The sequence below is a fragment of the Setaria viridis genome, chromosome 7, assembly GCF_005286985.2.
Source record: "Setaria viridis chromosome 7, Setaria_viridis_v4.0, whole genome shotgun sequence".
Classification (NCBI taxonomy): Eukaryota; Viridiplantae; Streptophyta; class Magnoliopsida; order Poales; family Poaceae; genus Setaria; species Setaria viridis.
This window is the reverse complement of record NC_048269.2, coordinates 20919723-21177222: the sequence shown is the minus strand read 5'-3', so window position 1 is coordinate 21177222 and position 257500 is coordinate 20919723. Positions and strand designations below refer to the sequence as shown.

Here is a 257500-nt window from a genome sequence, read left to right as displayed (position 1 = left end):
TTCCCAACTAAGTTTGGAATTAAAGGTACTAACCTTTAGTCCTGGTTATTCAAAAAAACTATTAGAAATTCTCGGGAAATATGAGCATGCGCGGGTGTGTGGGATTCAAACCCACAACCTTTTGCCTCACGTGTAACTTCCTTACCATCTCACCTACCCAACACATCTAACTAAGTAGGGGATGCTATCCTTTTGTAGTCACCCGTGAAGGTCTCCATGGACTACGAAATTTAGACCTGGGATTAAAGCCTCTTTAGTTCCGGGTCCAATTTGTTTCGAGATTTTTGTTGAGGATCTACCCGTGAGAGATATATATTGTTTCTGAATAAGGAGAAAAGGAAAGAGGGTATAGTGGCATGAATGGTCTGTATTATTAGCCACTTATATTAAAGTAAGTTTGATGATTTTTGCACTCTTTTCTACCATGTGGTTTTATAAAATAATGGAGAAAGGAAGAATCATTAAAGCCTTCTCAGGACGTTCTCAAGCAAACTTTTCATACACTGACAAGGACGTTATGACAATTTTAGCAGCAGATTAATAGGTTCCTTTCCTTATTTGCTCCAATTTGCTTTGTATTTAGGGGTCCTTATCCTCTTCTCATGTAAAGTTCTCAAAAAGAGCAGAGTATCCAGGCTACAGATTCTTTTAGGTTTATCGAAGTGTTATGTGTGGTTGATGTGGTATTCATGCATGTACTGCGTTTTGCCATGGAATATATGTTAAGACTCTGATACCCTGATTGAAGATATTCATGGAGTAAAGCTTGACCAAGTACAACTCGTAAAACTAGACGGACTACTAATTGCTTGATTACTTGATACATTATCGATGGATTGAACGATCGAGGACAAGAGGTCTAGCCGTAGAGAAGCACTGCTAGGTCCGTCTTTTTAGCGTGACTTTACGAGCTATTTTTAGCAGGCCAAGAAGCTGCTCGTACGGTCACTTGTTAATATCCTGTACCATGAGACATGCACACGTGAGCGAGAACTGTCGCGTGAGCCAATAAGGCATGGTTTTTGCAGCCTAAGCATGAGTACGGTATGGACCATCTACATGTGAGAATCGAAGATCTCGAGTACTAGCTAGTTGCTGCTCGGTACCTTACCTCCGATGAAAACCAGAGGTTTTGTATCAGTTGAGTGTTATTCTTAGTAACACAACTAGAATATAAATGAACCAACAACGGTGTAGAAATATAGAATATATTTTATTTTTGGTAGTGTAATAAGTTGAGAGCCCCAAGTTAGATGGTTATAACAGACTAAACTAGCCCAAACCATTTTCATTAAATTTTGAGCATTCTAGACCAATTGCAGTTACTTATAGAGTTGTTATAGATGGTTCATCCAATTCCCAACACATATGGTTTAAGTGCAGAATGAACTTTGGCGCGAGCCGCTAGCGAATTGTGAGAGAGAATCGTTGGGGCAATCGGCCCGTAGGCGAATAGTCCGGATCTGACTAGGCAGTTGTTTGTTCAGCGAAGGAAACAATGCGACTGACTAAGGGGTGTTTGAAAATACCCTCCTAAATTTTAGTACATGTCACACCAGATGTTGGAATACTAATTAGGAGCATTAAATATAATTTAATTATAAAACTAATTGCACAAATGGAGTCTAATTCGCGAGATGAATCTATTAAGCCTAATTAGTCCATGTTTTGACAATGTGCTGCTACAATAAACATGTGCTAATCATGGATTAATTAGGCTTAATAGATTCGTCTCGCGAATTAGTATAGGGGTTCTGCAGTTAGTTTTGTAATTAGCTCATGTTTAGTCCTTCTAATTAGCGTCCGAACATCCGATATGATCCTCCTAAAGTTTAGTACTTCGTATCCAAACACGAAGAATGATAGAGTTAGTTTGAGAAAGCACACGATCCGTGTGCTTGACGCTGGTTGGCAGAGAGCTGCAGATGTGCGGATCGCTGACGTGTCATTATGCATTCATAGAAAAAACCGTTTCATGGTAGATAGAGGCGGCACAATTTTTTTTCTCCAAATTATTTGTAAATATTAAAATATGAGTTTATCAAAATATATAACGATTTTTCCAATAAATTATCAATAATAAACACAACATAAAATATGTGATTATTTGACGTTCAAGATGACCTTATTAGTTCTCTGTGTCATTGATTGCTTGTAAGGTAAGCATCAATCAAATGATCGCTCTAGCGTGTTCCAATAAGTTCTAGAACCGCTAGACTAAATCAACGGCATCCAATGCAATATGGGACCCACAGTACTGGAAACCGATGTGACTGGGCCGTATCAACCCACAATCTTAATAACCTATTGCTGTCTTGTTATCATTGGACGCGTAGCACACTAGACCTAGTACACTTTTATTATCTAATAATACACATAATTTTATTGGAAAAAGATCTTCTTTTGTAGATCTAGTACACTTTAGTAGCGTAGGACGTGTAGAGCTCACACTAGTTGACGGACTAATTATAGTGCCTATGGGTTCTTTCGGTTGGATTATCAACAGCATCTAACCATTCTTGTTGCAGGACTAGCTAGATTATATAAGGAAGCGTTTGCCGATCTTGGAATCGCAACTACAGAAATGAAGACACTCAGATGGTTCACACACTTTAGCATAGCAGAGAGGATCACCCTGCCATCATCTGCCCCAACGGCTAGCAGTAGCAGTCACAGTATAGTTTTCCTTCAAAAAGAAATGGCTGCAAGCCTGCAAACCATCCGGCCATCATGTGACGGCCATGCTGACCCACAGTGATCCCACGTTGTGGAGCATAGGATGCAGATTTCCCGATGTGGCAGCAGCCGGATCAGCCAAGTACTGGTACGACGTGGCTTTTTCGGGAGCCGTTAACTTTCGGGCACGGTAGAATCTCGTGGATTCCAAATGTCAATCATCCCCTACCTGCCACAGGTTAAAAGCAAGATCTTGTCCAGCAAAAGCATCCATCGGTTGATTCCTATGTTTCAGTTAGGCTACAGGTGCGAAGCACAACCATGGGTACCTTTTGTTTTCCTATGTTTGAGTTCCAATTTTCTTTTGGGTCCTGGTCCTCGGGAGATTAAAGTACAGGCAAGTAGGAGCGATCTGTTGCTTGAATATGTTATCACAACATGGTTAATATTTTAAAAATATATAAATATGTCCGATGCTCGAACTATTTAAAGTAACTCTGTCGAGCGAGTCGCTCTGTGCGAGTTTTGTAGATGGAGATAAGCTTGGGACTCGGAACCACCGCTCAACCATACATAACCAATGAGGTGTTATTGAAGGGAAGTCTCTTGAAGGATAACTTCTACGCATGTGCCTCCCACCGGATGCGATAAGGGAGGATTGCATAAATATTAGCGTGAATTTAGTCAATCATGTGTTGGAGATTCGAGCTGTCGGTCGCTGTGGATTTTGCATTTATGAACATCTGGATTTCTACTTTTATCGGTCTAGCTCCTTTTCATTCTTAGAAAGGAAGATTTTGTAGATTGTTTCCATATTTTCACTATCTTATAGGCTTATTATTTCCATATTACTATGTTCATATGGTCCAGTGTTATCATTATAAAAATGACATTCTTATGCAACTCTTGTGACTAATAAGGACCACATCATTTCTAATATGCATGTAGACTTTATTTTGATGTTCATAAGTAGCTTATTAGAGAACATCACTTATGGAATATAGTATATTGAAACCAATACGCCTTAGACGTTGATACAATAAACTACAACCCATCTGGATAATAAGGAACACATCTTTTTTTTATACGTGTGCATGAATTTCTTTCCAGATAATCATTGACACAGAGCACTAACAAGGTCGTCTTCAATGACAAATAATCATATATTGTATGTTGTGTATACCATCGAGATAGTTTTATTGGAGAAACCGTTATACATTTTGATAAATCGGTACTTTGGTATTAACAAAAAATTTGGAAACAAAATAATTTGTGCAACCTCTATCTATCACGAAATGGTTTGTCTGTGCACTGCCATGTCATCGATCCGCACATCATAGCACTACGCCAACCAACGCCAAGCACACGGATTGTGTGTTTTCTCAAACAAACTCCACAATATAGAAATCTGACAATTTTGTTACTACACCTTAGTTGGTACTACATGTTTGATGTTAGTATGAGTGTGGTTGAGATTTGTATGAAGTTGAAACAAAATTTTAAACTTTCTATATTTTAACACTTTTTTTGGTTCTGGAATGAAATTGGGTTGGAAGCACAGGGAATGGCACCAAGCATATATTCATCTTGGGCCTAGTTTTGGATTTAGAACTCGGGCCAAGTGCTCGAGAGATCCCAGCTAAATGCATAAATGTGTGGTCTCATCTCCTTTTTTTTGTATATAAGATATCACATTTCTTGTTAATAGATAAGTGCACTATGTTGCGTGATATGTTGGGTGAAAGCCACTGTTGGCATTCGTTTCAACATAATCGCTGAAATCACTTTTGAAGAGCATGAGTGGTTTCCTGATAGGGCGAACCAAGCTCATACCAGGCAATCTAGGCTCCCGGTAGCCAGCCCAAGCACATACACAGAGCCCTATTATGATGTCTACTTCTATATAGTATGGCTGCCCCGATTTGTTGATTGGTTAGCCGAATGCGAGAAGCCTATGCACACGCCAAACCTTTCTTGGCTCACCGACGCGCGCATGTCACACCGGCACGGCCAGGCTCGGGGTGAAAATGCCGATTTCTTCTGCACCGCGAGAGAGAGCCTGGCTGGTGAACAGCTTTTGCACCGTGCGAGCCGGACCTAATTCCTAGTCCGGGCAACCAACCGAGGTAAACTTTTGCATCCGGTGAGCTGGCCGGACCACATCCTGCTAATCAAACAGGCCCAAAGTTTGTAGCAAGTGAGGTCTGTTTTCTTCGACTAATAGCCGATGGATAGTTCCATATTCGCTTGATCCACCTTTTAAGAGCCATGCAAACTTTATATCCAACTCAAACAACGGCCCTCATCCTGATAGAGATTTAACCCTCTCTTCTTCTTAGCCCTATTTGTATCAGCTCGAGTTAATATATAAAGCTGCTAAAATTCTCTAGTTTGTCTAAACAACCCACCTTAGAGCAACTTTAAGAGTTCCTCAAAAAATTCTTCCCCAAAATAAGGTATTGGAGGCTATGCTAAAAAATTTTCCTCAAAAAATATATCAGCCACAGCAGAACGCTAAAAACTAGCCCCCAATATTTCAAAATAGACCACATCATCGTATTGGACCCATTAGTTGGGCTGCTCACCTACCCACCTCCCCCTCACGATCTCCAGCGGCGCCGCCAGGAGCTCACGTCGCCGAAGATATTTTTGATGACGCCACGTCCAACTCCCCACCGCCGTTGAGCCTGACGCTTCCGGATCAGGTCGCTGGCGTCACGATCAGGTTGTTGCCATGGAGCTCATCCTCTACTGATATACATAGTTGAGTCACGATCAGGTTGCTTTTGTCGAGCTCATCCTGTACTGAAATACATAGTTGCGTCACAATCAGGGCGCTTGTGGTGATCCGCGGCGCGGGCGTCCAGTCCTGTGCGCACGCGATGCCGTCTCCTACGCGGCCGCCATGACCAGCTCGCTGGCGTCCAGGCGCTGGTGGTGATTCGCTATGAGTACCAAGCGCACGGACGGATTCGCTATGAGTCGACGAAGTCTTTCAATGCAACTGGTGCTGGATTTGTCGTAAGATGATGACGATGATGATTTCTTGGTCTCTGTTACTCATGTGGCCGTGAATGCGGATGAGTCCGATGATGAAACAAAACATTGTGGTTCTATCCTAGGGCATCGAGTACTTTGGCGAGACAGACAAGCAGGGCACCAAAGATTGTATCAAGATTATTTTTCAGATGATCCTACGTACGGACATAGTTATTTCAGATAACAATACGTAAACAATAGATTTATTTAGAGCATTTTTCTAAAAAAATCATATTATATATATGTGTCTCGTTACTGTTGATATGCAGGTTTCGAATGAGGCGTATGCTGTTTGTGCGCATATGGATGCCGTAGAACAACACGATGAATATTTCGTGCAGAAAAGAAACACTGCCGGTATACTTGGCTTTTCTAGTCTGCAAAAGATTACTGCAGCATTTCGGATGTTAACTTATGGAGTAGCAGCTGATGCTACATGCTACAGATGATTATGTCCATATGGGTGATAGTACTGCTCTTGAGAGTCTGAGAAGGTTTGTCAGTGTTGTTGTGGAGGTTTTTGGATATGAGTACTTGAGATCACCTAATGAAGATGATACTGCTAGATTACTTACCATTGGAGAGAGTAGAGGTTTTCCTGGTATACTTGGGTCGATTGATTGTATGCATTGGAGGTGGAAAAATTATCCTTCGGCATGGCAAGGTATGTACACCGGGCATGTGCATGAGCCTACAATTATACTTGAAGCTGTTCCAGATGAAGATCTTTAGATTTGGCATGCTTTTTTTGGGATGCCTGGTTCCCACAACGACAACATTTTGCACTGGTCTTCTTTATTCGCACGGCTAAATGAAGGTCAAGCTCCAGAGGTGAATTATACCATTAATAACAACGAATATACAGTGGGTTATTATCTTGCTGATGGCATATATCCCTCGTGGGCCATAATTGTGAAGAGCATACCTGAACCACAAGGTAACAAGAAGAAATATTTTGCAACTGCCCAAGAAGCTTGTAGGAAGGACGTGGACCGAGCGTTTGGGGTTCAACAGTCTTGTTTCGCTATCGTTAAGGGGCCAGCTCGATTTTGGGATCAAGACACTCTCGGACAAATCATGAGGGCTTGTGTCATTATACACAATGAGTAGAGCTCATACCAATCCTCGGGTTCTTGGCGAGATGTTGAAGATCTGCTGGCCGCCGCGGGCTTCCTGCTCAGCCAGCTCGACACGGTGCCGCCGCCCCTCGCCCCGCCGCCGCCGTTGCGCGCGGGAAGGGGCCGCGCGGGAAGGGTGGTCTACTCGCGTGGGCGGGAAAGGGCGGCTCGCATGCGGGAATCGCGATTGGGGGAGGAACGCGAACACGAAAATATACGCGGTGGCCGGCTGTTTTTGATGTCGCAAAAAGATTGGGGAGGTTTGGGAAACTGTTGGAGTTTTTTTTTCATTTTCCTCCTAAAGAAAATATTAGAGGTAAGATTAGCAGTCTTTTTGAGTTGCTCTTATAGCCAATTTATAGTCCAGTTTTTAATAATCCAACCGTAAAAACTTATAGAAAGCTCTAAACCGCCTCCCTGATTATTGTAGCTTATAATAAGCTAAGAGTATCCAACTGGCCCTAAAGCTCAGAACCATACACATCCAGTTGCTTTGCAAGTTGCAACACACAGATGCCGAAATAATGATAACCAACTACCACCGTACCGGTGGATACAGAAAATCTCAACCCAACAACAGCGTGAATCCGTACACCAGGCTTTTAGATTTCGATGCGCTACTAAACATGGCAGCTCGAGCCAAACTAGGTTTAGCGATCCAATTTTTCCCGGTGGAGCCCATGCGTGCGTGCATGTGAGCACCCATACGGCGATGCCGTCTGACTCAGCCAGGCAAGTAGGCAACAGATCGACAGCCACCTAAAAATAGGCGACCGTCTAGACCACCTGGTCACCGTCGTCGTCAAAGCACAGCTAGCGTCGCTCTCGGGCTTGTTATACTTTAATCCAGCGCGGCCACAAGTGTCAATCATCAGATGGGCGAAAAACGGCAAGGCGACGAGATCGAGGCCGTGCGGGGACATTGCCATATGCGGTAGATGCGCCCTTTTCCAGGTGAAGACCCGCGCGTATTTTCCGTCGTCCTACGCCGCCGTCCCAGCTCGCAAGTTGGCAAGTTGCAATGGCAGCCACAGGTTTCGAGTAAAGTGGCACGTCACTTTGCGAGAAACTGTCTCTTCGGGCAGCAGGTTAACAAGTGCTTTTCTCAACCAATTGGCCAATCGGTTGCTGATACCGGTGCAACTGGCTGTACTGGACAAGTACGCTCTCTGAGATAGAATATGATAGAATAAGGCGACTTCACTTTTTTTTCCTACCTGGGAGGTGCGGCCCGTCCGGCCGTCCATGTGGGCGCCCGAGGCCGAGATGATAAGGTGCGCCGTGCGCTGTCCTGTCGTTTCGCCGCTTTTGAGACGGCAAGGCGGCGCGGGGAGAGAGGGCAGGCCAGCGGCAGGCGGCAGCGGCGCGTGACGCGGTTGCGTCTCCCACCTCCCGCTGCACCCAGCCCGGGTGCCCTGCCGGGCTGACGGCGCTGTCGAGCGCCCGGCGTCCGCGAGCTAGCTAGAGCAGCCAACGAAAGTAACGAGAAATTTTACATCCACTCATACAATCTTTATATGAAACTCCGTTTTGTCACGTGTACTGTGTACGCAATCTACGTTTGGTTATCCTTATTATATAGACAGGCCGTTCGGCAGAGCTAGAAGCCGCTGCCGCTGCTGGCTTCTGCTGCCAGCGGCTGCAGCGCAGCTTCTAGCTGCTGCTTGCGGCTTGTTCCAGTGGCTAACGGCCGTTTGGGCCACTGGAACTCCAAACTTTAGTTAGTCCCTGTTAGCAAAACAATTTATCCACCAAACAATTTAGCAAGTCTCATTTGCTTATTCTTTTTTATAAAATGAAACTATTATCAGGTGTGGGACTACAAATTATTAGGGAATTGTTGAGAATTAAAAAATGTAAGGTTGTTAAGAATACAGAAAATAAATTGTTTCCCTACCGATGCAAGCGAGGGAGCAGTGACAGCTTATCCTTAGCAATTTTCGGTCTGTTTTTCCTACGGATGCGCTGCTATGTTCGAAAATTAAATTTCTAACGGTAAATGGAACTACAACATTTAAATTGTATTCGGCAAACATAACCAACACACTGGAGGGTACGAACGTACACACAAACTACTACAATTTGTTACATACAAATTACAACATGAACGTACACAACATACACCCCGCATTTACATCAACGAGATTCCCGCCGCAATCCAATCCCATACACTGGCCATATCAGGAGTAGCATTAGCTGCCACCCATTCGGACACCCCATAGTCCGGATCTCGCGCCCTGGACGAACCTGCAGTACTTTCATTGGCAAGGTCCAGCAAATAATTATGGAGTGCAAAGCAAGCAATAACAAGCTTCGTCTGCCGTTCTCGAGAATATAGTGGAACTTCCCGCAGAATGTGCCACCTGGATTTCAGCATGCCAAATGCGCGTTCCACCACATTGCGAAGACTGGAATGGTGAAAATTGAATTTCTCCTCCAATGTGTCCGCCGCCCTTCTGCTAAACTCCTCCAGGTGATACCTGGTATTTCTATACGGCCCCAGATACCCTTCTCGAACTGCGTAGCCCGAGTCGACCAAATAATATCGGCCTACAGATAATCACACAAATTCAACATTAGTGCACCACATTTTGCAAGTGCAGCTTCATGTGCAGACTTAGTGAAGTCCCATACCTGCAGGTGGATGTGGGTAGGTCCTTGCCGCCATACAGTCACGCAAAACCGCCATGTCGTGACACGATCCTGCCATCCCCGCTCCTACATACGTGAAGCGCATATCCATATCGCATATGGCTAACACGCTGAAGCTCGTCCAGCCTTTTCTGTTTAGAAAATCCACACGGGACTCATGCCCGACCAGTACTGGAATGTGCGTACCGTCTAGAGCACCTATGCACCCATCAAAGAACGGTGCATATTGGGTCAGCTTCTGATTCACCTTAGAGTACGCGGGATCCTTTGGAGCGATGACTGTCTAGGCAAACGAATACATTACATTTGCCACATGTGCCATCTTCCTACTAACTGTGTCCAAACTCCGGTCAAATCTTTCTCTAATTTGACGGCAAGCCTGCTGTGTCGCACACGCCCACACGAACATAGCTAAAGCCTCAACAGATTCTACCCCTTACGACATTTTCAACCCATGATTGCTAACCAACATGTCATGCAACTGAAGGAACGTGTCGGGATACATACGAAAATTATCGAAGCACCGCCGCCTGTCCCGGAGGTTCAGCTCAACCCATTGCCGTCCCGTCAGGCGTGGCAGATCAATTGGCGGGTTCCGTCCAGGACGATGAATGCTGCGAAGCTCCGCATATGCGGCTGCAGCTCCTCCTAAACACTTCAGATCGAACACAGAGCTGGTGTCGCTGCCGGTGTCATTGTTTTGTTCCTCTGCACTACTCATACTTCAAGTACCTGTCCAAAAGTTAAACACAACAAATAAGACAAGGTAAACAAAGTTCTGTAAAATGAGAGAAGGTACAAATAGTTTTGATCCAACTTGAAAGGAATTTAACTTGAAAGCAACTTACCTACAAAACTTATAGGTAAAACTTAACAGATAGTACTACAAAACTTATATGTAAAACTTAACAGATAGTAATGATAGGAACGTCACACAAAGAACAGACACCAATAACAGATAGTAATGACAGGACCGTCACACAAAGAACAGACACCAAAAAATTATAGGAATTGATCTACCACTAAAAAGAAAGGTTCAATGATCAGTAACATAGAACGGTTCAACGATCAGTAACATAGAAAGGTTCAACGATCAGCACATGTTACAGAAGCTAACAATACTGTTCCAACACAAGTGCAAACATTATTTTCCAAACTCTCCGATACACATCACTACAACTAACAGTCATGGCACATTCACTTCTTGTTGGTCATGTCCCAGTAGAATTGTATCCAGCTCATTCAGCCCTCTTTCGTTGCCATCTCCATGAACGTCGACCGATACTCCGCGCTCTTAGTACATAAATACATAGCCTGGTTGTGAAGCGGAGACCCCTCCTCTATACCATCTTCTTTTAGGATCTGCATACAACGAACCATTTGGTCATGGGTACGGTCTGCACGTAGCAGGCTCCTCTTGGCCACACTCTCAGATAGCTCCCTGATGTACTACTCCAAGTTGTCACTTCTTTTCTTCGTGGGACTGTCCACAGAGAATTCCCGGACCGGCCATTTCAACATGGCACGAGAACTACTAGCAGGGGGGGGTCCAGCTCCAAGTCCGCTGCATTGGCCTCAGTCCCCATGGTAGGTGTCGCCTCACGAATACCTCCGGCCGTCAGCAAGGTGCCCCTGTCTTGGGGTTCATGGCCAAACAACTCAAACAACTCGTCGAGGAAAGGTGGAGGCTTCACAGAACTCGACTGGGACCTCGCCTGGGTGTCCTGCAATGTTTAAGCGACAGTAAATGATCAACATCACAAACATAACAATACAAATAAGATGCCAAGTAACTTAGGGGCGTGGCATAGGACGTACCTGTTGGTCCTGCTCCTAATAGGTGGCATCAGCAGACACACCACCAGTTTGTGTGTCGCGCGCTAAACCAGATTTGTTTTGCAAGTCCTGCCAGCCGAGGAATGCCCTCCTCAAGTTGTTGAGCTTGTTCTGCAGCTGCTTGCTGCCCAATTGCAACCCAGTTTGTGCCCTGAAGCCTGAGTACACACTCCTCCATCCCAACTTAGTGAGGCATCTGTCGCTCCAGTTGAGCTGGTTCTTCTGAGCAATGCACAAGTCCAGCAAAGTTTTTGTCGTGCCCTCATCCCAGCTGGCACGGTTATTCATCTGAGCACACAGCAGCTGCAATTATATGGCACCGAGCTACGGACAACTAGGAGCTGCGTACAGAACTAAGCAATGTAAAATTAATGCATATGTTACTTGCCTTAGCAGGTGGCTTGGCGCATTTGTGGTGGAAATTGTACGGGCACAGGGGGGGCGAGCAGGACCCAGTCGATGACGATGCCAGTGTGGGCACCCTTGAATCTTCCTCACGGTTGGCCTCCTAGTAGCCTTGTATCTGTCGCCTGAAAGGTGAGAAAACAAAAAGCATACGGTCAACATAATGTAACATAGTCAGAACATAAGCACGATCAGTAACAAAATGGACGCTTTCCCTGGGCAGATAGGCTGTCCTTACCCTTTTTGTAGTGAGTCACCTTGTCCTGGTTGTGCTTCCTCCACTCCTTGTGTTTGCACTAAGTCTTCTTGGTCTTTGGAACGTTCAACTATATAAGATTGAAACAAAAGTACACATATTAGGCGAGGAGGATGGTTACGAGGCAACAGATAAGTAATTCATATAAACTAAACCGACTAAAAACATTCAAAGCTAAACTGCATATAGCTGTTTGGACCAAGTCAAGGCCAAATCTGTTGTTGCACTAACATTGTTATGAGTTATGACACATACAAGGAAAAAAATCATCCCAGTCTGGCTGTTCCAACAAAACAGTCCTATCATGTTGGGTGACTCTTATCCAGTCTCAACTCCATGCAAATAGGTGAACAGTCAAGAAGAGGCTGAATGTATTAAAAAATTGGCATCAACATCTAAGGAAAGCAAATAAAGTGGCATTATTAGAGCCAGTCCCAACTCTAGGTGTGGGACTAGTCAATATGGACCGCACAGGTTCCATCGATGTTAAGACACTATTTCCCAAAAGGAAAGCTAGTTTTATTCTCTGGTTGGTACGCTTGGAATGTAAGCTATGCATGGATAGGTAATAAAGCATCTCTATTAAGAATTAGTTTCATGAGATCATATCCTGAGAGTGAGAGCTATTTTTTTCTTAAAAAATGCTGATCACACTAGCAGAATGTGCATGAGATCGGAAATATTGATAGCAATAATGATTCATGAGGTAACATATCCTTCTAGTCGGGTTATAATGTATATATTCCTACCTTTTTCCTACATTTGAGTTAGCCAAACCAATCACGCTTATTTCCTTTGCAGATATGACAAAAATACAAAGAGCATTGAAAGGTGACTGAATTTAGAAAAGTTCAAATTCTAAGTGACGCATGTTTCAATGACTCATCTGATTTGCTTGCTTACTTTTTACGTACCAGTATCATATATAGACACTTAATCTTCATTAAAAAAGGAATAATAAGGGAATGATAAGATGTAGCCAAAAGCCAAGCAAAATGAGTGTCTTGCATATCAAGTTTGCCGGGGACCAAGGCTGCTCAGCAACCACAACCAGGGACTACATTTTAGTCTTGCTAATATGTACAAGAATTAGTACATCAAGTTTTGCCTTTTCTGAAAATGCATACGACAAGGTGGGTTGACCTGTCCTATTTCGTTGACATAATGCTGCATAAACATTGCAAAAAGCACAAGGCTCCAACAATTGAATCGAGATTGACACCTGACTTAGTAGTAATTAGAACACTACTTGCTAACTATTGAGTAGAACCCCAGAATTATCAAAGGAAAATAAGTAACGCAGGAGTAGCATAACACACTAACCATGATAAATAGACAATTGGCGAGATGGACACAATCTATAAACCTCTGAAACTAACCACAGGAATCTAGTACCGGAACAACTAAGCAAACAACAACAGGAATCACTTCCACAAAGTGAGGTGAAACCATTCAGTCACTACGGGCATACCGATGGGGAGCAGCCATACCTGTGAGCGAAGGGGATGGAGGGGGCGACGGCGTGGGAGACGGTCCTTCCACGCGACGGCCCACCGGCGGCGGGAGCGGGTGCGCCGGGTCGGAGCTGCGGCGGCGGATCCGAAGGGACGGGCGGCGGTGGATCCGGACCGCGCGACGGAGGGGGCGACCAGCGGGACGAACGGCACCGTCGCCCGGCCGGCCGAGACTGAGGGAGAGGGCCACTCGACGCCTCGCCGGCGGCGGAGAGCGCGCGCCAGCAAGGGAGCGGCGGAGCGGAAGCTGCGGCAGCGACGGATCCGGACGGACCGCGCCCGACGGAAGGGGCGAGGAGAAGCTGGAGGGACGGCGGCGGCGCGCGGGCGAGCGCGACGGAGCGGACGAGCCGAGGGCCGGGCGACGGCGGAGAGCGGGCGGAAGCGACGGAGCGGGGGAGCGGAGGGACCGGCGGCGGCGGAAAGGGAGCGAGGGAGAGCTGTCGCGTCTGTGGGAGGTGGATGGGGACGGGAGGCGGCGTCGGTGGAAGATGTTGAAGCGGCTTCCCCATGAAGCCCACCGAACGGCTGGGCTGAAAAGCCAAGCCGAAAGAAGCCCACAGCCGCAGCTGAAGCCCACCGAACGTGCTGAGAGTTCGACGGAGCTAGGAAAAGTTTGTTACATTGCTTTAAATCTAAGCAAGATTCCTGTCTGCCGGGGGTAGTCCCCTTCCCCTTCTCGTTCTCCCTCTACAGTACCTGACAGAGGCGAACAGGGGCGACGCCAGTTCCAGCGCCGATCCAACCGTTCCTCACCCTCCGGTGGCCTCCTCGGTGTCGGACACTACCAGAATCGGGAAGTTTGCCGTGTGTCCACGGCACACGGCGAAGCCAAAAAACACTCAGCAAAGCCTTTGCCGAGTGTTACACTTGGCAAACAGCACTCGGCGTACACAGTGACGGCAAAAGTTTCTTTGCCGAGTGTTTTCTATCGTGCATTCGGCAAAGATGTTGCCGAGTCCGATACTCGGCAAAAAAATTTCGAAAAAAAATAAAAAAAAAGCCCGCTGTCACCACCATGCCTATTGTCACCACCACCACGCCGCCCGCTGCCACCACCACGTCGCCTGCTGCTCGCCTGACCCGTCGCCACCACCGCACCACCTGTGCAAAAAAAAAGAGGGAGAGGGAGGGAGAGGGAGGGAGATGGGGGAGAGGGAGAGAGCGCACGTACCGCCGCCGCCGCCACCGGACGCTACTCCGCCGCCGCATTCTCGCGTTGCCCTGCACCTCGCCCAGCCGCCGCTCCTCACTGCCAGTGAGGGGCGAGCAGAGGGGGAAGGGGAAGGGTAGCAGAGAGGGGGGCGGCGGGAGAGGGAGGGGAGGGGACGGAAGAGAGGGGAGTGGACGGTGGTGGGAGAGGGAGGGGAGGGGACGGAAGGGAGGGGAGTGGAAGGCGGCGGGAGAGGGAGGGGAGGGTGGGAAGCGGCGCCGGGAGGGAGGGTGGAGAGGGAGAGGGAGAGGGAGGGGGCGGCGGGAGAGGGAGGGGAGGTGGCAGCGGTGCTTATAACGTGCCGAGCTTTGCCTAGTGTCGGGTCAGATCATGGCACTCGGCAAACCCATCTTTGCCGAGTGTCTAGGGATTGGAGCACTCGCCAAATATATTAGTTATTTTTTCATTTCCTTATTTTCCATAATGTGTTTTTTATTTTTCCGATGTACTTTGAAAATACCTTGTCAAATTGACTCAACAATATATATATATATGATTTTTCTACGAAGATTATTCCATTATTTTATGCAATTACAGCTGAAATTAAATTTATATCAATTAAAATTCTATAATTGCACTTAATAAATTAAAATTTTCAAACGGATCCAAAAAATTACCAAAATTTCACATGAAACAATCTATGTTCTCTATTGCCTATACAAAAAGTTTTGAAGTCAAATCCCAATTCAAACATCACTTTGACTCCAAATCTTACCGATTCCTTCTTAATACTACGATTCTTCTTCTGAGATGCTTCGGTTTGTTAAAATCGTACGTGACAAATTGTGCGAAACCTTCTTAATTTTTTACCACAGCCTCGATCCATGTATGATATCATCACATCATGACAAATCTCTTGATTTACAGACTTTATTTGCTTTTTTTAGAATTTAAAAATCAATCGGCCACACGTTCGTGGTCGTGTTTTCTGAACAAGATGTTCAAAATTTCTTTTCATTTCCCAGGTAAGGTAAGGTTTAACACTGGGCTCAATAACATGAATATTATTTTTATACTCATTTTATTCTATTATTTGAATCACTTACATTTCGAATTTGACTTATACCAAAAAATTCCTAGAAATACAGTAAATTAATTAAATATAGCAAACAGATCCAGAAATATACGAAATTTTAACATGGAATACCACATGTTGTATTTGAGAGTAGAAAAAGTTTCAAGATTAGAAGAGAAAAAAATGAAATTATTTGCTGAGTGCTATAGATTTACACTCGGCAAATATATTAACTTTGCCAAGTGCCTGCCTTTGCCAAGTGTTTTTTTCCTCTTTTGCCGAGTGTACAAAATTGCCGAGTGTTAATGTGCATTTTTGCTGAGTGTAAATATTTGCCGAGTGTTTTTGTGGTAGCACTTGACAAATAGCTTTTTTGCCGAGTGCCCGATAGAATACACTCGGCAAACTACTTGCACTTGGCAAACTTGGAGTTTCCGGTAGTCCGCACGTGTTTGCCGAGTGCCCGATAGAATACAGTCGGCAAACTACTTGGCATTTGGCAAACTTGGAGTTTCCGGTAGTCCGCACGTGAGGGACGAGTCGAATCAACGTCCGGTGTACTGTAGCTGCTAGTTTACGGTTGTAGATAACTAGTAAGCTAGGTTTTCCTTGTCGCTTTTATCGGCGGCGGAACTAAGGTTTTCTAGCGATGGCGGCGACGCTGTTCCAGCGAATAAGGAGTTTCCAGCTCTTCTCCGATGGTGATGGCAATGGGTTTGCTGTTGCCTTCAGCGAGGTCGCTGCGACGTGCTTTTGCTCTCTTTGCTTCGGTTCTGGCGGTCGTGGGGACCTATCAGGCGGTGTGGCGATTCCCATCTCCAGCGGCGGAGGTATGAGTTTTGATTTCTCTTCTTCTACGGAATGGGAGAAATTGGTTTGCTCTATAGGGGATTTGGATCTCCCTTATGTGGGCTTTCTTGCCGAGCTGTTGGGGATCTCAGCAACTCTGGCTTCCTTCCAGGTCATCGAATATGTGGATGGTGCTAGATTAATGCTCCTCTATGACCTCGACGTTGATAGCCGATGCGTGCCAGAGGAGAGACGTCTTGCGGCTACAACAAGCTAGAGGTCGCGTCGAGTGTCTTGGTTGAGCTTTTCTCTTGGGCGTTGTGCTTCTTCCCCAACTCCGGAGGATCCGGAAGGGTTGCGACGTTCAAGACCTGTGCGTGAAGATCCAAGGACTTTCCTTTCAAATTTGATCTTTGCCAGGGTCTTGTACGTAATTTTGCACTCCTTGAGGATAGGGTTCGTGGTCTTCATTGTAATTCTCTTTTCCTCCAGGGTGCTAGATGTAAAAGCCCTGCTTTTATAAAATGGGATCCAATCCCTACACAAAAAAAAAGTCTGACGGAGCCGGGAATCAAATTTACGGAGCTTGGGTCAAGCCAAATTAAACCAAGAGATAATAATTTTTTTTGGAACAGTGTATGCGGTGACAACGGTGATTTAAAACCGAAAATAACTTTGTGTATATAATAAATAAGATAGTGGAACTAAACAATTAGAAGGCTTAATTACCACAGAACATTATTTGAAAGCTAAATGAATAGTGATTAGTCTACATAATTTATAATTTTGTAACTAATAATCTTGATTATATGAATCATTAGGGGGGCCATGGCCCCTACCAGCCCCCAGCTCTGCTAGTGGGTCCAATCGATTCCGGTAGCAACTGAGCCTAGCTGCACGGTATGAGCTAGGCTCCGCTAGCCATGCTCAATGTATCAGAGCGGTGGTGATTGGTTGCCTACCTCTATCTCACCTAGCTGGCACAAGATGCTAATTGGTTACCTATGATCTTTTCACCTCGCAACGTGGGTGCGCCTTGCACCGCTTTGGAGCCAAGCTCAGAGGCGCATTTTGCATCAAGGGAACCTAGCTCTGGCATCCAAGTCATGTCTCGGGAGCTTGGATGCAGTAAAACTAGCCAACCAGTCGCTCCCATAACACACTCGAGTTGAGCTTCACTCTCATCTAGGCTCCACTCATGCAGCCTGCATGAGCTACGATGTCAGCATGGGTGCACAGTGTCAGATCACGCGGTCACACCTTTTGCAATAGCAAGCAGGTGTTTTTACAGGGAAAAACAAAAAAAAGGAATGGCAAGTGGGGCTGCCACTCCGGGGCCCCAAAGCTTAGGGGCTGATGGCGGGTCGGGAACGAGCAAGGATTTAAAACCCATTGGACCGACGGTGTGTGGCAGTGTAAATATGCCAGCCCATAGTGTGTCTCGTCATTCCTTTCCGAACGAAAAAGACCGAAAGCGAACCCATTCCTCTCCTCCCGCCCAATACAACATGAGCACGATTACTTCAGCCATTTTGCGTTGAACGTCATTGCCTCCAAATGTAAGATCCTATTCTTCATCAATCTTTTTGTCCTTCCCAAAGCAAACACAAGCTAGAAAAAAATAACCCAAATCTTATTTGGCTTTACATTTCCGGTCCTCGGCGCCTAGGGTTCCTAGGTGACTCGGCGCCACAATTAGGGTTTACGATCCAATCTCTGGCTTCCTTCCTCGTCTCTGTTCCTGATCGGCTCCCACACAAGGATCTGGTCGTGAGTCCATGTCCCATCCTACATTCGTGTCCATGTTCTATCTCACCATTATGGAGCCCAGCCTAGATCTACTAGTCGTCTTAAAACCTAGTCGTGCGAGGTACAGGGAAAGATGGAGGTGGTGGAGGAGATGATGGAGCGGATGAAGCTGTCAGCGGCGGAGAAGAAGGGCATCTGAATTGGTACGGCGGAATCAGCCAGGGTGTGATCTGCTGATCCACAGGCGATCGGCAAAGTGTTGGCGGAGAAGCTCGTGAATGCAAACGGCCTGGCTCAAGCCCTAGGGAATATCTTGTGCCCCGTCAAGGGTGTGACCTGCAAGGATTTGGGTGAGAATCACTTTCTTTTTGCCTTCCTCCAACCAGCTGGAAAGAGGCGTGCCCTCGAGGAAGGATCGTGGATGTTTAGGAAGGACCTCCTGATCATGGTGGACTATGATGAGACCAAAACAATTGACGAGATGGAATTAGCTTTTATCCCTATCTGAGTGAGGGTGATGAAGTTGCCGTTTGGGATGATGAACAAGGCAACGGGAGAAGTGATCGAAGAGGAGATGGGACAGTACATGGCCATGGACATGGACGAGGATGGAACTGCAGTGGGTAGATTCCTGAGGATCAAGGTGAGACTAGATGTGAGGAAGCCTCTGATGAGGGGAGTTACAGTTTCCATGGGAGAGCCTGAGAAGCCACTATGGTGTCCTGTGGAGTATGAGTTCCTACCTGACTTATGCTGCACGTGTGGGCTGATCGTCCACACGGACAAGTTATGCTCTACGACCAATGTTGCAAATAGCCCGCTATAGCGCCGCTATAGCTTTTTGAGACAGATGCTGTGATGATATTGCAAATATTACTGCTAATGCCGCTAATTCTGCTAAAGCGTGAAATAGTCCCACTAAATTCAATAGCATAGCACCACTAACACCGCAATGATTGAGCTACGAACTTATATACTTGTGATTTATGAACTAGGAGTTATGATTTATGACTTATCATGTGAGTTGTGACTTACTTGCTTATGTTTGCACTTATGCCTCCATATTCTTATGAACATGAGCTGAAATTCATGAAATTAAGAATGTTTAGGTCTAAATCTTGCTAGTTTTTTGCATACCGCTAAAGGTCACAGCTTCCGCTATAGCTACGCTATAATGTCCATAGCTTTTTTTGGGAGCACTCCGCTAAATTCTATAGCCCGCAATTTGCAACATTGTCTACAACTCTAGAGAAGGGGGCAGTTCAACAATACAGTAAGAAGCTACGATATTTCCCGGAGCTAAATAATATAGGGGATAGTGGGAGTGAAAGATCCGGGGGAGGCAGGCAGCTTTCGAACTGGCGTTTCGGAGGGAGCGGAAGTTGGAATAGTGCAGGTGGATCTGGGACCAAATACTCCTTGGGCAGGTCTAGGAGCGATGCTCCGACCTAGAGGAAGGAGGTAGAGGGGCATGGCGAGAAGAAGTTTACTGAGGGAAGAAGGGAGGAGCAGGAGGTTACCAGCCCACTGAAATTAGGAGATAAATAACATGTGGGGGAGAAGGCAAGAAGAGGGTTGTTTAAAGGGGAGATGATGGTAGTAGATGGGGAGAAGAATGTTGTACAGATAGAAAAGGAGGCAGGGGTAGCAGCGGAGATTGTGGCAAAGGTTGTGAAGGGGGGAGCTAATGCGGCAGGGGCAGATGAGTCCTTGATGACCCAGAGCAATGGAGCTGGATAGTCCATACATGGAGAGGGGGCTGGTAAACAGCTTTTAGTGAAGGAGGGGGATCAGATGGAAACACCAAAGAAGAAAGGGACCTATAAGAAGGTACCTCAAACAGCCACGGAAACAAGGGGAGAGCAAGCGAGTCTGAGAGAGGGAGGGAAGAAGAGGAGCATCGAACAAGTCGATATGGAGGTGGACGAGGACAAAATGGGGCTGGGGAAGACTCAGGAAGAAGAGGAGATGAGACACAAAAAAATGAAGAAAGCGGGACTGGCAGACCAATCCTGCGCATCCAAATGAAGATAGTTGCGTGGAACTGCCGGGGCCTGGGCAACCGCCCGACAGTTCGGGGGCTTCTGGACGTCCAGAAGTCAAAGACGAAATTGGACAGGCGCAGGATGGAGAGATTCCGATGGATGCTGGGACTAACGAACATGGTAGTAAAGGATGCGGCTGGAAAAGGGGGGATGGCAGTGTTGTGGAGGAGAGGAGTCGATGTGTCCCTTCGGAATATTTTGAAGTACCGCATCAACATGGATGTCAAAGAGGATAATGGGTTCAAGTGGTGGTTCACTGGTGTGTATGGTGAAGCACACAGTGATAAGAAGCACAAGACATGGCAGGACCTACGTGACATGAATGTTAGTTCGACGAAACCATGGTATGTGCAGGGGATTTCAATAAAATTCTATTCTCACATGAGAAGGAGGGGGGCAGGCCAAAAAGCCAGGCACAGATGGACCATTTTTGGGAGGCATTGGAGGATTGTGAGCTACATGATCTTGGCTTTGAGGGGGATGTGTTCACATGGCGCAATAACAGTCACCGAGTGGAGGATTACATAAGGGAGCGACTGGATAGGGCAGTGGCGAATGATTTGTGGCGGGCGCATTTTCCCCCGTGTATGGGTTATGAATGGAGATCCTCAACACTCTTATCACCGCCCGATCATTGTGACGACAGACAGGCTAGTGAGCAAGGAGAGGGGACGCCAGAAGGATAGCCATTTTCACTGTGAAGCAAGATGGCTAGGAGAGGAGAAGTGTGCGAAAGTAGTAGCTGAATCCTAGAGGGGAGCAATGGAGGGGACGTCACCCACAATTCATGGTGCTCTGAAGGTTGTGGCAGGAGGCCTGATGGAATGGAGCAGGAATGTGCTTGGGGACCTGGAGAAGAGAGTTAAAAAGGTGAAAGGTGAATTTGAGCGGTGTAGAAGAGGAAACATCGATCGGGATCAGCTGGGGAGGAAGCAAATTCTTAGATATAAGCTAGAGAAATTAGAAGAGCTGGTCGATGTGTATTAGAAGCAACGAGCCCATGTGAGATGGCTGGAGAAGGGGGGCACGAACACATCTTTCTTTCGTACTGCGTGTTCGGAGAGGCGGAGGACTAATAGAATTGGGAGGCTGAAAAGGGATGACGGAGGATGGGTGGAGGAGGAGGAGAAGACGAGTTTTATTACTAACTATTTTACAAACCTTTTCAGGTCTACAGTGGGGTCAACTCCCATCAGCTTACCCAGGTTGTGGAGAGGAAGGTCACAGATGAAATGAACAGCACCTTGCTAAGGGAATTCACCGAAGGGGAAGTGAAGGCAACCTTGGACTCTATTGACTCTACAAGAGGTTCTTGGATGTGGTGGGAGAAAAAGTGACGAGAGAAGTTTTACAAGTATTGAATGGTGGCCAATTCCCGGAAGGTTGGAATGAGACAACTATTGTGCTGATTCCCAAGGTACGGAACCCTGAGAAGCTGAAGGATCTTCGCCCGATTAGCCTCTGCAATGTGCTCTACAAGATTGTTTCTAAAGTACTGGCAAACCGACTAAAGGTCATACTCCCGGAGATCATTTCGCCAGCGCAAAGTGCTTTTGTTCCAGGAAGACTGATATCGGACAACATCCTGATTGCATATGAATTGACGCACTATATGCGGAACAAGAGGAAGGAGAAAGGTGGCTATGCAGCAGTAAAGTTGGATATGAGCAAAGCTTATGATCGGATGGAATGGGGTTTTAAAATGATATGATGGTGAAATTGGGTTTTAATATAGTATGGATAAACTCCATTATGAAATGTGTCTCATCAGTTTCCTACCGAATTAAAGTGAATGGGGTGCTGTCAGATGTTTTCACACCAGAGAGGGGATTGAGACATGGTGATCCACTGTCTCCTTACCTTTTCTTGATCTATGCAGAGGGGTTCTCAGCTCTGCTAAAGCAATCTGAAGAAAATGGGGCTTTGAAAGGCGTAAGGGTCTGCCCAGGTGCTCCCAGCGTGTCTCACCTACTGTTTGCCGACGACTCGCTGATTTTGTTTCGTGCAAATAGAGGGGATGCGCAGCAGCTACAGAGAATTCTAAGAATCTACGAGGAGTGCTCGGGGCAGGTTATTAACAAGGAGAAGTCTGCCATAATGTTCAGCACAAATACAATCGAAGAGAAGAGAAGAGAAGTGATGCATACACTCCAAATCCCAAAGGAGACAGTCAACGAAAGGTACCTGGGGCTGCCAGTACATGTGGGAAAAGAGAAGACAAAGGTGTTTGGATATTTGAATGAAAGAATATGGCAGCGGATTCAGGGCTGGAAGGAGAAGTTACTGTCAAATGCAGGCAAGGAGGTCCTGATAAATGCTGTGGCCCAAGCAATTCCAACTTTTTGCCATGGGTTGTTTCGACATTACTAAGGAGATGTGTGATCAGATAAATACCATGATTGGTAGGTTCTAGTGGAGTAACCAGGAGAGGGATAATAAGATGCATTGGCTACGATGGGAGATGCTGACGCAGCCAAAGGGAGATGGAGGGCTGGGCTTCCGCGACATACACACATTTAATTTGGCAATGCTCGTGAAGCAAGCTTGGAGGCTTATCCGGAATCCAGATTCTTTATGTGCCCGAGTGCTGAGGGCAAAATACTTCAAAAATGGGGACTTCTTACATGCAGCAACAACCAGAGGAATGTCGTACACATGGAGAAGTATTCTGAAAGGAGTGCAGGTGCTGAAGAATGGTATTATATGGCATGTAGGAAATGGACATGGCATCCAGATATGGTCAAATCCCTGGCTCCCAAGGGAATGGACACGGAGGGCAGTGACTCCTAGAGGGAATAATCTGCTCTCCCAACTGATAGACCCAATCACAGGCTAATGGGATGTTGAACTTGTCAGACAAACTTTTGTAGAGGAGGATGTTAAAGTAATCTTGTCTATACCAGTGCATTCAGAACTGGATGACGTCGTGGCATGGCATTATGATAACAGAGGGCTTTTCTCGGTGCGCTCAGCTTATAAGGTGCAGAGGGAGCATGAAAAATGAAACGGTAACAGGGGTGCTCCATCGACAGGATTTTTGGAAAGGCTTGTGGAAGTTAAACTGTCCAGGGAAGATCAGGCACTTCCTGTGGCGGTTTGCACATAACTCCTTGGCTCTTCGTATGGGCTTAGAGAGGAGAGGCATGGAGCTGGACATGAAATGTGTTATGTGTGGCAGGCTGAATGAAGATGGGGGGCATCTTTTCTTTAATTGCAAGTTTGTCATACCTGTATGGAAGGAGCTGGGGATGGAGAATACCAGAGGCTTATTGGCAAACAAGCAGTCGGCAAAAGAAGTGGTGAAGAGCATCCTGGGAATGAAGGAGGGCGAACAAATGCTCAACCATGAACATGCTGTGGTATTGGTGGCTTGAGAAAAATCGGGTGAGGGAAATAGAGAAGATGAGGGGGGCGTCAGGCTTGGCCAGTTTCATCTCCAAGCAGTCTGACGAATTTCTGGCAATAGGAAAGGAGGAGGGAAACAAACCACCACAGCGCACACAGCGATGGCTGAGACCAGTGCAGGGGAGGGGAGGGGGGATGGGGGTATGTGATCAGAAACGAAGAGGGCAATGTAATCAGGGCTGGTGCTGGACGATGTATGTTCCTGATGGATGCCTTCCACTCGGAAGTGATAGCATGTCTGATGGGAGTCAAAGCAGCGGGAGAGCTGGGCATAAGCAAGGTGCAAGTGGAAACAGACTCGCTGACACTCAAGTTAGCGATGGAGACCGATTGCTTCCAGTTAGCTCCGACGGGGGAATCGTGCTTGAAATCAAGAGCCTCGAGTTTGCTCTTTTTGTCCTAGAGTCTGTAATTGTGTAGCACACGCTTTAGCGGCGCAAGTGTGTAAGTGTCCTCAAAACTCTGTCCTTCTCTGGGATGGAACGCCCCCGGGCGTCGAGGACCTAGTGACCAGTGATATCACTGAGTCTTTGAGTTAATGGAATGCATATTCCGGTTTTAAAAAAACACAAGCTAGGAAAGAAGTCCTACAGCTGTGCTGTGTGCCGTTTCGGTTGACTCGTTATTTAGGTGGCTGTTGTTCTGCGATAGGGCTAAAAAAAGAAGTCCTACAGCTGCCACCTGATTTCCTTATCCAAGTTCTTTTCCTTCGAAAATCAGTTGACCCTTGACTTTGTTTTTTTTATACAGGAGTGATTTATTTCTATGTTATTAAAATGATGTTTTTTAGAGAATGCGCTAAAATGATGTTAGTGATTGCATTTCTTGATGTTGTGTCACACCAGAAAAGCATCCCATGCTCACATAAAGAGTAGTTTTTTTTCCCCCTCTGTTCTTGTCGGTCGACAAAACTTGACTGTAACCAAACAACAAAAATATTCAATTTCTATATCTTGATGCTCACAATGTAAAACCCGACTGGGACACATAAAGAAAACATTCAATTTTTATTTGGCACATTTATAGCTCATTACGTGGCTTCCTTGCATTTGTAATGAAAACTGACTCAAATCATAATGAAATTTTGCTAGCCATTAAGTAGGCAGTCTGATTTTTTTCGCCTCACCAAGATCGATCATATGATCATTTTAATGCACAAAACCATATCCGAGAACAGACTGAACAGATCTACAAGGCCATGTACCATGTGAGTTTAACATTAACAACAGTGAGGGCATGTAACGAAACCAACAAAAAGCAAGGTCGCAAGGCTGGACGAACAGGAAGGAGAGGGACTCATGTCGACAGGCTCCCGCCACCCTGCTGCCATAGGTTGATGATGTCAGTGGCCTGGTTGAGAAGAATGATCATCTGCTTCTGCGAGATCCACTCTTTCTCCTCCAGTTTCGCTCTCAGCTCCTCCCAAGCATCTTTCCGTGGCCAAAAGTAGTACGGGCTTAACGGGATGCTGCCATAGCCGGGAACCAATTGGTCAAGTGCTATGCCGATGTTCTTCTCCATCCAGATGAACTTCAGTACCAGCATAGGATCCTGTCTTTCGGGCACCGTCACCTCATACTGCCATAGAAGATTCAAACTACATCAACTTTCATTCTAAAGGGTAGTTTTATGTCTGCATTGGTATGTCTGCACCAAAACCCACTTGCTAGTATGTCTAAAGGGTAATTTTAGTAAAACCACATACCCGTTTTAATTCTTTAGCAAAAGATTATGTTTCGAAAAATGAAAACGAAGACCATTTATTATACAATTGTGGAATCAAACTACGGGCACTCTCGCTACATCCACAACATTTCAGCGCATCAGAATATAGCTCTTCTTTCCATATAATCAACAACTATGGCACAAAATCTAGCTCATATAAAAGGTTTTCACATTATTTTTCAACACAAGCATACATCATAGTCAGCAGAAGCTCGAAAATGCGCTAGAACATAGCTCCAACGCGCCCAGTTAACCTGAATTGTCCCTTCTATTAGTTGCGACCACTAATAACAAATTCAAGGTAAACAGTAAAGTACTAAACTAGCCAAGCGCGATTGGTGTTTTACTGAACGTTGAACCTAACCAATTCAAGGCCAGAATTGATGAATCAGGGTCTAAATCATTTGCATTTGAGGTTTACTGAGATTCTTGCGCACCAATGAAACACACGACTCTTCTACTGCATAATTAGTTGGAAGTTGTAACAGGCAACGAATGAGGCGAGTAATCCTCGAATCCTGGTGGGTTCGGGAGACCATTACCTCCTCTGCTTCCTCCTCGTACAACGCATCCGCAGCCCCACCTAGTTGCACCTCCTCTTCCTCGACGGCGTCGGCAGCGGCGGCGGCGGCGACGCTGCGGAGCGAGCGAAGGGGCAGCCTCCTGGTCTTGACACCGACGATGCGAGAGCAGGAGGAGGACGAGGCGGCGGCCAAGGATGTGGAAGGTCTGGGCGGGGCGACGCGAGCGCGCGGGGCGAGGGCCGGCGTGGTGGCGGGGTGGACGGCCATTGGGAGCATGGTGTCGGGCCAAGGTCCTTCCTCCGCGGATAAGGTTCTTCCTGCGCGAGAGCCTTCTTATCTTCCCTCTCTCTTTCTTCTTCCCTCTGGCCTCTGGGAGGTGTGAGCTGCTGTTGTGCTCGACTCCAAATGGAAAAACAGCCGGGCCGGATAATCACAATCACTGGACTAGGCCCGTATTTTTTTTTAGCAAAGGCTAGGCCCGGTTATGGGCTTGGTCTGTTTCAAGTGCAGGCCCAACATGTTACAACGGCTCTATCGACAGCGAAATGTGTTCTGCTGCTACAGAGGCACCGAGCTGAACGAGTTACTCCCGTTTTCCTGCTTCCGGAAAAGAAAAGGAATTCCTTTTCCAGAATATAAAAAGACCAATACACAGTAACCAGTACATAATCAGTACTATAACATACGATATACAAACATGAACAGTTCGTCTTGGATCCTCAAATACAAATGAATTCCAACAAAAAAAAAAGAGTTCTTCCCATTTCGATATCTCTACTATATTGCTGATGAAGATGGTTGTCGAATTACAGAGCAAAGATGAGACGTTCTACACCTCTTGTCACTGTTCTACAGTCTACAAGAAACTTGACCAACTGAACGAGTAATGACAGACTCTAAATTCGGTTCAAAACCATCTTTCTCACAGGTTTGATCCGGGTACTGTCAGATTAACCCAACAACGCAATTTAACAATCAACATTAGTCTTATTACTTCGAAATCCCCCACTAGCTATTTACTGTGTCATTCGCCCGGCTGCATGCAGGCGAGCATGTGCAGGGCCCACAAGTCAGAACTCCGGCGCCGGCGAGTACGCCTCGGGCGGGGGCACCGCGATTGAGGTCGTCAACGACGTCGAGGACGAGTACGCCTCGGGCGCAGTCACCACTACTGACGTCGTCAACGACGCCGACGACGAGTACGCCTCGGGCGTGGGCGCCGCGACGGACGTCGGCTGCGACACCGACGACGAGTTTACCAGGTTCAGTATGCTGTCCCAATAGTTCTTCTCCTCCTCCGTCTCTTGCAGCCCGGCGTCGTCGCCCGCGCCGTGCCTGGCCGCCGGCCTCAGGTCCTGCTGGAGCTGGTTCAAGGCGCCTTCGAGAAGGAGGCCCGTGAACCCCGCCCCGGCGAAGGCCGCGTCGGCTGCATGGACCACGTGATCGCCCCACAGCTGCTGCTGCTGCTGCTCATGCTCCTTGCACGCCTCCTCGTACGCCTGCATGGGCTGCATGGCGGCGCGAGCTGCCGCCGCCGCCGCCGCCGCACCGTGCGCTTCCAGCACCGAGGCGAGCGCCGCGCTCTCGGAGAAGCTCAGCGTGGACGTGGGCGACTCAAGCCCGTGCGCCGCGGAGGAGGGGGCCGGCGCCGAGACGGACGCGGAGGCAGCGAGCGCGCGCAGCCTGGCCTCGCGCGCGAGGCGCGCCTCGGCCTCTAGCCGCGCGCTCTCCCACTGCGCCGTGTGGCTGAGGTGCGCCGCGGCCTTGGCGTGCTGCGCGCCCGCAGCGGCACCGCCCGCGCCGCCGGCGCCGAGCGCGTCGGACCGCGGCTTGTGCGTGACCGGGTCGATGCCCATCTTGGCCAGCCGCTTCTTGAGGTGCGTGTTCCAGTAGTTCTTGATCTCGTTGTCCGTGCGCTTCGGCAGGTGCGTCGCGATCGCCGACCACCTGCGTGCACAAACGGCGGAGGCCATGAAATTCTTCTCAGAACTCGCACGAAGAGAAATCTACATCAGCGGCGTAACAAAAACAACCGCAGGCGCGCGAAGAAGATTAACAGGGCGCGCATGGCCTGGCACAGACACGGTTGCAGAAGTGACAGGAAATATGAGTCAAAACGGCAAGAGAGCAGGTGGCTACAGTGCCCCAACGAGCTGCCTTGGTCCACAGGGACGGGGGCCGGGCTCCCCATTGAATGTCAAGCTTGAATGCCGAATCATGAGCAAAAAAGAAAAAGAGGGAAAATTCGGGGGAGAGCCTCCCATGGCCCAGCTTCTTTCACACTTTTTCCCGGGTTGATGCCTATGCATTGATGGATCGATTCACGCAAGCTCAGCAGGAGCTGTTCGTCAGGCAAAAAGACGAACAATGCAACACGATTGCGCGATAAAGCTTTTCATGGCTCCTTTTGTACGACTTTACACTACATTTTCTACTAGTAGTACTAGCCTAGCGTCAAAATCTATGAGTGGTTTTTGTAAAAACGCTACAAGAAGCCAAGAACATGTGTACGGTGACCGGAACGTACTCCGAGAAAAATACTTGGAAATGTTCCCCATCTCGTGGTGCTCCCTCCCGGCCTAGGTACCCGCTCATGCATTACCCGATCATAAATGTGGCAAGACTACGGTGTGTGTTCGTGACCATTTCTTACAAAAAAAAATATGTGTTATTGACCGGCCGTTGAGCCGCTAGAGCTAGTGAGCTACCAGTCAAAATTCGTGCGGTTAACTGAATTCTGGGTGCAGAGTACTACTAGGACGACTAGGACGACGACGATCCCCCACAGCGAAGCAACGATGGAGCGCGCTTACCTGTTGCCGAGCAGCGCGTGGAGCTGGATGATGGTCTGCTCCTCCTGCAGGCTGAACTTGCCCCGCTTGATGTCCGGCCGGAGGTAGTTGGTCCACCGGAGCCGGCAGCTCTTGCCGCACCGCTGCAGCCCTGCCACGGCAATTTTCGCATGCACGTCGTCAGTAACGAACGAGGACAAACCAAAGATTATCGTCGCGGAATGCAGCTAAAAGCCGAGACACTTCTAGCTCAGAGCTCACCGGCTTTGGCGGGCAGCGAGCGCCAGCAGCCGTGGCCGTGCTGCTCAATGTAGGCGAGCAGCTTCTGGTCCTCCTCCGGCGTCCACGGCCCCTTCTTCAGCCCCTCCTTGTCGCAGCACGGCGATCGCCCCATCGCCCGGCCCAGGCCCCGAGCACCGACCACTCCTCGCTCTCGGCTGATGATCTTCTTGCTTGCTCTCCCACTCTCACCACCGCACTTCAAACGACTCCAACCTCTCTCCTCACTCCTTCCCCTTAATAACCCCCCGGATCAGGGCAATTGACTGCCAGGGATCCTCCTCCCCTTTTAGCAGCAGGCCGGGGGGTACTGTGAGTGACTACTGACTACGAGCTCAGCAGCAGCACGAACGAGCGCAGGGTGCCAAAGGGAGAAAGCGACGCACTGATCACTGGTGCGTGTTGCGTTGCGTAGCTTGGCTTGGCTTGGGCGCGTCGAGGTCGGTGTGCGGCATAAATAGAGGAAGGAAAACGCCCGGGGGGTTGGCGGGTGGCGACGGGGGCGGGCGATGGCGTCTGCCTGTATCGGGGCCGGGGCGCGATATCTTCTTCGGGCGCCGCGATCCCGGCGCGTGCCGGGGCCCGCGATGTCAGCGTGCCGGGGCCGCGAGGAGGGCAGGCCGGGGATTTCGCCTCGCGTGCCCCCCAACCCCAACCCCGGCGCGGAACCGTCGCTGCCAATCGCGATCCACCCGATCAGAGGGCGAGCATTAAACACTCGGGAGGGGCCTCCCTCCCTCTGATGGTCCAGATTCCCGGGCTCTCGTTCGCTCTCTCCGGCTACTGGCTCGCCTCCTTACACAACAGCGTGAGGTGGACGCCGCACGGCGTGTCGTGTTCCCATCGCCGACCCGGCACGACGCCACGGCCCTACTCCCCCGTCGCGCGAATGCGGCGATCGGCCGGAGGTGGCGATGCCGCTCCGCTCGCAGGCAAGAGGAATCTTGCACGGGCGCGATCCACTGTGTCAGACGATGATGCGAAATTTCCTTTGATCGGCATACGCAGCACACAGTGCGTCCCATCAAGCACACGTACTACGGGGTTTCATGCTGTCCCGATCGCAAGTCCTGGCACGGTTACGTTACGCGAGAAATGCACCGCAAGAGCACCCGCGGGGACAGCCGGTGGCCTGGCGCGCGCGTCCGCCGCGGCGACGCCGGCGGCGGCACGGCGCTTCCGCCGATCGGATCTCATCTCGCAATGATTTGGCCCCGTTGGAGCCACAGAACGCTGGGGCTGCAAGCCTGCGACGCGCTCGCCGCTCTCCCTCCGTCGCGCTGCCAACTTGCAAGAAGTGGCAACGAGTTTTATTTACCTTGGCTGGTCCCTGCTCCATCTGCGGCTGCGACACCGGTCGGCTCGCGGAATGGGTGGAACCGAGCAGGACTTTGCCGCATCTGCCCGGACGATTGACTTGATCGCCATCCCGGCCGTGGCGTCTTTGGGGGAAACCCCTTTTGTTTTGCTCATTGATTTCGGTGCCGCGCTCAGAGAGGTGGCGTCAGTTCCCGAGCTCCAGAGTCCTTACCTTTCCTTTTTTTTTTTGAAGGCCCCAGAGCCCTTTCCTTGCTCGGGCTCGGGATGCAGTGATGCACCGCGCCACCGGGCGGTGTCGGCTCCTGGTTGCATGCCGCGAGCGATGCAGGTTTCCCTTTGCCGTTTCCGGGGGCGCCTTGACTGTTTGCCAGCGTGTTGATGGCCTGGCCCTGGCGCGGCAGATTTCGTGTATCATATTCAATTCCCTGCTGATATACTAGTACTACTACGACTCATTGAATTTGCTCCGTCGAGCCCATGCGTCCTGGGCTCAACTGGTTTCTGAAATCAGCTCATACCAGTGTGTTCTTAGTAAATGGCAGTACCAGTAGTCAGTACCCAATTGCCATCTGGTTTACGCTTTCAGAAACCTCTGCTCGCCAGGAAATCTGTCGGCGTCAACAACTTCTCTCTCATTTAGCCGCCCGTAATCAATTGCGCGGTTAGTACACTGGACCGTACCTCGACCGCCATCAAGAGTTCGCGAGACGAATAGTCTTAAGCCCCAGATTCACCACCGATGATCTACGCGAAGCATTTCACTGTGATAAAGCGAGGCAGAGAGAGAACACGGCGCCAGCGGCAGAGCAGCTGATGCTGTACCGGCACTGAACACCCTGTAAATTCCGCCAACCTGCCACTGCGAGGCCCGGCGCCCCCTCCTGGTGGCGGTACGCCGGATGGCTTTTGCCATTTATTCCGCTGTTCCCCCGTGGCCATGGCCACGGCCATTCCGCCGTGCCCCGGGACGCCGAGGACCACCGCTCGCCGCGGGGGGCGGAATCATTCGCCGCGCATGTGCGCCAACCCTCTCTCGAAGAATTAGGGTTACCTCGCCTGATCTCACCTTTTCCCCCACGAAGCCTGTAATTCGATCATCAGCAGCAGGCCTCGCTCGTCGGCTTGCACTGTTCCCGTGCGCCCTGCTGAATTTCGTACGAAAACGACAGGTTGTTCCCGCGTGTCCCCACTCCTCAGTAGCGTATCCGGGCCCTTAGCTGGGCAGAGGCCCCTGCCCTACGCTACATTATCCTCGTGGCTTGCACGCAAGAGTCCCATCACGGCGTAGACCCGGGCGTTGCGTCCGTGGAGACTCCTCGGCCTTTTTCAAGCTCGGCGATCACACAGGCCATTCCAGTTTCAGACATGGGAGCGTCAGCCGGCAGCGCATGTGCATGTGCTGCACCATCCTGGGCAACACCGTCGATGCTCGATTTGACGGCCTACGTGCCGGTGCGAACCGTTCGGTGATTCGGCGCCACCGCAAGCCGGTGCTTGATTAGGGCATGGATGCAGATGTGCAGGCAAAAAATAAAAGCCTACTAGAGTAGATAAGTACCATCAGTACGAGCTAACCCTGGTGTCTAGTTTGCGACGGGCAATGGGAGCCCGATGCGTCCCGTCCGGTGATCTGATCGATCCATTCCCCATCGCTGCGCACCGTTTCGGCAAACCGATGTGGCCTCGCCACCCGACGGGACGACGGCGACGGCGACGCTTTCTCGGACGGGTAGGGGTTCCAGAATTGCCCGGTCCTAGGAGCCGAAAGCAATGTGCGTCGAAATGGCCACGGCCATTAATCGACCCATGACACGCCGTATGGAGTATACTACAAGTATAGCATGATCCAAAATCAATTGATGCAGCCTTTAATTTCTCTTTCTTCCTGCATGCGCCATGCATTCAGCTCGTTCAGACTTCAGAGAGGGAAATGCCACAGTGGGTCCCACGCCTTCCGCTGACAGTGGGCCCTCCCTACGGGTCGTAACTCCGGCCGTACATCACTCTCTCCTCAGCAAAAGGAAGAATCAGGATGGACACGGCTGTTACTGCTACTGATCCTCCAGTAAATTGTTACTGCTCCAGCTAGGAGGTTTCACTTCACCCTACGGAGAGAGGACCCTCAGTTTGGCCTGGGAGGCACCAGACCGAACAGTGAGCGCGCTGCAGTGGCAGTACCAAAGGTGAAGAGTGAGTTAATTCAACTGTTGATGCACTGACACGGTCAATGTTCATGCACGCCGGGCTGGCTCCATGGACCAGCACGGAGGCGACGACATCGCGAGAGGAATCCCACGCGTGTTTATAGCGCTGAAGATTTTGCAGCCACGCGTACTGGTTCCTCCCGGCAGTACTATTACACTGCTGCCGACTGCCGTGTTCACCGTAGACGGAGCAAAAGATGTTTTCTTTTTTGGAAAGCGGAAATTTGTATTGGACTGGTATGGTATGCTTCATCAGTGTACAGTTTGTACGTGTACGTGCGTGCTACATCCACACGCCAAGGAACATTGCAGCGCAGGGAAAAGGCAGCGCTTGAATGCGCCTGCGTGATCTGCGATGGTTATTGGGCAAAAAACGTGGTCCTGCGAGACCTTTTCTAGAGTCCTTTCTTTTCCGCTTCTGTGGTGGGTTTCATTGCTTTGGGCAGCACCGGGGTTAGTTCAGCAGCCAGAAAAATTGGTGTGCAATCTTTTTTTATTTGTCCAAATTTTAGAAAGGGAATTGTCTCGCTGCTTTGTCCTCAGAATACTATATTTTGAAATTTGAACTTGGCTTGGCTACATACCGTGAAATTAATGTAAGGTAACAGGGTGATGCGCGGCTCATCCAATGGGTCAGCAGGCTAATGCTTTGAGCGAGCAGTAGTACACTAGAGACTGAGATGCATGATCCAAAGGTAATACAAGTGCCACCAAATCAAATATTGATTGACTGACATGATGACATATAAATAATTGCTTGCAAGTTCATCGAATAAACTCCGATCTGTTTAAATTATTCATGCTTGACAACACCAAAGTTGCATTGGCCCATGTTTCTAGCACTTTATAACCTAAATTTTGAATCCAATGTATTTACGTTCTCTTAAATGCCATACACATAGTTTCTCTGACATATCTGCATTGACATAGTTGCAATTGTAGAAGTACGAGAACAATGAAGACAGTGGTATCCACGGATTCTCCTCCATGTTTTGTTCTAGTCCATAGTGCTAATAGACATCACATTTATGTCCTTTTATTACTGGTTGTTTTAGTAGCTAGTACCCAAGGCCTTGTTTAGTTCCCAATTTGGGAGTGGCAAAATTGGCATTTTGCCATAAATGCGCAACTGTAGCATTTCGTTTGTATTTGTGAATTATTGTTCAAACATTGACTAATTAGGCTCAAAAGATTTGTCTCGCAAAGTACAACAAAACTGTGCAATTAGTTTTTGATTTCATCTACATTTAGTACTCCATGCATGTACCGCAAGTTTGATGTGATGAGGAATCTTCTTTTTGCATAGTGTCAAAGTTGGGATTTTGGAGGGAAGTAAACAAGGACCAAGTTAGATGCTACTACTTCTACAATGATCCTAGAAGAGCTTGGATTTATAGGAGTTCATTGCACTCGCTAAATAGTAATTTAATTAACCCAAACTTCCTTTCAGATCTTTTTTTTTCAGAAGTCCTTCCGCATCTTAGTATTACAACATTATTTCCCTGACACATTGCACCGAGTCGTTCAATATTTGATCTTATATAAGATTTGTTGTGATTTATGTTTGCTTCAGTGAATGGTCCATAAAGAGAGAAAATGTATATCTGGCCTTTATTGGACTTAATAATTTTAATGAGAACGATATACAGAATGCACTACGAATATTAGCACTCAACATTGAATAGAAAACTACCTAAGCTGTCATTTATTTTGAAAACTCATTTGTGACAACGCTGACACATATAAAAAAAATATTGCAACTAACATCCATATTACTCCCGCATATTTGCATCCTACTTATAAATCAAAATGACTAGCGGGCATTTTTAAGGGATTATTTGCACTCTTGTATGCCAATTTAACTGATTAAAATTATAGATGTACGGGCACATCAAGACAATAATTTGCGAAAATATTTCTCCATATTTTTTTATAGTTTACTACACCAATAGACATCGCATTTATGTCCTTTTAATGGTTGTTCTATTAGTTACTTGGCTAGATTTTGCTTGGTTACAAGAAGTTCGGTTAGCCAATTGAGTCATGAAGGTACCATTGTATTGTGCATTAACCTAAGCCAACCGCCGCGCTCAACTATCAGAGGTAAAGTGAACATCACACATATTAGGGAAATAATCAGCACTCTTACATTTCAACTCAACTCATTTACTGGTAGAAGGCTTCTGCATTAATTTAGAATCGAATATCAATCCAAGTTGAGTAGCAAGCTACTAGTAAAAATGGTTTTTTTACAAGGCTAACACATTTTTTCACAAAAAATGTAAGGCATGTTTAGCGGATTGTTTGCATGTTTTGTTATAGTTTACCATGCCAATAGACATCACATTTATGCCACTTTTAATGGTTGTTAGTGTTAGTAGTTACTTGAGTTAGATACTGGTCACAAGATGTAGGTATATCATTGTATTGTGCATTAACCTAAGCCAACCACTGCGATCAACTAACAGAGGTTCATTCGTAAACACCCTTATATTCAGTAATTTGCACTCCTACACCACTGCTTAATTCATCGTTGGCATATGCCCTTTTTCCCCGAGAGCTACATGGATCTGGCATTAACTTAGGTTTCATACTTTTATGTTCGGGCAGAGTAGTCTTACAGTGCCTGATATGATTTCTTGGAAGCTTCAGTATGAAAAATTGGTAAACTGGTTGGCGAATCAACCTCTGTTTATTTAAATATTTAATTTACCCAGTGCTGTCACTGGAGTGGGAGTAGGAGACGTACGCGAGATGCCTCTCGGTTGATCTTTCCGGTCAGCGTTCGAGTACGAGTACGACAACAACTTACCTACTGCGTACATAGAGATGCTCCGGGTCAGTGATTCAGTGTAGCGAGCGACAGGTCTCTCTGGTCTTCCAGTTTAATGGCTGGGTAATGTAGCCGTACTCATGTAGTCGTATGTTTTGGACGTACGCGTACGTTCAGTCAATACCGACTTCGTTCAAGCGAACTTGGGTTACGGAGCTGGTTGAAATTTACACGCCACACGTACATTTTCCTTTTTTTTATGAGGGCACGTACATTTTCTTATGCAGTAGTACTAAGTAATTTTGCGTTCACTCAGAAGCATCTCCGGTAAGAGAAGTTGTACTCCGTGTCTCTGTCGCTCTGCGATGATCAGCACAACATTCAGAACCTCTCTGTCTCTTCGAAATCAACGCATTTTCGTGTTCATGTACTCGTAGAAGCAACGCAGAATACTGTGCTGTGCTACTGGTTTTTCCCCCGTGTATGTGGCGTAATGCTATCTACTACTACTACTACTACTACTACGTTATTTTTCCCTGTACGCTCTCACCGGTCGTCGCACGGACGTCGGAATGTGCAGGCTGCGCAGCAGCGCGACCACGCCCCCTGTTCACGCCCGGGAGCCCAGATTCCCCGGACCGGACGGGCGGCACCGGCTGATTGGCCACGTAGCCTGGCTGATTCCCAGTACGCACGGTCCGCACAACCGAACGGGACGGCGCAACCGACGGCGGTCTCCCTCCCCCTCCCGTTCCACGTACGGGTCGCCGGGTCGCGGCTCGCTGGACAGCGTCACGTGCCCGCGGTTACTGCGACGGAAGGACCGGCCGGGCGGCCGCGGCTGGCTAGCTAGCTTCTCCACGTCCTGGGTTGGAACTCGTAACCGCGGGCGGCCGTGCACCAGCAGCTAGTTCACCGCAGCGCGCATAGGATTCCCCGGGGGCACGGCGAACACGGGGGGGGGGGGGGGGGGGCGGGCGCGCTCGCATCGCACGGCCGCGGTCGTCGGACCCCGGCCGGGTGACGGGTGTGTGGGGGTGGTTTGACATCGCATCGTGTCCGTTCTATTAATGCACCGCGAGCGGCCAGTGCGGTCTTTTTTGTTTCTTGTGCTGTACCGTTTCGCGGCGTGTACCGTGCGTGGTCAAAGGATCAGATCTGGTGTCCAGGGTCCAGATAGAGGACTACTACCATCTACCACGGCGATGAGCCAAGGACTGCAGGGTGGTGGGTAAATCTTCCGAGGATGTACTGCCGTCAGTTCGGTCGTGTCCTGCCCTGCTGCATACGGACGGCCCCGGCTGAAAGGATTGCCATTGACCGACCTGGGGACGGCACGGCGGCGCACTTGCGTGCAGATACTGCAGGGAACTAGGGAAGCCTCGGTTGGTAGCTGGGGGGACGCAAGTTATCGTACATCGGAGCAACGGAGACTCGCGAGGAGGGCCTCCGTCCGGCTTCGATTCAGATAACCCCCACCCTGAAGCTCTGAATCGTGGCCTCGTGGTGTGCTCCAGTTTTAGTTGTATGCAATTCCGCGGATATCGATCACCGATCTTCCGCTGATTGCAGATGACATCCAAACAGCTGAATTGTTAATATATTATTCCAATTCCTCTATTCCGGTGTCAATTCTGAGAACCAGAAACCGCGAATTTGGATATCGGCGAGGTTGGTTGGTTGGTCAATTTAATTGTTGACAATATATATCATGTTTTCCATTCGATATCACCATCGGATCCGTGGCGCAATGGTAGCGCGTCTGACTCCAGATCAGAAGGTTGCGTGTTCGATTCACGTCGGGTTCAAACCCCCCGATCCTAATCGGATCCCTTTTTTAATTTTTTTGCTCGTCACATGTTGGGCTTGGGCCGCGTACGATATTTTGGATCGCTGTAAATCTGGGCTGCCGGCCCTATACATCTCGTCACCGTAAGCATTTAAATGAGCCAAGTCAGTCAGCGTTGCCTCGCGTACGTCCTAGTTACCGTGGAACCAAGTTCGGATGCATGTGCATGGCACGTCGGCTAGCCGTAATAGCTAGTGCCAGCATGCACGCCCGAACTCCTGCGTGCAAACTCATGCATGCTAGGGCTGACTTTTTTTTTACTTTTCCACGTTCATTTTATTTTGATTTTTTATTTCTAAACCTCCAATAGATGTTCTATTTTAACCCGTATATGCATATATTTTATTCTTTCTTTCCTACTTATTTCATCTTCTATTTTTCCTTTCCTTTCTTTTTCATTTATTCCTTCTAACTCTATCGCATATGTTTACTTCTTTTCTAATTGTTTTGTTTCCTTGACTAGGCTAAGTTGGATTATTTTATTGCTTAGCTAAGATTGAGTTGGCTTTTTTTTTTCTTTCTTTGTTGTTCAATTTTTCTATTTCTTTCCTTTCAATTTTTATTTTTTCCCTTTTCATTATTTCTCTATGTATATATATTATTTTATTTTTCTTTCTTTCTTTTTGATTAGTCTAATTGTCATGTAGATATTCTTTCTTTGGATGGTTTATTTCATAAATTATATCATCAATCTTTATATATTATATTAATAGAATATAACTGACTTTTCCCATGATGAAATTAAATTATTAAGAGAAATTCAATGTTAAACTACAATATCATTTTCTTTCTTCTGCTTTTGTTTTCTTGTGGTGCCCTTTCCTTTTTCTAATTATTTGTATATTATTTCTTTATCTTTTATTTTATTTGGTATATTATAGTTTCATTTCTTTTTCTATATGTATAAATACTTGTTCTGTGGGTTCTTGCACTTTGTTCGAGTTATATAGATTTTTTATTCTGTGAGTTCATATAAATTGTTCGACATGTACAGCTATTTTTGTTTCGTGAGTTCGTATAATTTGTTCCAGGTATTGACTTTTTTTCTGTAAGTACATACAATTTGTTCGATATATACATATATTTTGTTCTTTGAATTCATATAATTTTTTCAGAAGTATATATCTCAAAAAAAATTTGAAACATGATTAAAAAATAGTGATAAATAAAAATCGTTCAAATATAGTCAAATGGGTCTTGTTTTGAAGGTTTCATTTTCAAAATATAACGGTGCAATCGAAATTTAATTTTGATTTCATTTTTAGTTTGACACTCTCTTACGCAACGATTTGTTCGTGATTTAAATATTTATGTTCGCACTGTACAATTATTTTGTTCATCATATTTAATTATTTGTTCGCAGAAAATAATTATTTGTTCGTGATGTTTTCGCAGTAGCCAAAATTAATTATTTAATATTAAAAATAGTTTTTAAAAAAAATTCTCAAAACATGTGGGATCTTCTTTTGAAGATCTTGACGTAACAAATATAATGGTATAATCAAAATTTAGTTTGGATGCTCGGTTTAAGATTCATACATTTTTTATTTTAGATTTGCATGCACCCATGCAATCTTCTTTCTCTATCTTCTTTACACTATATACGCATGCACCGGCATCAAACTAAAAAAAGCTACACCATAACATGGAGAAGCAAGGAACTGTGCTAAAACAGTCTAGGGAAAGCAACGAACTGTGCTAAAATAGTCTAGTTAATTGGTCTAATACGTGACCCATCATGAATATTTCTACTGCCACCACGCTTCCTGAATATTTCTACTGCCAGCGCGCTTCGTGAGGCTATGGTTGCCGATGCCTTCCGCCACATCTAGCCGCACCCATCGAACTGTCCAATCGACGGCTGTGCTGTTCTGGCATCGGCGTAAATTAACAATCTTCGTGCACGGCGCGGAGACGCAACGTTATTTTCAGGGGGTGAAAACAACGCGCCGATGGGCACGTCCGCGCACGCGTATCTGCTAGTTTGTCACATGCAGACACGACTTGACTCGAGCCGTATCACAATCGATGGAGAAATGTGCGCGTCCCGTGACAGGCACATCCAACACGAACCCCGTTTGGTTTCACTGCGTGCGTGATCGATGTCGATCGATCGTTACGCGCCAGCGTTGCTGACGCCCGACACCTTGCCAGGAGCCACAAACTGAAGAGCACCCTGCATCTGTCATCTGTGTATCGATCGGTAGACGGTTGATGAAATAGGCTAGCAAAGCTGGCAAGCCTGTGCTGCTGGATCGTGCGTGCATCGTCAGCGGTTCGGAATATTTTTCTTGTGGTCAGGTCGATGGCACGGGCAGGCATATCAGGCGTGCATGATCCAGTTTCCCTCGCACACACCACAGTCCAACTCTAGCAAACGCACGCCCCCGGCCCCAACACCATGTTTCTGTTTTTTTTTTGAGCGGTCCAACACCATGTTTCTTCTCTGCAAGGGTTTTGCCGTTCTTCTGTTCTCAGTGGGGCTCCATGAGACGTTAGAGGTGGCAGTAACGTGGCTGGACATGAACTAGGAGTGTTTGGCAGCACTTCACTCCAGAAAAAATAGCTCTACTTCAATAACTCCACAAAATTGCCTGCCAAACACGTCTTACTTCACAAACTCCAGCTTCAGAAAAAATATGGAGCTAGGGGTCAGATTCACGTTTTTCTTGGAGTACCTCAGGAGTGCTCCAAAAACATAAGTTTCAAACTTTCTCGTGAAGTTGGGGATTATTTACTCACCTTTACTACTGGTTACACAACGTACCGTTTCGGTCTTAGAAAGGAAAAAACAATCAGCTTCCTCCCGTTGCCCCCTCCCCTTGTCCCATTGCTCGTTTCCCCGCCTCCCGCGAACCCTAGCTCCGCCACCGCATGGTTTGAGCGCCGCCAGGCCAATCTCCAGCGAAAATGGATGGTAGCAGCGACCCTCGTCCACCCAATGCTGCAATTCCTTCATCAGCTCCTCCCCGGATTGATTTTCGCCTCTGCCCATGCCGGTCTCCCTTCAATCCACCGGCTCCTGCGGCCGGCTGTGGCAGCCTCGACCTCGGCGCGCATGGCCACGCGGGTGCGCTCCGCCCAGGTACGGACAAGGGCTGCGCCGCTGTCGCCGTGGGCCACGCGCCGCCCCTCCCCCAGCGTGGAGAGCACGGGTGACAGAGAACGCCACGCACAGCGGACAGCTCGAGGAAACAAGCAGTCGCAGCAGTGCATAACCTTGGCAGCACTTTAGAAAACAGATTTGAAAGAGAACGAATAGGTACGCAGACACATCAGAGATATCTTGAGATCAGCAACAGAGCCAGAGCCTTGTTCGAAGAATCAACAGATCGATTTGTGTCCATATATCAGATCATTTACAATTCCTTCATCTCGAACAGAAACATGCGCAAGCACAACAGTAGTAGGCTAGCAGCAATTACACGCAGATGGTCTGCAAATTCTAGGTGTTGGGACCCCAGACAGAGAGGAACATGACGGTGCGCAGCACCTGCTCGGCGCGCCGCTTCTCCTCCTCCGCCTTCCTCCTCGCCGCCACGGCGGCGCTGACCCTGCCCGAGTCCACCGACTCGGCCGCCCTGCCGCTCCTCGCCATTGACGCCGATGAAGAGACCGACTGCACCTTGTCCTTGACGTCGCACAATTACACTTCAAAGGAGAGATAAGCACACAAATGTGCCTATCTATTGCTCTAAACCTTACATTGTACAACTAATATGTTTTGATGCCATTTTGATACCCATATGGAAGCTAAAGTATTAGCTATATCTTAGGCACAAGAGATACAAGTATGTTGCACTTCAAAATTTAAATATGACTCTCACATGCGTGTAAGATTTTTTTCAAATCACACGTCAGTACAAACGCAGACGTTTATATATACGCATGCATATCGCCCCTATGAGCACACGAATGCAACCCTACCTCTATGAGCACCTCTGACAAACTGAACTGGCAGTCCTCGAGATTGATGAAGTCGCCATTGGCACCTCGTCGTTGATAGGCACGCCGACTACCACTAAACGAATAGCGCCGGTTAAATCCTGGAATAAATTCAGAAAATATAAGTACTCGTGCTGAGTCAAGAACTCTGAACTATGCTCAGTTCACTTGCATGTATGTTCAAGTATAGCATGTAAAGCTGTGGAAAAGGAGTTCACCTAGGTCGATCCTAATTCGGGTCCCTGGAGCGTAGCCATGAATTCATTTTTTTTCATTGTTAAAGGGGGCAACAGTGGTAAAATTTTCAAAGTTTGGTTGAAATTAAATTTTTTAGTGGAAAATAAATCAAGCTATAGATTCGGGGCTGGCAGTTGGTCCCTGCCTCCCTCTCCCTCCGCCACCGTCGGTTCCAATGCTATCAAGTCAAGCTCAAACTTCTTCCTAATTTTATTTTAACTTAGGAAGCGAAACTCGAGCTATTTTGTTAGGCTCAAGCTTGTTCGAGTAGAGCTTTCTCAACGTAATTTTATAGGATAACTCCACACCACAAGCTCATGGAATCACTGTAGTTGCATTTCATAGAGACAATGAAGGCAAATAAGGAATTTTGTTAAAATTCAATGGCACACAAAATATTGTTGTACATGGTTCCACAACATAGACTAGCTCGTGCACGGAACCATTTGCTTGCGTACTCTTCATGAAATAGGACACCGATCTGGTGATTTTCCTGTTGGCACAAGATGTGCAGCGATGTTGTAGTCCATAGTTGACATTGCATTCCCCTGCCAACATTGATTGGAGGTTAGGCTATGCCTAGTTCTATCGCCTTTGGCTTCGAGTTCCATCCCACGGAACAATGCCTAGGGCTTATAGGGGAGATGAGCGTGCAACAATGGTCTTAGCTGCAAGATGAGGTATGAGGAGAAGAAAGAATAAATATATGGCAGGTTGGGTAAAGAAAGAGGTACAAGAGAGATGGAATGCTAAGTGCATTAACTCCGTGTGATTGGCCACATAATATACCATGCCATTGGGCATAAGGTGACACATCCGCAAAACTACCTTCAAAACCAACCTTCATGGGGAGATCTAAATCACATTGAATATCACAGGGTACTAAAGTTTTAGAGTTGAGGGGTTAAGTACACTATCATTGATATTTGAGGTGGTTAAGTAGACTTTTTCTACCTGGTCTGTCCCAGCAAACCACTTCATACATCGAGCATAGTACCCCAAAAAACTGCCCAACCGGTGTGGCCCAACTAGTGGCCATATAAAAGACAATGTTGCTGAAGAGTATCTTCCTAACAAAATTAAGTGAATACCCAAAATTGGTGGCTAATCTCAGGAATGGCGATTTTTGATACGATGATCCCTTAAGTAGGTTTTGATGATTAATAACTCAAGCTTAAGTGTCTAATGAACGTTTAAGTGCATAAGCAGGTATTAAAAGATTGGATGACATGTAGCACTTATGGATGACCCTCAAAAAGGAAATGAATGGTATATTAGGCATGCTGTTGATGCAAAATTCTGACGGTGGTGGACCCTGCATCACCACATGAGGACCTGACAGATCTGCTTAACTCCAGTGCAGAATCCAAATCGGCGCGCGTGGTGTGCGCGGGCATGCCAGTCAGTTTGATTATTCAACTGACAAGGTGGAGATAATTCTCTCAAAGTTCGATGGAGTCGGCCGATCAGGTCGATATGATCCTTGATGTGATAACCATCGGCTAGAGAGCCGATAGGAGACAGAGTGCCGTTGAGTTCTTGCTCCACCATAGCCAGAGCCACAAGCCGATAAGATCTAAACTAACGTCACCACCAATATTTCTAGGCGAAACCACAGCGATGCGCCCGTTAGTTGCAGCCTAGAAACACTCAACAGGACGTTAGTCTATACCCCCCAGCCAATAAATCTAATCACAATGAAACTCAATTCCAACAGTACTCGAAGGGGCAACCAAGATTAAGATGCAACAGGCTATTAAGCGATCTATCATCTATAATGAATCAATCTAAAGCTAATTAAAGCAAACTGAACGGCAAGACGATAGAACAGATAAATATCAACTGATGCAGACTTAATCAAGGCAGGATAACTGGTGAATACCGTAGATCAAGACAGAAGCGATGTGCCGTAAGTCAAAGATCCAAGATATCGATAACTGGTGGATGAAACTAGACGAAACCACAGCGATGCGCCCGGTGGTTAAAGCCTAGAACACCTGGTGATGGAACTTTGCAGCTCGCCGGATATCGAGGTCGATGCAGCCCAGCGTGCTAGAAGGAACTCGTCGAGAAGCTACATTACTCCTACTCCTAATGCAATGGCGCGAAGCCAAAAAGGTAAATAAAAGATAAATGATGTTGTATATTGGTTGTGTGATTATTTTATAATGACCGGAGGTACATATTTATACTCTGAACTAATAACTCCTAGCAGGAACCGTGTCAAAACTACCTGATACAAAATATCTAAACAAAAAAAAATATTAAGATACACGGAATCTAACTTTCCTTACGTAAAGTCCTAATTAATTAAGCTTCCTTTTTCGTATTGCCATCAGGTCCTTCTCCTTCTTTCTTCCACACGTGAGCCTCTAATATGCCTTGCTTGTTTCAGCCAACTTGCATCAACGTGCCAGATCTTTCCTTGATGACCTCACATATTGATTAGTACCTTCCAATATGTATATGCATGCAGAGAATAGTCGCATATGACACCGATAGCCTCATATTCCGTATTAAGGGATTCGATTAAAATCTGGTATCAACACAAGCCCCCCAGTTTCGAAGTATGAAGGCTTCATGTTCCGAAACTAATTATAGAAGCCCGATGATTTGGTGTCAACACATACCTTGAAGGGTAAATTTATTTTCGGTTTGAAATGGACTTTGGGAATGCCGCACTATTAAGAGCGATGTATAATCTTTAGTAATTATGTTGAAAAAGGTGCTCAAAATGACATAACCAACCCATGAAAGACACCTTGCACCTGCACTACACTTGGGAAACACTTAAAAGGGTGCTGAGTTGAGAGTTCCGGAAACCTCCACAGGAAGTTGCGGAATAATCTGGAAGTTCTGGAATCTCCGGAGAAACTTTCAGAAATCTTCGGAACTTAACGTTCCAACAGCTAGTTTTTGATGATCGGGTATACCCTATTGCATAACCTATTTTCGGTGATTTACTTTTGTCAAGCATTTCATAAGGTTGTAGTATTTTCACATTAATGTTCACAGAATCCACAAATTTCTCTGAAAATTTCGCAAGTTGCGGAATTTCTGGAACAATCTCCGGAAACTCTAGAAGTTTTTGATAAAATTGTTTGAAGCTATGTAAAATTTGCAGGTTCGACTATTCACCCCCCTCTAGTCGACATCCTAGATCCTTTCAGTTGCGCTCTCAAATCCTAACCCTAGCTCACTCCCATCCCCACCCTGATTCAGCAGCCGCCCCTGTGTGCGCACACGCTTGCGTGCGTGCGTGTGTTGAACAACCATCACTTTCAAGATGTCAAACTCTCCTAATTTGAAACCCAAGCAACACAGAACATGAGGGATAGGTTGCCTAATTGAATATTTACTGTGAATTTATTCTAGCCATTGAATAGAAGGGAAGACTGATAGATCAATGGTACCATCCATAGCCTTTAAGGCACTATCAGGGCACTCCCAATGGGAGAAACCAACCTAGTTTCCACAGTCTCGGATATTGTATCAAGAAATCATCCTTCACAATGCAACTTTTTTATCTAGAGTCTAAACAAAAATCCAACCAATCATTCTCCCTTCTATTACCAGATCCTCTGTGCATCATGTAAAGGAGCTCGAGTGATGGGTAGCAGCGGTGCAAGCGTAAAGGATCCGGCAGTAAGTAAGAAGAAACTACTTGGGTCTCCCCAATGCAGATTCGCTGGTTTCTTGGCCCATCGGTGCGCGTGAGGACTTGGTTTCCTCTCTAAGAAATGGTTTCTCTCTCTCTCCATAATAAATCTACCGCCACATCAGCAAATTGCTTAGTTGGCATGATAATTAAGAGGGATAGAAACTATCATCAATGTCCCATTGGGACTGCCCTCATACTTGATACTTCATTCGGCCTTGAGTGCATTAAGAACATTATTACTTCATAATCATATCAAGCAGATGAAAAGGTAACGCAACATTGACAAACACACCTAAAAGTATGTGAAAAGAAAAACAATCTGATACGGGAATATGTAGTTATTGAAGATCTCCATATCTTTTGCGAGTCTTGCAACCGAGCGACTTTATCACTTCAAGTACTTGCTATTGTTACAATGATCTTGAAATTTGCTCCAGCTTTTGACATGTTTTGCTTGATAAGTGTGCATTCAACACCTTGACACACGCTTCATTGTTTTCCATGACCTTAAATGGTACTATTGAAAAAAGAAATTTAAAATATCTTGTTTTATTCAAAGGAGTGGTACTTTGTTTTTTTAGTATGAAAGAGAATTTAACGTACCCCCAAATTGGTTCATCGCTTGGTCATGAGTAAACACACTGCTAGTTTTGTGTGCGCACGCGCGTGCATGTGCGCGCACGTGTTCCATCAAAGCAAACACAACTCAAACTACTTGGGAAGAAAAACTATCGATACACACAACTATTGTTCCCAAAGACTTCCATATTTTTTTGCAAATGTTAAAACCAAGGGGTTGTCATTGCTTCAACTTAAACTACTTGTTGCATTCATCTTAACATTCACTTTAGTGTCAAGTAGAACATTATAATTTATAGAAAAGTCCAAATTACTTCCACTAAATATAGCCACTGTCCGTTTAAACTTCTAACCTATATTTTTGTTCAATTTACCCCGCAACTGTGTTAATTGGTTCAATTTACCCCCCTTATAAGATTTGGTGGTCATGATGTGCGAACGTGTAGCGCCCTACCGGCGCTGCATCGCGACACCTTACTGCATGGGCATAGCCTCGACATGGAAGCGGAGGGTCAACCCTCACTGGCGACGCTCTGCGGATATGCCATCAATTCAGGTGGGTGAGGAAAGGCGCACCGTTCCTTACCGCCTCGGGGCAGCTGCCCTCGTTGCGCCACCGGGCTCTCTCCTTCTGACGCACGGCTCGTGAGGAAGAGATGAGGGAGCCGAGGGTTGTCACCTCGACCTAGGCATACATGATCGACGTGTCAGTTAGCCCCGTTCTTTTCTAGAATGATGTTGCTTTATGGAGAAGGCGCACCTTTGGTATGCTTGGTTAGCTGGCCCATTTGGGCCAACTGGGGGAGCATTAATGCTCCTCTACCTGACGCATGCGGCCCACTCTCCTATGCCATCCATAAGGACTCTCATGTGTCCAATGGGCCCCACTTGGGGTTGTTGCTTCTTATACTGACGTGGTACCCAAACACCCATGCGCCTCAGGAACGGGGGGCCGATTCCCACGTTGCTGACAAAAGGGGAAGAGATGGGCACCCATGCACACAAGATGTAGCCACTCATGTGCCGCCTCCATGGTTGTGTGCCTGTGTCTGCGCGAGAAGGGGAGTATGTGATGGAGGCTTGACCGCTCGTGGACTGGTAGAGTTAGCAGCTTGTAGAGATTGAATTAGACCACTCGCTCATGGGCCACCAATGTGCTTTTATCGGTTTGTCCTCACACCATGAGCAACTCGCGACTGGTTCGTTTGCAAACAAACAAAAATGCCAGCTTGGCTCGTTAAGAAAATGCAGCGAGCCGAGATAGTCAAGAGCCGAGCGAGCAAACGAGCAACGAGTTTTTTATCCAGCCCTAGTCCTACCCTTGGATCCAAAATCACTGGCTAAGATTAAGTCCTTTTAAGGCCTATTAGGCTGACTCAACCATGTGTGCCATGTCACACATGTGACGTGGCCTAAGACCAGAGTGGATGGCTTGGGTCGTAATTTGTTCGGTTTTGATAGTTGCGTGTTGTCGATTGTCTAGTTTTATAGTTTGATTTGTTCATATGACATTTTATGCTATTTCGAGCATGCCCTTGACTATTTTTAGTGGAAGATATTAGTTTTTTACCCAACACATCTTGTTGAGGAATCCACGGACTATTTGTTGCACTACTTGCACATGTTTCGTTCTGAATTGCTACTAACATCTGTAGTCGAATGTTGCATGCAATGTATAATAATTGCTTTGCATCTCGTTGGATTTGAGGACTTCTTACCCTTATGTTGGGCTTGAGAACAGCATATCAAGAACATCATTGCGATGGACCTGTAGGAGACTAGCGCGGCTGCAGCGACTGTGATTAAGGGGGTGTTTGGTTTCAAGCAGTAAATATGTGCTAATCATAGATTAATTAGGCTTATAGATTCATCTCACGAATTAGTCTTCATTTGTGCAATTGGTTTTGTAATTAACCTATATTTAATATTTCTAATTAGTATCTAAACATCCGATGTGACAGGTACTAAACTTTAGTCCTTGGAACCCAACACTCCCTAACTAATAGTGACAAGCAATGTTGGAGATAGGGACAGTAGAGCCTATGTGGCTCTATGCAGCCATGGTTTCCGTTTTCAGAAAGAGACGACTATCTCGTCGTCTTGGTGGCTTCGACTTGCAAACCTCTCATCAATCATCACCCATCAACCCATTTCTTTATGTTTGGATCAAAATGGACCTGTAAAAATCCTGGCCGACACACTAAAACGAGAGCTAAAAACATTTTTGGCATTGTGATGCTTGACTCGATGAAAAAGGAACGGTAGAAACATGGAATTGATCACGTCGCAACTAGGGTAGAGCCGCTTTCATCATACCTTGAGAACCTGATTTTCATTTTTTCCGCCTTGAAAAACTTGAAATTGAAAATATATTTGCTAAACCTGCGAGCACACCTGACTACCATCAGGATATGTGTATCGCGATATACCATCAGGATCCAGGGAGTCCGAGGCCTTATCAAATCAACCCTCGTGTCGTGTCCCTACCCAAATCTTTAAATCGGCAAGGAGGAACTGAATTCCAGAGGAGGTGATGTCCAGGAGATACGGGACACACTAAACTAAAGCGGATATCATAAAATTTAATCGACCCAGCGCGTGGAGCTGTCCCGGCACAATTGGCGTCGATTCGATCGACCGGTTAGTTGACCTACCCGCCTCCCGCTGCCGCCGAGCGGAAACCCCTTTTATTTCTGATGAACGAACCGGCTCCATCATCGGGGCTCCGGCCGGTCGACAGCAACGCGGCCGGCGACGGGACGGGCCCCGCCACCATCAATCAAGGCGCGGGGCCGGGCCTCCGCTCGCGCGACGGGACAAGGATCGGAGGAGGAGGAAGCCATGTCATTCGAGGGGCCCCGACCCCGACCCGGCCCCGGCGTCCACAGACCACAGCGCCCGCGCGCGTGGAGACAAGGCATGGCAACCGAAGTACTGAACTGAGCCTCTTGCGCCATCGTAAGCCGTGCTCATGTCACTGTGTGATGATTACGGCGGGGTGATGGCGATCACCGGGGGAGTGATGGAGCACCGGCTGCGTTCAGGTTCGTGCCTGCGTGACGGTTGGGACGTGCCAGTCACGGGCCAAGGCCAATGGTAGCAAGGCTAGCAGCAGCCGGAGCATGATCCTCTGGAAGCAATCAAGAACCAAATCAAGCTTTTAATGCTAGATTAGCTAGGTAGTACCATGGCTAGACCATAAACAAGTCAAAGTTTTAGGTACGTTTTCAGGATGATATCACACTGACTGCGAGACCCCTTTTCACAAACAAAACTAGATAAGCCTAACGAACTATAGCAGCTAGTGAAGGTAGCCATCATCATCGATAGCTTGGCATCATTAGCCAAGGAAATATTGCACCAAATCGTGATTACAGCAATGCTAATTACAACCCCACCCAAATCGGCTAGTAACAATCTACAATCACACGAACAAATCATTGGAACATGCACGCCACGATCGATCGATCTCCAACAGATGTTTATTTACAGCAGTGCTATACTAATCGCCATTGACGCGGTGAAGCTTATGCTTAGTAGCCCCAGAGCTGCTCGTGGTCGAACCGTTGGCCGGAGGAGGAGGAGATCTCGGGGTGAACGTCAGAGGTGAGCCCGGTATCCTGCGACGCGCTCAGCCGTTCCCGCTCGCCGCCCTTGCACGGCGGCGCCGGCTGCTGCTGCTGCTTGGGCATGTCCGGTAGGCCGCCGCCGCCGGCGTACCCGCTGCTCTCCAGGAGCTGCACCAGGCTCACCCCGCCGTGGTGCAGCGAGCCGTACTGCGCGAAGCTGGAGAGGAACGGCGAGGAGGATGCGAGGCCGAGATGGTCCGTGGCGGCGGCGGCGGCGACTTGCGGCGCCGCCGTCTGGTTGAGGAACGACTGGCCCTCCAGCGCGTTGGAGAAGCAGGTCACGTGTGCCGCCGCGGGGTTGGCGGCGGCGCCGGACACGTCCATCAGCGGAGGGAGGTGAGAGATGGCTGCCATGTCGTCCATCTTGGCCGCCATCTCCATGGCGCCCCTTCTGGCTGCTGGCGGGACGCCTACGCCTACGATAAGGCTCTTCTTGAACACCCTGCACAGAACCCACTCGTTCTGCGTGCACACAAAAACAGGGTCCAGAATTAGCAGACGTGATCGACAGTGGATGCGAATTATGCACACACGCATGCTTGTGATCCAAGAACCAACCTTGGACGCGGGCTTGGGCATGGCGCCGTGGAGCTTGCCGTGGAGGCGGTACTCGTGCATGACCCAGCCGGACTTCTCGCCCTTGGGCGCCCTCCCGGTGTAGAAGACGAGCGTCTTCTTGGAGCCGACGAGGGCCTTGCCCCTGAAGATGTCCTTGTCCTTGCCCGTGGCCTTCCAGTACCCGGCCTCCGTGGCCCTGTTCGTCCTCAGCCCCGTCGGGTACTTGCGGTCCTTGAGGCAGAAGAAGTACCACTCCTTCTCCCCCATCTTCGCCAGCGCTGCTCGACGGCGACGACGACGACACAGTTGTTAAGTTCCTCGAGTGATCAATAACATGGATGCGGTGGTGCAGGGACCAGGGAGAGAGGGGGCTTACAGGGCAGGTCCCAGGGCTCGCACTTGTTGAGGTCGGCCTCGCTGACGGCGAACGCGGCGAAGCGGGCGTCGGCGACCTTGCGGGCGAGGTAGTGCGTGATGAGCTCCTCGTCGGTGGGGTGGAAACGGAAGCCCGGGGGCAGCTCCATGGGCTGGTGCAACTCCTGCTCCATGGCAGACAGAGCTGGCTTATCTGCTGCTGTTGCGCCAACCGAAGCCCCTGTCCTGAAACATTTATACATGGGAAATTCGCATAAGACTAGCACTGCTGCAGATGATCATTCAGAGACGAGGTATCAACAATACAGTTCCAGTACTAATCAAAATCCATAAGACTACTTGAACAAAACAAATCGGCAAAGAAGACATCATAACAAAAAACCTCTGGAACAGAACAGATCGGCAGAGCATAAAAAATGGATGAAAAAGTACATGGCAAGGCAATCAGAAAGAAAAGGCATCTGAACATTTAATAGGTGCAAGTAGAAGTACTTCAATTGATTATACACTGAAGACGTTCTTAGAGGAGAAAGAAATTACTTTAGAGCAAGGAGTAGTAGCATATCGAGGAGAGATGAGAGAGAATCAGAGAAGGGGAAGTAAGTGGCAATAGGCCAATTACCTGTTGGAGGCGGCACGGATTCAAGGTGACAAGCGATCAGGGGAAAATAATCTGAGAGGGAGGTGCCCGGTTTAAATACTGGGACGGCACGGCGTCCTTTTAGTAGAAAGAGACGTGGCGCCAAGGAACTCCTAGGGAGATGACTATATGGGTGCATGCCTATTTGTTTTTAAAAAAAGAATAGATGGAAGAAATTCCATTAAACCATTGCTAAATCGCTGGTATGAATCCTTTTCTAAGAAAAGGCCGTCGCTGGTAGCAAAGAGTACATAAACAACGTCTTTCACAGTTACTGGTGAGTTACAAAGACTTAGAGACGGTTATGGGGCTCCATGTACTACCAACAAGACCGAAATGTTTTACCCTGGCCATTCTAAATTCGCTGCTCATCGCTCTGCTGAATGACTTGTCCAGAAAATGATGCCTCCTATCCTAAGTGCATCAATTGTGCAATCATTCGTGTGCATGATCACATCACAACTTCTTCGATCATAACCCTCAGAAATCAACCGAAGAAAGCGACCGAACTGACAAATCATTTCTGCATCTTGAGAAACTTGAGAGCACGCAAAGAAAATAGCACGCCCAATTCAGCGGTATCTATCGCTAATCTAATCTAGATAGTCGAGCTTTTTTAGTAGCATTAGCTTGATGCCAGCCAAGAATCCCTTGCCATTCCACACAATCGACAAAAAAAAGGGCGCAGAGAGGAGTCCAGCCCAGCCTGATCAACCCCTCTCCCAAAACGCCAATCGATCCACCGGCGGCGAGGAACCCTAGCTCAGAGACAGCGCACGCACTGCACAGCAGCTAGCTGGTTGGTAAGGAGTTGCCGATCGATCGAGTGGATGATCGCAACATTCCTCTGCATGCAAATGTATCCAAAGGAGGCCGGGAATCCAACCCAATTATACGCTCGTCCGTTTCTCAACGACGTTCTGTGCAGAAGCGCGGAGCCATCTGGCGGCAAACGGATCGGCTTGGAGCTGTGGGGCTCGATCGGGTGCGCGTACAACGACAGGGCTACTGCTCATTATTCCGTGTGGGCGCTCACTCCCCGTCCCGCTGCGATGTTTTGGATTGGATGTATATGCGAGGAGAAATGCATTGTTTGTCGCCTCTAGATGTGGATATGGCGAGCGATGATCGAATTCTTGCCTGATTTATATATATAGATCGCCTAGCAGTTTTGTGATCTTGAATTGTTGTGTTTGTATAAAAAAAAAAGTGTATAGTAGATTCTGAAATGATTCGCGCAAGCTGATTGATTAGTAGATTGGATTGAGGTAGGGCAGGATCATGGATAGTGAAATCTTGGCATTTCTTCCTGAAATTGAAGCAGTTAAAAACGCATTAGATTCTAGTAGGGAGTGCTCTGCTGAAACGTGGCTAGACGTTTTCTGAGTTTGGTATTCTGAAGTTCTCTGCAGTGTTTCCAATCAATTCAGCAAAGGTAGAACGAAGAAGCTCCAACAAGTTGCCGATCCGATGCGTCCTGAATCCCAGGGGAGTGCCGCGCTGCTACGGGAAACTCAGGTGGAGACGAAATTAGCCTGAAAAAGGCGTGATTCCAGATGCGTTTCAGCTAACAACACATAGCCGAAACGCAGAAAAAGGCCGGATGCTATAACCCCGGAAGCGATTCAGAAAACCTGGAGCCGTATCTGTCTACAAACGGGAGGTGCCAGCTGATGGAATTAATGGAATAATGGAACCACACGAATCTCATTCTGTTGCAGAGAACTCCTATACTCTCTGTAATCTGCTCATTTCCTTGTAGTATCTCCCATGCACTCTGCTCATCATTTCCCTGTCGACCAAGCGGACTAGCAATGAGTTGCTTGTGATTTGAGCCGCGTGCCAACCGAGCGGGTCCCCATCGTTGAAGAAGGGAATAATGATCAGTCGGCGTCATGCATGCTGATCGATGGATGAGCTACATCCTACCAACGCGATCTCTAGTAGGAACTAGGGGTCGCCCCCTCCTACGTGGGCAAGGCATGGCTTCCCCGTTCTCTCGAGATCAGGTAGACGGTAGCAGGCAGAAGGGCTTCTACCTTTCGTGGTCAGTGCGCATTTGCTACGCTAGTAGCCCCTCGCTCACCAGTCGCCGTGCTACGCGGGAGGTAGCCGAGTAGCCCGTGCCTTTCGGATCCTCATCATTGCACGGCCACGGGAGAGCGAGTGAAGTTGGCCAGTGAGTCCTAGACACTTCGTGGTGGCCTGCCATGCGATTCCCTGGTAGAAAGCTCCGTGTAACCTTCCTTCGTAAGCAACGGATGCTCGTCGTCGATATTTCCCCCGTTACGGACAGGCTGATGACGCGACGGTGGCCGTGCCTTTTTCCATGCCGTCTGATCACTGATCAGTGTCCCGGTGCCCAAACGCGAACCCACTCGCCTACCCGCACCGGTGCGCCGCGGTGACGCACCACGCCATGTCGCCATCCATCCACGGGAAAACGCGCCATTCCCCGCCAGCCCGCGCCAACTGGTGCGTGCCTTCACGGGCACACCGAAACGGGCAAGTCAAAGCCGGGGAGGGGAGCCGGGTCGCGCAGCGGCTTTTCCGTTCCCGGCAGGGTCGCTCCGCCCGCGCGCGCGCGCGCGCGCTCGGGGGGACGACGGCGACGGCGACGGCGATGGACGTGCGTGCCGACCCCCCGGGACGCGTGTCGCGGCGGCTGCGCGCCGGGGCAAGGAGAGTCCCGCCCGTGCGGGCGATCGCGTCGCCCCCCGGCCGCGACGCGCGCGTACACGTACCCCGTCAACATCCCCGATTCCCCCGTACGTGCGCGCGCACGCTTCGGGCCGGTTCGCTTTCGGGCGCACGCCCGCGTCGTCGGCAGACCGGTGCCGCGCCGGCGCCGCTGCGACGACTTGAGGGATGGGCACGGACACGGAGGCCGCCGATCGATCGAGCTGGGCGGGCTCGTTTCGTCGTGCCGCTTGGCTTTGCCATTAAACAAACTCGTCTCTGAAAGGAACGCGTTGGGCTAAACAACATTATCCCTGGTTCATGGCTTTGTTGGTGCGAAGCGAAGCCCCGCCACGTGTGCTGCGCCTCCGGTCTCGCGCTATATGATATTGTGATTTGTGCCTGCAAGAAGCTGTATCGTGCGCGTCTGTACTCTTGGGCTTTCGCGGAGCTACACGTGTGCGCCCTGCAAACATTTTATGCTGCTAGCTGTGGCTGTCGTCTGACGTGTACCGTACCAGCGGTGTCTAGCATCTGATGCCACGGAGGCGCCAGGAGTTGAAGCATCCTATTTTAGGTAAATGAGTTAGTCAGCAAGTGCAGATGCTATGAATCAGAGTATACGTGTACATACAATCTGATGACAGTTCATTACGCCTTTGTTCAGCGGCTCCGCGATGCCCTTTGAGGGCATCCAAGACGACTGTTCTTGCAGAGACAGGTAGATAAGCAGGCCACGTAACAATTAATGTCTTTTAACATCCTTTACCCAATTACCCTGTTCATGTCTGCAATTCTTGACTGGGATTGCTTTTTCGAATCCTCACGTCTCTCGTCGCACATCCCGTCGCGAGCGAGCGCGCGCACGGCAGCGCATTCATTAGTTCGGCCTGTCCAAATGGACCGAACATCCCCAGCCGAAAATGATGGCCAGCTTATCGACTCCATAACCATCATCATCTTCTAATCGACGTGTTAACCCACACTCCCGCCATTTCTGGAACCCCTTTGTCCCCACAAAAAAGATGGTGCCAGGCCAGTGCGCGCTCGATGATTCCGGGTGAAGAAACCAGGGAATCATTTTCACCCAAATGATCAGGATGCTAATGTTAGGCTGTTAGCAACTAATAGCAGGACCCAGAGATGAGAAAGCATCACATCTCTACCTGGGTTTCTTCTCCATGCTTTCCAGATCGAGAATCCTTTTACCCTCAAACCGGATGCTCTTTTTGCTCCTCGAAGTCTCCATATATGTGCGGAAGAGCACAATGTACGTCGATTCGGAAGATGTGCCACCACATAGCACTGCATATAGGAAAAACAAAAATTGGAATCGCTGTTCATAATCGAATGCGAGTCAAATCTCGATCGGCGAGATCTGTAAGGATGATGCCGACACCAGGGAGCATTGACCGAAATCTGCTGGTGAGGATGAGGCAGCATTTTGTTATAGGCTTTAGCTGCTCACTCTCTTGTTTCCGCTGGCCAGCGCGACAATTCCTGAGTGGCTGGGACGAGGCCTTGCAGAAATCTGACCTCTTCAGATGATGGCATCACCGGGGAGGCAGAGCACTTCTGGGTCAGAGGTGATAAAGAATTGAAGCAACGGACACATTTCTGCGGCGACGGTTTCAAGTCGTCGATGCGGTGGCCGTGTTACAGGACAAGTGCGAAAACCTGCATGTCATCCAATATCTCGGCTCAATATATATAGAAATAATGCAGATCAACGTACACGCGAATCTTCAATGCAGGTGTTCATTTGCCACAAAGAGAATGATAACACAGATAGTCAGATGCGAGCGAGAATCCCAACTACTTCAGATTTGCAGTGGTCATCACTGCTGTCATGCATGCTATGGAGTGTTTTGGCCCGCTCTGTGTAGATGTAGCTTACTGCTGCAAATTTGGCCTTTAAACAAAAATATTCCAGTTCTCATAGTGAAAACTGAGAGCCCGGATATTTTTTTTCCCCATAGCATGCTGAACTGATGCTAAATGAATCATGGCATCACAGAATAACTAAGGTGGGCCAAATATGAAGTATCACCTAATATGATTACGATGTGGGCTAATGCTTCTGTACCTTCTTCTCTGAGTCACTATCTCACCTCCAGCATGTTCAGCCAACGTGTTAAACAATGCCACGTTTGGCCACATCAAGATATATATGTTTTCATGCATCATCAGAAAGTAATAGCATAAGAACAAGTCCTCAATGGCTAGGAAGGAAGCGGACGCAATACCAACTAAAGGAAGAAAATGATATATGAGGTTAGTTATGCACCAAGTCACAGTAGTTAGGCAATGTTAGGATTAAAATTTGTCATTACCTGCAAATAACTCTATCGTGTCGATATGAACTAAGCTGAAAAGTTCTCAACATCTGCATCTGCATGCCTCATCATCAGAAAGTAGCTGGATGGAAGCAAAATAATATCCGCTTGATCATTTCCTTTCCCATGTTTTGGACGAAGAGGCCCCAAGACATTCAGCCCATACAAAGATGGCCCCCAGAAGATAATGAAGTTGCATGTACAGACCTAGGGCCGTTTGGTTCCTCTGACTTATTTTTAGCACATGTCACATCGAATATTTAGATACTAATTAGAAGTATTAAACGTAGAGTATTTACAAAACCCATTACATAGCTGGAGGCTAAACGGCGAGACGAATCTATTAAGCCTAATTAGTCCATGATTTGACAATGTGATGCTACAGTAAACATTTGCTAATGATGGATTAATTAGGCTTAATAGATTCATCTCGTCGTTTAGCCTCCATCTGTGTAATTAGTTTTATAATTAACTCATATTTAGTCCTCCTAATTAGCCTCCGAATATTCGATGTGACACGAACTAAACTTTAGTTCGAGAAACCAAACGCAGATGAAAAGCAGAGCAGGATGCTGCCCATTCAGTCATTCTCAGTCACTTATCTGACATTATATATATATATATATATATATATATATATATCGAATATATATATATATAGGACTATACTATACAATACCTTGGGTACGGAATAGGCTATTCCGTACCCGAGTTCACCCGCATCCGGCTCACCCCTTCCTCCCGCCAGTTTTTTTCTCTCCCCGCTTCTTCCGTTTTTTTTTACTTTTTTTCCCGAACCCGAACGTGGGTCGTCCATTCGAATCCCGTTCGTCCCGTTCAGAGCAACTCCAAGAGGCTGCTAATCTTACCCCTAATACCTTTTTTAGGAAAAAAGAGAGAAAAAATGAACTCCGACAATCCACCTAAACCTTCCCCAATTTTTTAGCAACGCTAAAAAACAGTCTGCCACCGCGTATATTTTATCGTTGGCGTTCCTCCCCCAATCCTGATTCTCGCACGCCCGCGCGTCCCTTCCGATGGGCCCAATATGATGACGTTGCCTGTATTTGAAATATTGGAGGTTATTTATTAGCGATCTGCTATGGACTGATATATTTTTGGGAGAAATTTTTTTTAGAAGAACCCACAATACATAGTTTTGGGGAAAAATTTTTTAGATACTCTTGGAGTTGCTCTCATTTCTCCTTCTGCTCTGGCCCCCCGTTCGCCATTCACTGCCGCCGCCGCTCGCCAACCGCCGCCGCCGCCGCTCGCCAACCGCCGCCGCTGCCGCCTGCCGGTGCTGTTCCCCCTCCAGTTCCTCGTTGCGACCTCGACCTGCATCGACGAGATCCGGGCAGCGCAGCTGGAAGCTGGCTGGCGCCCCCACTCCTCCTCGGCTTGCATCCACATGTGCCACGGAAGAGGTGCAGAGCAGCTTCGCAAAATCGTCGCCAGAACGCCATCTCCGCCGTCGTCTTCTCCAAACTCCAGCCGGGCTCCCCGTCGTCGTTCGCCCGCCATCGGTAAGAACCCGCGTACGTCCCTCCTCTCTCGTGAGCGCACCCGGTCGCCCGTCCCAACCACCGGAGCCCCATCCCATACCCGCCCCCATGCGCCTGTGCGTCGCGCGCCGCCCTGCCCCGCCGGCCTCGAGGCCGAGCTGGCCCTCCTACCGTCCCAATACACGCCTCTCAGCCGTGCAGATTTGGCCTGTCCGAGCCGATCTGGCCCACCCCCGCGCCGTCCTACTCGTGGCCGAGCGCCGCCGCCGTCCGCCTCATGGTCCGGCCTCCGGCCACCTGCACCACCCACCAGGCCGAGCGGAGCCTGCTGTTCCGCAGCCCTGCCCCCGCTCGGCCGCTCTCCAGGTCCACAACCATCGTCCCCAAGGCACAAAGGCTGAATTTTGGTGCTTCAAGTAGTTGATTTGCCTGGCATGGATCCGTAATGATGCCGGCGATGCCGCAGCAGGATTTTGCTTCGATGCTGCCGGCGTGTTGTCATATGCAGGACGAAGCACAACAACATCGAACCGATATTGGACAGAGGATGAGAGATTTTGATTCTTCATATCCTAATTTCCCTTTGATGTTCTGAGTGAATGAGTGATTAGTTAGTATCCTGTACTAATTTCGGTGGTTGATGGAGGTGGTGATCATAATGCGCCTCTTCAGGAATCAGAATTGCTAATTAGTTTCTGCTATTAGAGATAATAAGAAGATATACTCGTTTAAAAAAAACAAGATATGCTTCCTGAGTCAGAGCAAAATTTCTTGAAATCTTTATTATGTACACTGGTGCATGCTTCTTCTTTCCTGTAGCTAGTGTATGTATGCTACGAAACACGGATACTCCACCTGGGGACCGTATCCCGTATCGGATACGTATCCGATACGGATACGCCCCGGATACATATCAGTGGCGTATCCACGTATCCCCGATTAAATGGGCCGAAAACTTCGGATCGGAAACGTTTCCGCGCCTGGATTCGGCCCAGCCGGCCCAACATCACAGCACATCCCACCTCCTGTCCTACTCCCGTGACCCGTCGGGCGTCGGCTCTCCCACGCGCAGCCGCCTCACGCAGCGCATCGCCGCATCCTCCCGCTCGACCTGACGGCTGACGCAGCGCCTCCGCCTCTCGTCGGCCGCCGTCCGCTAGCCGCCGTCCGTGAGGCCGCCTCCTGCCAGCCGCCGTCCGCCTCCCGCGGCCACGGGCCGCGAGGCCGCCTCCCGCCGGCCGCAGGCTGCCTCCCGTCGGCCTCCGTCCGCCCGTGATTACTCCCGTCGGCCTCCGGCGTAAGGAGCCCCAGCCCCTGTTCAGGTGCGTGACTTCCTCTGATAGTGGTAGTGCAGGCCTCCCGTGAACCGTGAGTTCCTCCCAGTAATGGTAGCATAGCATCCGTAAAGTGCATAGAGATTTACATTTTCTGTGTAGTGTATCCAGGCAATTTGGAAGTATAATCCATAGTCTACAGAATAAGGGCCCATGCAAGCATGGATGGTGGATTAAGTTCAGGGGCAGTGTGATCTTTATAATGTTGGCTATTGCACAGTTGTTGATTATCCTTTCTTTTCAATACTTAACTGGTTCAAATACAATTGCTTGGAGAATAGTAGCATATAGATTGCAAGTAGGAGGTAACGCGATGATAATTGGCCAATCTCCAGAATCTGGATATGAGTTTATATTGATTGATTGCAGTCCCAGGCTCCCATCCTCTCCTAAATTAGAACCTGCTATCATGTTATTCTCAGTGTAATAGACCTTAAATGTCTCTATGTTGAATTTGAACATCTATTTTGCAATTTAATATGCATTGTTATTTATTTATTAAAAAAATAGTTAAAACGTATCCGCGTATCGGGTTGTTTAAGAAATTGCCGTATCCGCGTATCCGTATCCTTCCGATACCGATACGCGTATCCGTATCCGTGCTGCATAGTATGTATGCCTTTTAGGATTATCTCGTATGAATGCAAACATACCCTATTATCTCGTATGAATGCAAACATACCCTATTTCCTGTAGCTTTAGAAACGTTGGACATTATTCCTTTTTGACAAGGTAGAAATTTACTCGGTTCACAACACTTGAGGATAGCATTGATTGCCATATGTAGCTGGGTCTATACAGGTTTGGAAAGTTATATAGGCTATACCTTTTCTTGGATTCAGAATTCAAGGATACAAACTAAAAATTCTGTTTGTACATGGGGCTTATGTACCCCCATGCTTTTGTTGTTTATGTACTTATTAGGGTGAAACTTAGCATCATTTAGGATTCTGAAGATATTTGAGTACAAAGAATTGCATATGTATCTGATTGTCAGTTTCTGCATATATTTCTTACTTAAAGTTCTCCTTGATTGCAGCCCCAATTGGTTGCAGCAACCAAGTTCATAGCACACTTGGTAAATCAGGTGGTGGCACATGAGCTTGTAGCGCTGGAGCTTCTTACGGTACTCCTTGAAAATCCAACTGATGATAGTGTTGAGGTACATAGCTCGGATCTCGCTCGTCTACTTCTTACTTTTTTTAACAACATATTCATATAATTTCTGAAATGTATGCCTATATTTCTCAAATGTGCAAAATGAAAATTTTATGACTTGTGATTCATCTGGAATTTAATACACACATAAATTGCAATAAATAATCACAAGACATGCATGCTATGTAGAGATGGTAGTCCAACTTGAAAAGGAAAGGCACTGACACTTGATCTATCTAGCCCATAGCGATTTACCAAGGAAAATGAATCATGAACTCGATTTGGACTCCAAGGATCAGATCTAGTCTTGCGAATCAAGAATTGGATCAATCTAGGAAGGTGCGGAGACAAGCTACCCAAGAACCCTACTACATAGCAAAGGCGAGGAGAAGGGATATGGTGACGAGAAGCTCACCATTGAGAAGTAGCTGGTCATAGAAGGAGATAGCCACTAGTGGAGAGAGCGCGACGTAGCCGTTGTCCACGCCTTCGAGTCGAAGCCCTAGCAATGTCGCGTGCCCTGGCCGCCTCCGTAGTCGCGTGTCTCACGAGGAAGATGAGGAATTGTTCCAGACCTCTAGCCCTTAGGGTTTTTTCTATGGCCAAGGTGTCGGGGAAAGGCCGGGGTGGGCCAAGATTGAACATAGGAGGAGCTTAAATGAACACATGTTTTTTCTTGGACCGGGATCTCTTCTAGCCCATGATGACCCATGTGGATCGGGCCATGACCCCGACCAATCGCAACCTAAACATACAAGGCTTGATTCGGTGGGCGGACGGATCAATCTCTGCTTGCTGGTTGATAGAGTGATGGGGAAGAACATGCAGGGATTAGCTAATCCAGTCGACCCTTAGTACTAGATCCAGATCTGATTTGTGTGTCTTGATCGTTTACACTAGTCACCCATCACTTAGCTCCTAAACTTCAGCTATTTCTTGCTATTCAAAACAATAATAGAATCATAGATAGAGTTAAAGTGTTTGCTGGATCTATGATATTTTAACTTCATCCACCATGACCAAAGAGCTATAAGGTAAGCCAATGCATACATGGAACCTGTTAGAACTAGGTGAATCCACCATGACCAAAGTGCTGCGGGGATTCTAGAGTGATTTAAGATGGTCTGAAGGTTATAAAATGACATACATGATTCGTATTCTTAAATGATTGCAAATGGCATGTTGGAATACCACAGTTAGGTCTGGACAAAATGCTCGTGGCTCGTTAGCTCGCTCGGCTCGCAGCTAGCTCGGCTTGGCTTGTTGTATTTTGTTAACGAGCCGAGCAAGGTTTGTAGCTTGTTACATTTAACGAGCTGGCTCGAGTAGCTCATGAGCAACTCACGAGCCGAATGAGCTAAGGATCAGCCCAGCGCCTGTAGGTTAACGAACAGCCGGTCCATGACTCCAAAGCCCACCAGCAGCCCAACAAACAGCCTCTAAGGCAACCAAACCCTAGTGATGCAATCGGCCATTCACTCGCAGTCATGCAGCGCGTTGCCTACTTCTCCCATCGACGTGCCGCCCGCTCGCCCACCGCCGCAAGCGCCGCCACCCATCCACCACGCCCCCCCACTAGCGCCAAAACGGATCGAGCGCAGAGCCGCGGAAGGTGGAACCCCTCCCGGCAGTCCGGCCCTCTAGCACTACTTGCTACCGCGGAATCGAGGGGCAAACCAAGAGGACCCTGCTGTTCTTTTTGGCACCTGAGAGCGTCGGGACAATCACAGGACTATGGCTAGCCGTGGTTAACCTCCGTGGTTCCATCGGCATTGGCTACCCCTTCTGCTGCCTCCATGAATTGAGATTGTGAGTCCGTGAGGAAAATTGCGTTGACACTTCTTGCTTCTTGCGGTCAAGCAATGACTGAGTTTGGGTTGTGATTTATGAACTTATGTGAATTGTGTTTTGAGTCCGTAAGAAAATTGAATCAAGTCTAGCTCTATTTTTTGGATGGCTTTAATGTAAAGTGGATGCGCTTTTGCATCATGCATTTGAGCATTTCTCTAATGTTGTACACATTGCGCGTTCTTGTCACTGGCTTGCGGGCTAGCTCGAGCCAGCTCGAGCTTTTAACAAGCCGACCTGAGCTCAGCTTTTAGCTCATTAAGATAATGAGACGAGAGCTGGAGCGAGCCGAGCCGAGCCAGCTAGTTATCCACCCCTAACCACAGTCCCCGGTAGGAGTTCAATATTATGTCTATTGACCGTATGACTATAAAGATTGTGATGTTTGTAGTAGTATTTGACTGTCCATGGCAGGAATAACCTGTACAGAGAGATATACTATGGGGAATGGTAAAACATAGTGTCACTTATATGAGTTAAGTAGATGATCTTGAGGTTTAGATGAACACACAGACATTTATAGTGGAATATATTGAAGGACCGACGTGCATCAAAACTACACCTGATTGAAGATGAGAAAAAGGAAATAAATCAAATTTTAACAAATGCATTGAACTGAATTTTAGAAACAACAATAATGTAGATGAAAACAAGCTGGGCCGGTCATCCCTTATGGCCTTTATGCGGCCCATATCTTCTGCCCGCTCGCCTTTGCCTTCGTCTCTATACCGGTCTCCCCCACCGATCCGCCGCCCGGCTCGGCATCCACCCGCCTGCCCGCTGCTGTACTACCGCACCGCAGCCCTGTATCCGCCAGACTACTGGCGGCCGGGAGCGGGCGCCTCGCGGCTCGGCCTGGATCTAAAGCCGCCGGGAGCAGGTACTCGTGGACTGAACTCCGTCCTTTCTTCCGTTTTCTTTTTGCTGCTAGCCTGCGAGAGTTATCGCCGTACCCGTATCGCGTATCGGTGATACATAGCTCTGACTGACGGATTGAAGCCTTGGCCCTATAACTAGAATGAAATTCTGATTCAGTCAAAAACAAATGATTCGAAATCTCGGCTAAACTGGATAGACTCTGCACGATTACTTTCCAGATTCACTAGACATGGATTTTTAAGGTGTGCTATGCTATTTGGACAGAAAATCATATAACATGCTCAAATTAGCACTTAGCAGTTTCTCGTGACATGTTCTACTTGGAATTACTGTTTATGTAGAGAGTAAGCAACTAAGCAGGTCTGTTTCCTTGTTGTAGAAGGTTGTGTTTATGATGTCCATCTTCTCCGTCCTCCCAAGAGTAACAAGATCTAATGGCTGGAGATGCTTCTCCACTGGGATTCCTTACGATACTGTAGCAGAGCTAAATAAGGTTAGGCATTTGAATATCCCTTTTGGATGTTGTCTTTCACTAATTTATTTCTCCTGTTGCCTGGATATCTTACTGAAACTAGAGTACTGGACAAGTTATGTATATTGGCACTTTCTAACATAATGAGATGGAATTCAGTCCCGGATTGGGTACTCTAGGTCGCAGACCTGTAATTACAGGTTCAGTTGAAATTGAAAGTTACCTGAATAGACAATTGCCTATGATGTTTCCCATCTCCCCTGAAATAATATATGCAAGATTTATCCATGTCAACCAAAAGTCAGAACACACTTAAGTTACAAGTAGAAACATTTACAAAACTACCATAGTACCAAAATAGTGAGATTCATATCATTTCTCTGTGTGCTTGAGTTTTGTCCATTTTTGTTTTGCTTTACAAGATCCGCTCACGAATTGGAATTTGCCACTAAGTTTTTCGATAGTACGCTCTTAGCCTTAGTTGCTAACTATAGCGTTCTGTAGAATTTATAATTAATTCTATACCTACAAAAGCCAGAAATTGGTTTCTGACTTAATTATTGTTCAGCATCTTCATCAAATTGCATTTGAACAATTGTCATTGGGTGTTCAAAAGAATGACTGTTAATGATTATCTTGAAATTTGCGATTGTAGGAAATGGAATCAATATTTGGTGAATCTCCTTCACCCAGTCCTTTAGGCTCAAGCCCTCCGCAGCAACCGGCTCAGCCTGCATATGAAGCTGAGGATTCACAACCAGTGCTTACACATACTGATAGCAATGGGCAGGCAAAGATGGTTGATGTCTCACCCAAAGAGGACACTAAGAGAGTGGCTATAGCTAGCTGCAGGGTCTTGCTGGGCCAAAAGGTGTTTAATTTGGTGGCATCAAATGAGATTGCGAAAGGAGATGTCCTTACTGTTGCCAAGATTGCTGGAATAACTGGAGCAAAGCAAACTAGCAACCTCATTCCCCTGTGCCACAACATTAATCTTTCCCATGTTCGTGTTGATCTTACTCTCAATGAAGAGGATTCTAGTGTTGTGATAGAAGGGGAGGCCACAACCAGCGGAAAGACTGGGGTTGAGATGGAAGCAATGACTGCAGTAGCCATTGCTGGCCTCACAGTTTATGACATGTGCAAAGCTGCTTCAAAGGACATTTGTATAACAGATGTCTGTCTGCAGCACAAATCTGGGGGAAAGAGTGGAAGTTGGTCCAGGAATTGAAGGGTTCATTATTGCTCTGAGCATATGAACTGCAAGCATGATTTTGGGCATCAAAACAATCGAGTCTTCACCCTGAAATGTTTGATTTGGCTTTGAATGCAGGCTCCTGTGTTGTAGATTTCTAGTCCTCACACCAAAAACTTTTTGAAACATCATTCGAATCTTTGTACTCCTTTGTTGTAGATACTTGTTAAATGACTCCAGAATAGATGGTCATATCAACTTATTTTCAGATATATAGTTGGTTTCCTTGGTGCATTGTCTATTCTAATAATATTTTCTTGTATTGACCATCATTCCTTGGCGTCCAAAATAAAACCATACTGAAATCAGAATGGAATTTACTGTAATGTGTGGTAAATTGGCTTTGGGTGTTGTTTTAAATTGTAACATCAGCAACCAGTTTTACTGAACTGGATGACAAAAATACCAGATGTACCAAAATTATTCTTTCCGTGTAACTTTTTTTTTGCCTTGAGTAACTTTTACTCTATTGTTATTTTTATTTTAAGTATACTTCGTTCATGATTTTTCGAACTGAATGTTAATGTTGTCCTCTCATTTTATGTTATTTGGATAATTTGATATGTGGGGATTGAACTGAAATTTAATTGTTAAAATGATATCTGATTTCACCTATTAAGGGCATATTCACTTAGGTGTGTGGGCATATTTACTGAATCAGATTTCTGTACTTAAAGGGTGTTTGGATACTAGGTGCTAAACTTTAGCAGTGTCACATTGGATGTTCAGATGTTAATTAGGAGGACTAAACATAAGCTAATTATAAAACCAATTGTAGAACCCTGTGCTAATTCGCGAGACGAATCTATTAAGCTGAATTAATCTATCATTAGCAAATGGTTACTGTAGTACCACATTGTCAAATCATGGACTAATTAGACTTAATAGATTCGTTTCGCGAATTAGACTCCATCTGTGCAATTAGTTTTGTAATTAGCCTATATTTAATACTTCTAATTAGCATCCAAACATCCGATGTGACAGGTGCAACTTTAGCAGCGAGTATCCAAATGGGACCTTAGGTGTCTATTCAGGACTATGCACATGCAGAAGATAGATGAAAGTAAAGAATAATCATGTTGAAGTATTTCCTCGATTGTGTTGAAAGGGCTGGAGTGCAGATTTAGCCTTTTTGTTTGGTTTATTAGTGCTCCTCCCTATCTTGTTTTTCAGATGGCTCAAGGGAACAAAGGAAAGGCTATTGAGGACACTCACTCATCGCATCAACATGACTCAGTCACTGACGCTGAGGATGGCATCCCTATTGCTGCACGGGTTGGTCATGGCAAGCGCAAGGCCATTTTAACCATGACAGAGTCAAGGTCACAAAGTCAGGGTAGAGGCAGAGGTGATGGTGGCATTCATATTCAAGAAAGGGCCTCTCAAGCAAAACAATATAGGATTGGCAAGATAGTTGCTGGTAGGCCAACCAGACATGATACCCTTCTACGTATACACTCTCCTAAGCGCATCATCATAGATGAGTATAATGGTGAGGGTGTTGATTATTGCAACGGGTCCCATGACCTACTGGAGATAAGGTACACTAATCCTTTTGATCAACCCAAGGACAGGTTTGTGTTAGATGTTCGTTTTTGGAATGCATTTCAAGCTGATTGGTACACATCTGCAATCATGACCAATGCAAAAAAGATTGTTCCAATGCAATGGGTTGACTGGAAGCGCATGGAAGATCAACATGACCTTAACTTTAACCTTATCATTGCCACTTGCAAGAAGAAGAACATTTACAATCTCATGAAGCTTCCGCATGATTGGAATGAAGAGATAATAGCACAATTCTTTTCCACTCTTTGGGTAGAATTTGATGGTGAGGAGCGTACACTTCATTGGATGTTATAGGGAGAAAGGTTCTCAGTCACCTATGATGCTTTTGGTCTCATACTTGGATTTGATATCCGAGACAAAGGAAAGGCCAGGATTTATGATGATGAAATTTGTAGTGATGGCAAGATTGCTTTCATGTATGACTCCAAATACGATGAAGTGAAGTATGGCACAAATAGAGGGATGAAGCCATATTATAGGTACCTCAACTATCTCTTCAGCAAGACACTTCTTCCAAAAGTCAGTCCTCAACCTCACATTTTCAACACCATTAGAAATCTTCTAATGTAAATGTCACCCAAGAAGTAGAAGGAATTTAGTGTCTTCGACTTTATTTGGAATGAAATTATCATATGCTCTACCTCACCTACCAAGAGGTGTGTTTATGGATCCTATATTATGCTTATGATTGAAAGAGTGACACAACGGAAGATTGTTTGTGACATGAAGTACAAGCCCTTTCAAATTCAAGTCACGGATTGGTCACAACCTGCTCCAAGAAGAAGAGCTCTAGCACCCCCTCTACAGATCAACCATCATCTTCTCGAACTCAAGATTCTTCTATTCCTTACGCCTCTCCTCAAAAGGGCAAAACAAGCACCAACAACTTTTCTTTTCTTAGTCGTGTGGCCCAAGTTATCTTCAATGTCTGCACCACCTCAGTTGTTGAGATTCATGAGCAAAGGAAGATTATGAATGAGCACATGCAACGCTTCGACGAGAGGCAGAAGATCATCACGGACAAGATGGGTTTACCTTATTCTCCTCCTCCTCCTTCTCTTCCTATTTTTGAGAACCTATGGGTTGATGAAGAAGAGGAAACACACGGTGCTATCAGTGAAATATACGACATCGACCTAGTGGATGACCTTAACAATCCGGATGAACAAGTTGATGAACAAGAGGGGGATGATGGTGAAGAAACCCCCACAACTGCTGGTGACGACGACAACTACTAAGTGCTCCACAACTTCCTTTTTTTTGTTGTCTTGATGGTAAATGGGGAATTATTTCTATCTATGTGTCTATCTTTTGTTGCAGGGCAAAATATCCAGCATGTATCTGGATATTCCAGCACTGGCAAGATATCTAATCTAGATTTGATCTCGCTTAGTCTTTTATTCGTGATGGACATATAAGAGTTAATTGTGATGGTGTGATATGATGGTTGGTGTGTACCAAGTGAGACTTTTAAACATTTTGTAAGGTATTCAATGGTAGTGTAATGACTAGGTTACTTTTATGGTTTATGTGATGATCTCATGATGCCATGTGTTGGTGTATTGCTATCTGCACTTTGCACCCCATGAATGCATGGATAAGGGGGAGCCCTTGTGAATATGTATAACTTATTAACGTTGGATGAAATGTTGGCAAAGCACATATTTAGGGGGAGCCGCCTATATAGATGGATTCAAATTAAAATTGATTATTCGTTTCTTTTGAGCTTTGGTTGTGTTATCAGCAACCACGAAAAATGGGAGATTGGAAATATATCTAGGCTCTCCCTTATGTGTTTTGGTCGATTAATGGCAAACATAACCAAATAACTAATGAATATATCGAAATACGGATAGGTGGCAAGGTGTATAAAACTCGTGGATGGATATGACATGTGAAATCCTGATGTATAGTGTACGAGTGGAAGATTTAAATCCCTTTTCTATTTTAAAATTCAGTTAGATACACCGTATGGATGGGTATCGATGGTTTCTCGGATGTCGAAGTGCTCAAGGATCATTTGAACTATCCATGAGAGAGAGAGAGAGAGAGAGAGGGAGAGAGAGGGAGAGAGAGAGGGAGGGAGAGAGAGATCACAACACTTCACTCAACTCTGCTCACGGCCGTGTGGGGGTGTTCCTCTCTCTGGTACGTGTACCAGCCCTACCTCGACGGCCGGCGCGCGGCCGCGGCGAAGGGGCCGGGGGACCGATTCCCTCGTGGACAGCAAGCGACACGGTTTCGCCTCCGCTTGAGACTCTGCCGTTCCACTCCCACCTGTCTGTACTGCCAGAGACAATTCGATTCACAAATTTCCCTTTGTTTTCGACCATTGTCATCACACTAGAAATCTGAATTCGACTCGTCCTTTATAGTTGGGAGGACCACACTGGAAGGGGACAGTTACAAAGAGAGCTAGCAATTCAGACCAAAGAGGAAGAGCAAACGAAGAACAACCGTGGAAAAGAAACCACACTAGAGAAGCAGGTGCATGCACGACCCTTTCATCTTCGTTGGGATGTCCAGGGGCGGTTGCCTGATTGTGCTCGACCGATCAGTGGCGCCTGGCGAGCGCGAAGGCGGAGAGGAAGATGAGCACTATAAGCAGGACCATGGCGGCGAAGGAGCCGATGAGCGAGCCCGAGATGCGCTCGCAGAAAGAGTCGAACTGCTGGCAGATGGAGAACCAGTTGGCCCGCACGTTGCCCTTGTGCGCCAGGTACACGATCGCCGCCGCCGCCGACGCGCCGGCCGTCAGCAGGGTCAGCATCGACTAGTAATTCAAACCACGTTAATTAGTTATTAGTTTTCAGCAACTAATTATAAGTTCTGAATCCAATTGATCGGCTTAGCTTAATTGTTACCGCGTCCAAGAAGATGAGGATCAGACGGCTGTAGCGCGCCCTGGGCCTGATGATGTGCACGATGGACAGCGGGATGGACAGCACGAGGTACGTGCACACCACCGCGTTGGCCGCCACGAAGAACCTGCGGATTGCTCATCGCCACATGCATCAAATAAGTTAGCTATCCGCGAGGAGCGAACTAACAGGCAGTGAAGGCTTTCCAGGTTGCAGCAGTACGTAACCATTATATTTTCGAGTGGCGACTTACGTGAAGGACGGCAGGTCGCTGTACTTGGCCTCGAACTGGATGAACTGCGTGAAGAAGGGGAGGGTCTCGTTGGTGGTGCCCATGGAGATGGCGCTGCCGATGGTGCCGATGATGGCGAGGAACCGGAGGAAGATGTCGGCGAAGGACACGGCGCGGCCGACGCCCGCCGCCGCCACAAGGGGCGCCTTGGAGCTCTCGCCGTGCTCGACCACGACGTCCTTCGTCATGGCGTATAAGTACGTGTCCGGCGCAACTAATTGAGCTGCAGCAAATCGCGAGAAGGGAAGCTTGTTGCTAGCTAGGTGATGGCTCTTGCTTGCAGAAGCGAGATTGCCTTGCTGCTCTGGCTGTTTGCTTGGGATGAAGATGACTGCGTGCTACCGGTGGTCAGGGTCAGACCTTGTTATATACGCATGCCTGAGTTTGAGGTTTCCATTGTGGTAAGCTGCAGCTTATGCCCCAACAAAACCAACAGCTCGTTTAGTCAATCATGCTGAGCAAAGGTGGTGATTTAGGTGGCTTTGACAATTAATCCGTGAACACCAACTAAAGCTCGTCTTGGCATTGGCTGACTCCGCACCTGCTCTCACTTGCTCAAGCGAGGCTGGGCATGATCTTTTAGGACGTTGCCGAACCCAAACTTCAGTGTCTCGGGTCCTAGCATGTTCCTTCTGGTAGTGCAGTGCTAGCAGTGTTCTTTAAACTTTGTCGGGCAGCTTCCGTACGTCCCGGCTGGCTTCATCCGCGTTGAATTATGCAGTGTTTTGTCTGATTAAAGGCTCTCTAGTGTGATGGTTGGATGATTTTTCTTAAAGAGGATATACCATATCATTGTTGAAGCAGTTCAGGATCACACCGATGCAGCGTGCTTTGTTTGATAAAGGGTCATTGCTTTCCGGGGAGTACGGGGACTTGCCCTCTCTCGTCTCACAACTGGCATCTCTCCTTTTTTGGGGCATGGCAGATGGATTAGAAAGGCCTGAAATCTCTAAGCTATGGGCTGGGCCCTTAAGCAACTATACTGGATTGCAAAGAAAAGGCTCACCATATTATCAGCCCATTAGAGAACTGGGCCTAGAAGAGCCCGGACCAGTCAGAAGCCTAGCCCAATAATCCTATTCTTGAGTTTTCAGAGACCAAACAGAATCAAAATTCGCAGCAGTTTGATCAAACATAAAATTCTTTTTTTTCTCCAAACTGATAGTTGAAATGGGCTGCACTGCTCTTTTCTCTAAAAAAAAAGATCAGTGCAATTTGACCATCTGGCTGTCCCTGAGCAAGTTTCAACTGCTGAAGAACAAAGTGGTTAGAGAGACCGGTAGGCAAGTAATGCAATGCAAAATAATCTTATAGACCGGAAGAGAGATCGGAGGGAGCTGTGAAGTGACATCCCGAATCGACGCTTCCCAAGCCTGAAAACGGCACCCGCGGCCTTCCGCACCCTCCACAAGCTGACTCCGTGCCCCCTCATCAGCACCGAAGCCGTTGACTTTGCTGCCTTAATCCCCCCTTCTTCTTCCCCATCCCTCGTCTCGTCCACGGTCCACACCACACGCAACAGCATCCAAGAAGCAAGAAGCGGAAGAGCGATTGGAGGCGAGAAGCGGCGGCGGAGGAGGAGAGGAAGCATGGACCGGAACCTGAGCGGGTTCCTGATCGGGTGCGCGGGCGCCGCCGTGACGCTGCTGGCGTACCAGCAGACGGTGGTGACCAGCACGCAGTGCATCGCCGCGGGCTTCGTCGTCCTCCTCTTCGGCCTCTTCGTCAAGGAAGGCTTCATCTCCCTCTGATGCGCGCGTGAGGCGTCATCATCCCCCGTTTCTACTGCTTGTTGTTTTTCCCCCTGCTTGCTTCAGTTTCTGTAGCTACCGCTGTACTCCTCTTTTTTCTTGGAAAAGAAAAAACACTGCAATAACTTTTCCTGTAGCGCTTGGTTGAGCCATGTGACACGGATGATTGTTGCCGGTTGAAGGGTCTACTCTGCCGGCATCCATGTATGTTGTATCGTTGTATATGTACTTTAATCCTTTTTCCATTTCAAAAAAAAACTTTGATCCTTTTGCACGAGGAACAACAAACGAACATGGTCCCTTGGATTCTTGCAGCGTCATTAGCTTGGTTGTGTGTTGCGCTTGCGCCTCCTGCCCTTGTTTCTGCTTCTGTATCACTTTTGTTGTGCCAATTGGTCACTGTTTCGTATACAATTACAAAATTAAACTGTTTGAAATGCGAAAATTCGTCCCAGAAAAAGGATTCTAATTCAGTTAAGACAAAATCGATCCCTTGACATGAGTATGTTGGACTGAACTTCTGAAAGTAGTCTGCGGCGCTGCTCTTTTCACAACTAGTGAAATGAAACAAGATTCCTCATTTTACTTACTTCTCGCGGCAGATTTCGTGGAGAGTGCTCTCCTAGGCTCCTACAGTGGCAAATGACTATGGGGCTGTTCGCTTTAGCTTATAAGCTGGCTGAAAAGCTGAAACGGCTGATTTGTTGCGAGGGAAAAACACTGTTTGATCGGCTGATAAGCCGACTGAATAAGCTGAAGCGAACAGGCTCTATATGCATCTCTTATAAAAGTAGTACATGCCTCAAGACGGCATAGCAAGTTAGCAACATATGCCCGTATCTATGCAGACAACCTGCTCCTCTTGTGTCTTTTTCAACACAGCCCTGTTCCCCTGCCTCGACTACACATCTTGCGATACCGAACTGCACAGCGATAACAAAAGAACACCAACTCTGCGACACAGGGGCATGTCTTCTTCAGAACTCGTGAACAATCTTCTTCAGAGAAGAGTACGTCCCCGTGGCGGCGACCAGGGAGCCAAGAACGATGATCGCGGCGATCAGCGCGACCTCGGCCCTGCCGCACCGCGCCACGCCGAAGATCTTGAGGTAGAAGACGCATGGGAGCAGCATCGAGGCCATGACGCTGAGGAGCGAGCCCACGAGCGCCATCAGGTGGCCGAAGAAGGGCACCGCGAGCGCGAAGACGACCGTGCTGACGACGAGGAGGGTCCTGATCAGTATGTTGACGGACCTCTTGTAGCCGGCGGCGAGCAACCTCTCCTCGACCGCCGTCGCGAGCGGCGTCACCATCAGGGCGTACTTGGAGAACGGGCTGATCAGCGTCGTGTAGATGGCCAGCTTCGAGCTGATCTTGCCCTTCGGCAGGTTCAGCGTCACCTGGGACTTGACGTCGTCGCCGTACATGAGGTAGCCGAGGATCGCCATGGATCCGTAGTTCAGGGTGCAGGCGGCGAAGCATATGACAAGCACCTACAAAAGCAGAATACAGGATAGTAATTTCAGTTCAGCAGGTGCAGTAAAATCATTCAGCTTTGAATACTGTAGGTCTATGATACTGTTCAGTCACTATCAGATAGGTTTCCCTTCTGCTGTTCAATATTGAACCATTGTAGAAGACAAAACATTTGACACGTCTGTTTGCTACCAAACGATAAGGTGGCAGTGCAGCTGACTCCTAGACACTATGCAGCATCAAATGTCAGAGGTACCACCAAATAATAAGATTTGTTTTAAGGAACTGCAGGAAAAGAAACATTTAGCTACTTCACCTCCCTTTTGATTATGTGATGTAGCTCCTGTATACTAGAACACTGATCAGTCACTGTCAGACATGTTCTCCTTCGAGTGTTCAGAATTGCACTATTGTAGAAAGACAACAACTAACACGTCAATTTCCTACCTAACAAAAAATGGCAAATCATCCGAGGTTCTAGGGCTAGATGGACAGATGTGGTACAAGCCAGTGAAAGTTGTTGCTTCCCAATCAGGGCTAGCGTCAGTCAGATTGATTGGAGTTGATTCATGCTCAAATACTGCATTGTAGTTACATCTCTTTTCGTTCTTTTGGAACCCGAAACTCTTCTCAGCAAATGCCGTATAAATGGAAATACGATGTGTAGTACATGTGTTGTTAGTACTGAAGGTGTTTTTTTAAAAAAAAAAGAAATGGAAGAAGCCAGTGAAAGTTGCTTCGCAAATCAGATTGATTGAGCATCAAATAGTTGGTACAATGACGCTCAAATACCGCACCGTAGTTACATTTCAGTGTACCTGAAACTCATGTCAGAAAAATGGCATACTTTTACTCTTTTAGCTGTATCCCATATTCCCACTTCCTTATATTCGACACAAGAAATTGCAGAGGTAGCATGTGCTAAAAGAAATCAATATGCTTCCAATGCGAGTTATGCGTTACCTTTGAAAACTTTTTCTTTTCCTTCATGGAGTTGCAGAGCGTGGGGAAAATGGCATGGCCGCAGTAGCAGAAGGTGTACAGGCCCAGAGCAGTGGGCAGGCCACTGACGTTGAGCATCCTGCCCTGTCCCCGGAACCCGACGCCATCTGCAACGGCGGCCCACAGCACGCAGACGACCACGACCGCCGACGCGAGCACGCCGCTGGCCGACACGTACGCGAGGACGCCCAGGCTCCGGAGCCACGTGGTGGGCAGGATGACGAGCGCGACGAGCACGACGAAGAGCTGCTTCCCGGAGACGACGAGGAGGCGCCCGCCCCCGCCCCCGCCGCCGAGCGCCAGGCTGAGGCTGGTGCCCGGGAACAGCTTGTCGAGGTTGTCCCCCTCCAGGATGAGGAAGCCAATGGCGACGAGGTAGAGCTCGGCGTAGAGGAACGCGGACGCGGCGAGTCGGCCGCCGCGGCCGAACGCGAGGTCGCCGATCTCCGGGTACCCCCGCGCCGCCGCCGGTGACGCGGCCATGCACCGTTGGAGGAGCAGGCCCGTGTAGCAGCACACCGCCGCGACGACGAGCAGGAGCGCCAGGCTCAGCCACCCGCCCTCCGACAGCGCGTACGGGATGGACAACAGTCCGACGCCTGAAAGCAACCAAGAGGGAAACCAACGTTGGCAACCCTGCCCTGTGCCCGAGGAGAACGAACTGGCACGAACACTCACCGGAGAGGGCGTTGAGGCCATTGAAGCAGGTCCGCACGAAGCTCGCGCCGCCGGCGTCGGGCTCCGAGCCGAAGCACTGCGCCTCGTGGTCGTCGTCCGCCGCCTCGGCCTCCTTGCGCGCCTCATAGGCGTGGAGGAGGGGATGCTCCAGGCCGGGCAGCGAGGCCGCCGAGCCGTCGGCGGCGCCACGCGACGCCGCTCCGCCAATGGCCATCTCCTCCCTTCTTATCCGGCCGCTCGCTTCCGCCGCAGCTGCCTGGCACGCGATGGAACAGAAGAAAACACGAAGCCGTAGATAAGCCGTACGTGCCGCGCCCCGCCGTGCCAGCCGTAGATAAGCAAAGCCTGCGTTTGTTCTCTTGCCCGTCGGCAGGCACGACGAGACGAGACGCCAGACGTCAGACCCCACGGACTCGCTCGCGACGGCTTTTTGAGCGCGCGCGGCGCGGCCCGTGCGGAGGCCGCACGCCGAGTTGGCGACCGAGACTGCGACTCGGGCAAACCGCTAGCGCGGCGCGGCGGCCGCGCTCGAGATCCACGGCGTTAGACCGGCCACGTGGGCTGAAAGCTTCCGCTGGATTTGGAGCGCTCTTTAAACCTGTGAAAGGAATCAGGCTTGCCGAGAGGAGGCATGGAGAACCGAGAACGATGGAATGAGTACGTGACGAACGGCAGAGCGACCTGGACACCTGGTGATAAACGAGCGATGGTCTTCTACGGTGGACACACAACACAAGCCCCAGGCTCGATGGTTCGGCAACCTTCGTCGCATGTGGCATTTACTAACGCCATGCTGCATTGCCTGATGTTGAAGTTGAAGTGATCCGGAAGGATAATGCTCCAACCTTTTTCGAAGTGATTCCGGACAAATAAACTGGACTTCTTGTTTTTTTCGCTTCTAGAAACCCTCTATGTTTTGACTAATGCATCTCTGCTCCTCCATTGCACAGTACGTTACGTGTACAACACATGGCATGCTTATCTCTTAAAAGATGTGCTCCTCATACTTTTTTATTGCTAAATGCATGTAGAAACTCTAGGTTGTCTAATGAACAAAAGAGACGACATTAGACTATTCGAGCGCATGGAGGCACATACAGCCGCATGCTATGTGGTTGCAATAGCACCGTTGTTCTAGCCTTTGATTCGGAGAGCACAGCAGTTGGTCCGTTGCAGGCCTCCAGCCATGCACTCATGCCTGCAGGATAGGAGGATAGGGTAAAACGCAATGATCCGTAGGGAGCGGACGACATCGTTCCCAAATTCGTCCTTGCCATTTAGTTGCGGCCATGTGCAGACGACCAGCCAAAAGCCGTGGGGAGTGGCGACGACGTCAACCCAGGTCCACGAATCATACCGTCTCGTCGCCATCGCCCCAGTGAGCACCGAGGCTTTTTGTCCTGTGTACCGCGCGCGCGCGGCCGTGCTGCTCCTGCACGCACGTTGTCTACAAACTGGAAACCGTTTATTTTCACGGCGCGCGCGCCAGTGCTCGATGGGGACTTGGAGCAGAATTGTACGGGGAACATGAGGGCTCGCCGGTTGGGATTGAGGGGGAGGATGGATCCGGCGACTTAAACTGGTGCCACATCTTGCGCCTCAGTAATCCTCATCCAGTATATGTACTATGTTCTCAGTAGGAAGACGAGGGGCAAAGGTTTTCATTTTTTGGGGGGCTGGCAAAGATAAGGTGGCTAAACTGACCCTCTCAGGGTCTCACCGAGGTGAGGTGACTGGGCCATGGGCAACACAGGGCGCATAGAATCCGGAGTTCCTAGGTAGCTTCCTTGTGCTGGATAAGCAACATGGTTTTAAAGTTTATTAGGTTCAACTAATGATCCCAACTTATAGATATGTAAATTCAACATTTCGGAATATTACATTTAAGATTTTCTAAGAAACAGATTAACATTTAGAAATACTACATTCAACATTTTTTTTAAATGTATACATTTTCAACATTTTTACAATCCGTTTAAACATTTCGATAACTGCATCAACATTTTTTTAAAAAAAATAGTTGTGGCTTGCGCCGATGCCGGCGTGCGGCAAGCCGGCACGCGGGAGGGGGGTACCTAACGATAAGGAGCCGCAAGCGGGAGCGGCGATGCGCATGGTTGCGAGCGGCGCCTGCGGTGCTGGGAGCGCGTGGTGGGGCTCCAAGCGACGACGCACGGGGCCGTAGGCGGGAGCGACCGGGGCAGCGGCGAGCATAGCCGCAAGCGGCATCCCTCGGGCTAGGAGCGGCGGGGCTCCGGCCAGCGGCATGCAGGGGGCGAGTAGGTGGTGGCGGTGGCGGTTGGCTGGGGAGATGATAGGGTTTGGGATGGGGGCCCATCCGACAGACAAGGACGCTCGCACAAATCTCAAACAATAGAAGCCATATAACTAGCGGGCTACCTGAAGCCATATAGGATTGGCCCATAGAATCGCCACAGACCCTCAACGGTCCATCAACAACCATACTTTGCATGGAAATCCTATCCATCTTCCGGAATATTTTTTCCATCTTACCTTCCAAGATTGGTGCAGCTTTCCCCGACCGTTCAATTCGCTAGGCCTAACCTTCCAGATCTTTTTTTCCCATTCGTCTAGAGTTTTCCGTTCTATTCCAATCCAATATCGCGGTCATCCCCTCGGTCGTGTCCACACTGCTCGACTCGGCGGTGGAGAAGCTGAGCGACCTTGGCAGCGGGCGGCATCGCCGGAGGCGCCCACGCCAACTTCCGCGGCGCTAGCGGGCACTTGGCCGCCGTCCGCAACCTACTCCCCTCTGACACTTCGTTGGCCTTGCTACGCTGCGCCGCGCCGCCTCTGTCGCCGCCGCCTGCTCCATCCCTGGCCCTCCAGCAGCAGCGTGTGCTCTCCTCACCACAGGTTAGTCAGCTCTCTCCCGTGTGTTTTCCCACTATACTTCTCGTTGGATCCACCTCTGTAGTTTCTGTGTTGGATCTAAGACTTGGGTGAAATGGTGGGCTGTGGTTGGGTCCTGAGGTGCCGCAGTGGGTTGAGATGGAGTGAGATCAGGCCGTGGATTTACGGGTAGTTGTCGGAACACTGGAGGAAGGAGCCTGTTGGTATCTTGTGCTGATTTGGGCTGTGGACAAGTGCTGAGGTTCGCTAGATTAGCACTAAGGGCTCCTCCAGTGCTAGTACCCTATAATACAATTGTGTAAAGTTTGGTCTGAATGTTATTTCCTCGCAATTCTGTAGTTACCATTATGAGCAGGCTTGCACGGCCTTTCTTGTTTTCCTCCATTTCTATTAGGCTTTTTTTTTGCAGCTTCTGTAGAAAATTTTGGAGACGTTCTCTTTTAGGCTTCCTCCATTTGTTCAACACCCCAAATAAGCTCCTGGTTTGGTCTGTTCCTATAGTCTGCATGTCCCTACAGTAATGTTGAGTTGGTGACTATTCTTTTGCTCTTTTTTCATCACTAGAAACACAGTTGGGAGCCCTTTAACTATTAAAGTGTTAACACCATTGCACCAGTGATAAATAAGTTCTTTATTTTATTCATGGTTTCTAATTCGTACCCTTTTTTCTACTCCTATAGAGTGGATATTAGGTTTTATTCATTTTGTGTTCAAAAATTTGTGGCAACCCTTGATAATGAGTAGAAAAGGATTGTTGTATGGATTTCAAAAAAAAAAATATTGTAAGTGTCTAGGATCACTATCCCTACTGAATTTTTAGAATGGATCATGAGTCAGACATGCCCTTCTTCCTCAGAGATTATTGTTGAAGATAAACACATTCCTACCACAAAATCCATGGTAATCAAGATTCTTGGTATTCTTCAAAGCAATGAGACTGAGTGCATATCTGTGACTTGTGCTAAGAAATTCACTACGGCACATGTGCTCTGAATTTCAATGGAAGCTAAATTTGAGATGCAAACATAAGTAGATCTGTATTGAATATCTACACTTGTGTGCTCTGGATTTTACTATGGAATAACCTATTAGTCGTTTTCACTTAAGCTGTATTTCTACTTGTCAAAGCTGAACCTGTTGGTGAACGTTCGGAGCATGTTTGAAGCGTCCCCACATAAGTAGAGACTAAATATGATCCAATTATCAGTCTCAGGAGGCTGATAACACATTTATTCAACAGATAGTTCAGAAACCGTACAATTCCCGAAGGAGCGGGTGGGCAAGCCACACCCAAAGCAAGACTAAAGCGATAACAATACAAATCCAAGTTGCAGTCCAGTCGGACTCCGTGCTGCAATCGGAACTATGCGTCAGTGGAAGCATCCTGCAAAAGGGCCAACACCGCAGGCAGCGTTGGGTGCAGACGCAACCTCCTACTCGAAGTCCTCGGCGACGAAGTCCGGATCCTCCTCTGAAGCAACAACACAAGGGTGAGTACAGAAGTACTCAACAAGTCCAACCCCATCCACGGAGGGGGATACAACAAGAATATGCATATGATTCAACAAGGATATGGTTAAGGTCTATTTGCAATAAAGCTAGATTTTTGACACATGCGGAGTTTCGTTTTAAAGAATTTTCATGAAAACATTTTCTTAATAAACGATATATCAAGTGGGGTTGATCCTTCACAAAGAATCCAAGTTTTATTGCTACCGAACTCCCCGTCCGCCGTAGCGCACGGCACGACTGCCGGACACTTCCAAAATCCTACACACACACACACACCGTAAATACCAGTCATCTTCCAAAAGCTAGTTGTGTGACCGAGCCGTAACTCGCCCAATGCCGTGGACACGGCTACCCGGATAGGTTTTAACTCTGCAGAGGTTGTACACTTTTCCCACAAGTAGGGTACAGTATCACGATCACCTTAGTGATGGTACGGATCCTAACAAAGCCATTACCCACCTTAACCAATACTGACTAGTCAACACGGAAGCACCCAAGGGGTTAGCAACCCATCCACAGGGCCGAAACCGGGACCTAAGTCACCAAGAGCTTAGTCCTTTTCCAAGGGCTCCCGTTGCTCACCAGCACACCTGAAGCTTAGCAGTTTAGCTAGTGGGGTTTATGCTAAGCCGTTGCCCATACAACGGTCGAGTGGTTGTACGATGATGGAATTAGGCAAGATGACACATCAACTCGGTCCTTAACCATGACAAGATGGATATCTCCCAACTCTGCTCAACCACTAAGGTACGAGCTTAACAACCCGACATTCCACACAAGAAACGCCCATCCGTCTCATCCACCACCTCTCTTTACATCCGAAAACCCAACTCCTCAGTTGAACACACTCACACATTTATTTTCCGAATAAACAGATGTAGTCATGATTGAATTTGGATAATGAGTTCCTAAGCATTCTAGCAGTATTTATCATCTAAACAGAGCAAGTCATATTTAGAGATAAATATGGGACAACAAGGAATAATCATAACAATCAAGGGGTGGCTATCCAACCATGTCTTGCGATAAAACAATATGCATTTTATAAAAAATACCAGTAGGTTGTGTCTGAAAAACTGGGTATTAAATATGCATCAAAGGGGTGAGATTGGACTTGCCGTTCTCAAAGCCTTCCGGGAGCTCCTGCTCGCGGTACTGGTCCTCGGGCTCGGGCTCGCGGTCGAACTCCTCCTCGCGCTCCTCCTCGGGTACACCGCGATCTACGGCACACACAAACGAGCACACAATAAATAAAAAGGAAAAAGATTTTACCCGTTGAGCTCCGAACAGGAAATATGAATGGAAAATAGGTAGGAGGGGTATTTTCATGAACTTTGGATATGCCTCGGCGGAAATATATGAGAGGAGGTCGTGGTCGAATTTGGGATCGATTGGAGGAAGTTTGGCGCATGAAATGACGGGTTAAAGGAGTATTAGGGGCTTTAAAATAGGGTTTAGGACTAAACTGTGAAAACCGAGGACCTATTTGTAAATAGTCTGAAAAGTGGAAGGGCTTAGTTGTTGTTGGCGCTAGAGATCGGTCAACCGAATCCCAACGTCCGACACATGACCCGGGAGAATCTGCTTAACTCCTGTTCGGGTGATTGCCCTGGTGCGGTTCGCGCGACGTGCCAGCCAATCTGACTTGTTGATTGGCAAGGAAGGATACGTGTCAGGTCCAGAAATCGCGATCGGCTAAGTTTCCGATCTCGAGAGAGCTTATCAGCGAATCGGCCGATTTGCCGTAATAAAGAAATCGGCTATAAGGTAGCCGATTACTGTAGCCTTGTAGACAGAAAACTACTGGAGTAATCGATACAACGCTATGATAACAACACTAGGAACAGATCTAATCGGCAATAGATGAATTTAAAAGCAGAACATGAAGAAAGCTGAAACTACTGATTCCTAGCTGGATAACTGGTGATAAAACTAGAAAGACAGGTAAAACCTATGAATCTAGCAAATATCGATAACTAGTGAATAAATCTAAACGAAACAACAGCGATACGCTCGAAGTTAAAGCTTAGATATTACTCGATAAGCGGAACTTACAGAATCGGCCGGAGATCAAACTGATGCAGCCCTGCCAACCCGCACGAACTCGTGAAAAAGAGAAAAGTAATGACGAAGTCGTCTGCTTGAAAGTAAGTACGAGGAAAAAGTAGTATGTTGTATTGATTTGTTGATGATTACAGATTTACAAAGGTAGCTATTTATAGCCCCGTATAGATGACTTCTTAACCGACTAGAATTCTATCCCTAATTCAAACAGAAAACGAATATTTACAAGCACGATTCGTGCTAGGTTGGTTACTCTACGCTTCATGGGCTGATCTCCCCCTTATCCTTTTATTCCTTTCCAAGCCCATACAGGCCCAATTAACCCAACCTCCTAATCGGCCGATTCCTTATCGGCAAGAGGCAACCGATTGGGAACCCGGCACGCTCGACCCGAGGCGAGACAGAAGTCATCGGCTGATCTCGTACTGTAGCACCATTCGGCCGATTCCCAACTGTGCTTCTCCGTTTCCTTCTCTTCTTGGCGCCGATTTTACTAGTGACGAAATCTGGCGTCAACACATGCCCCCCAGTTTCGGAGTAAAACATAGTCTTTTACTTCGAAATTCTTTATAACCTCCCCTCCGAAACAGCCGCAATGAAAATATCCTTCCGTTTCGCGGTCTTCCAGCTGATGATTGCAATCTTTTTGAAACGGGCGCCCACGACAACCACTACTCCCGAAAAACTCGAAACGCCGGCGCGGTGAAAATCCCATTTTTACCCTTCTTCAGGCGCCCTTTAAATAGCGGTTCACCCCCGCACTTCATCTTCAAGCTCACGTCTCCCTTTCTCAGCGCGCGCGCCTTCTTCTTCCTTTAGCACCTTTTCCCTTGCCGCCAGAGCTTCCTAGCGCCAACCGCCCGTTGCTTCCTCTCTTCCTCTCCAATGGCGGCTCCTTCCGGCAGCTCTCTAGCACGCGATGTTCCGGAAGTGGCACCTCCGGCGGTAGTGGCAACAGCAGTTGCTCCATCAACAGAAGAAGGAGCTTCATCGAAGATCCCAATGGCGATCTCCATCATGGCCTCATCGTCCGCATCTACACCGGCGACCACGCCGACCACACGGAACTTCATCCCAGAGGTTTTTACCGAATCCTTCCCCCATCGGCAATGCATTTACTTTAGATCTGTTTCTTACCTTTTTACACCTCCCTTTCCTTTTTTAGGCGGTCAGGCATCGCATTACCATTCATCTTACGGGAAATCCCGGTCTTATTTGCCTCGGACCCATGGGGAACCCAGATCCGATAGAGTTCATCAATTTAGAAACCCACAGGATACCCTTCAAACTGTCCGACATGGACTTAGATCACTGGTTGGGCACTTTTAGGTCCTGGCCGAATGAAACCCCAGGTTGGAGGGAGTGGTACCAACGGGTAGCCGCGTCGAAGAGCGTCTCATGGGAGGAGCTCAAAATCGGCCAGTGCATCAACCTGTCTTTGTCCCAGATGGAGAAAAATGAGCCGTTGGTAATAGCGGCTTCTTACTTTTGGTCTGACGCACTCAATGCTTTCTTATTTGGGCACGGACCTATGACCCCAACACTGGCCGATGTGGTTCTGTTGACCGGCCTTGACATTTTTCCCCGGACACACCTTTCCTCCTTTTAGCCGCAACGTCATATCGGCTGGACACAAGGGGAATCGGCGGGTGGAAGGGTTTCATCAGAAGTAATAACAGAACCGGGTCTGTTGAGAATAGGGAGCATACGGCCTTCTTAATCATGTGGTTAGAAAAACACTTCTTTTGTGGAAGAGCCGCCGGCCCATCAACCAACACCCAGGCTTTAGCCGAAGCACTGTCCAGAGGAAACCGTGTCCCCCTTGGGAAACACTTGCTAGGGGCGGCGTACCACATGCTCCACCAAATCGGCATCAGACTATCCAAGGGAGAGCCGATCGGAAATCCAGGCGGACCCTGGTGGTTTATCAACCTATGGTTGAACCTCTACATGAGCGAGATCACTCAGCATAGGGTGGACCGTATGATGTTCCCCAACATTGAATCGGCAGAAGATCCTACCGAACGTCGCCGATGCATGTCTTTTGGTGAAGCAGCATCGGCCTTTCCAGGTTGCACATATTCTGCTACAAAGGTAGCCGAGTACTTTCGATGCTTCTATAACGGCTTTATGAAGATGCAACCGCTTGATTTCCTTATCGGCGGGATGACCCAATCTTTGAACTCCCCACCTGCTTCGATTCAATCACTGGCCGATTTGATGAAGAGCTCAATGATGAGTTAATCAAGCCAGGAATCTTGCCAGCCAGCTTCTTTTCGGGGAAAGATGCCCCCACGTATGAGTTTTACAACCCTTCCGTTGCAGCACGTCAGTTCGGCATGGGTCAGCTGCCGATTCAAGTGTATTTTGCTGGCCGAGTCAAGTTCAGAGATGAGCTCACATCTGGTCTGGATTACAGTCGGGTACGAGACCGGATTCCGAACTCCAACACCATTGACCTGAACAACTGGATAGTAGCTCCCTTTGCTGTCCAGCCGTTCAAACTCTGGTGGGCTGATTGGAAGCAATTTCTCTTCTGCAATTCGGCATCGGCATACTGCCACCTCCTGGATCCAGCCAACATTGACCCGAATGCCGAGGTATTTTCCTTAGCCGATTCCTACTCCTCTTAACGTGATTGAATACTAATGGTTTTATTATTTCTTCAGGCCGAGAACCGTACACCTCCAACACACAGCCGGAGTGGTCGGCCAATAGAGAGTCATCATCCATACACCTCTTATCCTCTTATCGGCTATGATGCTCCGTCTGTGGACGTGATTGCTGGCCGATCGAAACAAGTTCAGAAGAGGATCACCAAGAAAACCAGTCGCCGAGTCCGAGCTCGTATAGAATCGGCGGATCCTCCTACGTTCGTATCGGCAGAGACTCCGGCCGCGCCACCCCCTCAGGCCACCAAAGATGACGATACCCAAGTCATGGCACAAGCTGGAGCAGCCGCCGCGTCATTGTTGTTGGAGGCCATTCAGGTAAACCTAAGTTTTACTCCTCCCGATTGTTGTTCTGATATTAACCCTTCTTATCTTTAGACTGCACAGAGCACTCCCATGGATATCCAACAATCGGCAGCAGCCCAATCGGCCGTCGAAGCGCCCCCACTTCTATCCGTTGAGGTATAGCACTATTTCACCGATTTTCCCTGGCATTTGCATAATGTACTTATTCAATTCTCTGACACAGGTCATCGGCACACCAAGCGCTCCTCAACCACCGGTCTTTTCTCAGGGAGCTGGTCCAAGCACCGTGCCGATCGTTGTGGAGTCTTCCTCTTCTGACGAACCCATAGCACAAGCCCCTGAGCAAGGCATGACGGCTTCCCAAATGCAACATGAAGAAGTTCGCTTCAAAGTGGTAAGTTATATTCCGGCTTTATTTAGCCGATTTGCTTCCACCTTCAGCCGGTTTATTTCTTCCTCTTTATTATCTCCAGGAACAAGACACCCCCGACAACAGCCTCTTCTCTTTTGCGGTTGCCCTCTCCGACGATGAAGAAGTCGCTTCCCGCCAAGTCGCCTTGAGTTCCATTCCTGACGACGTCCGAGCCAAACTCGCTAGTATCCGATCCCTCCTTCAAGGGGACATCGGCCGATTAGTAGAAGATGCTTCACCGATTCGGCAGCTCTTCGGTGACGTCAGCGGACGAGTACCAGAAGAGGCGGAGGAAGCCTTGGCGCCGGCGGCATTCATCGAGTCTATGAGGATCCCGGTCTTCAGAGCCCTTCGTCACATGGCCGATCGCGCCAAGCTGGCCAAGACTCGTGAAGAGGAGGACGCGTTCAAGCATCAAGCTCAAGAGGCGCACCGACGTATCCATTTTCTGGAGGACTCCCACCCGGGGATCATCGGTGAGATAGACCGCCTCAAACGTCGGTGGGCGGAGCTCGCCAAGGAGATGGAGCAAGTGACCAAGGCAATCAGTGCCGAAGAGAAAAGGCTCCAAGAACTCCCTTCTGTCATTGCCGATTTGAAACGGGAGAGGCAGCACTTGGCCCACGAGGCCCTAAAACTCCACCGCAGCGCATCAGAAGTCCCCGGATCGGCGGATGAAGACCAATGTGTCCTGGACTCTGCCGATCAGATCCGGCGTCGGGCAATCGCGGCTATCGATACCCTTCTGGGTAATCTGTAAAACACTGACTATTTTGTACGAATATTTACTATCCGCTTTGACCGCCCTTCGCGACGCCCTTTCTATTTATTGCCTTTCTTATTTCCGATGGGACGTATCCTTACCAAATTTCCACGCCTCTTTTTCTTATAAGTGCCAGCCTAGGCACTTCCTTCCGAGAGTACCAGTTTGGCTTTCGGTTTTATTCTCTTTACTCCTCTCGTCGGCGCGGCCTTCCGTCATGTCTTCGTCGGCCTCCTCCTCCTCTGTCAACCAGGTGAAACCTTGGCCTCGACTCCCCTTTTTCCTTTTAGATCTTAGGAAGAGGATGCCCCCTTTTTAATCTTTCTTTGTTTCAGCCTCAACGCCTTAGCCCTAAGCTCGTACGCGCCATTGAGCTCGTTTTGTATCGGCTGTGTGTGATCGTATTACGGTTAATCCCTTATGCTCCGACCCATATACTAGGGTAGTATCTTTTAAAGTACCTTCCGTTCAGAGCTCTAGTAAATTCTTCCCCCTCTATTGTTTCCAAAATGTAAGCATTCCCTGGAGCACATCTGCCGATTTTATACGGCCCTTCCCATGTAGGGGACCATTTTCCGAATTTAGGATCTTTCGACCCAATCGGCAATACTAACTTCCATACTAAGTCCCCAGGGGAGAATTGTTTGACTTTGACCCTCTTATCGTACCACCTGGCGACTTTCTTTTTGTTTTCTTCAATGCTTATCAGAGCACTCAATCGTTGGCCAGCCAAATCATCAAGTTCCCTTTTCATAAGTGACGAGTAGTCATCGGCCGTTAACTGGTCCTGGAGCGAAATACGCCTCGATCCCGCCCTCGATTCCCATGGTAGTACTGCATCGTGACCGTACACCAATTGATAGGGAGATAACTTGGTAGCCCCATGACAAGCCATCCTGTACGCCCATAGGGCCTCAGTCAAACATAGATGCCACTTCTTAGGCTGTTCCTCGATTTTCCTTTTGATTAACTTGATTATCCCTTTGTTGGAGGATTCGGCCTGACCATTGGCTTGGGTGTAATACGGAGAAGAATTCAACAATTTGATCCCCATATCGGTTGTAAATTCCTCGAATTCCCCCGATGTGAACATTGTTCCTTGATCGGTCGTTATAGTCTGAGGAATGCCGAATCGGTAGACAATGTGATCTCTTACGAAGTCGGCCATGATAGCCGATGTCACGGCTCTTAACGGAATTGCCTCCACCCATTTGGTAAAGTAATCGGTAGCCACCAGAATAAACTTATGCCCTTTACTTGATGGAGGGTAAATTTGGCCGATAAGGTCTATTCCCCATCCCCTGAACGGCCATGGCTTGATAATGGGATTCATGGCCGATGCAGGTGCACGTTGGACATTTCCGAACTTTTGACAATCCTGACACCCCTTATAATATTTGAAACAGTCTTCGAGGATCGTTGGCCAGTAGTACCCATTATTCCTGATCATCCACTTCATCTTATGGGCCGATTGGTGTGCTCCACATACCCCTTCATGGATTTCTCCCATTAGAGTCTTGGCCTCCTCTGTCCCAAGGCATTTGAGTAGAACACCGTCGATCGTTCAGTAGAACAGGTCGTCTTCAAGCAGTACGTATTTAGTAGCATGAAAACGTACTCGTCGTTCCACCTTTTTAGACGGATCTTTCAGGTAGTCGGCAATTTCTTTTCGCCAGTCATCGGCCGCGAGTTCTAGAGCCATAGCGCCTAGAATTGGCCGATACCCCGATGCGTGCTGGGCGAGCTTGTTGGCATCCTCGTTGTGATCCCTTGGGATGTGCTCGATTACTGCCGATCTAAATTCTTTTAAGAGCTGTAAGCAATCTTCGTAATAAATTCTTAATACGTCGTCTTTGCATTCGGACCTTCCGGTCAGTTGATCCACAATAAGCATGGAATCTCCGAAGATTTCAACAGAATCGGCCTTGACTTCCCTTAATAGTTGTAGGCCCTTCAATACAGCTCGGTACTCCGCTTGATTGTTAGTAGCGGCGGCTTCTATCGGCAGAGAAAAATCATAGCTTGCCCCCCGAGGCGATATGAGAACGATGCCGATTCCTGATCCGACCCCACATGATGACCCATCGAAATATAATGTCCAAGGTGCCGGCTCTACGAGGGCAATCTCCGGTCCGCAGTGTTGGGCGACGAAATCGGCCATGACCTGACCCTTGACGGCTTTTGCCGATTCATACCGCAGGTCGAACTCTGACAACGCTAAGATCCATTTGCCGATTTGTCCTTTCAAGATCGGCAGCGATAGCATGTATTTTACTACGTCGTCTTTGCATACGACCACGCATTCTGCTGACAGTAGATAGTGCCTGAGTTTGGTGCATGAGAAGTAAAGACATAGGCACAAACGCTCCACCGGAGGATATCTTGTTTCAGCGTCCAGAAGTCTTCTACTGACATAATAAATTACTCGTTCCTTGCCTTCGAACTCCTGGACTAGAGCCGACCCAATAGCTTTTTCATCGGCTGATAAGTATAGCTTAAACGGCTTACCAGTTTGAGGAGGAACCAATACTGGTGGCGAGACCAAGTATTGCTTGATATCTTCCAATGCTTTGCGCTGCTCCTCCCCCCATATGAATTCCTAGTCAGGCTTCAACTTCAACAGTGGTGTGAACGCCTGAATCCGCCCAGATAGATTAGATATGAATCTTCTGATGAAATTCACCTTGCCGATTAAAGACTGCAATTCGGTTTTGTTTTGCGGGGCTACGACTTTGTTGATGGCCGCTATGGTTTTTCGATTGATCTCTATCCCTCGTTCGTGCACCATGAATCCTAAGAACTATCCGGCGGATACGCCGAAAGCACATTTATTGGGATTCATCTTAAGACCGTGTTTCTTGGTGCACTCTAGCACTCTTCGTAAATCGGCCAGGTGCTCTTCGTGACCTTTTGACTTGACTACGACGTCATCGATGTAGATCTGTACCAGAATGCCAATGAGTTTGTGAAATATGTAATTCATGGCTCTCTGATATGTAGCGCCAGCGTTCTTCAAGCCAAAAGTCATCACCACCCACTCGAATAAGCCAAGGTGGCCTGGGCATCTGAAGGCCGTTTTAGGTATGTCCTCTTCGGCCATAAGTATTTGATTGTACCCAGCGTTCCCGTCCATGAAGCTAATAATTTTGTGCCCCGCGGCAGCGTCGATCAGTACATCGGCCGTCGGCATGGGGTAACCATCCATCGGTGTGGCCTGATTAAGGTTCCTGAAATCAACGCAAACGCGTAGCTTTCCATTCTTCTTGTACACTGGTACAATGTTGGAGATCCACTCGGCATAACGGCATTGCCGAATAAATTTTGCTTCGATTAGCCGAGTTATTTCAGCTTTTATATCTGGTAGAATCTTAGGATTGCAGCGCCGTGCAGGCTGTTGGTACGGCCGATACCCTGGTTTTATGGGTAGCCGATGTTCAACAATAGATCGATCTAAACCGGGCATCTCATGATACTCCCAAGCAAAACAATCCTTAAATTCTTTTAACAAATTTGTCAATTTACACTTGTATTCTGGGTCTAAATTCGCACTAATATAAGTCGGCCTTGGTTTGGTACCATCGCCTAAGTCTATCATCTCTAATGAATCGGCCGACGTGAACCCGTGCCCTAGCTTCCCATCTTCTCGGGCGAACTGATCCATCTATTCTGAGTCTTCGGAGCCGACTGCTCGGATCGGCTGTAGGCCAAAATCGGTGACCTTCAGGAAATCGGTATCCCATACTCTGCCGGATATGCACCTGACGGTTTCGCAGCTCCACTGCTGCGTGTCGGCTGCCGCGATGCTGTATGCGGAATCGGCGTTGACTACCTCGATGTTGTCGCCGACCCATTGTACGAGACATTGATGCATTGTTGACGGGATATAGCAATTTGCGTGTATCCAGTCCCGACCGAGTAGCATGTTGTAGGATCCCTTGCCATTAATAATAAAGAAGGTGGTAGGAAGGGTCTTACTGCCGATGGTGAGGTCGACGCAGAGAGCGCCGCGAGCGTTTGACACGTTGCCCTCGAAGTCCTTGAGCATCATGTCCGTCTTGGTCAAGTCATCATCGCTTTTTCCAAGCTTCCGGAGCACGGTGTATGGCATGATGTTGACTGCAGCTCCTCCGTCTACCATCAGTCTAGTGAGGGGGCGGCCGTCAACATGCCCTTTAAGGAACAGCGCCTTCATGTGTTGTCGTTCGCTATCTTCGGGCTTCTCGAATGTGGCCATCATTGGCTCCAAAGCCAACTGTGCCGTCTGGTCTTCTATCGTCGATATATCCTGTTGATCGGCGGGAGTCATGAATTCCATCGGCAGTATGAAAACCATGCCGATCTCGGCTGCCGATTCGTCACCCGCCGATTCGTCGTCTCCTTTATCGTTTCTTTTGGGGCGCCACACCCGAGGCCTTCCTTCCTTCTTGTCCGTCGTGCTCTGTTGTTCCTCTTCTTGCTGTTCCCATTGGCGGAGACGTTGGATTCTTCGTTTCTGAGACTTGGTCAATCCATCGGGACACCACCTGGGGTTTATTGGTCTTCCTCCTGTCTTGGCGCGTTCCCACTCCGGTTCGCGTCCTAACGGGTTTTCGTCTGTCACCCGAGCATCGGCCATCTCTTCGAGCCGGCTGTGAACGTTGGCTTTGTTTTCTGACCGGTCATGCCGATCAGTCATGCCCCCCTGCCTGTCATGGCGTCTATCTTCCGACCGATCATATCGGTCACTTCTGCCCTCCAGCCGATCACGCATGGGAGGGCGCTGGTCATCTTGGTTGCGCCAATTCCTGCTGATCGGTTCTGGCCTTCCGTCTCTGGAGCGAGACCTGTTGAACGGCCGATTGCCACGATATGGACTGTTGCATTCTGGGCAATTATCGGCCGAAGGTAGCCTGAGGTTGTTTTCCCAACAGTGGATGAAGAACGGGCACCTCCAGTGATCTTCGTGCCGTCGCATTGCTTCTTCCCGCGACCTTGAGCGTTCATGCTGACGTTGGTACTTCTGGAGCAGGAACTGGGAAGTAATGTGTGGCTCTTCTGATCCGCCATCGTCATCCTCCATCCGCCGCTTCCCCTTGACATCTTCAGGCGTAGCTTGATTTCTGGGGTCGATGGCGCCACTCTTTTTAGCCGATTCGGACGTCAGCACTTTTGTTTGGAGTGAATTCTTTCCCGTATCAACCATGTTGGTGGGGAAGGGGTGTTGGCCGATCTTCATTGGCTTGGCCGATTTTATCGGCATTTCAAATTTAAGTCTACCCTGCTCAATGGCCGACTGTATCTGCTGCCTAAAGATTTTGCACTCATTAGTATCATGGGATGTGGCATTGTGCCACTTGCAGTATTTCATCTTTTTTAGTTGTTCGGCAGAAGGTATTGTATGGTACGGCGAGAGTTTAATCTGTCCTTCCTGGAGGAGAAGGTCGAATATTTTATCGGCCTTTGTCGTGTCAAAACCGAACACCTCCGGCTCCTTTTTGCCGAATGGGCATGATATCGGCTTCTTTCCCTTGATCCACTCCGCAAGTCCGACTTCAACGTCTTCCTCGTCCTCTAACTCTTCCAGGAACGCCACTTTCTTCTGAAAATTCCTCCGTGGATCGAAGGAACGTACCTCCTGTCCAGACAATCGGTGGACAATCTGGCTCAAACTCTCGAACTCCTGTGAGGCGTATTTTTCTTTGATGTGGGGCAGAAGGCCTTGAAAAGCTATATCAGCCAACTGCACGTCGTTTAGAGCCAGGGAATAGCACTTGTTTCTGATTTCCCGAAACCTCTGTACATACGAGGATATCGGCTCATCACTTCTTTGCTTGAGGCTGGTCAAATCGGACAGTTTCATCTCATGCACCCCGGCGTAGAAGTATTTGTGGAACTGTCTTTCCAAATCGGCCCATGTGATAATCGAGTTTGGCGGCAATGTCGTGAACCATTGAAAGGCCGAACCAGACAAAGATGATGAGAACAACCGTACCCGTAGGGCATCCTGCGTAGCTGCCTCTCCGCATTGGATGATGAATCTGTTCACGTGCTCTACGGTCGAAGTGTCATCCATCCTCGAAAACTTAGTGAAGTCAGGAACTTTATACCGATGGGGGAACGGCAATAGGTCATATGTAGACGGATATGGTGTTCTGTAGGTGTAAGTTTGTACTTTCGGCTTTAAGCCGAATTGTTCTTGCATCACCTCTGCAATACGTGCCGACCAATCTGGCTGTTGCTGGTGAACCGTTGGCTGAGGTATTGGCACGTGCTGGTAAACCGGAGGCGGAATAAACGGAGGCTGAGTGAAAGCAGGTGGCATCTGAGTGAAAGCCGGCTGCGTAGTAAAGGTCGGCTGTTTGAATGAGCCACTCGTTTCATCATATAGCATGAGCTCTGCTGTCTTGTTGACCTCCGGAGCGACAGGCTGGTATGGCGGTACGGTCGGCCGAGTGGCCGCCTGGAAAGATGCCTGGAATGCAGGGCTTCCTTGACTGGCCGATTGATTCTGACCGGCCGTGGCTGAAGGTGCCCCCCAGGGTGATGGGCTAACTGGAGGGAATGGTGCAGAAGACAGTTGGATGGAGTTATACCCCATAGGAGCTGATGATGAGGAAGCACCTGAACCCCCGACAGAAAATTGGATCGGCTGTGAAACCGAATTCGAATAATTCTGGTTTGGTGGAATCGGCTGAAAATATGCCGGTCCCCTGTATCCTTGAGGTATCCCACCAGCGAAGGAGTTGACAATGGCGTTGTGCACCATATTTGAAAGTACTGGGGACTGATCAACGAAGGCGTGATAAATGGACTGTTGAATCATATCGGCCATTTTGTCCGAGTCCTCAGAAATCGTGATCTGGCGGGGAGCAGGGAACGGGTAGCCGATTACTGTAGCCTTGTAGACAGAAAACTACTGGAGTAATCGATACAACGCTATGATAACAACACTAGGAACAGATCTAATCGGCAATAGATGAATTTAAAAGCAGAACGTGAAGAAAGCCGAAACTACTGATTCCTAGCTGGATAACTGGTGATAAAACTAGAAAGACAGGTAAAACCTATGAATCTAGCAAATATCGATAACTAGTGAATAAATCTAAACGAAACAACAGCGATACGCCCGAAGTTAAAGCTTAGATATTACTCGATAAGCGGAACTTACAGAATCGGCCGGAGATCAAACTGATGCAGCCCTGCCAACCCGCACGAACTCGTGAAAAAGAGAAAAGTAATGACGAAGTCGTCTGCTTGAAAGTAAGTACGAGGAAAAAGTAGTATGTTGTATTGATTTGTTGATGATTACAGATTTACAAAGGTAGCTATTTATAGCCCCGTATAGATGACTTCTTAACCGACTAGAATTCTATCCCTAATTCAAATAGAAAACGAATATTTACAAGCACGATTCGTGCTAGGTTGGTTACTCTACGCTTCATGGGCTGATCTCCCCCTTATCCTTTTATTCCTTTCCAAGCCCATACAGGCCCAATTAACCCAACCTCCTAATCGGCCGATTCCTTATCAGCAAGAGGCAACCGATTGGGAACCCGGCACGCTCGACCCGAGGCGAGACGGAAGTCATCGGCCGATCTCGTACTGTAGCACCATTCGGCCGATTCCCAACTGTGCTTCTCCGTTTCCTTCTCTTCTTGGCGCCAATTTTACTAGTGACGAAATCTGGCGTCAACAGTTGTGAAAGTCTTTGAAGAGAGGTGGAGGGGCCATATCGCAATTAAAAGAAAACAGAGGGGTAGATCGGAAATCTACCCCTTTCTTCCTTCTTCTTCCCTCGGTTCAGAACAGAGGAGGTGGGGGACGTACGGCCGGCGGCGGCCCGGCCGGCTTGGCCTATCGGCGGCAAGGCCGGTTGGTGGGGAAGGGGAAGGAGAGGGTGGGGAACCCATTTGAGGAGTCACCTCGGTCGATTGGTGGCCGGGGCGAGGGAAAGGGGGCCGGCGGCGGCAGGTAGGCGGCGGACTCCTGGCGGCGGCGGTAGGTGGCGCAGGGGTGGTGAGAGGGGTGATGAGCTGGGGAGCGGCGAGGTGGTGAAGCTAGCGGCGGTGGTGGTGGTACGGAGGGCCGGGCGCGGCCGCTTTTATAGGCCGACGAAGGGCGGCCGGGGGTGATGATGGTGGCCGGCACCTTTCCGGCCGGTGGCGTGCCGGAGTGAGCTTGCTCGTGGATGGCGTGGGCTCGGTCGACGAGGGGAGGGAGCAGGGGCGGCGACCGCTTGGGGAGGCGCGCCGGGAGGGGCGGCGTGCTATGGCTGGCGGGCGGGCCGGCGCACAGGACGGCGACGCGACGGCGGCTTGGCGTGGAGCGGGTGGCGCGACGTGGTTGACCGGCTCGGGCGTGTGCGTGCGGCGCGGCGCTGCGCGGCAGGCGGGGCGACGCGGGCGCGGCGCGGGCGCAGGTGCTGGCGGCAGCGCGGCGCGCGCCCCGGCGCGGTCGGGCGCGCGGCCCGGGGCAAGGTGGGCCCGGCGCACGCGGCCAGGCACGCGCGTGCGGGGGTTCCGGCGCCAGGGGGCAAGGCGTCGAGCGCCAGGTGCCAGAGGAAAAAGGGTGACCGCAGGAAGAAGAGGAAGGAAAGGAAGAGAGAGGAAAAGAGAAAAAAAGGAGGAGAAAGGAAAAGAAAAGGAAGGAAGAGAGGGAAAAGGGGAGAAGGGAAAAGAGGGAGTCGGCGGAAATTGCGGGATTTGACGGCACGCGTGATGGACTGGACGGGCACGCGGCGAAAATTATGGGGACAGAAAAAGAGGGTTGACGTGTCGGGACCGGAACGACGGGTCCGGCGGAAGGGAAAAGATTTGACGAAGCTCAGCAGACGGAAAAATTTTGGAAGGCATTTTTAACGAGTGATTTAATTTGGTAGATTTTTACGGGCGTTACAATGTTTCATAGAGATTATTACTGCTTGTAATGTGAACTAAGTTAGGAAATTTGAGAGCAAACCTTTATTAAATTAACACTTTTATATTTATTTCTAATGTTAGCCTACCTCTTTTTCTCGGATGCCATACTGTATGCTTTTGAGTATGAGTGATAGAGTTTCCATTCTAGTGTTTTTGTGTGCCTTCCATTTACTTCGGTAGGGTATTGCTCGGATTAAAAACTGTATGGTCATGAGCTAGTACAATAGCTCTTTTTATACTGAAATTGGTTGGGTATTTTTCTATATCTGTGACTTGTGTTTAGTAAAAATATTGTTATTTTTGTGTTGCCTATATGAAAATGATCTATGTATCGTGTGTTTAGTGAAGGCATGCTTGCATTTTGCAAAATGTTCAATTCTCAGCGGGAAGAGTGTTTAAAGTTCAAGCAACGGAATCATAGAAAAATAAAAAAGTTCACAGTAAAGAAAATGCAGCTTGAGTTTTGTTTTTTCTTATTCCCTTCGGACTGTCAAACAAGTTGTATTCCATATATAAATGCATGTGTTTCCCTCTTGTAAATGATTTTTTTTTGCAGTTTACACTCGTGCTACAAAATGAATCAAGCTATTTTTTAAAGACATGGACTTCCATTTATGTGCTAAATATAAGTTAATTTACATTCAAATTCAAGTTTTATCCCTTCAACATATTTTTGGTCACTCACAAACTTTTCTTGGTATTGAACAACAATTTTTTTGACACTTCAACATTTTTCTGTAACTTATCTTTGGACACATCACCAACATTTCTTGACATACAACAACATTTTTGTATAACTTACTTTTGAACAAATCACCAACATTTTCTTGATAGTGAGCAACAATTTCTTGACATATATAAACATTTTTTACGGTCACTATTTTTTTACACAAACTACCTTTATAGTTGTTTGCTGACATTTTTCTACACTCACCAACATTATCTTTAGAGTGATCAATATTTTCCCCCATATACTAACTCTTTTATTTAACTTATTTTTAGGACACTCACCAACATTTTATTGATGTTGACCAACTTTTTTAGCGAATACATAAATATTTTCTATCAGAGTGTTCAACATTTTATCACATACACCAACATTTGTGTATAACTTATTGTTGGACAAATCAACATTTTATCGACGCTTGCTAACATTTGTTTACACTCATCAATATTTTGCTTCAAAGTCATCGACATTTTATCACATACACCAGCATTTTTCTTTAACTTAGTTTTGAGACACTCACCAACATTTTCTTGATATTGACCAACATTGTTTTGAATACACACACATTTTTATTCAAAGTGATCAACATTTTATCACATACATTGGACATGCACCAACTTTTTATAACTTATTTTGGACACTTACCATTTATTGATGGTTGCCAATATTTTTTGAGCATGTACTAATATATTCTTAAAGTTGTTTTTAACTCTTACCAACATTTTAGAATCTATTCAATTTATTTGAACATACATCTCCAACATTTCCTTTATATTTCCCAATATTGTTTTTTCCTAAATCAACATTTATTGATGATTGCCCAACATTTTTTCACAATCTCTAACATTTTGTTGACCATTATTAATAAAAAAAAATCATACATAGTTTTTTCTTGAACTTATTTTTTAATATTATCCAACATTTCATTGACATACACTAACATTTTCCTTTAACTTATTCTGGACATATAGCACCATTTCTTGATATTGACTAATAATTTATTTGATATTTACCAAAATTTTGCTTGATAGACCAACATTTCTTTTACATAATTCAATTTTTTTAGCATATACTAATGTATTCTTAAATTGTTTGCCCAACATTTTTTAACATACTTCAATATTTTCCCAATAATTGTCAACTTGTTTTTGACATGCACCCAACATTAATCAGGAATCCCACTTTGTAGGCTAGGGTAGTGTGAACCTGATGCACTAGTCATTTTCGAAACAGAAGCTCAAAAGGTCTTTTATGACAAATTCACCTCTGATATTCCATAAGGAAAGTAGTTGTTCATCTTATTTTTGTTCCAACTTTTACAAGTACAACAAATTTCATAAAAAGTTCATGGACATGCTCATTTAATTCAAATGTTGTTCTCTACCTTTTCCTTTCAGGTTTGTCACAAGTTTCCTATCAATGATTATCTATGTTCTATACTTTCAATGTTATTATATAAAAATTGCATCTTTCTAACATTTTGTTACCATTACACAACTAGTAAATGTTTTCAATATTTCTAATTGTATGTTCACTTTTTATGATGAATGTTTCCAACATTTCTAATTTTCAACATTTTTTAGGTACCACTGTATCTGAGGGTCCAACAATTTCAGTTCTGAATTCAACCTCATATTGTTCAACAATTTTCACCATAAGGCTCATCAGTTTTAGAAATTTAACCTCTTTCTGTTCAACAATTATCTTGTCAAAGTCATTATGATATTCAACATTTCTAATAGTTTCTTTTCCACATCTCAACATTTTTAAAACTTACTACATGCTCACCTTTTATGATGAATGTTGGACTTTTTTGATGAATGTTTTCAACATTTCTAGTTTCCGTTTAGTTACTACTACATATGAAGTTCCAACAATTTTACAGAAATAGGTTCAACTGTTCTGAATTCAACATCATATTGTTCAACAATTTTTCACCATTAGGTTCATCAGTTTTAGAAATTTAACCTCTTATTGTTAAACAATTAGTCATTATGATATTCAACATTTCTAACAGTTCTAACAGTTCCTTTTCCACATCCCAACATTTCTAAAACTTACTACAATTCTATGTTTATTATTAACAGGTGCTCCAGCTCTTCATGAGAAGATGATTCATTTTAGGGTGGTTGATGTTTCTTAGCTGAGGATCAAATAGACCTGGAGTTTACTTAGTTAATTATTACTGATTTGTGTTTTTTTCCTCAAATTTCTGTAATAACAACTCCCTTCTCACTTGTATTTTTTTGGTTTGGACATATCTTACCGATCACATGTAAAAATTACATATTAGTATATTAAACTTCAAACATTAAGTTTGAAGTTTGAAGTTTAAATTACATATTAGTATATCATTTTCCCACCTGTTAGTATCCCACTTCAAACCACATGCCCAGCAAAATAGTCAAAAAAATGCAATGGAAGGCGCATGGAAAAAATAAATAATGTGCTGAAAAGGATAATTAATGCGAGGGTGCGCTCAAAAAGACGAAGGCGCGCGGAAAAAATAATTAACGCGAGGCGCTCTCAAAAAGTCGAAGGCGCGCGCATTCATGTGATGGAACGGAACGGAAACAGTCAAGCTTTATTTTTTAAACAATTTTTTTCTAAAACAAAGAAACTGTCAAGCTGGCCCTTGCTGGGCTTAACTATGTTCCAGCAGACGTGTAGGAGCCCCCAGCAGCATGCCAATGCAAGCAACGGCCCCAGTATGGCAGGCCAGCAACATGCCATGGAGCCTGGCAGGTACGCTTTTCTTTGTCTTTCCTTTTGATTGATGAAGTGCTACATTCAACACTTTTTCAATGTTAATCCAACAATTTGAGTAAACTAGACCAACCTTTTGAGTAAAAATATCTATGTCCCGAACGTTGAAGTAGTTATTCAAAAATATTGAACTAGTGTATTAAAATATTGAGATAATAAAATAAAAAATTAGATGGCATATTGGATCTCGTTGCGCTGCGTTAATTCCAACGGATATTGTAGCTCAAAGGAAATTCGAATTGGATATATGGTTTAAAAGGAAAGATCATTACAATTTGAAACTTGTTTAGCATCCCATCCACTCCCTCCTCTCACGTTGTGACACCTGTATATTTACCAAATCTTGTTGAGACAAAATCGTTAGTTACAAATATATTTATTTTAGGACGGATGGAATACACATGCCGTCACATGCGCATACGCATAGAACAGACGCTAGTGCACATCAGTTTGCAATCGTAACGAATCGGATTTCGAACATGCGTGTATTTTCTTTGTGCACCTAATCTGCCTTCATAAGCTCAATTTCTTTCGTACGACTGCCGCCGCGCGCAGCAACAAAATTGTCAGAACAGCTCGCGGGTAATCTGCACCACCGACGAGTAGGTCCCGGTGATCACCACCAGCGAACCCAGCGCCAGGATCGCGACGATCGCCGCGGCCTCCGCGGCGCGCCGCGGCGGCCCGAACACCCTGACGTAGCAGACGCAGGGCAGCAGCATGCACGCGCCCACGTTGAGCAGCGACCCCACGAGCGCCATCAGGTACGCGAAGAAGGGCACCGCCAGCGCCACGGCCACCATGCTGAGCACCAGCAGCGTCCTCACCGCCACCGACACAGCCGGGCCCGAGCCGCCGCAGCCGGCGGCGCCGCGGATCCTCCCCTCGACGGCCGTCGCGATCGGCGTCACCATCAGCGCGTACTTGGACAGCGGGTTGATCAGCGTGGTGAAGATGGCGATCTTGGAGCTCAGCCGCGCCGCGGGGAGGTTCAGCGTCACCTGGGACGCCACGCCGTCGCCGTACATAAGGTACCCGAGCACGGCCATCGACCCGTAGTTGACCGTGCACAGCACGAAGCATATCGCAAGCATCTGCTTGTCATAAGATTCCAAACATTGTTGACCAGTGAATTCTTCATTGTCGTTGTAATTGTGACAGGCCCGCATGAACATGTACGCGTCGCCATTGGTCATACCTTTGGGAACCGATGCTTTTCCTTCATGGAGGTGTAGAGCGTCGGGAACACGGCGTGGCCGCCGTAGCAGAAGGTGTAGAGCCCGAGAGCCGTGGGGAGCCCCGTGGGCCGCAGCGCCACCGTGCCCGGCGCGGAGAACCCGACGCCGTCGAAGGCGGCGGCCCAGAGCACGCTGAGGACGATGAGGAGCGACGCGAACACGCCCGTCGCGGAGAAGTAGGAGAGCACGCCGAGGCTGCGCAGCCACGTGGTGGGCGCGACCACGAGCGCGACGAGCACGACGAACAGCTGCTTCCCGGCGAGCGTCGCGGGGCCCAGGCTGACGCTGGCGCCCGGGAAGAGCTTGTCGAGGTTGTCGCCGTCGAGGATGAGGAAGCCGATGGCGACGAGGTAGAGCTCGGCGTACATGAAGGCCGAGACGAGGAGGCGGCCGCCACGGCCGAAGGCGCGCTCGCCGATGTCCGGGTAGGTCCGGACGGCCGGGTCGGCGGCCATGCAGCGCTGGAGGAGGAGGCCGGTGTGCCAGCAGATGGCGGCCACGGCGGCCAGCAGCGCCAGGCTCAGCCAGCCGCCCTCCGAGAGCGCGTAGGGCACCGACAGCAGCCCAACCCCTGATCGGCAACGGTGCGCGCGCCGTCACGTCAGATCAAAGGCATGGTATGAATCGAGAAACAGCCCTAGCTAGCTGCAAGCAGAAAACATGGCACACCTGACAAGACATTGAGGCCGTTGAGGCAAGTCTGCACGAAGCTGGCGTTGCCGTCGCCGTCGTCGTCGGCATCCGCCTTCTTCTCCGGCCGCGCGGCCTCGTAGCGCCCGAGGAGCGGCTCGTCATAGCCCACCGGCACGACGCATTCTGGCGGACAGATCGATTTAACAACCGCCATGGCGTACCTTTTGTACGCACCGAAATTGGTCCGCCCGCGACCCTCTCTGTCCCGTGGGTACTTGCTTATATAGCCCATGAAGCAGTAGGTGGGGAGCACAAAAGCGCGCTGGTAACCATATAAGTACTTTCTGTCTGGTCGTTGTAGTTTTTATCCAAAATCAAATCTCTCAAATTTTAACTAAATTTATAAAAAATATATTAATATACATTAAATACTAAATACAACGCACTATCGTAACATATTTTCTTGTATATTTTGCTATGAATTTGATCAAAATTAGATAAGTTTGACTTAAATAAAGCTAAAACAACCTACATTTTAAAATAAAGTAATATGTATTATTTTACAAAGTATTTAGCGGTGATAATTTGTCAAATTTGCAATCGCAACGCGTATAGGAGATTAGCGGCAAAGTTCAGAGAGGTACGAGACATGTTAGGATTTAAGAATTTTATATGAGAGGATGCCCGATCTTGATCTAAGGCTCCCGATTCAATAAATTTTTCGCCCCTAAATCTATCACATAACTAGCCATTCCTTTATTTTGTTTATGCTTGATCTTTAACGTTGGACACTTTAAGTTCAACCATCAATATCCAACATTTATTTAGATTGGCAACCAATATTCATATTACTATATTCATTATTAAAAATATTTTCATCATATAGAACTTTTTTTATTGAAGATATATAATATCTTTTTATGGATATTGCTAATCAAAATATTGCATTATATTGCGAACAGAATCCACGGTTATATAAGAGCATCTCCAACAATGGTTTAGTTTAGAGCTAAGAAGCTAACTGAATCAATTTTTTATTAGGTAAATATTGCAAAAAAGTATGAAACTGGCATGGAGTGGAAGCTATATAATCTCGCTCGTTTTTCGATGCAACTTTCTCACAACATGATTTTTAAAGCTGTGTTACACATGAAACCCACATCAACTTATAAGCTATTAGCTGGTGGTGCAATTATATAACTGTGACCGGATCCGAGGAAAAATCGTGCGGCGCTGCATCGTCAGCCCAAGCACTCAACAAGCTAGGGGCCCTCCAGCGACAGCGTTGCCTGCCACGGTCATGGCCCAGAGGAAGTACTCCAGAGTTAAACCATCTCCAGTTACATACAACTCATCTCAGCTCACATACTGACCAGTGACCACGCGTTTCAGGAAACAGTTGCGTGTCACTCGCTTTCCTTTTCGATTGACCCCGCCGCCGCTTGATTGGCAGGCAAGTGGTGGCCGGTCGATGGGTCGGCGTCTGCAACAGGACAACGGCGAGATGCCCGGCCCGGCCACCGCGGCGAAAGGAAACTTTGCTTTACATTTGGCGCCGCCGCGTCTAGCTCTCTGGCATGTCTGCACACAAGGCTCCCGGTGCCATACATCGGCGTCCCCCGGCAAAGCCCCGGCGTTTTTGTCCAACTGCCTGCCGGCCACCGCGTGTTTGATCTCTGTTCTCTATCACCTGAACTTGTTGTATGCCGAGCAGTTGACAACGATAAAGTTTGATGCAAAAGCATAGAAGCTAGGCTAGCTCTTGCAGAGCATGTTCCATCTTCCCCCCTTTACTCCCGGACACCTAATTGTTTACTTGCATGGCCATGCAACGACACGTTGGAATTAGGTCGGTCCACATGCATGGAGCAAAGGAAAAAAGACATGCTTGTTAGGCTTTGAAAATCGGTGGAATTGGGCTTTATTAAGAATCTAAACCTGTATTATGATAATCATGGAAATACATTGTGACAATATAACATTATAACCCATATCGTTCGGCACATAATAAATAAGAAAGGCATTGCAATTGCTGGTAATACTAAGGCTAAAGTTCTAAGGTAGTGTTTGGTTGGCTCAAATGTAACGTAATCTGATTACTGAACGTAACGAATCCCATTACATATGTTTGGTTGCGGTGGTTTGTAATCAATTAACACTGTAATCGAACCCTTACCTAAATAATATCTATACAAGCTTGTTACCCCTCCTCCCCCACCGTAATCAGATATAGCACCCACACAGTAATCTGATTACGTTACCAGAGTGCAACCAAACAAAGAGGGCAATCACCCATTTCACCGCCAAATACACTGTAATCTGATTCTCTTTGCGTTTACATTACCTTAGCACGAACCAAACACTATCTAAATATTTCTAACTCTCCACTAGGCTTGCCACTAGGTATCCATACCTTCTCTTAAAATCCACCCACTTCATATGGCTAGAAAATTATATACTCATTAGAAATGGGAAGGGTATAATTAATTAATTGGATATGTATATATACGTAGCACAAAGTTAATTATCCATTAGATATGGATGGGATTTGAAAGGATAAAGAGTGGAGAATAATTATTTGGATTTAGGTGTGAATAAGAGTGGATTTGCCCATACCCTCCCAGTAGCAGGCCTGCTCCTCACTGTGCGCTCCACGCTACGCTATAAAATACTTTTACCGGCGGACCCTCTCCCCGCATCTCCACTCGGTAGTACGTGCTTTGTCCACCACATACCATTCCGATACACGTACAACTGCGCGAACACCATGTTGACACCACAAAGTGTAGTCGAAGGATCTCGCAAGACGTAAATGTCAGGGCCTTCAATTAGTGCATGCACGCACCTTATTACCATAAATTCCTTCACCTCACCTCACTGTAGAGTAATCACTTAGTAGTACGATGCGTTAAAGGCTTGAACTAGCACTAATCAACTACCAGTTTCATTGTAGTGTATGGACGAGATGCATCGAGAGCGCGCACGTGGAGAAATGTAGACGTTCGTCGAATGATCGTCATCGGGCAGGATCTTGCTGTCGGTTCCGCTCACAGGCCGGTTCAAGGCCACCATGCATTTCTCCACGTGGTCCGACAGGCTGAGAACCGATTGATTCCGACTACTGGGGGTGCTCGTGCTCCGATTAGATCGGTGGCATCGCGCCATCGCCAGATGCCACAGATAGCAGCGATACAGGTAGCCCCCGCCCGGGGTCGCACCGTCCTTGCGTCCCTGGCCGCGCGCGCGGCCGCTGCCACCGCAACCGCGCCGGTGGCCATCGCTGCCGATCCGCGCCGCGTGCGCTCCGGGTTTCGCGCTCGACGGGCGATCCAGCCGGATACGAACGGCCGTGCCGTGTGCGGGGAAGTAAAAGCCAACTCGATTCATCGTAGGATCAAGACCCTAGCGTTTTCTGCACTTACACTTCGCTAGCTACAGCCTACGAGTCACGACGATGCAGAGGTTGACAGTACCAACGGACCAAGGGAAATTTTGCTTCAACCTTGGTCCTTGACAACAGACATGCGTGATGGTGCAACACCAAGGTCTTATTTAATTGTCAAAGTTTGGAGATGCCAAATTACTGTTACAATACTGTAGCACACTGTAGCGTTTCATTTGTATTTGTGAATTATTGTCCAAACATTGACTAATTAGGCTCAAAAGATTCGTCTCGCAAAGTACAACAAAACTGTGCAATTAGTTTTTAATTTCGTCTACATTTAGTACTCCATGCATGTACCGCAAGTTTGATGTGATGGGGAATCTTCTTTTTGCATAATGCCAAAGTTGGAAGTTAGGGGTGAAGTAAACAAGAGCCAAGTGCGATATATAGGACAGCGCAGTGAAGTGAAATTGGTCGGAGAGTCGCAGTTGATCCACGGTACAAAACTGGTACGTGTTAACCCTGCATAAAATGGACTTGCGTGTGGACTTCTTTAGAATCGGAGCACATGAGAACTGGCAGAAAAAAGACGCACCGCTGAGCCGTTCCAGCTTATCCCTTCACATTTCAGACAACACACACTGGTAAAACAAACGTGTTAAGCCAGGGTTCTCCGCTGGTGAGCAAGCGTCTGCAGCTCTACGACCTGAACAGAAAGAGATCCTCGTGCGCTTATCTTCTCTGACGCCCAGGATTAACCACCCTCTTGCAGTGACTACTCGGCGACAGTAGATACCAATAGGATGAAATTCGAAAGGAAAAATGCCGACCAAAAAAAAGCTTCTCTATTTCCACACTGAATCGCTCAGGAACCGGAGTGCAGGGACGCCTTTCACCTCCACATCAAGGAGCGGTGCCTGGATCAGCTTCAGGCCGCCAAGTTCACGGTCCTCCCTTATAGCACTGAAGGCGCGTGCTTGTTCCTGAAATTGTCAAGTTTCCACTCAGACACTGAAAGCTAGTACAACCGATGTGCCATTCGGGAACAAGCCTTTGACAAATATATGGCACGCTAAATAGCCATCCAAAAGCAGTAAACTTGTGGTGCATGGGCTTGTCCTCTCCGGATCAAGTGCTAGAAGCCATGGGACATGTTGCGAGTTGCAAGAATGGCAGAAGTTTGCTTACCCTCCGTTTTGCAGCGCAGAATCTGCAGTCGGATGCAGATGGTTGTAGCACTTGATTTACGACGAGCCTTCTTGTGTGCGCCCTAACCTTCTTTAAGGACGCGTGGAATCTTGATGACTCGTCAACTGCCATCATCTGGGAAAACAAGGGCCCACAAGTAAGAATAAGCTGACTCCTCGTTGCAGCCAGCCTTGTATGTATTTCATGATCTCATGTCGACAGACTTTTTTCTTTCTTTTGAATCAGACTGAATGTACCCAACAACATAATGATATTGTTCATGGTAGCCCACACATACAAGAGTAAACATGACTCCAGATGTCAACAGGGTATAACTACAGTTAAAAACAAATAGCTGTTGGTCTTTCAAAATAAAAAAAAATAGCTGTTGCCGCAATTGCAAAAATGGTGGTAGCTTTTACCGTTGGAATTGTGACAATGATGAATTCTGTTGCTCGTGGATCAAACAAAAGCTCACGCACTCTGGCAGTCTGCTGCCTTAGTTCCTCTAGCCTGGAAGACTTGAAACAAGATGATAAACTTGTAGTTTGCTTTTCAACCCACATTAATATAAATCAACTGGGAACTATTGCACACTTACAATTAATTGCCCGTTCTCAGGAGACAACTTTAAGGCTGGCACGAATGAAGCGGCATTTACACCCTGAAATTACAATGTGCAGTAACATGCATTACACATTTGCATAACAAAAAGACTGATTCCAGGTCCACGAAAAACTCAAAGGGAAGAATGTTGCCAGAAATTTTTCCAATTTTCCAAGCTTGTAGAAGTTTTGTTATACTTGTAGCCTTGAAGAGGTACACTCTATTTGTACCACTTCTCTTCTTTAACAATTCAATACCACCAACATGCATTTGCAACAAAAGTGTACTGCAGTATACAGTTATTCCACATTGAGGCAAGTCAATTATATTGTGATTTTTGACTTTGTGATTGCGTGCTGCGTTGAATTTACCGTCTTCTATTTCACAACAGCATGTCTAAATAGGGATTGGTGAAATGGAACTAAACACATTTACTCCGTAATCCAACAGAGTACAAACGACTCAAAACAGGGAAACCCAGAAAAACAGTTTGGTATAACAGTTTACAGACAAACAGACATATATGAGTTTCATGGAGGTAGCATTCAGTTGTAACAGATAAAATCACTAGTTACATTAAACCTCACCTTAATGAGCATATCTTGCAACTTTTCAATCCAATTATTAGCTGACAGAAGCTTAAGTGTATGTCCCTGTGCAATAAATTTGTAGCCAAATAATTGTCAGTGAATGGAAAAAAAAAGATAAAAAGTATAGTCTGATTGAAAATATTGTGGTGAGAAGGGGACAAACAGTGGACGGAGCATCCAGCACTATACGCCTAAATTTATCGGTACCTTGCAGTTCAATTGATTTTATCAGCTGCAAAGGATACACATCAAGCGATGAGTAATTTTGGAAAGTGCACCAGCAAATAATAAATCATGTAAATTTTGATTGATACCTCTGATAGTGCATATGCTTCTTCAAGTCCAGGGGGGATTCTATTCAGCATCTCATTGAGCGTAAACTTTGCAAGAAATTAAGGTAAGACAAATGTATGCATAAGTAATATGATCTGAGCAAGGAATTAAAAGAAATAAAACTTCTCTTCTCGAGCAACAGCAAAGTAGCGAACAAAGGTTTAGTTTTTGGCAATCTCCACGGAACTAGACAGCAGAGAACCAAAAGTGTAAGTGCTATCTGGGATCAACAGATCACTAAACTACAATGCTGAAGAACTGATCCAATGATACATGCTAAAGAACAAAAACAAGCATACGAACCTAATAGCCCCTAGAAAAGTTCAAGCATTCCAAATTCACCTCAGGGCACAATACCAAAAAAAGAGAATATCAGTGCAGCAATCAATACACACTTAGCCAGCAAAGAACTATAGCTTGAACCTTTATGGTCACATTCATCCAGTGATGTGGTCAACAATATATTGGAGGGCCATTAAAACGAAATGGAGAAGGAAAATGCACATTTTCTGTGAAGTTTATACCGGATTAGCAGATGCAAGCCCCATCCTTCCAAGTACATTGTTGATGAAAGATCCAAAACTTGTTTCCCCCTCTATCTTCACACAGCCAATCTGTAAAAGAATGTGTTCCAACCAATATAACAGATAGTCAAAGCCAAACTAGCATGACAGGAAAGAGACCAGTGATGCCAGAAAATGCATCATCACCCCATGGGTGCCATCCAGCTGGGAGTGGAACGTTTTGGATTATCTTTGGGCATAAAAACAAAACCAAGCATTTGATTTACAGAAATGAGCCGTGAAATGCTAGATCCCTTAGGTTATTCAGAAGTAATTCGTCAAGATCATGCACCAAAGAACTAAAAACTATTAGAAAGTGCAGCCAGATAGATCCAACCTATTCTTGAAATAGACAACTCGCGCACACTCCATTCCAGGAAGAAAAAATCAATGCAGTTAGATTTATTAGATTTAATGCTAAAATATCAGTATTAAGATTGAAACTCCAGAGAATGGCAAGTTCGCCAGTGAGCTAAAAGAACGAACGAATGGGTTACCACCAAACACAATCCAAGGTGTTTATTTTCCAACTGGACAGCACCTGCTTAATCACGGAAGTGCAGAGAATATACAAAGTACAATGGCAAAAATTCTAGCATAACTTCCCATACCTCAGTTGCATAAAGAGAGTCAAATCCATCAATACGTACAGATTTGCCGTCACTCACGTCCCAGTCCTATAAACAGCATAAGCAAGACACTCAACATAGATACTAAAAAACTCAATTCAAGCAGCATGTACACAACATAGGCGTTCAGAGATACTTGTTCAAATGAAGCACACAGTGATCGTGTTAGGTCTGTAGACACGATGAGTGTCGGTTCGCCATGCTTGGCAAACTTCACAGCAAGTGACGCGGCCATGCTAGTTCTCCCAACACCACCTTTGCCTCCAAGCACATAGTACCTCTGCGTACCGTGAAGCATCTCGCTGAACCCGCCACTCACATCCACTGGACTGGAACTGTATCTTTCTGTCCAAGGTTTCAGCAGGGGCACAGTCAGTATTTTCTTTCAAATTCAGGGGAGCATCTCGGGTTGTAATTAGTAAATCATTTCTGAAGCAAGAGTACCAGACACGACAAAATTGAAGGGATCCCACAAAATCTAATATTTAGAACATTCCCGAACAATAAATACTAGACCGTGTATGAGCTGCGACCACCAACTCTTGGTTGCAAAAAAAGAAAAAAGGAGGAGGAATGCAAAGGGGGATTTCTAAAGCACCACATCGGAAGACGCACGCATTGTCTTCCAGCTGCATGAGAAAGGGATGGGCAAGGGGGCAAACCTTGGGAGATCCGGTGAGACACGAGAGGCTCCGCTGCCGCCGGCGCCGAAATCCGGCGGTAGGCAGCGGCGGCGAGTCGCCGGGACGTAGGGTTTAGGAGAGCCGCCATTTTGGTCCGGCAGTGGGTTTAGCCGTTGGGTCGGGACCCTCGTACTTTCGGCCTTTCGGGGATGTGGGTCGAGAGTCGGGACGGGTTCTTGGCTTCTTGCAATTTTGGGAGGTCTTCCTCGTCCTTTTATCTGTTATTAAAATATTTAATGGAAAAGATGTCACAAAGGTCAAGATGGCCGAGTTGGTCTAAGGCGCCAGTTTCAGGTACTGGTCCGAAAGGGCATGGGTTCGAATCCCATTCTTGACAAATGCTTTTTAGTTTTTGCTGTTGAAAATGGAACTTTTTTTCGATCGCACTCCATTATCTTTGAGATGGAAACAGCTGCATTAGCAGGACTACAGTCATCAGCATCTAGCTCCTATCAGGTGCAGAAATAGAACGGAAGGACTCGGTAAGATGGATGGACAAAATGTACTCTCTTGTCTTCTGTATGCTATACGACTTCAAACTGTACCTTAAAAAGTAGTAATTTGGGATGGAATGCGTAGCAAAAACTGTGTACCTAAAAAAACGGGGGGAGTATAAAGGAGGAACAAGTGAGCAAGTGATTGTTGGATGTTCCAAACTTTGAATTTAAAACACCGATAGAAGTGTAACTTAGTGGAAAGTAGTTCTTAAAAGAATATTCTTGCGATATTCTAAGTCATAAGAAAATGAAATGTGCAGTTACATGAAATTGAGTCTTTCAGTTAATATCTTCACAGTTCGTTGTAACCGTACGATTCAGTTTTGTATTGATTATTGTCCTCTAAGGCACCCAATGAAAGTTTCAACCTTGTTAATTAGGATGCTTTCTTTAGTGGTAACAAATTTAACAAGAGATGAAACTGGATTGGACACAGGTATCAACTCTTGATGAGTCATGAAGCTCATGGTGAGACTGCATCAAGCTACTTTGCTGAGCCACCTCCTCGAGGACCGTGACCCCGGCTATATCCGGGACGTCGCCGTCAGCCGGAACAGGGGCTCCATCAAGTACGTCGAGATGGAAACCCGGCCACGAACAGTGATCAAGACCATGCCTGACTCCTACTTGGAATGGGTGCGCGTAGGATCGAGGCGCTCCGAGGTCATCCCTGGTAGCTGGAAGGCCACGACGTGGAGCATGGCGGCATTGCCGGGCGGTTCGTGGACGGACTGGCGGAGTGAGTGCGAAGTCGAAGCGAAAGACGTTGCCGTGGACGCCTCCGGGGACCTGCTGCTTTCTAAGCTGAGTGGCAGGGCAACGTTGCCGGAAGTTCCGGTGGCGTATCCCACCGTAAGCATGGACGACGATACTGTCTACTTGCTCTCTAGGACCGAATACAAGGGTGAGGAAAAGTTGGAGCTGGTGGTTGCTGTCGATGTTTGGAACAAAACCCTGCGAGGAGCAGCGAAGCTTGACGCCCAGAAGAGCTTCATGTTCATGCCCGCCTACTGCACCAGCGAGATCTGCAGATATCTGAGCAAGAGCACGGGAGGTACAAGCGAAGATCTTAATAAACTAACTGAAAAGGAAGCTGCTAAACTAACTGAAACAACAGCTGACGACGAGCAGACCGAGCAGATGAGAAGTCTTGGGCTAATAGACTGACGAACGAATGCTCGGCAACAGCACGGCACGTAATGTTATTATTTTTTTCTTGGTTACATTTCCTTCCAGCAGTTTTATGTCTTGTTGCCCATTGGAGGCAACCCAACGTAGCCTACGCGTACAAAATAGGACACGTATTAACTCATATATGCAAACAGAATACATCATAGCGAACTGTGTCGAGCGAAGTCCGCTTATCTTGCTTGTTAGTCTGTCTGCAACCCTTGTTTGTGGTCGCTGCAGTGAATGCCAACATTGAGAGCTTGGAATTTACTATAGATGCTAATGCTTGCTGCACTGCTGCAGTGAGTATATGGTTTGTCATTGATGTTGTTAACCTGCTGCAATTGGAAATGTGGCACTACGAAGTTCCAAATTGAAAACAATTATCCTAAATAAACCGTTCAGCCCATCGACAGCAAGACGGCATAAAAGATTTTACGATCGCTCATACTAACCAATAAAGTCATCCCTGTGTCTCTCAAAATTCTTCATCTGGTGTGCCCTAACTGAGGAATCCAAACACCACGTTGCTCAAGGTGCATTTCACGAATAGACCAACCCGAAAAGCACACCAACCGACATGCAACATATGTAGAACATTCTTTTTCAAGAACAGAGGGGCACAAATAATGCTCAGAAAGCACTGAAAATCTGTTGATATATAACTAGTAGCCAACCACAAGGATCAGAACATGGGAGAAGATGTCTAGACTTCCATCCCGACAACATGGAAAATTGATCACAATCTCTAGCTAGATTCAGAAACCACCAGCCTAGCATACCAATACGGATTTTTGACTAAGCATTGATCACCACCGTCCTCCAAAAAGTTCTCATGGGTATAGAAAGATTTTGCCGTCTCATTTTGAAGTCGTCTTCTCCTTGGTCTTTTGGATCTTAAGAACCTTCTTCACGATCTTTTGCTCCTCAACAAGGAAAGCACGGATGATCCTATGATACATGAATGTCAGTAGATGAAATGGACAAAAGACACGTAATACTACTAAAAGGAAAGCATGTATGATTCTGTAATACATGAATGTCAGTAGATGAAATGGATAGAAGATTCATAATACTACTGTCCACTATGCTAGTCAGCATCAACAGGTGAAACTATGAAACCGTACTAACCTTTCCCTAACAGCCTGACCAGACAGAACACCACCATAAGGACGGTTCACGGTCCTCCTGTTCCTGGATAATCTGGATCTCTTGTACTCAGCAGGCCTCAGGTGAGGTATCTACAAGATATCAGAACATTGTTATAGCTTACATGAACAAACTCAACACAACATACAGCATGAAACAAATTTGCACCATCAAGGAATGTATTCCTTGCAGTACATTATTATTACAGAAGCAAGTTAGCTTCTGCAAAACTGCGACTACAAGCTGTACTGGTCTAAGAATATATTTCCCACAATATATAAATCAGTTAGCAGCCTATTATTGTGCCAGTGACAGATAGACATGAGGAATCAGCAAATCATTAAGTCAATATGTCATAACAATGCATGATTTGAATCACTTTGGAAGCTTCTATGAGTTGAACAAACGAACTAGTATCTGACATACAGGTACATATTACAGTTCATGAAGGCTTGCAACAAAGCCACAGGGCCTACTTCCCTATAATCTGATGCTGTGGATTATCTTTGTTCATTTACCAAGAAACCTTATCAACAAACGATTTAAAGACCATAACTAGCACAACTCCTTTGTTTGTATAACCAATTTGATTTGCATTGACCGACCATGTCTACCACTGTTGCAATTAATACAAATTGAACCCCCGGACACCACTGAAATACGCAAAAAGGGCAATGCATTCATGTAAACAACAGGTCCAATCTATCATTCAGTGAAACAGAACTGCTGCACAGGCACAGGCATTATGTCCAGAGACTAATCCAATCCCAGATAGCTGGTACACTAAGCTAAAGCCACACTATCGCAGCAGGATCGACAGCAAGATTGTTCTACGGTTCCCAATCTGAAAAGGCGTGCGGTGGCTTACCCCCTGGATCTTCTTGCCGGTGACCGGGCACTTGGGCCCGCTCGCCCGCTTCTTGGTGTACTGGTACACAAGCCTCCCTCCTGCAGCAATCGCGTGGCAATTAGAACGCCGAACAGCGGAAGAACTCAAATCGCCGTCATCAGGGGAAATCAGGCCGTGCGGAGGTGGATCTCACCTGGGGTCTTGACGACCCTGGTCTGGTTGGACTTGGTGGCGTAGCTGTGCCGCTTCCGGTACGTGAGCCGCTGCACCATGGCGTCGACCTCTCTCTCTCTCTCTCTCTCTGCTCGGGAAGCGGCGGCGGCGGCGGCTAAAACCCTGGGCGAATAAACTTGGTGGGATGAGGCAGGGAGCGGATAAAAGGGAGGGTGCCGGAAGCTGACCTAGATCGGACGGCTGCCGCCTGATCCTGTGATCCAAGGCTCAGCATGGATGGCCGTGAAGGCTGCGCTTACCGCTACAGAGTACAGACTACTCCGAACTCGGCGCATGTCAAGGCATCTGCTGCACTGGCCCACATGTCATTTCTCGCATTTTTCTTCCATGGTGTAACACAGAGGTTGCTCGCAACTTGTACTGTTTTTTTTGGTGCGGGTAGCTTGTGCTGTTTTCCAATGCAAACACGTTCGAAGTGTTATCAAGTAAAATTTCCCGAAATTTATTTGTCTTTCCCGTTGTTTTATGTTACTGTTTCATCTAGCTATTTTAGATTGTATACGTTTTTCAAAAATTTTAGATTTTAGATTGCATAAATATGCAACACTTTAATTTTTTTTAGTTAATATGCAACACTTTCATGAATTGCACTTGCATGATTCCTGTGGAGAAATTATATGAAGTTTCCGGGATAGTAGCTAGGTTGGAGGTTGAAATATTTCCATGGCCCGTGGCCTGTGGCTGGCCCGTCAGCGTTTGGCACGGCCTATGGGCTAGACGCATACCAGGCCCACCGCATGCCTCGCCGGTCGCCGACTCGCCGCTGCCGTGCGTGAACGTAGTAGCCGCCTAGCCGGACCGTCGCCGTCGGTACTCCCTAGCTTGTAGCTTGCCTATGGTGCGGTGCCGACCGGCCATCACTCTGAATCGATCTCCACCAGAGATCCGCACTTTTGCACGTCGTTCTACTTACACATTTTGCAAAGTAACTCGAGTTGAACACAACATACAAAAACATGGATCTCAAGATACTCAACTCGGGAGTTCGTTGCGGCAGCAACGTGCCCATTCGTCTTCGATTGACATGCATCTCTGTACAAGTATTTCATTCTGCGGCAAAATCGTTTGCACCCTAGAAGGTAGGTAGAACAGCTCTTCAAACCTCAAAGAGGGGAAAAAAAAAAGCTAACCGGGAAAAAAAGAGAGAAAAGAAGGTTCGAGGAGAGAAAAATCCGAAGAAAACCGAGGGAATTGACACTTGGAAGCCCTGCAACAGCACGGGTCGTCGATGAAGCGATCAGCACTTGTTGTGTATGGGGTCGGAGCCTCTCCGGACCCGGCGCTTGCTCATCCTGTCGGGGTCGAACACCGTGGAGGGAGGGGACCCGCCGCCCGCCGCGCCCTCCTTGGAAGCGTCAAGGCTGGCGCTGGCGCCGCTAGCAGCGGCAGCGCGGCTGCCGCCCGCGGCGGGCGTCCTCGTTGTCCGTTGCTCGGGCGGCATGGAAGCGCTCCGGGTTCCCGTCTGGCCGGTGGCGAGCACGGCCGCCGGCACTCTGACGCCGCGGACCTCGACAGGGCCGGAGCTCAGAAGAGCAGCAAGAACAAGAACCGCCAGCACCGCAAGCCTGAGGACTCTCATTCTCTCCTCTCCCTTGTGCAATAGCGGGGGGCGATCGATGCTAGCAGATTGCTGCTAGCTGTGACACACACTACTGCCGGAGCTTAGCTTTGTGACATGGTAATGCTGGTACTGGTATGAGAAGCTCCGGCTACCATCTCCGCTGTTTTACAATGCCAGCCCGCCTTGTGCGCCTTTGCGTTTGTAGTTATAGGGGGTCCCTCCCGTCTCTAGGCCGCATCTGAAACAGAGATGGGTGAGGGAGGAATGGGAGATCTCCGCCGGTCCAAAAGCGTAAAGCCCAAAGGGATGAACACCCAACAAGGCAACACATTGCCCTTTTTTCTTTGCACATACTTGAGGTTCGCTTGCGCATTTGCATGTAAACCCCGTGGCGTGGATTGGTACAAAGGAACAAAAGCGTCCGTGCATTGGTTATGATGTACTACTCCGTATGAGACATTGTTACCGGGTACTGTAACTACTGAAGGATTAGCGATTGTACTTACTGTGGTAGAAAAGGAAAGGAAAGTGGGCGTGACCACGAAGAAAAAGAAAAGGAAAGGAAAGAGCAAAGAGCTAGTAGTGCACTAGTGCATGCAGTAGTATTGTGGATCACTGAACGCTATTTTGGAAGATTCTGCCAGGTGGAAAACAAAGCGCGCGGCTTGGTTTGGAGGACTAGCAGCACTAGGAGTAGGAGGGCTCACCTACACTTTTGTTTTTCTAGGTTTGGATGCAGATCATCCAATCCAAACTGGCGCTTTCGCCCCGCGCGTACTTTGGAAGCTTCCCTATCAAGCAAGCCGAGCGCCCTCCCCCACGCGAGAACAGCGCGGCAAAGAGACGAGGACGAGAGGAAGCAGAAAAAACCAAGGTGGGGCAGAGGCGCAGAGCATGGCCTCGCGCTCCTGTGTGGTGTGCACTGTGCTGGAGCGAGCTCCTCTTTGTCGCTCGCTTTATGTTTCTTCCTCTTCCCGGCTTGTTCTTCTCGTCGCCTTGGATTGAGTGGGCCCGAGGCCGAAAGCATGGCCCGTTCAAAGATCCAAAGCGGAGGCCGGAAGCCCCGCCCGCCACGCCGCGCGGTAAAAGCACCCCGCCGCCGCTGTTGCCGCTCGTAGGGACATTCCCCTTCCCCTCCTACCTTTCGCTTTCTTTGGGTAAAATCCCCTGGCTGGTTTTAACTTAAAGCGCGCGGGTAGAGGAAAGCGAAGCATTTCTAATCAGCCGCTCACCGCCGTCCGCCGTGCCGTCGTGTGTCCTCGCCTGCCACTCCCCCCCCGCGCCGCCACTCCCGTCCCGCAGCGCGCGTGCGAGGCCCGGCAACGCCAAACGCGCCGCGCCCTCGCCAGCGCGACGAGCAGATGTGCCTGCCACAAACACCTTACCGAGAAAGAGAGAACAAGACCTCGATTTGATCACGATCCACAAGATGATCAGATCAGACTGGTCGCAAACAGACGGCACACAATGTTTCAGCTGTTGGCTCTCAAACGTCAGACTGGTGGCGACATGAAACAAGCGCTGGAAGTGGAGCTTATACAGTACATACATGTGCAGTGAACCCCTATGGCGAAAAGGAGCCCTGAATAGACCCTTCCCTAGCGAAATTGCTTCAAACGGGAGTGTGGCCAGCTTGGCCGATGGTACAAACTTAACGCGACAGCTTGGGCATGCGGAATCTCCCCCACTTCAGGAATGCATCAGATGTTTGCCTCTTCTAAAGGCAACGTTACCTCAAGGGTTTCAGTGCCTCGCCGGACTGTCAAGGTCACCTGATCCCCGACGCCGTAGTCATCCAGAACTCTCAGCAGATCAGATTTGCCTTTGACCTGCTCCATGAATGACGGTACAAGGAACAGAAGAAGGGTGTCATAAGACTATCCACGTCCTAAGAGCCTTCTGCAAGACTAAAGAGACTGAACAGAACTTCGTCAATAAGCGCTTACAGGTTTGCCGTCAACTGCAATGATGATATCTCCAAGAACAATGTTGCCAGCAAAACCCCTGCTGGTAGGAGCTAGACCTGCTTTGGCTGCAGCACTGCCCCCAGGAACCTACAGAGAAAGATCTGATGGGATCAGGGAATACCGCAGAGTACCAGAGCAATAAAACATTGACAGCATCCTGTTTGGCCAACAGAACAGAAGAGCACAACAGATTCAATCTACCTGCAGGATAAGAGCTCCGTTGCGAACATTAAGCTGATATGCTATTGGGTCTGGAGCAAAGTCCAGATTCAAGCCAGCACGGCGGACCTTAAGAGAGAAATGAAAAATAACTTAGACCAAAACAAATTGAAGAAACTAAGCACATGCCTCAACAATGAACAAATGAAAACAAATGATCTAATAAGAAAACAACCCAATTTGCTTACTCATGCTTCAATTTTTATTTATTTTTTTTGCAAAAAAGATCCTTCAAGGCACAGCAGAACATGCAGTGCAAGTGATTGCGTGAGGGGAGGGATAACTGGCTTTTAGTTAGGCAAAATTCAGACCAAAATAATTTCAGTGTCACTTAAAAAAAAAGGTCATTATACTGTTTAAAGAACTTGATCAGCCGAACCTTAGTCTCCAACAATGGATAACTTCTCATACCTTGCTTTAAGAAAAGGGAAAAAAGAAAAACAACTTGCTATGGAAATTCGAAGCATCTGATCTACAGTTATGCAAACCGTACTTACTGGGGACAATTGGAAATAAAAAAAATGTGTGCAAACATCTTAAATGGTAATAGTTTATTGATAGATTTCTCTCAATGGAAGACAATGTTTTATGCATGACAGACACGCTTGTCTTGACATATGGCATCACAGCAAGCCTGACAGGTGATTGCAAGGCCAAGTTTAGAAAACTTTGGAGAATGAAGATGGTAATGCGACTGAAAGGTATCCAGGCAACATACTTTTCCAAACTGAATTAGTTGAGGAGCGATTTTAAGTACAGTTGATGATGGGATGGCAAAACCAACACCTGCAGATGTTCCTGCAACTCGAAGAAACAGTTGCATTCAGCCTAATAACCATTGAAACTACATAAACTTAAGTTAAATTAAAGAATCTGATTTAAGCAATATGCACTACCAGGTCAATACAAACAGAATAAAACAAATTTATGGTCTAGTTAGCAGCTAGGATGTGCAGAATATACAATTATATATCAATCCATTTTTTTTAAGAGAATAGCGACATATATAAAACTCTTGGCCTCTAGAAGACTAGGATATAAGCCATTGTCAAATTACAAAATGCAAGTCATTCAATGTCGTAACAACAGCAGTCAATACAATGAACAATGCAATCTAGAAAATGAAACAGAAATACATGTAGTTCAACTTTGCGATCAGCTCGTTAAGACCATGAAAGCAACAGTTGTGAGACTACTGTTACATATGTCCCTTTCACTGATCTTGACTAAAGAGCGCAGATGCTGAGGTATGTGTAACCAGTGTTCAAAATTTCGGCCAAAATTTCGCGAATTTCGTGAAATTTCGGTCTTTTCGACAGTGACCGAAATTACTGTTTGCCCGAAATTTCGCTCTCTTCACCGAAAGATACACCTTTTGTCCAAATTTTGGCCGAAATTTCACGAAATTCGGTGTTTTCGATGGGGACCGAAACATTTCAAAAAATGAAATTCCAATCCCTGTGTGTAACCATGTATAGGTATATAAAGAACAAACATCTACTAGCAACATCTCATCATAAGGATTAATCTATGGATTTAGGTACCTAATCATGTTTTGCTAGTACAGTTTACATGACAAAATGGGATTAAACTTACCTGTCTGTGTAAAAATTGCTGTGTTAATACCAATCATATGCCCCTTTGAGTCAAGCAAAGGACCACCACTGTATGAGATTCATCAAAACAACATAGTTAGCAAAATGGTTTGCAATACCATTTTAGTTGAAGAAATCATAGCGCCTGAGATTTAATGAAGAAATAATGATGAAGTACAAGATCTTAATGATGTAGCAAGGCCAATTGCGTACAAATGACCATTTGCAATGCTAGTTCAACTTGCGGATCTAGGACCCGGGGGGGGGGGGGGGGGGGGGTGTCCAGCCCAAGTACTCTCTTGTATATGGTGTCAGGCATAGAGAAATAATGGCCCAGGAAGCCTGCACTGCCCCAGGCCCTAACGCAAGCTGCACCGGCCCATGTTCTTTTGACTATGTTCAGCCGGGGGCGTAGGAGGCAAACAGTAATAGATAGTAAAACAAGGGTATGGATAAGATAAAGCTCTACCTTGTATATTGAATTGTTCGAGAAAAAAAACTTGTATATTGAATGCGGTAAGCTAAAAATATCAGAACATCAAGTACGGAGAAATTGGTAACTAGCTTTCACAAAGAGGTTAGAAATTAAAGTCTGTCAGTCTCATAACTTGACGATGATGTTACTAAGTTTCACAGTAACATGCTAACCACTGATACAATAATTATGGTGACCGCTATAACAGGAATTTGGCCTGGAATCTGTGCACCATGAGTTCATGACACCTGATGCTAGTCGCTTAAATGAGTAGCAATTCCTCATTTGTATAGCCACTGATACAATAGTAATGTCTATTTTAAAATACTATTTCACCGTTTTGCACTTTTACAATAGACAAAGAACCTCTCTATGCAATTTGTAAAGTGGTATCAGGTATAAGTAGAAATCATATGTAAGTCAGGTGGAAAACTAGAGACAAAAAAGCTTAGGCTGTCTATGTGCTCAGCCAAGTATAACAGAAACATAAAACCAGTACTGAAGCATTACACTAGGTGCTAACAGTATCTTCTAAAGTGAGTTCTGAAATCTAAATTTTCGTTTGAAGAAGATAATTAGTATATAAAATCATTTGAAGCCAAAGCAACAAACCTGTTACCAGGGTTAATAGCTGCATCGGTTTGAACTCCACCCCCAATTGTCACCCCAGCTTGACTGAAAATATCTCGATTTAAACCACTGATAACACCAACAGTTAAAGTATGGTCAAAACCAAAAGGATTTCCAATTGCTAAGCATTGCTGACCAACTCTTAGGGCCGAGGATTGTCCCACATTAATTGGCTTCAAAAGATCTGTAGGAGCATCGACCTATTACATGTCCACGTATTAGTTACTGAAAGAAACTGATGGTTTAGAATTTTTCCAATGCAATGGACGATGAAAAGTTAATAAACACAATTATTGAACTCAGGACAGTATTACAAAAGGACTTTGATTAAATTGGTTAGCAAACGGGAGATGTGATTTTTCTAGTGAAAATAAAGGCTATCAAGTATTACACATTTACATCCTTCAATTTTTTTGACTTTCCACTTTCAAAGATCTGTGACATATGCCATCTGAGTCAATAACAAAAATAATTGATCAAGACACATGTAGAAGACTGAGATGGTATGTGAGATCAGTTGAGAACTATACTGCTGTGTATAAAAATTATTCTACTGCCTTCCAACAAAAACAACCATATCCTACATACATAACTCCTCCAGGTTCTGGGTTTTCCATTTCTGAACACTAGGAGGATTTAGATTTCCAATCCTAGGGTGAAAAGGAAGGGAACAGATACCCAATCTGTTTATTAGGAGGAATGTTTGGTAATGGAATTGGTCCTCTATGCTTTTTTTATGATGTCATACATTGAAATAAGATAAGGATGAGCTATGGTGAAATGACATGTAGCCTACAGAGCACTGCATTAGTCAAATACATCTTACCTTAAGAACAGCAATATCTTTAGCACGATCTGCACCAACCAATTTTCCATCAAAACTTTTCTGTATCCTTTCAAGTAGATAAAGGAGGCTATTAGTTTTCATGCATATACAAGAATGCTGGTACCTTTGTGGCTTCATCATACTTAGTTCAACGAATATATCCAAGCGAGTGCAGTTAAATAAGTATTTACCCTTCGGCAGCAAGAATGTTGACACGTGCAACGACTTCACCAGGCTTGGGATTTTTTGAAAGAGCACTACCAACCACTGTGAAACACAAAAAAGATGTGAGCTCATATTGCTCATAGCCTCATATACAGTAGAGGTGTGATCATCTCAGATTAACATACCATGATAATTTGTAACAACATGTCCAGAATCATCCCACACTACACCAGAACCATTTCCTTCAGGGATCTAAAATGGATGAGAAGTTTCATTGAAACAAGAGCGTCTCACACCTTTACTAATATTAATAATATGTCATTTAAACGATATCTGCAAAAGATACCAACAAGAACAGAACAACGAATCATCAAGTTTTTGTCTAGTACTCTAGTTTTAGCTCGATCAAATTATTAGATGGAGAAGAAAGAATAATGAGCATGTTTCTAATCCTTCTAAGGAGCATTAAACAATTAACAAATACTGTTGAGTCCGAACTTGGAACATGAAAATGCTTATAGTTTACCTCCACGATGCCAGTTACATTAAGCTGAGGCCGTAGTGTTGCATCAAAAATATTGACGACTGAGTAAGTATTTGTTTCAAAAAGCTCCGCGATCCGTTTCTGTCATTCAGGAGGATGACCCAAAGAGGTGTAAATATATTTTGAGAACAAGCTTACAGGATAAACCAAGGAAGTAGGCTCAACTGAGCACTGACCTCAGTTGGAAATAATGGGCCAGATGGGAAAATCTTAGGAGTCACATCCTCAATTTTGACAGATGGTTCACCCAAAGCAAGTGCTGCAGTAACAAAAGGCCAAATTAAAAGAGCCCAGACCATGAACAATTATAAAGTAACATGTTACAAAAAAGAAATTGCCTGTTCAGGTAAAAGGAGCCAGATAAATTTCTATAAATACCTAAATTCCAATGTCACTTAGTCCGAACCTGATAAGTACCTTGAAGAATGTAAGCTAAAACAAAAGGCTGACAAGGCAATAAGCTTCCTCTTTGACACAAGCAATAATGTTTTGCTTGACATTTCACCAAGATCACATGTTGCCCTCAATGATCTGGAAGATTCAATAAGGAAAAACAAAGAGAAGAAGATAGATGAGCAGTGAGCATCCAGCTAAGAAGTAAAAGGAAAGGATGAGAAAACTAAAACCTATCCAATCCGCTAGCAACACCAAAAGCAAGTGCAGAGTGTCAGTGGCATTAGTACTTGTTTTTTTTTGAAAGGTCAACAGAGATTTTTGCAGTTACAAGGTGGGATTTACATTGAAGGTGACAAAATGCTACACCAGGAATCTGCAACGGCGTCCTCGTGGGGACATTAGTACACGTCATCCTAATAGGCACCGTCACTTCCTCCGACTGATGTGCTACTCTTATTAACTAACCCGAAACGTAATTAAACTCCTATCCAATTCCAATCCTGAAGTGCCTCAAGTTAAAACGCACTGTATGAATCAGCACACATTACACTGACTGAGACGCACAAAAATACTTGGATGTTGGGAATTGGGGATGGAAGTGGAACCACCAACTACTGAACCGTGAACGCGAGCTAAGCATGTACAGTAGCAACCCAGAACTATTTGATTGTCATTCAAAATCATGAGGCGCAAAAACAAAAAAAAGCTAGTGCGCGGAAAGAGAACAGTCAGACCTCGGAGGCGCTTCCTCGCCGTCGTGGGTTGCCGAGGCGGCGCCCTCGACAACAACCCTCCGGCGGCTGATGCTACTGACCGCGGCGCGCGCGGAGGGCGCGGTGGTGGACGCGGCGCAGGGCAGGCACCGCATCCGAGGAGTCCTGGGTTTCCAGAGGGGTCGTGTCTGTGTGTGGCGCACGAGCTGCAAGACTGCAACTGCAATCGATCGGGAGTGGAGGATGCGGGATTGCGGTTGGGGGTGGAGGGAGAGCGGCGTTTCACATTCGAGTCCAAAAGGAATTGTTATTTGTGCATTAGCCCATCATAGCTATCGTCCTCGTCCCTCAATTTCCGAGCCCCAGCCCACCACGGCCCACTAGGCCCGCCTCTCGCGCGCCGCCTCTCCCTTCATTCCCTTCTTTCCCCCCGCCGCCGTGTCGCCGGCCTGACCCAACCAACCCAATGGCCGCCGCCGCCATCGCCGCGGCGCTCCTCCGCCGCTCCACCTCCTCCCCGAACCACCGCCTCATCCTCCCGCTCCTCTCCCACCTCCACCGCCCCTCGCCGCAACCCCTGTCCCCATGGCTCCCGCCCCAGCATCGCTTCTTCTCCTCCGCCGACACGGCCGGTGATCCCAATCCGAAGCCGCCGCCTCTTGACCCGAAGCAACTATGGAGCGAGCTCTCCGCATGGGACCCCGCCGCCGGCTCCACCCACCTCCCGAAGGCCACGTGGGACGCCGTGGTGGCCCTCGTCCGCGGCTTCGCCAAGAGCCCGGCCATGTGCGACCAGGCGCTCGCGCTCTACGTCCCATCCTCCGCCTTCCCCACCTACGTCCGCCGCTTCCGCACGTTCCTCCTCCCGCGCCTCTCCAGGGACTCCGCGGCGCATCTCCTCTCCCTCCCTGCCGAGGAAGCGCACGCGCTACTCCTCCCGGCCTTCGCCGAGTTCTGCATCGCCAACTTCGCGGACGAGCTGAAGCAGCACAGGTCGGTGATGACCGCCGCCGACCTCACGGCGCCGGACACCTGGTACCCCTTCGCGCGCGCCATGCGCCGCAAGATCGTGTACCACTGCGGCCCCACCAACAGCGGCAAGACGCACAACGCACTCACCCGCTTCGCCGCCGCCAAGTCCGGGGTTTACTGCAGCCCGCTCCGGCTCCTCGCCATGGAGGTCTTCGACAAGGTCAATGCCCTCGGAGTCTACTGCACCCTCCGCACCGGCCAGGAGGTTAAGGAAGTGCCTTTCGCCAACCATGTCGCATGTACCATTGAGATGGTGTCCACCGAGGAGCTCTACGAAGTTGCCGTGGTTGATGAGATTCAGATGATGGCTGACCCAGTCAGGGGCTTTGCATGGACACGCGCTGTGCTTGGGCTCAAGGCAGATGAGATACACCTCTGTGGTGACCCTAGTGTGCTCAAGATTGTCCGCAAGATTTGTGCAGATACCGGAGATGATTTGGAGGTGCATCAGTATGAGCGATTCAAGCCTCTTGTTGTTGAGGCAAAGACACTTCTTGGGGACCTCAAGAATGTACGCTCTGGTGACTGCATTGTTGCTTTCTCACGCAGGGAGATATTCGAGGTGAGGCTGGCAATTGAGAAGTTTACAAAGCACAAGTGCTGTGTTATTTATGGAGCTCTGCCACCAGAGACACGACGGCAACAAGCAAAGCTTTTCAATGAGCAGGATAACGAGTATGATGTTCTTGTAGCAAGTGATGCAGTTGGTATGGGGCTGAACCTTAACATTAGGAGGGTTGTATTTTATAACTTGGCCAAATACAATGGGGAAAGGATGGTACCAGTTCCTGCCTCGCAGGTAAAGCAGATTGCTGGCCGTGCTGGTCGGAGGGGCAGTATTTACCCTGATGGACTCACAACAACTTTCTTGAAGGACGATTTGGATTATTTGATTCAGTGCCTGCAGCAGCCGTTTGAGGAGGCACAGAAAGTTGGTCTTTTTCCTTGCTTTGAGCAAGTGGAAATGTTTGCCAGCCAATTCCCAGACCTTTCTTTCAATGACCTGTTGGATAAATTTCGTGATAACTGTCGCATTGATAAGACATACTTTATGTGCCAGCAGGACAGTATCAAGAAGGTTGCTAATATGCTCGAGAGGGTCCAGGGGCTATCCCTCAAGGATCGCTACAATTTCATTTTTGCTCCAGTTAATATAAGGGATCCAAAAGCCATGTACCATCTTCTAAGATTTGCCACTCACTATAGCCAAAGCCGTCGTGTTAGCATCGCAATGGGAGTGCCAAGGGCTTCTGCAAAAAATGACACTGAGCTTCTGGACCTTGAGACAAAGCACCAGGTCCTATCAATGTATTTGTGGCTGTCACATCATTTTGAGGAAGACAACTTTCCTCAGGTGCAGCAAGCTGAGCAAATGGCAATAAGTATTGCTGATTTACTTGGCAAGTCACTTGCAAAAGCATGCTGGAAGCCTGAATCAAGAAAACAACCTAGGCAGCAACGAGAAGACAACAATGAGTGCAATGAGGAACAGGCATCAAATGACAGTGCAAAAGATGTTTCTAAAGATGGTTATGAACGGCCAAGGGCACTTGCCAAAACAATTGTGAGGTAATAGCTCCAACCCATCTTTCCTAACAAAGCCAGCTTTTAGCAAGTGGATTGCCAAGTAAATCAATTAGGAAGAATAATTGGAAGTTCACTTTCAGATATTCTGGATTTGTTCTTTGCCTCCTTGATTGGAGAATTATCTGAATATGAACTGTCAAGCAGTATCTCATAGTTTTGATCTGATGTGCTCTTAGCCAACTTTCCTGTTCCCGTCCTGATTTATTTTTAGCTGGAAATTGTTCCTTGCTTTGCTATATGTTCAGAGCTTGTATTCGGTATGATCCTTGCTTGTGAAGCTGCTTGCTGCTCCCAGAACACAAGCACTTATAATAAATTTGGGTCTGTCCTTAGATAAATGAGTTCGCCTGAGGCCCTGAAGTACATTAATTGCTGATGAATCGATCACGAGTTTATTATGGTAAAATGCATATTTCTGAGCAAGCACTGTATTTTATAAAAATGTTGTGGACCTGTGAAATAATCGCACCATGAGCCACTAAGAGAAGTGCATACCTCATTGTCACTACAAAATCACCAGAACGAACAAACATTTATTTCATGAACCTGTGACTTATGGTGTCTTTAGATTTGTTTTGGATGATCATGAAGTAATGAAAACTGTATATTTTGTGACATCAATGAGCATTCAATGCTGAAAACAGCTTCAGTGGACGAGTTCAAACTGAAAATATTATGGTAGTATACCGCTGGCAAACTTCAAGTTGGTGCTAGCCACAATATGTGCTTACTGTTATTTTTTAGTCTGTTGATTGGAGCTAGTCGAGATGTTACCATTCAGGAAGAAATTGCTCGCAACCAGGAAATATTTGCACCTATCCATGATGCATCTGGTTGAGAAAAAAAAATGAGAAGCTGTTATTTTGGTTAACATTAATTGCTAATGGCAATATGTTGTAAATTCCATTAGTAAAGTAGCAGTAACTTTTCGGTTAACTGGTGAAATTATATGGTTATTATATCATTGTGCATGTCTGGAACTCAGTGATTTTTGTAAAAGTGCCATGCTCTTAGGCATTTTTTGTTAGCTTAAAAAGTTGCAGTATGCCAAATTCCCTATCCTATATACACACTTTTTTGTGTGTGCACCATGCAATGTAACAGCCGACATTTAATAGATAGGTTGTTTTTTTATATATATTCGAAATGTGCTTGTGACGATTAAGCTCACCGAAATTTCTTGATCATTTCCCAAAAGGACCTTCATTACAATTTCCCATGATCATTGTTTTGAGAGAAATTCGTCCCTGAGGTGCCTCAGAATTTTGTTGCACTGGTTGAGGATGTTTTCCCCATTTCATTGGGATATCTCGGTTACCTATGCTTTCTTTCTTTTTGCAGGAAATGGCAAGATAAGGTCAACCAGAACTCTCCTCCTCCCTTGAACTTCGCGGCTTGAAATTCCCATGGGTTGATCAACAGATCAAGCCCAATTGGATGCTATGAAAAGACCCTGTTGAGCCAAGTTGGGACAGCTCGTTCAATTCCAACCGCACCTATGGCATCCCATGGCTGTTTTCTCAGGGGGTTTTCTCAGGGGGTGTTTGGATACCTCATGCTAAAATTTAGCACCTATCACATCAAATGTTTGTATGTTAATTAGGATTATTAAACATGGACTAATTACAAAACTAATTGTACAGATGGAGTCTAATTCGCAAGACGAATCTACTAAGCCTAATTAGTCCATGATTTGACAATGTAGTGCTACAGTAACCATTTGCTAATGATGGATTAATTAGGCTTAATAGATTCATCTCACGAATTAACATTGGGGTTCTGCAATTAGTTTTATAATTAGCTTATGTTTAGTCCTCCTAATTAGCATCCGAACATCCGATGTGACACTGCTAAAGTTTAGCACCTAGTATCCAAACACCCCCTCAGTTGACTTCGCTAGTTTTGTCTGTTGGAGCTCAGATTTGTTATCCTGGAACGACACTGAAGCCTTACCAGATGGTGTGCTGAATAGCTGTCTATTTCAATGGCACCACGGGAGATCTACCCTGACTAGCTGAATAGCTTTTTTTTTTTAGGGCAAACTAGCTGAATAGCTGTTGTGCAATAGTTGATTGCACGGCAAGCAACAACTACGAGGGTCAAGATGTTAACCGCAGTTAAATTATTTATTTCGTGTTATGCTACATTAGAATAGTGGTAATAGCCTAATAGGTAGGAACTGCCATATGACAGTTTTCATCAATTATGTATTCAGGATGTTTGTGGTTGTTTAGTTACCTCGACGCTCTTTATATTGTAATTTTTGGAGAGCACATTAATCACAACATTTTGGCTTGGCGTGTGTTTTCGGATTTTAGGTGCTAAGACTAATCCCAGTGCAGGTTTCATAGAAGTTTCATGCACATTAATTAGGGTGCCATGTCAGCATTTTTGATTATGTGGCAGTGAGTTAATGAGGAGAGAGGTAAGAGGGGTTTCATCTAAATGAAACCATGTATGCACAGTTACCAACACAGTTTGTGTCTTGCATGTAGTGCATATGAAACTACACCATAAAATTTTGCATTGTAGAGGTAGTTTCAAACACAATTTCATTTTTCACGTTGCTTATGTGGCTATCTTGGAAACATCAAAATGAAACTCTCCATTAGTATTTGCCTAAGTGGACACGGTTTGTCGTTGTCTGAAATTGGCGAAACCAAGGTGGTTCGACGGGATGCTGCGCAGTTCTAGGTACAGGCCCCACATAACGATCTATGCAAGAAGTGGAGGCTGGGACTGGGGTTCAGACTGTTTTCTGATTGTTTTAAGGGATTGGGAGCCAGTTCGTGGAATTCAATCTAGCAGGAACCTTCACTAGTAATCGTACTAGCTTCCGTGCCTTCCGATTTTCCGCCTTAATCTCCTCCATAAGAGGGTTGGGGGATTAGCCAAACAAGGCTTTAGTGTATTTTTATAACCTTTTTTTATGATTTTGTAATTTGTAGTCGTTTATGGTAGAGTTCCCCGCGCCGCCCCCCCGCGGCCCCCCCCCCCCCCCCCCCCCCCCCCCCCCCCCCCCCCCGCGGCCCGGCCCGTTAGGCCTACTCAAAGCATCGGAAAATTACCACTAGGCCACGGCTCACGGGGCCCAACCCAACCGTACTCAAACCGGCGGCAAGCGCGAATCTCCGCGCGGCCCGGTATAAAAACCCCCAACTAGCCGTCCACCCGCCTCTGGCCCTTCGGTTTCCTCACTCCCCTTTCTCCCCACCGCGCGCAGCCGCGCACGCCAGCAGCAGCCAGCCTCCCTATCCCCGAGGAGAGTGCTAAAACCCTAGAGCCCCTCGCGAAAGGGGTTTTTCGATTTGCTGGCGATGCGGACCGCCGAGGAGAAGGGCAAGAGGGCGAGGACCGACGGCGCCGAGGAGGATGGGGGAGAGCCCATCGACCGCGCCCTCCTCCTCTCCATCGAGAAGCTCCAGGAGGTCCAGGACGAGATCGAGAAGGTGAGTCGCTTCGCTTCCTAAGCGGTTTAGGATTTTCATCCGCCTCATTTGTCGCGCTATGAATTGTGATTGCTCCGTCACTGGAGAATTTTCACTCGCTGGGTGAGGTACTTAGGAGGTTGTTGGAATTTTGGTCGTTTTTCCAGCGGTTTCCGCGTGAGATTTTAGTGGAGGTTTCGCTGCGGTTCAGGGTGATCTGCGAGATGGTTCCGCTGTGACTCGGCGTTGGGTGATTGATTGGTTGATTGTGGCCTGGGTGGAAGAATTTGTTTTGGGGAATCGGGATGGGATGGAGGGTTTTCTCTCTGCGCCCTGTTTAGTGCGAGGATGGATGGAAGACTTTCTGTGTTCGTGCGGAATCGTGAAAAATTAGACGCAACAAGGCACGTGCCGAATGTAAAGTCGGAATCCACTTGCTTGTGAGCCTAAGCAAGCGAATTGTAGAATCTTGCAATTGCGTAGCTTGACTTATGATTTAGGAAACCGATCATTGTTGTAAGTGTTGAATGCTTCAGGAAAGTAAAATTTGATGTTGAATGTCATCGTGGAAACGCACGCCCTGGCTAAATTTACATTACTCCCATGTACATGACGAATTGCAATTTACATTACTCCCATGTACATGGCGAATTGCTGTTTCGTATGCAATTTTTGTGAGGGCTGTTTCAATGTATTTTAAGTGTAGGCTTTCTCTCATAGCATCAATTTGTTACAGGTTAATGAGGAAGCAAGCAATGAGGTTTTAGAGGTGGAACAGAAATACAATGAAATTCGCAGACCAGTTTATGCTCGACGCAATGAAGTTATCCAGAAAATTCCAGATTTCTGGCTGACAGCGGTTTGCATATCTTCTATTATGATTTGTGTTGCATCCCCTCTTTTACTGGAAGTGCTTAATGATTTGTGACACTGCTGTGTGCTGACCCTGCAGTTCCTAAGCCATCCTATGCTCGCTGATCTTTTAACCGAGGATGATACACAGGTACCTTTGGCATGTGTTTAGCTTTTGGATCTTTGTTAGTACAAATTAGCAGATATAAATAAAATCAAATAATTAGAACACCTGTATACTGTGAAACTCTCTGAAACCTGTCGGCAAATCGAAGCATCTTTATGTACTCAGGAACTTTCAATGTTCTTTCTGTTGTAGATTTTTAAACACTTGGAATCTGTATTTGTGGACTCAGAGGATGTTAAATCGGGCTGCTCTATTACTCTAGTAAGCTTCTTTTGAATCTTCTATAACTTATTTTTAATTTTTCTTTTAAACTCTGTTTTTACTATCTACTTACCTTGAACTGGAAGACCTTTTCTTCCAATCCATATTTCGAAGATAAAAAGCTTACAAAGACGTATTCCATGAGTGATGATGGAACAATCACAGTAAAGGCTACCTCCATTAAGTGGAAGGCAGGAATGGTATTGTCCCTTGACCATCATACTATGTGTTTTACATGCCAACTTCCTGCCAAGAGAACCTAATGAGTTTTCTCATTTATACATTAGGATATTGTCAATGGAAAGGCATGCACCAAGCAGGGTGACAAGCGACTACTGGTTGATGAAAGGTATCTAGTTTCCATTTGAGCACAAAATTTTCCCATTGCTAGTTTGTAGTAAGTGATGCACAATTACATAATCAAACAATCTATGCATGCTAGCTTTTTTTCTGATGTCAATATTGTCCGAGCCTCCAAGGGATAGCATTCTTTCTGCCATTTTCATTTCCGTGTTATCTTGTCAACAGCTCAGGACTAGCTGAAATATTCATGAAAATGTGTTGTATACTAGTGCCTAGTGGTTTAGTGGCTGCTTGATCTTGTGATTTGGCATACATAACATGCTTAATCCAATATAATCGCATGGTTTATTGGAGAATACCTGACAAGGTCATGCCTCCTGATGTATCTGTAAGCATTGGTTTTCCCTTTCCACAGAGATCCGATAGATAGTCTTGTTGCTATTTGCAAGATTGTCATTTTGTGTGCTTGGAAAATGTTCTCTCTTTTTTCTTTCCTCTTCTTTTACCTGGTTTATGCATTACATCATTTATTGAGTATAGTAAAATGTCTCTCAATTGATTTGCAAGTTGGAGATTCTGTAAAGTTGTCTTCCATTTGTTTTGCAGTTTCTTCACTTGGTTCAGTGATACAGAGAATGAAAGTTTTGCTCACGGTGAGATGGATCAGGTATAACAATTTCCAGGTCTTACCGTTGAGGTTGGGACCTAAAAAATATAGCATGTTCCAGATGAGGATGTTCTCTGATAACCCCCATTACATAGGTGGCAGACGTCATCAAGGAAGATTTGTGGCCTAATCCTTTGAAGTATTTCAACAATGTTAGTGGTTCTTTTGTGACAAGTGATTCAGTCTGTTTCCTTTTTATATCCTTGTATCTTGTGCTGAAATCTCTCAATGCAGGAGCTAGAAGGCGAGTTTGAACAAGAGGATGATGAAGAGGTAATTCAATCCTTTTTTGTGTGGTTCTATTCCTTAGGCAAAAGTGCATTGCGTTTTTTTCTCTGTTACTACCTACTTTTTTTCTGTTGCATCTGGCCATTAGGTTAATCCGTTAATGGTACTGCTATCATGTCATGTATCATGGTTAATGTGCCATTTAGACATCCACTATACACCATAGAATGCTTAGTCATGTTTGTTATATCATCTATATGCGTCTATTATTTGCATATGCAGATTGGAGATGTTGAGAACCGTCGCATCACTGTATCCATTCTACACCTGTATTTACCATTCTCCTGCAATGTTTCTAGGGATCTGATGAGGAGGAAGCCGAAATAGAAGATGAGGAGGATGAAGAGGAGACCTGAGTCCTCATCGGGTTTGATAACTTATGTCTGCAGAATGAGTGAGACCGGGCCTCCAGAGGGCTGTGGAAAGAAGTGTCCCCTTTTGCGGTGTTTGGTGCTTGCCTTAGTTGGTTTAGGAGCTATTTTCAGAACTTCGGTTTATGGATTGAGAAGCGAACTCATGGGTGTTTCTGTACGTGCAAATGTAATCCACTACTTGGCCTTCTAATTATTTGCTGTAGTTGCAGAAAGTATCGATAGCTATCATGGCTATTCGAGTATTCGTAGTATTTGTGCGCAATGCTCTTGCCCATCCTGGTGGTGTTGGTGTTGGGGGGTTATGCAGTGGATTTCTTATGAAGGTATACATCTGTTTGGATACGAGGTGTTAAATTTTAACAGTGTCACATCAAATGTTCGGATGCTAATTAGGAGGACTAAACATGAGCTAATTATAAAACTAATTGCAGAACCTTGTGCTAATTCGCGAGACAAATCTATTAAGCCTGATTAATCCATCATTAGCAAATGGTTACTGTAGCACTACATTGTCAAATCATGGACTAATTAGGCTTAATAGATTCGTCTCACGAATTATACTCCATCTGTGCAATTAGTTTTATAATTAATTTATATTTAGTACTCCTAATTAGCATCAAACATCCGATGTGACAGGTGTTCCCGGCTGCAGCGAGATAATTTTGGAGCCGGATAGGCATGTGAGTCGAGTCTTTTGAGACACGCATGCAGTTCCTCTTTTCTTCTTCCCCGCCTTCGTATATCGCTCCCTCCCAACGGGAACCATCGCAGTTTCTTGCGGTCCGGCGCCGGCATCTTGCCCGACCATCGCCGGTCCGGCCTGCCACCCAAAAACCTTGCTAAAGACATTCGATTCGCATAGGTTTTGAATTAGTTTCAGATGACGGAGATCAAATCACAGCAAGCACCAGCAAAAGCAGACAGTGATCTAAAGACGAGCGTCCGCCGTTGCCACGGAGTAGCAGCATCTCCCGAATCTTTCCATGGCGCGGCTGAAGAGAGGCACGTAGGCGCTCACGCCCCCGTCGCCGGAGAAATCCCGCACGATGAAGACGGAGCCCTCGTTCGGCAGGTACCCGGGCATGAAGAGGAACGGCCGGCCACCGCCCAAGTCCAGGTCGCAGAACGCGGCGTGCAGCAGGCTGTCCACCTCGACGTCCGGGCTGAGCACCTTCTCCGCCGCGTCCGCCGCCGGCACCAGCCCCTCCTCCTCCACCGCCCCGGAGCCCGCGAAGTCGACGAAGGACCGGAAGTAGTCGCCGTCGACGCGGGCCACCGCCCGGCACACGAGCTCCGCGGCGTGCCGCAGCGGCCGGTTCACCAGCTCCCGCGCGGTGGCGGCCGGCCACGCCCAGAGCACGACGTTGCCCGTGTATCCCTCGGGTATCCGCGGGGCCCCGTTCATTCGAGCTCGTCCGTTCACGGCGACGCGCAGCCTGGTGACCGCGCCGCCGTCGAGCCCGCGCGCCCTCGTGACGCACCGCCACAGGTGCGCCACCAGGCACACCGTCGTGCTGTACGGCCGCGCAGCCCGCGCCGACGACGCTCGCGACCTGAGCTCGGAGAGCAGCTCACGGGTGAAGTGCGCCCGGTGCACGACCACCACGTCGTCGGCGTCGTTGCTTCTGCTGCGCGCCGCCTTCGCACCGTGAGGCGGCTTGAACTCGACGCCGCGGTGATCGAACTCGACCCGCGGCGGGACCCGGGGGAGGAAGAGAGACGCCCGGTCGTGCACCGGAGCCGGGTCGATGGGGACCCCGCGGGTGGCCTGGCCCCACGCGAGCAGGAAGTTGCAGGCAGCCTGCCCGTCGGCCACGGCGTGGCTCATGGTGTGGCCGACGGCGAGCGATCCGCACGCGAACCGCGTGACCTGGACCATCAGCAGCTCCTCCTCGTCGGCGGCCGGGTGCAGGCCCGACACCGCGGATGAAGGCTGCAGAAGCGCGGGCATGACGCTGTCGAGCGCGACGTCGGCCGTCGCCTCAATGAACCGCGCGCCCGCGTCGCAGAGGATGATCGCGCGGCTGCCCCGAGCGTTGGCGCCGAGGCGGCCGGCCCACTCGCGGTACTCGGCGAGCGCCCTGGCCAGCCCCGCCTCGAGGACGGCGTTGTTGGGCGGGGCCGGCGGGCGGAAGAAGCTTATGCCGGAGATGTACTCGTCGAAGCTGGCCTTGTCGAACACCGTGAGTGGGACGGCGTCCGCCGCCGGGAATGGGACGCCGTTGGCACCGTAGGCGGGCCTGACAGCCTTCGACGAGTGCACGGTGATCTTCATGCCTGCTGATCACTGTGCGGTGCGCGCGCGTCGTTGGGAAGCTAATGCAGACATCCAGGAGATGATGATGTGGATTGATGGGTGGCGCTATATTTTGAACAAGAATAACCACCGACCCGAGCGCGCCAATGCAAGTCCCGGTATCCTGCTTGTCCTGCTTGCCGCCTTCCCCGCTATCCTGTCCCTTACCTTCTTCTACTACCGCCACTGTCCCTAATAGCCGGGATTTACTTTGGACCGCCATTGCAGCATGCGCAAGCCAGGGAGTCCCAAATTATGGGTGTCACAAATGTGACAACTCGTCTCATCGACCTGTTTTGGTTGTAGCCTAGGCAAGCCAGGGCTACTCTTTGGCTGTTTTGGCACAAACTGGTTTGCACTTGTTAATCCTACTCCTGATAGAATTTAATTAGCTGATGCAAAGCATTACTCACTAATGCCGAACTCACAGTTCAAACCTATCTGTATAGCCTTAGCACCTTGCTGTTAGCTAGGTGTAGGATGCGGTTGGCAGCGCCATCTCATACTCTCATTCAACTCGTAGGCTCGCAGCTGACTGATTGGTCCTGTTTGGTTACATTTGCTTATTTTTAGCACCCGTCACATCGAATATTTAGATACTAATTAGGAGTATTAAACGTAGACTATTTACAAAACCCATTACATAAGTGGAGCCTAAACGGCGAGACAAATCTATTGAACCTAATTAGTCCATGATTTGACAATATGTTGCTACAGTAAACATTTGCTAATGATGGATTAATTAGGCTTAATAGATTCATCTCGCCGTTTAGCCTCCATCTATATAATGGTTTTTGTAAATAGTCTACGTTTAATACTCCTAATTAGTATATAAATATTCAATGTGACACGTGCTAAAAATAAGCAAATGGAACCAAACACCCAGAGAATCTGTTCGTGGAAAATAGACTTATATGGACTAGTACCATATGCATTTCAAGTTTTCAACTGTATTTATATGGACTAGTACCATATGCATTTCAAGTTTTCAACTGTATTGTGTTTAAGCGGTGGGATGTGCACTCTACTCCTAATTTTGTTCTTCTTTTCTTGTCTGATGAAGTTACGAGACATCCGACTTGTTCTGAACTGAAGTGGTTATGTTAAGAGTACAAGACGTAGTATAGCTTTGTCAACATGGGCCATGGGCTGGTACTGGTAGGCAGCCCACGGCCATCTGTGGGCCTCATCCTGCCTCCCTCGCTCGACTCGGCCCACACTGCCCGCCCACAGCACCGCCGCCGCACGCGCCGCCCTGCCGGCTGCCCGCGAGCGGAGCAACCGACCAAACCGGCCGCGGCGGGACACCTCGGCGTGCGTAGCCTCCACGCGGGGCCGCAGCTGCGACGCTGCGTCAGATCGACGCGCGGCGACTCCGCCCCCCACCACCTCGCGGCCTATATAACTCGCCCCTCGAATCGCCGGCCCGGCCCCTCCTCCCCGCCCGCGCCTTCCACCACGCTCTGGAAGCTGTTGCTGTCCCCCCCTTTCTCGAGAGCCGAGAACCGAGAGAGAAGCTGGTCGAGAGATGGCCGGGGAGAGCTGCGTCCCGCGGCCCCTGTTCGGCGGCGCCATCTCCACCGCCTTCCCCGCCCGCTTCCAGGTACGAGGCCGCAGGCTCTCCGCCTTCCCCGCACTCTCCTTGGCCCCGAAGGTTCAGTTTCCTTCTCCGCGTGCGCGTGCACTTAACGCTTTGTTTTGGGCTTCGTTTTCTTGACCTGTTCAGGACGTGAGCAACATCCGGGAGGTCCCCGACCATCAGGTTCGTGCGATCCTCGCGTTGCAGTTTCGATTCCGGTGGGATGTGCTTGCTCGCTGTTTGCAGAACCCGTTTGATTTTAATTTGATGGGCTGTGTGCTGTGCAGGAGGTCTTCGTTGATCCAGCCCGCGACGAGAGCCTCATCGTCGAGCTGCTCGACCTCAAGGGCGAGGTGGACGATGCCGGCAGCGCGCTCTGGTTCCTGCGCGACATCGCCAACGAGCAAGACGCCGCGGACAACTTGGTAAACAAAAGTCAACAACCCCTTTGACTTGCCTACTGTTTTAATTAGTGCCGCCAAGCCATGGAACAATTCATCCACCAGCAAATTACCAATTCGTTCAGAGAACTATTTGTGTACTTACTGTGCATTGGATGGCAATGCTACCTGATTCAACTAGATTGACGTAAAAGAGACCTGTTTGTAAATCGTTGCTTGTTTGCTTGCTAGGTGGTTGAGCATTCTGGGACACTCGAGCTAGCTGGTCTGCGTCTTGGAGAAGCACCTGCAGTGGCTGGAACTTCAGTTGGCCAGCTGGTAAGCATATTTACTGTGCTGATATCAATATGGTGTACCACACTGCCACCCCGATCAATCTATCTCTTGTCGATTGGCTTCTGTTCGTGCTTCTTTGGATAAGATGATAAAAGATTTCTACTGTTGTTGAAGTGTAGTGTAATCCTTTTTGTGAAAATTAAGGAAAATAAACAAGTTTTCAGTAGGGATTAAACATCCTTATGAACAATAACTAAGTACGGACAGACAATGTTAGTAGTTTGGTTTGCTCAAATATTCTCATATAGTGACTGCACCTTCAGAATTCAGATATGCTAACTGAGTGGGAGAAAAGGCAATTTTTAGTCTTCATTTGGGAGAAGGGCCTGTCCAGGAAATGTTGTGCTTTATGAAATATATGTTTCAACTGCATAGTGATAATTATGTTAGTATTTCTAATTCAATTTCTTGATATGTATTCAAATGATAGAGAAATAGCAAGTAGTGTCAGAAAAATGCACCGTAGGATCTCATGCCCTCTTATCATTGTTTATGTAGGCTGTCTCAAAAGGGAGGCAGGGAAGAGAAGCACAGAACATTGTCCGAGTGAGTATACCCACCCTTGATGAGTATGTTAAGAACATTAGATATATATTGGCTCTTCAAGCTGAATGCCGTGTTGCCTTTTACAGCTTTACCTGGCAAACATACGTATCAAAAATGCAGCAACTGATGTGCTTATCACCGCATACGAGCCACTGTTGATAAAGTAAGGCCTGTAGATCGCTATCGTATATTTTCTGCTGTTAATTGGTATTTTTATTATTCTAAACAAAATAGTCTCACCATTTCATGCTTCCTCAAGGCTGAGAAGCTTGTTCTGATTTTAAATCACACAACTACCATCCACTGCCATTTGTTGGTGTGTATATGTAAAGATATTAGTCTATAAGTTCGAATGCATCCTCACATGTTAAAATGAGTGTCGGTAATGTTGAAAGGGAACATCAATTATGTAAATGTAAATGTTCTGCTTGCTAAATATTCCATTTTTATGCAAGTCACTGTCAGCCTGGCACTATGGAAACCCTTATGTTCAGAACTTCAGATGGAAAACTTCTTCCAGCTTTATACTTTGGCACGCTGAATTCTAGTGCACGAGAATTGTAAGCAAAATATCAAAACCGTATAAGCCATGGAGATGTTAACAGAATTCTAATGTGCTGCAAGAAACACTAAGGTCCTAAAGGTTTAAAACATGAGTGAAGTCTACATATCTAAGTTCGTAACATCATCCTAGAGTTACCAATGCCTTGTGATATCTATTTAGTAAATTGAGGGATTGGTTTTTGTTGTTCTCCAGAGTTACAAGCAGACGTAATTGGTTTATTATGTCTGATTTTATTTCAGCCCCTTGAGTGAAAGCGCCACCGCAGTTGCAGCTGGTCCGGCCATACCTGCTGAACAAGCTGGATGCTTACCAATGTCCGAGATCTTCAAACTTGCCGTGATGAATTTCAATGTGCATGATTGGAACCTTTTCAATGGTGGTCCTTGAGACAGGGTGGGTATCATCTACAAGTTCCATGCAGAGCATCTGAGGAATATATTTTCCTTGACCAAAGACTAGTGCCTGTTTTCTTGTTTTAGATTGTGCCAAAGTAGTGTGTTAAAAATGCCCCTATGAACGTTTATCTTGGCATCAATAGAGTCTGTCGTGCTAGGTTTTAGTGGAATGTAGTCATTTGGTACTTGTTAGTTACTTGATCAATGAAGCCAGGTGCAGATCTGTTCTTGTCTGTTAAAGATGGGCCATTTGAATTAAGAGATACGAAATGGAGCTATTGAAATTCTAAGGAAAATATGTTCTGAAAATTTGCTGGATGTTTGAGAAAGGGAAAGATGCCATCCTTGCATTCAACTGTATGGTCTAACACCTTATGGCCTGCATACAAAAGATGCCATATGCTCTTGATCACTCATTGCAACCTGCACCAAGGAATCAAGGATCCAGGATGAGGATCATGTGAACTATGAAGTCCACAGAAAATGCCAGTAGACAAACTGGGGCAGGGCGGTACAGATTGCATCATTTGAACGCACAATTTGACTGATGCTTCATAACTTCCTAGTGACGCATCAAGAACATCAGGTAACCAGATTGGAGCACCATTAATATTCATCATACTTGCAGGCTGGTTTTGTTTCTCGATCATTTCACACCAGTTCGTAGCAAATACAAATAGAGTGCAACCTTTGGTTATATAAACCGGCGACTCTCATTCACGGCTGCGTGCACCTAATCACGGAACCTTATTTCATAGTGGAATAAAGCTTAACTGTATGCGTTTCATTGAACTTGTATTCGTTTCGATTAAACTGCATCTAACTTATTAGTAAACAACTCCTTGAAGAAAATTGGCTCTAATTTCATTTAGCCATCTTTGAACAAATAAAGGGTTTGAAATCTACAAAAGAACCTTGCAACAGATAGTATATATTACAAATCTGCATTATACAGCGTTTGCGATTTCCTTTGCCGGAAGTCGATTATACTCCGTCCCTGGACAATGAAAAATCGGAGAAGGGAGAGAGAGAAAATAAAAGGAATTGTTGGGAGTTTGGGTCCTCGATTTCTCATTACAAATTATCATCAGGGAAGACCCTGGGGAAAATTTTGAAGCCGAGGATGGGTTATTACAATGCGAGGCTTCACTTCCAATTGTTGGCGACAATGTCAGCTAGGTCGACGACCCTCTGCGAGTAGCCCCACTCGTTGTCGTACCACGCGATGACCTTGACCATGTCGTCGCCCATGACCATGGTGAGCGAGGCGTCGACGGTGGAGGACACGTCGGAGCACCTGAAGTCGACGGACACGAGCGGGGCGTCGCAGACCTCGAGGATGCCGGCGAGCTCGTTGGCGGCGCTGTCGCGGAACGCCTGGTTCACCTCCTCGGCGAGGGTCTTCTTGGAGACCTGCACGACGAGGTCGACGACGGAGACGTTCGGGGTGGGCACCCGGAGCGCGATCCCGTTGAGCTTGCCCTTGAGGTTGGGGAGCACCAGCGCCACGGCCTTGGCGGCGCCGGTGGAGGTGGGCACGATGTTGAGCGCGGCGGCGCGGGCGCGGCGCAGGTCGCGGTGGCTGGCGTCCAGCAGCCTCTGGTCACCGGTGTAGGAGTGGGTGGTGGTCATGGTGCCCTTGATGATGCCTGCGATGCGATGCATCATATTAATTGCTAGGTCTTAGTAAGCATCGTCATGCCAAGCCTGATCGGGACATGGACTCATTACAATATTGCAGAAGAGAGCATATATAATGGAGCACGCACCGAACTTCTGGTCGAGGACCTTGACGAAGGGCGCGAGACAGTTGGTGGTGCAGGAGGCGTTGCTGATGATGGGCTCGTCGGGGTTGTACTGGTCGGCATTGACGCCGCAGACGTAGGTGGGGATGTCGCCCTTCCCTGGCGCCGTGATGAGCACCTTCTTGGCTCCCGCCTGGATGTGCTTCCCGGCGCCCTCGCGGTCGACGAACACCCCCGTGCCCTCGATGACGAGGTCTACGCCCATCTCCCCCCACGGCAGGTTGCTGGGGTTGCGGTCGGACACGACCTTGATGACCTTGCCGTCGACGGAGATGGCGTTGTCCCCCACGGGCTTAACGTCGGCGTCGAAGATGCCGAGCGTGGAGTCGTACTTGAGCAGGTGAGACGCCTGCTTGACGCCTCCCGTGTCGTTGATGGCGATGACCTCGAGCGGCGAGTCGTCGCGCCCGTGCCAGCAGCGGAGGAAGTTGCGCCCGATGCGGCCGAACCCGTTGATCGCCACCTTCAGCTTCGCCTCCGTCGGCGCCCGCCTAGGCCCGCCACTCGTGCCGACCTGCACACGCAGGCAAAGCAAGCATGTTCATCCCCCAAGCCGTGAAACGAATGAAGCTAACGCGTCCCGACACATATATGATGCAGGTGGGAGCAGAGCACGTACCGCGTGGGTCCTGAAGGAGACGGCGTTCACGAAGTCGTCGGAGGTGGCATTCCGCCGCAGCGGCAGCGAGGCGGAGCTCCTGAGCCCGGAGAACTCGGACAGGCCGGCGCTCTGGAGCGGCGCGGTGGTGGCGGAGAGCATGGGCGACGCCATGGTGGTGGCCACGGACCAGAGCAGGGGCGGGATCGATCAAGGTGACGATGCTAGCCAACAAGCGGCGTGTATATACGAGTTGGCGGATTGGGGTGGCCGCGTTTGTGGTGCGCGGGGGCGCGGCGCGGGATCGTGAGGTCGGGATTGGTTGAGGGATGAGATTTTGGATAGCCCAACGTATGGTTGCCGATGGCTGGCCGCGTCACCCACAACCTTCACTGTTACGCTCATCGATGCGTGGCCTTTTCTCCGTGCATGCCCCCGACCCCTTCTGTTTGTGAGTTGTGACTTGTGACCTTTCTTCCTCCCCTCTCGTTTCGTCGGTTGATTCTCGGGGTGACCTTTCGCGGCGTGGTGCTGGTATTTTTTTTTTTTTGTTACAGGGAGCAGAAGACTAGTGCTGCTGGGCTGGAGGAGCTTGGAGGCCTCAGGTGTTGCAACGAGACCCTGAAAGCAATGTTGATGGATATTCGGTGTTCTATTTCGGCAGAGTCCGTGCTGCCACTACCAGTTGGACGTGAAACGCCAACGTTGTTTTTGGCACCATAGTTGGACGTCGAACGGAAAGAAGGCGAGGTGTTGGCACCATAGTTTGGCTTGATGGCGAGGCACCAAGGAATTTAGGGCCACATTTATATGATCTGGTGAGAAGAAAAAACAAGACAATGGCACAAGAGCTATGGAACAGCACGTGGATCAAATCCTTGCATAACAAAATACGACTACAACTCAAGTTGAGGAGTTTGTCTCACTCGGATCAGATTGCAGGACATACCTAGAGGCGGAGGATACAAATACTTGGAAGTGGACGGCTGACGGCAAATACTCCACCCAATCAGCATATGGTGCTCAGTTTTTTGGGTCACATAGATGTCACAAAGCCAATCTCATTTGGCATGCCCGCACTGAAAATAAATGTAAGCTGTTCGTCTGGATTGTCATCCAAACTAAAATTCTCACGACAGGCAACCTCACACTTAGAGGACGGCCACACCAAAACCTCTTACGCATTATGCAATGGGCCAATGGAATCCGGGCAACACCTCTTTCTACTCTGGCCCTATGCTCAAGCGGTCTAGAACCAAGTTTCTGTATGAGAGATATTTGTGTGCTTCCCTAGCAAGCACACCCCTCAAATTTCGACAACATCAGAGATTGGTGGGAGGCAGCGGAAAAGTATATATCCACAAAAATCAGCAGTAAGATTTCAACGAAATGTCCATCTACATTTTGTGTAATATGTGGGAAGAGGGTAACAGGAGAATTTTTGAAAACAAGCTTCTAACGGCCCATCAGATGGCAGAGCGAACAAGGAATGCATAGAGCAATATAGACGGACGTTTTGGTCCCTAACTTAGATCACATAGCTCTTTTTATAACACTCCAGACATGTGTTCGCCGAAGCACTCTTGGGCGGTTGCAGCGGCGTGCCGTTTGCTTGTGATCTTTAAACTCTTTTAATCTTTTCTTATTAATTGAAAGATAGAGCTCCTGCCATTTACATTACGTTAAAAAAAAGAAACACCAACGTTGTTTTGATGAGAGGGTGCCCTCGCGATTGGTGGTGGGTTACTCACCAGTCGCCTCCCAAATTTGTGAGGCGTCATGTAAACCCATGAGTTTAGCTTCTAACTTGAGTAGTGTGAGCTCTAATATTTATGCAATATCGACTTTGTAAGATTTTGAATTGCTTTTCCTCTTTAAATAGCATAGCAGAGCTCCTGCAAAAAAGAAAAAGAAAAAGAAATTGTGAGGCCGTCGTGTTGTGAACAGGATGGCGGGAGCGTGAGGCGGAGCTGGGCGAGGATTTGGAGTTGTGGCCATCCGCGCTGGCCTTTTGGCAACGTGTAGTAAGCGGCTAAGCCGAAGCAGCTCACACTGGCCTCCAGTTCTCAGGATCTTTCCCCCCTTATTTTCCGGTTGAGAGAGACGTGGACAAGCGTCTGCCTCCGCTGGCTGCTTGGAGCCATTCTCCACAGGATTTTTACTTTCACCGGGTCAGCTAGTGCTGTGCAACGGTCGCATCCACAATACACAGCACAGTTGCTAGTTCCAACATCCAAGTGGTGACACCAGTAGGTATGCAGTAGTAGGGTCCTAGTTCATCCCCAAATTCCAACTTTAATACTATGCAAAAAGAAGATTTCCCATCACATCAAATTTGCGGTACATGCATGGAGTACTGAATATAGACAAAATCAAAAACTAATTGCACAGTTTTGTTGTACTTTGCGAGACGAATCTTTTTAGCCTAATTAGTCAATATTTGGACAATAATTCACAAATACAAACGAAACGCTACAGTTGCGCTACAGTAATTTTTGGTTGTCCAAAGTTGGTCAACTAAACAAGGCCTAGGCTGGCTGGTTAATTAGTTCATTTTTATCCCCACTCTCCCTTCTTTGAAATCAAGATTAGTTTGTTTTAATGAGTTTTTGGGTCGATCTAAAGCAATCCAGACTTGCATCCCTTGTAGTGGTAGAAGATGCTGCTCCTTGCAAGCTTGTCGCATTACGTTCCGAGCTCGCCGCTTGCTTCTATTCGCGCAAGGCACCAACATGGATCAGTGTACTTGCACATGCTCATGCCGGTACACGAACGAATAACGATATCCATTCTCCACCGATGGGCTGCTCCGCCAAGCCCCCGGACACCGATGGGGCCAGGCCGAGCGCAAAGTAGGTGATGAGCGTCAGCCCAGCCCGTGCGTTATGCTCTTCGCCGTGCGTTGTACTGTACGGGCTCTTTCCTCGCCTACCTCCGTTTTTTTAGAGAAGCCTACCTCCTGGTGGTCAAACGGGCCCGACAGCAACGTAGTGGGCTTGTTTGATTCCCCCGCATACTTTTGCAGTTGGGTTTGTTCCAGGGCTGGCAGTACTGTGGGTCAGGCCCATAAGCCTGGCAACGAAGCCGAAGCAGAAATGTACTGGTAGTAACCAAAATTAGAAATACTACAGCCAAGCAGATAGGCACCGGTTATTTTTTAAAAAAAAAAACAGGCTCCTCGCACAAAAAAAGAAAGAAACCAGAGCCAATCTGCTATACGGTTGAAACGCACCGTTTACCGCTCACCGGAACGAGTAGAATAGTCCGCAAAGCAGCAACTTGTTCGAAGTCCTCGCAACGCTATTGTATACTGTATCTGTACACCTGCAGCCTTGGCACCATCGCATGTGCCCCTCGGAATTTTTAACCGCGGAATCTTTCTGGAACTGAGCCGCCGCCAGCTCAAAGCACCGCAAAGCCTCCATCCAACCCGCGCGAATTCGAACGAGTTCCACGCCACGCCCGACGGCAGACCACATTCCCCCCCGCCGGCCTCCGAACCCACCCGCGCCCGGGCGTGTGAACGGAGCAGCACGCAGCGGCGAAGAAAAAACAAGGCGCGTGCTCTTGGCGGCCTCGCCGCCGGGCGCTGGCTCCGGGCGCATGCCGGCTGCCACCATAGGCCAGCTGTGGCTGCGTGCACTCGGCAGCCGGCTCGGGGCCTTGCTGCCGTGCCAATGCCATGCGCGGCTGCCACTGGCGCTGCGAACGGAGCGCGCGTGGCGCGTACGGCGCGGCGGGGGCGCTGGCCGTCAGGCCGAGGCAGCCCATCCGCGCGGCGCGGTGGCCCCACGTGAACGGGGGCGCAGCCGCGCAGGGCTGGACTCTGGAGCAGAGCGCAAAGACCCGACCGGGCACATGTGAGGGCCTGCCACCACGCTCACCTGCCATGGGACCCTGCAGGCTGCAGCTGGCGCGCGTCGTCGGGCTCGATCGGACTCGACGCGCGCGGGCGCTGCCCCGCTTGCTGGTGGTGCTCCCGCGGCCCGGGCCTACCGTGGACTACATGGTCATCACGTCACGGACCGGTCGCGGTTAGCTCCGTTGCCATGCCCCCGTGGCAGCGATCTTGGGTGGAGCAAGCGAGCGTGCATGCCCGTAGCCCGGCTCCATCTCCATCCATGCAGCGGTAGATACTTCGCGCTGCAAGCTCCTTTCTTGTCACTGAGGCTCGCTATCAGCATCACTGCATCAACCTCTCCTGTACTTCTTAGGATTACCTCTGATCTTTTCCACCTAAAATTTTAGGTGGACACTTCAGAAAAGGAAAGAAATCATAAAATTTCTCATAAAAAAGCAAAACATCTAGCCATCAATTAGTAGACTCAAATCATCATAATTATTGGATCTATTATGCTTCTAAAAAATTACCCACATATGCCATTATAAAGATAGCCTAAAGTAACCCCTAAATTTATATCTAAATTTTCCACGTCTGCCATTATATAAAATTAACTAAAGTGACCCCTTAATCTTCATCAAAATACTCATACCATTATAAATAATATTTAAAATAACCTCCTAAATTTGCAAATAAATTTCCCACCACTAACATTTAAAAAAACTTAAAGTAACCAATTTGCATCTATATTACCCACATATGTCATTATTAAAAATTACATGAGGTAATCCTACATTTGAATCTAATCATCTTAATTAAAAATATACAGCAATATGTGAGTCTAAATCATCTATTTCTTACCCTATCGGTATATGATATAATAACTAAGGTATATACGCATGATGTGCGTCACCATTTATAAAGATATAGACGAAGTGACGAGAATATATGTTTCTATGTTAAAATTATAGAGCAAACTTAGGGTCCATGAAACAAATTCAAGCGCATACCTACGATGCAAAGTGAAAAGTTAAAGATTATAAATGTGGATAAAAATATTATAGAGTAATTAGTAACTAAAATCTATCACAATTGGATGAAGATAATAAGTATATATCTATATAAGTATTGTGTTCGAATATTTAACAAATGAGATGTAGCTCATGGTAATAGTTTTGTAACAATGTGGTCTCATTTTTTATCATTGGAGACTACGCATTAGTTCCCACCAGACATGCTAGAAAAAAAAGACAATTTCTAGAAATTCTAAAACAATTAAAAAACTCAAACACCAATCTTGTAAACTCTAATAATCATAGTCAATGATCTGCTATATTTTCTAAAAAGTTACCCACCACTACCATTATGAAAATATTCAAAAATAAACTCTGAACCTATGTCTAAGTTACTGAGGTCGACCATTATAAAAAATAATCTAAAGTAACCTCATAATCTTCATCCAATTTACTCAAACAATCATTATATAGCATAATTTAAAATATCATTCTAAATTTATACCTAAGTTACCCACATATTAAAAATAACATAAAGTAAACACTTAAAGCTTAATCTAATTATCTTGATGTGCATTATACAGAAACGTCCAAAAATAAACTAATATATGATTCTAAGTTACCTATTTATGTCATTGTTAATATAGAAATACTAAGTTAAAGTACATACACATGATGAGTGTCACCATTTAGACCATTTATACATGTATGTGAGGAATTGATGAAAAATATTGATTTTTTATGCTAAACATAATGTATGGAGGTGCGATACAAAATGAAAAAAGGTGTGAATGTGGATCAAAAATTTTATAGAGTAATTATTAATTAAAAATCAATCACAACTGAACAAAGATAAATACATATCTATATGAGTATTATGTTGGAGTATTGAAAAAATAAGAGAGTAGTAGATAAATAATTTTAATTATTAGGTAGGGGTTTAATTTCTAAATAATTTTCAGATTCAATATCTTCTAAAAACATTAGGTCGAGAGCACGAGTTGATGAACTAGTTACTACACGAGGATACGTACCCTACACCCGTACGCTCTACTTTGGGTCTAGCTCGTACTACTACATGCGTGCCATCGACATGTCTATCCGATCGGAGGTCTTTGATATATATCTATATAAGTATTGTGTTCGAATATTTAACAAATGAGATGTAGCTCATGGTAATAGTTTTGTAACATTGTGGTCTCATTTTTTATCATTGGAGACTACACATTAGTTCCCACCAGACATGCTAGAAAAAAAAAGACAATTTCTAGAAATTTAAAAAAAATCAAAAAACTCAAACACCAATCCTGTAAACTCTAATAATCATAGTCAATGATCTGCTATATTTTCTAAAAAGTTACCCACCACTACCATTATAAAATTATTCGAAAATAAACTCTGAACCTGTGTCTAAGTTACTGAGGTCGACCATTATAAAAAATAATCTAAAGTAACCTCATAATCTTCATCCAATTTACTCATACAATCATTATATAGCATAATTTAAAATATCATTCTAAATTTGTACCTAAGTTACCCACCTATTAAAAATAATATAAAGTAAACACTCAAAGCTTAATCTAATTATCTTGATGTGCATTATACAGAAACGTCCAAAAATAAACTAATATATGATTCTAAATTACCTATTTATGTCATTGTTAATATAGAAATACTAAGTTAAAGTACATACACATGATGAGTGTCACCATTTAGACCATTTATACATGTATGTGAGGAATTGATGAAAAATATTGATTTTTTATGCTAAACATAATGTATGGAGGTGCGATACAAAATGAAAAAAGGTGTGAATGTGGATCAAAAATTTTATAGAGTAATTATTAATTAAAAATCAATCACAACTGAACAAAGATAAATACATATCTATATGAGTATTATGTTGGAGTATTGAAAAAATAAGAGAGTAGTAGATAAATAATTTTAATTATTAGGTAGGGGTTTAATTTCTAAATAATTTTCAGATTCAATATCTTCTAAAAACATTAGGTCGAGAGCACGAGTTGATGAACTAATTACTACAGAAGGATACGTACCCTACACCCGTACGCTCTACTTTGGGTCTAGCTCGTACTACTACATGCGTGCCATCGACATGTCTATCCGATCGGAGGCCTTTGAAGTCCTAGTACGTAGCACCTGCACGCGCCAGCGTGGAAGTGGTATCAATATCACTGTGTCAGGGTATGGGCACATCCACACATGTCCGATCCGGAGCAGTGGCAGGGAGTTTAGCCCCTCATGTTTCCCGTTGCCGTTCCTAAATGATCATCGTGATGGGAGCAAATAATAACGCCGTCGCTGTCCCCCCTGTGCGCAAGGCGTTTTAGGTAAAGCCGGCGTACTCCTACAGGATCAATCACCTCGTACCTCTCGTGGCCCGGCCGGCCGGCACAAGTCGGAGCCGTCGGCGTGGGGGCGTGGAGGAATGGCAACATGCATGTGGCGACGCAAGCAGCCCTCCGGCACTCCGCTCAAGGACGAAAACGGCCGCGGTCGGGAACCGGGGCTGGAGCGCAGGAGGGTTCACATCTCCATCGGCGGGAAAGGCGTCGACATCGACTCCGGTGCGGCTTGCCGTTGCCGAGAGTGCTGATGACGCGCCTGGCCTCGGCTAAATGCGTAAAATCCACCTACAGATCTCGCCACAAGGAAAGTAGGTCAGTGACAAAGTTGCTGCTACTACTACGTGATTAGTTCTGCGACGAGCTACGGGCTGGGGGGCAGGGCTAGGGTTCCTTCCAACCAATCCAACGTAACGTACCGCGACGTGCGGTGTGCCCCCACGCTACACCTAGAGTAGCTCGCCGGTTTGCCACGCTCTGGCCACTGGGCCATCTCGGGTCTCGGCCACTGGGCCATCTCGGGTCTCGGCCACGGCCAGAACCAGTGTTGGGAACTAGTAGGAAACTAGGAACAGGGGAACAGGAGACGCGCTCGGGAGAGCCTGACGCTGGAGCTACTCCGTAGATTCCTGTCCTGCAGGCTGCTGCACTCCCATCCCATCCCATCGCGTCAGCCGCGAGATGGGCCGACGGGCGGTAAATGGTATCGGTGATCACAAATCACGTCGCCTCGTCTCATCGGGATCGAGTCCCAATCACGCCACTGTTGGACGCGACGTGTCCTGAGCTCTGCGGCCGGGCCACTTTGCTTTGACCGCCAGCTCGCCTCGCTGTTTTGCTGCCTTTCCCTCGCTTTGGCCTGGCCTCCGGTTACTTCGCTGGTCACACAGTTAGCCGTATATGAAACCCCTCCCACGTTGTGAATCCGTGTCGTGCAAAGAGCATATGCCGGCCAGGCGCTGCCTGGAGATTCACGCCTGGCGTTTACTGATCTCCTGCCGGCTTCGAAGTTTGGGCCCGTGGCCGTGGAGCGAGGTGCTGCGAGGCTACCGCATTGTTTTTTGCCAGTGCGCTTTAGTAGTACGCCGGCTTCATGAACCATGAAACCGAAAAGAAATCGCGCGCGTGAGAACCTAGGCAGCGGGCAGCGGCGACCGGCGAGCTCGTTCCCCGTTTTCTGGCCATCCGGCCTGTTCCCCCACCCACAAGCGCCGGAAATCGTTTGTGCGGCTGCCGCATAGGTCGTCCGTCCCGTTCCAAAAATACTAACCGAATCCTTCCTTTCCAAAAATAAAAAAAGCTAATGGAATCCTCACCGAGACAAGACCCGCGTGACATGAGAAGATAGCCCTAGCTCTACGTACCGACAGCCGTAGTACGTACATGCACTGATGCACAGCCGTATAGAGCGTGATCTGCCAAAGTAGCTGAACAACATGTCTGTAACTTTTGAGGCTACGTACTGCATCCTAGTAAAACCTTACTCCTGTCGGTGGCAGAAAAGTTACTCCTCCGTAAGTACCCCGTAAGTAGCAACGGTATAACAAGTACTATTTTGTTTTTCCTCAACCTTTTCAGTTTGCAGCGTGTCGGTCCCAGGTGTAACCCGGCGGGCTGAGCTAAACCATCCACCGCAAAAGACAAAGGCATGCGCGGAGCAGAACACGGTAGCTAGTGAGGATACACGCCAGGGAGACGCCCAAATGAAATGAGTGGCACGACCGCACGAGATGTGGGGGCAATGCATAAGCCACAGTTTGGCCGAGCACCCGCTTTCCTTTCCCTCCACTGTTTCAGCTGTCCGGCGTCGCCGGCCGTGGCCCCGGCCCCTGGACGCTCAGCAGCGGCGCGTTTCGGCGCGGCAGGTCCAGGATGGTCCCTGGCCTCCACGGGGTTAGCCCTGGAGACGACGGCCAGCAGGCGCGCGTCGGGCTAGTCGAATTGTCCAACGGCGAGCAATCTATCCCTCGGTGGCGAGCCGAACGAATCCAAAGATTTCGAACTGTTCCGTCGTCACCGTCTTCCCTGCAAACATGTGCCGCCTTCTTCGGCATTCACACGCACTGCTGGTCTCTCAAAACTCATCGTCCTACTGATTCTTCAATGCATTCAAGAAGTTTATACTTTCCTTATTCATGTCGACGGGACACCTCACGCCGCGGCTGGCGTCTTGTTGGTGTCGTTGCTGCTCGAAGTGCTCAGAGATTCCAGAGTAAAGACTGGATCGTCGTGTCCGTGCTTAGCAGCGAGGTGCTCGTAATGGCAGCGCAATCCCAGCATTGACTCCTGCTCGAAACCGTATCAGAAAAGCCCGATCCCGGCCGTTGCTGCTTCGTCGACCCCGGCGTAATGAGCACTCCGTTTCGCCGTTGAAGGCGATCGACGACAACGTAAATACACGTAGTATTAACTCCAGCGGCCAGGTAGCACAGTGGCGCGCGAACGTTGGTGCATTCAGTGTCCGATCACGGCCATTTGGCGCGTACCGAGTTATGGAACTGATCGACCGGCGGGGCCACCGGCGACGGCGGGCCTCGATCTCCCAGCGACGCGCCGGCACCGCGCCGTAGGAGGCCCGTGACGCCACAAATTCCTCGTCGGTGTGTGCCCATCTGACCGATCCGGCCGGCGCACGCCCTTGATTCCCTCTCCGCCGCAGCTACCGGCTCCGCTTCGTGCTCTAGGATTCTTTGACCGCCGACGAGAAGAAATAAAACTATAATTAACGAGATACGGAAACAATTCTGATCCGTGTGTGTATAATATAAAGGGGGGAAAAGAAAAAAAAAAGTCTGATCCCCAACCACCGGCCACCTTGGCATGCACCTTGATATTTAGTCCCAAACAATCTTCGTTCTCATCCACTGCGTTCCGCAATGATACAAGCTCTGCGTTCCGCAATGATACAAAATACACTTGACTTGCGCAATTGGATCTGACAACCACCGGCGTGATGACGGTTTGAACTTCGAATCGGCGTGTTTTCTTGGGTTATTTTTCCCGCTGCCTCACATGCCGTTCAGATGCACTCGTTTTGCCTCCCTTATATTTTATCCACCACCGCATCTCAAATCTTAGGAGCCGTACGTGCTGCTAGTTGACTGGAACTTTTTATCCATTTGTGATTGAAATATTTTTAATCATATTATTAGGACGAAGAAGACGATATGCGAAAGCGCGATCCATCGTGTTGTCTTTCATGTCAAGTGGGCATCCTCTTCCCTCAAACGTTGCTTGCCCCGCGGCATACCGCTTCTGTCAATTGCTGGACTGCTTGTCTTTTATATTGCACCGCGCATTGCTCGTAAATCCTCGCTTTCTAACCTATCCCTACACAGCACTGCTGCCGCATTGTTGCCGTCCCATCACAAGACCAATTTTCATCCACGGATACAAACACTAACCCTAAACATGTAACACGTCTCCTACCATGACAGGTACAACTTAGCCATGTCTTCTTCGCTTGAATCTCAATATATTTTTTGGTACAATTCGAAAGAAAGTGTGCGCACAAAATACTATCACCACACCATTCTAAATGATATGTGTGTCACCACGAGCTAGCACCATGTTTTCGCTTAATCCATAACATCAAAGGAATAGTTAGGGGTATATGTCCCTCGCTCATCATAATATGTGTCTTCTTTTGATGAACCCTACTCTACCCATCACATAGATTGGAAGGGCCCAAGACATGAAACTAACTCAAACACTTGGTTTTCTTTTTAGGTTGCTGAGAGGTGTAACATGGTGCAATTATATTGCTAGGCTTGAAACTTTAACCTAGAGTCAGCTTATCAGAATTGCTATTTAGCTATTAGTATCATGACAATGTTAAAAGTGTTATTGAAAGTATTCTTTGATTTAATTATATTATTTGGGATGGTCCGTAGCTTACAATCATACGTGTCCCTACAACCTTCGCATTCCATCCTAGTATTCCGCCTTCTTTGCCAACTTGTCCTATCACTTATTGATTTTCGGAAATTCAATCCAACGCTATCGGAATGTCAATTAAAACTTTTACTATATTAAAGATACCTAAAATAAGATTTATTAGTTTTTTTAAAAATATGATATGTGTATACTCTTCGGTACAGTATGATATGGATGGCTGATAATTTATCTTTAACTAACTGGTAATAAACACACAGCACCACAAAATCCATTGCACCCGGCACCCGCTCTCAAACCTGTTGCCCACGCTTTGCGGGTCCCACCTGCTCTGCCCCCCGAGGTGTGGTACCCATGCTCTGCGGGCCGTAAGAGCACCCGCAATGGTAAATGGTAAAGTAAGGCGTGCTCTCTATAAGCATGTCCAACTCATCTGTAGATAGTACAGTAGATCAACCATCCAACAATCTATCTTTTGACACGCTTCATGAAATTTCGTGGGACCCACCAGCACAAAATTTATTAAAAATTACCGCAGCTGGGTAGTATCACCACATTGGCAAGCGCCCTCCCTCCAGCACCGGCGGCTGTGCCAGGTTCTCCCTCCACCCCGTGCGACGTGCAGCTGGTCCCGCCTCGCCCTTCCTACCAACGCCGCCGGGCGCTAGCAGACCTCCGCCGCTCGAGCCACCGCCCACGCCGCTCCTCGCCCGACGCCGGGCGAGCTCCGCCATCCCTGCACAGCCAGCCGCGCCGCTCCTCGCCGCTATCCGCGTTCGCTCGCTAACGCCGGCGTCCTCCCCGCCTGCACCCTCGCGCTGATGTCCCCGAGATGCTTCGAGCGTCGGCAGCTCCCGGAACTCGCTCCCATGGCGGCTTGTCGAGCTCCCTCTTCGTGCCGGACACCGGCGGCCGTGGTTTGCCCTCTCCACCCCCGCACCCCAGCATCCTCCGCTTGCGATGGCCCGGTGGCTTAACGGTCATGCCCCGAGCCGGCGGACAGGCAGACGCATCCCTCCGCCCTTCGATCCGTGATGGCCCCACTTTGCTTTGCCTCTCTCTGTTGCGCTTGACCTCGTTGTCGGCCCAGCTTCACCCGTGCTGGCTGTCACGCACCCGCCTTAGCCAACTCCTGCTTACGGAGCTTAGCCTCGCCGGCAGCCGTGGAGCTCTGCCTCGCCGTCGGCCACAACTCCGCCATGCCCGCCTCCATCTTGGGGAGACGACAGAAGCAAAGAGAGAAGATGGAGTTGAGCACCTTGTGGGCCCGGTTAGCACGGGGACGCGTGCTAGCAGCCCTTGCTAGCTCTAGCGGTAGGACCTTCTCTCCCCTCGCTTCTCTTTCCTATGTGTAGGGATGGCAACGGGCATAAAGCTGCTAGGTTTTGCCATCCCAAACCCATGCCTGCGAATATAAAACCTGCATGTTAAAAACTCATGACCCGTCACGGGTTTAATTTTATACTCAAACCCATGCCCATCGGGTTAACGGTACCCACGGGTCACCGGTGGGTACCAAAGCAAGCAAAACAAATTGTCATATACATATAGATATTCACAATTTAATTTATATGCATGCAACATTGAGGTAAACCAACAAAGATACAGTAAGACAAGATATAAGAGTTATCAAATTATAACACCACATGTTAACAAAGCACTTTGTATTAGTGACATAAATGCATAGTATAGATCTTAAACTACCAAAGTTCAGTATTTAACAATTTAACTTACACGATAAGAAGTAGCACATGCATATATGAGTTGGGCTTTAGCCATCAAAATTAAGGTGTGCGCTAAGAACCTAGGCTTATTTGGTGGTATATGGCTGGATAAAAAAACCCATAGGTTTGCGGGTTCGGGTTTTATATTCACAAACCCATGCCCGCGAACCCGATGAGTCTCACTTTTTGCTTGTTAATAAACCCACGCGTCTATGCTCCAATGGAGTAAAAACCCACACCCATTGCTATCTCTACCTGCGTGGAAGCTTTGGAGAGAGCGTAACGGCTCCATTGCGGGTGCCCTGACGGAAGTGTAACTTTTCCCGGGTGCGGTGCTCAGAGGTCCAGGCTGCAGCTGTTTCGTTTCTTTTTCTTTACCCGTGTCTCTTCAAGAGGGAAAAGGTAAAATCGATTGCATCCGTGTGTCTCCTACGCTATACGTGTGCTCCCCCGTAGGCGTTCTGCTTATACATATACGAGTACGACCAAACGCACTCGTGCTGTGTCCGCTTCCGCCGTGAACGCTGACGCTGCACACGCATTCATGGATCCGTATACCGTATACGCCAACATACTACTAGTGCCACTGGCACGTGGGCCCACCGACCATGCCGCGACGATACCCGACACACTGCAATACATCAGCGTACACCACCATGTCGGAGGGTTCCGTGAATACCCTACGCTCACTGAGAGATGGGCCCCGGAATGTCAGCGAGCCGCGCTCTCTCCCGTGCCGCTCCGCTCACCGCACAGTGACCACACCGCCCCGTGGCTCAGTTCAGACTTCAGGAGTTTAGACCCGCTGATGCCGAGGGGCGCCGGAGCCCGGAGGGCTACGCTCGCCGCGCGTGACCTGACCCCTCGAGCTCAGCCTCAAACTCCTATGCTATGCTGCCACTCCTACTTCACTCGCCCCGAAGAACGGAGCGAGCTTTTTTTTTAAGCACGCCCCCAAGTGCCCGGCCAAAATAATCCGCGCACTCTGCGACGGCAGTGGTGTGCTCGACCGCGGTATAAGATCAAAGGCGAGCAGCGGGGGTGCTGCTCGAGGAGGAAGAAGAGGAGGGGAGCGGCTTTTGAGCCCCGAGCATACGCCGGCCTCCCGTGGGTTCTTTAGATCCGATGCCAAGGCGGTGAGGGCCGCGCCACCTCTTGTTGTCGTGAGGAGGACCCGGGCCGCGGAGAAGGGGGCGTCGTGGCAATGGCGGAGGATGCGGGGAAGGCGGAGGCGGGGAGCTGCAGCGGCGGTGGCGGGTGCGAGGCGGTCAAGAAGCGGCCGGAGCAGAGCGTGGCGTTCCACGAGCTGTTCGGCTTCGCGGACCCGCTGGACTGGCTGCTCATGGCGGCCGGGAGCGCGGGCGCCGTCGTGCACGGCGCCGCCATGCCGGTCTTCTTCCTCCTCTTCGGCGAGCTCGTCAACGGCTTCGGCAAGAACCAGCACAACCTCCGACGCATGACGGACGAGGTGTCCAAGGCACGTATCCATTCGTTCACCGTTCGTTCCCTGCTCTCCATTTCCAGCCTCGCTTGCTGTTTGATTTCTTGACTCTCTGCTTCCTCTTTGCGCTCCAGTACTCGCTCTATTTCGTCTACCTCGGCCTCGTCGTCTGCGCCTCGTCGTACCTGGGTGGGTTGCTCGACCTGCACGCACGGTCCCTCCGTGCCCGCTCTCGCCGGCGTCGTGGCATCCTGGTCTTATAGGCCGTGCTCTGTTTCCGTGCAGAAATCGCGTGCTGGATGTACACGGGGGAGCGCCAGGTGGGCGCGCTGCGGCGGCGCTACCTGGAGGCCGTGCTGCGGCAGGACGTGGGCTTCTTCGACACCGACGCGCGCACCGGCGACGTCGTCTTCAGCGTCTCCACGGACACGCTCCTCGTCCAGGACGCCATTGGCGAGAAGGTGACCAACCCAGCGCACTTGTCCTCCTGCCCCGCCACAGGCGGCTCATGTCTTCTGCGTGCCGGCGTGCCCAAAGATCTGACGGAAAGGAATGCAATGGCTGCAGGTCGGCAACTTCATCCACTACCTCGCGACGTTCCTGGCCGGGCTGGTCGTCGGGTTCGTCTCGGCCTGGCGGTTGGCGCTACTCAGCATCGCCGTCATCCCGGGCATCGCCTTCGCCGGCGGGCTGTACGCATACACGCTCACCGGCCTCACCTCCAAGAGCCGGGACTCGTACGCCAATGCCGGAATCATAGCCGAGCAGGTAGCATCTCCCTTCCCCCCACCACTGATACAGGCACGTACTATTTCTGGAAACTCCTTTCCATGCCAGCAAATCTGGATGGCTGGGTGGGGAAGAGAACTGTGGAGTGTGGGGTGTGGGCTCTAGTTCGTCCCGGTCAAAGAGTCCAATGCAGCTGAGGTAGCTGGGCACATGGCATCAACATGATGTCGTTTTGGATCCTTTCAACCTTTCTTGTTAGATCCAATCATCCCTTTTCGATGGATAATCTCGCGTTCCATGTCGTTTTGCACCTTTTCGTGAAGTAGCTCTTCTCACCCATGCTGTCCTTTGCTACCTGTTCTTTGGGTGACAAGCTCAAATGCAGGAAAGGCTACATCTTACTACACTTTTATGCAAATTTGTGACTTGTGAGTAATTTTGACGCCATGGTTTCACCTTTATGCTGCGTAGGCTATCGCCCAGGTGAGGACGGTCTACTCTTATGTGGGGGAGACCAAGGCTCTGAATTCGTACTCGGAGGCGATTCAGAACACACTGAAGCTTGGGTACAAGGCCGGGATGGCGAAGGGGCTTGGCATTGGCTGCACCTATGGAATTGCTTGTATGTCATGGGCATTGGTGTTCTGGTATGCTGGCGTGTTCATCCGGAATGGCCAGACAGATGGTGGGAAGGCCTTCACTGCAATTTTCTCAGCAATCGTCGGCGGACTGTCAGTACTAAATCACCCTTTGATTTTCTATCAGTTTTGCAGCTTGAACCATTCTAACCAATGTGATCGTTTGCTGACTGCAGGAGCCTGGGGCAATCATTTTCAAATCTTGGAGCATTCAGCAAAGGGAAAATTGCGGGCTACAAGCTGCTGGAGGTGATAAGGCAGAGGCCAACGATAGTTCAGGACACTGCGGATGGAAGGTGCCTCGATGAAGTTCATGGCAACATAGAATTCAAGGAAGTGGCATTCAGCTATCCTTCACGCCCGGATGTCATGATTTTCCGTGACTTTTCTCTCTTCTTCCCCGCTGGAAAAACTGCTGCAGTTGTTGGAGGCAGTGGGTCTGGAAAGAGCACTGTTGTTGCTCTCATTGAGCGGTTTTATGATCCTAATCAGGGTGAGTAGATGAAACGTACACCTGATGTTGTTGTCAGTCTATTTAATTTGCAATAAGTGATCATGATTGTTTTTGCAGGGCAAGTTTTGCTGGACAATGTGGACATCAAGACGCTGCAATTGAAGTGGCTCAGGGATCAGATTGGTTTGGTGAATCAAGAGCCGGCCCTTTTTGCAACTACAATCCTTGAGAATATTCTTTATGGCAAGCCTGATGCCACGATGGCTGAGGTTGAGGCTGCTGCTACTTCAGCCAATGCCCATAGCTTCATTGCTCTTCTTCCTAACGGCTACAACACTCATGTAGGTTCTACTTCTACTTTTATTCCAATGATATGTTTACTATCTTGAAATACAATGTTTTGATTTCGAAATACTTCATTTATCTAGTTATGGAAACTACTTAGCGGTTTTCTCTTACACTTGCAACTGTTTTTCAGTTACTTCTGTTGCTTTCATCTTATTTGTGGACATTTTATTCATGGTAGGTTATCCAACCAATCCCTCTCTTTATTTTTTTTTATTTTAAAACAGGTGGGTGAGAGGGGGCTGCAGCTCTCTGGTGGTCAGAAGCAACGTATTGCCATTGCCCGTGCAATGCTGAAGAATCCAAAGATCCTGCTTCTAGATGAGGCCACAAGTGCACTTGATGCTGGTTCAGAGAGTATTGTTCAAGAAGCCCTTGATCGCTTAATGGTTGGAAGGACCACCGTTGTGGTTGCACACAGATTATCGACCATAAGATGTGTTGACATGATCGCCGTGATCCAGCAAGGGCAAGTTGTTGAGACTGGTACTCATGATGAACTCCTTGCCAAGGGTAGCTCAGGAGCTTATGCCGCTCTCATAAGATTTCAAGAGACAGCTAGAAACCGTGCGTGCCCATCAACCCGCAAGTCCCGGTCATCCCGCTTGAGCAACTCCCTGTCCACGCGGTCACTGAGCCTCAGGTCAGGAAGCTTGAGGAACCTGAGCTACTCATACAGCACGGGCGCTGACGGCCGCATTGAGATGGTTTCCAACGCCGACAATGACCGGAAGTACCCAGCACCAAGGGGTTACTTCTTCAAACTCCTTAAGCTGAACGCACCGGAGTGGCCCTACACCATACTGGGCGCCATTGGGTCCATCCTGTCTGGGTTTATTGGACCGACATTCGCCATTGTGATGAGCAACATGATCGAAGTGTTCTATTACCGGAACCCCAACAAAATGGAAAGCAAGACCAGGGAGTACGTGTTCATTTACATCGGCACTGGGCTGTATGCCGTTGTCGCGTACCTCGTCCAGCACTACTTCTTCAGCATCATGGGCGAGAACCTGACCACCAGGGTGCGGAGGATGATGCTCGCCGGTATGAATCCATTGGCTGCCGCGCTTCACATGTTTCCCCTTCCCCTCCCACCTTCTCTGTGCAATGTGCATTGCTTGACATTATGATGCTTTCATTTGCAGTGATCTTGAGGAACGATGTGGGATGGTTCGATCAGGAGGAGAACAATTCCAGCCTAGTTGCGGCTCGCCTCGCCACCGACGCTGCGGACGTGAAGTCTGCCATCGCTGAGCGCATATCGGTCATCCTGCAGAACATGACCTCCCTCCTCGTGTCCTTCGTGGTCGGCTTCATCATTGAGTGGCGGGTCGCCCTCCTCATCCTCATCACCTTCCCACTCCTCGTGCTTGCCAACTTCGCCCAGGTAAAACAATGCAGCACTCGCATCCACTGTCAATTTCTTGAACTCGCATTGCCGTTCAGTCGCCTTGGAATCTCAGCAACAAGTTGGGTTTAGACTTTAGAATCCGGTCAGTAACCCAAGCTGGATCAGCAGGAATTGACCTAGCTATTTTATCCCAAACCCCAAGTGGTTTGCACGACGCCCTCACCTGCGCGGCTGTCGCCCCCCGTTCCGCCGTTCCGGGCTCAGGCAGCCGTTGCGCACTTGCACCTGGGCGTCTGAATCAGTTGGGGACAGGAGGGGGCAATTAAATTCATGGGCACGTCATGCCAGGATCCGCGGCCCATGCCGCTGCCTCTGCCTGCAACTGCTATGGATTACTGTGCGAGGCATGTGCGCCCCCTGGCAAGCTTTGCTCCTAGTCTTCCACTCTTTTTAATCCCGTCTGCAAGGGCACGTCCTTATTCATAGAACTCGGTGTAGTTTACTCGCAAAGGACGCCCCAGACAGCGTTTAGGCGCCGCGCCATTTATCGCGGTGGCGGCCGGCGGCAGCTTCCGCTTGCCTGCCCAAATGTGTGTTGTTGTTTTCGGGGTGATGGGAGGGTGGCGGTGCTGTGCACGGCGCCCATGGATAGGGTTGGTTTCTCGCCCGTGGTGGCCGTGGTCCTCCCCGTCCCCGTCCTTGGGCCTGCGAGCCTGCCGCGGCCGTGTCTGCTGCACGGCCGCCTCGTGCACGGGAATCTGGGGCCTGTGCCTGGCCGCTGCTGCTCCACGGGCCGGGAGGGGGCAGCGGCTTTACGAGTCGTAGCCGCGCACATGGCCGTCTCGCTCTCGCGCAGGCTCTGCGCCCGGTCGTGTCCTGTTGCCGCGATCGCGTCGTGTCCGCGGGGACACTGTCGCGCAGCGCTGAGAGCTGCCGCGCCCCAGCCTCTTGTTTTAGCGCGCACAGGGCCATCGGCCACGCTCTGCTCGCTGCTCCTTGCCTCGCAATAATTTGCTTTTGCTGCGGTGATTCGTAAAGGTCGCGTGACGCGTGCTCGTTGCTGCTGGTGCTGGGCGTGCATGGGAGCCAAGCCATGGACCCCTAGCTGTCAGTGACGGCCATGGTCCATGGTCCATGGGCAGGCAGCAGTTTCTGACAAACTCATGCTAAATAATGGCGTTGCTGGCATCACTCGCACACTACTGCTGCCTTTTCAGGCTTGCTGCAATCCGCATGTGTATGCTACTGTGTTACTTCGAAATGATTGCGTGACGAACGTTGGAGCTTGTGTCTCTCTGTGGATGATGACGGTGACTGACTGACCAACTGACGGTTCGTGCGTGCGTGTTTTTATCGCAGCAACTGTCGATGAAGGGCTTCGCGGGCGACACCGCCAAGGCGCACGCCAAGACGAGCATGATCGCCGGGGAGGGCGTGAGCAACATCCGCACGGTGGCGGCGTTCAACGCGCAGGACAAGATCCTGTCCCTCTTCTGCGGCGAGCTGCGCGTGCCGCAGATGTACAGCCTGCGCCGCAGCCAGATCTCCGGCGCGCTCTTCGGCCTCTCCCAGCTCTCGCTGTACGCCTCGGAGGCGCTCATCCTCTGGTTCGGTGCGCACCTCGTCCGCACCCACGTGTCCACCTTCTCCAAGGTCATCAAGGTGTTCGTGGTCCTGGTGATCACGGCCAACTCCGTCGCCGAGACCGTCAGCCTCGCGCCGGAGATCGTCCGCGGCGGGGAGTCCATCCGCTCCGTGTTCGCCATCCTCAACAGCCGGACGCGCATCGACCCCGACGAGCCGGACACGGAGCAGGTGGAGTCGGTCCGCGGCGAGATCGACTTCCGCCACGTCGACTTCGCGTACCCGACGCGCCCCGACGTGATGGTGTTCAAGGACTTCAGCCTGAGGATCCGGGCCGGGCAGAGCCAGGCGCTGGTCGGCGCCAGCGGGTCCGGGAAGAGCACCGTCATTGCCCTCATCGAGCGCTTCTACGATCCGCTCGCCGGCAAGGTGATGATCGACGGCAGGGACATCCGGCGGCTCAACCTCAAGTCCCTTCGCCTCAAGATCGGGCTGGTGCAGCAGGAGCCCGTGCTGTTCGCCACCAGCATCCTGGAGAACATCGCCTACGGGAAGGACGGCGCGACGGAGGAGGAGGTGGTGGAGGCCGCCAAGGCGGCCAACGTGCACGGCTTCGTCAGCGCGCTCCCCGACGGGTACCGGACCCCCGTGGGCGAGCGCGGCGTGCAGCTCTCCGGCGGGCAGAAGCAGCGCATCGCCATCGCGCGCGCGGTGCTCAAGGACCCCGCCGTGCTGCTGCTGGACGAGGCGACCAGCGCGCTGGACGCCGAGTCCGAGTGCGTGCTGCAGGAGGCGCTGGAGCGCATCATGAAGGGACGCACGGCGGTGCTGGTGGCGCACCGGCTGTCCACGATCCGGGGCGTGGACTCCATCGCCGTCGTGCAGGACGGGCGCGTGGTGGAGCAGGGCAGCCACGGGGACCTCGTGTCCAGGCCCGACGGCGCCTACTCGAGGCTGCTGCAGCTGCAGCTACACCACGGCTGATTTCTCTTACTGGCGTTCGAGCTCCCGGCGCGCGGCCGGTGTAGATACTGGAAGGCGGTGTAGCGTGGGCGTGGCACTGGCCCAACCGTGGCCGGAAGACGTTAGACGTGTTTCGATGTAAACGATGATCAGGAAGGATTGTGCCGACGAGTGATGCGGGAGTTGTGCTGGCACTGCTGGCGGCTCCGGCGATTTTAGATCATCCTAATTCTCAGATGAAATATTCGACCCATTTGGATGCGTATGCTTCAAATCGATCTGAATTCTGAACCCAACATTCGTGTCCTAGGAGCTGCAGAAATTAGCTTCAGATCTGAATCATCTAGGGATCCAACACGCGCGCAGCTAAAGAGTAGAAACGATGAAAGGAAACGAGGTTGATTGCATGAATCTCCAACAGCGGAAGCCATATAGGATTGGCGCCGTACGCCGCTAACGGGCAAGGCTTTGGATCGGGCCATATTTTCTGGCAGGCTGGCCCACATTCACTTGGACTTGGACCGACCGACCCATGAAAGAAGATCTAGGAGACCAGATAAATACAGCCAATGTAATGGTCCGGCCCACTTTTGTAATACAGCTTGCTAGGGTTCTTCAGGCCCGGGTTCGTAAATAGAAGTATCTGGAAACATTCAAAAGTTCCGATCGATGGATCTGAGATGTCAGATGTTGCATTGCATCACCATCATCGCACAGAGCTCTCTCCTTCTTCTTGCTCACCCTATCTGTCTGAAAAATCCAAAAATACTATTTTTTTTCTCGGGACGGAGGGAGGGCATGTTGATTCCATTGGAACGCTAGTACAAAATTCAGATCTGTCTGCTTGGAAGAACGTCGATCAGTCAAAAACTCAAAATCTAAACATACTCAATTGAAATATATTGTCTAGGTGTTGAAGTATGCCTTTCTACTACGTTAAGTGTTTCTTTTTTTTACTGTCTCAGCCAACGGCTATAGTGAAATGATTCTTTTTTTTTTGCGAGCAAAATAGTTAATGTAACTCAAAGAAAAGGAATTAAGGAAGACCAAGCACAAAGCTTAGGAAGCATCCATCCACCCACATTTAGCCAAGATCTCCATGACCACTCGTTGAATGTAGGTTGATCATAATCCGGTCGTCCAAAAGTAGCACAACCCATTTTAGCATGGTTCTACAAGATGGAGGTCAGCTTTGAAACAGACAGGAACCATCCAAATTTGCATCAATCCAGAACGGGAACCTCATTGACCAGGGCCAAAGACCTCAAATAGACGATGCTCTTCTGCACGTCAAAAGAATGACGACTCCCAACGAACACGGCCGGCCACACACCAACGGTGAAACTGAAACCATCCACGTCCGTACACGCAGCCATTTCGTCCTCCAGGCCGCTCTATATAAATTGGCTCCTCCTCCGATTCAAACTCAAGCTTGCGGCCCAAGATGGCAAAGGCTCTCCTAGGTGGCCTGTCGGCGATCCTCGTCGTGGCGGTGGTCGTCGGCGTGGTCGCCACCGTGACCCGCTCCGGCAAGAAGGCCGGCGACAGCTTCACCGTCCCCGGGGAGGCCTCCCTTGCCACCTCCGGCAAGTCGGTCCAGTCGCTGTGCGCGCCGACTCTGTACAAGGAGTCGTGCGAGAAGACCCTGTCCGGGGCCACCAATGGCACCGAGAACCCCAAGGACGTCTTCCACAGCGTCGCCAAGGTGGCGCTGGAGTCGGTCAAGTCGGCGATGGAGCAGTCCAAGGCCATCGGCGAGGCCAAGTCCAGCGATTCCATGACGGAGAGCGCGCGCGAGGACTGCAAGAAGCTCCTCGAGGACGCCGTCGACGACCTCAAGGGCATGCTCGAGATGGCCGGCGGCGACATCAAGGTGCTCTTCAGCCGCTCCGACGACCTCGAGACGTGGCTCACGGGCGTGATGACGTTCATGGACACCTGCATCGACGGGTTCGTGGACGAGAAGCTCAAGGCCGACATGCACTCCGTGCTGCGCAACGCCACCGAACTCAGCAGCAACGCGCTCGCCATCACCAACAGCCTCGGCGGCCTCCTGAAGAAGCTGGACCTCGACATGTTCAAGAAGGACTCGCGCCGCCGCCTCCTGTCGGAGCAGGACGAGCAGGGCTACCCCGTGTGGATGAGGTCGCCGGAGAGGAAGCTGATGGCGGCGGGCAACCAGCCGAAGCCGAACGCCGTGGTGGCCCAGGACGGCAGCGGGCAGTTCAAGTCCATCCAGCAGGCCGTGGACGCCATGCCCAAGGGCAACACGGGCAGGTACGTCATCTACGTGAAGGCCGGCCTATACAACGAGATGGTGATGATCCCCAAGGACAAGGTCAACATCTTCATGTACGGCGACGGGCCCAAGAAAACCCGCGTCACCGGCCGCAAGAGCTTCGCCGACGGCATCACCACCATGAAGACCGCCACCTTCTGTGAGCCAACCCTTTCTTCTTTCACCATTTAGTATTTACACATGCAACGAGATATGCACATCTACTTACGAGAACTTGTTTGGTTGGCAGCCATCGAGGCGTCCGGGTTCATCTGCAAGAACATGGGGTTCCACAACACGGCCGGCGCGGAGAGGCACCAGGCGGTGGCGCTCCGTGTGCAGGGCGACCTGGCGGCGTTCTACAACTGCCGGTTCGACGCGTTCCAGGACACGCTGTACGTGCACGCCAGGCGCCAGTTCTTCCGCAACTGCGTCATATCCGGGACCATCGACTTCATCTTCGGCAACTCGGCGGCCGTGTTCCAGAACTGCCTCATCATCACGCGGCGGCCCATGGACAACCAGCAGAACTCGGTGACGGCGCACGGGCGCACCGACCCCAACATGAAGTCCGGCCTCGTCATCCAGAACTGCCGCCTGGTGCCCGACCAGAAGCTCTTCCCCGACCGCTTCAAGATCCCCTCCTACCTGGGCCGGCCATGGAAGGAGTTCTCGCGCCTCGTCATCATGGAGAGCACCATCGCCGACTTCATCAAGCCCGAGGGGTACATGCCATGGAACGGCGACTTCGGGCTCAAGACGCTCTACTACGCCGAGTACAACAACCGCGGCCCGGGAGCCGGCACCAGCCAGAGGGTCAAGTGGCCCGGGTACCGCGGCGTCATCACCAGGCAGGAGGCCGAGCAGTTCACCGCCGGGCCGTTCATCGACGGTGCGACATGGCTCAAGTTCACCGGCACGCCCAACATCCTCGGGTTCAAGTTCTAAGGCCGAACGCATGGCGTAATGCAGCACAAGATAGCAGTGGGGTGACATATCTACATGTTTGTGTCGCAGGACAGGAGGGCTAACGTTTCTTTCTTTCTTTCTTTCTTTTCCCATCCTACTATGGCTGTTCCTGAGTTTTCTCTTGATGAATATATTCGTCAGTAAACTAAGTGTCTTTTATTTGGAGAATGATTGTTGTGGCATTTTGTGTTCTTGCTCTTCCAAAAGTCACCTGGTTTTGTCATTGCGGGGCGGGCTAGCTGATGATCTAGAGGTAGCGGACATTTTTGACCAATAGCTATCGCTTGCGGCTACCGAGCTACGGCCCCGTTTGGATACCCGGCTAATACGTGTCACATCAGATGTTTGGATGCTTATTAGAAATATTAAACATAGGCTAATTAAAAAATTAATTGCACAAATGGAGTCTACGCACGACGTGTCCATGATTTGATAATGTGATGCTACAGTGACCATTTGCTAATGATGGATTAATTAGGCTTAATAGATTCGTCTTGCAAATTAGCACAGGGTTCTACAATTAGTTTTATAATTAGCTCACGTTTAGTCCTTTTAATTAGCATCCGAACATCCGATGTGACACTGCTAACGTTTAGCAGCTAGTATCAAACGCTCCCGTACGTTAACTTGATGCGCGGAGCTTAAGAATGCAAGTGCGCACCCAATGGTGTTTGCTAGGTCAGTCAATTAATTACGCTATCGTACTATTAATAGATCATTTCCTTTTCTAAATTAATTACGTCGAATGCATTCTGAGTCCCGTGTCGCTCGCTTGGGCGGCCCGGGAGACGACGCCGTCGCCTCAAAAGAGCCCCCGCCAGATCTATAGCTCGGCCGCTGCCGCCGGCCGCGGTGGCCGGCGCCGGCGTCAAGCGGCGGCCGCGCGTGTCCTTCCCCTTCCCTCTCTTCTTCCTTTCCTCTCCCTTCTTCGTAGTGTCTGGTGCTTTTGGTGGCTGCGTGTCATAGATTGCTGGAGCTCGAGCTGCACGAGGATGGCCGGATCCACGTCTGGGGAGGCTGGATCCGCTTGTCTTGCATACGGATCCGTGTCGTTCGGCGTGCGGTTCCTGCAGTGGGAGGCCTCCATCGGCCGCTTGCAGATGCAGGAGGCTAAGCTGCTGCCGCCGCCGCCGCGGGTGGAGGTAGCTCAGCCTTGCAGCGGCGGTGGTGGCTCAAGGGCTGGCCACCGGTCAGCGGATCCGCTTCCAGGCGCGACGCGGGGTCCTGGGGCGATGGATCCGGCTCCGCCTTGGCCAGGCCGGATCTGGTCGCTCGTCCATGGCAGGCTGCGGGAGGCGCGACGACGGGAGTCGGCAGTGACGCGGTCCTGGCGGCGGCATGGTGCCGCGGCCACGGGTGGCCACGGCGGCACAAGCAGGGGCGCGGCGGCGCGCCATCCTGGTGGGGGCGCGGCCACGAGGGCGTGGTGGCTGTGAGGCTGGGGCTACACGCGATCCCGGCGGCTGCCGCGGGGTGCAGGCCGTGAGGCCACACGTGGGTGCGGAGCCTGCGGCGAGGCTGAGGTTGGCGATGTGGCTAGGCGGCCACGGCAGCGGTGCTGCCACCGCGAGGGCTTCCAAGGCTGTGGTCCTGATAGTGCCGGGCTATGTGCGTGCAGCGGCTAGGGATAGGACGCTCGGGGCGAAAGCCCTTGCCGGCGACCAGCAAGACGTTGCTGGTGGTGATGGCGGTGGCACCCTAGGGTGTCGTTCTCCCCGTTGGGGTGTCATGTTGGAGCTCTATCCCTAGTGCATGGGATTCTCTGGGTGAAAACCCTATCCAGATTCTGAACGAGCGACGGCGACGCCTTTGGCGTCGTGCCCTCTTTGGAGGCGACGTTTCCTGAGACCCAACTCGGCTTGTGGCAATACTAGTGACACCGATAGTCATGGGAGTTTGCTGCTGGTGGCGACGGTCGAAGCGGCAAGGTGGCATGGTGCAGGATGGCAAACTTGACGGGGGTTGCTGAGCTCACGTGGAGGCGATCGTAGTTGGGGTAGCGGCCAGGGGTTGCAGCATGGTTGTCGGGTTGGCTGCTTGCAGCGAATCACGGTGGCTGGCGTTGCTTGGCAGCTGTCAGCGCGGCGTGGGACTACGTCCAAGGACGGCGCTTGCAGCACCGACATCGTGGGACGACTAGGCTTGCAGCGGATTGGGGCGAGTTGTCCAGCTATGCTAGGCTAATCCGGTACGGTACATCGTCGGAAAATGACGCAAGCAGCTTCTTTTGCTTGCTGGCACGGTGGCGGAGGCTATGTGTGGGGGTTGAGCAACAAGGCGAAGTCGACCTACAGCGGTGGCGGCTTCGGCTGTTTGATGGAGACCTTGGGTTGTGGGGCAACATTGCTCGCCATTCTGGCGGCGACATATAAAATGGATCCGTGACATGGAATACTATGGCGGATGTGGCGAGGTCCACGCGCGCGATGTTTCTTCGAGGCGACGAGAGCGAGGTGGAGTCCAACGACGGATGTGACGAGGCCCCATGCGTTGTGTTTTCGTAGCAGCGACTGCGAGGCAGCCTACGAGAGGTCCGAATCTGGTGGTATCACTCTGTCGGGTGGAGTGTGATCTTGCAGCGGCACTACATCGAAGGGTCCCGCATGGTAGTGACCTTCTCGGTGCAATGCGCTCTATTTCTCTCGATTCCCTGTCGACGCGGAGTCACATCTGGAGGTTCTGCACTACATGAGCGTGAGACTGTCGAGGGGTGGGGGTGCCACGATAAAGGCTTCGGTCCTGCGTTGTTGCAAGTCGAGTGCTGTAGTGTGCTCTGTTGCCGCTATTTGAGTGGAGTGGTGCGATCGTGTTGATGTCCCAATCCAACCAGTCAAGTTTAGCAGTTTTGAGTTGGGTGCTTATCCGTGTTGACATCCCAATCCAACTGGACAAGTTGAGCTGTTTTTTCCCTTTCTTTTCTTTTCCTGCCTATGGTCTCCTATGGATGTAGTTTTGTATTTTTTTTCTACTATATCAATAAAAACTCGCGGTTCGTTACGTCAAATGCTATTCTAGTTCATTCTTTGAATTGGTAGTCCCAACACGCCATGATTGTGCTAGCATTACCCTCTTATTCCGTTGATAGGGGAGAAGTACCACTCTTGCTATAGTTAATTCAGTATTGACTCTTCCGAAACATCCGATAATTCAGTAACACCTGAGTACCTGACTAATAACTTTATCTTTCGTTACCTTCACTTTTCAGAGGAATTTTGCTTAGTCGCTGTCCTTGGATCATCCGAGCCGGGATTGCCACTGATAGTTTACTTACAGTACAGGCAACCGATTATGGAACCTCCATTAGCATACCACGGCGTTTTGCCATTGCAAGTACTTCCAGCAGCTATAACTACCCTAGACTACTCTGATAGTTGGCAGGCTTGCTAGGTTTAGGCGATGTTTGGATGCACCCTCCTAAATTTTAGGACCTATCACATTGAATATTTGATACTAATTAGGAGTATTAAATATAGTCTAATTACAAAACTAATTGCACAAATGGAGTCTAATTCGTGAGACGAATCTATTAACCCTAATTAGTCCATGATTTGACAATATGGTGCTACAGTAACCATTTGCTAATGATGGATTAATTAGACTTAATAGATTTGTCTAGTGAATTAGTACAGGGATTTTGCAGTTAGTTTTATAATTAGCTCATGTTTAGTCCTCCTAATTAGCATCCGAACATCCGATGTGATCCTCCTAAAGTTTAATACCTCGTATCCAAACACCCCTTAGGATAGAGCGAAAAGGGACCAATCGACCGTCACTTTCATGGGCCAATATGAAGTTTTTCATAGCAAGTACCCATTTTTTGTGGTGCGAACTCCATTTCATCCAGGAAAACTTTGGGGGTGTTTGGATACACCCAGCTAAACTTTAGCATTTATCACATCGGATATTTAGGTACTAATTAGTAGTATTAAACATAGTCTAATTATAAAACTAATTGCACAGATGGAGTCTAATTCGCGAGACGAATCTATTAAGCCTAATTAGTCCATGATTTGACAATGTGGTGCTATAGTAACCATTTGCTAATAATGGATTAATTAGCCTTAATAGATTCGTCTCGCGAATTAGACTCCATCTGTGCAATTAGTTTTGTAATTAGCTCATGTTTAATCCTCCTAATTAGCATCCGAATATCCGATGTGATCCTGCTAAAGTTTAGCAACTTGTGTTCGAACACCCCCTTTGTCACTGTGCAAAGCCTTGACAGAGACTATCAGCTTTCCATAGTATTCAACAGAAACAACACGTTGACCTCATCCCCAGCAACAAGCAATCCCACACCTTCAGAATCAAGCAACACGACTTTCTTGTCTATCCTGGCAGTACGGGCAGCACACTGACCAAGAAAACCATCTGGCCATGATCCATGAATGATTTCCACACTGATTGTCGCTTCCACAGAGTGAACACTATGGCCAAGAGCAAACTCCAGTGTGGTGAGCCTGCTAGTGTAATGTTCATTAATCAGGATCCACTCAGATGGCATAGAATCGCTCCTAAATGGAACAGCTAGAAGGCTTATTTCCTTGTCCTCGGACTCGGTGGTGCCCCTCAGATTCAATGAAACTTGAAAGTACACACAACCACACAAAATGACAGCACGGACAGGACCTGTCAGTACCAAACATGGATCCTGCATGCCAAAACCATTGAATAAATAGTAAGTAAACTGTAAGTGAAAGAAGAGAAAAACATTGAGCAGCATAATCAATACAAAAACAATTGACAGTATAACAAATGCAGAGTGCATAGTACAACCAATGCAAGGCTGTATAACACGAATCATTCTAGCAATGTTAGATTACAGCGTTGGTGCATGCATAGAATTCAAAGACATTGAACATGTTTATTCAGAACGCATATGCTCTACAATGCGTTGCAAGCAATCCTGAAACTTCTTTCTAGTATTCAGGGGAAACTACCACGCAAACTAATAAAGCATGACAGAACAAATTTCACAAATTGAGGAACCAAACCACAAAATGGGTATGCCAACGCATCGTGTGGGCACATGTAAAGATCCCCCGAGGGTAGTCTATGTCAGATACGTATTGCAGGCAATTTTCGATAGGGCTCCTATACCTGACAGCAAATTACCGGATCCCCGTACTGCGAAATTGCCCACTTTATTCAATGTCCTGAATCAGTAATTAATCTAGTCTAATATGCGTACCGGTTCAAATTAGTAAATAGTTGAATCTAGCACGTGTTGTTCCATGGGATGGTTATTTCCTTTCTGAAATTCTCTATGATTAAACCCACAGACGTGTGACTGAATTCTGAGATATGCCCACTTTGTTTCATCTTCTTGCTTGTTCATACAAAGTTTGAGCTGTCTACATGAATCCAATGTAAGTAATAGTGAAGGAAAGTCTACATGGTAATTTTCTACAAATCAATAAAATCGGGCCATAATGTATCACGATCTCTTAAAAAGATAGTAAATGGTGGCTATTGATAAATTATATTGATTAACATCTGTCCGTGCAGATGAACTATGGATACACAAGGCCTATATGCAACTGGTCCTATGCATGTTTGCATGATAACGACAATAACTAAGACACAGGAGGCTGGCGAAATTATGTAGGAAAATAATATCACAGTGTTACAGCAGCACAGCAAGAATACAGAAATAATAAGAGTAGGGAGACATTATGGACCTTTTCAGTAAGACTCCGATAGTTATCCCTGTCACGGTCAAAGATAATATTGCGATTGTGATCTATCGAGTCGTGTAGGGCAACCGTACCAAACAAAAGGAGCGGCCACTGTAAACCTCCATGTATTTCTGCCACATTGACTGAGAATACTTGTAGAGTATCGAACTTTCTGCCGCCGGGCGTAATTGTAAAACGCTTGCAAGGGATCTTAGCTGCAGTTGTAGTATATTCAATTGATTTAGAGATTTGAGTCCAATAGTAGGCAATAGCATAGCAGCAGATAAATAATAACAGTACCAAGTAAAGATACATGGTTCATATCTAGGCTATTGTCGTTAATTCATCCAGCCAGCTCTGATCCTACCACAGGTCTAAGAAACATTGCACTAGTAGACTAAACGGCAATAGAAAGTACGAAGTGGTTCGTGGTACATAGAGTATGAACCAAAGCGACTCCAACTAATTGAGAAAGTAATTAGCGCGTGGATGGAGAAAGAGAAAGTAACAAGTCACTCACTCTCATCGTTGAAGGAACCGTACGCCCAGCCATGAATTCTGGTCCACCACTGTTCGAACGACCTAGCTTCGTAGGCGTAGAAATCCTTCCACTTCTCTGGGTCCGGAGCAGGCCTTGCCGCCACCTTCTCCCTCTTCCACTTCGCATACTCCTCCATCCGCCGCCGATTCTCCTCCGCGGCGGGGTCTATCTTGCCCATCTCGCGTTCCCCTTCGTGTACGATCGATGCTTCGCCTTCCTCGGCTCCTTTCTGTTCTATCTTCTTAACCACCTATTCATATTTTACATGATACTCTATCTATTCATATTTTTTGTTGTAATTTCATATACTTTTGGTGGTGCATTTTAAAGTTGGCGTACAGGAGTACATGAAGGTCGGGAGCACGGAAAATATTTTCGATTTTGAGCACGTTTGGTTGTGGATAGAGTCTTGCCTGGGCTCACTTTGCAGGCGAGCTTACCTTGCCCGCGTCAGAGAGCCGTTCCGGCTGGCTCGCTTCAGTAAGGCTAGTCCCAGTGCAAGGTTTCATTGCACTGTTTCCAAGGATGCCACATCATCATTTGAGATGTATTCTCATGAATGAAATAGGGAGTCCCAGTGCACAGTTTCATTTCACGATTTCATAGGATGCCCATGACATTTAATTGTGAGGCATGTGATTCGATATGGTTAGATGAGATGAAACTCTATAGCCCCCAATGCAAGTTTCAATAGGTTTCATAGTCTTGGAAACAGTGTATACACAGTTTCATCCTGATGAAACTCTTTCCCTCTCTCACTTCATAACTACCATGCCATGTCATCACATATGCTGATGTGTCACCGTATTTAATGTGCATGAAACCTCTATGAAACTCCCACTGGGATTAGCCTAAGGAAAAAGTTGCTTACGCAGGCTCCTAGGCAACAAGCCAACAAGATAAGCAAACTAAATGCGTTTGTCCATTCTGATTTCTGTGCAGGTAAGGCGAGGCGAGCTGAGGCTCACTGGAGGACCGATGCCACGTCGTCTATCTACGCGAATGATAGCATTGCGAGAGAATATATACGCATGATTACAGTGAGATTGAACATGCAAGACCGTCGTCCATGCATGGACTTTCGCCACGAGAACTTCAACTAACTTGCCTAACTACCATGCGCTCTCGCATTCATCCGTTCTCTACCGCGTGACACCCAAACGTCTGAGAAGGAGAAACGCGATGAACCGTTGCGGAAAATCCCAGCCACCCCCAGACCCCCACTGCCGTCTCACTCGCCTCCTGCAGTCCTGCTCCTATATAAAGAGCCTCTGTCACCTTCTTCTTGTGCCAGTAGCTCCAGTCAAATCGTCCCCTCCTCTCGTCCGAGGTTAAGGAGGATGAACTCCCTCGAGAGGCAGGACGCCTTTGACATCTTGGATTCCTACCTCTCCGATGGTCTTCTGGAGGCGCCAACCTTGTCAAGCAAGCAAATCAAGCATGCTAGGGTATGTATGCTCTATCTTTTTTTTTTGAAATAAATATGTATGCTCTATCCTTTTTTAAAATAAAAATGTACGCTCTATCTTAGTGCCCGCTTGCACCCTTTATATTAGTAGGCTTTCATGTCATTTTTTTAAAACTAGTTTTCTTGCCATTTCTGTGCTGTTTGAATTTTAGAAACTTGAGATCTAAACTTTCCTCCTTGGAGGCTAACAATGCGCGCCTGGCTCCACCTGCCGGTGTCGTGTGATGTCATAAGAAGTTTCTTCTTTGTGGTTCTTGTCTCTTGTGATCGCTTTTGTCGGGTGGCTTGGTGGTTTGACCGTAGTTGTGTGGTGCCAATTGTGGTTGTTTTTTTCTATATTTCATCCTCTCTATTAATACGTAGACCGTCAGTTAACATGTCGGCTTCTGTTCAATTTTTTTTGCCAACTGTGGATGGGCGTTTTAACACTAATTTTGTTCATCTTTCCAGACTAGGGCTTGTTTGTTTGGAGTCCTGAGTCAGGCAACTGCTCCCATGCAGCAATCCTGACCTCAGGCCAACGAAATCGACGGCCTGAGCATGTTGCCTGGTCCAGGCAGCAGATGCCAGGCTACAAGAAAACAAGCCCGTACATGTTTTAGAAAATTTGGTGCACCCCAGCAGGAAAATCCTTAAAATGGAATATCAATATATGTAGAGAAAAGTCGGGGAAATATAATCTGAGATGCCTCAAACGACATAAAGCTAGCCTTGAAAATTTAGGCCCACATTGGTGCAAAACTCCATTCCAAATCCGGTTTACATTCTTCTTTTGCGAAATTTTGGTAAGGAAGTTGATTAGGAATGCAATGTAGCATGTGTATAGCCACAGAAACAGTATGGCCTTCCTTTCTTGTTGCAGCCAAATTTCCATCAGCTGCTGCTTGTGTGACGTACGTACGTGAGTACTGCTTTGGCTTCAGTAGCAGTACAGTATTGGTTGACTCGTTAGGTTTCTTCGGAGCATCTATTTACTACTGTTTGACTAGCTTGGTTTCTTTGGAAGTTTGGAGCATCTATTTACCACGGTTTTGACTCGTTTGGACTTTGGTACAGGAGCAAGCTTTGAAAATCCTGAAAACCAAGTCCCCAGAAGAGGCCTTCAAGATTTTCGCCGAGGTAACAGTACAGCCATTCAGTAGTAGTACATTTCAGTAGGTCAATAAAAGTTGAGCAGGCATCAAGCCTTTTTCCCGTCCTGATATCTTGTAGTTCCGGAATACTAAAGCTTGAACCTTTATATGTGCATATTGCGATGCAATGCAAAAGCCTTCTTGAAGATGTTGTGCCATATCACTGCTGATATGTCCGAAACCTTGTCTTGCACCTGTCTGTAGGGTTCAGAGGCCAAAGCCGAACATCTGCTGAGGGAGAAGGCGGATGCCGCGACGATGCCTCCAAACACTGCTGACGCAAAGCCCAACGAAGGCGTGGTGCAGCCCTCGCCGAAGAACTGAGACCGGGGACGAAGAGTTGCTCGTCAGGAGTGGAATAACAGTGTAGCCAAACCAATGGAACCCTTCATCTTACAGTGCATGATGCCATGATCAATCCTCTCGCATCCACGAACCCGTAATGCAGCACCGTTGGTTTGCTCAGTTTAATTTCTTCTCGATCGTTGCCGATCTGGCAGGGCCAAACCATGGTGTGATCAGTTCCCTTCCTTTTCTTTTCTTTTTTTGAAAAAAGAGAAGTGAAGATTTTATTTTTTGCCCCCTCCAACCACCAACAATTAACTTGTTTTACATGGCATGCTTGCTTGTGCACACTACTACACAGTCCACCAAAAGTCCAACTCGCACCCAATCCTGCGTGTTTAGATTAGAACGAGAGCTTGAAGACCATGTCGTGCCTGTACACCTGGCCGTGCCTCAGGGTCTGCGACGGGAACTCGGGGTGGTTCACGGCGTCCGGGTACCCTTGCGTCTCCAGGCAGAACCCGGCCCACCGGTCGTACACCTCGCCGCCCTTCCCCTCGGTGTGGTTCAGCCAGTTGGCCGTGTAGAGCTGCACGCACGGCTGGTTGCCCCACAGCTCCAGCGCCCTGCCCGACGCGCCGTCCCGCACCGCCGCCACTGGCCGCATGCGCCCCGGCTCCCCGTCGACGACGTAGTTAGCATCGTACCCGACGACTCTGCCGCCCATGACCTGGCGGATGCGCGCGCCGATGGGAGTCGGGGCCCGGAAGTCGAAGGGCGTGCCGGCGACGGGCGCGACGCGGCCCGACGACGGGAGCATCTCGCCGTCCAGCGGGGTGTAGCGCGACGCGGCGAGGCGGAGCGCGTGGCCCAGGACGTCGCCGCTGCCGTGCCCGCCCAGGTTCCAGTACGTGTGCTGCAGGAGGTTCACCGGCGTCGCCTTGTCCAGCGCCGTCGCGTTCATGTGCACGCCCAGCGTGTACGGCGACGACACGCGGTACGTCACGTGCACGTCCAGGTTCCCCGGGAAGCCTTGCTCGCCGTCGAAGCTGCGGTAGTACAAGGTGATGTAGGGGGAGTCGCCGGCGCAGACGTACTCCCTCACCGTCCAGATGACTTTGTGGAATCCTCTGCCACCACCTGAATATATTGACGAACGAATCAGTTGGTTCAAGTACGTCAAGTTAACCAATTGGAGCATGCGATTTTATTGGTTTCTAGTTTTAGCAGAACATCCAAGTTTACTAATAACCCTGTAGCAGGCGACGTACCTTGAAGCGTGTTCCTGCCGTCGTTGATGTTCAGATGGTAGACTTTGCCGTCGAGGACGAAGCGGCCCTGGGCTATCCTCTGTGCTACGCGGCCGGCCACCGGGCCGAAGAAAGAAGTGTCGTTCTGCGTGGCAAGACCAAGTAAAATTCCTCAACAAACAAACACGAAGAAATGGGCAGTTGGGAGCACGAGGCAAAAATTTAGCAGCATGATCTCTCATGTTGCTTTGCTAGCTGGTGCTCTCATGATAGGGCTAAACTTTTGTCGCTGCGTGGTTCTCATTCCGTTTTGTATATCTTATCGTCTTAAGTCCTAAACTAATAATGGTTTAATAGAAATGTAAAGTATGTACTACTTGGCTATTGGACGCGGGATGCATGCCATGATCATATCAGCAGCGACGATTATCTTAGTCACATTGTTATTGTTAACAAAAACAATTCAAACCGTTGCATCGATATGATATGTCAGTTGAGTCATGAACACCAAGGATGAGCTCATTGGGGAGTATTCAACAGAACATCAGGCTAGCTGTGGCAGCTAATTTGGAACTTTTTTGTATGCACGTCGATTCCTTGAATTGAATTTCCTAGAAATGTAAGGGTATGTTTGGATCCATCCAATTACTAGTCGCACCATTTCTAGAGACGAATCTGTTCGTCAACGAAATGACAGAACGCACGCAGGCTTCTGTAGGAAGCAGCTGGTTGAGCATGACGAGATGAAGAACATTAAGGATCAAGGGTTTTGGTGATCTTACAACGTATTGAGCGACGGTGTCCCTGCCAAGAACAACGTCAGCCAAGTTCCCTGCAAACCAAACAACGAGCCTGAAACTAAGCTTATTGCGCCATGAACGAGAAAGAAAGATACCCCCAACGACAAGGGGTCACCAAACGAGAATCATACTACTGCGCGTACCTTTGGAGTCGGGGAGGATAACCGACATGATCGTGGCGCCCCAGTTGGTGACCTTGACGGAGAAATCCCCCTTCCTGAGCTCGTACACGCCGACCATCTTCCTTGCGTCGGCGTTCGCGGCCAGAGCGGAGGCCACGACGACGCACAGCGCCGCAAGGAACAGCTCACCTCTCGCCATTGGGGCCCAACACTAGCTAGCTAGCTAGCAGAGGAGTAGAACACGGGAAGAGCGGATGAGTTGGACTGAGTCTGGAGAAGCAGAATGAGGCATCTTCACCCCGGAAAGAAAGGGTGGACATTTGTAGGGAGAGAAGACCCCTTCCTATCTTATCCTTCCTTTGCACCCGATTCAAAACGATGGTCAATGTTTGAGAGAGGGCTAACCACGCTTGCCGCGCGGTGAGAAGGACGATGATCTGGAGGGGTTTGACTTCGAGGTTCGTGTGCGTGTGGATCTGCAAAGGTGGGATTATGTTTCACCGATGGCGACAGATGTGGTCCCGTCGCCTTCAGTCTCGCATCCGGCTGCTCGCCGGGAGTGATGGGCCGTTTTTGCCTAAACAACATGTGTCCTTGCTTTACTAAGCAAGTGCATGTAACAATTAGGGAAAAAAATACACCAGTGCATGCAACATTTAGTGAAGAGAGCATGCATGCAAATAAGATAAAAATGATGACATGACCCACATGCATCCGAATATGAAAATAAAAAAATCATAATTCCTAAACTGAACATCCAAATAAAATTTTAACCGCACTATTATATTTTTTACGACAAGGTTCTCAAAATAAGATCCAACTTGACTATGTTTGCGAACAAATTTTTGAACACCGCGAACAAATAACTATTTTCTGCGAATAAAAAATAATAAACATGACGAACAAAAAATGGTACAATGCGAACAAAAAAATTATGCATCATGAACATTTGATTGTACTGGATAAAAATAAAAATCAGATATCATGAACAAATAAAATCCACATTACCGAACAACTTAGTATACAAAACTAAAAAAATACTTAAGAATAAATTGGTCTAAAATAATTAGAACCACATGCAAATTAGATAGTACTACATGCGATAATTTTACATTGCGAACAAATATTATAATATCACGAACAAATTTTTTTCACTGTTGAACAATTCAGTATCAAAAGAGAACAAATATTCTAACATTAAGAACAAATAAGTCTATAAATGTGAACAAAATGCATACACACTTGAATAAACTATTTTGATACAAGAATGAAAAAATAAATGTGAAATACAAAAGAAAAATATAAATATAAATAAATGAATAAGAAATGTAAGGGTGAAAAAATTAAAAATAACTAAAAATAAATATAAATAAATACTCCCTCCATTCCTGTTTATAAGGCGTGCTATGACATGTCACAATCCTCTAAATTAGACTTTGATCATTCATTTATCTTATAATATATTGTTTATGGTTATAAACTTATAATTATTGGGGAGTACATTTGATTACAAATTCAACCATGTCAAATTTACATTAAAAAATAAAAAGATGTAGGGTAAATTATTGATCAAAGATTGTAAACTTTGAATCTTGATATGCGTGTGCGCCTTGTAAACAGGAACGAAGAGAGTAAATAAAAAGCTGCTATACGCATGTAACGGTGTCATAATTCAGGGAGAGAAGTGATTGCATGTGATTGCTGATGGCATGTCACATGCAAAGAAGGTTTCAAACTAAAAAAGCTATAAATCTCAAACAAAATATCCAAATTAAATTCGGATTGCACTGTTGGATTTTTTAAAACAAAACCTTCAAAACAGGATCCCACTTGACCATATTTGGATGAATTGTATTGAACACTTCAAACGCCAAATTACATATGGTGGAAGATATATTTGTAATAAAATTATAGAAAATAGAAAATAAAAAGATTATTGGAAAAGAGAAAGAAACCGAATATGGTTTGAAAGTAGGCTGCATGCAATAGCAAAGCGAAAAGAAAGTAAAAGGAAAAGAAAGTGAAGATGAGAAGAAAAAGAAAAGAAAAGAAATATAAGGAAAAAAATGTATTACAAAAAATACAATAAAAGATAAGAATAAAAGAAAAGGAAGGAAAAGAAAGGTAAGAAAATAAATAGTATTACAAAATATAATAAAAGATAAGAAGAAAAGGAAAAGAGAAAAGAAAATTAATGAAATAAATAGAAAAACGTGAAAAAGTGGAAGAAAAGAACTATATTGAAAAATAAAATAAAAGGAGACGTAAAGAAAGAAAAAGAAAAAGGAAAAAAAATTGCTTGTGCATTGTTGGGCATGTGCAAGTCGTGGTGCATGGGCTGAAAATCTGAGAAGCCCACGTGAGCGCCTTTGAGGTGACAGGATGCTATGTTGTCACGTATGCGACATATAACTCCTGCCAAAACACAGCCCATGATACATGGTGCCGCCGAGCCATACACAGGAAAAATTGTGTCCGCATGAAAAAAAAATATCTACACAATGCTTACGTGTTAATCGTCAGGTCCTAGTTTCTCAAGATGGAATCCGTTGAAAGAGCCACGTGAGCTTAATATTTTGTCCAAAGCTTTCAACTTTTTATAAAGCATCTTAATGATTTTAAATGAAGAAAAAACTCAAAACCACAAAATTGTAGATATGATCGAAAGCTACCCTCTTCATATAAGAATAATCATGAAAAATATGATTTTTCCAATGTGGGGAGTGTCACCAAGAATGGTGCCACCGCTAGAAAACTCAGTATTAGTACCGGTTCGTAAGGTGCATATCTCCCGAAAATGCATCCGGGATTAATCCGTCGAGATAAAAGGGTGGATTTTTATCACGGGTCCTAAAACCGGAATATAAACGGTCGCCACGCCACCCGCCCCTTTTATAACCAACCTATTACCAACGGGGACTAAATAGTTTTGCAAAAAAAATTGCAAAAATAAAAAATATCGGGGGTCCCTGGGATTTTTCACGCGAAATATGCGCGTGCGCGATCCGTGGGATTCGAACCCATGACCTCAAGCCTCGCACGTAGCTTTCTTGCCATCCCACCTACACACCACATATGTCTATTTAGGGGATGCTATCATTTTGTATTAACTCATGGAGGACCCTTTAATCCGGGTTGATAACACCAACCGGAATTAAAGACCTCATTTAATCCCGGTTGGTAATACCAATCGGGATAAAAAGGTTCGAGGGATTTAGTTCTTTCCCAGCCACACATGGGGGACCCTTTTTATCCCGGTTGGAACACCAACCAGGATAAAAAGGGTCCGAGAGCTTTATTCTTTTTTCAGTCACCCGTGGGGGACCCTTTTATCCCGGTTGGAGTTTCCAACCGAGACCAAAGGGTGACCTTTTAGTCCCGGTTGATCTTACCAACCGGAACTAAAGGGTCCTCATGTGTGCCTGAATTTTTCAACCGGGACTAAAGGATCCCCACGGGTGGCTGACTTTTGAACCGGGACTAAAAGGTCCCCTTTAGTCCCGATTGCAAATACCAACTGGGCCCCTTTTCTTCCGGGTCGAAATTAAACCGAGACTAAAAAGGATGGTATCTAAAGTCAGTTCTATACTAGTGTGCGATAAGCTTGCCACGTAAAAAAGGTGTCGGCACACCCCTTTTATACACTCTAGCGTGGCGCACGTTGTCATGCCATGCGCCCTGGTGTGACAAAAATGTTTGTTTTAAAATTGGACAGATTAAAAAAATTTATGTTGCAATGGGTTATTTTAAAAAAATACAGAAGAAGTTCAGGCACGAGCTAGTCCCTCTTTCTAATAAGCGTTCTCTCCTCTGATCCAGTATTGTTATTTCACTTAAAAACCAATAACGACCTGATTCTACATCCCGTGGTTTTGCATGTGCACAGTTTAGCAGATTTAACCATGCACCTAGAACGAGAACTTGAAGACCATGTCGTGCTTGTACTCCTGGCCGGGCAACAGGGTCTGCGACGGGAACTCGGGGTGGTTCACGGCGTCCACGTACCCCATCGTCTCCAGGGTGAACCCCGCGTACTGGTCGTACACCTCGCCGTCCTTCCCCTTGGTATGGTTCAGCCAGTTCCCGGTGTAGAGCTGCATGGTCGCCTGGTTCGCCCACAGCTCCACCGCCCTGCCGGACGCGACGTCCCGGACCTCTGCAACCGGCCGCATGCCGTCCGGCTCCCCGTCGATGACGTAGTTGGCGTCGTACCCGACGACTTTGCCGCCCATGACCTGGCGGATGCGCGCGCCGATCGCCGTCGGCTCCCGGAAGTCGAAGGGCGTGCCGGCCACCGACGCGACGCGGCCCGACGACGGGAGGAGCTCGCCGTCGAGCACGGCGTGGCGCGACGCGTGGAGCCGGAGCGTGTGGCCCAGGACGTCGCCGCTGCCGTGGCCGCCCAGGTTCCAGTACGCGTGCAGCAGGAGGTTCACGGGCGTCGCCCTGTCCGGCGCCGTCGCGCTCATGTGCACGCCCAGCGTGTACGGGCCGGACAGCCGGTACGTCACGTACGCGTCCAGGCTCCCCGGGAAGCCCTGCTCGCCGTCGACGCTGTGGTAGTAGAAGGTGATGTACGGGGATTCGCCGCCGGCGACGTGCTCCTTCACCGTCCAGGCGCTTTTGCTGAACGCCGTGCCACCACCTGGAATAAACGAACGGAGATGATGCGGAGAGTGAATCATTTTTTAACAACCCAAAATAGCAAATCATGTCATGGAGCATGTGCATCATCTCTAGCATCATTGCATTTTTTGAGCTAATTATTTACCATTGGACTTGAAATTAATTTAAAAACTTGCTTTTAACATGTACCTTGTGAATGAACTTAGATTTCTATTGTATAACCTATGCTGGGAGATAGATTGATAAATTAGTACTTCTCTAAACTTCTTCTTAAACTAGAGACCATCTTAAGACCGAACAGCTTACCTGAAAACCTAAAAATAACATTTCGGAAAGAATTTTCATTTCAAACCTGCAATAGCTATGATGCCCGCTATGAGCAAAATGGATTGCCCTTGATTTATATCTCCTTGATTTATTTCATGATTTTTGGACATCTAGGTGGGTCTAATTTGAATCCATGTTTAACGGCATATTCTTCATTTAATGTTCATAAATCCATCCAAAACTCTTAGAATAGCTGTTGTTGATGTTTTGTGCGGAGTTTTTGCAAAGTTTTGCGGAATTTTCGTAGGTTTTTGTGGAGTATCCGAAGATTTTTGCGGATTCTTCGAAGTTTTCTTTTTTCCGCGAGACTCGCGGAAACTCCGTAACTTTTTTCGTAAAACTGCGTAAAATTGTTCGGAATATCCAACCGATCGATTTGTCCTTGTCAAATCTACCTGACATCGTTTCCCTTGGAATGTGCTGCCCGTTTTCTGGCCCACGTGCCCGTTTTCCATCGCTTGCATGCCCATACACTATCACCAGGGCACCAGGCCACCCACCCCTCCCACAAAACCCCCGAGGCTTCTCCCTCCCTTCCTCTCGTTCTTTTCCTGTGCCGCTGTTCCTCCTCCTGCTGCTCGCCTCTGCTATCACCCCAACCAGGAGCTGGCCGGCCAGGCCTTGGCCTGGCCAGGGACAAGCTTCCCCTCCTCCACGTCGACCTCCCCTTTGCGAGAATCAAGCTGCAGGAAGCTGTTCTTCGTTTTCTTCTTCCTCAACTCCGGTGAAGCAAGTCCAAGCCTAATCTCCTCCATCGTCGCTCTACTCCAACTTGCGGCTCTCTGAATCGTCCTTCCCCATCCTTGGTGAGGTTCACCTATGGTTTCCCCCTCCTCTCTCCTTCTTTGGAAGCGCCTCCATGAATCCACATGGAAGCTTATCTCCATTGATGTTGCATGTTGTCCAAACCTCCGTGCATGTCGTTTCTATGACCTAAAACTGAATCCCAATCACCTAAGGAAGCTCTAGGATCAAATCCCACTGCAAGCAGTCACCGGAATCACCCGCAGTGCCATTTTCGAGAACTTGACGAGTTATTTACGGTTCTGCCATTTTGATTAAAACGTGAATATATCATTTTTTTGATTAAAACGTGAATATATCATTTTTTGATTAAAACGTGGATATATCATTTTTTGTGTAGGATTTAAGTCTTTTACCTTGTATTAGATGCTTTGAATTGATGTACTAGTATGATAAAAATAGTTTACTTTCTTTTCCATGCATCTCATACATCTTTTGCACCTTTCATGCACCTTATTAATTATGCATCATTACATTTGTGTAGAGATCGAAATGTCGGAGCAAGACGTGGGTGAGCCCGAGCCGGAGCCCGTCGCCGACTACGCTTCCTTTGAACCTCAAGGAAGGCACCTAAGCATCTCTTAACCCTATTTTGGATCAATATGATGTATATGTGCCTTGTATGCGCATGAGTTAATATTATGTATATGTTTGCTTAGATCCTACCTGATGCATTACCATCCTTGATCTAGAATAAATCCTTTTAGGTGAGTATGCTTGTATAGATGTCACGGATTAAATTTGCTTATCCATGCTTAGCTTCGGTAGAAGTCAAGAGGTGGCAAGGTCACCACCACTTGCGAGTTATAGGATGCTTTGCTTAATTAATACTTAAGTAGCTATGAATGGATTAAAATTGAGCAACCAAGAATGGTAGGGTCACATTGAGATTGGAGCTCACTTTGGCCTAGTCTTGCTTGAGTTGGTTAAGGCCCGATCGTTATTGCTTTGGTACTTAGTATGATTCCGTACAAACCACATGGTTAATATGGGCATGGCAAGCCAAGTAGCATAAGTTGCACCTTGCCTTGACCGGATACGATGCGGGATGGGATGAGGTGTGATCGGCCGTGTTCGGTGCACCTATCCATTCCGACTGTTCGTTCAAAGCCGAGTGTGGGCATGTGAACGATCGGGGACATGAATCAACACTTATCATCGACCGGAGTTATGGTCATTGGTCTTGCGTCTCGTGTGGGAAAAGTTGTACTCCCCTACACGGTAATGATCTATTGCAATAGCCGCGCTCTCGGTTAAAGGGCACGCTCTAGTACTTTGACTTTAAAGTAGAGTTATCGAATGGAGTTCATGGAAGATTGAGCTCATGCTCATGATCACCTTTACTTATTACAATTACTTGATGCTTGACTGGACGATTATAGAATGCCATATCTTTTGCTTATTATAACTTCATCAAATTTAGATACTTTTATGCAAATTAATTACCTATACCATTCCTTGCTTAACCAAATACATTCTCCTTGAGAATCGGGCAAGTATATACCTATATTTTGGATAAGACCTGCTGAGTACCTTTTTTACTTACGGTGCCGCTGTTAAGTTGTTGCAATTAATCCGTAGCCGGATGCCATCTTTGGGTACTTCTTCCCCGTGGTGGAGGTCCGAGGAAGAAGTAGATGGCTATGGCTATGAGAAGGGCACTATCGACATATATTGTTAACCTTCTTATTTTGTGTTGTATCGTATGAGCGCAATGAATTAACTTTCTGCTGCAAAACTCTATGAACTTGTATGAGAAGTTGAACTTCTTTATGTAATGTGATGGACTATGTATGTTTATGCTTATGTTGTGATGATGTTCAACTAGTTGTGCTTGCGTGGTGTGTTTAAATTCTAAGCAGTACTCATAACACATCTCGGTAGCAACAAATCAAGCTGTGGTTCTGGGTGTTGTGCGGGCCGTACCGTGAAGCGTGTTCCTGCCGTCGTTTCTTTCCAGGTGGTAGACTTTGCCGTCGAGGACGAAGCGGCCCCGCGATATTCTCTGCCCGACGCGGCCGGTTATTGGACCGAAGTAAGAGGTGTCATTCTGCGTCATGGCAAATGCAAAAATTTCAGGAAACAACTTGATGTGAGAGCTTGTGCGAGAGATGAGGAAACGCGCATGCAGCAACTTGAGATTCAGCAGCATGCCGTTCACATGATGCGTATCTCGAATATCTGCACGATCTTTGTCAGTGCTAAATTATGGGAAGATAATACTGGGGTGCCATCCTGTAGACCACAATCACAACGTAATGTCGTTTTCTTCCATCTCGAGAGGTTGGTGGCTTGTAGTTGCCTTTTTCCAAAAGTTTGGTTGGTGGCCGAACATTTTTAGCTCATGCTTTGAATTTTCAAATTCTGACTCTGCGCCTCTGCGGTGCTTGAACTAGTATAACTTGAGGAAAAAGGGGCTAGAATGATTGCATCATGTAACAACGAATTGTAGGCGCTTAGCTAACATATGCAAGTTAGTAAATTTGGAGGTCTACTGCCTGCAAAATCTATCAAACAGAAGAAAGACATCATGGACGAGCAGAAGAAAAGAAGAGGGGTTTCTTCTGATCTTACAAAGTATTCAGCGATGGTGTCTTTGCCGAGGACGACATCAGCCAAATTCCCTGCAAAACCACGAACCTGAACTTAACCCCGGGTCGGGAAGCAAATGGAGAATTTCAGCGATAAGGGCCAGACCACATCAGGGCATGCGAGAGGCAGTCAGGCAACAGCAGGGAGATAATTCATAATTGCACCTACCTTTGGAGTCGGGAACGACAACCGACATCAACCTGGCGCCCCAGTTGGTGACCTTGACGCAGAAATCCCCCATCCTGAGCTCGTACACGCCGACCTTCTTCGTCCTCGCGTCGTCGGCGCCGGCGGCCTGCGCGGCCAGCACGGAGGCCGCGACGACGCACAGCATCGCAAGGAGCAGCTGGCGGCTAGGCCACGCCATGGCCGGCCAATCGACCTCGACGCTAGCTAGCAGAGGCAGAGCCGCTGAGGCTGCCGCGACGAGCGATCGCCCAATATATAGACGGGTACGAAGGGGTGGTAACGGATCGAGCCTTCATACTTCCTTCACAATCCAACTCAGTCCTATTTATTTTTAATTCAAAATCATATAATATTAGAGCTTGATCTTTATTAAGCTTGATCCTTAAATTTGCTAGACTAAATTAGAGAACCTTTACCACCCCTACCAGTGGCGTAGCTAAGGAGGGGCTGGCAGGGGCCATGGACCCCAATGTTTGTGCAAACATGCAAAATATATACCAATTACTACTACATTTCTAAGTAGGTAAGCACGCAAAACAGTGATTGATTGAATAAATATTGATTATTTTTTTGTTTGTGCACTTGATAAAAACATGTAGTCTATCCTACACGTAATCTATTAAGTATTGTTTATGACCCCCTCTATAAAAAATCCTGGCTACGCTGCGGTACGCGTTTTTGCGTCGGTGAGCCGTGAGCGACGCGCTTGGGTGGTCAGGAATTCTGGACGGCTTTGAATCCGTCTTCGTTTTTCTGTAGTACTTTGCGATCTTTGTTATGCTTAGGATTTGGAAGCAGCAGCAGCCCTTGGTCAAACGTTTGGGCACGGCCGCCACGCGCGCTGCGCGCATGTACGTATCGCGGGGGTTGTCCGGTACCGTGCCGTGACCACAGCTTTGCTCAGAAATTTTTTTAGAAGATATAAGCAAGTACAGCTAGATGACTACAGAAAACAAAAGAAGAGACCAACCCTGTCAACAATAAGGAGAGAGAAATTAACTGCCGGCCGCGATATCAGATAGTCTAGCAACTGAAACTTTGTTGAGTTGATCAAAATTTACCTTGATTATTAAGAAGGCCACTTCCAAAGCTTGCAGGCCAAACAAATGTTATATGCTATATGTTGTTCATCTATTTTGCAATCCTGTGTTCCTCAAGAGAGTTTGCTTGTACATTTCAAGGTTAACCGAAAGAGACCCAAAATCATCGACTCTGATGGTTTTCGGGCAATAGAAGTGGTGATTAATTTGAATATCCATAAAACATGTTCAAAAAATAATCGTTTTGAGATTTTTGAAACCTCAAATGAAAACAGACTATCCAGTATTACAAATCATCGTAGCATGCTACCTATACATCCCAAACTATTCATACACTTGGCCAACTATCCAACTCATGCTTGATTTACTAACCACCCTCATTTCCTTTTTTTTCAAAAAATTTTCCTCTACATCTTCCCTTTATTGGAAAACATTTCCAAAAAAAATTTAGGCCAAACTTTTCTCCAAAACGTTTCAAAAAAAATCAGAAAATATTTTTCCCAAATCATTTTAACAAATCTTGGCTTTTCTTTTTGAAAAGTTTCCCCTCGATAACTTTTCTATTATAGAAACATCCATCTTTTAAAAAATATATTCTCCCCAACATAGATTATAAAAATTTTAAATAAGTTTTGAGCCAAACAATTATTTTAAAAAAACAATTAAAGGAAAATGCAACTAAAAATAAAATATTACATTTAAAAACATAACAAGGAAAAATGTCCAATTGGATCTAGCATGGCAAGAGCAAACCCATTCATTAATATAGCTCTACGGTTACGAGAAAGATCCAGGGCTCATTTGGCAAGACTCCGGCTCCTCCTAAAACGATTCCGGCTCTAACTTCTCTGGTGGAGCGACTTCTGTTATGTAGATGGAGCCGTTTTGTAAACCGTTTGGTAAAATGGCTCCTCATGTTTTGCCATGAGTTGATAAAGATGTCAAATGTCCATTATACCCCTGACTATTTTGCATTATGATTTTAATCAATTTACAGTGTGGTTTCAATTGAAACAAAAATGATTAATTAAAATAATATAGATTAACTAATAATTTCTTTTTTCTATTTTCATTCCCTTTATATTTTTATTTTTATATTTTTCTCTTTTCCTCTTTTTTATTTTTCTCTTTTCTCACCTTCTTTTCCTCGCTTATCGTGTGGCCCTTTATTTGTTTTCTTCCTTATCCAAAGGAACCGGTCCACCAAAACCACACGTCACCCCTCTCATTCATCTCTTTCTTCTCGATGCATCGCTTCCTCCGTTCCCCACCGTGAGCGGCGCGCTTCGCTATGCCCAGCCACACCTGTCCAGCACCGCGCATTGCATATCCAGTCTCCTCCACCGCTGCGCCCCATCGATGTGTTGCGTCGGCGCTGCGGTCGTTGCCGCTCATCTCAAACCCAGCCGCGCAAGCGCCCCCGCCGTGCACATGCCGTCAGCAGTTGCCTTCCTCCCTTCACCGCTAGTCAAGGGTATTCTTGCCAAGAACCATAGGAGGTGGAGGTGAAGCCGGTAGGAGTCATAATTTTTTGCTCCTCCCTCCTAGTGGAAGCCACTGAGGAGCTTCTCCCCGGTTTCACCACCGAAGCCATTTGCTTTTTTCTCTTTCGCACAGCTTCGGTAAAAACGGCTCCAGAGCTGTTCCTAGAGCCCTACCAAACTGGCTCCTGACTTCTGATCCTAACAGTCTACAATCATGTGAGAGTGAAAAAGAGAAGGGGAGGGACAAGGAACAAAGTGAGGGCAATACTATAGTGTATACTGCAGGTTAGACTTGATTGGTATGGCTTACGGTATGCAAAAGGGGCGGTCCAGATTGCTGGGAACAAGATTCATTTGCGTTCCCGGCTTGTGCAGCCTGCACAAGGCGTCGGTGGCGAGTGATTCGGCTCACCTCCCATCCGCGAGTCCACCGCTCCGCCGTCGGGAAGCTCGTCCATCGGCGCCAAGTTGAAGACCCCGCCGCCCGCCGGCACCTCAAGCGTCCGGCATGGTCGAAGCCCTGGACTCCTCCGACAACAACGCGGCCGCCCCACAACTCCAATTCCTCCGTGCGGAAGCAGCAGCGGCTGGAGGAGCTCCACCCTGGTAGCGGGCGCTGGGGTCAGGCCATCTCTATCGGCATGGAGACGCCGTCCTTGACGGGCATGGAGAAGAAGAGCCGCGCCGCAACGGAGGCGGAATGCGGAGCTGGACCGGGGAGAGGACGGCGCAACGCGTGGTGCTGGACTCAGTGTGGTGGCGCGCGGAGACCTGCCGAGGAGCGTGCGTGCAGCTCAGCGAGGCTGAGAGGTGGAGGCTGTCGAGGTCACGCGCGTATACCAGGCCATGACTCTCTTCTTGCCCCAACAATTGATAATTTGAGATCTCGTGCTTTGTTTTGACAATTTGAGTACTCGAAATCCGTTGCTTCAGTTTATTTTTATCTTGAAACACCACCAAATTGAGGCATATCTCGGTGATTTGGATGTTCCGTACTTGAAGTGCACGACCGATGCAGCACTCAAGGTGTTTGAGGTAATGGCCGGGAGGATGCAGCACTCCACCTGCTGATGCATGGTATGGTAAACTCACCACATAGCAAAAGGGTGACTTTACACAATGCAGGCCAATAAACCAAACACGTTCTTCGCAAGCCAGGTTAAGCCTAGTATAGCAACCAAACATGCCACATTGCATTGCTCTAGGCTAGCCTGGCTTAGTTTCTACCCAGGATTGGTATAAGCCAAGTAACTAATCACTACCTATATAAAAGCGTACAAAGCCATTGGTCCGTCTCACAGGGATAAGGGATAATGATCCAAATAGGATGGCTCTTTCTTAGTTAAGTCTGTGAAAAAGTATCATGGTGCCCTGAGTCTTTGAGACGTCTGTGGTGGTATCGCTACATCAACAGGGGTCACTATAAATTGTTAAAAAGAATACTGCATAAGAGATGGTATTTCATCTATCTATCAACAAGTGTGCATGTACCGCATTATGCTGCAGATAGATCACTGTTTGCACTAAATGTATCACATACATTTTTAAAGCTACCAAACAATCTAAAAGGTATTTATAACATGTCACATATAAAAATATTGCGACTTGGGGACCCTGGCGCAGCATGCCCCCCCTCCCCTCCTCGAGGGAGGCGACTCCCATGGCGACGGCCAACTTGCCCCACCTCCCTGAGCCAGATCCACCACCACCGACGCCGCCCCCCACAGATCCGGATGCGCCGGGCAACCACCGCCCCCAAGTTCACTCTACTTTTTAGCGCATCTGATCTCGTGATGATTACAATTAGTAATAGACAGATAAGATAGCATTTACCCTTATTATATTCCCTCCAAGCATCAATGACCAGCTGATTTACAACGTGCTTGCGCACAGGCACAGCACACACCAAGGGCAATCACACAGCTAGAACGAGAACTTGAAGACCATGTCGTGCTTGTACACCTGACCGGGCCTGAGGGTCTGCGACGGGAACTCGGGGTGGTTCACGGCGTCCACGTACCCCATCGTCTCCAGGCAGAACCCGCCGTGCTTCTCGTACACCTTACCGTCCTTCCCCTTGATGTGGTTGAGGTAGTTCCCCGTGTAGAGCTGCATGGTCGGCTGGTTCGCCCACAGCTCCAGGGCCCTGCCGGAGGCGCCGTCCCGGGCGTGCGCCACCGGCCGCATCCCTTCCCCGTCGATGATGTAGTTGGTATCGTACCCGATGACTTTGCCGCTCGTGACCCGGCGGATGCGCGCCCCGATCGCCACCGGCGTCCGGAAGTCCAATGGCGTTCCGGCGACGGGCTCGATGCGGCCCGACGACGGGAGGAGCTCCTCGTCCAGCACGGCGTGCCGCGACGCGTGGAGCCGGAGCGTGTGGCCCAGGACGTCGCCGCTGCCGTGCCCGCCCAGGTTCCAGTACGCGTGCAACAGGAAGTTCACGGGCGTCGCCTTGTCCAGCGCCGTCCCGTTCATGTGCACCCCCAGCGTGTACGGGCCCGACATGCGGTACGTCACGTAGGCGTCCACGTTCCCAGGAAGACCTGCTCGATCGCAAGTTACAGTCCATCATGGTTACACACTCCACATTATACAGCACAAACGATTGAAAATTTTGATCAAAATTCAGTCAAAGTTAGACTATGATCCACTTGTGGGTGCACATACCTTCCTCGCCGTCGAAGCTGCGGTAGTAGAAGGTGATGTACGGGGAGTCGCCGCCGCCGACGTACTCCTTCACCGTCCAAATGCTCTTGCTGAACCCTCTGCCACCACCTGAATAAATGAACATGTACAGTAGCAGCTGAATTTACCGACTGGGGGGGCTATTGTTTCCGAGCAGAAACTAATCGTCCTCTGGGTGTAGGCCGGCTCCCATACCGTGAATTGTGTTGTTGCCGTCGTTTTTGTACATGTGGTAGACTTTGCCGTCGAGGACGAACCGGCCCCGGGCAACCCTCTGCGCGATGCGCCCCGTTATCGGCCCGAAGTAGGAGGCGTCGTTCTGGTCGAGCAGAGCAAAATTGCAGAGAATAACTTGAAATGAGTACGAGACAGAAGAAATAATGCAACAAATATGTCATTTTCTACCAGGTCAAAGCTTGCTACTTGTAGATAAGCCTTTCTGAAAATTTGGTTGCTGGCGGAAGATTAGATCATGAATTGAAAATTATGTTATTGGCGTGAGGCAATTTTTAACTAGTATGACCTCACGAAAGGAACTGCAATAATTGCATATGATGCCGAGAATAAAGCGAAAGAACAGCTACAAATGTCTGTCGACTTTCTGATCTTCATGATTTTCTCTGTTTTCTTTCCATCTGGTGCTAGTACTGTTCTCATCTTGATGCCTTAAACGTATACGAAGTGGGATGCATGAAAAAGCGAGCATCATGTGCAAGCAGATTTTGTCTTAATTCTTAAACAGATACTGTATGGTACGTACTGCTAGAGTTCTTGAGCCTCGCAGAGGGCATCAGGCCATGCCGAGTAAGAAATTCATTAATCTCTACGTTCGGGCGTGCGCACCACTTTCTTACAGTTGAACTTGTTGGGCATGTAAAATATTATTAGTTGAAGTACAACCGGATCATGATTCATGAGTGAGGGGAAAAAAGGCTGTGGCATGCATTGTTCTCACACAAATCCGTTTGCCCTACAGATGGCAAATGCTGAATGCAGGCATAGTTTGCTGAAGAAAGATGTGTGGATGGAAGAGCAACATTCAGAGTGGTTTTGGTGATCTTACAACGTATTCAGCGATGGTGTCCATGCCGAGGACGACATCCGCCAAATTCCCTGCAGAAGAACAAGCCAGCCAAGGAATTAAGCTTGGCACGAAAGGGAGCGAAGAAAGATCCCAGATTCCCAGCAACGGGGCACACAACACAAGAGGCGATAACAGGGATCAGAACACCGCAGGCCGGGTACCTTTGGAGTCGGGGAAGACGATGGACATGACCCTGGCGCCGAAGTTGGTGACCTTCACGGAGAAATCCCCCTTCCTGAGCTCGTACACGCCGACCATCTTCCTCGCGCCGGCGCCGGCAGTGGCCAGCTGCGCGGAGGCCGCGATGAGGCCGCACAGCAGCGCGAGGAGCAGCTCGCGCCTCGTCATTGACGACGTACGGCCGCCGCTGGGCGCTGGCTGCTAGCAGAAGCCGCCGGAAGAAGCACAGGTCACAGGAGCAGAGTGAGCAGTGCAGTTAAGGAGAGGATGGCCAGAGGTGGGGCAGGCATGCGCGCGGCTGCCGGGATCCCGCAGCCGCAGGCGATGGGCACTCATCACCTAATATAGGCGGCTATCAGTTGGGGACGCGGTGGCGATGGCGATGGCTTTGGATGGGCTTGAAGCGGTCGCTCCTCCTCCCCGGACGTGTAGTGCAGTCAAATGGTTGGGCCATCATGCACGAGCACGCTGCCGGTTTTTCTGTACGCGTCCCGTTCCCACGATTCGCCCCGTCCGACAGCTCCCCGTGCTCATCAATCCGTCGTCGTCTTTTGACCCTATGAGGCTGTGACTGTTAGCTGCTGTTAGAATTCGATCGTGACTGTGCATGTGTCACTGTCAGTCCGTCACCATGACTCCATGAGCGCCGCAACCGTGTGCCGGCAGCGAGGCCAGTAACGGCCACCGGTTGACCGTGGACCTCCTCCTCCTATGGGCTAGGACGTGGCCCGTGGACGTTTGGCCCAGTAACAACAAGATCATCAGATCCTGAATTTTAGAGTGTAGTCTATTTTTTTGGGGGGAACATAGTGGTCTAAATTTGATTGCACAAGTCGTGGGCACACACAAATCTCGGCGATAAAACATTAGTATTTGCAAATTGACTTCAGATCAGATATTTTTATTGTGTCTCAGCCTCTCAGGCTCTCAGCTCCCAGGTGACAGTCGTCTCGATAGTACAGCAGCCAGCTAGAACGAGAACTTGAAGACCATGTCGTGCCTGTACACCTGCCCGGGCCTGACGATCTGCGAGGGGAAGTTGGGGTGGTTCACGGCGTCGGGGAACCCCTGCGTCTCCAGGCACAGCGCCCCGTACTGCCCGTACACCTTCCCGCCCTTCCCCTTGACGTCCTTGAGGAAGTTGCCCGTGTAGAACTGCACCCCGGGCTGGTTCGCCCACAGCTCCATCGCCCTCCCGGACCCGCCGCCGTCCCGGACCACGGCCACCTTCCGCAGCGCCGCCGCCCCGGCGCCCCCGTCCACGGCGTAGTTGGTGTCGTACCCGTAGATCCCGGCCTTGCCGCCGTAGATCGCGCGGACGTGCGCGCCCACGGGCGTCGGCGCGCGGAGGTCGTAGGGCGTGCCGGCCACGGGCACCACCGCGCCCGTCGGGATCAGGGCGCCGTCCACGGGCGTGTACCGCGACGCGAACAGCTGCACGGTGTGGCCGAGGATGTCGCCGCGGCCCTGCCCGGCTAGGTTCCAGTACGCGTGGTTCGCAAGGTTCACCGGCGTCGCCTTGTCCAGCGCCGTCGCGTTCATGTGCAGGCTCAGCTCGTAGCGGCCCGACAGCCGGTACGTCACGTACACGTCCAGGTCGCCGGGGAACCCTGTTTCAAGCAGAGTACATTAATTTATTTGTTTAGCACTTGCAATGCTACAGTTTGTTCAAGCGTGCCGTTTTCACTTTCATTTTTCTTTGAACGCAAATGCCGTTCTCGCTTTTCATTCTGTTAATTCAGCTCCCCTACAATTCTACAAAAAATGGATTGATTCAAACGTGCCGCTTTCAGTCTGTCAAATCAGCTCTCTACAGTAGTTGGTCAAATCTACAGTAGCACAACTAAATGCTCCAGATCTGACTGTCTGGGATAGCCAAAAACATTGATTTTTTTTTTGGTCAAAGATGATTACTCCTAAAAATAAAGAAACACAACCATGTGCCATATTGGGGTGTATATTAATACTATCATCGTTTTGCATAGGTGTTACCTTCTTCGCCGTCGAAGCTGTGGTAGTACAACGTGATGTACGGGGAGTCACCGCCACCGACATAGTCCTTCACAGTCCAAATAACCTTGCTGAACCCCCTCTTACCACCTAGTAATAAGTAAACAAGATCAAGTTAAATTCAATCAGTGTTCATGGAGAGCCAGGGAGTTCTCTCTCCCAAGTGCACAAGATTTTGAAGTCTCTGGATTCTGAGGCGTACCGTGGAGGGCATTCTTGCCATCGTTAGGGACCAGATGATAGACTTTTCCATCGAGCACAAATCGCGCGTTAGCTACCCTGTTGGCTACGCGGCCGACGAGCGCTCCAAAATAATAACTACCATTCTGATCAGAAAGATCCCGACAGCAAAATGAAGTTAGGAGCGTTATTTAGTTATTTATACCTCCATAATAATAATAAAAGAATCAGGAACAACGTGATACTGTGGAAATCGCATCGCTTTCCGACGATTATAGACGATTCTTTTGCCCAAAAAACATGCTGCCAAGCTTTTTGTTTGGAAAAGATCTGAAAAGTTTCCCTACTTGCTGGCACAAGAGTTTGCTTGTGGTTATGCAGGTTTTAGTTCAGTCACATCCACACCGTGCACAGAGATGTGAAGCTTACCTCTGTATGGCTAAAAATTAGGGAACAAGTTGCCAGGCCTGACAGGCACCACATGGTGAAGATTTATTATTCCCTCATTTCGATCTCATAAACCATCTCACGGGCAAGATAACATGGCCACCAGGCACCAGCACAAAGAAAACTGCATCCAGCTGATCGCTTTTGTCGATTCTTCTGGTCGTCAGAGTATATTTTCCTTACTCATCTTTGTTTTCTTAGCATGTCGCTGTGAGACGCGGCCAACACATCTCAGTTTTCTTTCTGTGGGGGGCGTGTTTTCAATGCCTGGGACCTCCATGTGTGTAGAAAACTGAGCTCAAACTGAAGGCGACAGAAACGGTCCTATGGTCCATGAGCTTGGTTTTTAATGTCTGAATGATTGACTGGCTGACGGTGGTTTTGCCGGATGTTCAGGTGGGGGCGGCGATTAAGTTGCGAACATCTGCTTCGCGGATGAAACCAAAATGGTGTGCAAGATTAAAATGGCAGATTCAGTCAATCATTCAGTAAAAATTGGCAGTTGAGTGAGTAAAGGTATGCAGTGTCGAGGGTGTATAATCACGCAGATTCCGACTACGCTATGCAGTCGTACAATCTGCGCGGGCCGATCGATCGGCGAGGTGACTCACTGACACATACTAGTCCTCTAACTCATGCAGATAGAAATTAAACCAAGCAGAGGACACACGGCACAAGTTGTGTTAAGAAGAACTTGGAGCGATTGGAGCTGCGAGCTTACCACGTAATCAGCAATGGTGTCATAGCCGAGGACAACGTCAGCCAGATTCCCTGCAAGCAGAAGTTGGGCAGCAAAGGTTTCAGTCCCACTCGGAATACGCAGCACGATGAACTGAACGCAGAAACCCGAAGCAAGGGGAAAGGGAGTAATCACAGCGCGGGGAAACCCGCGCCATGGGGTCTTGGAAGAAAGAAGAAGCAAGAAAGGCACGCGCAGGATCGCGCGCGACACACCTTTACAGTCCGGCAGGACGACGGAGGTGAGCGTGGCGCCCCAATTGGTGACCTTGACGGAGAAATCGCCCTTCCGGAGCTCGTACACGCCGACCATCTTCCTCCCGGCCGCATTTGCGCCGGCGGCCGCGGCGAGGGCGGCCAGCAGCGCGAGGAGCAGCAGCGGGGCCGGGGCTCTAGCCATGATGCGGCCTTCCCGAACACAGCAAGTGTGTGTCAGCTTGTCAGGCCCCTCGACGTAAAAAGGAGGAAGGAGACGAGGACGGAAGGAGTCGACGGGGCGACCGGCGACAGCTACCCGGGATGGAGATGGACGGATGCAGTCAAAGATATAGATGGGGTGCGTGCGATAAGATGCTGCCAATTTGTAGTGGTCACTCCTCCCTCGGTTCCTGCTCCCGTCGTCCCGAGGTCCGCCGATTGAATTGTCAGCACGCCGGAGGGGGACGGCAGCGCTTGTCCCGTGCGCCGGTGCCGTGCGTTTCCCTTTGTCCCCGCCTCCCCGGGGCCCAATCTCGCGGTCTCACCCATCCCACCGTCCGTCCCTTGTCCAAGGGGTTTCACTAGGGTGTCACACACTCACACTCACATGGACTGCGAGTGGCGAATGCGCCGCATGATGATAGTGGTGGACCAGCGCAGCGCCGGGACGTACGCACATTCTCGGCGGATCGCCGGTTCCACGCTGACACGCATGGATGCTATGTGTGGGTGCGCACGCACTCGAAAATCCGCAGCTTTGATCAGGCAAGAATGATCACTTGGTGACTTGGCGTGCGCAGCGTCCGGAAAACAGCTTTAGCCTTTAGCTAGCCTTTTGTTGCCCAAGGCGTTGCCGCCTCGCCGGGGGAGTGAAAGTGAACGCGGGCGGGCGGCGCCGGCGTCGTTGTCCGGCTGCAGTCGAGACGGCAGGCACGCGCGGCGTGGAAGCCCACAAGTCGTACGGTCGCATCCGTTGCAGGCGTGGATCAAGAACAGTCTAGCACGGGAGGCGACTTGCACGCCCTCGAGTTTCGCACTGGAAAGGGCTGCGATGCGAGTGTACCAGCCGGGCCGACGTTGCCATCCCGCGGACGACGGACGGCCGCTGGGCTAAGTGGGCTACGGGCCACGAGAAAGAAACAAACGGGCACTGGGCCCAGCGCACACATACCAAGCCTTCATCCCCCCTCAAAAAAAAAAAACATACCAAGCCTTCATCACACAACAAACAACTCCCTTCGCCGCCGCCGCCGGCGGCAGAGACTACCGCCGGGCGGTAAGCAGTTCAACACATGCCCCTGCTGCTTTGTGCTAAGCTACTGACAGACAGAGCGAAAGGATCACCAAGACTAATACTGACAGACAAAGTTCAAATACACACCCCTACCCTTACTATGGCGCGTCGGAGGAACTTCTAGCAACGACACCGCGTTCTGGTACAGTGACCTTATTACAACACAACCCGCACAAGATAAGACCGATCGCTCTTCCGACCAAACTTCCCGGCTCGCCGGCGCTAGAAGGAGAACTTGAACAGCATGTCGTGCCGGTACGCCTGCCCGGGCCTGACGATCTGCGAGGGGAAGTTGGGGTGGTTCACGGCGTCAGGGAACCCCTGCGTCTCCAGGCACACCGCGCCGTACTGCCCGTACACCTCCCCGCCCTTGCCCGTCACGTTGCCGAGCCAGTTGCTGGTGTAGAGCTGCACCCCTGGCTGGTCTGCCCACAGCTCCAGCACCCGCCCCGACTGGGGGTCCCAGAGGCGCGCCACCTTCCGGAACCAACCGCCCCCGTCCACCGCGTAGTTGATGTCGAACCCGGCCATGCCGGCACCGGACACGAGCCCGATGCGGGTCCCCAGGGGCGTCGGCGCGCGCAGGTCGTAGGGGGTGCCGGACACAGGCGCGACCTCGCCCGTGGGGATCATGTTCCGGTCCACGGGCGTGTACCGCGACGCGAACACCTGGATGACCTGGCCCAGGACGTCGCCGCTGCCGTGGCCGCCCACGTTCCAGTACGCGTGGTTCGCCAGGTTCACCGGCGTCGCCTTGTTCAGCGCCGTGGCGTTCATCCGGGCGCTCAGCTGGTACGGGCAGGACAGCTGGTAGGTCACGTACACGTCTAGGTCGCCAGGGAATCCTGCAAAACCATCAGATGCGTCGTCATCGCGTTTTGGGTAAGAACGTTAAGACTCGTGGGAGATAAACAAGTTTAAGTCAGCTCATTGGAATGAGTACGACTGAACTGAATATATCAACTTGCTCAAACTTCAGATTGACCTTCTTGGAGTCGCCAAATTTCAGCAAGATCAGCACAACATGAAGATTTACGTGAAAGAACGTTTCTAAGAGTATAGTTTTTGGGTGTACATGCATTGGTTTGCACCATACCTTGCTCCCCGTCGAAGCTATGGTAGTAGAGGGTGATGTATGGGGAGTCCCCACGGGGCACATACTCCTTCACCGTCCAGATGACTCTGTTGAACCCCTTGAGGCCACCTTATGATTTATACACACAATGGCAGTAAAACAAAACCAGTGAACCATAGGTCATACATATCGATGCGCATTGAGATTCTCACATGAGGTTGGAGAAAATGAAGTGAGTTCCGGAGTTTACCGTGAAGTACAGTCGTGCCATCTTTGTTCAGATGGATGGTTTTCCCATCGAGAACGAAGCTGCCGTTGGCGATTCTATTGGCTACTCGTCCAACCACAGTTCCAAAGGCAGAAGAAGCATCCTGAATAAGTATAGTTCATGATTACAGTTCAAGACAAGAAGTCCGGTTCATCAAAAGGAAAACATTAAACTCGCTCTGTATGGTATTGCGGCGGCCGCACATGGATTATTTTTGTTAGATCTGCATGCTACAAATAGCTAGAAGCATCTTTTAGATACACAACACTCTGCACATGGATTATTTATGACGTTACCACATATTCTGCAAGGGTGTCATACCCAAGGACAACATCAGCCAGATTTCCTACACAGCAAGAAATATGCAAAGCTTGTCATGCACCATGCACTATATCACAGAACAATATGTGGCATGCATTCTTGAAGCAAGGAAACCGTACCTTTGGAATCAGGAACAATCACAGACATGAGGGTGGCTCCCCAGTTGGTGACCTTGATGGAGAAATCCCCCTTCTTGTTCTTGAGCTCGTAGACCCCAACCGTCTTCCTCACTGCATCAGCTCCACAGGCCAATGCAAGGCACAACAACAAACCAACAGGGAGCAAGGCAGCTCTAGCCATTTGGGTGACACTGTTAGCACAGAGTAGTGTGCATCACCCTACAAGATGAGAGAAGGAACAGATGTATATATGCAGATGGCTAGATGCCCTTCACTATTCTCCTCTCTCAAATTTTCAGTGACAAAAGGTCAAAACTCAGCATCCCCATGCTGTAATCCAACGCCTCATTTTTTTTCTAGAGATCTGAGAATTACTGGTACTTTATTTTGAAAAAGGAGAGTTGCTGCTACTTCAATTTAATTGTGCCTCTTCCCCCTTGCGCCCTCATGGAAACCGTGCCTGTGGTATAAACAAACTAAACACACGAGGTCCTTATACAATACACCTCAACTTTCAACACAAGAATTCCCTTCCAACCTTGCATACAATAATCATAAGCAAAAAGGAAAACAACAAATATAGAACATATCTAATCATGTTTGGGCAACTGTAGACAGTGCTCTCATATAACATAGTTTGGGTTTCAGTTTTATTTGGTGCAATACCTTTGGTTTAGGTTTTAAAGGTGAATTGTTAGATACATGTTTCTACTCTCATCATCAGGACCAATGCTTTGTGTAGTCAACCTGTGTTGCCCTCTTTTCTCATAGGATCTCATCTATTAACTAGAAAACAGGTGAGTTCCGCACTTACATCAGTACATCACCCTTTGAGCAAAGGCAGGGCAAAGATGCTCCTGGAATAGCGTCTGCATATCAGATAAGATCCAGACCAAGATAGGTGTCCGATACTTCCTCAGATTATGCGTTGCCATATGATTCTATGCAAAGATACAAGGGTTCTTCCTATGTGGCTATGCCTCGCCCAAAAGAGGCCCAAAAAAAAAACAGCCAGCTCAAAAACCTTGTTCCAATCTCATAGCAGACAACCTACCTAAAGGCCAGATCTCTACAGCTGCTGTAACATAGAGAGGGAGACCATCAGTCCCTTGCCCTGGACCGCACCACACTGTGCAGAGCAGTTCATGACGCGCTCCAGCTCCTTGTTCTGGAGGAGCTTCACAGTAGAGTCCTCCGCACCAGCATCCAGGCTTCTGTTCTCAGTAACAAAGAATCAAAACTTGTTACTGTCAGCTTCAAAAATTTGTAAACTATATTGCACAATCAAAGTTCAAGATTCTGCATGAATGCGCAAACAAAGATGGAATCTTAATATGACACCACCACTGCATCAAAAGCTTATATGGACTAATTGCTCATGATGAGGGAAAGGTAGGTACAGGACTACAGGCAGAGGATGAATGTTTACTGGAGCACTGTAATTACAGTGAGATTTTTAGCCATCTATTACTGCCAAAAAATGCAGCTGGCATTTAGAGCACGGCTAGGTTTTTCTTTTTAACCCCTTAATGGTATCGATCTTTTTTGCACAAAACTAGCCCTGAAAATTCTAAAAATAAGGAAAGAAAGAAAGGCTAACCTGCTGGTGCTCGAATTCAGACCACATGATGATCGCTGGTATTGACTTCTGGGGTTCAAAGCCTGAAAACATCCATGAAATTTGCAGGGTACAAGAGTATGACATGAAATGCACAACTGAAGCAAAACATGACAGAAATGCACTAATTTCTTATAACTCGATGACCTTGAGAAGGTCATATACAGTATTCAGTGAGGACCACATCGATGGCCTTCTCCAGCAAAATACTAACTTAGCCTATTTTAAGGAACAGTTCTGAACTAAGGAAAAGAAGAGAGAAAAAATAGGAGTCCATTGGGGTCTCCAGTAAAACATTTCCTTCCAAAAAGGAACAGAAGCTGTCACAAACGATCGCACACACTGATGTGCTTGCCACACAGTATAGCACAGCGGGCAGGAATTTAAGAACTATGGAATGAAGCCCTGCTAGATATCATGTACAATATATGAACACAAGCTGTCACAAACGATCGCACACACTGATGTGCTTGCCACACAGTATAGCACAGCGGGAAGGAATTTAAGAACTATGGAATGAAGCCCTGCTAGTTATCATGTACAATATATGGTTGCTTTTAATAGTGGAACCAACAAATGGACATGACATAATATCTTGATTAGCATTTTGATTTCCCAGGAAAAAAACATTAGATCCATTCAAGACAAAACAATGTCAACACTGACATTAAAAACTGCTACATGAGCTTTGCGTTAGTACTCCACCCACATTTAGAGTTACTAAGTATAGTATCACGACAAAATTCATGTCAGAGAACCCTAATTACACCTTTTAGCTAAGCGGCTGACTCCTTAATGACTGACCCCATTCTAACCCTTCTATGCAAAGGTAATTGTCAAAAGCTGTAGAAGGAAAACTATAAAACTTGCAAGTGTCGACAACTTCTGCTTGATTGCTTCAAAATGGTAAGGTCAACCAAGGCAGACCGTCGTCAACTGTCTTAATCAACATTAGGAAGTTCCATTTGCCTCCACTGTTTCTGTGTTCCCTTGAAGGAGTTCTTTAGAAATAGCAGCTGGGTCAAGCTCATAGCTATCTTTGGGGACATTTGGAGATTCTTCGCCTGACATCCTGTAAAAAGGAACTTGATGTGAAAATCGAAACATCTCTTCTTTGGGAATCTTCATGGTAGCGTTCAGATCCTGTTGGCGCTCAAATACTGTTCGAAACCCAGCAACTTTAACTAAGGGAATAACGTTGATGCCATGATCTTCATCATAACCATCTAGCACCTCAACCACATCGTAGGCATGGAGCACACTATCTGGAGTATCTTCATCCCAGTCAGGGGACCAATTCTGATAAATAGCCCAGATGTCACCTTTCTGTGGATAAATTTTGATAACCCCACGCAGCCCTTTCTCCCATTTCATCTGGTGAGAGAACATGTTGACTATATCACATGTTTCAGATTTACCAGTCCTGAAATCACCACATGTCTTTGTGAAGCCAGAAGAAACCCAATTCAAAGGCCCAAATTCACTATTTGTCTTTGATTCGAGATAGCACATTCTGAGCTTGAATGGTTTCAAGGAGAGAACTTTCTGAATAAATGCATAATAACGAGGCATGCCATCTTCGTCATCATATGTAGCCCAAATTTGGTCGCTTTGAAAAGATTCCTCGGTGCGATCCTTGTCAAAATCATGGAAATCAGGATCAGGAACATTATAGGACAAGGGGTCATCATCTTCATTTTCAGCATCTGAGCTCATATTAGAACAAATCTCTTTTGGATCAGCATGAACATCTTTACTGGTAGTAGGATCATCTGATGCGAGAGCTTCATTATCCCCTCCATTTTCCTTAACCACATGTTTCTTGCTCGCTTTTTCACTAGCAGCAACTTTGGATGTTTTACTTTTTATTTCTGCTAGCTTGTTTCTCAGGTCATTTTTCGCTTTTTCCAGCAAAAGACCCCTAACATCCAACTGAGAGAAGGTCTTGGCTAAACTTATGTGGATTGGAGGCCTGGTTTTCCAATTGAGTCCACCATTAACGCCTTGAAACTCATAGACCCCAATGTTGGTTGAAAAAGATATATTCACACCAGGCACTCTAAAACAATTTGCTCCAGGACCTGGTACGACCGATGAAGAACCAACTCCAGAATCTTTAGTCCTCATCTTCTTTCCTGATGCAACATCACCTGTTCCATGATTAATGTTCTCTGACATGCTTCCATGCCTTTTTAGAGGATTGTACTTCCGACGAAGAGCCTCCTCCCTTCTCGCAGCTGCTTGTGCCTCCTCCCTCTCCCTCTTAACTTTTTCATACGTCTGATGAACTACATTAGCAGCTTGAGCAGCAGCAGCAGATGATGCAGTGGCACTAGCTGCACCAGCAGCCCTTGAAAATGGACCCCACTGCATATTTCTATTAGTTCTTGCATTTTTATTTGCACCACTGCTGTTTGAATCCTGAACCAGAGTCTCAGTTGGTGGTATTGGTACCTCTTTTGCTAGGAATGGCTCACGGCAACTAGGGCAACGAAGATGGTGATTCAGATACACCCTGAGGTACTCATAATTCATCTTGCATTTGTTGCATGAGGTCCAAAATGTAGGAGGTTTCGCCCCAGGTGCAGGGGTAGAAGAGGAAGGTGCAGGAGAGGGTGCGGATGGTGGTGGAGGTTGAGGTGGGCGTCGGCGCACGGCAGGTGTTGCTGGTCCCGCTGTTTTCTTGTTTACTGTTGGCTTGGAGGCGGCAGCAGCATTAGCTGCGAAATTATAGAAGCCATTAGATGCACCAGGAGCCGCACTTGCCTTACTTGATTGAGTTGTCCTCTGTTGGAATGCCCTTACATTCCTCTTTTGGTCGTATACTGCTCTCTTGGTTTTATCGGAAAGCACTGTATATGCCTCTTTGACCATCTGAAAAGCACCCTCAGCACCCACTTGCTTGTTCTTGTCAGGGTGTAGCAGAAGAACAAGCTTCCTGTACTGTTTCTTGATCGTTTCATCATCCGCTGCTGTCGTAACAGAAAGGATAGAGTACCAGTCCTTCTCCCCTGCAACCTTCACCTCCGAAGCAAGATAGATCTCAAAGGTGGCAATCATCTGAGCAATGCCTTCAAGATCGGGAAAGAGTGCCTGAGCCTTGAGAGCGAATTTCCTGGCACCTTGCAGGTCCTTCGCTTCAAACTTCTTCTTTGCAATATCCTTTGCCCTTTTGGCCTCATCTCTATTGCATTCCATTTCTTCACACCTCGGAAAGTACAAATAGCCACACCTCTTTACAATTGATTCACAGAATTTCGGTCCTCAGAGCCCCCAAACAATTTTCACCAGTCAGCGCCGAACCCTGAGCATACAAGATGTTTTCAAACCCTGTAAAAATGGAAGTGAATGTTACCTAAAATTACGAAACTTACAGCAGCTGTAAACAGGGGCGAACCCAGTGTAGGAGAGGGGTGAGCGGTGTAACACGAGACCATAATTTTGCAAAGAATCGAAGTTAGTAGGTGCTACACATGCATATAATTGTAAATGTTTCAGATCCGAGTACAAATGGCTAACATTAGGGTTTGGGGTGCTCGGTTTCGCACAGCAGGAAGGGAAGGGGAGGGGAGGGAAGGGAAGGGGCGGGCATACCTGGTGGGTGCTCGTCGCGGGCGAAGGGCGGCACCAAGAACGGCGAAGGCGGCGCCGTCGCCCGATAATCGCCGCCTGGGGAAAATCACGAGAGTGAGGTGCACGGGAGACCGGCGAACGGTGAACCCAACAGCCAGCGCCGTGCTCGGGCCCTCGATGGCAGCGTATGGCTGATTCCTTTTTTAATTCCTCAATCATTTTTTCCTCTATTCGAATATATAAATATATAAAATTCCATGGACCTCTCAGCAAAAATAGCCGATCCACGACATCATCGAAATGCAGTCGTCGAATCTCTCAGCAGATGAAAATATACCCGTTGGATTTACTATTTGGGATATTTACTTTCAACCCCTTTTGAAACATCAAATCTCATCTTTGCAGTGGGATCCTTCCTTTTCCTCTTTATCTCCTCTTCCCACTCGCTTATCCATTCTCCTGCCTCACCTACAAATATGCCCCACACCTCATAGAAAATTTACGTGAACCAATTTTTTCATAAATGATAGAGATCGGACTCATAAAATCTGGTGATTCTCTAAGTGATGGACGTTATGGGCCGACCATGTCTCCTTTCATTTCTATACAAAGTATCAGAGTGGGTTTGAGCTTAGGGTTTTCGAGATCCATAACCACCTCCTGGGCCAAGAGGGATGCCTCCAGAAGCAGTTTGGATGGCAGAGAAAGTGGGCGTCGGGCAAAACGGTGGATGGAATATGGAGCAAACGAGGATAGCTGGTGTGCAGTGTTGACTGTGGAGGAGTGGCAAAATAGATTAGCTAGAGTGCGCTGAGGGTGTTGTAGTTGACCTAGCAGCGGAAGATAACGCATTGACATTAAAAGGACGCGGAAAAGTGTGGGACGGATTGTACGAGAAGATGCAGCGATGCAAGGTACAAAACGCCAGATCTGTTTAATCCAAAACGAACGATTCAAATATGTTACCTAAAAAATTATTAATTTTTCTGAGGGCGCACGTGCATTGCTAGCTGTAGCAACACACACTCTTTTTGCGACATCGTAGAAGAAGACGACTGTATTAGGATTAGGGTTTAGGTTTAGATTGTTGAGGAGGGATCCATGGTTTAGAGTGATGGCCAGTGGGCACCACCGGTCGGGCTATGCAAGACAACCGGTGGGTGGGCTGACGGTGGAAGCAAGCAATAAAATAGGTTAGGGTAGTAGGTGAAAGGATCTTGATGTTGCCTAGAGGGGGGGAATAGGAGTAATCCAAAATCGTCATCACTTAAAACAAATTAATCAACAACTTTCGGAATATTCTGAAAATACTTTCGGAGAATTTCGAAACTTTTGGAATCTCCGAAAAACTCTCCGGAATTTTCCGAAGATATGAAACACACGCCTTAAACATCGAAAGAATATCTCATTGTCTGAAAATCGGAATCTCCGGTTTTATCCTGGCAGTGACAACCCCTTAAACCTTATGTTAAGCAAGAGATGTAAAGATCAAACCAGTCTCAAAAGAGTATGCTCAAATGATGTATCTTTAGTAGAAACACAAAGTTCTTGCACTTCACAAACACTAACAACCGAGTAGATCAACCAATGTAAGGAGATTAATAATTAAGTAGAAGTGTAGGGGAAATGTATGCAAACCAGTGAGGGGACACAATGATTTGTTTCACCGAAATTCAGATTCACCACCGGATGAATTCTACATATCCGTTGGATGCTTTCAAGGAAGCCGGGTTGCACTTAACCCTTTCCCAACTTCACTAGTTAGCTTCTTTCCTTTCGGAGGCGAAGCTTGACCTGCACAAACTGTCCCGTGGCTCACCACACCTTGGTAGATCTTGGGCGATGCCTAGCCGTCTAGGAGGAACACATTCAAGAGTAACAAATGCTTCACTTATAACTTAACAAGGCATATCAGTGCTCAAGTGAATGAGTGCTCTTCTAGTACTCTCAAATAACTCCTCTCTACTACCCAACTCACAAGATCTTAATAAAGATCACACTACTTCACAAAGAGGGGTTGGGGAGAGCTATTTGGCTTTGGCTCAGGTTAGAACAGGCAAGAAGCACACCAGCAACTGCAAAAACAGCAACCAGTCACTGAGGGGGTCGTGGGGTATAAATACTCCACTCCCCAAACACTAGCCGTTAGACATGTTAGACCAAAATCAGAACTTCCAGTTTGCCCAAAACTGGAACCTCCGGTTTTCAAACCAACCAGTCGTTGCAAGATGAGTTCCTGATTTTTCCGAAAATATTTCCGGAAACTTCCGAAACTTTCTGACCGTTAGTGTGTACGTGTGACTTTTGTGGTTCTTTCCTCACATAGGATACTTGAGCACTGAGACTATGTCAAATGATCATGTGATGCATCCCTCTTGATTAAACTCAAGATTAAAATAAATATACCATGTTCATCTTCTTGAGCTTCATTTCCTTTAACCATGCCATACTTGATAATCATGTCTTCTTGAGAGCTGCATCAACCTTTGTCTCTTTTGTTTGAGCACTTCAACCTTGAGCTAGTGACTTGGATCAATATTCAATCACATATGAGTGAAAAACCAATTTTAGATCACAAGTCACTTCTTCATATGACTCAATAAACATTTGATGCATCCCATTGCTATACTCGGCAAGGCTTGACTTGATACCTCAAAATCTTCCAAGTACTAGCCCCTTCACCCTAGTAAAGCTCATGGTCTAAGTCACCACTTGACCATACTTTACCTAGTCCCTCGGTACTAATCACTTGCTTGATTTCTTCATCCAATCGCTGCCGTATTTGAGTCTAGCTATGCTTTGACATCATGAGTGAAACTTACTTGAGATCATATCTTCTTTTGACTTTTATATCCAAATTACTTACAACAAGCTTCTCATTTTATTTAGAGACCAACCAATATGTCAATACCCTCATGCCTCCATCTTTTCTTTAATTTGCTTATCGTCTATCTCATATAACCATCATGGGATTCACATAAGTTTTCCACTTTGTTCTTTTCATTGTATGAGCCTTTTAAATTCTTCCCACAAAGATTGTTCATCAATATAAATAACCTGCTCATAGACTTAACAAGTTCATTAGACCTTTAATCATATTGTCATTCGATATATCAAAGCCCACTAAGGGCCTAGATGCTCTTTCAGTAGGATTGAGGCGAAGGGGTCGGATGTGGGTCGTCGCAGCATGATGATGAGGTTGCCGCCAGCCGTGGGACCGGTGGTAGATAGCCAGAAGATTCAACGTTGTTGAAGAGGAGGAGGAGGAAGGCAACTGACGATGACGTTATGTCATTGGGATTGAAGAAGAAGGCAAAGGAGAGTGAAGGAAGGTTGAAGAAGAAAAAGCTAAAGAGAGTATAGGAGGGGAAGAAGTAGAATAAATCACGAGGTAGTTTCTACGCTCATCGTTAGAACATCATGACATGTACTCGTTTGCTCGGTTGGTTGGTGTTTGGTGGGTTGCATCTCAGGGATTTAGAGCACCTTGTAAAAAAATTGACATTACCGTCCACCGATTTATCCATTATCATAAAAAAAACTAGATGCCAAGAAGCAGTAAACACATCTATAAACAGAAAATATCAATTTGAAATGTTAAAAAGTCAAAATATTCCAATCGAGGATAACGCTTGAAGAGGGTAAAACATGACAAATAAAAATCACCAATAAAGAAACACAAGTGGAGGGAGGAGGCGGCGGATCCGGAGCTGAGACAAGGACCGAGGGGGAGGGGGCAAAATTACCGTTGCTCCGGGTGACGTTTGGATCAGGAGGAGAGGCGACACGTCACCGAGAAAGACAAGCGGTGAGAGTGGTGGGAGCGACCCAAACGGGGATGTTGAGGTGGTGCTTTGCAGGTTTTATCGCCTACATTGGCGGTGCTCCCGCGTGCTGCGTGCACCAAACCACAAACCAGCCTAGCTCATGAGCGAGCCAAGTCCCAACTCTGGCTTGTGCACGGCTGGATAGGACAAGCTAGATCGAGTTGGTATTAACAACGATTGCTGATGCGCCAAACATTTGCTTTGATTAACAACGCCACAACGGCTACTGACGAACGCGACCAAAAAAGAAGTTCAGCACAAGATTGTGCTCACGGATGCACCACGCACGTTTCTTCGTTACACAAAGCACCGCTAGCTACTAGCAGGAGCCACCTCTTGTAACCAACGTCACTCACTACATTTGGCACGCTGACCTTGTTGCTACTGCACAGTGACGCGCAGGTACTCGTGCAAGGTGTCATCGATCAGGAGGAGAACTTGAAGAGCATGTCGTGCCGGTACACCCCGCCGGGCCTGAGGATCGCCGACGGGAAGTTGGGGTGGTTCACGGCGTCCGGGAACGCCTGCGTCTCCAGGCACAGCGCGCCGTACTTCCCGTACACCTTCCCGGCCTTGCCCTTCTCGTCCTTGAGCCAGTTGCTGGTGTAGAGCTGCACGCCGGGCTGGTTCGCCCACAGCTCGAACGCCCGCCCGGACGCCGGGTCCCTGACGCGCGCCACCGGCGTGAACCCCTGCCCGTGCACCGCGTAGTTGACGTCGTACCCGACCGCGCCGCCGCCGGAGACGAGGCCGATCCTGGAGCCCAACGGGGTCGGCCGCCGCAGGTCGTAGGGCGTGCCGGCGACGGCCGCGATCTCCCCCGTCGGGATCATGGACTGGTCCACGGGCGTGTACTGCGACGCCAACACCTGGATGACGTGGCCCAGGACGTCGCCGCTGCCGTGGCCCGCCAGGTTCCAGTACGCGTGGTTCACCAGGTTCACCGGCGTCGCCTTGTTGAGCGCCGTCGCGTTCATGTGCAGGCTCAGGTCGTAGGGGCCGGACAGCTGGTACGTCACGTACACGTCCAGGTCGCCCGGGAATCCTGCCCAACACGTGCAAACACGTTCCGTTTAAATTTTGATCAAAGTCAGCTCATCGGCACTGGGCACAAGGTCAGAAGCTAACTAGAATAAAGTCCAAAACTAATCGCAATCAGTGGATGATACTGCAAATTGGGCATATCTTTTTTTTTCCTATTCTGAGACTGGAAATTTGACTTGGAGATCAGAAGCTAACTTAAAAAAAATCATCGCAATCAGTGGATGACACTGCAAATTGGACTTCTTTTTTTTTTGAGACTGCAAATCTGACTTCTTGGACGGATTTGCCAGTGGATTCGTGAATGAATACGTATATTTACGTTTTTATATGAATATTTTCTCTGGCGCTTTTTGCGTTCGTTTACCTTGCTCCCCGTCGAAGCTGCGGTAGTAGAAGGTGATGTACGGCGAGTCGCAGTCAGGCACGTACTCCTTCACCGTCCAGATGACCTTGCTGAACCCCCTGTGGCCACCTGATGAACAACGACGGCGAGATTAAACTAAACTACAGCAGTGGTCGATCGATCAGTGACGGCACGTCGTGATCCATGCATGAGAGTGACCCGACAACGAGAGCGCATACCATGGAGCGCGTTCTTGCCGTCGTTGATGTAGAGGTGGTAGGCTTTGCCGTCGAGAACGAAGCGGCCCTTGGCGACCCTGTTGGCCACACGGCCGACCAGCGCACCGAAGTAAGAAGAACCGTTCTGTTTGAGCAGCGGTACATATGCAGTGTATGTTAATCCCTGAAGAATGCAGACACTGCTAGGAGCTGCGAGAACAGAGAGATCTGTGATCTTACCACAAACCCAGCAACGGTGTCGTACCCAAGGACGACATCAGCCAAGTTCCCTGCAGCAAGAAATTCACATGAGCATGCAAATAAACACAAAGCATTGCGCAAAAGGATTCTTGGAAGCAAGCAGAGAAGACATACCTTCGGAGTCAGGAGCGATGACGGACATGAGGGTGGCTCCCCAGTTGGTGACCTTGATGGAGAAGTCCCCCTTCTTGTTCTTGAGCTCGTAGACCCCGACCATCTTCCTCGCAGCGCCGGCGCTGCCCGCCAGCGCAAGACACAGCAACAGAGCAACAGGGAGGAGCAGCGCGGCTCTCGCCATTGCTGGCAACAATGCTGCTCCCACAGAGTAGGGTGCACGTTACAGAGAGGAGAGGAGATGTGGCGCAGCTGGGACGAGTAGTCGCGGATATGTATATGCAGATGATAAGCTGATCTTCTCCAGTTTCTGCTCAAATGGGTCTTAAACAAAGGAACACGTTAGAGCTTCACACTGCTATGCTGGCATTCCGATCCTTCTTTTGATCTTTTCTTTCTAGAGATCTGAGATCAACTCGTATAGTTTATGGCGGCTGGTCTCACATTATTTGTACGATCGTTTACTTTCACATTATTCATAGCATGTTTCATTTTTGGTTCAGCGATCTGAGATGCTGTTAGCCATATGCAGAATGAACGGTGGATCTCCTAAGTTTGGATCTGCCTTGGTTGACTCATTTTGTTTAACGGTGAAGATATTTTTTTCAACTGAACTCTGTAAACCAGTAAGATATGTTTTCTGACTGACAGGAGCAACATCTAAAAAACTGTTTGGACCAGCTAAAGTTCAACTGACAAAACCCTACAAGTCTCTTCACACACTCTCTTCGTGAGATGGATGAATGGATCGGCTGATAGTTTCGCCTCACTTTTCATTCCATCTCATCGTTAGTACCGATCTGAGATGGTGCTAATCGTGTGGTTCCGCCACCTCTTGGCCAAATTCGCCAAATGGTGCAGAGTTTTATTTTCGTTCAATCAAGCCTTCGTGATTACCAAATTCAATCAAAATGAAACATGTATGTGATGAGTTCTTGCAGAAATTGGGTTTCCGGATGATAGGATCGTTTTGCATTAACCATATAAAACTATAGTGCCAAGAACAACGCATGAATCAGGAGAAAGACAAGATTTAAGCTTACGGAAGTCATAACCACAAAGGTCCTTATCATTAAGAATAATAAACAAACAAAAAGATAACCAAATTTCTTAAGAAGAATAATGCACAAACAGATAAGAGCAGCTCAATATAAATACACAAATTTTATTGCAAGTACTGGCTATGACTGAACCAACAAGCCAACAGAGTTCATAACAATTGCCAGTCACCACTTTACAATGGACTAACCGAATCAAAACGTTTATCTAGACAAGAAAAAGTACAATACGAATTCAATAGGCGGCAAAGCGCCTCCGTTTATATACAAACAAACTGACCGAATTTGCAGATGGAAAAGCACTAGCTTCAAAGCTTTTCCACATCAGCGTTCCTGAAGCTGCCACCGAGAAGTGACAGGAGGCCACCACCATGCACCCTCCCCTCAGGAACAACATGACCTCCCTCTCTGCCCCCATCCACAGGCTCAGACGACCAAGGGGGCATCATGGAGCGAGGAACCAGCACCTGCGGAGGAATCATGGATTGGCTCCTAACAGTGCCATCGCAATCTGACGCGGTGCTGATGCCTGAGGACGAGTGCTCATTCGTCATGCTGCTTCCCACAGTGGCTGATGACATCACGATGCCGCTGAAGAGACCTGGTCCAATCATGCTTCCTACATTCTTCACTGCATCTTGTTCTCGCTGCCTAGCCATCATGGTACCATGCGCGGCGCAGAAGCCACTCTTGCCACGGGAGAACTTCTCACAGCCTGTGCTCCATGTGCACCGTTTGCCTCCACCATGGGCTTTACAGAAGTCGGTGCTCCCCTGGGCGCTTTTGCCGCAGTTGTCAACCTTGCACCGCTTGCCGCCACCGTGCTTCACGCAGCAGTCAGTGCGCCCACGGGCGCTCTTGGTGCAGCCAGGCACGGAACAGCGCTTCCCTCCTCCATGTGCCACACAGTATTCAGTAGCCCCGTGCACGCTCTTTGCACAGACGCCACCTCCTTCAAACATGCATCGCTTCCCACCACCGTGAGCTTTGCACAGAGGTGTGCTACCCTCTGCGCCTTTGCTGCAACCATCAAAGATGCACCTCTTACCACCACCATGCCCCTTGCAGTACAATGTGCTGCCCTGAGCACCCTTGCCACAGTCCGGGTACTGGCATCGTCGGCCACCACCATGAGAAATGCACAATCCAGCTTTCCCCTCGGCACTCCGAATGCAGCCTTTAACAGAGCATCTCTTCCCACCACCATGCTTGATGCACCGCCCTGACTTACCCCGTGCAGCTTTAGGACAGCCAGGATGTTCACAGCGGTGGCCTCCACCATGAGCAATGCAATAATCTGTTTTTCCTTCTGCACTTTTGGTGCAACCAAGCTCCTCACACCGACGACCTCCACCATGGGCTTTGCAGTAGGCAGAGCTGCTTTCAGCGCCTTTATGGCATCCAGGTTTATGACATCTCTGCCCACCTCCGTGAGCAATACACAATCCTGACGCACCTCTTGCACCTTTGGAGCAACCCTTGAACCTGCATTTCTTAGGATGTCGCGGATGGCTGCGTTGTTCTGATGTAGTTGTTGCAGTGACAACATCAGAACTCACACCAAATGAAGAATCGGTCATTGCAGAAGGTTCAGGGCTGAGCTGACGATGATGCTGACTGTTATTGGTGTTATGTGTGAGGTCTAGAGAATCTGGGGTTTCTACTTGTGCCTCATTGACAGTACAATTGGAGCGGGGAGCAAAGAGTAGAGATGGCATGTAACCACCCATGTTCCTTACAGTAGCAGATGTTGAAGCCTCGTCAACAACACCAAAAGAATGGACTGTTCCATTTGGTGTTTGCAGATATTGAATTGGTTCTCCACCATCCATCTGAAGGCCAAGCCTCAGCGTCCCTGGATCAGTGAAAGTGGAACTCTGGCCGGACAACCTCTCAGCTTGTTTTGACCCAGTGGACTGACAATCTGCAGAATAAAAATTGGGTGTTGGACCCAGTCCAAGGACTAACCTGCTGCCATCATCTCTCGCTGTTATGTCATTCATTATCTGCATATTTCCATTGAAGTGGCTACAGTTAGCCATTGCTGGGCTCAGACCGTCCATACAGAATGTGCTTTGGTCCATGTTCTCCATGGTGGAGCTTGGTGTTGAGCATCCCAACACAAAGGGGTCATTCATCGGAGGCAGGTGGGGGATGTTCATAAAACTGTTATCCATCACAGTTAAGACACACAATGGTGGGAGAGAAAATGAGATAAAACACTAGAGAGCTTAAAGAACAAGGGCCTGACGATCTTTCTGCCCGAGTAGCTGAAGGGTTCCTGATGATCTTTCAGGCACGGACTGTAGAATAAACGAAATGGAAGAATATCAGCAGGAGTGTAGTACCGAAGCAACCACCACTGACAAACCCAGATGTGTCTGCACGGTCCATAGTTGCCTTGTTTTTGAGGAATTTATGATCCAAAACTGCACAACTTCCCCAGCACTAAACGGTATCTCTGGTAGTTGACATCATGCATAGGCAGGAGCATCCAAATTCTTTGTTGTTGGACAATCTTGAAATTAACCAAAAAAACAGTGTTAGATAAGATTCAAATTAAAATATATGGTAGGCATTATCTTATTTACTAATTAGCAGCAGTACAATTTGTCAAATGCTGAATACAGTAAAAATGCAGCCGTTCTGTTTACAAAAAAAAAAAAGAGTTCTTAAGCCAATAAAAGGTGGCCAACATATGAAAGAAGAAAGAGTGGAAGGCTGGGTACTTTGGAAAGAATTTTATTGTGAACTGAAGTAGAGCAAGCAAAGTTGGTTCCCAAAAGTAACAGTGCCTAACAGATTGAATTTTTTTGTGCATAAATCATGGAACACGGGTAGCTAACAGGAAGGCAGGGCATCACCAATCACTTGAGAATTGCAGGTTAAGATTTTACCAAATGATACCTGGAGCAAGAATTTGCACAGGTGGAATTCTAAGGGGTAAGATCTTAGCAGAACCTGTTCCGCTTTCTGGCCCCTGGATGCTATCTAGCTGTAGCTAATAAATGTCTTTACTAGCTTAATCCAAAAAGGGGGGTTTTACATAGATCTTCCACAGTGCTCCCTATTAGGGTACAATAACGTAAGGATCGGTGAACCACTGCTGTATGCACATATGACGTCTCCCTCAAAAGTTTTGGCATGGTTGTTGAGCGCTAAGAATAACTGAAGCTATCTAGACCTTAATCCACAAACGGAAGTTCTCAAATTCTCCATTTTTTAGAAACATAGGATGACAACCGGATCACAAATCTGTCGAAACACAAGTTAATAGTTGACCAGTTGGGTTCACGTCCTAATACTCGACGATGAGCAAACTGAAACCCCCTTTGAAATTTTGTAGCCATGACAAGATTTTCCTTCCCCAGGTTTCTAAGAAACCTTTGGGAAACGACACGGCGGTTTGCTGTCAAATACGCATACATACAACATACCAACACTAAGGAGCTCTCGAGCAGTAGTATAGCCAGGCGGGAAGCAAAAACAGAACAAGGAGGGAGGTGCTCGAAGGGAAAAAAAAACCCCGGAAAACAGATGTCCTTTATCCATGTAAACATGGCTCAGAGCCCCATACCGTCTGAACGGCAGAACACCCCAAAACAAGAACCTTTTAGGTACTCCAAAAACAGAGGCGGCCTACTCCCATCCTAGGCGTCAAAGGAAACCCCCGAATCTCGCAACTCTCGTTCTCCTCGCAAAAGCGTAGAACGACAGGGCACGGGCAGGACAGATCTAATAACAGGCTAAACGCAGCGTCACCACCACCCGGCAGGAGATGGAAATCGGAAAAGGGAATTCCCCGGCCAAACCAATCGAGACAGCTGAGGAGGTAACCTGACGGCGGACTCGGCACCAACTACTAATCACAAACCTCTCGTGCCCGTAACATCACGCACGGGCAGGCAGAGGGAAGAGGAACATAGCATGCATACGAATCATGGAGAGGTAGAGGGAGCCAGGGAGGGAGGAATTGAGGCGAGGGGAGGCGGGGTAACAAAGCATCACCTCGCGCGCGGGGGTCGGAGAGGGCGGAGGAGAGACGGGGAGGTGTTTTGGCTTCGGTGGTGGTGGACTGGTGGCTGGCCACCTCCTGTGTTCTCAACAGAGCAGGGAGGATGGAAATGGAATGCCGCTGCTGAGATGAGACGAGACGAGGCGAGAAGAGATTGGTAGGGTTCCTCGGTGCGGGTGCGGGTGGGGTGGGGTTGGGACGGCGGACGGGTGGATGACGGCGGGATTACCTGGCAAGCCTGCTGGCTGGCTGGCTCAGCTCGGCGGCTGGCTTGGCAAGCCAAGCGGCGCCCAGCTGTGAGCACTAGTTTATTTGCCTTTGTTTTTGAATTGGCTCCATGTGCTGACAACATAAACTTCAGGCTGGGATTGTCCACACTCCGTAGTGAAATATTTTAGTAAATACGAGTAGCATTTTTTTTGTAAAGGTGGAATTGATGTGGACCAACCCATTTCTCTCTAGCATGGAAGTAATTTTCTTCTCTTTTCACTTTTTTACATGCCAAAGTGAATGTTTAACGCACACTTTTCTTTAGCGGGTGCTAGATAATTTCGCAATAGAGATTCCCTCAAGCATGCCAGAGTGATTGTTTAGCTTACACAACTCCTATGTGGATTGTAGGACTGATGCGGTTGTCCATTCCTTTTATTTAGCAGATGCAAAGAGGTTCATGAGTTTTTTTAGTAGAGAAGTTGTTTATCTCCTTTCTTATGTGTTTTGCTACGGTTTGGACATTTGCCATCGGGGGTGGCATTCAACATGCATGGTTTTACTAGGGATCATTTGCCATCCAACTACACATCGTAGTGACAAAAGTAGCACAATTAAACTACTGACTAATTACCTTTTATTTTTTTCGGTTTTGCCGGTGTGGTGAGCCGAAATGTGAGAATTCATTTCCATCCATTAATCTAGTATAATGCAAAAGCATAAGGATGGAGAAAACAGCTTCAGAACCCAACCAAAGTTCCAAAAATAAAAAAGGAACATCATTTTCCGTTAAAAAGGCAATTTACAGTGTTGAGTGAAGGCAATCTTTTCGACTCAGGAGGGTGTCCGGACTTCGGACTAAAATTCATGTCGCATCGAATATTCAAAAGCTAATTAGGAGGACTAAACATAAGCTAATTATAAAACTAATCACACAGATGGAAGCTAATTAGTATCCATCTGTGCAATTAGTTTTATAATTAATTTATATTTAATACTTCTAATTAATATCTAAATATTTGAGTGATAGGAATTTTTAGAAGGAACTAAAAACAAACGCCCCCTCGTTGTATCGACTAGACCTAGCCCTTGTTTAGTTCCATTCAAACTCCCAAATTTGACACTATGCAAAAAGAAGATTCCCCGTCACATCAAACTTGCGCTACATGCATGGAGTACTAAATGTAGATGAAATCGAAACTAATTGCACAGTTTTGTTGTACTTTACGAGACGAATCTTTTGAGCCTAATTAGTCAATATTTGGACAATAATTCACAAATACAAACTAAACGTTACAGTGTGCTACAGTGCTACAACAGTAATTTTGGACATCCAAATTCAGGCAACTAAACAAGGCCCTAGGTTCCTTTTCAGGACGCTCACCGCTAACACACGACTTGTTGGTCCTGCTTTCTTTCGTGTGCGAAAATCATGCCTTCGTGATTGATCCTAGTACTCGGCGCTAGGTACTGTAAAAAGAAACGACTTGGTTTTACTACTACTCCATGTACTGCCGCTCATGATATTTTCTCGTTATGCTACTGATTTTCAGCCGTAAATTCTCTGGCTCATGCATGCCCATCACAGCCACAAGCCTAGCATACGACAAACTGGGAGGCAGATCTGAGATCTGCACAAGCTGTGAGCAGTGTGTCAGGGACCCCCCCCCCCCCCCCAATCGCTTTCGCCAAAAAGCCAGTGTCGGTGTCGATGGCAGGGCCTGCCTGGCTGGACCACCCCTGACCCCGCCGCGCCGTGGCGACATGGCCAAGCTACGGCCCCGCGAGCTCCGGGCGTACGCAAGTTGGTCTGTTGCGCGGCTGCCACAGCCCCCTCCGGTGCCGGCGTGCCCACACCCCACACACGGACGGCGCCGTCTGCTGCCGTGCGTGCGCGCCCGAGTCGTCGAGCCTGCCTGGCTGAGCTGCTCTCGTGGCTCGTGGGCTCGCTCGTTTCGCCGCGCCCGCGCTCCTGTGTCGTGTCCCGGCTTCGGCTCCGCGCCGGGGGAGGGGGGACCCGGCGCGCGAGCGCGACTCGCTCGCCGCCGTTGGTTGGGCGGGGTCCGCGGGGGGCACTTGTCGCCGTCCCACGGGCCGCGCCTCCGATTCTTTACTGCTCCCGTTCGCGCGCCCGAGCCGGCCACAGCCCGAGACGCGCGATCCCCGTTCCCCACCACCCGTAGGCCCGAGGAACCTCCGGACCCCACCCGTCATCCGCTTCGCCCGGATCTCTCGGTGCATCTTCCGGGTAGCCTCCCTGCCGCTCTCGACCATCCATCCCTTGGAGTCGGGGACCCCACGTCTTGGCGCCGCGCGCGCCCCCGCACGACGACGCCGCCGGCCTGTGGGACGACGGCACGTAGCGCGGCGCCATTCGTCGGCCGGTGGCCTGCTTGGGACCCCGGAGAGACACCGCTGCTGCGCCTGGGCCTGGATGAAACGGATTGGTGGATTTGGAGTCTGGTGGCCGCTCGCCGCGGCAGCAGGGGTGACGTCGTCGCCCCCGCGGGCGTGTGGCGCGGGAGCTGCCGGCACACGAGCCACCCGGGCCGCTGACGCACGCAACGCATGAGCCACGGGGCCAAAGGAATAGTGGAGCCGCCGAGTTAGGTGGTACAGTACTCTCTAGGGAGCGAGACGTTGACGTTTTTTTGTCAAATGTGTGTGTACGGGTGTCTCGTTTTAGAGAAACTTTGTTTAGACATTAATTAGAAGTATTAAATATAAGTTAATTACAAAACTAATTGAATAAATGAAGACTAATTTGTGAGATAAATTTATTAAACCTAATTAGTTCATGATTTGATTATGTATGCTGCAGTAAATATGTGCTAATTATGGATTAATTAGGCTTCGCGAATTAGCCACCCCTTATGCAATTAGTTTTATAATTAGTTCACATTTAATCCTTCTAATTGGTATTCAAATATCTGATGTGACTTGAATTAGTCCATGGATCCGACCACCCTAGCTGTTTAAGGGGGTGTTTGGTTCCCTTTGCTTATTTTTAGCACATGTCACATCGAATGTTTAGATAGTATTAAACGTAGACTATTTACAAAACCTATTACACAGATGGAGGCTAAACGTCGAGACGAATCTATTAAACCTAATTAGTCCATGATTTGACAATGTGCTGCTAAAGTAACCATTTGCTAATGGTGGATTAATTATGCTTAGTAGATTCGTCTCGCCGTTTAGCCTCCATCTGTGTAATAGATTTTGTAAATAGTCTACGTTTAATAATTCTAATTAATATCTAAACATTCGGTGTAACATGTGTTAAAAATAAACAAAGGAACCAAACGCTCCTAAACCGTACCCGGTTTGGCTTGGCCATCCTCTCGATCGACCACTCCAAATGAGCCGGATGGATTTGTTCGTTAGCACGCGCAGGGAGGAGGAACCCGAGAGAGGGGTTGGTAATAAGGGCCAATCACACGGCTGCCTTTTTTTGCCACTCGTGTCGACGGCGCATTCGTCACGCGGGGGAATTGGAAAGGCTAGCCTGTGGAGGGAGACCTCGCACGTTTTTGTCCCGGAGCTACCACATGCTTTGCGTCTCGGATGCGAACTCTGCTACAGACCAGGAGTATAGATGCAGGGAGCGAAGGGGGAAAAAGTCCTCTGCTCGGCAACCTTGTCACCCACTTCGTTAGAGTATGACGCCCTGCCGCCCTGCCCCTGGTGGCTAGTACTGGTAACAAGAACGCGAGTTGCCAAAGTTGCGTGCTCTCTCGTAGGAAAACAACACAAAGTGCGTCAGCAAAATAGCAACGCGATGCCCACCAAACATAGCCACTAATCACCCAACGAAGCAGCAAACCAAGTTTATATTAGGACGGGAACCTTCGGGATGCACCATAAAACCGCGTGCGCGTCGCCCCGGCCCGTCGTCCCGCAGCGTATAGTAGCAGATCGGAAAGGATTAAGCAATTCAGATACTCCGCCATCCCGCAGCCAATCAGGCCAATCGTTTGGCCACACCACACGGCCATGCAAGTTCCGCGGCAAATTGAGCCAAGCCAAGGATCCCAAGATGCCATCAGAGAGTGCCAGTGCCGCAAGCTACGAGCCTGCGAGTCTGCGACTGACGGATCAAGTTGCCCCCTGCGCCCAACCAATGGCGCGAGGTCAAACTTGCTTAGTGCGGGCCCCCCACCGGATAAACTAGCGGCCTACCGTGGACTTGGAATCCTGGCTCCAGAAGGAACGAGGGAGGGCGGGAGGGGAATCCTGGCTCGTAGTAGTAACTCCCAATTATTGGTGCGCGTCCTTTGCTGCTACCATTGGATCATTGATTGAGATTGGTTGAGTTCATCGTCAGTGATGTCGTCAGCCGCGCCACCTGAAAAGATACCACCGGGTTTTCAAGGCGGATGGCCGGCGAAATGGAGTCCGTGCTCCCCACAAGCGCGCCTCCACGGCCTGGTGCATGCAGTATTTTTATATGGAAATATAGTAAGGAGGACAAACGCCATAGGTCCCGACAACGTGCAAGTTAACGCGAAAACGATATGCTTTGTACACATATCACGCTTAGATTAAATTCAAAAAAAATTATCACGCTTAGATTAGGTATAGGCTGTGCAAGCATGAAAAGCTTCCTGTACCTGCTGATCCCCACTGGTTACAGCCACTGGGCTGCATTGGGTTTAGAATTTGTATACTTGGGCCTGGACTGTCCAGGCCTCAAACACAGCTCCAACGACAATTTTTTTTTATTTCTTACTAGGCCCAGGACTAGTCTTGACGGGCCCAACAGTTTGGCGGCATGATGGTCCTGAAAGGAATCTTCGGAGGAGCCTTTGCATCTAGTTTTTAGCGGAAGCATTTCATGTGTGATTCCGTGATTGTCAGTCATGTTACCTTGCGATTAGCGAAGTACAAAGTCCAGCAAAAACTGCTCTGATAGAAGGAAGACGCGAGTAGTTTAATCAGAAAAAAACCACGCGACCCAAAAGGCAGCTCGGCGGATGACGCCACGAGGGAAACCGAGAACAAACGAACAATCTGGGTCTGTGACGCGAACGAAATAAGGGTGTTTGGCTGAGGGATTAAACTTAGCCCTCGGATATTTAAATATTAATTAGAGTATTAAATATAGTTTAATTACAAAATTAATTATATAGATGGAGACTAATTCGTGAGACGAAGCTATTAAGCCTAATTAGTCCACGATTTGATAATGTGGTGCTACAGTAACCATTGCTAATGATGGATTAATTAGGTTTAATAGATTCGTCTCGCGGATTAGTTCAGGATTTTGCAATTAGTTTTATAATTAGCTCATGTTTAGTTCTCCTAATTAGCATCCGAATATTCGATATGATAAGGCTAAATTTTAGCTTCTTAATGCGCGCTTTACCACGTGTGGAGCGCGAATACCGAATATACTTTGGCCCAAGGCTGTGCAACCATCTTCTTTCTTGTCACCATTTCTCAGCCATGGAAGCGACTGTATGTTCACTGACAACTTCTGAAAGGTGGTGATATTAGCTACTGCAAAGCGCAAGTGCACAAGTAATGATGTCTCTTCTCAGCAGATTATCGGCAATATGTATCCTTGTGAAAGTTTGGACAACTGAGAACTTATCCAGATATGTTCTCTTGGACAACTACGTAACTTTGTCGATCCAGAAACTACATGCCTTCTTCCCTATTTGCGAAGGGACAAATTATAATTCTCCCATAATTTACAGTTTTTGTGCTGAAACTTTTTCTCTTGGGGTGGAGGGACTTCATAGTTCATACACTACTTGCAGGTCTGCGATCAACTACACTATTTTCTCCGTAGCTTGAGGTATCTGTGTCTTTAACGGTGAGTCGGTGACCAGGTACACCATGAAAGATACGCTTCTCTCCTGCCCTCTTTTCGGTAAAAGAGACCCGACTTTTTTGAGTGGAAGAGCAGTGGCCCTGCTCGTTGGTACGCTCGGCGTGTTCGATTCTTGACCAAGCATGCCGGGGTAAATTTTGGCCTGTCCACCCGGGGCCTATTTTTTGTTGAAATATGGTGAATTTTAGCCCACAACCTCTCTAAATCGTCTGTAGCCTTTGATAGACTCTAATTTCTAATTTGGCAGCACTCAATGCATCGTTTTTCTGGCTATGGCAAGCAAGAAGCCCACCTGAACATTTATGTTGACATGCCAGGTTGTTACATGCAGTTTTAGGAAGAGGGGTAGGATAGAGAGGCACGTAAGTTTAAATTATGTTACCCTAAGTATATGGCGGCATTGTCCAGAGGTTATGGAAGGAGGCCGGATGAGAGGCACCGTCCCAGCCAATGAACGGTTTAAGGGCATGTTGGATCTGATGCCTAATAGGTGGAAGTGCTAAAGTTTAGTATGTTTATGCATTAGCTCATCCAAATGGAATGGCTAATGGAAGCACTAAACTTTAGCTCACACTTAACAAGTTGCAAAAATATTAGCTGGTAGGAAGGGGTTAATGGATGCTAATGGTTTGTGAAAAGATCAAAAGGGAGAGAAAAAATGAGAAGGTGAAAGACAAGAGGGCAAAAGTGATTTTTCATGGACTTTAGTTCTATCCATTAGCTATGTCTCCAAACAGAAGTGTTGATGGATGGAAGTGCTAAATTTTAGCAGTAACATATCCAAACTGATCCTAAAGCAGACAACCAATACACTTCAATTTCCAAATGCACCGTCGGTTGTAACCGTTGCTCCAGCATGATAGATCTAGCGAGCTGGAGCAACGGTTGTAAACCGGTGTGTCAGGAGTCAGGACCATCGTCGTCGGAGATGGAAGGGGAAGAGTGGCGGAGGCGCTACACAATTCGAAGAGGGAGAAAGGTGTTAGGCTAGAGACCAAAGACTGAATCGAAATGTCGGCCGGGAAAGATCAAAACCGAGACCGTGGACGCAGACCGTCGTTGTCCAGCATTTTGACCGGCCGGAAACCGAGCTGGCGCCTCGCTGGGCCCCGCAATCGTAGGAGCGAAACGTGCCCCTCTGCGCGCTGCTGTGACTGGGAGGTGGGGGCAACCCCCCGTCCCCCCTGCGTGGCTGCGTCATCCCGAACGGCAGACACCCCCGCCTCGTCCCGCTGCGTGACGCCTCCCCATTGGCCGGGGCCCTGACAGGGGCAGAGCGCGAGGTGGGCCCGGCCACGCCCCACCGCTGCCGGGGTACGGGATTACGGGTGCCCGCACCGGATCCCGTTGCAAGGCCTGGGGGGGACCTTTGACCGCCCCGCGCCAGCGAACTGGACCACTGACTGGAGGGGCCTGAGGGGCAGCACGAGTTGAGTAGAGTACATGCATGGACCAGGACCAGACGTACTGCTGCTCCGGGACGTATGGAAACGGTACGCCCCTTTTACGGTAACGTACACTGCTTTCGTTGGGCACGAAAAACTCTGGCAGTGACGTGACGTATGCAGCTAAAGTGCGTTCTGGAGTGCATTTTCTCTGCGTTCATGATGCACTTTGCAATGTTGCTGAAATGATAAGAGGAGGTGGTTAGCAAAATCGCGTCAGTTATGCTATGGCTGGACGGTCAATCGGAAACCGGTATGCTAGTGGATACGTTATGGGATGTTTTTTTATATGAACCCGGAGTAAACCCCATTTTGCATTAAGAGTCCACTTAAATGTGAATGCAGTTTTGATGAAAGAAAAAGAGAAAAGCAGGGGCTTATGAGAAAAAAAGGAAATACTTACAGGTTAAACAACAAGTGGAGGATCGGAGAAAGAATTCAACTAATAATTAAAAAAAACTGTGGCATTGTCATATTGGAAACTCAAAGATCGTAGACGTGAAAAATGTGAAGATACACCTGTAATGGTGCAATAAAACCGCACCAAGTACATCCATAAAACAATTGTCAGATAACAAACGGGTAACCGAAGTTCCGTGCAAACGTATTGTTGATAACTTGATCTGAATAAATAAAGTTTCATGTGAATCACATGGTGTTAAAATGTTCATTCAATTAGATCGAACAACCGAACACGCACGGCGGTATAATTTCTCCACCGTGCGGTTAAGCATGGGCAACGTAACTATGTTTAACTATTTTCTTTTGTACCGGCGCAATAAAGCGACACCAAGTGCATTCATTTTACAAAACCGTTAGATAACTTACTAGTAACTGAAGTTTCATGCGAACCGGGTGGTGATAGATCTTGATCGAATGAGAGCGAACACGAAAGGTGGTATAATTGCTTCACACGTGCACATAAGCGTGTACAACATATTATTTTTCGGCCCTTAGAAATTAGATATCAATCAAAACCAAGTGCGGCAAGGCAAAGTTGATTCAAACTTCATAGACCGCAAACCATTCCAGTGCATCTATCAAACTTATCCATTTGAAGGTCGTGAGTGCAAACTCATCGTTTTGACGATAGTGAAAGAAAATTATGAAATGGATGGTCGATTATGTAATGATAGCACATTTTGCTGCTCCCCCCTTATAAACGTGGAAATGGTAAAAAGCAGAAGCATCTTTAGCAAAGAAAAGAAAGAAAAGGAGAAACGTATTTTCTCGATAAGCCCTTCGAAAAAAGAGACAGGCTTTCTCGATTGCTTACAAGTGATCTGGGGACTAGTAGCGTACGAGGACCGCGTCCACGAAATCCCCAGCCGCGCATCACGCCCACGTCACCTGCCGCTCCCGCAGTCCCGCCCCACCTGTCAGTAGAGCTACGCGGATAACGCGGCGTAACTTTTGATCTCCCTCGGGCATGTCCCTCGTTTACCAGTGGAACAATTTTGGGCCGGACTCCACACGCAAGCCTCGCCAAAGTTTTAAAACCCCCGAGCTGAGAAAACACTGGTAAAAAAAAAACACAGGAGGAGGGAGAGAGGGAAAAAAAGAAGAGTAGAGAGAGAAATCTCTCGCTTCCCCGTCGGAGAGGAGCGGTGGCCGAGCTGTCGCGGCGGCGTCGGCTGCTGCTGAGCTAGGTCCTCGCGGGCGGGGACGCCGTGGGGTCCGCGCGCGCGCGCGCGGTTTTGACCCGCGGGAGGCCGGGTTGGCGCGCGCCGGCGGGATGGCGGCGGTGCCGCTCGGGTGGTGGTGGGCGGCGGCGCTCTTGGCGGTGGCGGTCGGCGTTAGCCGGGTCGTCGCCAACTCGGAGGGTATGCTGCTGCTTCATTCAATATCTGGGTTATTTTTTCTCCTGGGTTTTGATGAGAAGGACACGGCGAGCGAGTTCCCTTCTCTCTCCGTGTGAGGGGGGATGATAGCTGAAAGCCTGAAAATCTGGGGACGATGACCAGAAATCTGGCGCTTGTTTCCATTCAGCAATCCTCTGATGGACGGGTACTGAACGGGGGATGAAATGGCGACCCCGTAGTTCTCATTTCTGCCCGCTTTGACTGATTGCTTTGGGGGTTGGTGGTCCGGTTTGTCTCTCATAGTGTTTTGTCATTTTCTTATCTACTATGGCGATGTTTGTACGATATAGGAGTTAGTTTTGTTACATCTGGATAGGCCGATTGCACAAAAGTGGAAGGGAAATTCGTTCTGGAATAAGTGCGGTATATGCACAGAAATGGAGTAGATTCTGCTTTCTATTCATGTCGAGTCTAGAACTGTTTTGGGCCTCAGTGTTCCTTTACAAAGGGAGTTTTTGGTTCTCAATGAACTATGAATGGGCAGGAAGGACTGTACGGCTCTGTCACAATTGTTGTTTTGGATGTTTTTACTATGAAGGTGCATATGCAGGGCTTCTTTTTTCTGATGCAAAACTTTGGTCTCTGATTCATTTTAATAGAGTATTTTTTTTCAGTCCATCTGAACTTTTTTTTGGTTTGGGGTGGGAGGGGGGAAGATCACCATTTTTAGTTGTAATTATCTGAATAATTTGTTTCATTATCATAGATTTGGATTGATGTATTAGTGGTAAGTTGTTAGCGAACAATCTGTACTTGCTATTTATAAAGAGGTGCTGTTTAGAATGAACTGAAGAGACATAACGCAAGATGAATGCATGCGTTACATTCTTAAAATTGCACGAGCATTACTTTCTTAAAATTGCACGTGCCATTTAGAATGTGCGGATTCATTGCTTAGAATTGGAAACCGTGGCCTAATCATTAAGAGCACATTGTTTTCTGACAGTTTTTGCATTCTTTTCCTAGTACACGTTTGAAAAAAAAATGTGCTGTTTTAAATGCTAGTGATTTTTTATATGGAGGTTGTATCCTTGTCATGATTAAGAGATGATGCTAAATTAACTGAACTCTTATTAGTTGCCACTTGTAATTGCTACTATAGATGCTAGTCATATTGCACGTCGAATCCATGTTCCTTATTTGATATGAGTTTTCTTACCTACTGAAAATAAAGACAAAGGGCTGATCACATCAAAGAACATTAACATTTAATGGCATGCTAATGAAGATTATTGCTTATTGTGATGATACCTCACTGGCAGGTGATGCTCTATACAGTCTCCGCCAAAGCCTGAAAGATACTAACAATGTGCTGCAGAGTTGGGATCCCACTCTGGTTAATCCATGTACATGGTTCCATGTTACTTGTAACACTGATAACAGTGTTATCAGACTGTAAGTTGATAAAAAATCTTCTTGTTTATTCTCCCTATAAGGTAAAATACCGATCATTTTATATATTGACCGTCTCCCTTTTTTTAACAGTGATCTTGGAAATGCACAACTATCAGGTCCGTTGGTGCCACAGCTTGGGCAGTTGAAAAATATGCAATATCTGTAAGTTTCCACATCCATGATTTTGATAATTGTGTTATTAGTTTTATTATGCTATAGGCACATCCTTCAATCCCATTATTGATGTAGCATAAAAAAACAGTGTTTTTTTCCCGGATCTTCTGAAATATACGTGCATGCTTTTGGTTGCATTGCGTATCTTTTTGTTTTACGCCTGCAATTCCCACTTCTTGTACTATCTCTACATATATTTTTGCGGTTTTGCCTATCAATATTGTACCCTCCATATGTTGGCTTTTTTTTTGTTGTAATTATGGTTACTTTTATTTTGCAACAGGGAACTTTACAGTAACAACATAAGCGGGCCAATACCGCCTGAACTGGGGAACTTAACTAACTTGGTCAGTTTGGATCTGTACCTCAACAATTTTACTGGCGATATTCCTGACACCTTGGGGCAACTATCGAAGCTGCGGTTTCTGTAAGTTTATTCCATTTCCTGATAACAGAAGTGTCACAGTATATGTCGACTTGTACATTAATTTATTTGGTCCTTGTAGTATAAATCATCTGATATTTGTTGAGCTCATGATTTCACTGACAACAATGTGTAGAGAAAAAAATTCTTTCAGAATACTAATATATGCATGAGGTGCCCATTCATAGGTTTGCCAAAACATTTCTGCAAATGTATTAACCATTTGTTTTCATAGCCTTGATGGTTCATTTGGATGTTTATGCCTTCTGCATCCACTCTTAACTCTTAAATGAAAGGAAAAATCCATCATCCAGTTCTTGTTTTGTTAACTTTTACATTTATCTCTAGGTTTATCTATTGGAACAATTATAACGTTTTTCTTTTTTTGGATATCTACTTGCAAGGACAGCCGTCTTAATAACAACAGTCTTACTGGTCAAATTCCGAAAACCTTGACCTCGATCACCACTCTCCAAGTTCTGTAAGTTGCCTGTTACCCTGTTATAGATCGTTACAGCCATTCAGGGTGTTAGATGATGACAAATGTGTGCTGAAAATCTTGCAGGGATCTCTCAAACAACAATCTCTCAGGAGAGGTGCCATCAACTGGCTCATTTTCTCTATTTACCCCTATAAGGTAAGCCCTGCAGGAATTGGATGCTTAACTGCACCTTCTGAAGCAGCTCTCCTGCCAGTTCGATATTAAAAGAAACTCTCTTTTGATGTTGACGAGTATTACCTTTTGTCGCAGTTTTGCTAACAACCCAAATCTCTGTGGCCCTGGTACTACAAAGCCTTGTCCTGGGGCTCCTCCTTTTTCTCCACCCCCTCCATTCAATCCCCCAACACCAACTTCACCAAAAGGTGATCGGCTGTAGCTTTATATTGTGTCATATCATACTACTGTTTGAAACATATGTATCAGGAAAACATTCACATGATCAGTTGATTGTACTTGAGATATGCTAACTGGGTCAATTCCATTCTCTCAGGTGCATCTAGCACTGGAGCAATTGCTGGAGGTGCTGCGGCTGGTGCTGCATTGCTGTTTGCTATACCTGCCATTGCATTTGCATTGTGGCGGAGGCGTAAGCCTGAAGAGCATTTCTTTGATGTCCCTGGTCGGTATTATATACCACAGCACGGTACCATGGTTCTTGTCATCTGTGTTTACAGTTCATTAATATGCTCTCATTTTCATCAGCTGAGGAGGATCCAGAGGTTCACCTTGGACAACTTAAGAGGTTCTCACTCAGAGAGCTTCAAGTTGCTACAGATAGTTTCAGCAATAAGAACGTCCTAGGAAGGGGTGGTTTCGGAAAGGTGTACAAAGGGAGACTGACGGATGGTTCATTGGTAGCGGTGAAGAGATTAAAGGAGGAACGCACACCGGGAGGAGAGCTCCAGTTCCAAACAGAAGTTGAACTGATTAGTATGGCGGTGCACAGGAATCTGCTTCGGCTCCGTGGATTCTGCATGACACCTACAGAGCGGCTGCTAGTCTATCCATACATGGCGAATGGAAGCGTCGCGTCGCGCCTTCGAGGTAACTTGCTCTTTTCCTACTGCTTAAACATTTCTTCTGCATTTAGTTGCGGGCGAAGGTGAACTGTTGCATTTGAACTTTATGGTTTGTTTGTATACTCGTAACTTATGTTGGGCTATTTCTGATTTCACCCATTGTGCTCGAATTTGCAGAACGCGGGCCAAATGATCCGCCTCTTGAATGGGAAACAAGGGCTAGGATCGCACTGGGATCCGCCAGAGGTCTCTCTTACCTGCACGACCACTGTGATCCCAAGATCATTCACCGCGACGTGAAGGCCGCCAACATCCTGTTGGATGAGAGCTTCGAGGCGGTTGTGGGAGACTTTGGCCTCGCCAAGCTCATGGACTACAAGGACACCCACGTGACCACGGCTGTCCGCGGGACGATCGGGCACATCGCGCCCGAGTACCTCTCCACCGGAAAGTCCTCTGAGAAGACTGACGTTTTCGGCTACGGGATCATGCTCCTGGAGCTCATCACCGGTCAGAGGGCCTTCGATCTCGCTCGTCTCGCGAACGACGATGACGTCATGCTGCTTGACTGGGTAAGTGCAAGAGTAGTAGAGTTCATCTTTCGGTAATCGCGGCACTATGACCTGCTGGTGCGGTTAAATGCTTGAAACTTGTGAAAGGAAGGAAATTAAGAAGCTGGTGGTTGTGTGGGTGTGCAGGTGAAGGGCCTGCTGAAGGAGCGGAAGCTGGAGCAGCTGGTGGACCCGGACCTGCAGGGCGGGTACGAGGAGCATGAGGTGGAGGCGCTGATCCAGGTGGCGCTGCTGTGCACGCAGGGGTCCCCGATGGAGCGGCCCAAGATGTCGGAGGTGGTGCGGATGCTGGAGGGCGACGGGCTCGCGGAGCGTTGGGAGGAATGGCAGAAGGTGGAGGTGATCCGGCAGGAGGCTGAGCGCGCCCCGCGCCAGCACAACGACTGGATCGTCGACTCCACCTACAACCTCAACGCCGTCGAGCTGTCCGGCCCGAGGTGAAACCAATCGGGCTCTCTCTGTATGTGATCGTCGTCGCTAGTTGAGCGAGCGTGTCGCCGCGAGAAAATTCGTTCTCGCCTGTGCATATGACAGGTAGTAGTCGTTTGGTTCATGATAGCTGAGAAATTGTAGGTGAAATGGTTTGCACCTGACCGCAGTAAGTTTTTTTTTAATCGTTAGAGAATATGAACAGTATAACAAAAAAGCCTCTGTCAGTCTGTCGAGCTCAGTAGTTCTAGTACGCTGCGAGTGATTTTGCGAAAATTGCTTTGGCGTGTGGTGGTGTTTCCGGAGGCTCATTTGGTAGGGTTGTGGATGAAATGCTTCCCTGGTGGAGTGATTTTTTAGCTCTAACTTATCTTGGTAAAATGTTTGATAAAAACGACTTCTTCTGGTTGTTTAAAATGGACAGAAGTATGATTGATCGTGATATCCTTTCATTTTCCTTTTCTTTTCCTCCTATTTATTTTTATTTTTGCCTTTTCTCTTTCCTTCCCATTTTTTCCTTCAAATTCCTCTCCTCCGCATTCTCTTAACCTTATCCTATCCTTTCCTCCCGTGCTGCTCGGGCCTGTCCCGACCTCCTGCGGCCCTCACTGGCCCGCCCCCGCCGCCGGCCGCCTCCTCTAGCCGTCAGCTGCCTCTCCCCACTCCCCGCCGTCGGTCGTCTCCGCCTCCTCCTCCAGTCATCGTCGGCTGTCCCTGTCCCTTCCTCTAGCCGCCTGCCGTCGCCGCCTCCACCCGCGGGCCCTCCCAACCCGAGGATAAGGGTGGGAAACGAGGGGAGGAGCCACGGTGAGCCGGTTTTCTCCGGGCCTGTTTGGTTCCTTTGCTTATTTTTAAGCACGTGTCACATCAAATGTTTAGACACTAATAGGGGTATTAAACGTAGACTATTTACAAAACCCATTACATAAGTGGAGGCTAAACGACGAGACGAATCTATTAAGCCTAATTAATCCATCATTAGCAAATGTTTACTGTAGCAACACATTGTCAAATCATGGACTAATTAGGCTTAATAGATTCGTCTCGCCGTTTAGCCTCCACTTATGTAATCGGTTTTGTAAATAGTCTACGTTTAATACTCCTAATTAGTGTCTAAACATTCGATGTGACGGGTGCTTAAAAATAAGCAAAGTAACCAAACCAGGCCTCCTCCTCCTCCCTCTTTTTAGCTGCGGATATCATGGAGCTTCGACGGCGGAGCCGTTTCATTTCCATCTGTGGCAGGGCTTCAGGCCAAGATGTTGGGGTGTCGTCGTGGCTGCGTGCTTTTTGAGCCAGGGCGTGACGCTCCGAACAGCCGGGTGACGCGCGTACGGACTGACGAGTAGTGCAGTGGCCTGTGGGTCGTGCTGCGGGCTGCGGCGCTGAGCGCTACGCACAGCGCAGCACTGCTGCTGCTCTGCGCGAGCTCGATCATGCACGCCAGTGGTGCCAGTCTGCCAGGCCGCTCTCACCTGCCCACCTGCTCCAGCTTACAAATCCACTGCCACTGCACATCTATACTGTACGCTGGCCAGGCTGCCAGTTCTGAAAGTGCCCGAATTTTCCCTCGAATTCACCCTTCACATTTCCGTAAGGTCGGCCGGGCTCGTACAGAAAAGCATCGTCGTTTTCCCGCAAGCTGACCAGGACCAACTCGCAAGTCGCAACGGCACCTTGCCGCAGGCAGTCATAGCCTCAAAGCAAGGTCTGTCTCCTGTGCGTGTGATCGTGTGAACCAAACGAGAGCCGGCTAGCACTAGCATCACATGGAAACACAACAGCTAGTTCATATAAACAGGCACTGATATATATGTGCTTTGGCATCACATGGCAGTTTACACACCAAGGCATGCACATGACGACGGAGAAACGTTGGAGCCGAACGCCTACTAGGTAACGAACAAGAGGCGAGCAAAAAGACAAGGGAATCCTGGAGCAGATGGCTAGATGGAGGGGACGCGGAAGAACCTGCCGCGGCACATGCAGCGGTAGGCGACGGGGCACGACTCGGAGGCCTGCGCGCACATGAAGCTCACCATGACGCGCCGGCACGGGGAGCACGGCCCGCACGCGTGCGCGCAGTCCGGCAGCCGCGACCCCGTCGCGCCGCGCTCCTTCGCCCACAGCTCCTCCTCGCGCTCCGCCACCGGGCGGCCTTCCTCCTCCTCCGGCAACGCCTCTGGTCGGCGTGGTTCGTCAGCTCTTCTGCCTGAACTTGCAGCAGCCGGTGCGGCCTCGCCGAGTACGCCGGCTTCAGCGGGAACTGACGCGCCTGCGCCGTGTACACAAGGAAAGAAGGTGAACCATTGTCAGCCTGTTGTCACATGCATGTCCTGTCACTTCATCTATCTAGTAGCAACGAATGAGGCCTCCTGACGACATTGTATTATGCATGTACGCCTGACTGACGATATGATGCGGCAACCTTTTCCAAATATGTAAACATGAAAGGTGGCCAACTGGCCGTGTTGAGCTGAATGAAAGGGTAAAGTCATAAAGAGGTACTGGTACGAACTTGCAGACCGACCAACACGGAGATTTAGTGCCGATCAACTTACGTGGTGTCGTCCTGACGCCGCCGGCAACGTGCGACCACGACGAGCCCATGACCAACAGGAGCGCGAGCACCAGCACCGTCGGGGTCAGCGCCCGTAAGCACGAGGGCTTCCTCCTCGTGCCCATTTCCTGCTTCCTAGCTCCTGTCCGAGAAGGACAAGTAGGCGATGTGCGTGTTTGCCAAGGATAAACCGAGCAGGCAAGCTACGTAGCTCGGAGAGGCGGCTCTGCTTGCGTGCAGCTATATACGCGTCAGGATCTGGCGTGCGCTAGCGCGCGTGCAGGACGAAGCGGGCCATAAATAACTGACTGGATGCGTGCTCGCGGGCCGGGCGCTCACAGGATCCCCGGTTGGATTCACAGGAAAACCCTTGCGCCCAGGCCCAGCCGAAGACGGAACACGAAGACGACCCCGACCCCGGCGCCGACAGCGACGAGCCGACGAGGAGGGGGTGTAGCGGAGTAGATGTGCTCGTATGATCGGCGTGCGCGCAGCACGCGTGCGTGCGAGGTGAAGCAATGGCGAGCTCGGTGGGCGGGGCGTCGCTCGTTCGCTCGGCGCGTATTTATGGCCTGGCCGCCTGGGATCATCAGAGGCGCCGGGGCTCGGCAGCGATGCAGTTATGGCATCGCCGCCGCAGCAGTGAGACGTGAGAACGAGCCAGCGTTCCAGCGAGGCGCTCTCCACTCCTTCGATTCCCGTGGATGCAGAGGCAGTACAGTATAATAGTACTGCAATACTGCTGCAGTGCCGCTGTCCTGTTCTGCTCTGATGAAAGTTCTGATCGCGCGTACAGAAAAATATTCTGCTGTCAGCACGGCACGGTTAGGTTCGGTTCGGTTAAATGAACGTAGCTACCCAGTCAAGGCGAGTCACTTGGCGCCTTGGCGGCATGAATGCATCTGCCGATCTGCGTTCTGCGAGCTGCTGCCATTGAATGTAGCACGCGTACGTGTAAGCTGCGTGCATCGGTGCATGGACGGACAGGACCGGGACGTAGGACGCAGACGTGTCTGATCGATCCAGGGAAGGGCGCGGTTTGTATGACGGAGAAGACGAGAGGTGTGTGCGGCCGGGGGCTGAACGATCCAAAGAATCAGGCAGTGTTCAGTCCACGGCGAGCGAAGCGGGCCGGAATGGGCTTCAAGCCTTTCAACTCCATCCCACTGTCCGGCTCTGCAGTCTGCTGCGTCGTGCGCACGCCTTTCCTGAATTCTACTATTTTTTTGGGCTGTTCTTCGGCCTTGGGGGGCTCAAACAAACCTGCCCCTGCTGTTAACGATAAAACCGTTAGGGGGCAGTTGCAGCGTGTTCAAAGCGTCCCTGCCTACCACCACCACCCTTTTGAGCGTTTTGATCTCTGGGCTCTGGCTTTTGCTTATCCTAGTGAAGCTTTCCTGTGCATACGATGTTTTGACCCAGAATTCGAAACTAGGTACCATTACTTGTCAACATCATACATAAAATGGTACTGGTAGTGTATGATTGCTCCAAATGTAACAAGGTTCTGTTTGGGCTTCCTTACAGCTTCTCAGCATGAAAAGCTAGAAGCTCAAACAAACAATGATCTTTTCTTGTAGCTTTCGAAAAGCTGGAAACTCAGAAAAGCTAGAGTTTGTATGAAAAGTTGAAAAGCTCTGTTTTATGAGCTTTTTAGCCTTTTAAGCTTAGAAAATTAAACACATCTTCTAGAAGCTAGTGTTGAGTTTCAGAAAAAAAAGTCAACAATAGCTTTTTCAAACAAACAGACCCTAAATCTTTTGAAAGAGAAAGAGAGACGCCCATTCGAAGTACATGGTCTTTCTCGGTAACACTCTAACCGCAGTTTGCAGGACATCGACGGGTTCAATTCAAGGAGGCAGAGCATGGCCTCGGGCGTGGGATCGGAATGAGGGTAATTGCATCCAGCTCACGGTCAGTTGCAGGTCTCTGGTCGTGGCGTAGCACGCTGCACGGAGCTCATCCCGGATCGTTGTAGGAGCTCATCCCGGATCGTTGTATAACATGATACCCCTTGTTAAATTTTAGCACCTATCACATCAGATGTTTAATACTAATTAGAAGTATTAAAAATAATCTAATTATAAAATTAATTGCACAGATGGAGTCTAATTCGTGAGACGAATCTATTAAGTCTAATTAGTCCATGATTTAATAATGTGGTGCTACAGTAACCATTTGCTAATGATGGATTAATTAGCCTTAATAGATTCGTCTCGCGAATTAGACTCCATCTATGCAATTAGTTTTATAATTAGCTCATATTTAATCCTCCTAATTCGCATCCGAATATATGATGTAACACTGCTACAGTTTAGCATCTCGTATCTAACACCCCCTAAGTTTATATAATTTATTTCTGCTCCCAATGGCAAACCGGATCCGTGGCGCCATGGTAATATCTTATTATTCCAATTCCTCGATTCCGGTGTCAATTCCGAGAACCAGACACCACGGACTTGGATATCGGCGAGGTTGGTTGGTTGGTCAATTAATTTTTAACAATATATAGCATGTTTTCCATTCGATATCACCATCGGATCCGTGGCGCAATGGTAGCGCGTCTGACTCCAGATCAGAAGGTTGCGTGTTCGATTCACGTCGGGTTCAAACCCCCGATCCTAATCGGATCCCTCTTTTTTCTATTCTAGCCTTTTATTTTTTGAAATATCAACATATAAAAGCACGGATGTGGAGGTAGGACTTTGAATTGCAGTATTCGAACTATAGCATAGCATATATCAGTACCCCCCTATAATTCCTAAACACGGCTTGCGTGGCAGTTTTTTGCGTGTTAAGCTTGGTTCACCAGTCGTCTACATCGCACAAGCAATCGAATTATCAAACTGCTACCCAGCTCGTCCAACATAAGAGACAATGTGTGTATGAACTCTCCTGTTTCTATAATGATAGACAGAGCTCCTGCCATGTGGTTTCCAACGTGATCGAACTAGCCTTTGTCGTGCTCCCCGTATGTCCTTTTCGCAGGCCGTGATTTCTGATAGATATCGTGCTGCCTCATCGATCGCCTGGATCTGATCCAGGATGGATCAGTCCCGGATGCTTCTGCTGCGTTAATTCTTACAGTAGGTAGCATGGGATTAGACCAAAAAAAATGTCGATTTGTTGCATTGAGCCGCCGCACCCATGTCCTGGGTCACGATTCAGACAACAAATAAATCCTGAAGTCAACTGAAATTGAGGGGGGAAATGAAAGGGTAGGAGAGGAAGCATGTGACATCGGGGATTGGATCGAAAATCTCGAATACAAGACTTCACCGGCCAATTTGTACTACGTCATTTTATATCTAACATGACAAGTGTATTCTTTTATGTGCATTTATTATCTAGTACTACGAAGATCTGACCTACAGTATTGCCTATTGGCACTTTGACAAGTGCACAGCACTGCACGTCTGCACCTAGTAGGTTATCATCGGATTTGTTCATTGCCATGGCTCATAGGTGCCATGTCGTAGTAAACTCATTGGCTAGCAATGGTAGACATGCTTAATTGGCGAAGTATCTAGACACTTTCTTTAGCATCTTATACCATCCATCATGTACTAATTGGTAATTACACATTTCTTCTCAGGAAATGTGATTTGGCAAAAAAAAAAGACTAAAAGAGAGCTCATTTGGTTTGTACTAGCACGTCTAAACTATGAGGACTTTTATAATGTGAACTGCCCGTCTAGAGGAATTGTATGGTCCAAATGGGTTACTAAATAAAAAAAAATAGGTTCATACCCAATTTAATTTAACATTTTAATTATCTTCCTCAGATCAACGGCCAACAAAAATTAATAAAAAAGTATCTGAAAGTACCAACTGTTACCTTAGAACAATTATAACGAAACTCCTAAACTATTGGTGGTTAAACTAGATGGTTCCACGAAAAATCTACCGGTTAAAACCAGATAGTTTGATATACTAGCACGGAGATGTAAAACTATCGGTTAAATTAGAGGGTTCCTTAAAAAATCTTTCTCCTCTCAGTCCTCTAAAAACCAAGGGTAGTAGGTTGGGAGAAGACATAATCACATATAACATTGGGTTGGGTTCAAAAACAATGTGGATTGAAGGGAGCCAACATCTTTGCTGGTGCATCCATAATCAATCTGTAATGTTTAAGTAATCTAGCAAGCATAAGGTTTCTTGATCAACCACTACTCGTAATAGTGGACCATGAACAAAAATGGGCTCAGCGGTTTGTTATTTTGTTCAGTCAACAACAAATGGACTACGTAGAAGTAGATCTATAGAAACACGAAGAAAATAGAGAAACATTGAGGAACGAAACAATACCCTAGTTCACTCATCCATGCTAGCAATTCACACCGTAAGAGAATAGGATAGAGCTAATAGTCTATTTGACAGTTGATTCAAATTTTTCAATAGAAAGGAATCGGAAACAAAGACAACAATGTCCCTCTCTTGTTTACTTTGAAAACAATGGTCATTGGAAAAGATTTGATACTTATAATCACCGTTTTACAAAGTTTTTTATTTACAGTTAACAACAAAAATTACTCAACTTACATAAATGGAAGAATAATAAATCCTGAAGCATCATGCAATATAATTACCACCATGCAGCAAAATTTAGGATCTAAAGTAAAAACTAAATGTATTAAAACACACTTTCCTTAAAGCGTAAAAAATATATTGTACAAATATATTATATGTGACACTATTACATATAGTTAGCACAATTCATTTTGTAGTTAGCTACTAGGTGTCTTTGCTAAACAATCTCCATGAAATCGAGAATGATAAGAAGTGAAAGAAATATGTACTACATGATTGAAACACAATAAGAGAAAATGAAGACCTAATATTAATCATAGAAAAGAGAAGCCCTGTGCTATGAAATGTTGAGTGAAACTGAATGTTGATGCTACCTTTGATAACTCGTCTTGAAATGCAAGTGTTGGAATGGAAAATTTGGATATATTATACTCTCAACATGTGACTTTGTAAATTGGCCACAATTATTGGCTTCCCAAAATTGCCAGCTATATACTTGACACATTGATTTTCATGTCATTTTCCTCATTTATTGATTTTTATTTTTTCCTAAATAACAACTACCTAAAATGACCAAAAAGCCACTATCCTCTCACCTTACATTCAACCAAATTAGATAGTTGTTGATGCTTGTTATTTTCAAACTTTTAGTGCCATTTGAATAGTGTTTTCATGCATATTATTATACTAACCCGCCACTTGGCACCTGAAATAACTCTATATTCGCATATGTGTTGTGTTTTGGACCATATTGCAAAATCACAGGAAATACGACATAAACGAAGGGTTTTTCTTCAAGTTGGATTTGGACCTGGACTTTGGACAACACGAAAAGTCTACACGAGAAAGACGAGGACTAGCGGAGACAAAAAAAAGGGTAGGCTGATCGGCCCAGAACCCATAGGCCGATCGGCCTGGACTAATTCACTGTCCAAATGCGTCCAAATTCGATGAACCATCATTATAGATGACTGAGAGGCGAAGGATGTGATGATTTGGCATGTCAATATCGTGATCAAGCTAAGGGAAACTCAAGATTGGAAGGTCAGAAGGTCCGCAGAAGCAACAGATCTTGCATGAGGTATATCTTCCTCGTCCGGACTCTGATTGGGGTGAATTTAGTAATTAAATTGTATGGCTCAAAAAGATCTACAACTTTTATATATAAAGTTTTGGCGTTTGAGGCCGGGAAGGTGATGAAATCACCTAGGCCGATCGCCTTGGCCCGTTTCTGGCCCTGATCGACGTGCCCTTCGCCCCACGACACCTCTGGACTACAAATATGTCCAATTTTCATCGGCACACGGAATCCATCTACCAGAACTCGATGAAACCTAGGGCATTCACCAGAGGGAGCTGACGGTCACCGCAAATCTTTGGAGTTGTCTAGGAGATGGCTTAGGCCAAACCCTAGCCGTCATGGCCTCCCTATGCGATTGTGCCATGGTGGAGTTTAGGAGCTAGTTGTGATTATCAATGGTATGTACTCGGAGGTGATGATCTAAATACATCTATTATATGAGCAATGTTCTTCATATCATCCGATCTGTTAGCAATGCAATGCCTCCTTTTATGCTCTTCTATCTATCATGAATATGCTTATTCCTAAGTCTAATACATGATTAGACTACATAGCATGCTTTATGTAATCATGGTGATTAGATCTAGTATGTTGATCCTTCTTGATAGCTAGACATGTTCACTTGTGTTCGTGCCCTTAAACTGCCTGCGCCGATAGAGAGGATCATGACAAGATCTGGCTTGTGTAAGGTGGAGGTTTTTGGGAGATTGACCAGAGGTAGTAGTTTAAAGATTGCTTTAGATGAGATGCATGTTGTGCTTGCCTTTTAGCTATAACTACAACTAGAAGATGATAAGCTCTTGTAGCTGTGGATATGATCAATCTATGCTCTAGCATTCATATCTATTATATTTACCTTTATATGTAATCCATGCTTTATGTTAGGACTAATCTGTTAGATTAGAAGGAAATTCCTAGTCAGCTCACTGCCGATCCACAGATTGATAAACTTTGGATAGAATACTCTAAGGAAAATGCTACAATGATCCGTGCGTTTGCGGTTCACAAACTGGCGTGCTAACTGACGCTAATAGCCACCTGAGGAGGGACTTTTTCTCTATAGATTCTATGGTTTTGATCACGCCTTCCAAGTCCTATCCATGCGTGCCTTATTTCTGGTGAGACGATGTGCTTCTTATAGGTAGTTGAGCGGTGACTGAAGAGAAGAGGTTGTTTCACGTAGCTTGGCAGCAGTTGTGTGGCGGGTCATCTCTTGCCCTTTCATTTCTATATCCACTAGTAGCATCTTTCTATGACATTCAACGAAGCATTGTTTTTTTTTCTATTTAGTGCTGATCCAATCGAAATATATCTTGCACATAAATATAACAAGGTGTTTTGCCATTTACACAATTTAGTAAATGAGAAAAAGAAATAAAATAAATAAAAGAGGAAAAGTGGCATGATAATCAATATGTTAAGGATATAAGTCGCAAATTTCCTAGTCAATCTTCAAAGTGGTAAAATTTGTGAAAACACAAGTTGAGAGTGCTAACAATCCAATTTTCCCTATTGGAATAGGGACCACATGGGTTAGGTCCTTTTCTTAGCACGGTGAGTTATTGATAACTAAACTTCAAAATTGCATCATTCGTTAGCTCTGCTCGTTTTGTAGTTAGTTACTGGAAATCATTGCTAAACATTCATCATGGAATTAGGGAGAATGAGAAGGGAAAGACATTGGAGTACAGAGTGAGGAACGTTGGATAGCACTAGCGGAAGATTGGGTGAAACTGAATGTTTATTTTTCCTTTGGGAGGTCATTAGGGAAGACAAGTGTGGAGTGGTTATTAGAGACCACTTGGGTCATGTCCTCTTATTAGCATGGTGAAGTTTAGAACCCTGCTTCAGTTGAGGAGCTAGAAGTAGTAGAATGCCATGATGGCATTCAGTTAGCTAGCGGCGGGAGTGGATAAAAATGTCATCATCTCTAGAGTTTTACTACCTAGTGAATACAAGCTCCATGGGCCTTTTGCCTGGTATGAGGATTAGTAAGACTTCTTTTTTGAAAGATTCGGATATTGCCTGTTTATATTAATAACAAGAAGTGATTACATATATAAGGTGCCCAGCTTATTTTCTTTGGCAAGCAGACTGCTCAACCATGGCTAGAGTCTAACCAAGTAATCGAATTGGAAAAGAGTGACACAATTAGCTCGTGCAGTCATGCACTAGTGAACCTAGCAAAATGGATGGTTTATTTGCCATGTGGAGAGCAAATGCGCCCTTATGTATATTGAGCTCTTGGAAAATGATTATATTGTAACCTTGTTTCTGATTAATGGAGGCACCTTTTCCTCACAAAAAATATAGTATAACATATCAATGTATTATATGTGATACGTTTATATATGAAAAAAATTTGCTAGAAAACATGCTAGGTGATGTAAATTTGTTGGCAGACATATTATTGTAAAATGTTCAATGTTGTTATACTCTCTTGTTATTTTACCAATTTGCTGGAAGACACTAGGTTAAGGGGGAGAGACAAAGACAAGTAAATGTCATCTTTGTCCCTAGCACCATTGCTCAGATTCTTTCTTCTTCATCCGTCCTATGCGCCCTAGGACCGATCTTTATCCTTCCATGCGTCCTACACGCTGGGGGGGGTGCCAATAACTACTCGGATGACTCCTACAGCTCGCACCTGGCTCCAAGGCTCGGGGGCTGTGCACCAAGAAAGTACTCAAACGGTAATTCTGTGAAGACTAAAGCTCACTAGATCCTTGGATTGATCATTCTAATTATCCCAAGACGCGGAGGCTGATTAGCTACACCCCAATAGTTGATTGTTTTCAAGACGAAGTAACAAGACTTAAGACTTTTGTGGACCCTTAGCCTGATTCTTTGATTCAACCTAAGGCTCGGGGAATACTGCATATGGAGTGCGTCTTCCAACACCCTCCATATAACATTAAAAAAAATGAATATTACAATATCAAGAAGATTGCGGCTTGAGCATATCATAGCCTCTTTGCAACTTTGATGAAAAATCTTGAAGATCCAGCCAAGATAAGTACCTGGAAAGAGATAAAACTACTCAGCGAGAATCTAAAAGGTACTCGGAAAAGGCTGCAAGACTCGACTTGAAGTGTTCAGGGGCTTGTAGGGGATAGATCCCCAGGTACTCGCAACGAAGGAAAAAGATGGACCCCGACTAGTATTCTCGAGTACTCCTATTAGGACTCCTACCTTATAATTCTAATAGGATTCCTACATATAACTGACTAGTAATCCTGCCCCCTTGCTATATATAAAGGACGGCAGGATCCCTAGATCGGCAGGCACAACATGAGGCGCTCAAACCCATACCTCAACACCCAAGCATAGGACATCATATACTCCACCCAAACAAGATGTAGTGTATTACTCTACTCTGGTGATCCGAACCTGTATAAAGATATATCTTGTGTCCTTGCGTTTACCATCAGGTCCGGCGATCCCTTCAAATAATCTACTACCACGGAGTATATCTTGGAAAAGGTGTATGAACAATGGATTGACCACATACACAACTTGTGTTCTTTTAAGATAGTCTTCTTTATCTCTACACATGTACAAGATCCGATATATCCTAGACATGAATACTAGTTTGTTCTGCTTTTATATTATTGTTTCCTTCTTGCAATTAATATATACAGTAGTTGGAAAGGAAATATTTTGGCAGATGCTAATCCTTTCTAAGCTTTACCATGCATGCGGATATTACAAATCTAGAGGGACAGCCTTAAAAAAGTCAAGGTCGGCCCATGGATCACACATGACCACAAATCACAAAAATCTAAAATCCAAATTAAACTTAAATGTATTTATAGCAGGCATTGTACTTGAAGCACAAAAAAAAGAAAAAGATACAGTGTAGAGCATATCAAATATCTTCTATGTGAAACTACTATAAATATAGTTGGACGTCAGTTATATAAGAAAATCATGTGTCTGCTTTATGATTTTGGATATTGAAAGCCCTAATGAATTCTTTTGCAGCCAAGTTTTTTATATTTAAGAATAAGGTAATAGCAGAGAACATGTATAATAATATCCTATACCACATTAAGAGCCGTATAATTCTAATGGCAGGTAGCAAAAATCATTTATTTCCTTATATCCTTGTTGATGATTGATATCCCATCTCTTACATCTACAAGGCAATAGTTGAAGTACCTTATAAGTTGTAGCCTTATAAAATTTCTGGCATTTGCTTGGCTGCTCATATCCTTTGATGTCTATAAAACCCGGGTACACTGGCGGGCTGAAACCCAGGCCTCGTAGGCGCGCTTTCAGCTCACAGGGTCATTCGTCGAACACTTCTTCTCCCGCGCCATGGCGGGTACGCAATCTCTCTCTCTCTCTCTCTCTCTCTCTCTCTCTCTCTCTCTCTCTCTCTCTCTCTCTCTCTCTCTCTCTCTCTCTCTCTCGGCACCACGCAGAGTGTAAATAAGGCAGTGTCTATTCGGTTCCCTCAGCTCCCTTCTTCCCACCGTGCCCTGCAGCTCGACGTCTCCAATGGGCGCCGGTCACCACCGCGCTCCTCCTCTTCCTCCTATTCCTCGCTGCCGTGGGAGCGGCGCCCGCCTCGGCAGCGCCAGGGGGGCGCAGGGAGGTGGTGACGTCGCCGCATGGCGCCGTGGCGGCGGACGACGGGCGGTGCTCGAGGATCGGCCGTGACGCGCTCCGCGAGGGCGGCAGCGCCGTGGACGCCGCCGTGGCCACCGCGCTGTGCCTCGGCGTGGTCAGCGCGGCCTCCAGCGGCGTCGGCGGCGGCGCCTTCATGCTCGTCAGGCTCGCCGACGGCACCGCCGTCGTGTACGACTCCCGCGAGACCGCGCCCCTCGCCGCGTCCAAGGTGAGTCGTCGTCAAAGGCCTTCGCCGCAGGAATTTGCGAGTGACTTGCTCCGAGCTAGTAGCATTTTTCTTCTGGTCTTTGTCACAACACAACGAGTACATCGATGACAATTCCTCGGGCTGACTAGGAGTCTAGGGAATCATGGTACGGCGCGATCGAGGTGTCCCGAGGAACATTGTTGTGAAGGAATGTGACAAGAGAACGGAGTATAAAATGATCATGACAGATACGAGTAGCCAGTAGCTGGTAGTTGATTCACATGGTGGTTGTTGCTTGGGGATCTTGTCTTTCAGAGAAGAAATTAAGCAGGATTCATTACGAGGGTGTTTGGATCCTCGGGTTAAATTTTAGCCCCTGTCACATCAAATGTTTGGACACTAATTAGAAGTATTAAACATAAGTTAATTACAAAACCAATTTCACAACCCCTAGGCTAAATCGCGAGACGAATCTATTAAGCCTAATTAGTTCACGATTTGACAATATGGTGCTACAGTAAATATTCGCTAATGATGGATTAATTAGGCTTAATAGATTCGTCTCGCGATTTAGCCTAGGGGTTCTGCAATTAGTTTTATAATTAGCTCATGTTTAGTCCTCCTAATTAGCATCCGAATATCCGATGTGACACGGACTAAACTTTAGCTCCCCTGGGTTACCTACAAAGGGTATGGCCGTATGGGTGCTAGGCAGTGTCTTCCTCCAGCCAATTTGACAGTGTTGTTGCGTGACGGGAAGAAGAAGGACCATGCCCTGTGGCTGCAAAATTTATCCTTGTGGCCGTGTGGTCTCTAGGTCAGGATAGTGGCGCCATCTCCAGCGCAGTCTCTGTCGTTGCTCTTCTCCTGCCGGGTGGAAAGCGCTTCACGGTTCCACGCTTTCGTGATTCGTCCACTTGCTGGTGTCCCACACATGGCTGCTGCGCTGTAGCGTCTGGGCCGGTGCAGGCACGAGCACAAGGAAAATTGGGAAAGCCAAAAGGAATCCAAGCTAGTAGGGTTGATGCTTACGGTTCCAACAACCGTGCCCAAGATCATTCAGATACGGCTCCTTTTATCAGTCAACGCGCACTAGTGTTTAAGCACAAAATCTGCGTGTTGATAGGTCCTTTTAACTGACATTAAAAAAGTCACTGATTCAGCCTTTCAGATATCATCAGATTGATCAGATCACTTTTAAAGCAGAGCGCTTGCAAAAAATTAACTTCTTAATTTTTAGAACATGGCCAGCTTGAGGGTAATGCGAGTTTGTGTGACACTGTGACTAGCTTCTGCTTTAAGTCATGAGCAGAGGAATGATCGTTTTGCTATGTTTCTTGTTCCAAGAACTCGAGAATCTGGTAACGAACACTTGAACTCCAGCCATGCGTTTGTTCAGGACATGTACGGCGGCAACGCGACGCTGAAAGCGCGGGGCGCCCTCTCGATCGCCGTCCCGGGGGAGATCGCCGGCCTGTACGAGGCGTGGAGGCGCCACGGCAAGCTCCCATGGAAGCGCCTCGTCCTGCCGGCGGCGCGGCTTGCCCGGGCGTTCAGGATCTCGCCGTACCTGCGGATGCAGATGGAGGCGACCCGGGACGGAATCCTCGCCAACAAGGGGATACGGGCCGTGTACGCCCCCGGCGGCGACCTCCTGAAGGCCGGCGAGGTGTGCCGCAACGTCCGGCTCGCGAGGACGCTGAGGGCCGTCGCGGAGCAGGGGCCGGGCGTGTTCTACGACGGCAAGGTGGGGGAGCGGCTGGTGAAGGACGTGAGGGAGGTCGGAGGGATCCTGACGGCGGAGGACCTGAAGAGGTACCAGGTCAAGGTGCGGCGGCCGCTGACGGAGAACGTGATGGGGCTCCAGGTGGTCACCATGCCGCCGCCGTCGGCCGGAGGTGCCGGGATGCTGCTTGTGAGTCCTCTGCGCTCTGATTCTCTGAACAGTGCTACCATTCGTTCATATCTATCTTGTCACGTTTCGCACCAAAAAAAAAAACTTTATATCTTGTCATGGTCCTAAGTCCTAACACCCCAGTTCACTTGTGAAAAATAGATTTTGAACATCCTTGCTCAGTATGGAATTCCTTCTGGTTTTGCTGGCTCTCTTGGAATACATCGCCTCATCGAGTCCTTGAAACATTACATGGCTGTAAAGATGAACCTTGGCGACCCGGACTTTGTGAATGATAATGGGGTTGTATCTGATATGATGTCCCAAAAATTCGCTGCTGAGCTGAAGAAGACCATCTACGACAATATGACATTTGAACCCAAACATTACGGTGGAAGGTGATAACATTTTTTCAGCATAAGAATTTCTAATTTACTGATAAAATAATCAGTTCATATCATGAATCTGATTTTTATCTTCTTGCATCACCTCATCATTTACTTATTTCATTAATATTTAGTGCTGCAATATTTGTTGTGTTGCAAAAGAAATATTCAGTCCTATGTCCACAGAGGCAGGCAGAGTATGCTGATTTCCTTAATCAACTTGTGTTTCAGGTGGAACATCCTTCAGGACCATGGAACCAGCCACCTGTCCATCATCGACAGCGAGCGAAACGCGGTTTCGATGACCAGCACCGTCAACTCATACTTCGGGTCCCTGATCTTGTCCCCAAGCACAGGCATTCTGCTCAACAACGAGATGGATGACTTCTCCATGCCGGCAAACACAACCGCAAATTCTCCGCCACCAGCTCCGGCCAATTTCGTCAGCCCTTTGAAACGGCCTCTCTCTTCTATGACTCCGACCATAGTCCTCAAGGTAACTACAGCGCGAAATGGAAGTTGAGAAGATCTGTCAGAAAATTGCAGATTTTATTTTTGAACGAACTGCAGTTTTTTTCTTCTGAAAACTTGTGGCTATTCTTTTCTGCGCCACAGGATGGGAAATTGAAGGCTGCAGTTGGCGCCAGTGGCGGTGCCATGATCCCTGCTGGAACGATCGAAGTGTTCCTCAACCATTTCGTCAGGAACATGGATCCACTGGCTTCTGTCATGGCACCAAGGGTGTATCACCAGGTCTGAATACATCTTTTTTTTTCAAAAAAAAGAAATAATTCATCATCCATCAATGAAAAATTGCTTAATCCTCTTCTCCGGGGCGCTGATGCCGTGATGCCTCACGCTGAGAGAGACCCGTCACCGGCTGGATAGATCCTCTCCCTTCTCAGCTTGGTTTTGCTTGCCATGTTCGCAGCTGATCCCGAACGTGGTCCAGTACGAGAACTGGACGACGGTGACCGGCGACCACTTCGAGCTCGACGCGGCGACGAGGGCCGACCTGCAGAAGATAGGCCACGTACTGAAGCCGCTCGCCGGAGGCACCATAGGCCAGCTTGTCGTGCACAACGTGGAGCGCCACGGCGACCTCACCGCTGTCAGTGACCCCAGAAAAGGCGGCGTCCCGGCCGGTTACTGAAACAGCTAGATCGATGCACGGGTAAATTAGCCGCCGCTGCGTATGTGGGATCGATCGGTTTAGCCACACTACAGTCTTTGTATTTTTGTTCAGGGCCTTTCAGAAAGGCCGCCGAAAGCACAGCTGGTCCAGATGGATGGGCCTGGATTCAAGTTAAAATTTCCGGCCCATTAGTGTAAATGGAAGATGGAAATGGGTCACTCAACTATCGACTTTACTCCTCCAACCGCAAAACCATGCAATACCAGGACCCTCGTTGATTTTAGCGGTGATTCTGTGTGACATGGCGTGATTTTGTGTGACATGACTCCACATGTAGGCCACATGTGGAAGTGGGTCCTCGTGCCATGTGGCTTTCTTCTTCCGTTCTCTCTTCTCTCTCCGCTCTCTCTTTTCCCCTTCTCTCCTCTCTCTTCCTTCTCGACTCTTCCACCTCCCTTCCTCTGCCTCCGACCGGCGATGCCCTCACACAGGTACCTCGCCCATGAGGGCCACATCAACTTCAGCGTCACCGCCGCCTTCCCCGCGACGCTACCCTCGATGACGCGCTCCAGGGCCACCGTCTTCCTTGCCACCCCATGATGACACGCTCCAAGGCCCGCCGCCGCTTCCCTGCCGCGCTGCCCCTGATGCCGCTTCCCCTCGCCCCCCCCAAGCCACGCTCCAGGGCCCCGCCGCCTCCGTCATCGTTGTCGGCGCGGGACTCGTGGGGCTCGCTATCGTCGGGGCCGCTCCTAGGGAGAGTGAGGGAGAAGGAGGAGAGAGGGGGGAGGAGGAGGTAGAGAAAGGGAGGTTCGGGCATCACCGGTCGGAGGCAGAGGGAGGGACGTGGAAGAGTCGAGGGAAGAGAGAGAGAAGGGGAGAAGAGAGAGAGGAGAGGGGGGGAGGAGCCACATGGCACATATGGTCCCACTGCCACATGTTGCCTGGCATGTGGAGCACACACCATGTCACGTAAAACCACCGGTAAAACCAACGGGGGACTTGATTTGCACGGTATTACATAGTTCGGGTGTCAAATCGGTTTTGTGGTTGGAGGACTAAAGTCGGACTTCGTCGATAGTTGAGGGATGGTCAAAAAGGACTTTTTCCTTGGGAGAAGGTGAACAGTTGTCAAAAAATTTAATAAAATTCGTTCCTTGAGATTGGGTGTTTCACAGTGGATTAGTTAATTAATTGTTAACTTACGCTTCAGCTGGATTGAGATAGCGTAGAGTGATTGTTGTCCTAACGTTATGCAATTATTACATGCTGCCCAAGTACATTTACTTACCAAGTCAAACTAGATAAAGTTTGACCACATTTATAAAAAATATAAATATATTTACGACATCCAAAAAGTACCACTTCATTATGAAATATTTTGATATTTTACTTATTTGATTTGATATATGTTAATATCATCCTCTATAAACTTGGTCAGGCTTAAAAAAATTTGACTTTAAAAAATTGAGGATGCCTTGAGTACTACTTGGTAGTATGTGCATGTGTACGTGGCTATCAATTAGTGCTGAATATTAAATAGGGGTAAACATGATCATTTATTAATTTGTTCTAAAATTTTTTAAATGACTTGTTCTTTTGGAACGAAAGAGTTGTTAAGTAGTTGGCCAAGTACTCACGTGAAAATCCCATCGTTCCGATTGATGAGCTATTTGGAAAGTGATGGAAAAATTAGTAATGATTGGATTTCGTCATTAAACAAGTTGAAGGCTAGTATTTTCTCTTCATTCAATGCCTCTTATTTCTCCTTTCCTTTTGAAGAAGTTAGAACGCTAATATTATATTCCTCTTATTCCTTTCAGTCCACACTAATATTTGGATACCTGAGCTCGAGCTCTGGAAAGGAAACTTCTCATCATGTTTCCCTGGATACAGACTGACTGATTGAGACCCATCGGTACCAATTACCAACCCAGCAGAAAGCCAGAAACCACTCCCTAACCACCAAGGAGTCAACTCAACTGATGCTCAAAACCTCCACGCCTGACACGCTCCCGCAGCTACTGCTATATATAGCATAGCTAGTGATCTACGTACTGTCATTAGCTCAGAAGCGCCAACAGAGCAGGTCGCGAGTGGCAGGTGCTGCCGCAGGTCACAGTTACCAGCAGGAGATTCCGGCCTGCACCATCGACGGTTGCCAGGGCTCTAGGACTGACGGCCAGAGCGATCGCGGATGCGCAACATGATCAGTCAGCGAGAGGCATGCTACCTACCTAAGTGAGTGCACGATCAGTCGGTACTCGATCGGTTGCGTCGCCGTCTCACTGCAATCACGACGTAATCGCAGCTGAATTGCGTAGGAAATTTCTCGCTCTGGATTAATTCCTGGAGCTCGGCTTACTCGCCACGAGTGTCTACTGAGCGAACGCTTCGTCAATCATGCTGCGGTGGCATCTCACCAACCGTGCAGTTCAACCAAGCAGGTCGTCAAGGGAACCGAAACTACACGCCGAGTTACCTGCCTTGGATCCCAAGTTTCTTCTCCTCCTTTCTCGCTATATATACAGCCCTTGCTACACTCGTCTACGCTTACTCACAGTACAGGAGAGGCCGAGAGGGTAAAGGAAAAAAAAACTACACACTTAGCCCTTTGGGAAAACCCGGGCGCCGCGCCGGAGAAACAGAGCAAGAAGATGGCGTCCATGATAAGCGGAGACTTCGCCGAGGCCTACGTGCGGAAGAACGCCTGTAAGAAGGAGACTGGGATGGCAGAAGCGAACGCCGCCGCCGTCGATGGCAGCTCGGCGGCACAAGGAGAGAAAAAGGCCGGCGATGGAGCATCAGGGAAGAAGACTACTACTGGAGAAGCTGGCGTCAAAGGAGACGGCGGACTTTTTGGGTTGATCAAGAAGAAGGTGCATCCCAAAGCTGGCGGGCGCGGAGCTTCTTCTTCTTCTTCGTGAGGCCGTTTGGGATGTTGCTTGGCAAGTACTGGTATCGTGTAGTACTTTGTAGGCACTGCAGGCCATTGCAAGCATGCATGCAAGGAAGAATTTGCTCCTGTCCATCTTGAAACAGTCACCCGGTTTCATCTCTTCCTTGTGGAATAACATGTGTGCAAGGCAAGTTAAACTATGCGGATGTGTACTTGTTTGTTGAGCAAACTTTGTTGTTCATCAATGGTCGTTTGAAAAAAAAAATGGAAGCAAGATCTTTAGGAACTAAGCAGCTCACAGTTGTTGATTTGAGTTCCATCTTCATCAACTGAGAAACAGCTTCAGGATTCGGCTCCGGTACAAAGTGCAACAAAATATGCAGTCATGTTTGCTACTGAATGCAAATCTCGCTCCTCTTTCCATGCTTGCTAGAGCTCCAATTTGAGCTGGCAACTAGCGTACTGTCTCACAAATTCCAACCAGAACATGCAGCATTTGAGTTTGACACTTGGACAGCGCGAGACAGAGTCTTGGTACTGCGAGATTTGTCCTTTGCGTTGGTGACCTTTGTGAACGAGGACGCGGGACTACAGGAGGACTTTAAAGTACGCAACACCTCATCGTTCACGGATGCTTAGGGGAGTATTAAGAAAGTGATCCGATAGAGAAATCTACCCAGCTTATTACGCTGTCGACGGCTTCATACAACGCTTGCGACAAGCGATGGTAATTACTTACTCTACGTGCTTATATCTTAGTCAACGGATACGTCTACAGTAACCTGCTCACAAAGTCACAAGTCACAATAGCGGATGAGCTCTGGAGAATTCCTAGTGGCCTGATTGGTTTTCGGATCAGCGTGACCTGGCTCGCACCACCCATCCAGACTCCCGCCGGACAGGCTCGCCAGATGCACCTCCCTTTTGATTGACCAAGTTCTCGTGGGACACGGGAACTTGTTCGGTTGCATGCTCCGCAAGCCGCTAATTTATTTTTGCCTACATGCTTACCCATACCTCCGCCGCCGCATCCCGAGAGCCGGCCAGATCTTTCATTTTTCCAGAACCAAGCTCCAGACGTCCTTTTGCATGCCGCGGGTTAGGTCTAGCAAGGAGCTCAGGGAACAAATCGCACGAAGGTCGTATGCGGGGAGCTGCACGGTTGTTAACTAGTACTCCGTATATGTCTATATAAAAAGCCTGGCCCAGATGCGAATGTTGTTATGCGGGCCTCTTTGGGCCCAAGCTCTTGGGCGCCTCGGAGTTAGAGGTGTCTTTTGCACCCGTTTGTTTCTTTAGAAGCTCCTAAAATTCATGTCACACAGAATGTTTAGATACTAATTAGGATATTTGTCGTTATCAAGATTAGCGGATCAAGACTAAGACTAGTAAATTTCTTTTATGCGTGTAAGGCTTCGGATGGTGGCGTGAGAGACACGGGGTTTAGACTGGTTCGGGTAAGGAAGAGCCCTACGTCCAGTATCGGGAGCTGCTCGTTGCCCACGCGGGGTCTGTAGTAGGGGTTACAGGAGAGCGAGAGAGGGAGCTGGTCCCAAGTCTCTTAGGTGTGCACTGAGGCTCTAAAGGAGAGTGTGTGTGTTCTGTTGGCTTAAGAGAGTCCCCTGTCTTAGGGTCCCCGGTTCTCCTTTTATAGCGCAAGGAGGCCACTGGGGTTACAAGTGAGACCGGGTATGAGGAGAAGTAAAAGAGATAATCTAAGTTAAATAAAATACAACATAAGGAGAGGGACCAAGTTCCCGAGTCGCCGGCCTCCTCCCCGGCCTTCGGCTCCTATCAGCGCGTCCACCGGAAGAGGACGGCTGCCTTCGGATCTTGTCGATCCTCTCCTTGGTAATTGTCGCCGCCAGGCACGATGATGGTGTTCGGTCGTGGCATCTGTGCCCGTCAGGGGAGGCGGCCGATCCCGCTGTCTTGCTGATGGCCCGTGGGACGCGGACGTCGCGTCCCTGTCGCCGGATGCGCGGGGCGCGAGGACGGGCGGGACTTCCTCCTGTGCCGGGCGGCGTAGGCCATGAGTGCCCTGTAGCGAATCGGAGGAAGCCGCAGCCACTGTAGCCTGCACCGCATGGTCGCACATGGGTACTTGTGGCGGGTTGCCTCGGGGGCGCGAGCACCTTTCTGTGCGCTAGAGCCGCGGCGCATTTATGGCGAGGTCGACAGGGGGACCCACGAGATCCGCGCTCTGATCTTCCAGTCTGCGCCCGAGGTGGGTGTTTGTCTTGTGGGCCCGGACGAGTCCGACCCCCTGCGCCCTGGGTCGGGCGAGGCGGAGTCTTGCGGCGAGGGGTCGTGCGCTCCCGACCCCAGGCCTGTGGGTTGGGCGAGGCGGAGTTTGGTCTTCAAGGGGTCGGGAACGTCCGACCCCGGGACACTGGGTCGGGCGAGGCGGAGCGTGGCTCCCCCCTCCCGTGTTGGGCCGACGGCAGTCTTTATTGCCCTAGGCAGGCTTGGGCCTTTATTATTGTTGTTTTCATGGACTTTAGGAGGTCGTTAATATTTCCCCCCAACAATATTAAATATAGACTAATTACAAAAACCAATTGCACAGATGGAGGTTAATTTGCAAGGCAAATCTATTAAGCCTAATTAGTCCACGATTTGACAATGTAGTGCTACTGCTAATGATGGATTAATTAGGCTTAATAGATTCATCTCGGGAATTAGCCTCCATCTGTGTAATTAATTTTATAATTAGTTCATGTTTAGTCCTACTAATTAGCCTCCGAATATTCGATGTGATATGAATTTTAGTCCGAATTAAAAATTCAAACATCACCTTAATTTGACATCGACGTGAAACCATATCGCTAGCAGTTAGTACATTTTTCTTCTTGGTTTCTCACGAATCACGATCAACACAACAGCACATGTAACATAATGTGGGCAGAGACTCCTTTTCTCATTGTTTCAGTATACGGTATATGTATACAATCTCTCCCCCTCTCCGATCCTCTGCTGTCCTGCCGGCGACGGCGAGGATTCCTTTTGTACTGTTTTTCGTGAATAATTCCTTTTGTACTGTGAATTCAGCTATTGGTTCGACGAGAGTCCTTCACGGGCTCCGTTTCGTAACAACAATCGACGTCTGTGTCACCGAGCATTTATAGTTGGCCGTTTGGCCCGCGGCCCGTGAGCCGCCCACGACACGCCATTTTAGTCCGGTCCAGGTACGGCCCCGCACGGCGGCCTTGCAGGCCGGGCTGGCCCAGCCTACACCACGAGCCGGGCTTGGGCTGCTGCCTTAGCCCGTGCGGCCTATTTAGCCCGTGGGACAGCAACGGGCGGTTTGGCTCACCTCCGTGTCCATCTAAAACTAGTGGACTGCTCCTCCTAAACTAACCCTATCTGCTTCACGGCACCTTCATCCCACCGATCGTCACCTCCCTCGTGACTCACCCTTCCCTCGCGACCGCCGCGTCCCCCCGTCCCTCGTCCTCCGCTTCCTCACGACTCCCCGGCGGCCTCCTCCCATGGCGAAGCCGGCCGCCTCCTCCTGCGGTCCTCCGTCGCCTCCCCTACGGCCTTGCCCCCAGCTGCCTCTTCCCGCGACGGAGCCGGCCGCCTCCTCCCACGGCCCTTCGCCGCCTCCCCCACCCCTGGCGGCCTCCACCTACCCCCGGTCACCTCCTCCCGCGGCCCTTCACCGCCTCCCCGCACCCCTTCGTCGATGCAAGTCCCTGCTGGCTACTGCTGTACTGCTGCTCCGATTTGGTGGTGATTTTGACGTGATTTGGTGGTGGCATCGCCGATTGGGGGGAATGCAGGCTGCGGTGGGGATTGGAAAAATGCAAGAGCTGGAGCCGTGCCGTGGGCCGGCACGAGCACGGCCAGGCCGCTAAGGCCCGCCAGGCTAGTGGGCTAGCATGGCCCGCCTAATAAGGCAGCAGGTTGAGCTTGGGCCGCTCCTTCAACACGTGGGCTGGCCTGACCCGGCATGGTTACTGTACGGATCTAAACAGGCGGGTCTAATTGGGCTCGTGCTAGGCCGGGCCGGACCGCCGTTTGGCCATCTATACGAGCAGTCTATCGAGTAATCCGATAAGAACACCACCTTACTATCGCCGTGAGCCGAACTAAGGGGGTGTTTGGGAGGCATGGGCTAAATTTTAGCCCCTGTCACATCGGATGTTTGACACTAATTAGAAGTATTAAACATAGCCTAATTACAAAACTAATTGCACAACCCCAAGGCTAAATCGCGAGACGAATCTATTAAGCCTAATTAGTTCATGATTTGACAATGTGGTACTACAGTAACCATTCGCTAATGATGGATTAATTAGGCTTAATAAATTCATCTTACGATTTAGCCTAAGGATTCTGCTATTAGTTTTATAATTAGCTTATGTTTAATCCTTCTAATTAGCATCCGAACATCCGATGTGACGGACTAAACTTCAGCGCTCGCTATCAAACATCCCCTAACTGCTTCTCCCTCCGCCGCGGCTGGTCCTCTTCGTCAAAAACAAAAGAAATCCACGGGATTTCAGCATTGAACGCAACTGCGCGAATCTGGTACGCGGCGACAGCTCGGGAATCGGCGATTAACTACGAGCGCCGCCCTGCGCCAGCCAAGAAACCGGATCCCGAGCCAAGAATCCCACCCCCGGCGATGGCGGCGTCCGGCGGCGAGGAGCGGGACCGGTCTCGGCCGGTGGTGCTGGTGACGGGGTGCTCGGACGGCGGCATCGGCCACGCGATGGCGCGCGCCTTCGCGGCGGCCGGGTGCGCTGTCGTGGCCACGGCGCGGTCGCGCGGCTCCATGCGCGACCTCCAGGGCGACCCACGGTTCCTGCTGCTGGAGCTCGACGTGCGGTCCGACGAGAGCGCGCGCGCCGCCGTCGCGGACGCGCTGCGGGAGCACGGCCGCATCGACGTGCTCGTCAACAACGCCGGGGTCCACCTCGTCGCGCCGCTCGCCGAGGTGCCCATGGATTCCTTCCACCAGGTCTTCGACACCAATGTCTATGGTACGTACTGGGAAAATTCATTTCTTTTATTCTGCTTGCTGTCTAGTACTGCACTACTGCGTTGTTTGGCCTTGCTGGTATCCCGTGATTGCGATGTTGTCGAAGGAGGACATAATTTTAGATCCCGGAATCTGAATAGGGCATTAGAGATTCATGGATTACTATGAAGTCTTTTTTTCTTTAATTGGTCCTAACTAAGGACGCTTTGTTTAGGTAGAGAGGAATAGCTATGTGAACATATTTATATGTAATTTTAATTTCTTAAACAGTGAATTTTATTTCATCACTTGGGAAACTGGACATTGTGCTTCAGAATTTGAGTGCTTGTTAGCAAAAGATTGGTTAAGATTTAGGTCATCCTTATGTCTAGTTGTGTACGGTCCAATTTCAAATCATATTAAAGGGTCCTGTGGTCAGATTTCTTTGACACAGAGAAGGGATCTTGGATTTCATAAACACAGCATTTAGTAAAATCTGAACCTGTAAAGTCAGGAGTTCAAGTAGAACCCCTCTTCTGTCATCACTAGCAAAACTTGTGGTCAATATGAAGATGTTAGATTTAAGCGGAGTTATAAAATTGTCTCTCAGGCTATGTGCTCCATTGGATCTCTTTTCTAATGGTGGAAAGGATAACCTCTTAAACTGTGAAGTTTTTGAAAGCACAAGACTGCCAACTATTAGCTTTTCTATGTCATCATGGAGGTTAATTTTTTCAACCAAAGTGACTGGATGTAATTCCACTTACTATTTAACCTAGTTGAGCTGTTGAAGAATTGAATAGTTTGTTGACTTCAGTTGATGTGCTTGGATGGCTCACATTTTACTTCTTTTCAGATACTATTATGTTCAGATGTTCTGATACAATATTGATTTTATTGCAGTATATAACTTTTGCCCCTTTTCGCTGTAGGTGCAATGAGGATGATTCAAGCTGTTATTCCTCACATGATGGAGACAAGAAAAGGTACAATTGTGAATGTTGGAAGTATTGCTGCTATGGCACCTGGACCATGGGCTGGTGTGTATTCAGCATCAAAAGCTGCTCTTCATGCATTGAGTGACTCACTAAGGTTTGTGAATAGTATTACCTATTCTTATATTGACATCTTTATTTCAGCATCAAAACCTGGAGCCAAGGATCACAGGGATCTAATTGGCTATGCTATGTTTGTGAAAGAGAGTTTGCTAGTTTGCTTTAGGGTCAGTCAGTTGTATATAGGCTTAATTATTGGGATATTGCTTCTAAATACCCTGTTTTAAATCTAAAAACTCTGAATTTAACTGTTGGGAAATAAATAACAGAGACAGTAGCATACTAGCATTGGGTATTATTTTTGTATTTATTAATGATGTGTTTATGTGATTCCTTCATCATTGCTCTCAAGCATCACATCAGATAATTTGATCATGTGGCAAGATCCCAACAACAATTGTGTTAGTTTCCAATATTTATTGTTGTACTGCTCCATGGCTGGCTGCTTGTTATGTTTTTTTTTATACATGGTTTGTGGCTTCTGTTTCACTGCAGGGTTTTCTTTATACATGGTTTTTTCCATACTTCTTCCTTCCATAGCTGTTATCCTAACTCGATAGAAACTCTTCACTGCAGGGTTGAACTAAAAAGCTTCGGCATAAATGTGATGATTGTTGCCCCTGGAGGAACAAAGTCGAATCTTGGGGATAAGTCTGCAGCGAAGTATGATCAAATGCATGAGTGGAAGTACTACAAGAAGTATGAGGAATCACTCCGAGCCAGGACTGACGTCTCCCAGGGCCCTGGGTCTACTCCAGCATCAGAGCTTGCAAAGAAGGTGGTTGCATTGGCTCTGAAGAAGAATCCTCCAGCTTTCTTCGCTTACGGCCAGTTCACTGCTGTTCTGTCCACGTTGTATTACGCGCCACTTTGCCTTAGAGATTACTTCTACAGGCTGGTCATGAAATGCTAGTGCCTGGAAGTATAGGATGGTTGTACTTGTACATTGCGGCTCAGGCCCGGTTCAGTTCGTAGTACTCGTATCCTAATTACCATATTTATAGGGTATTTGTAACCACAAAAGTTCATACACATTGATATGGACAGCTCTAATTTTTTCCTTGGTCGCGAGTGAAAAGTTCATGGTTGTGACACATTGATATTGTAGCTGCACAAGTAGCTGATATCCTTTGGTTGTCTGGTGCTTTGCTAATATTCTTGAATTTCTCTTCCTTGAATAAAGTTGCCATAAGCTTCTTGTACAGAATGAACACCAGCTTCTTGTACAATTTGAAGTGCAAAAACTCAAGAACAAAAAAATGCAAAAGATCTATGTCACGCTGAAGTGTCGTCTCGGCCGGCGCCGGAGGACGGCGGGTACTCCTATATGCCATCTCCAAAGGTTAAAAAAAGATATCGCAGTCGCAGGTACGGGCCACAGTAACGGCCTAACGGGAGTCCTACGACAGCTACGAGTCCATCCCTCTCGCCACAGAGGCAGTGACACAGGCAGGCAGCCAGGACCAGGCCACGCCCCGAATCAAGAGTGGGAGGCTGCCGTCCACGTGGCGTCCGGCAGCGCGGCAGAATCCGATGGCGCGCGCTCCCCATTGGCCGGTGCCCTATCCATCCTACCGCCCCCGAGATTTCCCGCGCCCTCTTGTGGCTGCTCCGCGCCGCGCACGCCACGATTAAATATCAAACCACCGTGACGTGCCCACCAGACCACCCGCCGCCAGCCAGCCACAAACTCTGCCACGGGAAGGACCTGACCCCGTCACCAGGCCATGGCGCTCGCGTCCACCTCCGCCGCGGCCGTGCTCAAGACCCCGTTCCTCGGGGCCAGGCACGCGCTCGCCAATGCCGCTTCCGTCGCCGCCGCCAAGCCCGCGCCGCGCCGCGCGCTCGTCGTCGCCGCGGCCGCCGCCAAGAAGTCGTGGATCCCCGCCTTCAAGAGCGACGCCGAGTTCATCAACCCGCCATGGCTCGATGGCTCGTAAGTTATCTCTACCTCTTCTTGCTTTCCTGATCTGAGAGGGAAGCTGGAGCTGGAACCGGAACTGACGCCGGTTTTCCTCATATGCCAGACTCCCCGGTGACTTCGGCTTCGACCCACTGGGCCTGGGCAAGGACCCGGCGTTCCTCAAGTGGTACCGCGAGGCGGAGCTGATCCACGGGCGGTGGGCGATGGCCGCCGTGCTGGGCATCTTCGTCGGCCAGGCGTGGAGCGGCATCCCCTGGTTCGAGGCCGGCGCCGACCCGGGCGCCATCGCACCCTTCTCCTTCGGCTCCCTCCTCGGCACGCAGCTGCTGCTCATGGGGTGGGTCGAATCCAAGCGGTGGGTCGACTTCTTCAACCCGGACTCGCAGTCCGTCGAGTGGGCCACCCCATGGTCCCGCACCGCCGAGAACTTCGCCAACTTCACCGGCGACCAGGGATACCCCGGCGGCAAGTTCTTCGACCCGCTCGGCCTCGCCGGCACCGTCAAGGACGGCGTCTACATCCCCGACACCGAGAAGCTCGAGCGGCTCAAGCTGGCCGAGATCAAGCACGCCCGCATCGCCATGCTCGCCATGCTCACCTTCTACTTCGAGGCCGGACAGGGCAAGACGCCGCTCGGCGCGCTCGGCCTATAATTCGCCACCGCGACCCTGCCGTCTGTACTTGTACTCATCGATCGAATCGGCCGAGTTAGTTCACGATTGCGCGCGCGGTTAGGGGACGTACTGCTGCATCAGATCAGACGCATGCATCAATGGACCTTGCATGGGATTGATTGGGTGATTGGAGGCTAAAGAAGAGCGCGTAGCAGCAAATGTATCTGTGTTCGTGACTTCTTTTGGGTGGTGTGCGTGAACCAAATGGGGAGTTCTTTTTTTCCATGTATGTACCATGTAATATAGTCCGGATCGATTTCTGGAATCAATTAAGGCAGGATGAGTGAGGACATTTCGTTGATCTCTTAGAACAACATTGCTTGTTATTGGATCTTTTTTTAGCCACTTGTTGTCGGTTTTGTTAGAACAATGCTAGATGTATGTCGACTCATTCAGGGAGGCAAAGTCTGTTGAATTTCTTAACTTTGGTTTGATTGTAGATTCCATGCGACCATTTTCTCGGACGAGACCACCCCATTTCTTCATGTAGCCTTTTTCTTCGACGACCTGCACCATTTTCAGTCTTTGGCGAGCTCTAACAACGATTGAGGTAATGTCCAGCTATAGAGGATATAGCAACAATGGTGATGGACTGATGGTTGGCAGGCGGGATAGTGTGGTCGTAGGGGTTAAAAATGGCCATGGTGGTGGAGGACAGCCGGTTGGACAATAATACTAGTGGTGGGGGAAGACAGACGTTGAAGTGATTAGCAAGGGAGTGGTTTGTGGAAGAAAATCGGATGGAATAATTCACCCCGTGCCACAGAATGTTCCTAAAATTCCTTATATTATGCCATTGCTCGTGGCAATGACTTGTGGGACCTGGACCCGCATGCCACTGGAAGGTGGAAGTTGAGAAGAGCGCGGAGCGGGGAGAGAGAAGAACAATGATATGTGCGTATGATGGACAGTGATGGCGATGGTAGATCCATGGACCTCATTGGTAACAGGCTAACAGCAGGAGGTGGCACCATGGTGCGCAGGGTTGGCAAATGGGAATGAAAAGGCAAGTGTCTTGCGTGGTGATCGAGGGCGGCCCGATCTCTCAATAGTTTGAACGGAGAGATCTTTTCTTATCATATTTGGTATGTTTTAACTTTTGACTAATCTTTGCGCAGATTTGGTATATTTGACTCGAGCGTTTCCGTCCCTTCCACATTCGATATTCCCCTCTCCTTCTCCCCCACATCTTCTCCAGCTCTAGCAAGGATAGGTTTGGGAGTAGGGAAGGGTTTCTCAATAAGAAAATTTCGAGTTATTAGCGGGAAGGGCTAGGGTGGAGGACAAACACCAGAGCGTGCAAGAAAAAATATTGAGGAAGAAGAAATGGTGAAAATAGTAGTTGTTTGTCGGAGCAGCAAAGGCGCCACTAAGTGTTTGAAGGGGGTGTGGGAGTACGTGTTGAAAGAAAGTCCACAGATAGGATCGGAATGTAGATGATTCGTATTGGAGACATGTTAACATGGTAAAGGATAGTGACATCCTGCATCCATTCTTAAATATATGATATTTAGAACAAGCTAATTAATTTAGAATTAAATTAATTAATTTCTTCTAAATATTATATACTTTTGAATGGATGGAGTAATCTAATGATGAAAGTTATCGGAGACGAGAGGAAGATAGAGGTAGGCGCTCACCGGCGGGAAACGGCTCTGGCGGAGAATGAAAACACTGGAGCAAGACGTACACAGTGAAATGGTCTCGTCGTCGTCGTCCTCCTGTTTGACTAAGGCGGTTGCTTGATTGCATCAGCTGAATGCCGTATTGTGCCAAATAAACTATACCTAGGTGACGCAAGCAAGATAGTTCATTGGACGCCACTGAAGCCAAGAAAATGTGGCGGGGAACTAGCTGGTACACCGAACTGGTGCTTCTTCTGGTACCTGACAAGGTCCTATGTTTATCTGACACCTCGGAACGAACAAACTAATTAGAATTCTTGATATGGAATTCTTGATACATACCTCCTACGTCCCAGAAAGGATGGAATTGTCAAGTTTCAATGTGAGATTAGCAGAGATGCGAAATTATGTATGTACCCTGCTCTCCATCATTGCATCTAGACTTACTGGAGAATTCTTTACAAGTTCATTGCATCTAATGCCTAAGACACCAGGCAACTAGGGTGACAACAGCCACGCAGCATACACGACCACATTTTTTACAAATGGAAGTACAACAGAAGCTAAAATAACCATGACCACACATTTTAAATTTTCATTTGGCGCTAGTTTGTCATACTACAAAAGCACGGTGGCCACCAGGTAACTCTTCCTCCCATCTCCTTTCATTTCCTGCTCACGGCGTAGAGTGCTCCAGCTCCCATGATTTTTGATCTCAACTCAGAACCACCAGATCAGGGAGAGCCCTTCACTGACATGACATGAATAAGGAGCCACCAGATGAACTACCAATCCCCATCCATGAAGCCTTACCAGACCTGAATGAAGGGCACCGGAGGAGGAACAACCCTTCCAAATCCATCAAGCACAGGAAGCACAACTTGCTGGAGGTGAGATTGCTGGAGGGAAAAATGAAGCAATCAGTTCAGGTAAGTTCTTTCATGATTTCATCTCTATAATTGTTACGAGTACAAGAATGAAATTGGCTATCTACATTTGTACTTACCTCATTGTAGTGCACGCTGATGATGAACAACATCAACCTAATCTGGATGGAGGTGTCATACATGACCTCAATGTACATCCTACTGATGATGAGCACCAAGCAGTTAGAGAGGTCATACCTGACCTCAATGTGCATCCTACTAACGATGAGCACCAAACTGTTGGAGAGGCCATACCTGACCTCAATATGCGGCCTACTTATGATGAACACCAAGCACATGGAGAGGCCATACCAGACCTTAATGTGCAACCTACTCATATTGAACAGCAAGCAGATGGAGATGTCGCCTTTGATGTTCTTGATGAACAAGATGATTTTTATCTCAATTTACTAGTTCCTGGCCAACACGAAGAAATGCAACAGAGTATGATCAGTAACCTACACTAATCTTCTTTGTTTTTCATAATTATGCACAACAATTTTATTTTTAATCAATAGCAGCCAACCTTGGTTAATTTAAACATGGAATGCGAGATAGAAATATGATTGATTCCAAAATTTATTGAACCAAATAGGCATAATAGTCTGTGTTTTACAAATGCATATATTATGTGAATGGCCAATATGCGCTACACAACTAATCTGTAGTTTTTTTAGTAAGTGATGCCTACTTCGAGGCCATGGAGGAGGACATGCACGAGTATGGTGTCCACACTGAGGAAATGGACATTGTCTTCAACCAAGATGAGCTGCATGACTCAAGCAATGAACATGGACATGGAAATGCAAATGTTCGCACTAGGTCAAAAGATCTTACCCCAACTCAAATTGTCTTCAACCAAGACGAGCTGCATGACTCAAGCAATGAACGTGGACATGGAAATGCAAATGTTCGCACTAGGTCAAAAGATCTTACCCCAACTCAAATTGTCTTCAACCAAGACGAGCTGCATGACTCAAGCAATGAACGTGGACATGGAAATGCAAATGTTCACACTAGGTCTTACCCCAACTCAAAAATAACAAATATATGAAGCTTTGCTTGAGAGAAGTGTCAATGGAAAACTAAGAAAAAACAGTACAAACAGGGTTGCTGAATTATTCAATGTCTATTGATCAGCGGTGTGGAGGATTTGGAAGCGTGCAAAGCAATGCCATGCTAATGGACTACCACTTGATATCGGTTCTAGAAAGCCCAAGAACTATGGCTGAAAAAAGGTTGAAGTTGACCTATCATAGGTTCAAACAAAAGCACATTACATAGGTTGTTCAAACAAGGACTCCTAAGACGACACTCTAACACAATAAAGCCATATTTAACGGAATCGAACAAAAAGGAAAGATTGCGGTGGTGTGTTTCAATGCTAGATCCACGTAGATTGCAAACTGAACCAAAGTTTATTGAAATGGGTAAGATCATCCACCTGGATGAGAAGTGGTACAATGCCACAAAATGGGATACGACCTATTACTTGCATTCGGATGAGGATGAGCCACACCGGACTGTCCCCAACAAGAATGCCATTGGAAATGTGATGTTCTTAACTGTAGTTGCCAAGCCTAGGTATGACGATGAAGGTAATTGCACATTTGATGGCAAGCTAGGCATCTGGCCTTTAATAAGAAAGGTAGACGAACCTACATGCTTCATATCAATTAGTTTATGTTATGTGTTCACAAAGGTAACTTGTGTGCCATTATACGTAGGAACCCGCTAAAAGAAGAAGTGGTAACAGATCAAGGGGGACTATGAGATGGTACCTGATTAGTAAAGTCCTATGCGCCATCAAAACTCGTTGGCCTCGAGAAGATGCAGGGAAACTATTTGGATTCAACAGGATAATGCTAGAACTCATGTCCCGGTTGATGATGAAGACTTTGCAAGAGCAGCAGCCCAAACTAGGTTTGACATCCACCTCATCAACCAACCCCCTAATTCCCCTGATATGAATGTCTTAGATCTAAGATTTTATGCTTCCCTTCAATTGAAGATAGATACAACAACCTCTACAAATTTGGATGAACTGATTGCAAATGTCAAGAACAAATTTCAAAATTATGATGTAAATGATCTGAGAAATGTCTTCCTCACATTACAAGAATGCTTGATTGAGGTGATGAAGGCTGGTAGAGGGAACAAATACAAGATCCCTCACATGAACAAAGAAAGGCTTGAGATCCTAGGCCTCCTTCCCAGATCCCTGAATTGTGATCGTCAACTATATGAGAGTGTGATGGAGTCCCTGGGTACTTAGTTGCTTTAGGATTATGTAGTATAGTCATTTTGCTCCCATGTATTGGTACTGTCATGGCAATGTAATATCAATGTGGTCCTGGTATGAGCCATGTAATGGTTGTGTAATGCCTAGCTGCTGTAGTTTTATAACTTGGTCAATGTACTGCTACTGTGATACTCAGTTAGGACCACCACCTATATTTATCAAATTGGGTAACATTTCATAAACGTGCAAATGGTGTAGTAACACATCAATCGGTTGCAGTAACATATCTATCACACAGCATCATTAGTTCACATCTCACCTAACAACATCATTAGTTCACATCGCACCTAACATCATTAGTTTACATGCCACGTAACAGGGGTGCATGATGCCACATCAAAAGCACTATCCGACATCAAAAGCAGTTCATCAGCATACATAAACCAACAACAGATACACTATGGTTTGAAGAAGATAGGTACCAGGATCTTGTACATGATGACAAATTCGTCGTGGAAGAGTAGATCCATGTTGGCAAGCACTGCCAATGCTTGCACCTCTGGGGTCAGGTTCATGGTGGCAGCCATTTCGGCAGCTTTTTTGGCGACCACCTAAACGACGCCTAGAGAACCCTCAGCAGCCAGCTCCACACCATCGGCAACTATGTTCGTGTCCAAGACATCCGTGCTCGTAGGGAGGTCAGCAGCGGCCTCTGCACTGCTCACCTCCACCTCCCTGACGGAGTCTTACCAACTATGTGATTCAGCTTCCCAGCATCGCCACTGTTGCACAACTTCGCGCCTTCCTTCATCGCACTGATGCGGTGGCGCATCTTGCAGCGATGGGTTGGGGGCCTACTGCCACCAGCCATGGCAACAACGCCGAACAGGGAGGAGATTGGGGCCTTGGATGATTGGATCTGGATGGGAGAGGATGAGATTGGGACCTTGGAGGCTCGGATGATTGGATTTGGATAGGAGGAATAGAAGGGGTAAGGGTGGTGCGACTGTACGAGCGCCTCTCACCTTTCTCGCGATTCTTCAGCTGCCGTGTTTTTTATTTTCCGGTGCGGAAGGCTGGAGGCTTCGCGGACGGACGGATGGATAGGGTCGAGCGTGTGGTGATCTATCAAT

The 257500-nt window shown here is 47.8% G+C and overlaps 30 protein-coding genes, 3 non-coding genes and 1 pseudogene across 39 annotated transcripts; 14 read left to right on the top strand and 20 right to left on the bottom strand.

Moving 5' to 3' along the window:
- Positions 1-24786: 24786 nt before the first annotated feature.
- LOC117864297 (small ribosomal subunit protein cS23) lies at positions 24787-26333 on the bottom strand. Its single transcript, XM_034748344.2, has 2 exons — positions 25980-26333; positions 24787-25290 (listed from the first exon to the last, which is right to left on the bottom strand). Exons 1-2 carry the CDS (start codon positions 26235-26237, stop codon positions 25009-25011), a joined length of 540 nt encoding a protein of 179 aa, XP_034604235.1. The 5' UTR covers positions 26238-26333; the 3' UTR covers positions 24787-25008.
- A 379-nt stretch (positions 26334-26712) lies between these two features.
- LOC117864294 (transcription factor MYB16) lies at positions 26713-29926 on the bottom strand. The gene is made up of 3 exons (XM_034748340.2): positions 29015-29926; positions 28775-28904; positions 26713-27908 (listed from the first exon to the last, which is right to left on the bottom strand). Exons 1-3 carry the CDS (start codon positions 29145-29147, stop codon positions 27032-27034), a joined length of 1140 nt encoding a protein of 379 aa, XP_034604231.1. The 5' UTR covers positions 29148-29926; the 3' UTR covers positions 26713-27031.
- Positions 29927-37065: 7139 nt separating this feature from the next.
- On the top strand, positions 37066-37137 carry TRNAW-CCA (transfer RNA tryptophan (anticodon CCA)). The gene has a single exon. It is a non-coding gene; the product is annotated as a tRNA-Trp (tRNA).
- Positions 37138-48902: 11765 nt separating this feature from the next.
- Positions 48903-50901, bottom strand: LOC117864295 (NAC domain-containing protein 4). 2 transcript variants are annotated; one of them, XM_034748343.2, is made up of 4 exons: positions 50785-50901; positions 50164-50387; positions 49788-50065; positions 48903-49691 (listed from the first exon to the last, which is right to left on the bottom strand). In XM_034748343.2, exons 2-4 carry the CDS (start codon positions 50333-50335, stop codon positions 49134-49136), a joined length of 1008 nt encoding a protein of 335 aa, XP_034604234.1. In that variant the 5' UTR covers positions 50336-50387; positions 50785-50901; the 3' UTR covers positions 48903-49133. The 2 variants fall into 2 exon arrangements, with proteins under 2 accessions (XP_034604234.1, XP_034604233.1); XM_034748342.2 differs by having other exon boundaries at positions 50703-50800.
- A 7466-nt stretch (positions 50902-58367) lies between these two features.
- Positions 58368-64502, top strand: LOC117865559 (cyclic pyranopterin monophosphate synthase, mitochondrial). 3 transcript variants are annotated; one of them, XM_034749782.2, is made up of 4 exons: positions 58368-58644; positions 59696-59818; positions 62924-63034; positions 63669-64502. In XM_034749782.2, the coding sequence occupies exons 3-4, from the start codon at positions 62933-62935 to the stop codon at positions 64242-64244; spliced, it is 678 nt and encodes a 225-aa protein (XP_034605673.1). In that variant the 5' UTR covers positions 58368-58644; positions 59696-59818; positions 62924-62932; the 3' UTR covers positions 64245-64502. The 3 variants fall into 3 exon arrangements, with proteins under 3 accessions (XP_034605673.1, XP_034605672.1, XP_034605674.1); XM_034749781.2 differs by having other exon boundaries at positions 62921-63034; XM_034749783.2 differs by lacking the exon at positions 62924-63034.
- A 3639-nt stretch (positions 64503-68141) lies between these two features.
- LOC117865180 (casparian strip membrane protein 2) lies at positions 68142-69348 on the bottom strand. Its single transcript, XM_034749319.2, has 3 exons — positions 68952-69348; positions 68702-68825; positions 68142-68610 (listed from the first exon to the last, which is right to left on the bottom strand). The coding sequence occupies exons 1-3, from the start codon at positions 69176-69178 to the stop codon at positions 68392-68394; spliced, it is 570 nt and encodes a 189-aa protein (XP_034605210.1). The 5' UTR covers positions 69179-69348; the 3' UTR covers positions 68142-68391.
- Positions 69349-71490: 2142 nt separating this feature from the next.
- LOC117865517 (amino acid transporter AVT1I) lies at positions 71491-74320 on the bottom strand. The gene is made up of 3 exons (XM_034749745.2): positions 73898-74320; positions 73181-73818; positions 71491-72234 (listed from the first exon to the last, which is right to left on the bottom strand). The coding sequence occupies exons 1-3, from the start codon at positions 74109-74111 to the stop codon at positions 71719-71721; spliced, it is 1368 nt and encodes a 455-aa protein (XP_034605636.1). The 5' UTR covers positions 74112-74320; the 3' UTR covers positions 71491-71718.
- A 22784-nt stretch (positions 74321-97104) lies between these two features.
- Positions 97105-99033, bottom strand: LOC117865464 (amino acid transporter AVT1I). Its single transcript, XM_034749676.2, has 3 exons — positions 98798-99033; positions 98089-98699; positions 97105-97984 (listed from the first exon to the last, which is right to left on the bottom strand). The coding sequence occupies exons 1-3, from the start codon at positions 98973-98975 to the stop codon at positions 97457-97459; spliced, it is 1317 nt and encodes a 438-aa protein (XP_034605567.2). The 5' UTR covers positions 98976-99033; the 3' UTR covers positions 97105-97456.
- A 3711-nt stretch (positions 99034-102744) lies between these two features.
- On the bottom strand, positions 102745-106907 carry LOC117862725 (ATPase GET3B). Its single transcript, XM_034746223.2, has 11 exons — positions 106718-106907; positions 106192-106400; positions 106038-106103; positions 105388-105477; positions 104845-104910; positions 104694-104762; positions 104528-104593; positions 103936-103998; positions 103757-103855; positions 103335-103469; positions 102745-103129 (listed from the first exon to the last, which is right to left on the bottom strand). Exons 1-11 carry the CDS (start codon positions 106824-106826, stop codon positions 102992-102994), a joined length of 1110 nt encoding a protein of 369 aa, XP_034602114.1. The 5' UTR covers positions 106827-106907; the 3' UTR covers positions 102745-102991.
- An 87-nt stretch (positions 106908-106994) lies between these two features.
- Positions 106995-107075, top strand: TRNAL-CAG (transfer RNA leucine (anticodon CAG)). The gene has a single exon. It is a non-coding gene; the product is annotated as a tRNA-Leu (tRNA).
- A 1960-nt stretch (positions 107076-109035) lies between these two features.
- Positions 109036-110762, bottom strand: LOC117862522 (large ribosomal subunit protein eL34). The gene is made up of 4 exons (XM_034746013.2): positions 110598-110762; positions 110423-110502; positions 109537-109646; positions 109036-109356 (listed from the first exon to the last, which is right to left on the bottom strand). Exons 1-4 carry the CDS (start codon positions 110674-110676, stop codon positions 109266-109268), a joined length of 360 nt encoding a protein of 119 aa, XP_034601904.1. The 5' UTR covers positions 110677-110762; the 3' UTR covers positions 109036-109265.
- Positions 110763-113643: 2881 nt separating this feature from the next.
- LOC117863608 (protease Do-like 8, chloroplastic) lies at positions 113644-119963 on the bottom strand. The gene is made up of 13 exons (XM_034747408.2): positions 119751-119963; positions 119027-119151; positions 118797-118879; positions 118603-118701; positions 118262-118328; positions 118103-118178; positions 117912-117978; positions 117068-117285; positions 115982-116049; positions 115104-115183; positions 114368-114454; positions 114146-114253; positions 113644-114028 (listed from the first exon to the last, which is right to left on the bottom strand). Exons 1-13 carry the CDS (start codon positions 119882-119884, stop codon positions 113900-113902), a joined length of 1341 nt encoding a protein of 446 aa, XP_034603299.1. The 5' UTR covers positions 119885-119963; the 3' UTR covers positions 113644-113899.
- A 157-nt stretch (positions 119964-120120) lies between these two features.
- LOC117863607 (ATP-dependent RNA helicase SUV3L, mitochondrial) lies at positions 120121-124643 on the top strand. The gene is made up of 2 exons (XM_034747407.2): positions 120121-122330; positions 123690-124643. The coding sequence occupies exons 1-2, from the start codon at positions 120196-120198 to the stop codon at positions 123745-123747; spliced, it is 2193 nt and encodes a 730-aa protein (XP_034603298.1). The 5' UTR covers positions 120121-120195; the 3' UTR covers positions 123748-124643.
- An 878-nt stretch (positions 124644-125521) lies between these two features.
- Positions 125522-128910, top strand: LOC117865799 (NAP1-related protein 1). The gene is made up of 10 exons (XM_034750036.2): positions 125522-125797; positions 126513-126635; positions 126729-126779; positions 126948-127016; positions 127103-127216; positions 127304-127365; positions 127926-127986; positions 128082-128138; positions 128221-128259; positions 128574-128910. Exons 1-10 carry the CDS (start codon positions 125666-125668, stop codon positions 128628-128630), a joined length of 765 nt encoding a protein of 254 aa, XP_034605927.1. The 5' UTR covers positions 125522-125665; the 3' UTR covers positions 128631-128910.
- A 213-nt stretch (positions 128911-129123) lies between these two features.
- LOC117865666 (agmatine coumaroyltransferase-2) lies at positions 129124-131232 on the bottom strand. Its single transcript, XM_034749892.2, has one exon. The coding sequence runs from the start codon at positions 130921-130923 to the stop codon at positions 129577-129579; it is 1347 nt and encodes a 448-aa protein (XP_034605783.1). The 5' UTR covers positions 130924-131232; the 3' UTR covers positions 129124-129576.
- Positions 131233-132236: 1004 nt separating this feature from the next.
- On the top strand, positions 132237-135006 carry LOC117863892 (uncharacterized). Its single transcript, XM_034747799.2, has 7 exons — positions 132237-132547; positions 132671-132706; positions 132811-132948; positions 133156-133242; positions 133759-133806; positions 133893-133969; positions 134611-135006. Exons 1-7 carry the CDS (start codon positions 132473-132475, stop codon positions 134756-134758), a joined length of 609 nt encoding a protein of 202 aa, XP_034603690.1. The 5' UTR covers positions 132237-132472; the 3' UTR covers positions 134759-135006.
- Positions 135007-135676: 670 nt separating this feature from the next.
- LOC117863891 (glyceraldehyde-3-phosphate dehydrogenase A, chloroplastic) lies at positions 135677-137401 on the bottom strand. The gene is made up of 3 exons (XM_034747798.2): positions 137191-137401; positions 136536-137085; positions 135677-136415 (listed from the first exon to the last, which is right to left on the bottom strand). Exons 1-3 carry the CDS (start codon positions 137341-137343, stop codon positions 135913-135915), a joined length of 1206 nt encoding a protein of 401 aa, XP_034603689.1. The 5' UTR covers positions 137344-137401; the 3' UTR covers positions 135677-135912.
- A 13490-nt stretch (positions 137402-150891) lies between these two features.
- On the top strand, positions 150892-157789 carry LOC117864061 (ABC transporter B family member 19). The gene is made up of 10 exons (XM_034748040.2): positions 150892-151484; positions 151583-151637; positions 151734-151909; positions 152016-152216; positions 152649-152908; positions 152992-153308; positions 153387-153610; positions 153842-154661; positions 154763-155004; positions 156328-157789. Exons 1-10 carry the CDS (start codon positions 151212-151214, stop codon positions 157534-157536), a joined length of 3777 nt encoding a protein of 1258 aa, XP_034603931.1. The 5' UTR covers positions 150892-151211; the 3' UTR covers positions 157537-157789.
- Positions 157790-158708: 919 nt separating this feature from the next.
- Positions 158709-160831, top strand: LOC117865657 (pectinesterase). Its single transcript, XM_034749884.2, is given in 4 exon segments — positions 158709-159092; positions 159095-159279; positions 159281-159953; positions 160044-160831. Coding segments are annotated over 4 exon segments (1689 nt in total). The 5' UTR covers positions 158709-158959; the 3' UTR covers positions 160742-160831.
- An 8753-nt stretch (positions 160832-169584) lies between these two features.
- LOC117865207 (uncharacterized) lies at positions 169585-172379 on the bottom strand. Its single transcript, XM_034749355.2, has 4 exons — positions 172061-172379; positions 171900-171949; positions 171139-171262; positions 169585-171007 (listed from the first exon to the last, which is right to left on the bottom strand). The coding sequence occupies exons 1-4, from the start codon at positions 172236-172238 to the stop codon at positions 170271-170273; spliced, it is 1089 nt and encodes a 362-aa protein (XP_034605246.1). The 5' UTR covers positions 172239-172379; the 3' UTR covers positions 169585-170270.
- Positions 172380-175755: 3376 nt separating this feature from the next.
- LOC117862706 (uncharacterized) lies at positions 175756-180819 on the bottom strand. The gene is made up of 4 exons (XM_034746207.2): positions 180557-180819; positions 180371-180420; positions 179723-179846; positions 175756-176684 (listed from the first exon to the last, which is right to left on the bottom strand). Exons 1-4 carry the CDS (start codon positions 180753-180755, stop codon positions 175948-175950), a joined length of 1110 nt encoding a protein of 369 aa, XP_034602098.1. The 5' UTR covers positions 180756-180819; the 3' UTR covers positions 175756-175947.
- Positions 180820-184924: 4105 nt separating this feature from the next.
- On the bottom strand, positions 184925-187381 carry LOC117865868 (uncharacterized). The gene is made up of 5 exons (XM_034750128.2): positions 187035-187381; positions 186853-186902; positions 185985-186108; positions 185772-185879; positions 184925-185647 (listed from the first exon to the last, which is right to left on the bottom strand). Exons 1-5 carry the CDS (start codon positions 187219-187221, stop codon positions 185025-185027), a joined length of 1092 nt encoding a protein of 363 aa, XP_034606019.1. The 5' UTR covers positions 187222-187381; the 3' UTR covers positions 184925-185024.
- Positions 187382-187905: 524 nt separating this feature from the next.
- Positions 187906-191081, bottom strand: LOC117862661 (uncharacterized). Its single transcript, XM_034746162.2, has 5 exons — positions 190645-191081; positions 190412-190461; positions 189266-189389; positions 189046-189153; positions 187906-188663 (listed from the first exon to the last, which is right to left on the bottom strand). Exons 1-5 carry the CDS (start codon positions 190826-190828, stop codon positions 188023-188025), a joined length of 1107 nt encoding a protein of 368 aa, XP_034602053.1. The 5' UTR covers positions 190829-191081; the 3' UTR covers positions 187906-188022.
- A 738-nt stretch (positions 191082-191819) lies between these two features.
- LOC117864513 (uncharacterized) lies at positions 191820-195756 on the bottom strand. 2 transcript variants are annotated; one of them, XM_034748647.2, is made up of 6 exons: positions 195304-195756; positions 193704-194917; positions 193560-193609; positions 193246-193366; positions 193017-193124; positions 191820-192765 (listed from the first exon to the last, which is right to left on the bottom strand). In XM_034748647.2, the coding sequence occupies exons 2-6, from the start codon at positions 193882-193884 to the stop codon at positions 192143-192145; spliced, it is 1083 nt and encodes a 360-aa protein (XP_034604538.1). In that variant the 5' UTR covers positions 193885-194917; positions 195304-195756; the 3' UTR covers positions 191820-192142. The 2 variants fall into 2 exon arrangements, with proteins under 2 accessions (XP_034604538.1, XP_072151005.1); XM_072294904.1 differs by lacking the exon at positions 195304-195756 and having other exon boundaries at positions 193704-195288.
- Positions 195757-195904: 148 nt separating this feature from the next.
- On the bottom strand, positions 195905-199080 carry LOC117864510 (uncharacterized). 3 transcript variants are annotated; one of them, XM_034748641.2, is made up of 2 exons: positions 198916-199080; positions 195905-198651 (listed from the first exon to the last, which is right to left on the bottom strand). In XM_034748641.2, exon 2 carries the CDS (start codon positions 198517-198519, stop codon positions 196273-196275), a length of 2247 nt encoding a protein of 748 aa, XP_034604532.1. In that variant the 5' UTR covers positions 198520-198651; positions 198916-199080; the 3' UTR covers positions 195905-196272. The 3 variants fall into 3 exon arrangements, with proteins under 3 accessions (XP_034604532.1, XP_034604533.1, XP_034604534.1); XM_034748642.2 differs by having other exon boundaries at positions 195905-198625; XM_034748643.2 differs by lacking the exon at positions 198916-199080 and adding an exon at positions 198696-198889 and having other exon boundaries at positions 195905-198625.
- Positions 199081-202902: 3822 nt separating this feature from the next.
- LOC117864512 (uncharacterized) lies at positions 202903-205100 on the bottom strand. The gene is made up of 5 exons (XM_034748646.2): positions 204702-205100; positions 204567-204616; positions 204348-204471; positions 204130-204237; positions 202903-203766 (listed from the first exon to the last, which is right to left on the bottom strand). Exons 1-5 carry the CDS (start codon positions 204883-204885, stop codon positions 203147-203149), a joined length of 1086 nt encoding a protein of 361 aa, XP_034604537.1. The 5' UTR covers positions 204886-205100; the 3' UTR covers positions 202903-203146.
- Positions 205101-205846: 746 nt separating this feature from the next.
- LOC117864511 (uncharacterized) lies at positions 205847-209943 on the bottom strand. Its single transcript, XM_034748644.2, has 2 exons — positions 209768-209943; positions 205847-208277 (listed from the first exon to the last, which is right to left on the bottom strand). Exon 2 carries the CDS (start codon positions 207934-207936, stop codon positions 206068-206070), a length of 1869 nt encoding a protein of 622 aa, XP_034604535.1. The 5' UTR covers positions 207937-208277; positions 209768-209943; the 3' UTR covers positions 205847-206067.
- Positions 209944-218770: 8827 nt separating this feature from the next.
- On the top strand, positions 218771-224087 carry LOC117864462 (LRR receptor kinase SERK2). Its single transcript, XM_034748576.2, has 11 exons — positions 218771-219091; positions 220393-220525; positions 220616-220687; positions 220983-221126; positions 221533-221604; positions 221689-221760; positions 221875-221987; positions 222116-222244; positions 222328-222669; positions 222822-223216; positions 223343-224087. The coding sequence occupies exons 1-11, from the start codon at positions 219004-219006 to the stop codon at positions 223655-223657; spliced, it is 1875 nt and encodes a 624-aa protein (XP_034604467.1). The 5' UTR covers positions 218771-219003; the 3' UTR covers positions 223658-224087.
- A 1138-nt stretch (positions 224088-225225) lies between these two features.
- LOC117865380 (uncharacterized) lies at positions 225226-226907 on the bottom strand. The gene is made up of 2 exons (XM_034749568.2): positions 226207-226907; positions 225226-225920 (listed from the first exon to the last, which is right to left on the bottom strand). Exons 1-2 carry the CDS (start codon positions 226328-226330, stop codon positions 225592-225594), a joined length of 453 nt encoding a protein of 150 aa, XP_034605459.1. The 5' UTR covers positions 226331-226907; the 3' UTR covers positions 225226-225591.
- Positions 226908-228743: 1836 nt separating this feature from the next.
- TRNAW-CCA (transfer RNA tryptophan (anticodon CCA)) lies at positions 228744-228815 on the top strand. The gene has a single exon. It is a non-coding gene; the product is annotated as a tRNA-Trp (tRNA).
- Positions 228816-235988: 7173 nt separating this feature from the next.
- LOC117862633 (glutathione hydrolase 1) lies at positions 235989-240336 on the top strand. The gene is made up of 7 exons (XM_034746135.2): positions 235989-236143; positions 236307-236659; positions 238038-238553; positions 238695-238930; positions 239150-239414; positions 239534-239671; positions 239850-240336. Exons 1-7 carry the CDS (start codon positions 236137-236139, stop codon positions 240069-240071), a joined length of 1737 nt encoding a protein of 578 aa, XP_034602026.1. The 5' UTR covers positions 235989-236136; the 3' UTR covers positions 240072-240336.
- A 7072-nt stretch (positions 240337-247408) lies between these two features.
- LOC117862642 (short-chain dehydrogenase PC-15) lies at positions 247409-250070 on the top strand. The gene is made up of 3 exons (XM_034746142.2): positions 247409-247943; positions 248854-249013; positions 249553-250070. The coding sequence occupies exons 1-3, from the start codon at positions 247586-247588 to the stop codon at positions 249887-249889; spliced, it is 855 nt and encodes a 284-aa protein (XP_034602033.1). The 5' UTR covers positions 247409-247585; the 3' UTR covers positions 249890-250070.
- Positions 250071-250626: 556 nt separating this feature from the next.
- Positions 250627-251875, top strand: LOC117865469 (chlorophyll a-b binding protein CP24 10B, chloroplastic). Its single transcript, XM_034749682.2, has 2 exons — positions 250627-250912; positions 251004-251875. The coding sequence occupies exons 1-2, from the start codon at positions 250704-250706 to the stop codon at positions 251551-251553; spliced, it is 759 nt and encodes a 252-aa protein (XP_034605573.1). The 5' UTR covers positions 250627-250703; the 3' UTR covers positions 251554-251875.
- Positions 251876-254825: 2950 nt separating this feature from the next.
- LOC140223469 (uncharacterized) lies at positions 254826-256455 on the top strand (annotated as a pseudogene).
- Positions 256456-257500: the final 1045 nt, after the last annotated feature.

Bases quoted from the DNA above. Each gene is read 5' to 3' on its own strand.
- LOC117864510 (XM_034748641.2), bottom strand. From the start codon at position 198,519: ATGGAATGCAATAGAGATGAGGCCAAAAGGGCAAAGGATATTGCAAAG.
- LOC117862706 (XM_034746207.2), bottom strand. From the start codon at position 180,755: ATGGCGTGGCCTAGCCGCCAGCTGCTCCTTGCGATGCTGTGCGTCGTC. The intron at 180,421-180,556 runs GTAGGTGCAATT...GTGGTTTTGCAG, and splicing joins TGTCGTTCCCGACTCCAAAG to GGAATTTGGCTGATGTCGTC. The intron at 176,685-179,722 runs GTACGGCCCGCA...CGTTTATTCCAG, and splicing joins CGGCAGGAACACGCTTCACG to GTGGTGGCACGGCGTTCAGC.
- LOC117864513 (XM_034748647.2), bottom strand. From the start codon at position 193,884: ATGGCTAGAGCTGCCTTGCTCCCTGTTGGTTTGTTGTTGTGCCTTGCA. The intron at 193,610-193,703 runs GTACGGTTTCCT...CTTGCTGTGTAG, and splicing joins GATTGTTCCTGATTCCAAAG to GAAATCTGGCTGATGTTGTC. The intron at 193,125-193,245 runs GTAAACTCCGGA...ATAAATCATAAG, and splicing joins TGGCACGACTGTACTTCACG to GTGGCCTCAAGGGGTTCAAC.
- LOC117864294 (XM_034748340.2), bottom strand. From the start codon at position 29,147: ATGGGGCGATCGCCGTGCTGCGACAAGGAGGGGCTGAAGAAGGGGCCG. The intron at 28,905-29,014 runs GTGAGCTCTGAG...TTGCCGTGGCAG, and splicing joins CTCGCTGCCCGCCAAAGCCG to GGCTGCAGCGGTGCGGCAAG. The intron at 27,909-28,774 runs GTAAGCGCGCTC...TTGTGCACGCAG, and splicing joins CACGCGCTGCTCGGCAACAG to GTGGTCGGCGATCGCGACGC.
- LOC117862642 (XM_034746142.2), top strand. From the start codon at position 247,586: ATGGCGGCGTCCGGCGGCGAGGAGCGGGACCGGTCTCGGCCGGTGGTG. The intron at 247,944-248,853 runs GTACGTACTGGG...TTTTCGCTGTAG, and splicing joins CTTCGACACCAATGTCTATG to GTGCAATGAGGATGATTCAA. The intron at 249,014-249,552 runs GTTTGTGAATAG...TCTTCACTGCAG, and splicing joins GCATTGAGTGACTCACTAAG to GGTTGAACTAAAAAGCTTCG.
- LOC117863892 (XM_034747799.2), top strand. From the start codon at position 132,473: ATGGCCGGGGAGAGCTGCGTCCCGCGGCCCCTGTTCGGCGGCGCCATC. The intron at 132,707-132,810 runs GTTCGTGCGATC...TGTGCTGTGCAG, and splicing joins GGGAGGTCCCCGACCATCAG to GAGGTCTTCGTTGATCCAGC. The intron at 133,243-133,758 runs GTAAGCATATTT...TTGTTTATGTAG, and splicing joins GAACTTCAGTTGGCCAGCTG to GCTGTCTCAAAAGGGAGGCA.
- LOC117862661 (XM_034746162.2), bottom strand. From the start codon at position 190,828: ATGGCTAGAGCCCCGGCCCCGCTGCTGCTCCTCGCGCTGCTGGCCGCC. The intron at 189,390-190,411 runs GTAAGCTCGCAG...CTTTCTGATCAG, and splicing joins ACACCATTGCTGATTACGTG to AATGGTAGTTATTATTTTGG. The intron at 188,664-189,045 runs GTAACACCTATG...TGCTTGAAACAG, and splicing joins CAGCTTCGACGGCGAAGAAG to GGTTCCCCGGCGACCTGGAC.
- LOC117863607 (XM_034747407.2), top strand. From the start codon at position 120,196: ATGGCCGCCGCCGCCATCGCCGCGGCGCTCCTCCGCCGCTCCACCTCC. The intron at 122,331-123,689 runs GTAATAGCTCCA...TTCTTTTTGCAG, and splicing joins CTTGCCAAAACAATTGTGAG to GAAATGGCAAGATAAGGTCA.
- LOC117864297 (XM_034748344.2), bottom strand. From the start codon at position 26,237: ATGCTCCCAATGGCCGTCCACCCCGCCACCACGCCGGCCCTCGCCCCG. The intron at 25,291-25,979 runs GTAATGGTCTCC...CTTCTATGGCAG, and splicing joins ACGAGGAGGAAGCAGAGGAG to TATGAGGTGACGGTGCCCGA.
- LOC117865517 (XM_034749745.2), bottom strand. From the start codon at position 74,111: ATGGCCATTGGCGGAGCGGCGTCGCGTGGCGCCGCCGACGGCTCGGCG. The intron at 73,819-73,897 runs GTGAGTGTTCGT...GGTTGCTTTCAG, and splicing joins TGGCCTCAACGCCCTCTCCG to GCGTCGGACTGTTGTCCATC. The intron at 72,235-73,180 runs GTAACGCATAAC...CTGCTTTTGTAG, and splicing joins AAAAGAAAAAGTTTTCAAAG to GTGCTTGTCATATGCTTCGC.
- LOC117865380 (XM_034749568.2), bottom strand. From the start codon at position 226,330: ATGGGCACGAGGAGGAAGCCCTCGTGCTTACGGGCGCTGACCCCGACG. The intron at 225,921-226,206 runs GTAAGTTGATCG...TACACGGCGCAG, and splicing joins CGGCGTCAGGACGACACCAC to GCGCGTCAGTTCCCGCTGAA.
- LOC117865799 (XM_034750036.2), top strand. From the start codon at position 125,666: ATGCGGACCGCCGAGGAGAAGGGCAAGAGGGCGAGGACCGACGGCGCC. The intron at 127,017-127,102 runs GTAAGCTTCTTT...TTGAACTGGAAG, and splicing joins CGGGCTGCTCTATTACTCTA to ACCTTTTCTTCCAATCCATA. The intron at 127,217-127,303 runs GTATTGTCCCTT...TTTATACATTAG, and splicing joins TTAAGTGGAAGGCAGGAATG to GATATTGTCAATGGAAAGGC.
- LOC117865207 (XM_034749355.2), bottom strand. From the start codon at position 172,238: ATGGCGAGAGGTGAGCTGTTCCTTGCGGCGCTGTGCGTCGTCGTGGCC. The intron at 171,950-172,060 runs GTACGCGCAGTA...TTTGGTTTGCAG, and splicing joins TATCCTCCCCGACTCCAAAG to GGAACTTGGCTGACGTTGTT. The intron at 171,263-171,899 runs GTAAGATCACCA...CTTGCCACGCAG, and splicing joins ACACCGTCGCTCAATACGTT to AACGACACTTCTTTCTTCGG.
- LOC117865666 (XM_034749892.2), bottom strand. From the start codon at position 130,923: ATGAAGATCACCGTGCACTCGTCGAAGGCTGTCAGGCCCGCCTACGGT.
- LOC117863891 (XM_034747798.2), bottom strand. From the start codon at position 137,343: ATGGCGTCGCCCATGCTCTCCGCCACCACCGCGCCGCTCCAGAGCGCC. The intron at 137,086-137,190 runs GTACGTGCTCTG...CTGCGTGTGCAG, and splicing joins TCTCCTTCAGGACCCACGCG to GTCGGCACGAGTGGCGGGCC. The intron at 136,416-136,535 runs GTGCGTGCTCCA...ATCGCATCGCAG, and splicing joins GGTCCTCGACCAGAAGTTCG to GCATCATCAAGGGCACCATG.
- LOC117865868 (XM_034750128.2), bottom strand. From the start codon at position 187,221: ATGACGAGGCGCGAGCTGCTCCTCGCGCTGCTGTGCGGCCTCATCGCG. The intron at 186,903-187,034 runs GTACCCGGCCTG...GTTCTTCTGCAG, and splicing joins CGTCTTCCCCGACTCCAAAG to GGAATTTGGCGGATGTCGTC. The intron at 185,880-185,984 runs GTATGGGAGCCG...TCATTTATTCAG, and splicing joins CGGCAACAACACAATTCACG to GTGGTGGCAGAGGGTTCAGC.
- LOC117864061 (XM_034748040.2), top strand. From the start codon at position 151,212: ATGGCGGAGGATGCGGGGAAGGCGGAGGCGGGGAGCTGCAGCGGCGGT. The intron at 151,638-151,733 runs GTGGGTTGCTCG...GTTTCCGTGCAG, and splicing joins CTGCGCCTCGTCGTACCTGG to AAATCGCGTGCTGGATGTAC. The intron at 152,909-152,991 runs GTCAGTACTAAA...TGCTGACTGCAG, and splicing joins TCAGCAATCGTCGGCGGACT to GAGCCTGGGGCAATCATTTT.
- LOC117863608 (XM_034747408.2), bottom strand. From the start codon at position 119,884: ATGCGGTGCCTGCCCTGCGCCGCGTCCACCACCGCGCCCTCCGCGCGC. The intron at 117,979-118,102 runs GTAAATACTTAT...TCTACTTGAAAG, and splicing joins AACATTCTTGCTGCCGAAGG to GATACAGAAAAGTTTTGATG. The intron at 114,254-114,367 runs GTAGATTGAATC...CTTTCTCTGTAG, and splicing joins ACGGAGCTCTTATCCTGCAG to GTTCCTGGGGGCAGTGCTGC.
- LOC117864462 (XM_034748576.2), top strand. From the start codon at position 219,004: ATGGCGGCGGTGCCGCTCGGGTGGTGGTGGGCGGCGGCGCTCTTGGCG. The intron at 220,688-220,982 runs GTAAGTTTCCAC...ATTTTGCAACAG, and splicing joins TTGAAAAATATGCAATATCT to GGAACTTTACAGTAACAACA. The intron at 221,988-222,115 runs GTGATCGGCTGT...CCATTCTCTCAG, and splicing joins AACACCAACTTCACCAAAAG to GTGCATCTAGCACTGGAGCA.
- LOC117862522 (XM_034746013.2), bottom strand. From the start codon at position 110,676: ATGGTGCAGCGGCTCACGTACCGGAAGCGGCACAGCTACGCCACCAAG. The intron at 110,503-110,597 runs GTGAGATCCACC...CGATTGCTGCAG, and splicing joins CAGGGTCGTCAAGACCCCAG to GAGGGAGGCTTGTGTACCAG. The intron at 109,647-110,422 runs GTAAGCCACCGC...GATATCTTGTAG, and splicing joins CCGGCAAGAAGATCCAGGGG to ATACCTCACCTGAGGCCTGC.
- LOC117864295 (XM_034748342.2), bottom strand. From the start codon at position 50,725: ATGCTACTACTCCTTGCTCTAAA. The intron at 50,388-50,702 runs GTAATTTCTTTC...TAAATGTTTCAG, and splicing joins CTACTACTCCTTGCTCTAAA to GACAGGGGCTTCGGTTGGCG. The intron at 50,066-50,163 runs GTAAGCCCCCTC...GCCGTCGAGCAG, and splicing joins CGAGCCCTGGGACCTGCCCT to CGCTGGCGAAGATGGGGGAG.
- LOC117865469 (XM_034749682.2), top strand. From the start codon at position 250,704: ATGGCGCTCGCGTCCACCTCCGCCGCGGCCGTGCTCAAGACCCCGTTC. The intron at 250,913-251,003 runs GTAAGTTATCTC...CTCATATGCCAG, and splicing joins CCGCCATGGCTCGATGGCTC to ACTCCCCGGTGACTTCGGCT.
- LOC117865180 (XM_034749319.2), bottom strand. From the start codon at position 69,178: ATGACGAAGGACGTCGTGGTCGAGCACGGCGAGAGCTCCAAGGCGCCC. The intron at 68,826-68,951 runs GTAAGTCGCCAC...AGCAATCCGCAG, and splicing joins AGCGACCTGCCGTCCTTCAC to GTTCTTCGTGGCGGCCAACG. The intron at 68,611-68,701 runs GTAACAATTAAG...TTGAATTACTAG, and splicing joins TCCTCATCTTCTTGGACGCG to TCGATGCTGACCCTGCTGAC.
- LOC117864511 (XM_034748644.2), bottom strand. From the start codon at position 207,936: ATGGATAACAGTTTTATGAACATCCCCCACCTGCCTCCGATGAATGAC.
- LOC117862725 (XM_034746223.2), bottom strand. From the start codon at position 106,826: ATGGCGGCTCTCCTAAACCCTACGTCCCGGCGACTCGCCGCCGCTGCC. The intron at 105,478-106,037 runs GTATGGGAAGTT...ATTCTTTTACAG, and splicing joins ACTCTCTTTATGCAACTGAG to ATTGGCTGTGTGAAGATAGA. The intron at 104,594-104,693 runs GTTTGTCCCCTT...TTTATTGCACAG, and splicing joins TGCTGGATGCTCCGTCCACT to GGACATACACTTAAGCTTCT.
- LOC117862633 (XM_034746135.2), top strand. The intron at 238,554-238,694 runs GTGAGTCCTCTG...TGTGAAAAATAG, and splicing joins GAGGTGCCGGGATGCTGCTT to ATTTTGAACATCCTTGCTCA. The intron at 239,672-239,849 runs GTCTGAATACAT...CCATGTTCGCAG, and splicing joins CACCAAGGGTGTATCACCAG to CTGATCCCGAACGTGGTCCA.
- LOC117865464 (XM_034749676.2), bottom strand. From the start codon at position 98,975: ATGGCGGTTGTTAAATCGATCTGTCCGCCAGAATGCGTCGTGCCGGTG. The intron at 98,700-98,797 runs GTGTGCCATGTT...GTTGCCGATCAG, and splicing joins CGGCCTCAATGTCTTGTCAG to GGGTTGGGCTGCTGTCGGTG. The intron at 97,985-98,088 runs GTATGACCAATG...TATGACAAGCAG, and splicing joins AAAAGCATCGGTTCCCAAAG to ATGCTTGCGATATGCTTCGT.
- LOC117864512 (XM_034748646.2), bottom strand. From the start codon at position 204,885: ATGGCGAGAGCCGCGCTGCTCCTCCCTGTTGCTCTGTTGCTGTGTCTT. The intron at 204,617-204,701 runs GTATGTCTTCTC...TTCTTGCTGCAG, and splicing joins CATCGCTCCTGACTCCGAAG to GGAACTTGGCTGATGTCGTC. The intron at 204,472-204,566 runs GTAAGATCACAG...CTGCTCAAACAG, and splicing joins ACACCGTTGCTGGGTTTGTG to AACGGTTCTTCTTACTTCGG.
- LOC117865559 (XM_034749782.2), top strand. From the start codon at position 62,933: ATGATGTCCATCTTCTCCGTCCTCCCAAGAGTAACAAGATCTAATGGC. The intron at 63,035-63,668 runs GTTAGGCATTTG...TTGCGATTGTAG, and splicing joins CTGTAGCAGAGCTAAATAAG to GAAATGGAATCAATATTTGG.